This window comes from Meriones unguiculatus, chromosome 11 (assembly GCF_030254825.1).
Source record: "Meriones unguiculatus strain TT.TT164.6M chromosome 11, Bangor_MerUng_6.1, whole genome shotgun sequence".
Taxonomy (NCBI): domain Eukaryota; kingdom Metazoa; phylum Chordata; class Mammalia; order Rodentia; family Muridae; genus Meriones; species Meriones unguiculatus.
This window is the reverse complement of record NC_083359.1, coordinates 82,517,419-82,805,776: the sequence shown is the minus strand read 5'-3', so window position 1 is coordinate 82,805,776 and position 288,358 is coordinate 82,517,419. Positions and strand designations below refer to the sequence as shown.

The window sequence follows — 288,358 nt, the reverse complement described above, 5'->3', positions numbered from 1 at the left end:
TTCTCTTTCTCTCCCAGCCTAATCTCTTCCATCAAAACCAGCAGGCCCCACATTCCATCTCTACTTTCTATGAATTTATAGAATTCATGGAAGAGAAGACTCCCCTACCTGTAAGACCTAAGACAGAAAAAAAAAAAAGAGGGAAATTCACTCTGGTCTAGCTGCCACCTTTTCCCAGTGGCCATCTTTCCATCTGTATTGCTGTTGCTAAATTGCCATTTAAAGAAAATTCATGGAGCTAAAGATATGGTGTTTGGCAAGACAAAGTAGAGCTAGAAAAGTTGGCTTGGCTTCAAAAGAGATAGGGCCTGGGTTATGCTACATTAGCTACTTCTGAATGAGCATAAGGGAAAGGCTCTTCACTGGAGCAAGATGAAGTGTAGCCTTAGCACTAATTGGATGGGTAGGTGATTTTGGTATCTGGCACTATTTTGAGTCATTTTTTTGTTTATTAAGTTCAAGCTGGTTTGTCTAAAATATTTAAAAGATAATCAAACTTAAGATATTTTGGATTCTTTTCATGGCACAGAAACTCCATATTGAAATAAGCAAAAATTTCCTGGGATACCTCCCCTTCCCACTCTATATCCCTTCTGAAGACACACTTTCTCATTCCATAGATAGTGTTTCATTGCTTAAAATGTCAAAGAGGACCTGGTCATTTTTGCCCATCTCTGTATGGAACATGTTTCAGATTTTTTAATCCTCAGTACAGGGCTCTGTTGGATAAAGTTGAAGTCTTGTATCTCTGGATAGCCATTTGTTTGCACTTGGGCAATGATAGTGGACTCCCTTTTCTCAGCTGGGTTCTAAAAGTCTCCCCTGATCTGGGGGACCCAAGATTTTGTAAGGAGCATCACATAGACCCCAGGACAGATCATAGGCAGGACTCTTTCTAGATAAGGAAACCAGCCCAGCAAGGATCTGGGAATTCCTAGAAATACCCCACCCTGCTATGGATCTTAGTCTTCAGCAGTGACCTTATGTTGTACTTGGAGATTCTCCCAACCATAGGATAATTAAGTATTGTGTTTTCCTTCTTATGATAAGACCAAGCTACTGCATGGAAAATAAGGCATGGTACCACTACATGCAAATCAATTATCCCTGGCCCCCTGACTCCAGTGACTCAAACCCATTCACCCTTAAAATCCCTCCCAATGCTCAAGGTTTACAAATCCCTGATTTCAATAAACATGCTGGCTGTTTGCATGCTACTTGATACCATCAGCCTTCCACCGTGGCTGCCTGACATTCATCATTTATCCACTTCCGGACCTCTACTCACCAGGCCTGCTCACACTCCGGCCTGTAGGCCTGGGCTTCCCCAGGCCTGTGTCTCAGCTGTAAGCCCACCAGACATGGGCTTTTGCCTAAATGTTTGCCATGCTCAGCACAGTAGTTTAACCAAGAGTTGTAACACTTTGTTATCATCCTAGGCTTCAGAACGCCTGAGTTTCCACTGTCACCAGCTATCTCATTCTAAAAGATCTAAACTGTAACACTCTGTGGAAAACCTTTCCCACACCCAGTCCTAGTGCACATGAGCCTTGTCCTAAAACACTCTAGCCAATCCTGAGAGAAATGGAACCCCAATCCAGGGTTTCTTAGTTCTCTGTCTAAAATCTGAGTTCCAGGTCTCTTCAGAAATCCACATCCCTGCAGAACAGAAAACATGTATATACTTAGGTTCACTCTCTTCTTTTTGTTGTTGTTGTTGTTGACTGCTGTATTATCATAGTTAAAGGTCAATAAAAATAAATATGTAGGCACTGAGAAAAGTGATGCCACATGCCCAGACATCCATAAGAAAACAACATGACTTGCAGATGATTCCTGGCGGAATCACGTGATTCCTCACACTAACATTTTATGTGCTTAGGATTTCATTCTAATATTGGAGGCAGACAGGAAAGTGTTATTCAAATGCTACTTTCAAAATCATTTACAGCTGTATGGCCTGCTTAAACACATTGGGAGGATCTAAAGTGTGAGCTCTTCAGCACTACCCTTAAGATTCAAACAATGCTAGTCCTTAGGAGAGGCTCCCTCATCTCTCTCCCAGTCACTATCCCCCAAAGAGAAAATATCTATTTCCTACACTACTGTCATCATAGATTTTTGAATACTATATTAATAAAGGCATACAGCACAGATTCTTTTGTGTCTACATTTTCATTTGCAATACTGTTTTTATGAGGTATATCTATGTCATTGAGCATATCAGTAGCACTTTCTTTTAAATTTCTGTCTTCTGTTGTGCAAATATACCTCAGTTCATTAGTCTTTTGTACTATGAGTATATACATGTATTATTTCCAGCTTGGGATCAACTATGAATAGAGATTTTCAGAACCCTCTTGTCTATGTTCGCTTGTACACAGTAAGCACTCCTGTTAGCTACAAAGCAGCAATAGAATCATTTGAGTGTGAAGCTGTGCTGAATTTTAGAAGATACTATTGTTTTATATGTAATTTTACTTATTTTCAAAGCCACCACTAACATAGTGTAAATCAGCAAACCCTTGTCAACTCTTCACTGAGTATTGTTTTGTTGACTCTGACATGGTAGCACGCACTGATACCTCATGATTGTCTTAACTGCAATTTCAGCCAATGATGTTAAACTCTTCCCACATGTTTAGATACTGAACTTTTCCCACATGCTTTGCTGTTATTTCCTGAATCACTCCTGTCAGGCTTTTCCATCCAACACACTAATAAAACCACACTGGTCCAGTAACAAATGCCCTTCATGATGGTAAATCAGTTCTCAGTTCTTGTTCCCTTGACCTCCAAAACCACATACTTCTTGTTTTGCTCCTACCTCAGTGGCCCTTCTTCCTCAATATGTTTTGCCAGTCCTTTCTTATACCTCAGCATTTTGACATATAGTGATTTATTCGACTCTACTCTTTGGTTCCAACATCTTTGTTCCTTTTTCTCTTTTTTCAATCTAGGTCTCTCTATGAAGCCCTGACTGTCCTGGAACTTGTTTTATAGACCAGGCTCTGAAACTCAATCTGTAGACCAGGCTAGCCTCGAACTCACAAAGATCCACTTGCCTGTGCCTCCTCACAGGCTGTGCACCACCTCACCTGGCTTTCATTCCATTTTTTCTTGTACTTTTCTCTTTATACCTGTTAGGGCTGTAGTTGGTAACATAGAATTTGTTGTTTTGTTTTTTACCCTTGTTACTATGTGGGATGTAAACTCCATGATGGCAGAGGTTGTTGTCTATTTTAATCCTTGATGTATTCTCTATACTAGAATAGTCTCTGACCCATAAACATTTAGACAAAAACGAAGTGGTCAATAGAATGAATGAAATAATGGGGGGGGTGGCAAGAGGTTCTAGAAAGACATATTCTACCAAAATTGTTAATTTTACTAACAGAGATAGTCTTTGGTCCTGAGCACTGTCTATTTTATATGACTTACAAGAGTTCAGATTACAAAGACTGTTTCCTTTGAGTTTAGAAATAGCACATCATGATAATGGCAATTGCCAAACTGACAGAATCTGGAATACGTGGCAGACAGGACTCAGAACACACCTATGGGGTTATCTCAACTGTTTAAATCGAGGTGGGAGGACTTGCCCACTGTGGGTGGTACCAATCCCCTGGCTAGGAGCCTCGACTGTGTAAAAGGAGAAAGGGGGCTGAGCAGTATTTATTAAGTTCTCTCTGCTTCCTGATTGTGAATGCATGAGATATCATGCGTCCAGTTTCTACTACCTTGACTTCCCCTCCATGACAGATTGCACCCTCAAACTGTGATCCAGAACAAACATTTTTCCCCTCAAGTTGATATGGACTATTTTATCAGAACAATGGTAAAATAACTATACCATATAGATATGAATGAAAAAGAATTGAGTCAGAAAAAAAATCTGGCTTTTCTTGTGGCAAGTATTAAGAGAAGCTCAAAAGAAAGCACCAGAAATAACTTCATAATCCATTTACACTGAGAACAGGTGTAGCTGAGCAAGCTGACATCACATTACTTTTTTAGGTTCTACCAGCAGAGTCCAAGAAATACAACTGCTGTTGGATGTCAGCTGGGATGTATCAAAAACCAGCAACCAATCTGGCCTAAAGGCAGATTGTAAAATGAAAGTGGCTGTTGAGCTAGGCTGCTATGTCTGTGATCAATGAAATTGAAAGTTAGTGTAAGGATAGGCTAACACGAACAAATTTGGTAGTGGTTTTTTTGTTTTGTTTTGTTTTGTTTTTCAGAAAACAGTAAGAAAAGAATGGAAGAAAGAAGGGAGGGAAGGGAGAAGGAAGAAGGAAGAAAGGGCAGCAAAGCAAAGAACTCTTGCTTTATTCTGGGACACACCAATGAAGTAGAGGTTAGGTGGAAGATACAGATTCAAATCAGGTCAAGAACAAGAGAACACATGTACAAAATGTCCAGTTGCATTCAGTACACATTAGGGGCTCCAGGTTCCTGGAAGAAAGAGCTATTGCTGGCATTCCAAAAGACACTGCAGTGTATACTACTTTGGCTAGATACCACACCACTTCGAAGAGTTCCAAAGTCTTCCTGGAGACCTAATTCTGGAAAGACTGAGAACAAAAAGAAGAGATGTTAGATGTGGAAGGCTTCCTTCTCAGAGTTGGAGGAGACTCCAAAATAAGCTGAGTTTACCACCAAGATTCCTGGATATAGGGTGTGGTGGTTTGAATAAGAATGGGCCCCATAAGTTCACATATTTGAATTCTAGTCACCAGGGAGTGGCACTACTTGAAAAGGTTTAGGAGATTTGAGTCTCTTCCCTTCTCATCTTTTCTCTTCTCTTCTTTCCTTTTCTCTTTTCTTCTTCTTCATCTTCTTGCCCCTTCTCTCTTTCTCTTTCTTTTTCTCTCTCTGTTGCTGCTACTGCTGCTGCTGCTTTTGTATCCAGATATAGAACTCTCAGCTACTTCTCCTGCACCAGGTCTTCCTGCCTGCTGCCATGTTCCCCACCATAATGATGATGAACTAAACTTCTGAAACTGTAAGCAAGCTTCAGTTAAATGCTTTCTTGTATAAGAGTTGCTATGAGTAAGATGTCTCTTCACAGCAGTAGAACAGTGACTAAAAGAATAGGGTAATTTTTTTTAAGTAAATAAATGTTAGTTGCCCCAACTCTCTCACTTTAGAGTTTCAAATGGATTATTTTCCCAACATATGAATGTTTCTGTTCTTGAGTTATTGGCTGTTCTTTGGCTTGTATGATGTATTGTTTTGATTCTTCCTCCTAGACTATAATTACAAGGAGCATGGAGACTATGGTTTACCAGTAAGTCTTCCATCTCCACCTAGTTCAGTACCTGGAGACATGAATGATTTAGGTTTTCATGTTTGTTCAGTAGGGTTTTGTTTTTGTTTTGAGACAGGGTCTTATTATATATCTCTGCCTGGCCTGGAACTCACTATGTAAACCAGGCTAGCCTCAAACTGAGGGATTGTCCTGTTTCTGCCTTCCTGATACTGAGATTAAAGGTGTCCACGATCATGCCCAAAGTACTATTTTCTGAATTAAGTGGAATTTCCCTCAGCTGTGTGAAAAATCAGTGTCCTTAGGACATTTTGAAACTATCTTCTGGTGAAATTTCTTTCCTAACACAGTGACACAACTGGACTGTCTTAATTACTTTTCTATTGCTATGATAAAACACTATGAACAAATTAATTTGGAAAACATTAATTTGGTGGTTATGGTTTCGGGGAGTTTGAGTCCATTGTGGTAGAACAAAGGATGGTGACAGGAACATCTGAGAGCTTACCTCTTAATTCGTGAGTTGGAGAGAAAGAGAACACAGTGGGAATGGAAGAATTGGTAATTGGAAGAGGGACTGCCTCTGACATAATCTGATTGGCCTGCTCTTTGATCACCTCCCCCTGTGGGGGGAGCAGCCTTACCAGGCCTCAGAAGATGACAATGCAGCCACTCCTGATGAGATCTGATAGACTAAGATCAGAAGGAAGGAGAGGAGGACCTCCCCTATCAGTGGAGTTGGGGAGGGGCATACATGAAGAAGGGAGAGGGGAGTGGGATCGGGAGGGGAGGAAAGAGGGGCTTGTGGGGGGATACAAAATGAATAAAGTGTAATTAATAAAATAAAAATTAAAAAATTAACCATCACAATATTGATTCTTTTAGTTTATTCAAGTTAATACTTTTTATTTTACACACAGTATCCTTTTTAAAAGGATACCTCTTCAACTCCTGTACTCCAGATTTATAAATCTCAAAACCCACCCCAAATGACATAATTACTCTGGCAAAGCTATACCTCATAATCCTTTCTAAATACATTCACCAGTTGGGGATCAAGTTTTCAACTATATAAGCCTATGAGAACGATTCTCATTCAAACTCCCACATGGACCAAACTGGTTTGTCTTTAGTGCCTCGGTAACTAGCCATCACCCTTTTATTATTATTATTAATTACACTTTATTCACTTTGTATCCCCCCCACAAGCCCCTCCCTCCTCCCCTCCTGACTCCACCCTCCCTACCCCTTCTTCATGCATGCACCTCCCCAAGTCCACTGATAGGAGAGGTCCTCCTCTCCTTCCTTCTGATCTTAGTGTATCAGATCTCATCAAGAGTGGCTGCATTGTCATCTTCTGTGGCCTGGTAAGGCTCCTTCCCCCCTCAGGGGGAGGTGATCAAAGAGCAGGCCAATCAGATTATGTCAGAGGCAGTTTCTCTTCCCATTACTATGTAACCCACTTGGACACTAAACTGCCATAGCCATCACCCTTTTGCTGACCTTAAAATATTCATCACACTCTCTTAGGAGTTTTGTGTTTTCCAAGGATTAGTGGAGTAATATATTTGGGTTGATTGACAGTTGATAACTGAGCTTATAAGTGTTTACTTAGTAAACATAGCAAGAACATGCCTCATAAACCACATATTCCTTTCAGCTGTCATAAAAACACTGTTTTGAAGAAAACTATCTGTTCTTCTCCCAAAACCTACCAATTATTGATGACTCTTCAGCTAGGAGTGGGACTTCTGTGCCCACTTTCTCCTTCCATGTTGGTGTTTGTCTGATTTGATCTTCTCCACTCTGGCACAATTTCTGTAAGTTCATATGTGCAACTTCCCTAATGTGTCTGAAAAAAATGTTTCATTGTAGTCATCTACCATCTCTGGCTCCTAAGGGTGGCCTTTCTTAGGCCAAACACACTCCAGTGGATGAGCACAAACCCAAGAGTATATAGGAAACACAAATTGGACTCCATGGATTTAAAAAAAAATGATGATACAAATTAGGGTGGATCTGGGAGGAGCTGGGAGGGAGTACAGGATAAAAATACAATGTTTGTAATTCTCAAAGAAGTAATAAAATATTTCTTAAATATTCTGCTTTAAAGATAAATAAACTGGAGGGTGCATTCTAGTGTTCACCAGTCATTTACTACATTTGGTTTAAATTATTCAATTCGTTTCAGTCACTGTTGTATCCGCTATCAACTGCTAAGCCATGAAGTAGAACTGGAAGTCTCACTTCCCCCACCATTTCTTACACATGAATCAGTGGTGCTGCCCAGTTCATCGCCTGCCAAGAGAAGAAAGCATTAGGCAGGAACCTAGAATGTGGTTGCACTATTGTCGCCTCCAACATAATTACCAGCATGTGTGACACAGCACCACTGGCTATGGCTTCCTTTCTTCCCAGCAGACACATTTTTCTCTTCTTGCACTTGTATTTCATCAGCAGTATTTGATAATATAGGAATAGACAAGACAAGGAAGTAGAAAGAAAGCTTAAACTATTAAGAAAATCCCCTAAGACCAAAGAATTTCACTTTTCTTAAAAATGAAGACCCAGAAGAAAACAATATGAAATGAACTTGCTCTACTTTGACAGTTTTTCCTTACATAGGCTTCCTGAAACTTTTAAAAAGGATACTGTGTGTAAAATAAAAAGTATTAACTTGAATAAACTAAAAGAATCAATATTGTGATGGTTAATTTTTTAATTTTTATTTTATTAATTACACTTTATTCATTTTGTATCCCCCCACAAGCCCCTCTTTCCTCCCCTCCCGATCCCACTCCCCTCTCCCTTCTTCATGTATGCCCCTCCCCAACTCCACTGATAGGGGAGGTCCTCCTCTCCTTCCTTCTGATCTTAGTCTATCAGATCTCATCAGGAGTGGCTGCATTGTCATCTTCTGAGGCCTGGTAAGGCTGCTCCCCCCACAGGGGGAGGTGATCAAAGAGCAGGCCAATCAGATTATGTCAGAGGCAGTCCCTCTTCCAATTACCATGTAACCCACTTGAACATTGAACTGCCATGGGCTACATCTGTGCAGGGGTTCTAGGTTATCTCCATGCATGGTGCTTGGTTGGAGTATGAGTCACTGGGAAGACCCCTGTGTTCAAATTTCTGGTTCTGTTGCTTTCCTTGTGTAGTTTCTGACCTCTACAGATCTTACTATTTCCCACTTCTTATATAAGATTCCATGCACACTCCCCAACAGTTGGCCATAAGTCTCAGCATCTGCTTTGATAGTCTGCAGGGCAGAGCCTTTTAGAGGCCCTCTGTGGCAGGTTCCCAGCCTGTTTCCTGTTTTCTTCCTCCTTTGATGTCCTTCCTCTTTACCTTTCAAGATAGTGATTGAGAATTTTACTCAGGGTCCTTTCGTTTAATCAGTTTCTTTAGAACAGATTTTAGTACAGATTTTCGTAGGTTCATCCTATATTACATGTCTATATGAGTGAGTATATACCATGTGTGTCTTTCTTCTTCTAGGACAGCTCACTCAGGATGATCCTTTCCAGGTCCCACAATTTACCTGCAAATTTCATGATTTCCTTATTTTTTCATTGCTGAGTAATACTCCATTGTGTAGATGTACCACAATTTCTGCATCCATTCTTCAGTTGAGAGGCATCTGGGCTGTTTCCAGCTTCTGGCTATTACAAATAAAGCTGATACAAGCATTGTTGAGCAAATGTCCTTTTTGTGTACTTGAGCCTCTTTTGGATATATGCCTAGGAATGTTATGGCTGGATCTTGAGGAAGCACTATTCCTAGTTGTCTGAGAAAGTGCCAGATTGATTTCCAGAGTGGTTGTACAAGTTTACATTCCCACCAGCAGTGGAGGAGGGTTCCCCTTTCTCCACAACCTCTCCAGCATGTGTTGTCACTTGAGTTTTTCATCTTGGCCATTCTGATGGGTGTAAGGTAAAATCTCAGGGTCGTTTTGATTTACATTTCCCTAATGGCTAATGAGGTTGAGCATTTCTTTAAGTGTTTCTCTGCCATTTGATATTCCTCTACAGAGAGTTCTCTGTTTAGCTCTGTTCCCCATTTTTTAATTGGATTACCTGGTTTACTGCTTTTCAGCCTCTTTAGTTCTTTATATATGCTGGATATTAGACCTCTGTCAGATAAAGGGATGGTGAAGATTCTTTCCCAATCTGTAGGCAGTTGTTTTGTTTTGATGACGGTGTCCTTTGCTTTACAGAAGCTTTTCAGTTTCATGAGGTCCCATTTATTGATTGTTGCTCTTAGAGCCTGTGCTCTTGGTGTTCTGTTCAGAAAGTTGTCTCCTGTACCAATGAGTTCTAGGGTCTTCCCCACTTTTTCTTCTAATCAATTTAATGTGTTGGGTTTTATTTTGAGGTCTTTGATCCACTTGGACTTTAGTTTTGTGCAGGGTGATAAGTATGGATCTATTTGCATTTTTCTACATGTAGACACCCAGTTGGACCAGCACCATTTGTTGAAGATGCTGTCTTTTATCCATTGTATGGTTTTGGCATCTTTGTCAAAGATCAGGTGTCCATTAGTGTGTGGGTTTATTTCTGGGTCCTCTGTTCAGTTCCATTGATCCACCATTCTGTTTCTATGCCAGTACCATGCAGTTTTTATTACTGTTGCTCTATAGTACAGCTTAAGATCAGGGATGGAGATACCTCCAGAAGATCTTTTATTGTAGAGAATTGTTTTAGCAATTTTGGGTTTCTTGTTATTCCATATGAAGTTGAGAATTTTTCTTTCCAGGTCTGTAAAGAATTGTGTTGGTAATTTGATGGGAATTGCATTGAATCTGTAGATTGCTTTTGGTAAGATGGCCATTTTTACTATGTTAATCCTGCCAAGCCATGAGCATGGGAGATCTTTCCATCTTCTGATATCTTCTTTTAATTCTTTCTTCAGAGACTTGAAATTTTTTTCATATGAGTCTTTGACTTGCTTGGTTAGGATTATACCAAGGTATTTTATGTCATCTGTAGCTATTGTGAAGGGTGTTGTTTCCCTAATTTCTTTCTCAGCCTTTTTGTATGTTGTATACAGGAGGGCTACTCATTTTTTGAGTTAATTTTGTATCTTGCCACTTTGCTGAAGGTGTTTATCAGCTGTAGGAGTTCTCTGGTAGAATTTTTGGGGTCACTTGGATATACTATCATATCATCTGCAAATAGTGACAATTTGACTTTTTCCTTTCCAATTTGCATCCCCTTGATCTCCTTCAATTGTCTTATTGTTCTAGCAAGGACTTCCAGAACTATGTTGAAGAGATATGGAGAGAGTGGGCAGCCTTGCCTTGTCCCTGATTTCAGTGGGATTTCTTTAAGTTTCTCTCTATTTAGTTTGATGTTGGCTATAGGCTTGCTGTATATTGCCTTTACTATGTTTAGATATGTGCCTTGTATCCCTGATCTCTCCAATACTTTAAACATGAATGGATGTTGGATTTTGTCAAATGCTTTTTCAGCATCTAAGGAGATTATCATGTGTGTTTTTTTTTTTCTTTCAGTTTGGTAATATGGTGGATCACATTGATGGATTTCCGTATATTGAACCACCCCTGCATACCTGGGATGAAGTCTACTTGGACATAGTAGATGATATCTTTGATGTGATCTTGTATTCGGTTTGCAAGTATTTTGTTGAGTATTTTTGCATCAGTGTTCATAAGGGAGATTGGCCTGAAATTCTCTTTCTTTGTTGGGTCTTTGTGAGGTTTAGGTACCAAGGTAACTGTGCCTTCATAGAATGAGTTTGGTAGTGTTCCTTCTGTTTCTATTTTGTGGAATAGTTTGAAGAGAATTGGAGTTAGCTCTTCTTTGAAAGTCTGGTAGAATTCTGTGCTGAAACCATGTGGTTCTGGGATTTTTTTGGATGGGAGACTTTCGATGACTGCTTCTATTTCCTTGGAGGATATAGGAATATTTAATTGGTTTACTTGGTCTTGATTCAGCTTTGGCATGTAGAATCGGTCAAGAAAATTGTCCATTTCATTTCGATTTTCAAATTTTGTGGCATATAGACTTTTGAAGTAAGTCCTAATGATTGTTTGGATTTCCTCAGTGTCTGTAGTTATGTCCCCCTTTTCATTTCTGATTTTGTTGATTTGGATGGTGTCTCTCTGCCTTTTAGTTAGCTTGGCTAAGAGTTTGTCTATCTACTTGATTTTCTCAAAGAACCAGCTCTTGGTTTCATTGATTCTTTGAATTGTTTTATTTGTTTCTAATTGATTGATTTCAGCCCTGGGTTTGATTATTTCTAGCCGTCTACTCCTTCTTGGTGTGTCTGCTTCTTCTTTTTCTAGTGTTTTTAGGTGAGCCATTAAGTTGCTTGAATGAGCTGTCTCAAATTTCTTCTTGAAGGCACTTAGTGCTATGAACTTTCCTCTTAACACTGCTTTCATTGTGTCCCATAAGTTTGGGTATGTTGTGCCTTAATTTTCATTGAATTCTAGGAAGACTTTAATTTATTTCTTTATTTCTTCCCTGACCCAGCTGTCATTTAGAAGCAAGTTGTTCAATTTCCATCTGTGTGTAGGTTTTTTTGCTATTTCTGTTGTTGTTGAGGTCCAGCTTTATTCCATGGTGATCAGATAGAATACAAGGGATTATTTCAATCTTCTTGTATCTGTTGAGGCTCACTTTGTGACCAACTATATGGTCTATTTTGGAGAAGGTTCCATGAGACGCTGAGAAGAAGGTAAATTCTTTTGTGTTTGGGTGTAAGGTTCCGTAAATGTCTGTTAGGTCCATTTGATTCATGACCTCTGTTAGAGACATTGTTTCTTTGTTTAATTTCTGTTTTGTTGACCTGTCCTTTGTTGAGAGTGGGGGTGTTGAAGTCTCCCACTATTAATATGTGGGGATCTATGTGTGGTTTAAATTTTATCCCTGTTTCTTTTACAAATGTGGGTGCCCTTGTATTTAGGGCATAAATGTTCAGGATTGTGATGTCTTCCTGGTGGAATTTTTCCTTGATGAGTATGAAGTGTCCTTCCCCAGCTCTTTTTATTAATTTTGGTTGAAAGTCTATTTTATCAGATATTAGAATGGCTACTCCTATTTGGTTCTTAGGTCCATTTGCTTGGAAAGCTGTCTTCCAACCCTTTATCCTCAGGTAGTGTCCATCTTTGTGACTTAGGTGTGTTTCTTGTATGCAACAGATTGCTGGGTCTTGTTTACGTATCCATTCTGTTAATCTGTGTCTTTTTATTGGAGAATTAAGTCCACTGATGTTGAGAGAGATTAATGAACAGTGGATCTTAGATCCTTTGATTTTGATATTGGATGTGGTCATAAGTTTGTGTGCTTGGTTGCTTTTTGTTTTACTGTAGGGAGGTTAATTATTTCCTGTGTTTCCTTGAAAGTAGCTAGTTTTCTTGGGTTATATTTTCCCTTCTAGTGTCTTCTGTAACACTGGAATTTGTGCAGGTATTGTTGAAATTTGTTTTTGTCATTGAATATCTTGTTTTCTCCGTCTATGAGGACTGAGAGTTTTGCTGGGTATAGTAGCCTGGGCTGACATCTGTGTTCTTTTATGGTCTGCATGATATCTGTCCAGGCCCTTCTGGCTTTCATAGTGTCTGTTGAGAAGTCAGGTGTGATTCTGGTGGGTTTGCCATTATATGTTACTTGGCCTTTTTCCCTTGCAGCTTTTAGTATTTTTTCTTTGTTCTGTATACTTACTGTTTTGATTATTATGTGGCAGGAGGATTTTCTTTTCTGGTCTAATTTATTGGGTGTTCTGTAGACCTCTTGTATTCTTATTGGCCTCTCCTTTAAGTTGGGGAAATTTTCTTCAATGATTTTGTTGAAAATATTTTCTGGTTCTTGGAGGAGGGAATCTTCTTTTTCCTCTATTCCTATTATTCTTAGGTTTTGTCTTTTTATGTTGTCTTGATTTTATTGGATGGTCTATGTCAGGAATTTTTTAGATTTAACATTTTCTTTGACAGATACATTGATTTCTTCCATTGTATCTTCCACACCTGAGATTCTTTCTTCCATTTCTTGTAGTCTATTGGTCATGTTTACCTCTGTAGTTCCTGTTTTCTTCCCTAAGTTCTTTCTCTCAACAATTTCCTCCATTTGTGTTTTCTTTAATTTTTCCAATTCTATCTTCAGGTCTTGAGCCATTTTGTTGATTTCCTTCATCTGTCTGACTGTATTTTCCTGTTTTTCCTTCAATTCCTTAAGCTGTTTGTTTGTGCAATCCTCTGTTTCTTTTATTTCTTTCAGTGATTTACGTATTTCCTCTCTAAAGGCCACAAACTGTTTGGCTGCAACTTCTTGTATTTCTTCATGGGTGGCCATATTCTGTTTGAGTTTATCTTCCTCTAGGTCTTTATGCATTTTATTTGTTTCCTCTGTTATCCTCTTCATGAGCATAGATGTTAGGTCATCTTCTTGAATTTCAATTATGCTGGGGTGTCCAGGGCTACTTGCCCCTGTTTACTGGGATCTGGAGATGCCATATTGCTCTGTCTTTTGTTGGTTGAGCTTTTACACTGGCCTCTACCCATTGGGCTATCCTAGGTGTTTGGAGTTAGTTTCTGGTGGTTCCTGGGGTCCTGTAGTGGATACAATCCCCTTGGCAGGAAGATGTTTTTTTCCTGAAGGAAGCCTCCTCAGCTTTTTGGGTATAGTCGCTGTATGGCTGGTGTTTTTCAGGAGTTGTCACAGCTCACCTCAGACATACAGACCTGAGTGGTAACTGTGGTCCTTGTTAGTTGAGAGGGCTCTCCTCTCACCTGGAGAAGTCCTGGAGACAGCTGCCCTGCTTCTGGGTTTCTTGCTGTAAATTTAATGATCTGCTGCTGTAACCAGTGTGTCCTGTGGTTTGGCCAGTTTTGTTAGGAATAACTGGTTGCCCCTTGGAGCAGTATCTGGGGGTTGATCTCAGGGATCCCGGGCTTCTGTAGGTCTGAGGTTAGGGCTCCATGCCCCAGTACCCAAGTGGTAATCTGGGGCAGGTGAGTACCACTTTCCTGGTTGCAGCAGGCTATCTGGTACACTGCAGGTCCCTGTGTTGGGCCAGTCTGCAGGTCCTTTTTCAGGGATACACTGTGTGGCCTAATTCCATCCCTTTTGCTTCGTTCCCTGTGAGGATTTCCCCCAACAGTGACTCCAAGTCTCTGGTGTCCTGGGATGCACAGTTCTGTCTGTGAGGAATAGTTGGTACAGAGCAGGTCTCTGGGCTGGCAGCGCGCCCACCCGCTAGTCTGCAGGACCTTTTCCAGGGGTATACTGGATGACCTAAGTTCGAATCCTCGTTTCCTTCCTTCCCTGTGGGGTTAACTCCTGACAGGGACTCCCAGTCTCTGTTGCCCTGGGGTGCAGAGCTCTATCTGTGGCAGAGAGCTGGGCGTGCAACTACTGTCTGTGTTTGCGGCTTGAGCCCAGTTCAGTGATGACGGCTCATATCCGCCAATCTGCAAGACCTTTTCCAGATAAAGCCTGGGTGGCCCAAGTCAGCACCATTTCCTTCCTTCCCTGTGGGGCCCTCTCCCGACAGGGACTCCCAGTCTCTGTTGCCCTGGGGCACACAGCTCTGTCTATGCTGAAGAGCTAGGAGTGCCAAAACTCTCCATGATTGCAGCTTGAGCCCAGTTCAGTGATGGTGGCTCGTACCTGCTGGTCTGCGAGACCTTTTCCAGGGAAAGACTGGGTGACCCATGGCCAGTCCCACTACCTTCCTTCCCTGTGGGTTTTTCTTGAAACTGGGACCCTGGTGTTTTTGTGCCCACAGTTCAGCCTGGGAAGGTGATCGGGATATGCTGCCGTGTGGCTCTGGTCTGGCAACCTAGTGCCTGTGTGACCTGGGATCTCTTCCAGGTTCTGGCCAGGTGACCTGAGAGTGGACTCGACTGATTCCCATGCTATGGGTGTTTCCTCTCACCTGGGAAACATGATCACTGTTGTTTTAGGGCCCAGAGTTCAGTCTCTTGGTCGCTGTACAGAAAATGTTGTCCTGCTCCTCAGACGCAGCGTTCTCCTAGTGCTGCCATCTTGTCCCCCCCCACACACCGTGATGGTTATTTTTATGTGTTAATTCAACTATGCTATAATATGATGTTTGGTTAAATATCTGTCCAGGTGTTACTGTGAAACTGTCTTTTAGATAAGGTTAACATTTAAATGAGCAGATTTTGAGTAAGGCCATTGTTTCTCCTTCCATCATGAGAGTGAGCATACTCATTAAATCAGTTGAATGTCTTAAAAGCAAGACCTGATACCCTTCAACTGAAGGTATGCTGCCTCCAAAATGCCTTCGACTTGATCTTCAGATTGACTCTTCTCTCCAACCTGCTCACCTACACTGCACAAGCCAAGTTAGCATCCTCACAACCACAGAAAACAACTCCTTCAAAATGTTCTCTCTTTTCTCATATACACAATATAGCATAAACACAAAGCATGCCACACATACACACAAATCACACAAAATATAGACTGTACACACAGGGATCATATCATACACACAACAAAGAGGAGGGACATATACACACAGAAATCAGATCATATTCACACACAACCACACAACCTATGTACCATTTGGTATTCACATCACACAATAGACCACCCCATATCTCTACACACGGCATATTGCATACCTATGTTATACTGCACACAGACCATATACAATGCACACCCCCCACACACTGACCTTTTATCATTGCTGTTTCTCAGAAAAAGTCTTACTAATATAAAGACATTTTTAACAATTGGGAATGAGCTTCATAGCCAACTGTACGGTTATCAGATGAGTCAAGGATTGCATAAACTTCAGCTTGTCTTGATTATAAAAGGAAATACTGGCCTGTTGAGTATTCCCTCCTGAAATGTCACTTCGATTAAGGTGGTTATTCTTGTAGCCTTTTCTTTTCAGATTACCTTACAATTAGACGTATTTGTTCAGAATTTGTTCTATAATGATTATTATTGTACATTGCCTCCCCAGATAGGAAAAGACATGTATTTTAAAAGAGTCTAATATCAGGAAAGGTATATTTTGGTAAATTTTCAATTCTTCAACAAAACAAAACAAAAAACTGAATACATGAGAGCACCCCGGTCCCTGAAAATCTAAGAAAATGACAGTTATTTTTCTATCTTTTGTATCATCAAAGCCCTCCAGTCTCTTACATCCCTGGTGGAAAGTCATTTACCATGTGACATACAAAATCTCAGATCGAGACTGTTTCTTGGATTCTTCCTTCTTCTCAAACACTATTTTAAATTCATGAGTAACTTTCCAATTAAACCATAATTTGTTACTTTTAGCAACAGAATTTTATCTCAAGCCAGAGTGATTCTTCACAGAATGGCCATAAAACAAAAACCTCCAATTTGTCTTCTTGATTCTACTGTTATTAATCATGCTCAAAAGACAAATCGATCTTTTAAAGTATAAACTAGATGATATTACCACCATGCCTCTTCTCCTAGACATGTTTTGTATAGTATAATACCCTGTCTATTGTTGATATTACCTTTTATCACTCTATAACTTGTTCTTTATGCTTCAGCTACTCTATACTCTTGCCAATCTCCTGATTCCATTTATCCCTTCTCTTTGGAACATTCTTTTCCATAGGTTGTCCTGTCCTGCTGGAATCCACTGGGAGAGTTAAATGGCTCTTAAATGGGGTGTGAGGATTGAAAAAAATTTAAAAACCAACACACTACACATGGGATCTGTTTGAGAGGGCTTCCAGTAGAAACTGGCACACTGGTTTATTCCATAATCCCTTTTCATAGTCAGAGCAAAGCACCTCAGTACAATGAAGGGGTTCATGAAGAAGTCGAACTTGTTTACCTCCACTACCTGTCTGTATGATCCTCACACAAACAAAAGGAAGTGAAACAAAAGGAAGTAAAACATCCTGCTTATCCCTGACTTCAGGAAAAGGCCAGGGTGAAAACATGTTTTTCACTGAGAGCTCAATAACAAAGCAGCCTGACAAACAGCTCTTCCCACTGTGTTCTTCATCATCCTACTCCAACAAAAATGCCTGCTTTCAGTAGTCTGCCCCAGTCATTCTAGTCAGGATAGCCACTACTGTGAAAACTATCTCCCTTCTCTCCTTTCTTCTCTGTCCCCTGTCCCTTCTCCCCTCTTTTTTTCCCCTTCTCTCCTCTATTACTTTGCCTCATTTTTTCTCAATGATATGTAAAATCATCTTAGCAATCAACATACTGTAAGACCTGGGGTCTCACAGCTCAGGAGTTCAATCGCGCCCTTCCCAGAAACTCCCCCAGACCAAGACTCGTTGCAAAAGCAAGAGGTTTATTAACCATTGTACAACGGGGTCACCCTTGCTGGTCAGCAAAGAGTGGCACCGGGAGACAAAGGCCTTTAGGTTTTTAAAAGAAAAATTGCGGGAAATTTGAAGTTTTAGTTTTGGCAATTTAGGATTGGATGAGGAAGCTATAAAGTAAGATAATTGGTTAGTCTTAGGTGCTCAAGCTTGGCCAATCCTGCCAAGTGTGGATGCAGCTGCACTTTAAGGTGGGGGTGGTTAGCTCATCCTTGAAGATTAGGGCTGCCGGCTCTTGGCCAGAGGTCAAAAGCTACTCAGAAGAAGTCTAGGTTCGTTGCTAAGAAACGCTATCTCAAGGACAAGGGTCTGGTCCTTCTTTTGCTGAGTGAAGGTCATTGCTTGCTTGCCCCTTTTTTTATATCTGTCCTCACAGATAGGGTCACATTCCTTCACTCTCTGGAAAGGTACTAAGAGGCTTTAGCTTAACCTGGACCTAAAACTCAAAACTATAGGCTTTAGAAGACATATAGGTTACAAAGTTAATCTAACCCTTTCATTTCCCCCTTCTCCTTGTAACTGCTTCAATCATGAAGCAGCTGAAGAGTGAGAATTTTATCTTAAGAAAAAAAATTTTTTTTGACTCAACATTTCAGCCTGTAGAATGGGACAATGGGCCGATGATCCGTCTTCTGTAATTTCTTCATGCTGATGATGGATCGTTGAAATCTCAGTTTAAAAGAGGCTGAAATGCTGGTCAAAAGTTGGGGAGAGTACATGGGTAAAGATTACTAGGAGCCAGTCAAAGGCTGGTCAATGAGGCAGTCCTTAACAGTCTCTGGTTAGTTGATCCAATTGAAGAGACAGGGAGCAGTCATGTCAGCTTCCAACAAGTCCAGATTTCAGTTTGCAGCCCAGAGTCAACCAGGTGAAAATCTGCTAAGACAAATTCAGACTAGAGACAGAAGTTAAGATTTGTCTGTTAAATGGAAAAAGTGAGGAATCCCAACACCAGGGAAAAACTCTTCTGGGATCCATTTGAGCTATGCCAGATCTAGGTCTTATGACCTTTTAATTTTTATAAACTCATATAAATTTTTGGTACACAAAAGGAAACTCAGAAAAGTAACATATCAGCAAATCTAATACAGCAACATTTTGAGAGTAACAGATAAAAACTATATCCAACAGAATTGGTACCAGTCAGCTGTTTGTTTTATATCTTTTATAAACAACTTAAGTGTGTCCATGTGGCAGCCTTTTTGGAGTTAACGGCATCTGAGCAGCGGAACTCAGCTTCTTGGCTATTTTTTAAAGTCCAGTCTCTCACAGACTGACCTTGGTGGTCTTACAATGGACTGCTCTGACCCTGAGAAACTCCGTGCAACCATAGTAACCAGACAGCAGGCTCTGTGCAACCTTGAGTAAACCCTCCTATATTTTGGCTAAGTAAAATTGCCTGCGTGAGAAACTGCTTGTACTTTTTTTTTTACTTAAGTGTTAACCTGACATCCATTAAATTGACACTTTGATCAGTATGTAGACCAACATTTTTTAGATTTTTATAACCTGAACTCCTATATCCTCAGACCCTATATAAACCTTATATTTTTTTATTTAACTATTAATATAAGACATTGGCAACTGATGTAAAGCCTGTGAGCAGGGCAAACCTGTTTTGTTTTGTTTTGTTTTATACAAAAGATATAGTACTCAGTAGTTTTAACTAACTAATGAACTGTCCAATGAGCTGATAGTGAACCTAACTGTCTGCTCTTTAACTGCCAAGTTACTGTTAACTAAGCCTAGCCTTTCAGCCTAGCTGTCAATGTGATCAGAGACCTGAGAAGGATAAATTATGAGCTAAGTAAATGTACCAATCAAAATGACAGAGATGACTAGTTAGTCCATCACCTAGGCAGTGTCCCTGGCTCATGTGGTCTCCTGGCTTTCTGAGCAGAGGCAGTCCAGCCATCAGGCATAGAGGATGAGAAACTGCTGCTGTGGAAAGAGGAACAGGAGAGATTGACCTCACCTTGCCTCTCACAATGTGAGACAATGGCTCTTCAGGTGTTCCCGGCTTTGTCCACAGTTTAGGCTGGGCCCTAGCAGTGGGCCAGTTGGGGCAGTATTGCCCAGTGGTTAGCATACCACAATCCAGAGTTGCAGTCATCTGTCGTTGTCCAAATCTTCTCGGAGATCTTGGGGAGCTACTGCCAGGATTTTGGGACTTTCTGTCACAATAAACTTACATATGTTAAAATGCCATATTCATCAGATCTCTGATAAGCTTGAGGGCCAGCATATCTGAGTTACTCTTTGTTTTTATCATCTGTTTTAAACTGTGTCCTATAAAACAGAATGCTATTTAATCTAGTTCTAGCATATTTTTGAGATGCATGTTTTAGAACTATATATTTTAAGACAAATAGGCAAACTTTATAGTTACCCATCCTAGGCTTAACCTTAAAAAAAACCCTATACAAAGACACTAGGTAGAGCTCAACATCTTAACCAACTGCAGTCGTTAGCATAGCTTTAAGTCTGCTCTTTCTGAACTAAAATTAAAGCAAACATTTTAATCAGATACAGTTTATAGAGGGGTTAGCAAATCTTGCTGATCCTACCACTTTGTATTAAAATTGAACAGTAAAAAGCTTTGCACTTAACACTAATCAGAGGACTGAACATAACTAAGAGACCTAAACAAAATGGTGGTAAACTCATGTCTCCACCCTCTTTATCTCTGAACCAGCATGGCGGCTGGCCACGTGTAACTGAACTCAGCTGGAAGTCCTAAACAAATATGGCAGCAAAACTACAGCTTCATGTGTTCTCTATCTGAACCATCATGGCAGCTAGCCATGTGTTAGCACAGGCTGTGACTGACAATACCAAAAATAGCCATTAGGTGCTGTTGATGATACAGCAAACACTGTGGAGCATCCATAATCCCCCACAACCAAAAGTTTTAACATAGTGATCAAATAAGTTTTAGAACCAACAGCATAACAGAACAGTACAGAACACTTTTAAACTGTATGAATTATTTTAGCCATACCAAACCTATCAGCCAGAATTTTTTCCCCTTAAAAAAGCATAAAAAAACATTTTGCAATGAAGAATCACCAGCCTTTTAAATGAATTATAACATATTTAAATACAGTTGTTGTTTTTTTTTAAATCATATTAACTCTCAGGCTTTATATAATACATCCACTAACCTTCTGCAACATCCTATATACCTTCAGGTTTCTAGCTTTCTTTTTCTGGCTTAACCGACATTTTTGTTTTAGACAAGCTATTTTTTTTAATATCTCTTGCTCACTCTCTCTCTTTTTTTTTTTAGACAACAGAAAAACTCCCATTAATTTTTTTTTTCCCAAGGGTTGGGAAACTGTTTTAAGTTCGTTGTTGGACTGCCCCAGAGTTATTGCTTAAAAAATCTGATAAACTGTAAATGTTTTATCCTCTTAAACATCTAAACAATTTTTAAAACTCGTCTCTGCAATATCAAAGCAAAGTATCTTTTTTAGGAGTGAATTTACAAAGCATAACCATAATTTTAAAAGTCGAAACCAGATTTTAAGACCAAAATTTATCAGTGAAAACAACCCAATCTTCAGAACCAATATCAACTTAGAATAAGACTTTCTTCTTATCCTAAAAGGAAATAAAATCATTTTGACTCAGAGATTTTGCAACCTTTGTTCTTTTCCTGAGCCACACCATGTGGCAATTTACATTGTTGTTATTTAAACATATGCATTTATAGACCCTACAAACACATAGGCACATATGCGTGTTTAAAACAAGAATTTGAATTTAACCTTAAAACATACCCAATTATTTTTTTTATCATATCTACCATTGAAGACCAGTTGAAAACAATCGTATAATGGCCATATATTTAAACAGACAGACTCAGCTGTAATTTTAAACATTACAGCAAGTGCAGTTTTTTTTTTCTAAATTACTGTTTGATCTGTAAGTTGCAAGCCCCCTAGGTGGGAGGAGGGAAGAGAGGAGCAAGAGGGCGTGGTGAGCTCTTGCTGCTCACTTCCCTGCTAAGCTGGCATGAAGGCAAGGGGGAGGAGTTTTTCCTCACTCCTATCATGGAGCAGCTACGGTGCCAATCCCCGCCTAGCCATGTCTAAGGACTTCCACCCAGCAAGCCCATGAGCCTTGCCTGCTCCCTTGGCTCCCTTGTGAGCTCTACTGTAGCTTACCTCCCCCGCAGGTCCTGAACCTGCTTCCTGGCTGGGCCTCTCCCCTCCCCCGTGCTCTTTGGCTGTCCATCGCAACAAGGGGTCACATCAAGCCCATGTCCTGCTGGGTGTGCATTGTTATTCCACAGACGCTCAAGTGCCTGAGCACCACCTGCCCAAGCTCCAGCCCCAGCTCCACATGTCTCCCCAGCCACCCGAAAGCACTCCCTCCTTGGCTCCCTCGGGAGGGAGAGCACACTGCTTGGTGTCCTGCCATGCAGCCATGTGCACTCCCGGGACAAGTTCTAATTTTAATTATCCTCTGTCCAAATTTTTATCAGTCCAAGTCTACAAAGAAACAGACACAGAAAAATACATACATACATGAGAAACACAGGATTTAAATTGCTGGGGGAGCAGAATCTCTCTGCTCCTCCCTGTTCACAGAAAGGGGCAAGCTGAGTGTCCTACAGGATGCCCCATGGACTTGGCATTAATGACATGTCTGTCTGCCTTAATGAAACCGTTCCAGGCAAGTGGCCTCAAATCACTCAGGGGACTCGAACCACTTCTACAGATGCTCTCAAGCTAGACAATCTCCCTGTCAAAATAGTCAGAGAGGCAACAACAACAGAAACACAAAGAATCAGGCAAGTAATCAAACAAGGACACCCTTGTGAGTGGTACCACAGTGCTCTGATAGAACGGCTGCCTGGTGGCGGTCGTTCTCTACGAAAATCAGATAGGAGGAGGACCGTCTCAGATCCAACCTCCCAAACGGAAAGTGGGCATCCCCAGTTCCCAGTCAAGCGATATTCTGACACGTCTGTCAATCGCAATGACTGATCAGATGACCAAAAAGGTCCAGATAGGCGCCTAAACTGAAACAGATTGGTACCACAGAAATCTAATTGAGAGGCTGCCTCATGGCAGCCATCTCTGACAAGAAACAGATTGGTAAGACAGAAACAGACTAACCTGTTCCGAGCTCGACCTCCGAGTTCAGTCTGATGAGGGTTGGGGAAGGGGCACGCCCTTTCCCGGCCAATGCACCAAAAATGTAAGACCTGGGGTCTCACAGCTCAGGAGTTCAATTGTGCCCTTCCCAGAAACTCCCCCAGACCAAGACTCGTTGCAAAAGCAAGAGGTTTATTAACCATTGTACAACGGGGTCACCCTTGCTGGTCAGCAAAGAGTGGCACCGGGAGACAAAGGCCTTTAGGTTTTTAAAAGAAAAATTGCGGGAAATTTGAAGTTTTAGTTTTGGCAATTTAGGATTGGATGAGGAAGCTATAAAGTAAGATAATTGGTTAGTCTTAGGTGCTCAAGCTTGGCCAATCCTGCCAAGTGTGGATGCAGCTGCACTTTAAGGTGGGGGTGGTTAGCTCATCCTTGAAGATTAGGGCTGCCGGCTCTTGGCCAGAGGTCAAAAGCTACTCAGAAGAAGTCTAGGTTCGTTGCTAAGAAACGCTATCTCAAGGACAAGGGTCTGGTCCTTCTTTTGCTGAGTGAAGGTCATTGCTTGCTTGCCCCTTTTTTTATATCTGTCCTCACAGATAGGGTCACATTCCTTCACTCTCTGGAAAGGTACTAAGAGGCTTTAGCTTAACCTGGACCTAAAACTCAAAACTATAGGCTTTAGAAGACATATAGGTTACAAAGTTAATCTAACCCTCTCAATACTTATACATTCTTGTCCATGAACAAAACTCAGGCATTGCTGGTCTTATTTACAGTTATGGAACAATGCCTTTTTAATCAACCATTCTTTGACACATTGTAGATGAAGAAGAAAAGCACTGGAATGAATGGCTTTGCCACACACTGCTTCAGTTGGAGTGGGATATCTGCCCCTCACCATGCACATACACTTTATGTTAAAATTAACCTTTTATCAAATGCTTCTGAAACTTTGCAATTTATTGCAAACAGGCAGTTTCATCTGGGCATAGTTTTAATCAAGACATTAAACAAAGACCAAAAAGGAAGTGGAGGTTCATGGGAAACAGGTGTTTGTCTTTCCTGTTTATGACATTTCCTAAAAGAAATCAACCCATGTCTGTGGGTATCGGTGTCTGGTCAGAAGCAGCTGCTATTTGCTTGTAAAATTCACTGTGGAACAGTTTGTGTCCCATGTATGTAACCTTAAACTGATGAAAGTCAGCTTCCTTTGCTTTGGTAACAAAAATGAGAAACCAACTGTGGTTTCATTCAGCAGAGATAGAGGCGCCCCACAAGGAATTTCCCAACTGCCTTCAGCATACCCCAAGGATGCCCCTGACTGACAGCAAACTATTCCATAAATCCTGATGAAATTTAGTCTGCCTGCCTTTGTTTAGTCTCCATGATGATCACCAAGTTCTACGACCGGGAGTGAACTAAACTATTTGTCTAGAAATTGCCTTATTTTTGTGGATGTATAAAAATTTATGTTTTAATCTTATGCTTAGATTTTTTTCCCTTGAATAACTACAGTAATCACATTCTGTTTTAATTATGTGAATAATACTTTCAAATAATTGTTTCTGAGCTTATTTATTGTCTTCTGATTCCTTTGAAATTAAATTAAGTAAATTACATTTTATTAATTTTTATAAATTTATAAATTTATTACATTTATTTTATTAAAACTCAATATTAAGCCAGGCATGATGGCACATGACTTTAATCCCAGCGCTCAGGAGGCAGAAGCAGATAGATCTCTGTGAGTCTAAGGCTGGCCTGGATTACAAAGCTAGTCTAGAACAGCCAAGGTTACACAGAAAAACCCTGCCTCAAAAAAGCAAAAAAAAAAAAAAAAAAAAAAAAGTTAAAAAAAAAACCTCAATATTAAAAGCTCATCAAGTAAAGTAAATAAACTAATAAGCTGAGTTTAAAGAAAACCATTCTACATGCAAAAATATACAAGAATATCAAAAATTGAAAGTTTAATTTTCACCCTCTCCTATACTATTATTTGGTGGCAGAAATTTCTCTCTTTCCGTGTGTGTGTGTATGTGTGCGTATAAATATATAATATTTTTAAATATTAGATAAACTATATATATATATTTGTGTGTCCTCTAAAAATAAAATTGAGTGTATCATATATAATCAAAAATTAGTATTATTACATATATCTTCTATGTTTTACTTAAAATTATATATATACAAATAAGCCACATACATCCTTATTTTAAACAACTCTAAGTCATGTGTAAGACGTAGTAAGTATGAAACTTGGCATATTATGTTTATGGCATAATTACAATAAAAAATCTTGTATGTTCAGTAGAGATGCAACTTTTCAAAAGGTATTTTTAGTCCACAGTGATTAAACTTTAGATATGAAACCTATGGCTTGTAAAGACCTGACTGTTTTCATGTTGTTCTGGATTTTTGTGGCTGTAGTCTTTCTTTCTTTCTTTTTTAATTCTTATTTCATATATTACATCCCTGAACACACTCAAGATAGTCTGGTCAGAAAGCTAAGGAGCTCAGAAGCTAAGGAGAATTGGGCCTGGTTAATACTTGGAAAGGAAACAATAGTCTTTCTAAAGTATTTGAAGAATGTTTCTTAATTTCTTAATGATCCAGATAAAACTTACATTGTATTTAAATTAAATTTCTAGATAAAGGTCACTGGTGTATTGGTATCTTTATTATATTAAGTCTTTAAATCCAAATGTTTGTTGTTGTTTTTTTTTTTTATTTGCTAGTTCCTTTTCTCCAAGTATTTGCCAATAAGGAAAATGTTCTGAAAAAGAGGTTGTGTTTAGAAAAGTACCCACATGAAAAAAGAAAAAAATGGAGGAAGCACTGATTCCCCTCTAGTTTAGAAAGTTCTCACCACTCCCAAGTTGCCCTACCAAGTGATCACTTGGAGAACCTCTACTCATCTTTCCAAAACTGGCCCAAATATTTTCCCTTCTGTAAAGCTTTTCTGGAAACCTTATACCTGTGTCTCTGCCACTTTATCCACCTCTGTCACTGCATGCATCTCTTACTACACACCTCTTGGTGTGTCTGTCTCCATGAGGTCAGGGACAATAGTAAATAGCTCAGTAGCCTAAGGACCTACCATAGTGCTTGCCACATAACAGATACTTGAAGCTTTTTGAGTGACAGGTCGATTTCACATTCTCATTTTCAACGTAAAGAGCATACAGGTTTGGGGTACTTTAAAGCTGAACTTACCCTGCAACCTTACCTATAATATTTCTTTGTCCTAAAGGAGGTATATTTCACAATTTAACATTCTACATGAATCCTACAAGTATACCTAAGATTATGTGTGGCACTGTAGCTGGACTTTTGGCTACCTTATTGGGTTCTTTTCCCTACCTCGATATACCATCCCTAACCCTTCCAACCCCCAACCCCAACACTAGATAAGAAAGAAAGAAGGTTAGAGGGGAAAAAATCGTTAGACTACTTCCTGCTTATTGGGAGTGTTGAGTTCCTTGGGACAAGTTTGATCTTCATCATCAGGATATATCCAACCAGCAACCCACAATCTAGCAAATAGCAACAGCAACGGCAGCAGGAGCAGGGGCAGCTACTGTGCTTTTCTGGGCTCTGGCATTTATATACCCTCTGAAAAATCCTCACAATTCCAAATGTAAACTACCTTCAGTTAGCAAAACCACACCCCTGCCAGAGCACAAGACAAATCCATAGTTAAGCCGCTGTGGACAATCTGAAGCAGCCTCATGTCCCACACCTGGGATTAAAATGAAAACATTCACATAACATTTCTATGTTTTTAAACAAACCAAAATTCTCACTACATGGTACCCTAACAAACTGTGTCCAAGCTGTAGTTATTGAAAGACTTGGAGTAATGAATTCTCTGTAGCCTTCAAGGTACTGAAGAAATAACAGAGCTATGACTATTTCTAGAGAGTTTAGTCTGAACTAATGGATAGCAATTTATGGAAAAAATTCCTGGAAGAAAGAAAGAAATCTACAGGAAAAACAAACATATCATCTGCTAAATTTTACTCTTTCTCCTCTACTGGTTCAAGAATTGGTTGGCAAAGATGCATTTTAGCATGGTAACTAACAGGGCCTAACTCAAGATTTAAGACATCTTAAAAATCTGCCTGTTTTTTATTTGCTGAGAGCCAATTTATATCAAAAGTAATCAGCATCAACCATCATTTCCTACATTACCACCTCTGCAGGTGATTTATAGCATGATTTAGTAGCACAAAGAGCTATAGAACGTGCTCTTGGTGAGCAAAACTAAGGAATGTGTGGGTGGTTTTTGCCATGTGTATAATTCCAGAGCTGTTGGCCCTCCAGATCTCTTTTTCTAATAATATTCCAATATAATGATTCCAACTTCATCAATTTACAGACTCTTCCTTGTAAAATTAAGATAGCAAAAGAGAATCCTACAGATAGCACGCATTTTTTCCCCACAGTTCTAACAATGGAGCTCAACATCTAGGTTCTAACTCCATGACATCAGGGTGGGGAAAGTCACAACCAAACCCATATCTGACCCCTATTCATGAAGAAGCAAAGAAAAGTGATCTCGTCCATGACCATTTGAAAATACAGCTCCTTCTCCTGTGTTTCAGTCTTCCACAAATCTTGAGAAGTGTGCTGATGTCATTGATGAGGAGGTGTATTTGGGAGTGGCTATGTTTAGCCCAGGGCTCTCTGTAATCTGATTCTTTGTGTGCTTCAGTTTGCCTCCACTCCCTTCAGCTCTACTCCAGCAGTAATTGTGATGCCACTCACTCAATACCACAGCGGAAGTTATTAGAGCGTGGGCTGAGTCTCAAGAAAGAGTTTCTTTAGGTCATGGCCAGCCAGGCTGAGGCAAGAAGAGTAGGATAAATTACTCAATCCTCAAAAGAGCCTCATCATTGCTAATTGCCTAGCCCTACTAGGGTGCAGAAAGAACTAGGCATTGTCCCTTTAAATGATTTGCAGACTTCCCTGAGCATGAGAGGGGTAGAGATAGGGCAGAAAAAAAAATGGATGAGTACTATTTACCAAAGGGAAAAAAAAACAATATATTTATTTAAATGTCACAACTATGTAGATCTTCAGCTGTTTGTTCCAGTGAGTTTCAGTTGAGAGAGTACACTCAAAAGACCTTCAAACCATTTTGAGCCTAAACATGGAAGATAAGTGTCCTAGTCTGTGTGTTGCTATAGCAAATGTTCCAATATGAGTGTCTGGTAAGGTCTGCTTGGTGCTTCTAAAACAGTTCATTTCCATTGCAAACTCATGCCTCATGTTATATGAAAACTCTTTTCCAAAGACCATTATGCCATTTGCTGAGCCGCTGCCTCATAACTCCAGCTCTGCCTACACAACCTACAATCTTAATACTGCATACTTTAACAAATTCCGAAGCATTAATTTTGGAGGGAAGACAAATTTCCAAAGCATAGCAAACTTCTATCTCACGATTAGCTTGCAATCTTCTTTGTTATTAATTCTCAATGTAAAACAACAAAAAGTATTTTCTTTGCGTCACATAACCGAAGGCAAAACAAAGAGACAAATTAAACAGCTCAACATGTAAAGAGTCAAACATGTGAAGCATTGCTTCTTTTCTCCTGTGTCTGACTCTCACACTCACTGACATGCTTAACAAACACTCACCTGATTTTGCATGAAGCACCCTAAGGCTGTCATTCATTCTCATCTTGTGGTTACATCTAAAGGTATTGCCCTTTTTCTTTGTTTTTTTTTTCCCCTTAGATAAAACAAACTTTGTATGTTTTTGGCAAAATTTTAATAAATCCTCATAAAAGCAGTCTATGCAGTTCACAAGTTCAGTAGAAAAATGTAACAAATGTATTCCCAGTTTTGTTACTGCCCTTTAAAAATCAAATTTCTCAAGAAAAATGTAAGACAAAAAGTGTCATATTGAAACCTCAAAAATATAACCATTTGTATTCACCTGTTAATATTGCCCTGTAAAAGACATTTTTGTGGCTCACATTGCCAGGTCTAGTATTAGTGTTCTGTGATATTTATGACTCATACCGCATTTGACATGTTACAAAATATATTCTCCCACGCCCATTGAGTACTTTTTATAACTCTTTAATTGCAAAAACCAAAGCAGAGTTAATCCTCACTGTTTTGTAGAATATTAAATAGATACAAAGAGTTTAGGAACTACCAGTCTACCTCACATGAGCTATTGGGAAAACCCAAGAATTCTTAGTCTACTAATACATTTTCCAAGAAGAGCCTTTTGTAAGAGGAATTTGGTTGTGTTGGGCAAAACCAGATTTGCCTATGTATTACACAAAGAAAAGTTGTCTGCTACCCATGTACATAGTAGAAAAACTTTCATAAGCCATTTTCTCATCATCAAGACAAATCTAGCCAACAATGAGCAAAAGGGAAATGTTTGGGATATTGTTATCTGTGATCCTATTATTCTCTTTCATTCTTTCCTTTCTATACAATCCCTTTGTGTCCTTGTCTTGGATGTCCTTTGTCCTTCTGCTTTCTTTACACTCCTGTATCCATCCTAAAAGTTTTCAAAGACCTACAAGTCCATCTGTTGCATATAAACAGAACAACCAGAAAGGATGAAGAATTACTTTGTCCATAAGAAGTTGTCCTGTTTTCCATCTGGAATGATTGCTGTACCCATGTATCCATGTGTGCATGTATTCAAGGAGAAAGTTGAAGGAATAGAAGAATAAGTTGAATGGTGAACCTTACAGACAGGAAAAATTTGAAGCTTTAGTATAATCTCTATCACTGAAAATTTCAGTTATGTATTTGTTTGTCTATTAGTGCAATAATTTGTTGAATTCTCTGTCCCCTGTCCAGTGGTTTAGGAATCCAGCACTGTCACACCAAATTATTAGAATGGCACAAAAATAAATGACTGCAACACAAAGCAGTGAAAAAAGTTAGTATTCTAATGGCACAATGGAAGAGAGGTCAGAGGAAGGTCAGCAAAAACCTTATTGAAGACATTTTTAAAGAGGAATCAGACTTGGTATCATATATTTCAGGCAGACTAGCTGTGCTGGCTACTTTTATGTCACACAAGCTAGAGTTCTCTGAAAGAAAGAAACCTCAATTGAAAAAATTCCTGCACATGATCAGGCTGTAAGTCATTTTCTTAATTAGTGATTGATGGGGAAGGGCCCAGCCCATTGTAGGTCCCATTCCTGAGCAAGCCATGAGGAGCAAGCCAATAAGCTTCTGCATCAACTCCTGCCTCCAAGTTCCAGCCCTGCTTGAGTTCCTGTCTTGACTTCCTTCAGTGATGAACTACAGTGTGGAAGTATAAGCCAAATAAACCCTTTCTTCCCCAACTTGGCCTTGGTGTTTCATTATAGCAATAATAACCCTAAAATACTAGCAAAGGCACCTAAGCCTAAAGCTAATCATAGTGGAGCAGAGTAGGAATGAGAGCGACTGAGAGTAATCATGACTATGGTGTAGTGAGCATGCTATGGGTAGTGTGCCCACATTGTCTTTTATGTCCTATAGCTCTTGCCTTCAAGTCAAAGAAAAACCATACTTCTCTTTATTTTTGTGATCTTGGATCAACTTCCTACTTTTTGTGATCATGGATGAGTTGTCATTTGTGACAAACTTCCTTGGGTAGACAGTAACTCAGCCTTCCAAGTCTGAGGTTATACTCCTTTTCTACAGTTATTTGTTAAAGGTACACAACATGAGCTCAGGCTATCAGAGTCTTTCCTAAGATTTGGTGAGTGAAACTGAGAGAAAGGTCTTTATTCTTTTGGAATCCTAACCTATACAAATTATACAGTTACATGTATTTACCTCCTGTCACTACCTAAAAGTTGCTTGCTAAATGAAGCATAAAAACGGAGGAAGACATGATCTGGAAATAGAGTGAGAAAGATTAAGAGAATAGGATATCACTCAAACTCTCTGGCAGAAAACTGAGATTTTTGATTAGTTCTTAGACACTCAAGTTATATACATGGGATTTACTTGAGCCACATGGAACTAAATTTCCAGTGTGGTAATCAAATGAAGCCATGTGTGTTAAAATGTGTTATATGCTTTATTTGAACTTTATTCCCAGCATGATGAAGGTGTCCTCAATGAGTCTGAAACAATGAAACAGTGTATGTTCTCAAGCACATGTAATCAGTGTAAACATGGCTTGGTATAAGGGAGGGATTTTTAGTTACAAAGATAGTATAAAAATTAAGATGATATATCATGAAGGCCTAGATAAGACCACAGTAAATGAGCATTCATAAAAGGATTCAATAGGCCATTGGGTACATTGTAAAATTGAGAAAAGGGGTTCAGGCTAATTCTTGGCTTTCTTGCCTTTTGTTTTCAACTTGAATGGGCTTTTGTTGTTGTCATTTTGTTCTTTGTTTAGCTTGGTTTGGTTTTACCGAAAGGAAATAAATGTTGGAGTGGGAGGAAGCAAATTCTTTTTGGTAGCTTTTTAAATTAAGACATCTGGGTTCCATTTATAAACAGATGTCCCCATAACAGTTGTGTTTTGTAGATGTATCAGTTGGCACTAGGCTCAATAACTCTGCATTTTGATTATAATTTTCTATAATGGCGTCTGCCTGTGGCAGGAGACATTTCTTTGAGGAAGTGTGAGGATGATACTTATCTGTGGACACAAAGTCATTTCGTAAGCAGCATTTAACTGCACTTGGAGTGTGAGCACCAGAAATATTCACTTTGCACTTCATTGGGCATATAAACATCACCGTGCATCCAGCACCGCTTGTAAGACACAGATTGATAAAGAACTTACTCCTCAGAGTAGACATGGTGCCACCCTCTAAACTTATCAGTGCGAATTGGAACTGGAGGAACATATGTGAACATTAAAATCATATCAGTGAAATCAAGCCTGAGAACTTACCTAACACACCAGACTGAGGAAAGGGTACAACTCCCTCACTGAAAGGACATAGAGAGGAAGAACCTAATACTGTGATGCTGACACACAACCTACCTATCATCTGACCATCTGACACTTATAAGCAGAAAGGTCTCAACTGCCCCAAGGGCTTCAGTGTGGAGTTCACTGATAACAGCCTACCATCATTGCCATCTATATGTCTGCCTGTTCATCTGTCTGGACCTTCTGCCTATCTGTCCACACATTCTTTCATTTGGATCCATCTTTTCATTTGCCTTTATACTCTATATAGTCACATACCTTGATGCTTTAACTCAACTTGATCTTGAGCATTGGCTCATCTCTGGCCCTGAACCCTGACTTTACAACAGAAACTCTAGCAGACCTCCAGTAAAGCAAAAACTAGGGAGGTGGTGATGCTTAATGATGACTGTCAACTTGATGAGATCTAGAGTCACCTAGATGATAAATCTCCAAGCAAAGTAAAGAGTAGGTGAGGTTATGACAGTTAATGTTGATTATCTGGCTGATTGACTCTAGGATCGCCTAGGAAACAACCTCCAAATGTATCTGTAAAGGAGCTTCTAGTCTAGGCTAACTGAAATAGGAAGACCAACCCTATTGTGAATAGCAGCATTCTGTAGGCTTCAGTATGACATCACAAAACAACAGTGTTGCCTTAGCACCCATGTTCATCCTTCACTGTTTCCTGAGTGTGTACATAACATGACCATCTGCCACATGCTCCAGTATCAAGGCCTCTACAGCAGGCAACTCTACTGTAACTTGGACACTGATTAGCTCCAGCTCTCTCTGAACTCTTCCAAGATGGAAAATATAGGAGAATATAGAAAATATAAGAGAATAAAGACAAAGAAACACATGGTTTTGCTGCCCCCTTGGAAACAATGGCGAGCTTCTTGGGATGAGCTCCTAGAAATCTCACCATCATAATTATGAAACCACCAGAGCACATGGGAAGATGAGATCCTCATTAACCTGTCATGATACACTATTAATTGATCTTCGGATAAAGACTACGCAAGGTCTCAGATACAGTATCCTTAGATTCTATTCTAGGATGTATGTTTATTTTATTTATTTGAGAAGGCTTTGGAGTCTAAAGCCAACCTTTGACAAGCCCTTTACCCACTCCATGCCTCTGTTTACTTATCTGTAGGGTGGTTCTACTATTATTATCTTGCAGCTCCACTGTGAAGATCATCATGTGATAAAGTTAGCCCCTATCAATGTAACTCCTCAATTAATTGCTATTTTTTTTATTAGAAGTGTAAGGGACTTTTCCTTGGAAATTTTGTCAGAGCCAGGATTTTATCTTGTCCAACTGAATGAAACTACTTGCAGATGCTGTAACAGAAAGCCCCATACAATGTCACAAGTTCATGGGAAATCCTGAGCCTGGCTGTGATCTGGTAAATACAACTTCTGGTGCTGCTACTTTTACATTCCCCACGGTTACTTAGGAAATGAAAGAGGATTTGTATAATGCTCTCCTGACTTTTACTGCCAATGGCTTTACGTATTGATAATAAGGTGTGTTAGTCCACATGGTCACACTCTCATCTCTGATACAGCTTCCTGCATGAACCAAAGCAATAACTGTCATGTTCCAGATGTGACTTCCAGATGTGTCTGATGATTTCTGTGTTTTGGAACCTTGAGAAATGAAAGTCTCATGATCAAAAATTGCAGCATCATGTACTAAAGCCACCCAGGGTTTCTTGTCTCAGATGGGCTCAGGGAATTCCAATAATTCCACAAGTGTGTTATGGACTTTAAAAGATAGAAAACATGCACCATTCTGTTGAAAGCCATGCCAGTATTCTGATGAATAAAGCATGTTTGCCTTATGACTTCTGGTTTTGTAGGTACAAGATCTAGCTAATGAAGGCAAAGGGTGGAATAGGCCAAGCAAGGACTAAGTGAAGAGGTAGTGACAGCATGTTTAGGTAGCCAACCTCTCTCTGACTAGAAACTTGAAGATCTGTTTTTGGATTACCTCATGCAAGGTGTTCTTTTCTAGTTCCATCCATTTGCCTGCAAATTTCATGATTTCCTTGTTTTTAATAGCCGAGTAGTATTCCATTGTATAAATGTGCCACAATTTCTGTATTTACTCCCCCTTTCAGTGGACTAGGGAAAAGGGGATAGGAGGAAAGAGGGGTGGAGGGTGGGACTGGGAGGAATTAAGGGAGGGGGCTTCAATAGGGATATATTGTAAAAATAATAATAAAATACAAAAGAAACCTTGAAAATCACCTTATTCATCTATCTGACTTTCAGAGTAGCTATATTCCTCTTGAAATAGGACTTCACCAAAATACTTGTAAACAAGCTGTCATACTCATAGTTAGCAGATGACCCCTTAAAGGTTCTACCCCTTGCTACCCACATCTTAGTTATCTTTGCATCTTCCTTCAGTCCTTCAGTCCTAGTTGTTTAGTTATATAGGTTCTCAATAATCAATCAAGAAAGCTATTGGTTTTTAACAAAATCTCAAACCATTTGATTTTACAAATAAAGACTTGGGAGCCAGCTGCTGGCATGAAAGCCTTCTAGCTCAGAGGGACAGAGAAAGCACCTCGCTGATCTTCCTCCTCAAACAGCATCCCAGAAGGAAAAAGAAACCTCCTTCCCCACACTAGTCTCAAAAAACCCTCAAACTGAATGTCCTTCCCTTTTACTTCCTATGGATCTCTCTATCCATCCTCCTAACTTCCTCTTACTTTCTATGTTTTTTCTTGTGTTCACTTCCTGTCAACTGGTGGTTTCCTCTATCTCTAACTATCTCTATCCCATGGTTGACTTTAATTTTGTTTACAGGTAGAAAGCTCTTGAATTAAAGATGTGTGCTAGGGCTGAGTCACACCACAACCAGAAACAGGTTTTTCTAGTAAATAACACATTCTTTGGGTTCACAGTGTGGACTGGCAATATACCGGCTCATACCTTCTGCTGTGACTAGAAAAGAATTTTGTGACTTAGTTTCTTTTTGTGAAGCTCAGAAAATAAAATGAAGACATCCAAAGCAATTAAATAAAATGCCATATATGAATAATAATGTGAACACCTGATGGGAATCCATAGATTAAGAAGTTGGAGACAGACATTAATCATGCAATCATGAGAATTTGGGGAAAAGGATTTATTTGAGGCTTGGTTATGTTCAGTTTTAGAGAAGAGGTAGGGGCGGCATTACAGAGAGTAGAAATAAAAGAAAGGGCAAAGAACTCGAGAGTAGATGTGAATGAAAATGAGAAAAAAAGAAGAAAATGAGAAATGGTTACACTGTCTGATGAAAAAAAGAAAAGAAAAGCTGTAGGAATTCAAGTTACACTCCATTCCAGATTTAGCCAGTCTTCATTATTTATTACCATGCATCTAAGAATCCTGAGGATCTTCCTTGATATTAGTTGAGGAAAGGATATTAGTTCAGGGAGCTTCATGAAGCCAGAAGAGAAACAATAAGAGCCAGCTGCTGTGTTTTCTTTCTTAATAGCATTGTAGAGAAAGCCTGGCAATAAAGTTCTCACCACCCTGTATTCCTCTCTCACCCCATCCCATCTCACAATCATCAGATGTGCACACCAAGAGAAGAATGAGCAGGCCAAGCATGGGACTAATGGGTAAGGTAACACTGGATGCCTGTGAAGGCTCTGGTTTGTTCGAGCATCAGGCCTTGCTAGAAGGCTGCTTTCTAGTGAATATTTTAAGGTAACAAAACAGACATTCAGCTTCTGTCTATAATTTTAGTTCTCTTTCAATACACCCTCAGTGAAAGAGAGACAATTGTCATTCTCAGTAAGGCATCTTTCCTGGAAAATACACACTGGCCCATTTTCCCTTTAATGCAAATTTCCATCTGCTTCAGCACCCTAGCATAATCTAGAAGGAGGGCTTATGTATAATTTCCCTGACTGGACTGTGTGATTTTTTTTTTTTACAAGACACTGTGGTACTGTGATGAACGTTTTATTTCAGAAAAATAGACAAATACGTTTGTCTTTTTACAATGTCAATGTATTGAACAACAGTAAATCTACAAGATATGGTGGTTTCATTGGCAACCATTTGCCAGATACTACTTCTTTCCTTGGTAAAGCTGCCTGAGGAAGAGACAGGTTCTTCTCTTCCAGTCTTAATTACCAATATTAATTCTCAGATCGCATGCTCCATATCACACAGTAAATTTATTCATGTTAGATGGTATGTGCAGGTTATAGAGGAAAAGGTAAAGAAGATCTGGCAGAGTTCAGAAGTAGACCCATGGACCTGTAAATAGAGCCTGCATTGATGATAACAGGGCTGCAAAGAAGCAGAAGCACAGCGGTGATCATAAGCGTCACTAATCTGAAAGCGAACCCTCAGGGTTGAGTTCAGAGGCAGAGGCAAAAGATAGACAAAGAAACAAAAGAAAGATAGCAGTTGACTAGGCTATATCACCCCAGGGGACCAAGCTGAGCTGAAGCCCTTTCTTTCTTTCTTTTTAAGTTTAACGTTTTATTGATTATTTGTGAGTTTCACATCATACACCATGATCCCATTCATCTCCCTGCCCCTTCATATCTGCCATCTACCCTTATAACCCCAACCAAAAAGAAATCTTCTAGTGGAAGCTGTAGTGCCTCACAGCGTGTACCACAGTATACCCTTTTGTCCATACATCTTTACTTATGAATGTTCATTGCAAGAGTCAATGGTCAGGTTTAAGGCCTCTGGCTTCAGCTACACCATCAGTACTGGATCCTCACTGGGACGACGACTCTCAGATATCTTGTTGTTGCCCTGTATCATGGAGATCCTGCAGCTTTAGATCTACTGGCCCAGCCTCTTCACATGCTACAGAAGTTCACAGGGTATATGTTGAGGTGGTCCAATTCAAAGCCCTGGATCTGGGCCTGGGTGGTAGCTGAGCTGGTCAACCCACCAGCTCTCCAGCACTCACACCACCAGGGTAAACTCTTCAGCACTGCTCTGGCTAGCTCACCAAATGCCACAGCCAGCAAAAGGCAGGGCCAACTCTCCAACTCTCATGCCCTCAGGGCAGCTCACCCATACCCAGGCCAGCAGGACCAGCTCTGTTATTCTGCCCAGGAGAGGTTCAGGACCTGCTCTCCCAAGTGATGCAATAGGCAAGGGGCTGGTCAGCTCTCTTGCTCGAATTCCCTCAGGGCTAGCTCACCTGCACCTCCAACTCTAGGGCCAGCTCTACTGTGCTGCCCAAGCAAGGTTGAGAGCCTGCTCTCCTGATTGCTACAGCTGGTGAGGGTGTGAGGGTGTGCACCAGCTCTGTCTCATGTTCTCCGGGACAGCTCTCCTACCTGTTTCAGGTGGCCAAAGGACAAGGGTGGGGAGGACGTCATCTCTCCCTCACCCAGCTCCTGGTATGTAACACCCTAGGAGTCAGTCACCTGCAACCCCCACAAACCAGGGCCAGACCTACTGGGCTTCCTGGGTGAGTTGAGGAGGCCCACTCTCCCAAGTTCTGCAGTTGATGAGGAGCAGGCCAGCTCTTCTGCTCTCGTGCCTTCTTTTGGGGTCAGCTCTCCCAAGACGCCCAGGCAAGGGGTGGGGCCATCTCTCCACAGCTCTCAGATAGCAACATGGCCCCAGGCAACAGCCCAGACCAGAGACATCTACTTGGCTTTTGATGGCAAAAGACCCCTGCTGCTGCAGGCCCACAGACCCAGCAGCATGAGCCAGTACCTCACCATAGCTTTTGGCAGATCACCAGCCACTCGCATCCAGCTGCTCCTCACTCCCCTCAAGCCTCTAGTTCCGCCTCTCTTCATTGTGCCCACAGTCTCTTGTTTTTCTTTTCTGTCTTTCCACCAATTGCTTTCTCACATTTGTGGCATACAGGTTCTCTGGATGTCTGTGTTCATCTCAGGTTTGGTCTGCCTACCTGGTGGGCTTTGTGAAGCCAGACCCAGGGTTGTCTTAGGCTTGCTCTGCCAGGTTGGGCTGTGTGAGGCCAGGTGGGGAGCCCCTTTTTTGCTGTCAGTCTTTGGATGGTCAGATGAGAGGTTGGTGACAACTGTCACCATCACAAAGCCAGGTGTCCATCTTCTTTTGAAATCTAAAGAGAGAGTGTCTGGAACGTTCTTTGGCCCAGTTTTCCTAAGATGATTTCAATAAGCCACTGTGCCCAAGATAAATTTATTAAGTACCGGACAGATGGTGGTTTGGATATCTGATCCCCAGTTGATAAAATTGTTTGGGAAGAATTAGGAGATGGGCTTTGAGGTTTTAAAAGATATGCATTTAATACCAATTAATGAAAAAAAAAGACTGAATTTGGAAAAGAACAAGGATGATATATGGAAGTGTATGAAGAAAGAAAAGAGAAGAGGAAAATGATGACATTATATTATAATCTCAAAAATAAAATGAAAGACTTCTGATATTTCCAGTGTACTTTATCTCTTCTGCTTTAGGTTCAAGATGTGATCTCTAGCTATTCCTGCTTCCATGCCTACACTCTATCAACATAAACTCTAACCCTCTAGAACTATGAGTCCAGACATTTACTTTATTTTATAAGTTGCCTTGGTTGTACTGTTTTATCCCAGCAACAGTAAAGTAACTAAGACAGTGTTGTCACGTGTCCACACAGGTACACCATCATCATCCATCCTCAAAATGGAGTCGAAAGTTGCACAGCATAAAAAATATAAAACAAAACACTGTTTTTACATAGTATGGGGGAACTCTGGGCAAGGAAAGTATAGCTTTGTCTAAACAGGCACATTCCCTGGAGTCGGGCAGAGTGGCTGATTCATACTGGATGTAAGAAAGGGACTGAATGTGAAGGTCGGTGGTAGAGCACTTGTCTAGCATCACTGAGTGGTTGGCTCATCTCCAGTACTACAAAACAAAAACAAAAATGAAGAGAAAAGCTCCTAGCCATGTCCTTAAATAGCTCTAGGACAAGCGCATCATGAAGAAGGGTGTGGGAGAGAAAGAACTTCATTACACTCTAGTTTAGACTGAAGATTTCTTTAGATTGAAAAGAATTGGATGTCCTGATTAAGTAGGTATTTCTCAAAATAGCCTTTTAGCTCCTTTGGTCACAGAGGGCAAGTTTGCTAAAGAATAGAGGAACTTTCTTTAAGAAGTAGAAGATGGTGACCCTGAGGTACTTAGGAAGAATGTAGTGGGCCGAAGAGAGGTGTGGGAGGCACAAAAGATGCATTAGCTCTTCTTCACGCACTCCAGAGCTGATGAAGGTGCACAATTTTGCCACATTCAAGAAGCCTGCATTTATCCTAAGAACTATTCCCTCCCGAACTGATTATAGAATCAAATAAGTTAGCTAAGAGTTTAGCACACACCCCTACTTCCAAGCACAAAGTAGACAGATCCACAAAAGAAACTTAGTTTCCATGGGAAACAGAGTGCAAATGACATTCTCAAACCACATGTAGAACTGAAGGATTATCCTGAAAATGTGTGTCATCAGAAAAGCTGTCAAGATCCTTCACAGTCTTTAAGGAAAATCCCCATGAGAAGTAGCCAGAGTAAAGTTGGCAAGTGAATGACTTTCTCTAGAGGCCTACTTTGTAACAGAGAATATCCCCAGCTACTTGCATCTTTCTCTAACAAAGCTATAACTCCATTTATTTGTTTACAAAGGTCTTAGCACTTTTATAATCAACTAAAGAGATAACTATAGTCCTATCTGATTTTGTACCAGTGTTTAGGACATAGCACCCAGCAACAACACACTTAGTTAATTGGCAAGTCTGCCCAGAAATAAACAGCGATATTTAATGGTGAAGACAAGGGCAAAGAAATTCGTAAAGCCAACTATTTGAACATCTCTTTTGGCTTTCAGAACACAGCAGAATCCCAAGCTTCCTATTGCTTACCAGCTACTCCACACTACCGCTCACTCATACACTGCCCTCAAACTCCTCATCGCTATTTCCCTCTGGGGAATGCCAGCCCTCACTCATTGTTTTTCTCTTTAAACAGTTATAAACAGAAATGCCCACTTTTCATTTCAGCATCATACAGGTACTTTCTATATCTTAACTGAAAAGCTCACCAGCATCAGAGACTGTATTGGTATAGATTGTGTCTGGGGACATAGACCATATGTTGAGGTTGATCTAACTCCTGGCTAATAACAGTTGATGGTTGATGGGTTTAGGTGAGGTACCTCATCCCACCTCATCCCACAGTTGTGTTTTCTCATTTCTTTGCTAAGTGAGATCTTTTTGAACATAATGCCTTCTGGAATCCCTAAGGAAAAAGATAAAACAGATTTTGCCATCAATTTTCTTAGTACACAAAAGAAAATGTAACAAAAGAAACATGCAACAATGCCTCTAATAAATCAGTTGACTTTGTTTGCCCTCATGGGAATAGTGTAACAACAGGTCCTGTGTCATGGAAAGAATGTGTCATTGATATCCAAAAGGAGAAGAAATGTGCAAGAAACTTCAGACAAAATAGAAAACAATTGTTTCCCAAAGATCTAATGTTAACCTCATGGGGAAAGCCTGAGTTCAGATGAGTGGGAATCCCATTTCCTGGTTATTATTAACACATCAACAGGAGATTTTCACAGGTTAGAGCTACCTCCTTGTTCTACCTTTCCATTGCAAACTGTTCCAAGATAATGCTCCAGTTCCCATATTACTGTTATAAAGTCGATAAAACAATTTATTTAAATGACTTCAAAGCACGCCCAAACCTTTTCATCTGAACCTGCCATTCAAACATATTTAACACTATAAAACACTGATATATTCTACATATATGGAATGTGGTTTAAGGGCAGGGACCTCCCCGTGACTCAATCACTTTTATTTAACAGCAGAAAAATTATAAGTGATGAGTGTTCGAAGCGTTCTATTAAAAAACAAAACATACTGCTGACTTAGTTGTGTGGAGGACTTCTAAAATTGACTTCCTTAGCAGTTCTCAAGGATGTAGTAAAAGGCTCGCTTACACAGCGTTCACTTGCCCAATGGGTCTCTTGAGTATTCTTCCTAACAGAGTTAGTTTCCTTTCTCTCCTCCTGTTATCCCCTGCAGCCATCGTTCTACTCACTACTTCAAGGAGCTCAATTTCTGAAGATGCCACAAGTGGAGAACACAGTGTCTTTCTGTATGTGGTTTATCTCACTGAACGTAGTAGCCGTCGGGTCCATCCGCATTGTTGGAAATAATACCATTTCCTTCTTTTTTCAAGCAGAATAATATCCCATTGCATACGCCTCCCGTTTTCTTTATCCATTCATTTGCTGAAGGGTACTTAGGTTGATTTTATGTATTAGCCACCGAGCAGAATGCTGCAGTGGATATGGAGGAAGGACGGCTCATCAATGTGCTGACTTCATTTCTTTGGAATATAAACTTATTGGTGGGATTTCATTTTTCTGGGCCACTTTCATGGCGATTGGGTAGATGCAAAGCTTTACATTTCCCCTCTGGCAATATTCAAAGAGACACCTTCTTGGTTGTGCTGTCCTTATGTCGGTTGGGGTAGAGCAGACGGCAATCCTTTGTTCATCCTAGCTCGACGCCTGGGTTGGTGGTCTAAACTGTCTCCTACCGAGGGCTCATAAATATCAAATCAAATCAAATCAAATCAAATCCAGGCAGCCCGGTGGGGGAGGAGGACAGACAGAGACCTGCGGACTGCCATGCGACCCACAGACCTGCTCTCCAGCGCGTGGCACAGGCTGGCCACAGACACCTGCTTGCCGCCACACTACACAGCGTGAACGGAGGATGCCGCCCAGCGGCCCGCCAGCTGTGTGGCCAGCCTGCAGCGGGAGCCACTATAGTGTGCGAGTATGTGGTGATCAGATGGGAGAGAAACGGAAGTGCAGCAGCGAGAGAAGAACGAAGAGGTGGGACCGGAGACTTGAGGGTTAAGAGGAGTCCACCGCTGTGAGTGACCAGCCCCACCACCTGGGTCCATGGTGAAGTCCCAGCCTCGTTCGTGGCCAGGCAGCAGCAGGGGCCAATGCTATGTCGATGTCCATGTCTCATATTAACACTAGAGAACATGGTATCCTGGGGGTGGGGATACCCTCTCTCCCCTTGCATTGCCACCGGAGACAGTTGGGAGAGCTGATCCTGGGTGAGCTGGTCCTGCCTCTTGCTGGCTGTAGCACTTGGGAGAGCGGGCCCTGCACCTCACCCGGGGAGCACGGTAGTGCTGGCCCTGGTTGAGAGGACAGAGTGAAGGAGACCTGGCCCTTCCACGCCATACATCTGCCATGAGATGGTGTGTGTATGGGGTGATGCCCTCCCCCGTCCTCGCCACTTTCCATCTGTGACAGACAACTGGCCCTGAAGTCATGACAGCAGGTGAGCTGGCCCCTTGCTGGCTACAGCACTCAAGAGAGTGGATCCTACACCTCGCTTGCCTGGGCAGCACAGTAGATCTGAACATGGCGGACGGAGTGCAGGTGAGCCACCCTGAGAAGGAGGATTCTGCTCATTGGCAAGTGAAGATGTGTGGACAGAGGGACATACCGTGACATAGAACAGCTTCCATGATGTTTTCTATGCTTTGTTTTCGTTTATGTGTATTTTATTTTAGAGGGGAGATTGCAGTAGCTAAGGGCAGACATGAGGGGACAGGGAGATGAACGGGATTGGGCTGTATGGTTTGAAACACACAACAAATCAATAAAAGGTTAAAAAAAAAACTTTGTTTCTGCAAACATGTGCCAAGTGTTCAGTTACCTAGTTCCTTACTGTCACTTACAGCTTTTGTCTGTGTAATGACACCCTCCTACCAGGTGACAACAGATGTGTGCAAGGCCTTCTGATTCCCAAGGTGGCACTTTGTTCCATTGATTTGTCCTTTTGCTGACAGAAACTTTGAGCTTGAGAGGATCCCATTTTGGCTATGTTGGCTTTTGGTGTCTGGTCCTTTTGTTAGCAAAATACAACTTTTCCTCAAACAGTTTCATAAATTTTCTTCCCATGCTTTCTTGTAGCAACTTTACAGTTTTTTAAAAATATATTTTGAGTTTGTTTTCATGTGGTATAAAATAAGGGTCTGTTTTCATGTTTCTACATGGGTTTATTCGGTTTTCTCAACATCCTTTATTAAGACGACCTATCTGTCTCCATTTCATGTTCTTGTTGTCTTTGCTGAAACTCATGTAATTATTTTTTTTAATAGAAACAAACTTTTATTTTTTCAATGCAGTTTATTCAGGAACGTTGGACAATCATCTGACCCTGGGGAAAGCCAGCCCACAGCTTAAATAGCCTCTGGGTAGCCAACCCCAGCGTGCCACGTGGGCAATGCAGATAGGTCCACATACATGGAAGCAAGCCAGATCCTCAGCCTTAGCCAAATGTGGAGTTGTTCCTGACAGAGAGCACTCACCATCGGGAAGGTGGAAGGCGGAAACCAGCTCCATCTTTAAGGCGCGGCATTACACAGCTCTCTGTAGTTCCCCCTTTTTGTTTTAGATGCATCAGGCAAGAGTAGAGGTCTGATCTCTGATATTAGAAATAAATTGGGACTTTGTACCGATGTTCATTTAGGTGCCCTCCACCCAAAGAGCATCAGACCCGTCCGATACCTTTTTCTCAGAGGCGGGACCTGGGGCATCAACCCGCATGCAATCAGACATGCTCTTCTCTGGGTCCAAAGCAGCTGACCCTGAGTGCAGTGCTTAGCCTCGCATCCTGGGCGTAACATTTTAGCTTTTTATGGTAGCCAACCATGCTTGGGGAGACTGTCCTGCTTCAATGGCTGTAAAGGCCTGAATGGTCATGGCTGCATTACGCTGTTGTGAGACTCTAATCTTGCATATACACCACAGGCAAACCAAGGAGACCAACACCAGAAGGCCTGCTAACGCTCCCATGCCCGCCCATTCCTTCAGATGATTCATGGCTGCAGAAATCCATGATGGTAATCCTGTGGCTAGTCCTGCGTCCACTCTGGTAGAATTTACCGTGACAATGGCCACTCTCAGCTGCTCCATCGTAGTATCGAATTCTCCAGTCCAATTACCTAAAATATAGCTAGACAATTGTTTAGACAGATTTGCAGCACAGGAAAAATTCTCATGTTGTATGCTAGTGACTCAAAGTCCAGCATATTTTTATTGACAGCCAAGTTGAGCGATTTGCCATAGGATACCAATTTGCTCCTGCATGAGGTCAATCCTCTGATTGAACACCATCAAGTCTCCTTTTAGTTGAGCATTAATTCCTTTTTGTACATCTAAGGCATGAGCTACATTGGCTAAAAGATTATTCAGGGTCTGAGCAGTTTGCACAGTATGACTCATGGCTAATGCCGTGGTGGTAGCTCCAACAGCCGCCAATGAGATGGCAGTAACAATGGTGGCTGTAGTTCCAAGATCCCTTTTCTGTCTGAAGAGAGTCATAGCATGAGGGGCATCAACGGGCACAGGCACCCAGCGAGGCATGCCAGTAACCAGGGCATACCTAAATTCACTAGCATTCCAGCATTGGGCAAAAAAGCAAGTATCATTACCACAATTACTTGGCTCTATCTGGCTAATAATGAATAAAAATGGGGGATATAAACAAACAGGTGTGGGCTTATAGAAAATATTATGAGAAGCCTTAACTCCCTCGTTGGAACATCCTGCATCAGTTCTAGAACTAGCAGTGGTGGTGTCCGAGGTCTGAGTAGGTTCAGGAGACCATTGCCCCCAGGGGCAAGACATGCTCTATGTAAATTGACTAACTCCATGTTTTCCTCCACTTTTGAAAGTCATTTAAGGTTCTTAAATTATTTTTCCCTTTTTTTTTAATTTTTTATCAATTACACTTTATTCATTCTGCATCCCCCCATAAGCCCCTCCCTCCTCCCCTCCCAATCCCACCCTCCCTCCTCCCTCTGCATGCAGAAACTCATGTAATTATAAACACGAATTTATTCTAGGATCTCTCGTTCTGCTGATCTACATGTTTATCAACTTGGCAATTTCATGCTGTTTGGATTATTAGAACTTGGTGATGAAATTTGAAGTTGGGTTGTATGATGCCTCATGCTCTCTACTTTTTGCAAAGATACTTTGAGTATTCTGAGCCTTTTCTGGTTCTGTATGAATTTTAGAATTATTTTTCTATTTCTAACAAAAATAAAAACACTATTATAAATTTAGTGGGGTTTATATTGAACATGTAGATTGCCCCAGGAGGAGGTGATCACAGAGACAGCCACTGAGTTCATGTCAGGGACAGCCCCAGTACACCTTACTAGGGAACCCACTTGGAAACTGAGCAGCCAATGGGCTTCCTTTAAACAGGGGGTCTAGGTTCTCTCCATGCAGGGTCCTTGGTTGGAGTATTGGTATCTGCAGGCCTGGCTGGGTCCAGGTATTTTGGCTCTGTTGTTCTCCTAGTGGAGTTCCTGTCTCCTCTAGGTCTTTCCATCTCCCTCTTCTTCCATAAGGATTCCGGCACTCTGCCCAAAGTTTGACTGTGAGTCTCAGTAACTCCTTCGATACACTGATGGGTAGAGTCTTTTCAGAGGTCCTCTGTGGAAGACTCAATCCTGTTCCGTTTCTATTCTGTTTGCCCTTCTGAATGAGGATTAAGCATCTTGCCTAGGGTCCTCCTTGTTTTTTAGCTTCTTTATGACTATAGATTTTAGTATGTTTATCCTATATTATATTTTTATTCCTGATCTTGAAGACAACCCTCTTCGAGCCTTTCACCACTGAGTATGATACCTCCATGACTCTGTTACACAAGTCCATTATTGAGTTGAGGCACATTCCTTCCCACCTTAATTTGTTGGGATTTAAAATTATAAGATGAAGAGGTGTTTAATTTTTAATAAATGCTTTTTTGCATCTGTTTAGATTTGTGATTGCCACAGATTTTTTTCATGTCACTGTATCCTAAGGATAAATCCACTTGAGAATGGTAAATGATCCTTCTAATGTGATGTTGGATTTAATTTGATAGTATTTTGTTGAGGATCTTTCCATCTATGTTCAAGGATACTATAATATAGCTTTATCTTCTTTTATAGAGTCATTTATGGGTTTAGTACCAGGTGGTGCACCTTTCATAAAATCAGTTTATGAGTCTTTCCACCTCATAGAATCAGTTTATGAATATTTCTCACCTACAGTTTTTTCTTTTTTTTTTTTTAGAAATTTGACAATAATTGGTATTAGTTGCTTAGATTCTCTCAATGAAGTAATCAAACTAATTTCTTTCCCTGGATAGGGTTTTTATTATTGATTCAGTATCTTTATGTGTGATTCATCTGTTCATTCTTTTTATTTCTTCATGTGTATTCCTAGGAATTTATTAATTTCTTTTTAGTTTCACAGTTTGATCTGTAAGTTTTCATAGCAGTCTCTTGTAATCATTTCTTTTTCCATGGTAATACTACACAATGTATCTATGTCCACTTTCGATTTTGAACCTTCTCTCTTTTTTCTTAGTACATATAAATGATTGCTTATTTTCGTTCAAAAGAACATTCATAATATTCAGAATTTTCTAGTTCTTTGTTTTTGCTCTGGCTTTTATTAAGTATATACTTGCTTTGTTCTTTTTCTGGCTCTTTGACTATAACTTCAGGTTGTTTATTTGAGATCTTCTTTTCTTTTTTAATTTTAATTTTTTGTATTAATTAAAGTTTATTCACTTTGTATTCCAGCTGTAGTCACCTCCCTCATTCCCTCCCAAACCCACCCTTTTTCCCTCTTTTCCTCCCTTGCCCCTCTCCAAGTCCACTGTTGGGGCGGTCCTCTTCCCTTTCCATCTGATGCTAACCTATCAGGTCTCATCAGGACTAGCTGCATTGTCTTTCTCTGTGGCCTGGTAAGGCTGCTTCCTACTCAGGGGAGGTGATCAAAGAGCTAGCCACTGAGTTCATGTCAGAGACAGTCCCTGTTCCCCTTATTAGGGTACCCACTTGGATACTGCCATTTGAGTAGGAGTTCTAGGTTATCTCCATGCATGGTCCTTGGTTGGAGTATCAGTCTCAGAAAAGACCCCTGTGCCCAGATATTTTGGTTCTGTTGCTCTCCTTTTGAAGCTCCTGTTCCTTCCAGGTCTTTCTATCTTCCCCTTCTTTTATAACATTCCCTGCACTCTGCCCAAAGTTTGGCTATGAGCCTCAGCATCTGCTTTAATACCCTGCTGCATAGAGTCTTTCAGAGGCCCTCTGTAGTAGACTCCTGTCTTGTTTTCTGATACTACTCAGCAATTAAAAACAAGGAAATCATGAAATTTGTAGGCAAATGGTAGAATCTAGAAAAGATCATCCTGAGTGAGGTATCCCAGAAGCAGAAAAACACATATGGTATATACTCACTTATAAGTGGATATTAGACATATAATATAGGATAAACATACTAAAATCTATACACCTAGAAAAGCTAAGCAAGAAGGAGGACCCTGGGTAAGATGATCAATCTTCACTCAAAAGGCAGATGGGACGGACATTGGAAGAGGGAGATCTTCTTTTCTAATATGAAGTTATTATTGAACACTTGCTTTATACAAGCATTTTTCTTCATCTTTTAATTTTTATGTTATATTCACATTTTGAATCATCTCAAGGTATATTTTTGACATCTCTCTTTTAGTTTCTCACTTTACTGATTTCAAAGACCAAGAGCCAGGAAGAACTTTAGCTATATAGTCAAGCTTGTTAATCCTAAAAATACAAAAATATAAGAAAACTGAGAACAGGCCATTTGAAACAATATCAGTGGCTCTAATTTTTCAGTCCAATCTGTCATGCTTTCTCTTTATTAGTGAGTTGAGGCCATTTACATTTAAAATCACTATTGGGAGAAATCTAGTAATTCTTATAGCTTCCTCATTGTTTTCTGGTTGATAGGACTGTTGTTTATTTTCCAGTTGGTATCAGGGGTTGTTTGTTTATTGCATTGGGCATGATGGATTTCTTCCTACAATCCCTTTGTTCACTCATCCCTCTCATGACATGTAATTTTTCTTGTGTTCTCTCGAAGGAAACAGTCTTTTTTTTCCCCCTCTGTGTTCAATTTTTCTTTTAAAATCTTTTACAGTTTAAGCTTAGTGGCCATGAACTGCCTTAGTTTGTCCCTATCTTGATATGTCCTCATTTCCTCACCAATTTTAAAATACAGTTTTATTGGCTATGCTAGTATTGGTGAGCAGTTATCTATTTCCAAAAGCTTGAAATATATTGTTCATCTCTTTTCTTGGCTTTTAGGATTGCTGATACTATTTTAATGTGTTTCCTTTGTATGTTAGTTAGCATCTTTTTCCTGATTGCTTTTTTTATTTTGTTCTCCACTTTAAAATTTTTGGTATCTTAGATAGCATATGTCATGAGGGGGGTCTTTGCTGGTCATGATTATTTGGAGTTTTTAAATGCCTTTCCTGTCCATCCATTTCTTTCTCTGGATTTGGAGAATTTTTTATTACTTTACTAAGTAGATTTTTTTTACACCTTTAATTTTTCTATCTCTGTTCACCTTCTATCCCGTGGATTCTCAGGCTTGGTCTCTTGATTTTATTCTAGTGGTTGAATGTGCAGCCATGGTTCTTTAATTTTTTCTTTATTCATGTTTGAATGTAATATGTATTGACTTTGCCCTCTATTGCTGGTATCTTTTCTTCAGTCTGGTTAGTCTGTTGGTTGTACTTTCTACTGTGTATTCTGTTTTATTCATGGGTTTTTCATTTCCAAGATTTTTTACTCAAATTTTTGATGCCCTTACTGAGTTTTTATTTCATGTTGCTAATTATTTTTACCAATACTCCTTATTTTCTGGTCCATCTGCTAACTGTATTTCTTCTGTGTTTCTGGCTTTCTTGACCATGTCCTGAACTGAATTCATCTACTAGTTTTCAAAGTCTTTTAGGTCATCTATAATTTTTACCAGCAAACGTTTATAATTGTCAACCAGAATTTTACCAGTTTCAGTATCTTTTTCTTCTGTAGTTGAGATATTATGATCTTTTGGAAGACTCGGATTGCCTTGGTTTTTCACATTGCTTACATTGTGAAAGCAGTGCATCTATTGGTTGAGATACAGCCACTGCTTTTATTTATTGGGCAGCCTACATTTGTCCAATCCCTGATAGCACTCAGAAAAGAAAAATGAGCTGCTCCCACAGCTTTTGTATGAGGATTCTTCTCCCCTTCCCAACACAGGACTGTGTCTATTTGGTTTACTTCTTTTTCTCCGCACTTTTCAGAAACCTTTGTGGATTTCTTTTTTTTAAAAATATGTATGTCTATATCTGTGTATCCATGTGTGTGTGCATGCTTTTGTGTATTTATGTGCACATGTGTGTAAGTAAGGGTAGAAGCCAGAGGAAAACCTTAGGTGACATTCTCAGGAATGGCATCCAACTCTTGAGTCAGCTGTCATTGGCTTCTAGCTCAGTAATTAGACTAAACTGGATGACCTGAAAGCCCCAGGATCCTCCTGGGTACCTGTCAAGTACTGAGGTTACAAGTGATTCTTACCACACGGGCTTTTTACGTGGGTTCTGGGGAATCAAACTTGGGTTCCCATGCTTGTGAGGCAAGCATTTGCCAACTGTGCTGTCACCTCAGGCCCATTTTTTGAATTTCTACAGCTTTTTATCTCTTCTCTCTTAGGAATATAGTCTACTTTTTTCTTATTCTGACTATTCACTTTCACCAGGTCACACGGGAGCAACTTCCAGTCTTCCATCTTACCCCAAAGAAGTGACAGTAAGCTATTTGCAACGTCAGAGGTAAGCTTGACTTTTTCAGCTTGGTGCTAGAAGTAACATGAACTCCCTTTGTGATTAAAAGGTAAGAAAGTAAACACAAAACAAGCAAACAAAACAAACAAACAAATGAAAAAAGAAAGTAAAAACAATGGGCCTAAGAAGTCCAACATGGTTATTGTGGGGTCAGTGGTGAATACTGTAAAAGAAAGGATGGTTATAATAGCGGACATTTAAGATAACACAAATCATAAAAAATTGAATAAATCAGATGTAAGTTATAAGGTGTAAAAACACTCAGGTGAGCAGGAAGCCTCAAAAGAAAGTCTATATCTCTCTTTTCAAAGCCCAAATGCCAAAGTCCTCCTACAAGCATCCCCTCTCTGGCCATCTGGTAACATTCTTAAAAAGCTTTGTCTGTTTATCATTTTGTCAATTTCTAGCAGGCCAGTTCCAACTTGGATCAATATTAGGACTTTTAGTTGCTAAATATCAATCAAAAGTATTATTTAGGGATACAGATATTTCCAAAGCAGACACTTTTAAAAGAAAATAAAAAAATCAACCTAGATAATGTATATACATCAACCCTCTTTTTTAGATGAGGAAACTGAGTTTTGGAAGTGGTATACTATGTTTGCCACTGAGATGTTTAATCAGGCCCTTATTGTATGTGTGATGTAAAATTAAATTTTGCTGTCCAAAATTGGAAATATGGTTTAAATTTCCTATAGTTAGATGCAATTTCAGAAGGTAGGATTGAGATAAGTGGACTGCTGAGTCATGTATTCTTTTGGGTTTTTTTGTTTTGTTTTTGTTTTTATATATTTAAAGATTTTTAATTTATTTTGAATTTATGGGATTTATGATTTAAAATGAACTAATAAAATAAGTGTTGATATAAAAAAACATAATGTAGTATCTTACCATAAAAGAAGAATAAAATTTCTTCATGAAATCAGATTGTCTACAAAGTCCACATGATTTTTTTCAGTTTTCTTCCACTGAAGTTTGCTTTCCAGGTCTGCCAATCAAGGTTCAGTTCTCATGGAAAAAGATAAGCTCCCTTCTTTATGGATTATGGTGATGTTCATGTTACTAAATTCTTTTTTTCTTTTTATTTATTATTAGTTACATTTTATTAACTCTGTATCCTGCTCCCTCATTCCCTCCCAATCCTTCCCTCCCTCATATCCTCTCTGCTCCTTTCCAAGTGCACTGATTGGGGAGCACCTCCTCCCTTAGTATGGATAGGAGCTCCACAAGGACCAAATATATCTGGGCACAGGGGTCTTTTCTGAGACCGACACTCCACCAAGGACGACCATGCATGGATATAATCTAGAACCTCTGCTCTGATGTAACCTGTTGTAGCTCAGTAACCAATTGGTTTTCCCTAGTAAGGGGAACAGGGACTATTTCTTGACAGGAACTCAATGGCTGGCTCTTTGACCTCCCCACCCCCCCAGGAGAGGAGCAGTCCTGTTAGGCCACAGAGGAGGACTTTGCAGCCAGTCCTGAAGATCCCTGATAAAACAGGGTCATATATTCCTGAGACACAATAAGAAGCTGACTGTGTTCTAAAAGTGATCTCAACAACAATTTCAAGCTCTAGGTACTTAGTCCCCAGGGCTCTGGTGTGTTGGCAGCTGAGGATTTGAGAGAACATGTAAAGCAGCTTTAATAGAGTAAGGCAGAATAAAAATGACTTGATAGGGGGTAAAGTTGCTCTCTCCTGCCCTCCTGTCTTTGCTAAGTGAAGGTGAAGTAAGGTACAATAAGACAACGAATCCTTGCTTTTATACTTCCCAAAACCCAGGCTGTGAAAAACTCTGTTTTCTGTAAGTTACCCACAGTCTGTGCCATTGTGCTACAGAAGATGAAGCAATAACATAGAAAGTAAATTCTGATGCATGTAATGTGCTTCCTCTATGAAAAAGGGAAGTTCTCATAGGCATGGAAAAGACTTCAGAACCTGAAAACTAATGAATCAGATTTTTTCATCACTGTATTAAACTAAATAGAAAGTTCTGAAGTCATTATCTTCCATGAGAAGATAATCAAGTTTCCATCCAAAAGGCAAGAACTCTCACAAGAACTGGCAAAGGAGTTGTCTCCTGTGCCAGTGAATTCAAGGCTCTTCCCCATTTCCTACACAGATGTAGCCATTGGGCAGCTCCAGCTTCATGTAGGTCTCTTAGTAAGGGGATTAGAGCTATCTCCAACATAGTGCTTTATGGTCACTTCCCCCTGGCAGGGTTGCTGCACCAGACCACAAAAGAAGAGGACATGCTCTTCTGATGAGCTGGGGGGGGCTGGTGGGGGGCTCCCCTTTTCTGAGGATAATGAAGGAATGGGGAAAGATGGAGGGAGGGTGGGACCAGGAGGAGAGGAGGAAACATGCTAAGATCAGAATGTAAAGTGACTAAAAAAATTAATTAATTAAAAAACAACTTTATTCCTATTCATTAAACCAACTAAATGCTAAGAAAAAAAACCCTGGTAACTGGGTTTGGCAGTGTGGCTCAGTAGGTAAAGAAACTTATCATGAAAGCCTAGTAATCTGAGTTCAGTCCCCTACTCCACAAAGTTGTCCTCTGGCATCTACATGTGTGCAACGGCATGTGTGTCACCTAAAAGGAAAGCTAGAACCTTTCTTAGGCCCTTTAGGAGCATGACACCCTGGGAGACTCAGTGCTAAAGATTGTCAGGGTTGGCCTGCTACAGAGACTTCCAGTTGTGCAGTAGGAGCACATAGGCAAAGGATGAAGAGTAAGTTAGTGCACCTGCAAATGCTGCAATAGTAGAGATTAGTTTAAAATTCCTTTGAAAGACTGACTCCCAGTCCTCAGCATATTTCTGCATTTGAGTAGTGTGAAACCAGCCTAAAGATAAATCACTGCATTTGGGTTGAATAACATGATTATGTGTGTAGGCTTAGATTTTTGAACAAACCTCTTTATTTAGAAAATTTTAAAGCTTCTACCTTCCTTCCAACCCACTCACCAGAGGTAGGAGAGAAAAAAAGGTTATTAAGAAAAGAGAGTTGTAGACTTTGTAGAAATAGTTCCTTGGGGTGACTCCACTCTTTGTTGTCCAGATACCAGCTCACAGCAAAACATCACCATGTGCCCTCTCACAGGCCAGCCTCCAGGAAAGCATCACATGCCCTCTCCAAGATAGCTTCCAGCAAAACATCACATGACACAACCGAGTCTTCAAAGAGACCAGAAACTTCCACTTCAGTATACTGACTAGCTTTAACTGTCAACTGACACAACCTGAGAAGGGAGTCTCAATTAGGGATCACGTAGATCAGATTAGCCTAAAAAGTATGTCTGTGGGGAGTTGTCTAGATTGTTAACTAACCTGACCATTATTGGGAGGATTGTTCTACCAGCAGAGGGTCTAAGACTGTAAGAGTAAGAGCAGAAGAGTTTGTCTGGAAGCAAGCAGGTAGCATGTGTCTCTCTGCACTTAACCATGTGAGTGATGTAACTAGCTCCTAGAGTCCCTGCCTTGACTTCCCCCCAAATAAAGGACTGTGGCTGAATAAGCCCTTCTCTCCCCTGAGTTGCTTTGGTCAGGGTGTTTTGCTGCAGCAACAGAAAGGAAACTAGAATAGGTTACCCTATTATGAAAATGAAAATTTGTGAATAGAATTAATGCTGCTACAAAGAGGCCCAGGATTTCAACCACAAAAAAAAAAAAAAGAAAGAAAAAGAAAAACTATAAGCAACCAAGAAATGAGGAGAGCAGAAAACCAGTCTTCCCTAGCGAAGAACCTTCCAATTGGTTTCCTAGTACTAAGTAGTCAGCTCTAAAGCCATATACATACAAGATATGGGCTAAGAAGGTTGTATTTATTTATTTAGGGAAACATATGTTTGTATACATGTCAACAACTAAAGAAAAATAGGCCATGAATTTGAAAAAAAGAGGAAAGATTGAATACATGGATGGAACTGGAGGGAGGAAAGGGAAGAAGGAATATTATATGATTATATTTTAGTTTCAAAAAATATATATTTTTAAAAGGCCCAGAAGAGTAGCTTACCACTTTTATCACGAGGGATACAGAAAAAAATGACCATCCAGGAAACACATCTTCACAAGACATTGAGTCAAATAGTGTCATGATCTAGATTTGCTCACTCCTAGAACTATGAAAAATAAATTTCTTTCTTTGTTCATTAAAAAATACACTATAATATTCATTTCTATGAAGATCAATGCCAAAATTGAGGGTCATTATCCTAGCATGGTTAATAAAAGACAAAGGCATATCACTGACTTCTTGGCCTCTCTTCTGTCAGTTCTACTTTATTACAAGTGTGATTCTCAGTATGGAGAGAAAAGGCTGAGTGATTCTTATCACTCATCCCACAAGAGAGGGTTATTGTATGAGAAAGGAATACTCTGAGTTGGTATACCAGTGCGGAGAGACCTGGATTCATCAAAAGCTATAAAGCACAAGCCAATAGGAATAAAAGAGGAAACTGCATTTCCTAGTAGAGCGCTGGTTTTCCTAGACGCTCAAAAGAACAAGAATTTATGCAAAGGTTTTTCCTTTCCTCCCATCTTTTCGATTAACTTCTCTATTTTCATGGTGAAAGCAGAAGTGGAAAAATGAGAGAGAAGATCCATTAACAAAGACTCTGGAAAGAGAATCGCCAGTAACCTCATTTGCCTAATGCTTTGGGATTGCAGCAGCAAAGCCTTTCTTGGGAAGTACCAATCACTGTGATTCCACTTGAAGGAAAGATGAAAGGAAGGATGAAAACCAATGTTTTCCCAGGATAGCATTTGGATTTGGTAATGCTGTCACCTCCACATATCAAGCTCATCCTGATCCTTCAAAATACCAAGCTAGCATGTGGGTTCTCTCTCCAATCGCAGCAGAGGAGAATGCCAAGAAAGAAAACCGAACAATTGGAAATGCTACTTCTAAGCATACTTTGGCTAAGAGTACCTGACCACCAGTTTCAGATTGAGCTAGCATGAAGTTAAATCCCTGTATCTAGAATAAATACCATGATTACATATGAGTGAAACAAAGAGAACTGAGTTCTTTAGCTGACTTCAAGTTTAGAATGACCTGATGGAGCTAATTAGCTAATTAGCCATACTAACATGGTACTAAGGCTCACCTTAGGCAGTGAGCTCCTGAGACTGGGCACCTTACATAGAACATACAAGCATACATTGTATAACATTAGTTGGATGCATGTGCTTTAGCCTCAGATAATTGGTTCTGTAGGCAATTTCCTATTGCTTTAAAGTTGTCCTATCTTATGAACTTTTAAAAATTCCTCTAACTTAAGTTCCTTCATGTGTTGGCTATAAATCACTGTTGTGCCAGATTCGCAAGACCCCAAAAGACCACCAAGAGTCGAGCTTGTTGCAAACCAGATGAGGATCTTTTTTATTACAAGCTATAGCCTGGGCTCACACACCCTTACCACCATGCTTGAGAGCTGAGAGCCTCCTGCTCAGATTAGCAGGGTGATTGAAAGAGTCTAGACCCTCCCAGCATGCCCAAAACAGAAGGATTCCTACCTGGCAAGCGTCTATTGGTTGAAACACAAAGGGGGATATTGTATTTTGACCTGATTTGCTATAGGCAGGCCCCCAAACCATTAATGGTCTGGCTTCCCTTGTTTGGCTGTCCTAGGGGAAAGGGGTCTGATTCCTAGCAACTGAATCTCTAGTGAACAGGAAAGAATGCAGTAAGGCTGGTTCTTCCCCACAAATGGCTGGACATGTCTCTACCTGTCTAGCCTTTGTTCAGGCTTGTGCTTTAAACTTAAAACCAATAACTTAAAAAATTAATTTTTAATTCTTTGGTCTTTCAACAGTGTGTGTCAAGTTTTTTTTTTCTCATTTTTAAGTGAGAGATTTTAGATTAATTATCTTTTCATTCTACTTTTTTTCAATGCCTTCCATACTCCTTCTCCTAACTCCTCCCAAAACTACCTCCCCACACCTGAACCCCCCTCCAACTATATGTCCTATTCTTCCCCCCTCCCTTTTTTTTAAATGGAGCACATTTTATGATTCCCCATATGTTCATGGGTGTAAAGTCATCCACTGGAGCATGGTGGCTCTACCAAGGACCATGCCCACAAGGAAAACTGACTCTCCTTCCTAAGGTAGTCATCAACTGCTTTTGAGTCCCTACCTTGTCCATCCTGGAATGTTTATTGGCTTGATCTTGTACTGGTCTTGTGTAGCCAAATGAAGCTGCTATGAATTTAGAAAAATTCCTATAATGTTCAGAAGGCAGTATTTTAACCAGGTTCTACTCAACTTCTAAATCTTACAATCTTTCTGCCTCTTCTTCCACAAAGCCCCATGAGTCTTGAGGGAAGAGAATTTATTTCCCATTTGTGGCTGAGCACTGTAAGGGGACTTGTTATCTGCACTTTAACCAGTTGTAGAGTTTCTTCATTAACTGCTGTCCATTAAACAAAACAGCTTCTTTAATGAGTCCTGAAAGCTTTGTTCATCTGAAAATCTAGAGACATGAATTTATAGAATAGTTTAATACTAAATCCATTTAGCAAAATATTAGTAGTAGACTTAGCTGGGGCCTTTTGTTCCCAAATCATGAATTCTTGTCCAGAATTATAGTATTAGGCATATATTTTTCTTCTGTGGAGTGGGCCTTAAGTCCAATCGGAAAGCACTTCGTTACCCCCATAACATTTATGCCATTATTTGACCCATGGTCATATCATACCATGTTGATCATTACTGTAATTAACAAAGTTCACAGCTGGTAAAGACTATTGCTAACTCTCCCACACCCTAGCAGCTGGTATAGCAGCTTCTAGTACTATGAAAGTTATCTAGCAGGAAGAAAATGTATCAGCTTCATTTCCCCATGCCCTGTGACTAAGGTGAGTGGTGTCTTTGGTAATAAAAACCAACCATCAAACTCTGAGTGATCAAGGGCACTGGCAATAGCCTATATTGTTTGGGGGTTTATGGGACACCTTTGAACAACTTGAGGGGAGATAAACCACACCTGGGGTTGAATGTCTTATTTGGCAACTTAAGGATTATGGGAGGAGCACTGTCCCTGTGTAGGATAGGGTAATCAAATTATATTATTTTATATGAAATATATTATAATATAATAGGTTTCTGTGGGGCTTTTTAAAATATCATACTCTATCCTCCCATCCCTCTCTCTACTTAAATCTCCCTTCCCATCATTCCTCTATCCACACGTGTTCTTAATGTCACCCCTTCCTTAAGATCTTTATGTTATCTACACACAATGAAATTTTATTCAGGTATAAAGAAATATAAAACTTGCAAGTTAATGACTGTAACTTAAAAACATACTGAGTAACCCAGACACAGAAAGACAAACTTTACATATTTTTACTCATACATGAATCCTAATGTTAACTCTTTAAAGTGCTTGATTATGTTGGAGTACTTGCAGCAACCAAGAAACTAGTGGAGAAGGGGATGGTTTAACTGGCTTTGTATAAGATGTTCATTATCTCTGTACTTCTGTGATTTTTCAGGTTAACTCTCCTATTACATGTAGCTTAACATAAGTAGTAGGTTTGGGTAACTACAAAATTAATTATGAAGTTATTAAAATAATCATTTGGGCCTATAAAAGAGATCATATTCTATTTAAAAGGAGGGGAGGAAGAAGGGAAAGGGAAAGAGAGAGAAGAGAAGTGGAAATATACAAGTATGTGATTTCCTAACCAGCTAGATGGGTAAAAGACAAAAGTCAAAGGGCAATGAAGAGTTTGTGTATCCAGAATTAAGAGACCCAATTTGAATATGAGTTATGGTGTCCATTTTTCTTCCATGTGAGTTGTATTTGTAATTCTGAAGTAGGAGGGAACATTACAGAGTTCAAAAAAGTATTTTGGGGTTAACAGATTACATTTAGGTAATGTGCTGTTATTGACTGTGGCAAGGCTCAAATGCTTTAATTTGCCATATTTAAGTTAGCACTTGAATGAGTCATTGGTCTTTGACTCAAAGGCCAAATGGGCAACTGGGCAACTGGCCCAGCCAGTTTAAAATAGGATTTTGTTGTTTGAGTAATAAGGAAAGGTAGGCCATTCCCTTTAGTATAAGAGAGCCTACAAGTTTCCTCTCCTTAATTACATGTAAGTTAGCACTACACTGTGAACACTAGAGGACCCAACCTCCAAAGGACCCATTGGACCCACCCCTCACAAAGGATAAAGGCCATTTGCTTTTGTGATGAGAGGTGGGTTATAAAGGCTCATGAATGAAGATGGCCAACTTTGAGTTTTGTATTTATTTTGCTTATTTGTTTAGAAGCGTTGACTTTGAGGAAAAAAGAAAAATAGAAATGTTCAGCTGAGATTCAATGTTGTGCTTGTAAAGAAGTGGTCTTTCAAATGTAGTTTTAATAAATATAATCTGTCAGTGCTGTGAAAATTGGTTTCCAGGCCTCACTTCTAGAAGCCTTTTTCTGTAGAATGTAGGTACACCTGCTGTTTTCAATCATCCTGGATGAATATGATGCAGAATCTTGAGCTCACTCTGAAAAGCTCTGTTTCTGGTCACTGAATGAGTCATTGGGCTTTGACTCAAAGGCCAAATGAGCAACTGGGCAACTGGCCCAGCCAGTTTAAAATAGGATTTTGTTGTTTGAGTAATAAGGAAAGGTAGGCCATTAGGCCACTTCCCTTTAGTATAAGAGAGCCTGCAAGTTTCCTCTCCTTAATTACATTAACTATGTTTCTGAGACTAGTTTTTGTTGGCAGGAGGGGAGGCTATTTAAGAACAATAGGAGATGGGGTGGGGACAGCAATCAAAGAGAGCTGAGGGCCTCCTTTATTCATGGTGCACAAGAAATGCTATGCTAACCCCAGCACTCAAAGTTATGAGCCCCTTATTGGTTCATTACACAGACAACAGGGACTCTGAAGCAGGCACCACTAAACCTTGGACTTTAGATTATCAAATTCCTTTTGGAGACCAACCAGTGAGCCAAGAAGCATAACACAAAGACAAGGAGAAATGGTTTACAAAGCTCTTTGTGTCTTTGACTCTGGGAAACTAAATCAGCCCGGTGATTTAGACCTGGAAGAGATGTGCTTGAGTGAAAATGGTTTTTGAGGCTCTGAGAGAGAGATATACCATCTCTACAGTGGCCCTGGATTGCAAAAGAGCAGAGTAGGAACAATTTTCCTGCACCTTGAAGTTGAAGATTTCCATGCTTATTGTGGTACCCAAAAGATGAAGAAGTTGCTTTAATCTAATATATATAATGTACCTTCTGCATTAAATTTTCATTTTTCTGTTGCCAAACATTTCCAAAGATTTTAGGGGCATATGAGAAACCCTTTATATTGTGTTTTTACAGATACTACAATAGTTCTGGGTCTTAGACCCAACTTATTTGAATCTTGTATATTTGTTGACTGGTGTCAGAAAGAAAAAAAAACAAATGGGTTTAACTGGGATAATGGAAGGATTCTGTATCTTGCTAGTTAGGACATTCACTGTGAACACAGTATCATGGTACTTCATGTCAGGTCTAGAAAAAATATTTCTTCTAATATAACAGTGTACTTAAAGACACAGATAAGAAGGTTTCTCTAATTTCCTGTCACTATCAAGAAACTAAAAGTAATGTTTTCTGTTTCTTTGATAATATTGTTATGCCCAACTTTATTGATCAATACTCTTTTTCTCTCTGGCTTTTAATTTATACTGATTGATTCTATGATGGTTGGTTGGAGCCATCATTTAAAATTTCTGTATTTATTATGAGTCTCTATATGTCTTTTAAACACGTAAGAGTAAAACTGTGGTAGGACTCGGTGAGTCAGCTTTAGCTGGTACAATGTGATCTGGTCCCTAGATACAAGAGTGACACCAAGAAAATCCCTTCCTCTCTGACATGAAGGAGTCAGAAAGAGACTCTCCTGCTGCCTGTACATCAAAAACTTTAGTTAGATCAAGGAGGATGTAGAATGAGGCCAAAAGGGAAGAAAAGCAGAGACTGATGGTAGCATCACAGCCCTTTAGGCTGAGCTACAAGACAGTCATGACTACTTCTGCAGAAAGGAAAGGAGCAACAGAACTTTCCAAACACAAGCCTAGTAAGGAGGCTTCACGGTACTTCCTAGAGAACTTTGAAATGAATTTCTTGAAATTAGGCTATGCAAAGAAGTGGAGCCTGTCCCACACCAAAGAAAGCTATAATTTGACCCTACCCAGGAAGTCTGTTAGGAAGAGAATGGTCAACTGCTGATTTGTAGAGAGAAGAAGGTCTTTTTGCATTGAAGTGGGACAGCATAACCCCTGCTCCATAGAGGCAAATCACCTCTACTGTGAACAAATGTGGGACTCACAAGAGAGTTATAGTCAGTGAGGTTGTAAGTTAATACTAGACTATACCTGCATTCTTTCAGATCAAGCAATGTCTGTTTCTACTTGAGAAGAATCCTCAGACTGCTGATCTATCTGTTATATTTGTGCTTTGCCTATCTAATAAACAAAAATGACTCCCCTCAGTGAAACTGTCTGATTGGGAAATAAAAAAAAAATCATCTCTAAGGTATAAATTTTGCCTGAGAAATTTGCTTTGTTAGAAGAGTGCCCGAGGTGGCATCATGTCTCAGCTAACTGCTGTCTACAGAAGCAGATGCTCATCTGCAGCACTGTAATACTTGTTACAGCTTGGATGAGGGAAAGTGGAAGGAAGACAAAAAGATATTAGTGTGAGCTTTGTCTTAGATGGGTGAGTCTGGGCAGGGAGGAGTAGTTGAAAAAGGGTAGAAGTCAGACGGTGGAACTGCCTGACTCATCAGCAATGGAGGTGTCTGCAGCCAACACAAACTCCACCCAGCTCTCACTTTTGCAAGTTGTAACACTTGCCAAGATGTGTCTGTGTGGGCAAGAATTTCTCTGATGTAATTTTGTGCTCTTTAAATCACTAATTTGACTATAACCAAAAGAAAAATCAATTGCAGAACAGTTATAAATATATATTTTATTGTAGATTTAAAATACAGAAAGGGAACTGTGTATATATTGACAACAAAAGCTGAAATGATAACATTGGGAGAAATTCAGATGCTATATGTTGGGAGCTTTCCCTCTGTCAGAAGTACAGAAAACTCTATTGGTCAAAGAAAAAAAATAAAAGCCTTACAATTATGTTGGCTGTTGGCTGTTAGTGTGGCAATATCATTTTGTCTTTTTCTCTGCCTTGATTGTCCCAAGAATGAGGCAATGACAGAATAGCATCATTAAGTTTCACAGAAAAAGCTCCATGGATAACAATCATGCCTGCTACGAAGTATAAGAACTTGAGTTTAGATCCCCAAACTCCATGTAATAGTCAGCCATAGTGGCACACATCTGTAACACAAGAACTGTGGGTGGTAAGGTAAAGCAGCCATAGGTAGATCACTAGAACCAAATGGTGGACCAGCCAAGCCAAATAGATGAGTTCTAGGTTCAGTGAAAGACCATGCTTAAAAGATTAAGGTAAAGAACAATTAAGGAAGACACTCAGTGTACCACCCACAAGCAAATGCATACATGCACAGGTTTTCCCACAACATATACATACATCTACCTACACAATCACATACAACATACAAACACCACACACACACACACACACAGAAAACTTTTACAAAGAGTGGTGTCCTAATGAACCAGTTTTCCAAAAGAAATGCTCTGGTTTGTAATTAACATCCATGGTATAAAATTTCCCAGACTGTCCAATTACTAAAAATTAAACAATCAGTTCTTATAAAGTAGTGTTAGCCCATGCCAGCACAGTGCTACTTACAACACAACAGATATCAACACTAACAGGATTCTATAAATACATATGATATAATTTTAATTTCCTGAGAAGATATACAAACAGAAGAGTCTTTGTACCCTATAGCAATTCAGCAACTACTAATAAAAAGAAATAAGAAGAAATAGCTTAGCCCATAGAAGAATTTTTGTTACATACAATAAAAATATTTTTAAATTAACTTTATATAAAATAATATAGCTTTTCACAAATGCCCATAAATATTGTAAATCGGTTGAAAATATGTTTCAACAAGAACTTGAAATCTGGCTAAATGTAACAGAGTCCAAATTTTGAACACGGATATTCTCTCTTACTTTGAGTAGTTAGCATGCTTGAGTGAGATGAGCTGTTCCAACAAGATTCTGGCTTTTCTTGCTCGGGCCCGAGCAAGAAAAGGAAAATGGCTGCTGGTACAGAAGGACTTTCATGCAGCTTCATTCTGGCCACGTTAGGGTAAAGCTGATGCGTCCATTTAAAGTTGAATTTATTCCATTTTAGAGATGTGTAATGAGATAATAGAGCTACCAGTTTCAAAGCAGAGGGCATATGAACTGCAAAATGAAAACCCCACTCACGTAATTCATTGTGAGTTCTGAGTTGAAGTAAGAGTTTCGTTATCCATCTATCCGTGTTCTCACTGTTCATTTTTTTTCCAAAAATATCTGTCCCATTAATATCATAGAGTTGTTGTTATAGAAAAACTGATCTATATGCCAATTAGGGAACACCAAGTAAAAATGTGCAATCATTACATTATACAGCCAGAGAAGTACCAATTTCTGGGGTTAAATCTAATGACTACTAGTGCAAATTCTCATTTTACTATTTTCAGTGTTTATACATACATACATACAAAAACAGCAAAGGCTTGGGTGAAAGTTCAAAACGAACCTGTGTCCTGAGAATGATGAAATCAAGAAAAACCCCAGAGAAATTTCATTTCATGCCATATGTACCTCGGTCCCCATAGGTTTCATAGTGTTCTCTGTCTTTTAAAAATACATCTAAAGAAGAGTGTTGTTGGCATATCTTGGCCACCCTACCAGTCTGACAACTTTTCATTAGGAGGCTCTCAGAAGGTGAGGGTATGAAAAGATCAAGCTAAAACAGCTCAAGGAAATGATGATGGAAAAAGAGGCCAAGCTATTACCCTACACCCTTTTAACAAACCAAGTAAGACTCCCATGGAAATAGGACCTCATTTTCCACCCAGGGATTCAAGGGTTAGACATTTTTTGGAAGGGTTTCTGTCCTCTGAGGCCCATACTCATTTCATCATGGATTATGCAAGTATATTTGCAGACCCAACATTAAAGATTTGGCCCCATCGCTGAGTCTTTTTCAGACAGATAGGAGGGTTAAAGTCTTACATGTCAAAGGGTTCTGTTTGTGTTGATTTGTAAGCCCTTACAAACTGTGTGCATTTCTAACAATCAGCCCCCTCCAACCCACCCCCCAGCATCTCTAGATACACTGAAGAAGATGAGGAGACCAAACTAAGATTCTAAGAGGTGAAGGATAGATCTGGCATTAAACTGATCCCCCAGTATGTTTTCTTTTTCTCAACATGGTCGTTACTGTTGAACTTCAAATATAAGGTATCTCCAGCTTTGAGTTCATGAACCCCTGCTAGTGTTAAGATTTGAAAGTCATCGTTTTCACCTTCTGCAGTTTGTAAAACAATATCTTTTTGTTTAACAATCTGTGCTATAAAGGGCGCACGGTTTTGTATGTATTCTTCAGCAACAGGAGTCACTTGGCCGTAGATTAAATACATGCCACTGTGAAGTATCTTCAGCATCCCATCAGATGTCATATTTACACAAAAAGGTTTACGAGATGTCATATGCCATTTTGGGGGCAATAGATCTACAAGAAATTGAAAAGAGAGAGAAAAAAAATGAAATCATGTTTATATTATTATTTTATCTTCTACCTGGTTGTAGTATATTCTTTATTTCCTACAGGTAGATTCTTTTCCTAGTCTATTTTAGTTTTCTTAGACTGTACTTTCAATATCTTGCGAGAACCAACCATCTCTGTTTTAGAGAAATTGCAGATCACAATGAATCTGTACTTCTCAGATATTATGAATAAAGAAGGGAGGAGGGAGAAAGGAATCACACAACAAGACTAGAAAAAAAAAGACTACTCAGAATCCATACATCCCCATATTTTTCTTCTGTGAATACTATTTACTCTATGGTGATTTACCAATGACATGTTCCCTAATCAATCTACACTCAACATTGCTCTCCTGTGACTCCCTTGCTCTATCCTGTTATAATTTTCCTCACTGATGGTGTTAGCAAGAAGCATACTATAAATTAATTTGGCCATTTTTCTATTGTCTTACATCCACTTGAATAAGACATCTTTGATAATAAGTATTCTCCATTTGTCCAATTACTGTATTCCTATCTCTTAAATAAGTTCCTAGAACTGTGTGTGCTCAACAAACTTTTCCTGCCCAGTCTGGGCTCAAATTGCTGTGTTTGAGTGATCCTCCCACCTCAGCATCTTAGGTAAAGATCTCTTAACTAATTGACAGGTCTGTCTGTGTTTCTGAATTTGATGCTTTGTGTCTAAAATATGGTCCTTCATACCACTTTCAACTTCACATATCATTATCTAGCTTACTTCCAAATACCTACTGATACATTGATAACTTTAAATTTATTTAATTAAATATAACTGTCTTTGGGAAGATGGGAGGTGGGTAATGTGTCCAAATGTAGTCATTTCCCTTCCTATGCACTGCACTTAAATGTTTCCCTAATGCTAGCAGTTTAGTATAACTATGTAGCTTCAGTGCCCCAGGAGGTGCTTTTACTGATTCAAAGTTCTTCTCTGACCTTTTCTGTTATTCCTCATAATTTTAGTTACATAGGACAAAGCCTAGTATAGGTAACACTGACTTAGATGCTTGTTTATATATAATAAGTAGTATAAGACTCAGAGATAGATACTGGAGCACTGATCAGTAACGTGAAAACAAAGCCCTGCTGCACCTCCATGAGCTCTGCATGTCTCCTCACTCGCATGCAGTAGGCAGGTCTCCTACTGAAACAAGTTTAATGATTTTTTTTTTCCTATTTAACTCAGTTATGGGACTTTTTAAAAATTACCTTAGCATCATTTTTTTTAAAGCACATCAAGAAGAAATTTCAAACATATTATATGTTCTATTCTTTTCACTAGCAAAACAAAAGACAAAGCCAGGGACATATGCCGAAAAGGTTCTAACCTCTGAGAGCCAAGGTATCTTGAAAAACTGGAGCAAAACATAGAAGAGTGAAAAACTGAATTATAGAAATTGTCTACTCTTAAATGAACATGTGTGTGTTTGGCCGTAAAAGCATTTTGAAAATGTATACACTTGATGTTTTTGCACACGCTCTAAGAAATATCCTGAGACTTGATGTGCTGGTTGGCATTACTTGTGAACTTGGCACAGCGGAGAATTGTCTGGGAAGAGAGCCTAAGTGAGAACTGTCTGTGTTGAATGGGTCTTACAGAGGATTGTCTTAATCAAGTTGATAGATGTGAAGCCTGTCTCTGACATGAACTGATTGGCCTGCTCTTTGATCACCTCCCCCTCAGGGAGGGAGGGGTGCAGCCTTACCAGGTCACAGAGGAAGACAATGCAGCCAGTCCTGATAAGACCTGATAGGCTAGGGTCAGATGGAAAAGGAGGAAGACCTCCCTTATCAGTGGACTTGGGGAGGGGCAAGGGTGGAGCAGAGGGAGGAAGGGAGGGATTTGGAGGGAAAGAGGGAAGTAGCTACAGGTGGGATACAAAGTGAATAAACTGTAATTAATAAAAATTAAAATAAAATATAAAAAATATCCATCCTACTATGGTTGGTTTCATTCCCTGGGCAAGATATCCTAAACTATGAAAAGTAGAGAAGTGGAACTTAGCATTAGAAAGCAAGCAAGCAAACAAGTATCTGTTTCATTTCTCTCTGCTCTTGACTGTGGATGTGAATAGATGCTTGTCCAGCTCCGGCTGCTCTGATTTTGTCACAATGACAAACCATCATTTGCACTTGTGAGATAAAATAAATCCTTTTTCTCCCCAGTTGCTTTTTGTCAGGCTGTCTTCTTAAATGAAATGAAATGAAATGAAACCTAAAACAGTCAGCAGCACTGTTTTTCATGTTTTCTGAGCAAGTATCAGATGACTATAAAGAAAAGTGACTCAGAAGCAAAGAGGAAGTGCTTGTTCCTCTAACTCTCCACTCCTCCTCTGTGAGCTTACTAACAGCAGTCATGGCTCCTAGACACTCTACTAGACATTATAACAAGGACTTTGAGAAAAGGTTGTAGGAATCTGAAAAGCATCCTTAATAAACCACCACTAAAGGCTGATTGCTGTATGCACAGCCACAAGTTGTTTTAGTGGGATGTTTAAGTTTGCCAAGAGGGTCACCACATGTGGGCTTGTCAGTCTGGCTCTGCTCTGGAAGCAATACAGGATGAATGATTATAATAAACAATAATTGAACAAAGGCGAAAAGATGTACAGTCTTCTTCAGGGCATCAGCAGCTGCCTTCTTGCATCAGAAACTAAGGAAAATGAAAATAAACTATGAAAGATGGGTTACTCACCAAACTTAACCATGCAGGGATCCTTGGCAGTTAGCTGTAGAAGGAAAAGAAGAACCGGTCAGAATGATGGCAGAGCTTAAAGTTTCTAAAGCAAACTACTTTCCAAAGCCAACATAAACAAACAAATAAACAAACAAACAAACACAATACCACCAAAAAAACCACACCTGCCCTTACTTCTTATTTCTTTGCTTCCCTCTATGGATGACTGGCATGGTCCTTTACACGTGACATACAGTTGATTTGACATTAGAGTTTAGGAAAAATAGGAAGAAGCAAGCGAGATAGAGATGTGAGGATAGAGGTTTTATCTGTCAGCGGAGTTTTTTTTTTTTATCTATAAAGCAGAGTTTAGCTGTATAAGGAGACAGAGAAAAGCTTGAATAGAGTGATGGGCAGTATTAACTTAATTTTTTAAATGGTATCAGTGGATAATAGATTTGATAATGAGAAGAAAGCTAGCAGATTTCTTTTTGGGTCTTTCATCCAGGACTTTGGTGTCTCATTCTGTTCATTTAACTGACTCACAAGGGAAGTACTGGGGCTATGTTCGTCCTCTCTCATTTACTGCAAACAGCAGTCTCTATAGCCCTTTAGTTTCCCCAGATTATCTGTTGCACATGGGAAGAAAGCAATGGAACTCCTACTTATATTTCTCTTTACTTAAAATGGCAATAAACTGGCTCTAGAGGTATTTAATATTTAGAAGATCACATGCCATAGGTAATACCTAAGATGCCCTCAGAATCAGATACAGTCATTTCAAATGTCTGCACAACTTACACGCTGAAAAATGACATTAGTTATGGCTAATTCACAAATACAAATACTTAAATGCTGCTAAATGCTTGAGGGGAAAATAAGGCATAACCACCAAAGGTTTTGGTACTCAAACTTTGTTGATTTCCTTGAAGCAAAGTGCCCAAAAAAACTTAAAAAAAAAAACAAAACAAAACAATCAAAACAAAAGGAGACTGCTATATGTTCCTTTTAAAGGATTTGTCCAGGCTTCTCACAAATTTCTTTCTATTGTGCTAGAAAGAAACTAAACAGAAGGAAAGACTAAATCAGTTAAGCATGAATTGGAGTGTTGTAAACAGGACCTCACAGTGCCTCTGACCAAGGTGCTGGAGGAAGGGAAAGGATCTGTTGGTCTGAAATAGTGATGCATGTCTGTCATAGTAGCACTCAGGAGGCTGGAACAGGAAAGCTGTGGGTTTTAGCTCAAGCTAGGCTACGTTTAAAAGGAAGCAAGAAATAACTAGCATTCCTGACGTGAATGCTAGCGTGAGACAATGGTAAGAAGCAAAGATGACTCTCAAGATTTGGGACTGCAGTTACTGGAAAAATAAAGTTAATTGCCAAAATGGGCAAAACTAAGAGAAATAAATTAAGAAGAGAATGATCATGAGTTTTGAACATGTTCATTTGTGATGCTTATTAGATATCAAGTAGGCAGCTAAACATGTGATGACCAGACTCCTCGTTGCTTTCAGACATGACATTATATGTGAACATCAAGTCCAAAAAGATAATTTTCAATTGTTATAGTCAAAGGCAGAAATGAAGATCAATTTAAATATAAACTTCAAATTGCTGTATTATAAAATGTTAAACTAAAATTAAGAAAATTAAAAGGCACTGGATTTCCTGAAATTGGTTTTACTCTTGCAATTATTTCATCTGCATTTTGGTTTTTCTTAGAAGAGATGCCCAAATTCAATTCAGAACAATGACTAATAGGCTTACAGAGAGACTCCCAGAACTCAAAGTTCCTGATCTATTAATCAGGGCATAATAGCAGAGTTAACTGAGCCTATTGTTTGACTTAACTGTGTTGACCCTTGGGAAGGGCTTCTTTAGACATCCTATCTGAATCTGCTCAGTAAATATCAGCTGTTTTGGTAATGATTCTGGTTATAAAAAAGAAGTAAACAAGCAATTTAAGTACCGATATTCCCAACATTATACTAGCACTGTAAGCAAGAGAGACAAATTTGCTGTGTAATTGTTGCCTCTCAAGAAGTTTGTAATCTAACTAGAATGACATAATCACGCATATAAAGCAATTAAGTAGGCATCTAAATATAAATGTCATGGATTTTGTTCCAGCTATTCCCATGTGTAAAGAGTACACAGAAAATCTCTATCTACAGACAAATGAGCTGTCAGAGACAAACATGAAGAAAGAGTATTGCAAGTTCCTTTAATATCTATTTGGAGTTAGAAAACACAACTTAGTTCATCTTTTAAGTATTCTCATAAGTAAAACTCTAATTGGAAATTCATCAGTTTGGTTGAGAGGTGTGGTCTTTTACTGAGGAAGGGATAAGGTTAGACAAGCAATACACCTTTTAAATGACCTTGTTTGTTTTCATTATAACCTTATATCCAACCATATTATGAATAGTAATCCTTGCCACCTCTCTAGAGCCTACCATGAGTCAGGCACAGGACTGCCTCATTATTCCTTGAGGCATCTCTGTAAGAACCAGCATGTTCCTTCTGCAGATGAGGAAATGAGGACATAGTGATGAAGCAACCAGCCTAAGGTCATATGGCTGATAAGAGGCGAGGCTGGGATCCAAAAAACCAGACTGTCTTATTCAAAACTCTCACTCACCCCCACCACTCACTGGGGCAGTTTCTATTTATAATTCTGGTGATGTTACAAAAAGGTACACACAAGGCTTTCTGTTTACTTTAGTTTTGCTTGCTTTTATTTATAAGATCAGTTACCTTCTAACCTCACTTTGGTTTAAGCCTAGATTTACTTGGTTTGTCTCAAAATGACAAAAAAAAAAAAGACTTTAGACTAACCCTAACTATCTCTGTTAAAACAAACAAACAAACAAACAAACAAACCAAACACTCTGTCTGTTTGCAAGCTGAGTTGTACAAATGCCATTTTCCCTTCTGGAATAACATCCTTCATTTCACTGAAGAAAGGGACTTTCCTGCATATTTGGATCCTTCAGAGAGAACTTCTGTGAACTACTCTCATGGAGGGGTTGGCCAAACTCCTTGAGCTCTGAGCCTATTCTATTAACTAGATGTCTTCTAGAAGAGAAGGAGAAAAAAGTTCTCCAAGGAAAGTTTCTGCTGATAAGAAAGGAGCCAAGGTTCCCATTTTACTTTTAACTGTAAGAGACTTTTTTTTTTTTAATGGGAATGTGCAAGAAAAACTGGAGTGGAGAAAAAAAAAAGAAAATCTTCTAAGCTCCTAAGTGTGAGAACGGTGAAAGTGACCCCCTCATAATGACCTGCCACCTGCTAGCCACTCAGCTCTCTCTGCTCAAGACATTCCTTTGTAGCTAGCTAATAAAGAAAGTGTAATTCTGAAGCTAATGCTGAAGGCCAGTGGCTTTTCCATAGCAATCAGGCTGCCAAGCATCATGTCAGGAAAACCTTTTTACTTCCCTAAGTTTGTGGTGAACTCTTAGTTACTTTTTAGGAAGGGAACCCTTCATAGAAAGGGGTGTGTTCCTTTGAGGGATAACCTGGAATCAATGTTCAAAAACTATGAATTAGCAAGGTTTGATTGTGGGAAGAGGTGTCACTCAGAAAGGCATTCCCTCCCCTGACCATTTCATGCAGTAGTCAATGGCATGCCTAGACTCTTCACGGGAGGTGTGCAGGAGGGAAAAGCATTTCCAACATGAAATTAATGCCATTCTCTCCCTTCCTCCTTTAAACACTTGAGAATGCTGATAGTCCCTTTCCTTCTGCTCAACATCTACTGCTTTAGAAAGTTCATGTCTTGGTTCATTCTTTGGAAGGGCGAGGCTGGGGATGGGAACTTCCTCTGCCTCTCATCCATTTACACAGTTACAAACTGCAGAATAGGCTCCTACCTAAACCTTTAGCCAATACCATTAACTGACCTCGAATCAACAGTACACAACTTCCTCCTGCATCTTTTCTATCTTGCCAATGTAGAACCACACCTTAAAAACCATCACTGGTTGGTCTCCTTAGAAAAATGTTTCTGTGCTCACACCACAATTCTTTCTTACACAGATGTCACAGGTATTCATCATTTTGCTCTTCCCGAGGCTTAGGGTCTTTAATGTACCCAGAAATAAGATAGCTCTTGAATTATATAAACTCTTATTTAATTTCTCTATGGTCAATTCCTTTTTTGTTTTGTTTTAATTTTTTGTTTTTCGAAACAGGGTTTCTGTACAGCCCTGCATGTCCTGGAATAGAAAACGCTTCAGAAAGACCCTAACTGATATACATTCCCAGTGTATGTCCCATCTAGACCCACAATTTAGATTAGAGTTCAATGGGAAAGTCCTGATAACTGTCACATTCCCAGTGTAGGTCCTATCTAGACCCACAATTTAGATTGCAACTCAATGGGAAATTCCCAATAGCCTTCAGGGGCTTCCCAAACAGACATGTGCTCCTTCTTCCTCCATGAAGCTTTCCATGGTCACCCCCAGCCCAAAGTCATTGTCCTCACTTTAGAACTCTTAAACTAGAACTACATGCCCTATCCTACTCTCAGGTAAATTGTTAAGCAATGTAATTATGGCTAGAAGGGCACTAAATAAACATATCCATTTCCCTGTCACCATGCTGCAGATCTAAAAACTACAATCAGAACAACCACACAACTTTCTCAAGCTTGTGCAGCATGGGGAGACTAACCTAGAACTGGATTCCAGGTTTTCTTTTTTCAAGTTCAGTACCATTTCCTCTTCAACATGCACTTGCTTCCTGTCACTTTATTCTGTTTCCCATTATCTTTTTGTGTCTCTTCCTCCAATGAGACCACAGCTTGTCTGCAATGACCTGAAGACAAGCACCATGTTTCAGGTCTCTCTCTCTCTCTCTCTCTTTATTTTATTTTTTTTATTTTTTTATTTTTTATTTTTTGTCTATTGAGAAAATACAAGTGGAGTCCTAGGAAGACAAAAAGAGCCTCCACAGACACCTGTTAAAGGCTCGGTTTAAACATGAATCCTATCTAGTTCAAGCCTACAGTGAACATTTAGTGTTTTCTTGGTGCCTTCTGTCTCAAAACATCCAGATGAGTTTCAAGAACCATGTCATTACAAGACTTGAATTGTTTACACTGCTTGTACTCTCAGACCGCTTCCTTCCCACTACCTCTAGCAATACTGAGTGGCAACGATAACAATCAGACCAACAAATAACCTTTACATAATGTAATTAGCAACTGCAGGCTCTACTACCACCTTACCTTGAGTGAAGTAAAGATCAGCGCACCAGTGGTATAGAACAGCACCAGCACCAGGGCAGCTGTGCACAAGAGCCATGGCTTCTTGAATCTCTGTGCCCCTTGAGGACTTGACTGTCTGAAAGTAATATCCTCCATGAGGCTAGAACTCTTTCTCTGGAGGGATGAGAGCTGTGGAAAGCAGATATGCACAAGTGATGGATGAACGATGCAATGTCATGTTTTATAGTAATTAGCCCGTGGGTGTAAGAGGTGGAGTTTTCCTTTGGAACACTGCTGAGCACTGACAGTCATCATGGCACTGGGCCAACATACAAAAGGAATGAGAAGGCTTAGAGCCAACAGAAACACGGGAGGGGGAAAAAAGCCACTGTGAGGGAAGTTCAGAAGGGAAAAGTCTTTCCTAAACCAAGAGGAAGTCCTGTGTGCATGCGTGGCCAGCCTTGGCTGCTGTAAGACACCCTGTGCATTCCAAGTCAATTCCAACTACGAAAAATTCTTGTAAGAATGCATAAAATTGTAAAAGTTTTGTCATACTGCAGATACAATGACTGGGTAAGACAGAGAGTTAGGGAGCTGAAGAAGTAAGGATGCATAGTTTAAACAACATAGTTCTCATGAAGTCATCACATTGTACACTTTACATTTGTGTCATTTTATAGACACATCATTTTTATTCATCAGTTACACCTTGGTAGACGTTTTGAAACATCAAATCAAAGCTATAATCACAAAAAAATAATTTCAATTACAGAATGCATTTATTCTGATTTTTTTTTAAAAAAAAAAACTGCAACTGAGATCTGGAGAGATGGTTTAGCCATTAGCAGCATTTGTTACTTTTCAGTTCAATTTCCAGCAGTGATGTGGTGTCTAACAACCATCTATTACTCCAGTTCTAGGGGACCCAACCCCCTCTTCTGACCTTCCAGGGTACCAGATACACATATGATATGTGTACATATATGTGGACAAAACATTCATACACACAAAACAAATATAAAAATTGGGGGGGAAAGCCTGAAAATATGCTGCTAGAACTAAGCAAATGTTGATAAATAAAATAATAGTCAATTTTCTCACACTTTCACCGTGTTGAAACTAAATTCCAACTCTGCTATCAAATAGAAATAAAGTTATTACTTGAAAGGTTATCTCTTCTACCTTGTCCCCAACCTCAGTTTATACTTTGTCCTTCACCCACAGCCATATTTTTTTCCTTCTGACATAACAATACAAATTAAACACAAAAATAAAGAAGTCCTTTGCTCTCTGTACACAAGCGTCCTCATCTGTTAAAGCAAAAGTATTACCTGACTTACAGAATGCCAGCATCGTTTGCAAGAAACCTCATGGGCTTTTAATCTAGACACACCTGAGAGAGAACACTGCTGGCTGCAGCTCAGCCCTAAGTTGTTGTATGGCATGTTGGTGGATTTCTCTGAGCCTGTTTTTATACTTCATAATAGATTTTGCAAAAATAAAATAAATGTACAAAGTTTAGCTTACAAAAGACATTCCGTAATGGTTGTTATAGCTTATATCTGCCCTCTTGAGAAGTGTGGAGATTAACTCAATTATGTAATCCTAGAAAAGAATAATATTCCTTATTATTTTTTCATTGAAAATAGTTCAACCAAAGTTAATTTAAATGAAAGTTTTTTTTTTAATTTAAAAGAAAAGAAAAGTTTTTTGTTTTGTTTTTTTTTAAGTGGGGAAGGAAAACAGATTTAACATCCTCATCTATGAAAAAGGAAGCTAAGGTTAGTGGAGGCTGGGGCTTCCTGAAATCACCAGTGGCTGATGAAGTGGAAACCATAGACCAGAGACCAGAGCATTTTGTAACAAAACCAAATCTGTCTTAGTCTCACACTATTTTGGGCAGTATTTCCTACTGAGTTATCAGAATTTCAGCTTGACCCTATTGTATATTGGCAATAAACTACTCTTGAGTCAAATGATTGCATAAAGAGTAATTCTTAAGCACAACAGGTATTTTTATGACTTTGGACTAGATAATACCACACAGGGGTGAATGGACTCTTGAGGAAGACCACTCTGATCCTATAACTCTTGCCCTTGTGCTACAGAGAGAACTTAAATTCCACCATTGAGAAGCAGAGTTCTTTCTGTCTTGCTCATCCCATCTGCTCCTTCTTGTCTCCTGTCCAAATGTTAGATGGAACTTCTGCTTACTCACTCAGAAGAGATGCAATTCTCGTGAGAAACTAGTCCAAGTGAAAATCCACGTCCACCTTCAGATAAGGTTGGGCTTCAGCGTATTCTTATTTTAGCTTTATGACAGTATCTAAAGAAAATTAACACAGTTATCTTATGAAGAATGTACATGCCAGGGCTTCTTTCCGTTAAACAAGACCCAGAAATGATGAAACTTCAAGTCAGCACAGGAGACAGTAGGGAAGAATTTTGGCATTCTCAAGTTTTGAGTCATAACTGATGCCTTGTTATCATTACTTTGTGGCATCTCAGGATTCGACAGAGGCAAGTGCACACCAAACTCAACATTTACCTTAATTTAAGGACTCTTTGGCTTAGACGGTTGTAAATGAAATTTTTAAAAATCTTAAATCCAACTAGCAAATCTATTTTTTTCTTTTATTTTTGAGACTATAATATAATGTATATCCCTTTCCTTTTATCCTTTCAAACCTTCCTACATACCCTTTCTTGCATGGAGATTTTGAAGAATGTTTAAACCATGGTCACCAAAGAATTTACCACTCAACCACATTAAAATCATACACACAGGGATATCTGTGCCCATATGAATGTTGCATATAAGACAGTAGAAGTAGAAATTAAAATATCTTGGTAAGTGAAGTAATTAAAAAGGCAGGTTAGAATGGCAGAAGAAAGGAAAACACTTTTTTCCCCTGAAGGAATAATAAAATGTAAGGTATATGTTAAGAGGTGTGGACAGCTGTAAATGTTAGAAATTAAAAGAAAATGTTCAGAAAAAAAGTACAAAAATTTCTTACATGTTTTTTCAGATTTAGCTATACATCTATCCTCTGGTTCTTCCTTTCGTTCCACTCGCTCTTCCATGATGTTCCCTGAGTCTTTCAGGAGAGTAATGTAGCTGTCCCATTTAGGCCTCTACCATCAGTTACTCTTGGCCTTTTGGCCAGTTGTGGGTTCCTGCATTAACTGCTGTCTGCTACAGTAAGAAGCTTTTCCAATGTATGTTGTACATGGCACTAATCTATTAGCATTAACATGAGTATTTAAAAGGTGGTTAGACAATACGATTCTTTAGCAAAATGATAGTATCAGGTACTCTGTTGGGCCTATGACTTTCCCTGCCACAGACTCTTGACCAAATTACAGAACCAATGCGTAAGTTCTCACATCAAATCTAGTAAGAAAGTGGTTGGTTTCCGTGATAGCACTCATACCTCTGTTGCACTAGGGAGGAAGATCTTCCCCAGCAAGCCATTCTACTGCAGAATCCATAGCTGATATCTCTCCCTCTCTCTCTCTCTCTCTCTCTCTCTCTCTCTCTCTCTCTCTGTGTGTGTGTGTGTGTGTGTGTGTGTGTGTGTGTGTGTTTTGTTTTTTTTGACACAGAGTTTCTCCTATAGCCATGGCTGTCCTGGAAATCACTCTGTAGACCAGGTTAGCCTCAAACTCACAGAGAGCCACCTGCCTCTGCCTCCTGAGTGCTGGGCCTCAAGGTGTACACCACCCCTGCCCGGCTGTTTTAATCTCTTAATTTGGAGAGTTATTTTTATGCTTCACATTGCTTTTCTTGGCTTTTTCTTTTCAGGTGAACTTTTTTAGAGTTCTTGCCAAAAATTTTTGCTGTTTGTATATGTTGTATTAGCCCAAGTATAGTTATTAAGTAGCATGTCCATTGTCCAATTTCTGTAAAAGTCTTTTTTTTTTTTTAAGTTTTCTACCATTCTTTTTGTTTTCGTTTTTTGAGAAAGGATTTCTCTGTGTAGTCCTGGTTGACCTGGACTTTGTAGGCCAGGCTGGCCTCAAACAGTGATCCACCTGCCTCTGCCTCCCAAGTGCTGAGATTTCAGGAATGCACCACCACGCCCTGCTAAGTCTTTATTTCTTTAACATCTGCTTTACTATTAATCTTTTAGAATGACTATGTGAGTTTTCAAGTTCTTGACTCTGTGCTCTGAGGCCTGAATCTATTATGTCATTCATCATATATATCCTCCTATCTGTGGGAAAAGCACTTTCTAATCATCATTTGATGGGAAATAAAGCTTCCTTCTCATAATTTGTACTTAGAACAGATCTTCTCATTTTTCAATATGATATGACACCAGCTACTTGAAACCATCAAACACTACCTTCAATACTGTAATAAATCTCCATTACTATTACACGTATTTTGCTAAAAGCTAAAATCTGAGATTTTAGCAAATGCAAAAAAATTGTGTATTTTATCTGCCAACCTAGTTGAAGTAAAAAGTTTTTAAAATTTCTGAAACACATTATTTTACCCCACTGTCCTGGAGAGGAGTTCGGGGAAATTTCTCTTTACCTAATAGTTCTCTTTCCACCTGAGGAAAGTCTTAAAAGTTCACACCACAAATGATGGCATCACAAGTATCGTGTGGTGGCCGCAGCAGGTTCTCTTACTGTGCTCCACCCGGAGTTGCATTTCTATAAAAATGTGTGAGACATTTTCTCACCTGTTAGCCACTAACATTATTGCTTACATTACAATAAACATATTGCAATTCATGGTCAGACTTTTTTTTTTTTTTTTGGTGTTGAACTAGATAGTTAAATTAATGAGAAAGACTCGGGTACTTCTCTATGCAATGATTCCTCCATACAACAAAATATGTTGTTGTCGTTTAGGTATATGTTAGGAATACTACCTTGTCTGTACGAACACAATCGTAGACACTTCAGTGCTAACAGACAAAGGCCAGTCTCTACAGATTTCATGCCGGTTTCTTCTTTTTGGCAACTGGGGAAAGAAGCACACATATGAGATCAACTCAGCTGTCCAGCTGCGCTCAGTACTCAATGTCTAATGAGGTGTTTTATAAAAGAGTGAATGACTGAAGCAAAGTCACTAGGAAGCTTAGCCAGTCAGCTACTGTTTATACTAATGAATTTGCTGAGTACTACACTTAACTACGTAGAGTATAATTCATAAATGTATTTAACACGTGCGCATGTGTATCCAAGTAGACCACTACAATAATTGTAAGCATTTTACTTGGAGATAGAGAAGAGAAGAGGAATAAGCTAAGATTCTCTAAATTTAAGTTATCATTGTTTAGTCATCACTGAGTCTTCTATATGTAAGCTTCCCAAACTTGAATTTAAGATGTAAGTCCATAATAATAAATTTCTCTCTTACATAATTTCCTTGAAGTTACCAAGTAATTCAATTTCAAGTTGAAATTTCAATTTCAAGTTGGCCAATCAGAGTTCAAGCCAATGTGCGATTAGCTATGCATACAGTAGCATGTTCCTCTTTGAAGAGGGAACTTCAGGCCTCTATGCAGTGGAAAAAACACTGAATCACAGGCACGGCTGTGGAATGCAGCTTTAGTTTGAAATGGAGCCAGCTGAAGGCAGCAGGCAGTTTCCATTTACTGAGGAAAGAGCAAACACCCCTGAAGAGTTACATGAGAAAGTTACGAAACGATGAGATCCAAATTATTTCAAGTCGTCTTTGCCAAGCAAGCCTAAGGGGAATCTCCTTGGCTAAAGGTGGAGTCATTGCCCCTCCCAACACGTACCTCACCTCCTACATCCTCAGAAGCGCCGGTCCCTTGTCCCATGAAAGCTCCATTCAGTTCTTCCTCCTGTGAATTCCTGAACCGTGACAGGATCCAGCCTCTCAGGTTGCAGCACCACTACGTAGTGATTTCTAGTGTCACTTGGAAAAAAAAAAAAAAAAGGAAGACTGAAAATGACAAATTAGTAATAGGAAATGAAAATGTTGTATTTAAGTATTGTTCTCTTACAGGCACCATATTTAAAATTTAATTCGTAAATTATTTTGGTTTCTTGATATTTTTAACATTATTGCAAAACACATTAGGATGTGTAACAACTAACCCTAAGTCACACAACTGGTAAAAATCAAATATAAGTCCATTTAACTGTAAAATCCATTTTTTCCTCTGTCTTGATCTACAAATGAACATCTGAACTTGGGAAAGTAGTTCTACATTCTTAGCAATGTTAAACATCTTTACGAAGGGCATTTCCTAATATGAGGTGCTGATAATCTCTTCTAAAAGAAAAGTTAATGATTAAATGTAAGTATTAGACAGAAATGATTTTTTGCTGTGTTCAGTCTTGCATTCTTTCACATTTTCCTCTTTAATCTAAAAATGACTTACATTTTCAAATGAAGCCATTTATATCAAGTTTTAAATTACAATGACAATACAAAATGTAATGGGAATAGCAAAATTTCAGCACAGTTTTGTTTTTTTGTTTTTTTTTTTTTGCCATGGTGTTCAATTATTCTTAAAAGAAATAGTATCAACTGACAATGGGGAAACCTTTATTGTTTACTTTGGTAGTATTTCTATAACGTGATATGTTATTAATGTTACTCTTCATGTTAATTTATGGATGAGAATACTAACAATAAAATTTGTGGGCAAACAGAGAGCCAAGGGAAGTAGGAATCTCAAAAAAAAAAAAAATGTAGAACCAAGGAGAAACAGGTGAATGCTCTAATTTCATTTTTAAAAAGAAATGGAATTAAAATGGAAAGGAGACAGGGCAGTAAGAGCATAGAGCTAACAGATGGTCCAGCAACCTTCCAAGTCATGTCTGAATATGCCGAGCACGCAAACACTGCAGTGAGTATTCCATTGAAAGTGATAATACCTCGTCACAGCAGGAACAACAAACGCCACCCACTGAAATCTTCCTCTCAGTTAAGCAGGATTTGATCACCCCAACATAGATACGTAGCCCCACTGACTTGAAGTCAACCAACTTAAAAGACCATTTTGGTGTCAAAGCAGGAATTATGTGTTTCCTATGAGTGGGAAACGTACATGGTTCATCTGGAAGACTGAACAATGGAGTTCTAAAATGCACACACTAAGAGAATGAACAGTGTGCCCTAGTTCCATCTTTTTCCTATCTCAACCCCTGGCTGTCGTTGGAGGTAGTGAGAGCTTCAGGGTTAACACTTTGGTCAGGTAGAGAGGCCAGCCAATGGGTCAAGGCTTTCAGATTCCAAGTCTGATAGTATCTAGTCAAGTGTAACCTTGAATATGAAAAAAGAAATCTCTTTAGATTTTAGCTTCTTTATCTGTAAAAACAAAACAGATAGATGTTACAAACCACAAAGCTATACACGAAGATCAAACATTTCTCATGTTTTTGCTGCCCTTGTAATTGAACTTGCCAGGCTACTCGTCACTTATTTTATTTCTTCTTTCTTGTGGACTCCCTCCCCAATACACACACACGCACACACACACACACACACACATACAAACAGGTTAGTCTGTGATGTCAAATGAACAATAAAGTGGCTGTTGTTTTCTAAGGGTTTATTTATCATCTGTGTTCACTTGTCTGAAGAAACAGGCCAAGCTGAGGGTCCTCTGGAGTGTTGCTATGGGTGCAATGTAGGTGGACAGGACAAGATTCTTAGGGTGCTCTTTTGAACATAAAATGTGAAAGCTGAAAAAGATTTCTTTTTTTAAACATTTTTTTTCTTATTAGTTACATTTTGTTAACTCTGTATCCCAGCTGTATCCCACTCCCTCATTCCCTCCCAATCCCACCCTCCCTCCCTCATCTCCTCCCTGCCCCTTTCCAAGTCCACTAATAAGGGAGGACCTCCTCCCCTTTCATCTGACCCTGTTTTATCAGGTATCTTCAGGACTGGCTGCAAAGTCCTCCTCTGTGGCCTAACAGGACTGCTTCTCCCTTGGGGGGTGGGGAGGTCAAAGAGCCTGCCATTGAGTTCCTGTTAGAAATAGTCCTTGTTCCCCTTACTATGGGAAACCAATTGGTTACTGAGCTATCATGGGCTACATCCGAGCAGAGGTTCTAGGTTATATCCATACATGGTCCTTGGTGGAGTGTCAATCTCAGAAAAGACCCCTGTGCCCAGATATACTTGGTCCTTGTGGAGCTCCTATCCTTTCCACGTCATACTAACTCCCTTTCTTTCATATGATTCCCTGCACTCTGCCCAAGGTTTGGTTATGAGTCTTAGTATCTGCTTTGAAACACTGCTAGGAAGAGTCTTTCAGATGCCTTCTGCGGTAAACTCCTGTCATACGTTCAATGTACATCCCATTTGTCTTTCTAAATGAGGATTGATCATCTTACCCCGTGTCTGCTTTCTTGATTATCTTCTTTAGGTGTATAGATTTCATTATGTTTATCATATCTTATAGGTCTATATAAGTGAGTATATACCATATTTGTCTTTCTCCTACTGGGATACTTCACTCAGAATAATCTTGAAAAAGATTTCTTTAACTTTCTTGTTTTCCTGACAACTGGATTATGGGTACAGAGACTATCTATTTAGGATTCCTAAAGTTCTGCTACTACTCTGTTAAGTAATTAAGTACTTACTTGGAAAGTATTGCAGTCACACCCACTTTATAGTAACACTCTACTAACTGATATATACGAATATATTTAAGGTTTAATGCAATATATTTAGGTATTTATATTCCTCAAATTTTCAAGGACCAAGATGGTGTTCTAAATAGTTCAGAAATTTATAATGAAAATGTTATAAAGCTTAGGCCACACCCTCAAAAAGGTGCATGCCATTCAGGGAAATAAAATGAATTCTCTCAATACATACTTTTGATAATATATAATATTTTAAGGGCTCATAAAGAGTACAGTACATAATTGAGATCATGTATAATTATATAAGCTGTCTGTAAATGTTCTCACCATGCAAGTCTTATTAATTTTATTTTTTCCATTATTATGATAGAACTGTGACCTAAGGTCTCAAACTTAGCAACAGAAACAAAGAGACTTTCCACCAACTGTTGTCAAAGTTTTTCTCTTTTTGATTCACCCTCACTCGACCCTATACGTGTAAGACTACAGAGGCTGAAAACAGGCAGTCTGGATGGGACCCACTTTCTTGTTTTCCAATGTGTCGGGTCACCTGTCTGACAATGGCTGCAAAAGGGCAGATATAGAATTGGAGGGAAAGGGGAAGACTTTTCAGGCCTGTGCAGGCTCTCACTAAAGATCTGGAGTTTCTTTACAGGACTGTGACTCCTTTTCACAGCCCAGGAAGCAGCCTCAGGTCATGTACCAAGCGGGAAATGACATATGTTCATTACCTTTTGCTGTCACAACAAATTGCTGCAAACACAGTAGTTTGAAACAGTTTCCATCTTATAGTTCTGGAGGCCAGAAATCTAGTAGAGTCACAAAGCTGTAATCAACATGTCAGCCACCATGGCCTCTTACCTGAGGCTACTAAGAAGAGTCTGCTTGTAGGCTCCCTGAGGCAGTTGGCAGGATTCAGTTCTCCTCCACCTTCAGGCCATCAGTATTGCTCTGAACCTCTGTGACACCAGCCATACAGTGTTCTCAGCTCCTAAGATCCCTTGCAGTTCTTTGGGATCACTAAATAAGCTGTGATAATTTCTTCTTATAAGTGCATGTACAGATCAAATCTGCAAGGGTCCTTCTGGCTATAGAAGGTGAGCGTCACCACATTGCAGAAGTTATGGTTTGAGCATCTTTGGTTGGTCCTTCTGCCTTCCACAGGAAACCATCTGACTGTGTTTCTGACATCAGAGAGTCCTAGGGAAAGTACTGCTGCATTTTCTGTGTGCAGTGGGCTAATTCCGGGAGTTCTCCACTACAGGCTCACCTTTTGAAGGTTTTGAAAACAGTATCTACCATGACTGTAGCTCTCGCTATCATGTGACCTGGTCTCAGGCTGTCTTGACTCTACAGAGATGGAAGGATGGACTCAGGCATGAAGAGGAGCCAGGCTCTTGTACACCAGACCAAGGAGCTTCATCACAAGGTTTTTTTCTCAAAGCTGTTCTAATCCTTCCTCTTTCTGCATAGCCCCTTTTCCTGACTCTGACTGCTTGAAATTAATAAAGAAGGGAGGTTGCTTGAAATTTGATGGATGGTTCCTCTTTGTAAAACTTGGGACAGGCAGTTCTATGACTCATAAATTTGACTTTACAGCAAAACATCCATTTTTGTATTCTTAGCTGTGAGATGGCTCTGTGGTAGTAACTACACCAATCAGGAGGTATTTAAGAAGGGGACGAACACTTTTGATATCCAAATTTATGATCACATTTTTACATTGTCCTGTTTCTGTCATTTTCTCTTAGTTAAAGAGTAGCTAGCATCACACTGTAAATAATCTACAGGTCAATAATTAATATGTATATACTTTCTATAATAAATGCATGCAGGAATATATTTCTTAGATTCTTTTAAGTATTGAGAAACATAAAAAGTAATACATCATCAAATGCTTTCACATGTCTTCCTCAAATTTTGGCACAAAACAAATGAAATCAGGTGAGGTGGGGGTTGTATGACTGTAGATATTGGTGCTAAAGAGTACAACAAAGAACCCACAGATCAAGTGGACACTGACTTCTGGGAACATTATTTCTCACCGTTATTATTACCTGGGCTCAAAACTGGACCTAAGAGTGATTCAAATGTGAGATCAAAGTCCATATAAGGTGTATGTCCAAACTCTACCCAGCACCCTTCTCTTACCCTGGGTGTCAATTCCACTGATGGGAGTCACTGCCCATCATGGCTCAGCGCTGCTTTGCAGCAGAAGGGTTCAGCCATTGTATGTCACACTTCCTATTTGTAGTGAGGAAGATTCTCAGGGCGCTTCTTCTCTTTCCTCAGTGAGAGTCTCCTACTGAGGCAAAACTTACATCTTGAAATAGGTCATAACAGCTCTTGCCTCTTGTCAAGAATCTGTCTCCTGGAAGGCCCCATGTCAGAGGTCATTGTTAGTGTTAAAAGGCTGCCCCTCAATGTCTCTGAATCTTGACCTTGTGCTGACCAGCTACTTCCACACTCGGAAATTCAACTCTTTCTAGAGTGACCACTCTCTGATCTTGCCATCTTTAAAAAAAAAAATTTACATTAGATTATATTTAGTGGGAAGCTGACGTGGCACGCACATGGAAGTCAGAGGACAGCTTGCAGGTGGTGGGTTCACTCCTTTTACTAAGTGGGTCCAAGAGATCAAACTCAGATCATCAAACTGGATGACAAGCAACTTTATTGGCTACATCATCTCAACAGTTTGATCTTATCTTACTTTAGCCCATCTTCTATGTCTTCCTAGATCTCCATTATGCTTATCCATGAAAGGACGGACACTTTCACTAGTACTAGGTCATCTTAGAGCAGCAACCAGACCAGATTTAGTTTCCATGACTTGAATCTATAGGTACTATGATCATGCCCATTCTCCCTTTTCTGACCAACATATCTAACCATAATGCCTCACACTGTTTCTCCCCTATGAGACTATGACTGCTCAGATGAGCTGACGAAAGGAAGCAAGCAGTATAAGCACTCCTCGTGTTGCCTAAGCCTGTCACATAAACAGCATGACTCACATTAGTCGTGTCCCTACTAGAAGCCCAGAAGTACCCTGCCTGTGGTTTATAGTTAGCAGGAACTTACTAGATACTCTGTGTAGGCCTTGAGTGATTAACATTTGTCTGTTTCCTAATGTGTATTGAGCCATGCAATAACATAAACTTTGCTCTAAACCCACAACCCTATCAAATAGGTAAGTACAGGTAGTGTGTGCCTACCTCAGGCAATAATCCTCTCATAAGATGGGCTAACCATCTGACAGCCTCCCAAGAACCCTTGAACTTGTTGTCAGTTTGTAATTGTAGTGTTGCTCATTCCTTCCTTTCACTTGCCATGATGTACTGTACTTGTCCTTTAACAATGTCTTTAGTTTAAACTGAAAAGCTCTCAAGGAAAAGAACGATGCTCTATCTCTATCTACTCTGTGTCTGCCATTATATGTATAGGAGAGGAATAGAGGAGTAAGTTAAAGACTACGCTGAGTGCATTATTTCATTTTCCACTATTATAACAGAACACCACAGACTGGGTAGTTTATAAGCAATAGAAGCTTGTTTGGATTATGGTCCTAGAAGCTAAGAAGCCCAAGACTGAAAAGTCACTTCTAATAGGACTTTCTTCCGCAAACGTCATTACTTATTATCCTTCCGTAATCAAATCCAAAATCTTGGGCCCACATAGACATACATTGTTTAGTTTTAAAGTTGTGCTTGCTAAATACTTCTTGGCTAGCAGCACAATCCTCCCTGACTCTCAAATCATATTTGGGGAGTTTGTACTCAGAGGTCAGGATTACTCTTGTTGGTCAGGTGGCTGACATCATAAGAAGTGACCACATGATCAAAGTGTCTTAGCAAGACAAAACTTGACTTTTACAGAAAGGTACACAGAAATAGTTAGTACTAGAATGTCAGGGTTTGGAGAGAAGCTGACATTTGGCAGGGAGGTGAAGCTAAGGAGAGTAGAGCCTTACATTCTAGGAACAAGAAGCAAGAATCTTACATGGGGGGTTACTAAGTGGTGTTCTCTTGAAATAGAGTCATCCTTCCTCGGATGATCAGCTAAGATTGACACTATGCTTCTCATAACATTCATATAAAGCTAAAACAAAACAAAACTCCTTAGGCTTAGAGACCTGCTACTTCAAATCAATGGTTTTATTCATTACTAAGTAAATTATAGATTATTCCTTCTATGTAACACACCTCCTCTTTCTTCTGCCCATATAATAAAATATTTCTCATTTTTTTAATTTTTAAAATTATAATATAATTAAAGTAGTCCTCCCTTCCATTTCTACCCTTCAGATCTTCTATATATATTCCTCTCTGCTCTCTTTCAAATTCATGGCCTGTTTTTTCATTACTTGCTTTTTCACACACTTATGTATATGTATACGCAAGCTTGTGAGCATGTGCACGCACACACACACAGTCCTAAATATAACCTGCTCAACCAACCAACTCAGTTCATATTGTTACTTGTATGTTTGCAATTCAGGACTGACTATTTGTTACTGGATGATCAATTGATTTGCTCTTCCCTGGGAAAGGCCAACTCTCTTATTCCCATCTTTCTTCAGTTGCCTATAATTCTTTTTGTAGCACTGAGGCCTCATGGGCTTTTCATAATCCACTCTGGTATGTCCATTGGTGTTTTCCTTGTTCAACTCACATTCAGGCAATCATATTGGTGAGACTTTATGAGTGTAGCTTTTGACATTGCTAGAAGATTCATCTCACAACAAAATCTCTGATCCTCTGGCTCATACACTCTTTCCACCCCCACTCCCACAATAGATATATCCACTGGGACGAGGTCCTCCAACTCCGCATTTTGCTTGGTTGCAGTTTTCCATAGTTGTCTGTGTGTGTTCCTTGATGAGGAGTGAAGACTACATTTATCTGTGGGAATAAGGACAAATGTTTATAGATTATTGTTAGCGGCTATGCTGGCCTAGCAAATTAATAGTTGTAGACTCCCCTTCAGTAACCATGAGTTCACTAACACTGAGTAGTTACCTGGGTTTCATGTGCCAGGCATCATTTCTCTTTTGTTGGGCAGCTCTTGAATCCAATTAGAGAGCTGGTAGTTACTGCCACAATGAAAAATCAGTATGGAGAACTCTTGAAAAGCTAAAAATAAATCTACTTAGGACCCAGCTAGACCACTCCATGGCATATAGCCAAAGGACTTGACGTCCTATTCCACAAATACTCGCTCAACCTTCTTCATTGCTACTTTGTTTCACAATAGCCAAAAAGTGGAAACAATCTAAATGTCCTTCAAATGGATAGTGAAAATGTGGTGCATGAGCACTATGTAATACTGTTCAACTATCAAGAAAACTAAAATGATAAATATTGCAGGTACTTGGATGGAACTAAAAAGAAAAAGATATTAAGCCTTTAATCCCAGCACTTAGGGAGACAGAAGCAGGCAGATCACTGTTAGTTCAAGGCCAGCGCTGTCTACAAAGTGAGTCCAGGATAACCAAGGCTACACATAGATACAGAGAAACTCTGTCTCAAAAAAAAAACAAAAAAAAAAAAACAAGATAATAATAGTAATAATAAAAATAAAAATAAAGATCTTGTATGAGGTAATCCAGACCCAGAAAGACAAATGCATTCTCATTTTCAATCTTGTTTTGAATCACAGGTTGTTATTGGCAATAATAAGTGTTGTGTTCTCTCTCTCTTTCCTGTTCCCATGTTCTTTATCCCATGAGCGCTCACCGTAATGTACCTACTACATGTCTCCATGTGTACATGTATATATTTCAAAAATATAATCTAATTTTATATTTATATAATCTAAATGCATATTAAAAGTATAAATATATTTAAATATAGCATTTCTTTAGGTATTTGTGTATTTTAAATTTACTCACATCAATCTTCATCTGAGTTAATCTCTTGTCAATATCAAGTCAAGAGCACAGAATATTTCTTCAGACAGACACATCTATAAAACTATGGCAAATGCCAAATTGCCAATGAGGAAAGCAAAAGGTCAGTCAGTGTTCTACAGAGCCTTCCAGAGGACAGAATGATATTGTCCTCTAGACTGAGAGAAAGAATCTAATAAGGTATGAAATGATACTTAATCAATAAGCCTGAAGTTCTTAAATAATGTATAGATTTATACTTAGACATAAAATATAAAAGAATTATCAAATGGTCTCTCTCGTTGCTTGCAAATGATTACTAAGTAACACAAGGAACAAGAAATGCTGAGGAAATAAGTTGCCGCCCCTTGGGCATTATATTGAGATTCAAAGAATCTCAAACTCGTTTAGATCTGTATTCGTTTCTCAACAGACTAATATCTTGGAAGCTTCCATTGCTGGTCATTAATGGGGTTGGTTTAAAGTCCAGAATTAATTGAATTAATTAGAATGTACTTGGATATAGCTCAGAAAAAAAATTACTTCTTTGCTTTTCCAATCTCATGAAATAAAACTTTTCAAGCCCAACTTTCAGGTTTTATTTCTCAAGAGGTATCCTAAAGTTGGCAGGCAATTCATTTTTGAAATTGATCTGTGTCTTCAGAATGTTAATTTCCACTCATAATGTTGTTGCTGAGAGTGTTCCATCATAGGCTGGTAAGCATTAGTACCACACGCTCACTGACATATATCAGGTACTAGGGTATCTTTTCTCATTTTTCCCCCTCCAGAACATCACATATTCTGCCAAAGATTTCTATCCAAATGTTTCTGAGGTCTACGCCACTGGCTTAGCTTCCACTCAAGTAGATGATGGCAAAATCTAAAACAATGCCTATTTGGAAGCTCTAGTTTCTCAGACTGGATTGTTACCATCTCCACATCTGGCTCTACAAATTCTACAAGTTCCTTTTTAGAGAAATGTCAGCCACCGGTTTGGGATTTTGAATTATCGCTTTTGAATCTGGGTATTAGTCTGGATCCTTTTGGGTAATAGAACCTGTAGAATTAATCTCTCTAGAAATATAGAAAAGGGGATCTGTTAGAATGACTTACAGGCTGTGGTCTAGCTAATCCAACAATGGCTGCCTATGAACGAAAGGTCAAAAAGTCTAGTAGTTTTTTTTGTTTAAGAGACTGGAAATCTCAGCTGGTCTTTGGTTTATGCCAAAATCTAGAAGTAGGCTCTAATGCCAGGGAAGGAATGGACTTGCTAGCAAGGTAAGAGCAAGAAGACAAAGAATGAAGGTAACTTCTTCCATGTCATTTACGTAGGCCATCAGAAGAAGGTGGCCTTCATTAGAGGTGGGCCTTTCCACCTCAAAAGATCTGAATTGGAAGTGTAACAACCAATACATGTCTTTAACATCAGCACTTTGGAGACTATGTGTGATTGGTATGAATTTGAGGCCAGCCAGGCTACACAACAAGTACCAGGCCAACCAAGACTCTGTCTCAAACAAAAGCTATTGACTTCTGGTTACTGCTTAATATTTGAAGGTATGAATTAACTAACGATACTGTAAGATTTGGCCTTTGACATAAATAATTCTTTTATTTACTTTTCTTTTACTGTGAAGAGGCACTATGACTAAAGCAACTTATAAATGAAATTTTAATTGGTACTCATAGTTCCAGAGGGTAAGAGTCCATCACAGCAGGGAGCATGGCATCAGGCAGGTAGGCAAAATGCTGGAACAGTAACTGAGACAAAAACCCACAAGGGAGAAAGAGAGAAAGACTCCTAGTGACATACCTCCTCTTACAAAGTCATACCTCCCAGTCCTTCCCAAACTGTTCCACCACCTTCAGAGTTTCGGGGATTAAATACGTGAGCCTTTGAGTGCCATCCTTATTCAAATGACCACAATCAGCAATTCTTTGGAAATTTTCAGGAAAATTCCAGAAAATAATAGAAATCTACCTATTAAGATAAAAATGTAAAGGGTCATAAATATTTTCAAGTGCATTTATGTAACTAAAAATATCCCTGAAGAGAATTATGACTAACAGATGAACCAGGCAAGACTATGGACCCAAGGCAGTATTAATGCTAAAGTAAGGGTGTATTTTAAAGCTGGGTTTCCTATGTTAAGAATCAAGAACATAGATATTTTACTTGCAAATCAATGGGCTGAAAGATGATATAGGAAGAGAGTAGCGAAGGAGAGAAAATGAGACACCCCCCCAATAACATGAAAAAACAGAGTCATAGGAGTCTGTGCTTATGACTCAGCCTCTCTGACCTTACCTTGTACCTGTAAGCTATCATGTTGTTACAACACTTCGGAGTCTGTGCTTTGAAACACAATAGGGATGGGGAAATACAGTTGCTAAGAGAAAATGGAGAATAATTATGACTTTCAAAGCAAAGTTACCTGCCTTCTTATGCCCTAGGAAGTGTCTATGGAACAGAGACCAACTATGGAGCTGAGACAAGAAAGGGGACCTACTCCAAGGGATGTTCATCTTTCCCACATGAGGTGAGGTCCTAGTATACTCTAGTCTAGGAGGAGAACAGACAGGTAGGCAAAGAGGAAAACTCCACTCACTGGTCCTTATCTTTGGCTTCTAGGGCACAAACTCTTTTTCAAAGGGTGAATGAAGAGGAAAAGAAAGAAGTTTTCAGAGCTGGAATCATTCTATTAATGATGAAGTCATTTTGCCGTCTAGATTTTGTTAGTATTTAGGCAGCCTGCTTCTGGTTTGGCTAGCAACCCATGATGTCATCATGTGTCACCCACCAGGTAGCCACACGTGGAAGGCATTGTTAAGTTTCTCCTTAAAAGGGTCAACCCACCACTTTGTCGCTCTCTTGCCCTCTCGTCTCTTGTCTTCTTACCTTCTTGCCCTCTCCCCTTTCTCTGTCATGTCTTGCTCTCTCCTTTTCTCTCTCTCTTCATCTCCATCTAATAAACCTCTTTCATATAAAATCTGTTGTGCACATCATCATTTCATTGGTCCTAACAGATTTCACTTTGGGTTTAGTGCTTCCTTAGTCAAGCTTCTTTTCAGGAAGATTCAGCTCAGGCCCCTGTCAATGGGCTTAAATACTAACAGCACAGCAGATACTGCTAGGGCCCCATCTCTTTTAAATCTGAACCCTGGTGAGGGTTCTCTGCTTGGAGAAAGTTGGTGAGTAATGTTTTCAGGATTTATCTTTCTGGTTTATAATTTCATTATTTCGTGTGGAGATTGTTCCCAAGTGACACCCTCCCCCCTGCCCCCGATCATACAGCTGGATTCAATTCATTCCTCCCCCATAGTTTAGATCTCTGGAAGCTATTGAGAATGAAAAACACATTTTTCAGCAGTACTACAGACTATTGCAATGCTGTGAGCTAACAGTATCAAGGCCTGCAGCCCCAAAAGCAAGTTCTAAATTGACTCGAAGGATGTTATGGCTTGACTTTGTGAAAATGGTGGTCCCTTGTCCTTCTGGTTTAACTTTTATTAGCCTGATTGTTATTTGTTTCCATTTCTTTTCTAAAGGGGAGAGAAGCCAGAGCCAGGGGTGGCTTTAGCAAATGACCACTGAAGGATAGAAACCAGTTCACGCAGACACTAAACAGAGAAATTAAAGCATTAGCATATGAGCCTGAGTACAAAAGTCTGCTTTTCCCACCACTCTCTGATTTTCTTCCCAAAGACTACCCAAAGCTTTAAACTCCAGCCAAAGAGTAGCTATCTCTTCACATTAAAGATTGCTGCTTTCTGTTTTTAAGGGTATATTTCTTTATATTTCATACCTATGAGTGTTTTGCCTGCATATATGTATACATGTACTACATGCATGCCTGGTGCCCATAGAAGCTAGGAGAGGGTGCTGTATCCTCCAGAACTGTAGTTAGAGGCAGTCGTGTGCAGTCATGTAGGTGCTGGGAACTAAATGTGAATCCTCTCAAAGAACAGCAAGTGCTCTTAACTGCTGAGCAATCACTCCAGGAACAGCTATTATGTTTTCTACCACACCATTGATTCTTTTCATTTTGTTCTATGATGAGCCTTTTCAGACCAACCTTAATATATATAATCAAAGAAGTCTTCATAGTACTTTGCCAGGAAGAACCTTCATCATTGTGACATCTCAGGATAACGATGTCACTTGTCAGTCTCAGAGTTTATGCATAGAGCTCTCTGGCTCACCAGTGAGTTCTTTTCTTGCTCCCTTTTGAGAATGTTCTCTCTTCAGACTGATAGGATATAACAAGAGTTTGTCTGTGTGTATTGAAGAAATAAATAGTAATATTTTATTTGGAGTCATTGCATTTTGATCCTATTTCATATAAACATTTGAGTGCTATTTTAAAGGATTCCGGAGAATATTCAGATACATTCTTTTACTTGGTTCTCTAAATCTTCCACATGGCTAGGGCTGTATTATCAGCACTTTTTTTCTATTATATCAACATTCAAATGAAGAAGTTCTAGGCAGAAGTGGGGAATGGTAAGGAAACAGATACATGGCACTGAGAACATTCTTAGTGCCACTGGTACATGGGATGAGATAAAATGGTCAGTGTAAATATTATTTATTTCACTGGAAGAAAAAAAAGATAAGGAGAACTTAGTCTTTATCTGTAGCCTGATAGGAAGTGAGGAGGGAAGAAAATCAGCCCAGACAAGCTGTCTTATAGGCATGATGGTGACTGAGAGGTCCTGATCAAACAAGAGAATATTCTTTAAGCATGGCAGAAAGTTGGTTTGAGCTTTATGAGAAAGTTTTGATTTTTTATTTTGATATTGTTTCTGAGAATTGTTTATTTCTAAATTTGCCCCAGGCCATGATTTTATTTAGCTCTAGCTAGGCTTATACCTGAATCCCCACAAAGTCACTTTCACTTGCAACATATCACGGAGAATATTTATAAATCCATATAATTCCCCAACAGTTGAAAGAGAGAGTTTAAACCAGGTGGTGGTAGCATACGTCTTTAGTCCTAGCACGTGTGAGGTAGAGGCAGGGGTACCAACCCTGAATTGGTGATCCTGGGTGCTACTAAAATCTGTACACCTAAAGAAACTAATCAAGAGGGAGGACTCTGGCAAAAATGCTCAATTCCTATCCAGAAAGGCAAAGAGGCTGGACATCAGAAGAAGGAAAAAAGAGGGAACAAGTCAGGAGCCTAACACAGAGGACCTCTGAAAAGCTCTACCCTGCAGACTATCAATGTAGATGCTTAGACTTATGGGCAACCTTTTGGCAGAGTGCAGGGAATCTTAGGAAAGAAGTGGGAAACAGTAAGATCTGGAGAGGACAGGAACTCCACAAGGAGAGCAACAGAACCAAAAAATTTGAGCACCACAGGGGTCTTTCCTGAGACTGATATTCCAACCAAGGACTATGCATGGAGATAACCTAAGACCCTTGCACAGATGTAGTCCATGGCAGTTCAGTATCCAAGTGGGTTCCATTGTAATAGGAACAGGGACTGCTCTGACATGAACTGATTGGCCTGCTCTTTAATTACCTCCCCCTGAGGGGGAAGCAGCATTACCAGGCCACAGAGGAAGACAATGTAGGCACTCCTTATGCGACCTAATTGACTAGGATCAGAAGGAAGGAAAAGAAGACCTCCCCTATCAGTGAACTTGGGGAGGGGCATGCATGCAGAGGGTGGAGGAAGGGGGGGATTGGAACAGGAGGAGGGAGGAAACCACAGGGGGGATACAAAGTGAATAAAGTGTAATTAAGAAAGAAAAAAAAACCTAAAAAATAAAAAAGTAGGCTGAGCAAGCCAGTAACCAACACTCCTCCATGGCCTCTGTATTAGCTCCTACCTCCAGGTTCCCGCCCTGTTTGAGTTCTTGCCCTGATTGCCTTCTGTGATGAACTGTGATATACAAGTATAAGTGAAATAAGCCCTTTCCCCCCCTAGTTACTTTTTTAACTAAGACACATGATCTTTCTCTTTTTTCTCCTCCCAAGACACATGGCAAAACTGATATTGTCAGTACACATTAAATTGCTGTTGAAACCCCTTCTGAACTAACTATTTGAGTCTTTGGCTGTAATTATTATAAACACTGTGAGAGAGAAAAAAATTGAAAGTGTTATGAGCCATGAATAATTTTGCTTTTTTTCTGAACAATAAAATTTTCTGTGTTAATATTTTGACATGTGTGCATCATCACCCCAATCTCACGTTAGCTTAATAGTTTATAAATAATGCTTAGAAATATAAACAGAGAAAGCTTGAGGCTTTTTTAGAGGTATGTTTAGAATCAGCATTAGAAGAAAATATGCCTTTTTTTCAGAAAGTGAATTAGTGACTCAATTTTATTTTCTCCTAGTTAGATGGAAATGTGCTACTCAACCTTCCAGCTAACCATGAGCCTATGTACTATTGGCAGTCTCTGTGTCTTCTTCCCCTTGTTCCTTTTAATACAATTTGTAGAGGTAGAAGGACCATGGTTCTGTATTGTAGAAGTAAATTTCTATGTTGGCTATTAGCATGAGGAATCTCCATACAAGGCCTTAGGACCAAGTTTCATTAAGCTAGGCCCTCCCTGAGAGCCTCACTCCATCTGTTTTCTTTTCCTTAAACATCCTCAACCTCTTTCCCTCTCTGTCTAGCTGACTTCCCTTGTATCTGGGGAAGCAATCTGAACACTTATCTTCTGTTCCATAGTCTCTATCCTTCACTCAAAACACTCCAGGTTCAGAAGAGTTTATGGCTCGAGGATATTCTTGAAGATGTCTGTGTTTACTTCTTTACAGGGATGCATTCAAGAGTCATCGTATAAAACCTAGATTTGAGAAAACATTGATGGGAAAGAATAACAAAGATCCAGAAATAACATTATGGGCATCAGTTCAGTAGTTCCCAAATTTTATAGTGCTTGCATCATGTCTGAAGGGTAATATGAAACTATGAGTTATTTTTAGAATTTGTTTTCCATGTTCTGAGAAGATCTCTTCCTTTTCTTAAACCCTTTTTTCTAAGTCCTGCCTTTTTAATGGAAAAAAAGGTCCTAGAGCAGGAAAGCATTAAGGAAATTCCAGAAGAACCCAGAAGTGATAACATGGACTCCAGTTTTTATAAGAATCTTGTAAGATCTTTATATGTGTGTGTGTGTATTTTTGAGGGTAAAGTATAGGAGGGAAAAAAAGATGAGAAAATACAGGGAACTTTACTTTCTCTGCCAATTTTTAACAAGCCAAAGACAGAGGCAAATTTTAGGAAAGACCTAAGAAAATGTGGAAGGTCCATGTTCTAATCTCTGTCTTTGGCTGCTGTGTTCATATATGTGATGAGCAATTAACACATGAATTTTAGACTCATACTATTCAACTCACTAGGCATGCCAATGATCAAAACTAAACCTATGACACTGTCTAACACAAACAATTGGGAATAAAGAGAAAGTGTCCTTTTAAATGTTTACACTGAAGCCCTACCTCCCAATGTAAAGACAGAGTAGGGGCATTAAAAGAACTGGAAGAACCTTGTCACAAGAGCCTGAGACACATTCTGAATTGTCAAAGATCTGCCATATCACAGATCCAAATGGGTGTGAGTTAAAAGCAAGTATTTGACACTGATTTGACAAAGAGCCTTCAAAACGACCTGGAAGATCTGGAGCAAATTTAGAATTCTTCTTTTTTATTATTATTATAATATTTTCATTTTATTTTTATTTTTATTAATTACAGTTTATTCCTTTTGTATCCCACCTGTAGCTCCCTCCCTCTTAACTTCCTCACGACTGATATGAAAAATGACATGATAAGACCCTACCTCTGTCACTTTCTCTACCCATTCTCTGTCTATTCGTTAGCTTCTTCCACAATACTGAGGAATGTCAGAGTAGATGTACATATATTACCCTAAAACTTACAAATCCCAGCTTTGTCCATGCCCCCCACTTCTTCCTATCTCTGCTTTATATTGTTACAGCATGGCTACTTGGAGTCCTAGGAATGTACATACCACAACCGTTCTTTACCTTTGAAGAACAGACAAAAGGAAGAGGTCCCCCAAGCCCTGCAAGTAAGGAAGTCCAGGAGTCTGTAAGGTCTGGCCAGTCTATAACCATTTGGTGCTGCTGACTCTTCTCCAAGAAAGGATACGACCAAGGAAAAAGTAGCATGGAGGTCCAGCTAACCACACTGGTCCTGGGGCCTTGGTAGGTACACATGTACCTCATAACTAAGCACAAGCTCTTCTTAGTGGACCTTATCAGACTTCTGTACACTTTGGTTGTTTGGTTTTGTTGTGGTTGTTGTTCTCTTTTGCTGGAGTTTTTGTTGGTGGTGGACTTTTTTTGTTTTTGTTTTTTTTTGTTTTTGTTTTGTTTTATTTTCTCCTAAGAAGAATCTAATGATATATTGCTTTAAGGATAACCAGGACCCAGCGTGCACGGCTTCCACACATCCTGAAGACTACTCAGGGAAAATAGAATGCTCGGGGCTGAAAATCTTGGCCAAAGCAACAACTATGAGCCATGAGGGTATGGGGGGCAGATAGGAGGAAATGTCACACCTTCATCTCAAGGCTGGAACCTTCCAAAATTTTAACTTTGGACTGGAAATTACAGCTGTGACTCTTTTTTTTTAATAAATGCTAAAGATTAAAAAAAAAATGGAGTCCATTTTAATTAACCACACCAGGGGAAAGGTTGAATTACCTTTGCATTCTCTCTGTAGAGAGTATGTACTGTCAGAGTAAAAGCTGCTCAGAGTGTGCAGCTATAGGTATACAGGCAATCATGTTTTTACAAGTGCAGGACAGTGTTTCAATGCCCAATTCGTGAGACCCCCCAGATACACCAGGAATCGACTCTGCTGTAAAACACATGAGGGTTTATTGGATACAAGCTCGAGCCTGTGTAGCAGCAACCTCTATGGTGAAGAAGAAGAGTGCTGTCTAGAGGAACAAGGTTTAAAAGGGCAAAACCACAAGAAAGGAGTTACATGCCTTGGAGTTACATGATTGGGTAAGGGAAATTGAATTTTGAAATGATGAGTTTACTTTAGGCACTAAGTCCATAAATGGTTCTGACCCACCACCTGGATGAATTGCCAGGAGATGGTATCTCTTTAAGTGGTTCTGGCCAGGCCATCTGGGCTGGTTTCCTAGCAACTGTATCTCTAGTAGTCAGGAAAAGAATGCAGTAAAGTCGGTTCCTCCCCAAAGGTGGTCATGTGGACATGTCTCTATCTGGCTGGCCTTTCTTTGGGCTTGTGCTTTAAACTTTAATTCAATAACACCCCCCCCAAAAAAAAAACCTGCTAATTTTTAATTCTTTGGTCTTTCAATATGAGACATATAAGTTCTTTTTTTCGTGTGGTTGTGACTGATCTCTGATAAGAAAAAAAAAAAAAAACGTAAGGGAAGAGGGGGTTATTTTGAATCATAGTTTAAAAAGATACAGTCCACTGTGATGGGGAAAGCATGGTAGCAGGGGCATGAGGTGACTGGCTACACTGAATCCACCATCAAGTATAGTATGGCCATAGAGTGGGGACAGTCTGTAAAGCCTCAAGGCCGGATCCAGTGACCCACTTCCTCTCTCTCCTAAAGTTTCCACAATCTCCCAAAGCAATGCTACCAGCCAGGGACCAAGTGTTCAAATACACAAACCTTCATATGGCATTTTACTTTCAAATCACAAGAGACACCAGGATGTGTGTGTATCTGTGTGTGTGTGTGTGTGTGTGTGTGTGTGTGTGTGTGAGCATACTTGTTACCTCGTCCATTGCTACCAGTTTCTGTAGAATAATCATTAGATGCCTTAGAGCAATATGGTACTCCAAATACTTCCCTGTTTGCTCTACATAGATTAGTCCAGCAATCCTCTTCATCAGCATTTGCAAGATGGCACACAGAGAGATTTTTTTTTTGTAATGTTCCAGAGGACATGTGCCTAGCTCATGTGATACCCGTGATACCAGAGAAACACATACCCTGAAATGTGAAATGGAGGAGAGAATGGAAAAGCCATACTATTTGACTTAAGCTGGCTCAGAGGTCAGCCATATGGGGGAAGAGGGATCTTAGAGATAGAATAAAGAAGCCAAAAATACCAGAATAAGTTACTTGAATCCTGGATAACATCTGAAAGAAAGAGATAGAACAAAGAAAAGTTGGACTTTTCTGAGTTTTAGAAAAGTAGACAGACCCAACAAACCTCATGGCAGCTTATATGGACCATTCTAGGGGCAGGAATTCTGGGAAAGAAAACCATATTATTTCACTAAAGGATAAATTATTCCTCCTACAAGATCTTCAGCATAACTTTATGTAAGCTGGTCTTCTAGGGGTGCCTGTCCCTTCCAGAGTAGAATAGTCTGTACTCGGGCCATTGGCCCTGCCCAACTGAAGCATTAGACCTCCACTCAAGCCAGTGATTTTACCCTCATGAGAAGAGGAACCAGTCTTCCCTTTATTGATGCTGTGGCTGGAAGGCAGTTTCTTTAGAACTCACACTCCAGCTACACAGCCTTTCAACTTTCTGAATCCACACTGTACACCAAAAGAAAAGGCTTCCAGTCTTAGGACCTTGGAAGAATGTATTTAATCTCTATCATGATTCTAAAATATGGACAATAATACCTCCCTCTTGGGACTCTTCAACCAACTAGAGGAAATAGACTATAGAAAGTGCCCAGATTAATGCCAGTATAACCCAAGATTTAATAAGTGTAAATTCCATCTTTTCCTACATCCTCTTTCTTCCTCTGCTCGGTTATTTTGACTGGCTTCTCTCTCCTACTTGGACATGCAAAGCACAGGATAATATCATTTCTCCTTTTGGCATGTGCACCAACCAAATGCCTCCTTCTCCTGTCTAAAGAGCTCCCACTACTATGATCAGCAGGTTTCTTGCTTTGTTTGTCAGGAGCAAGGTGTAACTTCAGATTTATGTAAATGAGAACATGAGCTTCTGTGGGTCATCGCTCCTGGAAATGTCCCTTTTGCCAAAGTCAGCAGTTCTGGATTGGCCAAGGGGGAGTCTCCTCCTGAGGACCTTCGCAGTTCCGTTTCTGTGTAGACTGTTAACACCAGCTGCCATTCGGTTAGTCTGGATTGAGTTCTGTGTGCTACCACTGCAAGCCGCCTGATTTTCTAGATGGGTCTAAAATACACAATGAGAAGTCAATGTGTTGGCAAGGGTCTAGTGGGTCAAGTTTCCTGCTCAAGAACAAGCCAGACCATTCTTTGTTTAAGGTGGTCAAGACTAAATCTCTTTCACAGGGGGAGGGAAATCACCCCACTCCTTAAAAATCAATTAAGCTAAGTGAACAGAAACACAGATGCCTCCCCCCCCCCCCCCGGCATGCTGTCTTCATTCCAATGTGGATTCAAAACTGCAAACGCCTGAGAGGCTTGCCCCTCCCACTAAGCACTGCTGCCAGTTGTTCCCACTGACAGAAAAATCCCCTCTGACTGTTGTGCCCACCAGAGAGATTCCTCCTGGCTAGCACAAGTAGCTTGCCTCATGGCTGCTCCCAGTCTGTTACATCACTAAGAAACGGAAGCCCCAGAGGAATTTTATCTCAGACAGTTTCTCTGCCAATACTACTAGTTCAGGCTTCTAAAAGTGAAACCAACCATCTGCTTCCTGGGCTCTTTGCATTCCGGAGTCACAGCTGCTTGCTAGGTCAGCCAAGCAAAGACAGGAGCCCTGGCCCTTAACCATGATAGACAATTCCCTCTTCTGGGGATTTAGGAACTCCAGCTGCCCCCTTAGACTTGTTGACAAGCCTGCCTTAAATTTTCTCAGCTTCCTAAGCCTTTGGTAGCCAGATGAGGCCCAGCTCTCTGTTACTCAAATGAACACATGAGGTCTGGTTTCTGCACCTGGAATTAAGTGTCCAGATGATCCTAACACCTGCAGACTTAGCATCTGACACAACCCAGATGGGGAACAATGCCAAGACACACTACAAGGTTGCAGTCATCTGAGTGTATAAAGCCAAGTGCTGTGACTACAAGCAATGACCAGGATTGTCAGAGCTGGTTCTAGGCTTCCCTCTTCCTTCATCCCTTCCTTACCAGAATGCAGACTATCCTAAAAATCTTTCCTGCTCCAGAATCCCACTTCTCCCCATTTTCCTCACCTCCCCTGATGGTTGTTCCTGTAAGTAAGCCTAATTTCTTCTGCTATTGCATGCCTGCCCTGCATCTAGGAGGCAGGATTTCTGTTCATCATGACAATACCCTCATGCCTTTACCTATCAGAAATTTGATAGAATATAAGCCCTGCACAGGCATTATCTAGTTTTCCTGGATTCCCTAGTTCCTCCTTGATGTTTTTAGAGTCTTTCTCTTACGTAAAAAGGCACATGAGCAAATATCTTTTTTATTCCACACCATACCATCAACCAGCTCCCACAATAGTCAGACTTCTCCCTGCACCACCTCCAGAATATGAGGTAAGATAGAAAAATAGGAGAAAGAAAGAGGATTTGGGAAAGAAAAACTCCTCTTCCCAGGATTGTGTGAGTGTGTGTGTTATGACTAAAAATCAAAAACTTTCATGCAACTAACACAAATCAAGATTACCTACAGAGACAGTATTCCTTTCCCAAGAAATAGCTTAAACAAAGGTGTTAAATACAACAAATGGGCTGTTTTACTTGAGACCAGAATTCCTGTGACCTTTGAGTTTAACTACGTTAGCACTTTCTTATCCCTATATCTGAACAACATATCTACAAAACACTTTACAAGTTCATTTTCAAAAAGAATATCTGGATGAAAAGAAAAGAAATAAAAAAGGAAAAGATATGACTGGGCCCAGGTTTTGTTGCCAGATGAATGAGAAAGAAAGAAAGAAAGAAAGAAAGAAAGAAAGAAAGAAAGAAAGAAAGAAAGAAAGAAAGAAAGAAGGGAATTTTTAAAAAAGGAAAGAACAAGACTGGTTTTAGGTATGATGGACGAGAAGGTTTATCATAAATAAACAGGAGAGAGCACAGCCAGAGACAGAGACATCTGGAAGATGTCCAGAGTGAACATGACCCTAAGCCATATGAGGAGACGGGGAGCCAGATCAAGAGGCTAGGAGGGTAAAGGAAAGACAAAAGAGCCAAGAGGGCCAGCATAGCAAAATGGCTGGACTTTATAGGGAAAAGCAGCTGAGGGAAGGTAGAGTAGAGGGTTGGGCAGCCACCCAGGAGGGCTATGCAAAGATACTTATGTACACTCCTCTCTCAAGAAGCCTTTACTGTTGTTCTGTCTGTCTCTCTGTCTCTGTCTCTCTATCTCTGTCTCTCTCTGTCTTTCTGTCTCTTCCTCTCTCTCTCTCTCTCTTTCTCTGTCTCCATATTTAAGTTTAAAGCAAGTATTATCTCTTATCTCTGCTTAGTAAACTTAAGTTTGATCTATTCTGACTTGCCTTAAAATTCCAATCTACAATGAAATGTAGAATCTTTCTTTTCCTGAGTGAAAGATTTTGAAGGGAAAAACCTGCAGCTCTGGCAGCCATAACAGGCTACAGTTCCTCTCTGCTACATGATTGATTAAAGAAAATGGAATGAGCTAATGGTGAGACAAAACTATATTATATAAATTCAGGTTTATTGGGAGCAGCAAGGGAGGGGAAGAGGGAAAGAAGCACACGCTTGGGTGTGAGGGAGGGCAGGAAAGGGGGAAAGGAGGAGAAAGGGCAGAAAAAGGGAGCAGCGGAACAAAGATGTCTGTATTACACAGCAAAAGGCCTCTGAGAGAGAAGCCCTGTCCCTAGGCAGAGGGCATGGTATGGCAGCCTTGCCCTGCAGCAGGTAGGGACTTTAACACTACAGACAATTAGAGCATCTCAATTGTATCATTAGCTTGGGCCTGGTTCTACGACATCCTGTTGGCAGTAGGGAAATCATTATTGATATCTTAGTTACTGTTCTATTGCTGTGAAGAGACACCATCGCCAAGGGAACTGTTACAAAAGAAAACATTTAATTTGGGCCTTGCTTACAGTTTCAGGGGTTTGGTCCACTATCATCATGATTGGGAGCATGGTGGCACATAGGCATTGTGCTAGAGAAGTAGCTGAGATCTCACACCCTGACCCACTGTCAGAGACAGATGCACTGGGCTTGGGGCAGGCTTTTGAAACCTCAAAGGGAACCCCCAGTAACACCTCCTCTAATAAAGCCACAACTCTTAATCCTGCTCAAACAGTTTTACTGCTTGATGACTAAACATTCGAAATATATGAGCCTATGGGGACCATTCTCATTCAAACCATCCATTCTACTCCCTGGCCTCCACAGAACTGTAACCATATCATAACAAAAAAAAATGCATTCAATCTGAATTTAACAACCTTCATAGCTTTCAGTCTTAAGACTATTTCAAAGTCTCTTCTGAGAATAATCAAGGCAATCTCTTGACTGTAAGCTCCCTATAAAATCAAAATCCAAAAGCAGATTATATGGTCATATATGGTCATATATGATATATGGTCAACATACAGTGGCACAGAATACACCTTACCATTCCAAAGGGAAGAAGGGGAATGTAGTGAGGAAATACTAGACCAAAGCAACTCTCTATGTCCAATGTCTAAGAGCATAGATGACTCTTCCCTCCCAGCTTTGTTGACTGCAACACACGTCTCTTTCTTGTGCAGGTTTCACAAGGTATCTGCATCTATCTTTGGCAGGTTTCCCACAGCTCTGGCATCGCCAACAACTTGGGGTCTTCACTGCATTTCTTCAGCTTCACAGTTTCACATATGGCTTCCCTAGGCCTCCAGCTGGTGACTACCTGCCATATGCCTGGCTTCACTGGCTTTCCTTTACCAAGGAAGAAGATTCCATTACTTCTTTCCTGTGTCATTCTTGATTCTTAAGCCAGAAGAATCATGTGGCTGAAGTCTACCAAGTTCTTTTGCTTGTGGTGCTGGAACCTGGCCCCCTCCTTGAATTACATTTGCAAAAGCTTTGAGACGTTTATGGATGCTTAAGATTTCTTTTAATGGAAGCTTAGCCAAATGAGGTCTTTCTCCTCCCTGCATCAGGTCTTTCTTTAAATATTTTATCTCTTTGAGCACAAGAGATCCAACCTTACATTTCTTGGTACTCTTTTTCTTTTCAAGTTGTACATTTTATAATTCTCTTTGCCCACTTACACCTATCACCATTTGACACTGTGGTTATTAGGACAAGGGCAAAAGGCCACATTTTCTGCCAAATATCACCAAAAAAAGAAAAAAAAGTCTTCACTATTATTTCCCTCTGAAACTTCTTGAGCTAGACCACAATAGTCCACATTGCCCTCAGCACTGTCTTCCAGGCTCCTACTAGGATGACCTAAAGTATTCAATCACTTTTCTACTCCATAGTCCCAAAGTCTTCTATATTCCTCCAAACAACAGTATAGTCAGGCATATCACCAAAAATACCCCACCCCTGGTACCAACTTCTATCTCAGTTACTGTTCTGTGATGGCAGGTACAGCAGGAATAGTTCTGGAGAAGTAGTCAAGAGCTACATCTTGATTCCCAGGCAGCAGAGAGAGACACTGAACCTAGCTAGTATGATCTTTTGGAACTTGAAAGCCCATTCTCACTGACACACTTCCTACTACAAGACTATACCTCCTAATCCTTTTAATCCTTTCAAATAGTGTCAAGCCCTGGTGACTAAGCATTCAAATATATGAGCTTATGGGAGAGTGGGGGCATTTTTTATTCAAACCACCACAATGAATATAAATATTACCCCAGAAAATAGCAGAATCCAAGAAGAGCCATATGTTTGAAAGTTTTAAGCCCAGGTGATGACATAGAAGGCAGGTAGTGACAAAGGACGTTGTCAGGACCTCAAAGGCTCCTAAGGGCAGGTGTTATGTTGTGTGTTATGCCTGCACAACATAACACCTGGGTCGGAGCCTGGACCCCAGCAGGCTAATTAGAAAGAAATAATTGTGAAAATCAGGAAAAAGGGAGACATATTCAATATTGTCACCTTTGCAAGAGAAACAGATAAAGAGGATGGGTTTTCCCAGATGGTGCCTCAAAGTTATGAGAGCACCTGCTTCGATTTCAAGACTCTCATTGCTGGGGCAAAGAACTGAACCCAGGACACATAGATAGTAGCAGAAATAGAGACAGTTAAGAGAGCACTTCTGGGGTAGTAAACCAGCAAGGCAGGGGTGGGGTGGCACATGGATCCACAAGACATGACCTGTTATGTCATCTGCATTGTGCCATCCTGAATTTGAAGACTGTGGCTTTTCCCTGGTGGGGAGAGTTTCCAGTCTTTCTGAGAATGAGTTTCATTCATCTGAAGGCATTCTGATGCCTTGCCTCTTCAACCTCCCTCCTCCCTTGCCATACAGTGACCCACATCTACCACTGGGGTCTTGACAAGGGGTTTAGGTTTAAATACAAGGCAATCAGTGGGAAAGGATGCACTTAGTCCAGCTTCGACATGATGTGCCAGGGTGGGTTGGCACATCAACCCAAGGGAGGGGCTCCCCTTCTCTGAGAAGAAGGAAAAGGGGAGTCAAGAAGGGGAGTGTGAGGGTAGACTGGGAGGAGAGGAGGGAGGGGGCTGCAGCCAGGCTGTAAAGTGATTAGATAAATAAATTAATGGAAAATAAATAAATAGAAGGCAAGAGGTATCCATACATGACTAAGCAGTCAGTCCTGCTCAGTGTTACAGCCACACCATTAGCCCATTGTCTATGTTCCTGTCTCTCCTGTAGGTGGTCTGACAAGTTGTCAGTACTATGAAATTTCTTCCAGAAAGACAAGTTCGTCCTCTGTCTGGCACCAGGATTCACCCTGTCCCTTCTCCCAGCACAGGATTCCTGGGGAAATTCCTATTCTTTGGGAACTATTATTTCCATAATCTGATAGCCAATGGGAAAAGCAAGAATGTCTGTTTTCAGAGTATTTTCATTCCTGCAGGATGTTTTAAGTTTCTTCTTATGTAACGGAGAGGAGGAGTTAGCTGAGAAAAAAAACACACTTTGGGAGAGAACAACCCAACATACTTAAGAGCCATTCTATGGAAATCTGAATCTGGATTTTGATTTTTTTTTTCCCCAAATTAGTTTGGCCTTGATCTTTGATCTGCCTTCCTGTGAAGCAGTGTCCCAGTTTGAGGACTTTACCTAGTTACTTCCTATGGTGCAGGTGCAGATAGACCCAGCTGTCTTCTCTACATGACCGCCCCCCCCCCTTTCTCACTGGCTTTCATTTCATTAGGATATTTGATCTTTTCTCTGCCACAGTCTGTGGTGCTTCCTGGCTCTGTTTACATATTTCGTACAGACTCATTAGCCACTGCCTAGATGTGCCGAATGCTGAGCCAAGTTCTTGTGAATGAAAACGAAGGAGTCATCATCACAGAACACACCCCAGTACATTTTTTTTCTCCCAAGTGGCTTCCAGGGTATTGGCCTGTGCTAACAATGAATGGGAAATTTCTCAAGTAGAACTTTCCACACCCCGATTTTAAACACCACAAGTTTGCTCAATGTCGAAAAGCCTAAAAGGGATGATTTGCTGATAATCAATGTGTTCTCCCTTGATTCCTGAGATTCTTTCTTGCATTCCAAACATAGTTAGCCTGCACTTGCACCTTAGTTTGCAGAAGAAAAATTATGTATTTCCCCCCGCCTAAGGCTCCAAACGTACTTTTCAAATTTTCAAATTCAAATTATAGGAGTAAAGTCCAGAAGATCCAAGGGAAATAGCATTTGATGAAAACCTTTTGGCAAAGAAAAGGGCTAGTGAAATCACTGCGTCCGAGCTGACGATGGCTGGCTGAAGCCAGCGGGGCAGTTGCATAGGCACTCCCGTGTCTAAGGGTGACTCTCTGACTCATTGCAATCCTCAAAGGCACATTCCTGCCTTGATTTAAGATGTGAAAGAGCCGGTGGGAAACTACGTGAAGAGGATGTATGACAAAGCCTGCACTATCCAAGTGGCCCAGCTTTTAAAAATTACCCCCAAATCCCATAAAATGTGACATAAGAACCCCTGTCCTCTATACACATTTTATGCTATGGAATACATCCTCTTCACGTAGTTTCCCACTGGCTCTTTCACATCTTAAATCAAGAGTCTCTGAGGGCTCTGCTCCTCCAAAAAGGCCTTCTTACTGCTGTTATGGGTATGGATCTGAGTCCAAAGGGAGGCTGCTGAGATTTCCAGCTTTTTATATTGCAACATAAAGAATTAGACCAGAGGCAAATGGATAATTGTAGAAGCTGAGACAAGTTATTGAGAAACTGAACACTCCCAAGCACGAAAGCAGGCAGAGACCTAAGAAGCTCCGGCTCTAATGGCCCCCAGCCAGGAGTGCGGTGGGTCACATACATACCGCCTACGCCAGCGGAGACATCTTTGGGGCCGTTTCTCACACGTGCTTTATTTTGTTACACGTCTCCCCGGTGATGGGGAGGGTGTAGGTGGTAGTCTTTCTGACAACACACAACCTTCATAGGCTAATCTCGATGGTTCTTTCCCAAAACCCTACCTTTCTCTTCTGCCCCCAATAGATGAGATTTGAGTGAGAAATGCCCCCTCTCCCATAGTCTTGAGTATCACTTCAAAAGAAATATAATGAGAAAATAATGTCGGGATTCAGACCCAAGACAAGTGGCTGAGGTGCCTAATTTACATACCAAAGTGGACCTGGCCTCCAGGTTCTCCCAGCATTCCTGTCCCTACCTGTTACAGGGTAGAATGGCTGTAGTACCCCCCCCCCCCCCACAGCACTCTACCCTGAACTTTGCAGCCCAGGGGCTAGGCTGCCCTAAGTAATCCAGACATTTTGGTTCCCCCCAATCTCTCTGTGTTTCTAATATATTTTAGCACATCACACCCCCCGCCCCGCATTTGCACGTTTTTTCTCTGTGCCCTACCCCTGCTTTCCCTGACTCCGGTTTTGTTTTGTGTTTGTTTGTTTGTTTGTTTGTTTGGGACCAATGAACACCCCAACACCCCCCCGAGAGGTGCCCCCCAATTAACCTGAATTTTTAAACTCTAATTCTGGCTTGAATTGGCTCATTTCATCAGCAGAAGAATACTTATCATCTGGTGCTGTGACTCGGAAGGTTTGCGCCCCCAGCCCCACATGGAAATGGGGTCTGCCTCCCCCACTTCCCGCGCTGTCTTTCTCTCCATCTGATGCAATCGACTTTGGACTGTATAAGTAATTCCTTCTCAGGTGCTGCCAAGTGGTACCCCCAGTAAACCTACCTTTATAAACTCTTGTTCTGGCTTGAACTGCCCCATTTCATTGGCGGAAGGATACCTATATAAAAAAAACAAAACAAAACAAAACAAAACAAAGCACAAACTTTACTTACAATTGTCAATGTATTTATAAATTGTCAATGTATTCATAAATACAGCTTATCTTGTTATTTAAGAAGTCAGAACACCTTTTTTTGTTTGTTTGCTGTTTATTCATTTGAAGAGAATTCTTATCTTTTTTTTTTTTTTTTTTTTTTTAGCAGTTTGTAGGTATAAGTGACCTCGTCTTTAAGGTGTTCTTGAGGTCATGGGACTCAATTGAGGCCTGTTAGCCTACATCAATAGATAGTTACCTGCTCTGAGAAGGTATTTGCGAGTAAATACCATACAATGTTTATATTTTATCAAGTTTTCATACACGTTTTTAAACTGTCTAAAAGAGGGCTTTTTAAGGAATACAACTCTGTTTTAATGCTATTAGTGAGCATAGATATGCAACAGCCTTATGCATGTTTTCACATTTTATTGTAACCTTATCAAACCTAATATGTTTGATAGCCACACACAAAACTTCTTTCACAGGCAAGGAAACAAGGCTCCAGCTTTATCCACGCCTTCTGCTTTATAGACTGCCTAGATGTCTTTTTTTTCTGCTAATCACCACTTCACACTAAATTTCTGATATTTTTTCCATTGGTCTAGATGCTTTTTATTTTATTTATTTATTTATTTATTTATTTATTTCTAACACGCTAATGTTTCTGTTGCTATGGCTCTGGAGTATATTTTAAAATCTGATACTGTGTTATCTTCAGCATTGTACTTTTTTTTGGGGGGGTGGCTATTCAGGGTCTTTGTGCTAAGTGTGTTGTTGAATTTGATTCATATGCATTTTATTTACTTATTGATTTATTCGCTTTTATACTGCATCTATGTTCATCAAGGGAGTTGGTCTATAATTTTCTAATTTTTTTTATTGTGTGGTGTCAGAATATACTGGCTGTGTAGAATGAACTTGGAAGGCTTTTTAAAATCTGCTGAAATTTAACAATGAGTTCATTGATAATCATGGGCTTTTCTATGTAGGAAGACTTTTTATTAACACTTCCACCTCATTCTGTGCTTTTATTAGAAATGTTTACTTTTTAAATTCACTTTGCATTCTTTGTATAAAAAACGTGTCTAGAAATTTGTCCATTTATTTTAAATTTTCAAGTTCATTGGAATATGATTGTTAATAACAACCTAATTTTTTGCAGTATTTGTTGTAATATCTCCTTTTAAATCTCTGGTGTTATTTGTTCCTTTTCTTTCTTCTGTTTTGGGTTTTGATTTATTCTTATTTTTTTAAGAACTTCAGGAGCTTAAGAAGTTATTTATTTAAGATTTGTCTCTCACTCTTTCAATGTAGGCACTTGGGGACACAAAGCTTTCTTAGACCAGCTTCTACTGTATGTCATAGCTTCTGATAAATTGTAATTTCATTTTTATTTGATTCTAAAAAATTAAGTTTCCATGATTTTGTTTTTTGAGGCATAGTTTCTCTGTGTCCTGGACTTGCTTTAAGTGCTGGGATTTTGGTATACTCCATTTTCCCAGGATCTATTGTGATTTCTTTAATGAAAGCATAGTGTTCAACCTCCATACATTTATTTTTTGTGGTTTCTCTTGCTGTTGATTTCTAGTGTAAGCCATTATAGTCTGATATGATACAAGACATTATTTTCACTTTTTGTATTTGTTTAGAACTGATTTATAGCCTAATGTGTGACAGAAAAAGAAACAGGTCCACAATCTATTGAGATGGATGTATATTCATCAGCTCTTAGGTATCTATTAATGCTGCTGATCTATACACCATTTGCTCCATGCTTTCTTTGTTGAGAGGTTGACTCCAACTCTTTGTTGGGATGTTAACTCCAACCTTTACTCATGAGGTGTTTCTTACAGGCAACAAATTTTGGAGTCTTGAAACAAAACAAAACTTTAATTAACCAACTGCCTCTTTTAATTGGAGAATTAAGATCACGTACATTCCAGGTTCTTACTAAAAAGCTCGTTTTTCATCTGGTTGTGCTTCACAGCTGGCATCCCATTCCTTCTCCTTTACTCTTATTAGAGGTGTTTTACTGAACCAATATTTCTTTCCTCACTCTCTTATTTATTTGTTGTTGTTTTTTTTTTTTTTTTTTTTTTTTTTTTTTTTGTAGACTCTTCTAATGATTGTGTTTGTCTTGTTTCCTCCTTTGGATCTAAGATTCCTTTGAGTATTTTCTGCAACGCTGATTTAGTGACCATGTGTTTCTTCAGCTTTTTTCTGGTGTGAAAGAACTTTATTCCTGCCTTAGTTTTGAAATGTAATAATTTCTGGATTCAGTGATGAAGTTTGGCCATTAATATAAACCATTATGTGGCCTCCTGGCCTTTAAGGTCTTGAAAAACCAGCCTGACACCATCTTAGGTTTAAAAGCCATTTTATAGTAGAGACAAACTAGATTAATTTCTGTTTATGATTAAATGTTTCTCAAGGATTGGGCTACAAGGCACCTGTCGCCTTAACTACAAGTGGTTCTGTCCCAGTAATGGCAATCACATCTTCGTTTCAAAAAGTTGTTTATAACCATCTTGCAGTGCTCCCTTTGTTTCAGAATGTTACAGGACCACCATCTATGACTACTTTGTTATGATACCTGTTGTTATGACCACGTGGACGCCATCTTTTTGTTTCAGAACATAAGCATAACTTGCCATGCTTGTGGTCTGCTCCTGAAACCCAGCCTATTTTGCCCACCAAATCTCCCATTTGGAAATTCCCTATCCCTGAGATATTAAAGCTTTGTCTTCCTCACATCCAATGCTAGCTTCTCCAATCCCACCTTAGGGGGAGGCGGCCAATATATATGAATTAAAAAAAAAAACTTGCTTTAATTAATTGCTTTCTTTAATTAATTTAGCCACGGTGATTTGAGTGGGTGGCCTTTCTCTTACCATCTTTAGGATTAACAGCCTCTGCTGAGAAACTTGCTATTATTCTGATGGATTTGTCTTTATATGTAATATAACATTCTGTCCTATGACTTTTAATATTCGTCCTTTGTTCTCAATGTTTGGGAGTTTACTCATAGTGTGTCAGTTAGAGGATCTTTTCCAATCATAGAACATGGAATTGCAAATGTCTCCTACACGTGGATATCTGTTTCTTTCTCAGGTCTTGGGAAATTTTTTCCTGCAATTTTACCAAATATATTTTCTATAGCTTTAATGTCTGCCTCTACTTCTTTATCTATACAGAAAATTTTTACATTTTGTATTTTAATGCTGTCCTAGGGTTTTGTATGTTCTGTTCATTCACTAATTTTTTTCTTTATTGTTGTCTAAATATCCTTTGTCAGCTTTTTCTCCCAGCCCTGAAATTTTGTCTTCTTCTTTATCTAGTTTATTGGTAAGTCTTTCAAATAAGGTTTTTGCTGTTGATGTTGTTTGATTTATTGAGCTTTTTCTTTCTAACATTTCTGTTAAGAGTTTTTCAGCCATTCAGCCTCAAATTGTTCATTCATGATTCATGTTCTACACTATCTTTTTCCTTTCTTTCTTTCTTTCCATTTATATATATATATATATATATATATATATATATATATATATATAGTTTCTGTGTAACTTAGACTGATCTTGAATGTGTGGGAACTCTCTCCTCAGTCTCCCAAGTTCTGGAATTACAGTTGTGCAGGTATGTGCCAAAATACCTGGCTGTCTTCCTTTTTTCACTCAATTATTCATTCATTTGGTTTTTCCTGGTTTGCTTGTTTGTTATAATTTGTTGATCAGTTTCACAATAATTACTTTCAATTCTTTATACAGCATTTCATGTACTTCAATGTACTTCACATGAGGAGTCATGTATTTAAAAAGAAATTCTTGTCTTTGTACATTGAGATATCTGTTAGGATACATTTCTTGAACTTTTCAGTGAGAGCCTTTGTAGGGCACAGCTTTTTTTCTGATAGTGTGCCTGAGAATGTATGATAGTGTTGCAGTGCTGAGTTTAATTCCAAGTCGACATCAGTATGAGATTTCAGATGGCTTGTTTGGTTGTAATTATTAGGTACTTTAGTTTCACCTGTTACTCAAAAACTCGCAGATTTCCAGCAGAACGAAGATGTGTTCTATACAAGGGTGGAGGTCTTCTCAACTAGCCCGGGTGAAGAGTTCTGTGGAGAAGCATCCATCAAATGTGTTTGAGGTGCCAAGTTTGACACGCGACACTGCTCATATAAATACTCTAGCTATACACTAACAACTACATTAAAAACTATAACTACAGCACCTGTTTTCTAAAAGAGGCAATGTATGCTAAAAGGTTTTTTAAAATAGTAAGAATACAAAGCAAAACAAAAAGGTAAGCGAGATTTACAAACAATACTGCAGCAGTAGTTTTTAAAGAGAATTAGCAGAGAATGATACAAAAAATATGGGGGAAATGAGAGAGAAAAGAAATCAAGATAAAATCCAAGTAAAGAAACAAAGAAAGAAAATAGAATAGTAAAACATTTGACAATTCAGGGGAAAAAAAGAAAATTAAAGTTAGACTAAACAAAAAGAAAGAGAACAGAAAAGAACAAAGGCCAGTGCAGAACGCCTTGTCTACCCTTGATCTTAGCCAAAGGGGTGAGACGCGGCAGAACACTTTGTCTAAATTTTAGTCAGGAACTAGGAACAGATGTGCTGCGTTCCGGGTCTTGCACGCTTCCGCTGGTCTAAGTGGAGAATGGAATGCTAGTGCAGTCTGCTTCTCTTTCTCCAGCTCAGGTAACTGGTCAAACCAGTCAGGGCTCCAGCAAGCTTCCCTGGAGCTTCTCGATGGGCAGGTTCAGAGACTGTTGAACGTGAACACGTCAGGGATGTGTTTCCTAGGAACCTCTAGGCATCACAGGCGACTGAACCTGCTGCGGCCCCTGTAGTTTCCGCACGGTTAGAGCCCTGATGTGTTCCGGTCCTGACTCTGCGTACCCTGCTGCGCCCCCAGCACTTGGGCCATGGTGGGGGCTTTTTCTTTTAAGTATTTTTTTTTCTTTTTTAAAATTTATTCACTTTAAATCCTGATTGCAGACCCCTTCATCTCCTCCCAGTCTCCCCAAACACACACCTCCCCCCATTCTCCCCTTTTCTTCTCAGAGAAGGGGGTGATCCCCCATGGCTACCAACCTGCCCTGACACATTAAGTCACTGCAGACCTAGGCGCATCCTCTCCCACTGAGACCAGACAAGGGGAATGGGATCCAAAGGCCTCAGAAACACCCCCCACCCCCGCGCTCCAGTTGCTGGGGGACCCACAAGAAGACCAAGCTACGCACCTGTTACATATGTGCAGAGGCCCCAGGACCAGTCCATGTTCGTTGGTTGATGATTCAGGCTGTGAGCCCCGGTTGGCCCAGATTAGTTGTAGGTCTTTTTGTGGATTCCATGACCCTTCCGGCTCCCTCAGTCATTCCTCCAACTCTTCCAGAGGACTCCCCAAGCTCTGTCTAATGTTTGGCTGTAGGTCTGCATCTGTTTCCATCAGCTGCTGGGTGAAGCCTCTCAGAGGATTTATGCTAGGCTCGCCTAGCAGAGCCTAGCAGAGCCTCCCTCAGCAGAGCTTAGGGAGGCTGGGCATGGTTTCAACAGATGAGTCTAGACTGAACACCTGGGGTGCTGGTTAGCATGCAAGCCCCTGGAAAAAACTAGAGGGTTCTGTAGAGGAGGGTGGCCAGCTGCTCATTCCAAGTATGGTTCCCCTCTTTAAAAAAAAAAAATGTTCTTAATTTTGAAATTATATTTACACCATCTCTCTCTCCTTTCCCCCCTAAGTACCTCCTATGTGTTCCCCTTTGTTATTTCTCGAATTTATTGTCTTTTTAATAGTTCTTACATATATATTCACATCCCCCGTTGGTTAACCATAAGTGCTCTCATTCGAAATCTCTGAGAGCAACAGGAGAGATCTGCGCTTTCTGCTCCTCTCTGCCCCGACACTAAAATCCTTTCAAAGGCACCTTCAGTTAAAAACTATCTGGCATGGCAGCCTCCCTCACACCCAGGTCTACTCAGAACCCAAAATCATGATTACTGTGTGTCTTCCGGTCCACAGAGGGATCCAGTCCTTACTAAAGGCGCCCTTCTCTAGGTGGCTTCTGGAAGGACCCTTTGCGAGTTTACAGAGGCATGAGATGGGTTTCTTCTCCAGCGCTGTCTCGCTGTGCAGGTCTCATCGCTCTCAGACCAAAGCCCCCAACTTGAAAGGACTGGAGGCAGCTGCCAAAGCAGATTAAGGGTGGTGGTTGTGTTCTCATTTTACGCGAATCTTGCAACCTGCAACTTTATGCCCCCCGCCGCAGTACAGGAGTCCGGATGGAAGGTGTGAATTGCTTCACAGCCGTGTCTGTTTTACTGTTCTGACTTTCTGAGTAGTTTTAGGTTTCTCAGACGCTTCTTTACGAGTTCCCAGATTTCCCCCCTCACTTCTTTCCCTCCAGATACAGCTTCTCCTTTGCTGGTACTGGCCTTTCTCAATTGCAGACTCCACCGACGAAAAGGGACTCCCATTCTGTCTCAGTTCCATGCGTCATCACTTCTCCACAGCTTTTTTTTCTACTACTGTCACCTCTGGCTTCTCCCTCCTGTATCATTTCTGGTTCGTTCTCTAACAGACATTTGTAATAAGGAGCTCTTTCCCAATGAAGGCTAACACAACCTTGAAAGCCCCTGATTTCTGACTGAGAAAATAACTCTGCCTATTAAGAATTCTATTTTTAGTTTTTTGTTTTCCTTTGTGGAGGCGGGTGCAAGGGTGGAGGGTAGATATGAAGGGACAGGGAGATGAATGGGATTGGGGTGCATGATGTGAAAATCACATAGTCAATAAAAGTTTTTTTTAAAAAATCCTACTGTTCGGCTTTTGTTTTCCCTGAATTTTTTATTATTTCATTAATTTTATTATTACTATTACTATTATTAATTACCATTTATTCACTTTAAATCCTGGCTGTAGCCCCCTCCCTCATCTCCTCTCAGCTCCTCCCCCTCTTTCATCCCCCTATGCCCCTCCCCTAGTCCACTGTCTTGTCAGTGTTCACTGGTGTTCACAGTCAAACTTAGCCAGACACAGGATGCCAACATAATAGGCAGATATCTGACAGCATGAGACTTCCAGATATCTCCTGGGGTGTTTCCTCAAGATAAGAAATCACAAACTAAAGCTGCTGCAGAAGGAAACTACCTCAACAGGCTGAATTCCTAGCATAGTATCATCATCTATCTGTTTCAAATTTTCCCACGGTTTCTCTCAAATATACATTTTCCATGGAATTATTATGGGTTACTTTCTTTTGATCACGTCACCACACATTCTTTGAGAATCAGTTTTTCAAACATCATTCCAATTGAGTGATCTGTATCATTATTTCTGTTTTGCAGGAAGAAAGTGAGAGACCAAAGGATTAAAAATCAGTGGCTATTATTTTAAAGTGTAAAAGCCTGAACTAAGGCCAGCCAAATGGAGATGTGTCCAGCCTTAATGCCCTGAGGGGAAGAACTTGCCTTACTGCATTCTTTTCCTGCCCAGTAGAGATAAGTTGCTAGGAAACTGACCCATCCCCTTAGGGAGAGACACTAGATCATTAAAATGGTTTGGGGACCTTCCTATAGCCAGTCAATTCAAAATGCAACATCCCCTTTGCGTTTTGACAAATAGATGCTTGCCAGGCAGGAATTCCCCCAGGCTTTGGGCATGCTGGGAGGAACCGGAATCTTTAAATCACCCAACTAACCCGAGCACGAGGCTCTCTCTCAACGCTTTGTTGGGGGTGTGAGCCCTAGCTGCAGCTTATAATAATTTGTAATAAAAAGATCCTCATGTGTTTTGCAACAGACTCAACTCCTAGTGGTGGTTTTTTGGGGTATCGTGATTCAGGCATAGCATACTTGGGGGCTCTCCGAGATCCTCCAAGACCTCCCAGGACTCCCGAGCCGGAGGATTGGAACCCTGGATAAGTGCTTTTGTCTTGGCCAAGTTCTGTGTCTCTATTCTGTCATTCTGTGTATTTTTGAGATCTCAAGGTAGTATACAGTAAGTGGCCAGGGATCAGTCGTGTCATAGTACACCCGCTGATGAGCTGGCAGACTGAGGCCAGGGGGATCTCTGGAGATGTCCCAGATCCCAGCGGGGCAATGCTCCCCAATTGCCCTGTGAGGGACATGGGGTCCCAAATCTGTTTGATAAGCCTAGAAAGTGGGTGGCTCCCACAGAGACAGGAAGTGCTGCCAATATACTGGTTTCAGGTTCTTACCTGCTAGCCTGGCGGAATCTGTTGTTTTGTCTTTGTGTTTCTTTCTGTTTGTATTTGTAGGAGCAGCAGAACATGACTGAGTGGACACATTTGAGAGTCACAGCCATGGGGGTCAAGAGGAAAAGTCCCTGGTCCTGGGATGGATGAGGAATTCCAACTGTCAGTTTTGGTGGATGTGGAATCCCACCATCGTTTTTAGATCAAGTAAGAACAGTTTTGTCTGTTTAAATGTATGTATGGCCATCATGTTTGTTTTTGACTGATCTTAAAAGGTTAATGTGCTCTGTATGTCTTGGTTTTAGATTAAGAGTTATTGAGTATGTTTACAGGTTAAATTCAAACTCTTATTTAGAATATATATGTGTGCCTATGTGTTTGTAAGATCTATAAATGTGTGTGTTTAAATAGCAACAATGTAGATTGCCACGTGGAATGTGATGTGACTCCGCCATCTTGAGATTGCCAAGTGGTGTGGTTCAGGGAAAGAAAAAAATTTTTGCAGAACCTCTTAGTCAAAATGAATTTTGCTTCCTTTTAGACTAAGAAGATGAGTCTCATTTTAAATTGATACTGGTTTTAGAGATTGGATTGTTCACGCTGATAATTCAGTTTCTACTTTTAAAATTATGCTTACGCTTTGTGATTTCACTCCTAAAAAGTGTGCTTTATTTTGAGATTGCAAAATAAAGCATCCAAACAGGTTTTGGAGAATGGTTAAATGTTTAAGGTGATGAAACATTTTAAAGTTTATCAAGCATTTTAAATGATCTTGGGAAGTCTAGCAAAAAACTTGGAACAGTTTCTCAATCCTTTGGAGGAAGACAAAAAACTTTGGTATTTATTTTATTAATTTTACCAAATGAAACCAAGCCATACTGTTTGAGTGTGTCATATGGAGAGCTGCTTGTTTGTTAAGGTGCTTTGTTTGTCCAAAAAACATGTTTTCACCCTGCCTTTCAGCTTGAGACAGAGAGAAGAGGAAGTTTCAGCAAGTTCCTTAAAACTTGTTCCAAGTTCCTTAAAGTTTATTTGTGCGACCTTGGACCATATATTGTTACAGGGAAGTAATTTTAGAGTTTGGCAGTGCCAGAACTTTCTTTTTGTATTGATGTGAATTGTTTTTTATTTGCATATTAAAAATAAATCATGGAATAAGCCCACACTGAGCTCCAGCAGTATCATGTCAGGACAGAAAGGATTTTGATGGTAGTTTTTATGTTGTCTGAAAAGCAAGAGAGAAAAGATACTGGGATATTAAAGAAAAGAATAGCTTGTCTAAAGTAAGAGTGTCTGGTTAAACCAGAAGAATGGAGCTAGGAAAAGCTAACCTGAAAGTATATAGAATGTTACAGAAGGTCAGTATGTGCATGGAAAGCCAGAGGGCCCATGAAGTGGATTTACTTTGGTTCTTTATACCTGTAAATATGATCTGAGAAATGACTATACAATAGGTTGTTCTTCATTTAAAAAGCTGGTGATTCTTCAATGCAAAATGTTTTCTTATGCTCTTTAAAGGGGGAAAAATTCTGGCCAATAGGTTTGGTGTGGCCAGAATAGTTCATACAGTTTAAAATTGTTCTTACTGTTCTGTTATGCAGTTGTTTCTAAAACTTGTTTGATTACAATGTTAGAACTTTTGGTTATGGGAAATTGCGAGTGTTCCACATAGCTTGCTGAACCATAGGAGGTAGCAATGCCATCAGCTACACCTAATGGCTATGTTTTATATTGTCATCCACAGCCTGTGGCAACACATGGCTAGCTGCCATGTTGGTTCAGGGAAAGAGAGTGAAGCCATGGTTTTGCCACCATCCTTGTTTAGGGCTACCAGCTGTGTTCAGTTCTCTGATTAGTGCTAAATGCAACTTTGGTCCTTAAAACTGCTTTTCAGTTTTAATGCAATGTGGTAGGATCAGCAAGATTTGTTAGCCTCTCTATGAACTGTATCTGATTAAAAGTTTTGCTTTGATTTTAGTTCAGAAAGAGAAGATTTAAAGTTATGCTAATGACTGCAGTTGAGTACAATATTGAGCTTTACCTAGTCCCTTTGTTTAGATTTTTTTTAAGGTTAAGCGTAGGATCAGTAACTATGAAGTTTGCCTATGTAGATCTACTTGAAGTATAGTCCTAAAACACGCATCTAAGGAATATGCCAGAATTCGGGATTATAGCATTGTTTTATAGGATGCAATTTAGAACAGATGATAAAGATAGACAAAGAGTAACTCAGATATGCTGGCCCTCAAGCTTGTCAGAGAGCTGATGAATATGGCATTTTAACATGTGTAAGCATATTATGACAGAGTCGCAAAATCCTGGCAGTAGCTCCCCAAGGTCTCCGAGAAGATTTGGGCACAATGACAGATGACTGTGACTCTGGATTGTGCTATGCTAACTGTAGTCACCCGCAACCACCAACAGCAATCACCTACACAAGGGTCTGGGAATTAAAAGAGACAGAGAACATGAAGAAGTGACGCCAAGACAGTGCTCTGATCAAGGCGCCATCTTTATTACAGAGTAAACCCCTTATATAGGTTTCCAAGTAAACATATCCAAGCAAAACAGGAAACTTAACCAAGCAAAACAGGAGGCTTAACCAAGCAAAACAGGAGGTGTCTGCTGAAAACAACAAGAATAGTGAGCCAGCATGACTTGCACACATGTGACCATCTCAGGTCCAATGGAATGGCTACCTCAGCTAACCACTGGGCAAGACTGCCCCAAGTGGTTTAAAGCATATTGAAAATGGGAATTATTTTAGATTTCTCACCCCCTCTTTGCTACTATTGTGCTTATGTTGTTATAAGATTTCAGAAGTTCAGAGTTTTGACATTGATCAAGAGTTCTGATAAGTTGATGGAGCACTGACTGTTTATTATTCAGTCACAAGCTTGAGATTTTAATTTCCTTTAGCTGTCTTCTGCAGATAAACTTAAAGGTGCTTCTCATCATGCTAAAACATCTGTTCAATGTGTATATCTGACCCAAAAGCCATAGCTTTTACTATGGTAGTCTTAATATCTGCCATTTCTGAGGTAGACTTTTACACAGGATTTAGAGATATGTTAAACATATTCCTTCTAGTTGCTTTGTTAAGGAAAGTCCAAGTATCCAGGGTTTAGCACTAAAGCCATTAATGTATTTCTGCCTAACTTTCCAGTGTGACATGGAGATGGGGCTAAAAGTAGATGCTGAGTGTACTAAAAGTGGCCGGGTTCCATTGATGGCTGATTACCTACAGCTGTGCCCACAGAAAAAGTGTGAGAGTTTCAGACCATGGACACTTACATTGTTTATAAAAGTTACAAAACAAACAGCTAAGAAGAACTGATGCTCATTCCATTGGATGTAGTTTTATCTGTTATTCACAGAATGTTGTCTATATTAGATTTGCTGATGTTACTTTTCTGAGTTTTTTAATATATTTCCTTTTGTCAACTAAAAATTCATGTGAGCTTCAGGAAACAAAAAGTCATGAGATCTGGCACATAACTCAAATGGACCCCAGATTGTCGTGGGATCCCTCACTTTTCCCATTTAATAGACAAATTTTAACTTCTGTCTCTAGTCTGAATTTGTCTCAGCAGATTTTCACCTGTTTGACTCTATTGCTGGATCAGCTATGGACTGCAAGCTAAAATCTGGACTTGCTGAAAGCTGACATGATTGTTCCCTGCCTCTTCAGGTGTATCAACTAACCAGACGCTTCTGCGGACTGCCCCATTGCCCAGCCTTTGACTGACATTTCAGCCTTCCCTGACCATGCCAATGGTCCTATTGTCACAATTGAAGAAATTTCAGAAAATGAGACTCTTGGCCCAAAATCCCACCTAGCTCGCTGAAATGCTAAGTCAAAAGGGGCTCCCTGACATTAGCTATTATCTTGGGGAATCTGCTTAGCTGCAATAGGAACTAGTATTGCAGCAACTGGACTAAAAGCTTGGAGAGACCCTAGAGAGAAAAGATTCCAGAGGATGGTTTAAATCCTGGTATAATAGTTTTCTTTGGCTTACTACCCCTATATCCACCCTGAAGTGACCCCCTACTCATTTTGATTTTTACCTTTGGGCCTTGTATTTTAAATTGTTTGATGGATTTCATGAGGGAATATTTAGGAGCAATACAGTAATGGTACTCAGATCCCATTATGGAAAGGTAAATCTGTAGGATACAAGGGGTCATATCTGGAAGTCTTGGGTCTTCAAATGATCATGGGAAGGGGAAATGAGAAACCAAAGAATTAAAAATCAGTGACTATTATTTTAAAGTGTAAAAGCCTGAACTAAGGCCAGCCAAATAGAGATATGTCCAGCCTTAATGCCCTGAGGGGAAGAACTAGCCTTACTGTATTCTTTTCCTGCCTACTAGAGATAAAGTTGCTAGGAAATTGACCCATCCCCTTAAGGAGAGACACCAGCTCATTAATGGTTTGGGGACCTTCCTATAGTCAATCAATTCAAAATGCAACATCCCCTTTGCATTTTGACCAATAGATGCTTGCCAGGCAGGAATTCCCCCAGGATTTGGGCATGCTGAGAGGAACCAGAATCTTTAAATCATCCAACTAACCCAAGCACGGGGCTCTCTCTCAGGGCTTCGGTGGTGGGGGTGTGAGTCCTAGCTGCAGCTTATAATTTGTAATAAAAAGATCCTCATGTGTTTTGGGGTATTGTAGTTCAGGCAAAACAAAAGTACCAAGTTTATCCACTTATGCATTCCTATTGGCATCACTTCCTGATGTATATGGGCTAAGTTCAATTCATAATGTTTTCAAAGCACTTTTATTTTCCTCTCAAGGCATATGCTTGCCCTATACATTAAGGTTTATAAAAGGAATGTGTGTCTCCCTCTTACACATATGAGAAATGTTGACTTCTAAGGAGTAGACTGAAATATGACCACTATAGTTTGTAAGACATAGGACTTGAATTCAGGGAAAATTTTGATCCAAAATATGGCATAAGTGCTCCAGGGCCAGTGCAGTGGTTGCTATACTTGAGTTTGTCAGGGCAAAGAAAGAAGAGGGAAACCCTGTTTGGGAAATACCAGAGCAGAGTCACATTGGATAAGCATCTTGTCTAAGCCCATTCTAAACTGAAGAAAGAAAGAAAGAAAGAAAGAAAGAAAGAAAGAAAGAAGGAAAGAAAGAGGGGGGAAGGAAGGAAGGAAAGAAGGAAGGAAGGAAGGAAAAGAAAGAAAAAAGGAAAGAAAGAGAGAGAAAGAGAGAAAAAGAGAAAGAGAGAGAAAACAAACCAGAAATGACTGTTGGGTTGCCAGGAAAGACCAAGTGACCATCTGGATTATAGAAGGACAAAGGTATGAACATCTAAGAGACCAAGAGATTCTAGCTTCTGAAGAGCCACATAAGAACTTCATGAGAGTTTCTGCTTTAAAACATTGCAGCACTTAAACAGATCCTATCTGGTCCATTCAAGAAACATTTTCCTATATTTACATTTTACACACCCTATCCATCAAGTTGATGTTTGGGAGGCAGAGAAGCAGTCAACTTCCCCCTTACCGCCCCCTCCCCCAGAAGGCTACCAGGAGAAGCAGACTTATCTAGGAGTGGAGAGGGGGTGCCACCACTACATTTTAAAATCTGCTAGTAAATGTTCTCATTACTGATTTGAATATGTTCATTAATTCAAAATGGGCATGTGTCCTGCATAACTCAGTCCTGGGCTCCTCCAGAATTTTTATTCTAGGAATGGGGAGGGACTGTCTCTTCTGGATATACAATAAAGGGATGTAGGGAGACAGTGAACTTGTGCTTTGTCTGTGTGATGAGTTCTGTGTGATCATGCTACTACACTGACGACGTGTGAACTAATCAGTGGGACGAAGGTGTGAAACCATGACCTGCAAAGGTTACTTACAACCAGAGAATGGCAGCTAAGCCTTTCAGTTGCAAAAAGAGCCATTCTTTTTAGACAAAGAGTTGATCATTCAACCTTTGCCTCTCCCCACCTCCCACCAACTCTGATTAGGAAGGGCTGGGTTTAGCAAGTTCTTCACAATAGGAGCTGTGTCCCTGACCACAATCCACAGAGACGGCAACCTGTGGGCTTGGCCTCAATGTAATATTTCACCTTTTGTATCACTTGGAGGCTCTAAAGGTTAATGGTGGTTCATTAACCTTTCATATATGGAATTTTCTTAAAAAATTCCACAGCAACACCTGAACACCTGAGAGTGGGCTGGAGAAGAGACACAGAGAAGGACACCAAGTCTAGGCTCTGATTCAGGTGTCAGTTTAATGGACGTCAGGTTAATACTTAAGTAGGCAAATAAGTACAAGCACTTTCTCACACAGGCAATTTTACATAGCCAAAACGTGAGAGGGCTTATTCAAGGTTACACAGAACCTGCTGTCTGGTTACCAGGGTTACATGAAATTTATGGTCTAGTTCTCAGGGCTGGAGCCCTATGCTGCCAAGGTCAATCTCTTAGCCACCAAACTTTAGATAGGAACCAGGACCAAGAGGCTGAATTCCCTTGTTGAGATGTGCACACCAATTTGCCAATAACTCCAAAAAGGCTGCCACAATTCCTCCCTTTTGAATTAAAACAAAGGGACTGTGCCTGTCTTAGGTGGGGGTGATTCCCAATAAAGATCTTACCTGTCATGGGAGATTCCCGCTTATAGGGGGATTTCTGTGTCTTAGGTCAGTAAATATCTGATCACCCAGAACCCTTCGTTGGCCAATTGGCCCATCACAGGAAAGGAGAGGTTAAAGTTGACATTTGAGCTGGGCAAGCCAAGCCCCCACCTGGGGCAAGGGAGTCATAGCATGCCGCTGTTTCAATGGCATTAAATCTAGCTTGGTGCTGTTGAGCTAAGTGGACACATCTGGCAATTACAAAGATAAATGGTACTAGACCAGCAACAAGAGGGGGGTTGGGTACTAAGGCCTAAAGGTATAATTTAGCCCTCACTGGATAAATCAGCTGCAACAGGATCAACAATATCACTCCAGGAATGATCTTGTTCCACTTGTTGCACCAGTCTCTCTGGCAGCCATCAAGCAGCATCTTTAACCTGCAAAAATACACAAACATAACCTCATTAAAATGAGGTTGGGTCCATGCCATGTATTATTCAAGGGGCCCCTCCATGAAACCATGAAGGTTTTAGGGTGCCAAAAGTGTTCAGCTGCAGATTTGCCATGTTTGTACAAAGTTAAAAAATTTAAATTGAGCTCTGGATGAATGAGGAGGACATCATTCCCCCTTTTTTGTCTTTTGTAAATACATCTTAATGGTGGCATGGGTATGTTTAACCATGCCTTGGCCCATAGGATTATATGGAATACCTGTTACATGCTGAATATTTAATTTTTTACAAAAAAAAAAATTGAAAGGGCTTGTTGGTATAAGCTGGTCCATTGTCAGTATTAATTTGGAGTGGCACACCAAGAACAATAAAGGCAGCCAAGCAATGATCTATAACATGGTGTGCAGCTTCTCCAGAGTGCAAGGGAGCAAAAATAAATCTTGTATAGGTATCAATAATTACATGAATAAATTTTAATTTTAATCTGCAAGTTGAGCAGATAACCCTGGAATTTGAATAATAACATTTTGTCCATTAACAGTATAGCCAGCTTTTTTTTTTTTAGCATTACCATCAGAAAAAAATAGAACAAGCATTTTTAGAGGCTTATTTTTAACTATGGTAGGAAAAACAACACTATGTAAAGTAAAAAATTGAATAATCTTATTGGAAAGGTGATGGTTATCTAGTTGTCCTGTAAATTTAACCAAAGAAAGCAACCATTTATCTGAGTTGGCATAAAGCCAATTAATTTTAGCCTTATTATATGGAATAATAATCTTGGAAGGCTCAATTTGCGGGGGGAGGTTGGAGTTGTATCCCCTTTAAGAATATTAAACAATGGCATAAGTTGTCCATTAGTTAATTTTGGATATGGCCTAAGCCAATTTATATTTCCCAATAATTTTTGAAAGTCATTAAGGGTCTTTAAATTATCTTTTTTAATTTCTGTACTTTCTGAAGTTTTATTAGCATGAAACAGAGAACTAAACTTAGCTTGTAGCCCTCAGTAAAAATGGACTATTTTGGCCATACCAAATCTATAGGCCAGAAAGAAACAGCATTAAATTATCTATTTAGGCACAGGCAGTCAGTCATATAACTTATATAATGGTTAACAATGATCTAAATATAACCTGCATAACCCTGGGCTAACATGGAACTGCCGTCCTTTTTTCCCTTTAAAAGAGTATAACATTTTGCACTGAAGAATCTCAAGCCTTTTAAATGAAGAACAACATATTTTACTGTTTGTTTGTTTTGTTTTTTTTTTTTTTTCAAATCATATATGTCCTCTGGCTTTCTATACATACACAGACCTTCCGTAACATTCTATATACCTTCAGGTTCCTAGCTTCGTTCTTCTGGTTTAACCAGACATTTTTATTTTAAACAAGCTATCCTTTTCTTTTAATATCCCTTCTTTTTATTATTCCAGTCTTTTTGCCTTTTCTCTTGCTTTTTAGACAACATAAAAACTTCCATTAAAATCCTTCTTATGGTTTCTTTCACTAAATCATTTTATAGGTCTTTACCATCCTAACACAATACACTGTAATAACTGCAGTTTTCTTAATTGGCTCAAACAGCATGGCTTGGTTTCATCTGGCAAATTAATAAATTAATAAAATAAAAACCAAGGGTAGCAGTCCTGTGAGAAAATTCCCTAAAATCTGCTGATCACAGCAAATAGTTTCCTCTGGACAGAACTGCATGTGTAACAGTCTTCCAGTCTAAGGGAGTCAAACTATTATCAGCTATGGTTTCAAAAAGAGCCACAGTAAAGGGAGCTGTAGGTCCCTTTAGTTCTGCCTTTAGTTCTTTAAGCTGTTTAAATTCAACACTAACATGTTGTCTAACCCTGCTGCTTTGTAGATCCAAAGCCTCAACAACCGGGTATGCCATAGAAAACTCAGAAAAATCTTCCCCTCTTTTTCTTGCCCGTCCATAACCTGTTCCTCTATATCCAAATCTTCTTCCTCACTAGTATCATCTTCCTTAGTACTTTCATCTGATTTTTCTGCCTTAAGAGCCTCATTTATCAAAGCCCATAGTGCAAAAGTTATAGTTCCAATGTCCTTTTCTTTTAACTTTTCCTCAACTCAGTTCCACACAGCTAAATTTAAACTTTCACTTTCTGGAAACCATGGGGAAAAAGTAGCTTACCTGATCCAAAAAGTTTTGCAGAATTTTTGTTTTAAAATGTACTCTTCATGTCTCAAGAACCTGTTTGAGGGATCTGATAAATCTTATCTTACTAGTTCCCTGCCCCTGATGACCACCAGATTCTACCTTAGTCAGTTGCTTCTCACTTGCCCCTGGGATTTGTATCACTGGCCTCAGCTTGTCCTCTGTCTCAGGTTCCTGGGTTTTGGCATCATCTGTGGCTGCCCCGCAGCAACACCTGAACACCACCTGAGAGAGGGCTGGGAGAAGAGACACAGAGAAGGATACCAAGTCTAGGCTCTGATCCTAGAGCCTGTCGGTTTAATGGACATCAGGTTAACACTTAAGTAGGCAAAAAAGTACAAGCACTTTCTCATGCAGGCAGTTTTACGTAGCTAAAACATAAGAGGGCTTACTCAAGGTTACACAGAACCTGCTGTCTGGTTATCATGGTTACATGGAATTTATGGTCTAGTTCTCAGGGCTGGAGCCTTCTGCTGCCAAGGTCAATCTCTTAGCCACCAAGCTTTAGATAGGAACCAGGACCAAGAGGCTGAATTCCCTTGTTGAGATGTGCATACCAGTTTGCCAATAACTCCAAAAAGAGTGCCACACTATGGCCTCTCCTTTTCCTAGTACTGCCACTGCTCACGCCCTTGCTGTTCACCTACTCCAGGGGTTCCTTTCACAGTATTTTTGTTTACTTGCCATTTATTCTGTTTATAAAAGCAGCTGAAATAAAATGAAGAGAAATTCACCTATTAGTACTTCTCATACTTTCATATGTCTAACCTCCTATGCCTAATATATCATAATAAATATGATAAATGGTCAGGAAAAAATGTCTGTCATTGTCTTCTGTGAGCACCCTATCATGGAGGAGTCATGGATAGTCACTGGCTAGAAAGCTTCCAAGAGCTAACCCAAAGTCATATGATCCATGGTTTGTCACTTTCTCCGCATGAATCTGCTCCTACATAGTGTTTATGAGAAACCTACCCGACAGCTGTATGAACTCAGTGCAACCACAACCTCCGCATCTCAGAATCTCTGCCCACTCCAAAGTCTATTCCAGACTCAGTATCAACTGCCAAACCTTTTCACAGCTCTCTGATAACAGCTTCATCTTGCAAAAGCATGAGTAATAAGTCCGCATCATCAGCAAGATGTACGACTCATGATGTAGTTCATAGCTCAGTAGCTTTGGGATGTAGATCCTCACCTCCGTCTGAATTAGGATAAATTGTCTCTTTCCTCTGAAATCCATTTCTTCTTCCATATGCAGATTTCTTCTGGCATAGAGTTTTCTAGTCATAGGGAATGGTTCCCTTTCTTGACTTTGCTACCTTTTTGCCATGGTATGGGTTTTCCTTAAATGTTCTTCCAGCTCGACATTGAGGAGTTTGCCATGGGAGTATCCTCTGGATAAGCTTACTTGCCTCAGATCTCTGTGAACGAGGATCCAGATGTGCCCATGAACCTTAGCCTTGTGTGTCTGTGGTGTTGACACATGGTATAGACTACAGTACAGTCACATGATACAGTGACTCCTTACTGTCTGGCACGATACCCTAGTTACCTCAAACACAGACTCAATTCATCAGCGTGGTGAAGCCTCCAAAGCAGCGGTTCTTAAGGATTGGGTTGCCAATCTTTTCTCAGGGGTCACCAAGACCAGAAGATATTTACATTAAACACAGATATTTACATTACAGTTCATAACAGCAGCAAAATTATAGTCATGAAGTAGCAGCAAAAAAGAAATTATGGTTGGGGGTCACCACAACATAAAGAACTGTATTAAAGGGGTGCAGCATTAAGATAGGTGAGAATCACTGCTCTCAGGTCTCCTTAAACTTCTTGTCATGGTGAGTTTTAGTCTGAGAGTTCCCAACAACCTCTGATTCCACAGTTCTTTTCTCCTATCTTCATTAAGCTTTTACTGGTTACACTGGTGGACAGGTTACACTGAGGGCTTTCTAGCAACATTTCACATATGCCAGTGACTATCTCGGTGTTTGCTACAACTCAGTAGTTATTCCCTTGATCTTAACTTTCTATAACACTTTATAAGTTACCAAAAACTCTTTGGGTAATCTCACTTAATTCTTACAACTCTGTCATGGAATCTCACATGTGGGGATACAACAGTTCAGTGCACTGTACTGACCTGTACAAAATCACGGAGCCAAAAATGAAGATGATACACTTTATATTATACCAGTAAGCCACATGATGCCCATACTTACAGCACAAAGCCAGCATCTCCATCTCCATCTCTCAAGCCCTTGGAACAAGGATCCTACCTCAAGCACACAGGCATGCTCTTTGGACCACTGACAAACCCATCTCCATGATTAAGGCTCATTACTTTTTTAATGCCTTCCCCTTTAATACTTGAATGACAAATCTTTATCTTGTTAATTCCAATAAGTGTGAATGTCTACCCAGGATACTAGGTTAGTAATATTTCTGATGCTACAATAGCAAAAAATAGAAGAGAAAGTCTAAATCAGTTAGTGCTGCTTGGCACAGAGCAAAGAGATAGCAGCTGTCTGTGGGACAGTTAAACCTGTTCTTTCCCAATCCACCTGCCTCTGGGTCTCCTCACCTTCTTCTCTGCTTTCTAAGTTTGTGTCAGTAGGTGTGACGCTTTGAGTACATTGTCTATTTCTGATAGTTAAAAAAGGAAAACCTCGTTTTCAACAATACTGTTTCAAAGGTGTCTACAAAAAGTTTCAATTTTTTTTCTTTGAGTGGTTTTGACAACTTCTGTTACAGCTGCTGAAAGAATTAAGAGACACCATGAATTTTAGTTGTATTTCATTGTGTCAGGACATTAAGCACTGAGATGAAAGCTTGCAACTGTAGGGAAATTTTTTTTTTCTAAAAGTTAGACAGCAAAAAATCAAGTAATCCAATTTAAAAAATGGGGTAGAGCTAAACAGAGAATTCTCAATAGAGGAATATTGAATGGCAGGGAAAAACTTAAAGAAATGCTCAGCATTCCCTAGGCATAAGGGAAGTGCAAATCAAAACGACCCTAAGATTACACCTTATACCTTACATCAGAATGGCTAAGATCAAAAACTCAAGTGAGATCACATGCTGAAAGGATGTGGAGAGAGAGGAATCCTCCTCTATTGCTGGTGGGAATGTAAACTTGTACAGCCACTCTGGAAATCAATCTGTTCAACATCCTTACCTATCAGGAAAATGCAAATCAAAACGACCCTGAGGTTTCACCTTACACCCATCAGAATGGTTAAGATCAAAATCTCAAGCAACAACACATACTGGAGAGGATGTGGAGAAAGGGGAACCCTCCTCCGTTGCTGGTAGGAAAGTAAACTTGTACAACTACTCTGAAAATCAATCTGGTGCTTTCTCAGACAATTAGGAATAGTGCTTCCTCAAGATCCAGCTATAACACTTCTAGGCATATATCCAAAACATGTTCAAGCATACAACAAGGACATTTGCTCCACCATGTTCGTAGCAGCTTTATTTGTAATAGCCAGAAGCTGAAATCAACCCAGATGCCCCTCAGTTGAGGAATGGATACAGAAATTATGGTACATTTACACAATAGAATAATACTCAGCAATTAAAAACAAGGAAATCACAAAATTTGCAGGCAAATGGTGAGAACTGGAAAAGATCACTCTGAGTGAGGTATCCCAGAAACAGAGAGGTATCCCAGAAACAGAAAGACACACATGGAATATACTAACTTATATGTGGATATTACACATATAATATAGGATAAACATACTAAAATCTGTACACCTAAAGAAGCTAAGCAAGAAGGAGGACCCTGGGTAAGATGATCAATCCTTACTAAGAAAGGCAAACGGGATGGACATCAGAAGAGGGAGAAAACAGGCAACAGGACAGGAGCCTACCACATAGAGGCCTCTGAAAGACTCTACCCAGCAAGGTATCAAGCAGATGCTGAGACTCATAGCCAAACTTTGGGTATGAAAGAAGGGGAAGATAGTAAGACCTGGAGGGTACAGGAGCTCCACAAGGAAAGCAACAGAACCAAAAAAATCTAGGCACAGGGATCTTTTCTGAGATTGCTACTCCGACCAAGGACCATTCATGGAGATAACCTAGAACACAGATATAGCTCATGGCAGCTCAGTGCCCAAGTGGATTCCCTAGTAAGAGGAACAGGGACTGTCTCTGACATGAACTCAGTGGCTGGCTCTTTTATCACTTCCCCCTGAGGTGGGTGAGGAGGGGAGGGCAGCCTTACTTGGCCACAGAGGAAGACAATACAGACAGTCCTGATAGGACCTGATAGGCTGTGTCAGAGGGAAGGGGAGGAGGACCTCCCCTATCAGTGGACTAGGGGAGGGGCATGGAAGGAGGTAAGGAAGGGAAGGTGAGGTTGGGAGGGGATGAAGGAGGGGGCTACAGTGGGGATACAAAGTGAATAAACTGTAATTTATAAAAGAATACATTTTTAAATAGTTCAACAAAGGCTGATCCATAAATCTCAAAAGTGCAGCTTTTTATTGGCTCACTGTCTCAAAATTCTTTAGAGGTTCAGAACTCTAAATTTAAAAATAAAATTACGGAAACATTTTTTATTCAGTGACAGAATATAAAGTCATAGAAATGAGGGGCTGGTTAGATGGCTCAGCAGTTAAGAACACTGGCTGCTCTTCCAGAAGACCCATGTTCAATTCCCAGCACCCACATGGCAGCTCACACCTATCATAATACCTGTTCCAGGGGATCCAACACCCTCATATACATGCAGGCAAAATACTATTGTACATAAAAATTTTTTTTCAAGATTATTAAAAAGTTATAGAAGTGAGGAACTAGGTTTACACACTTAAAAGCTGACAACTTTATTGGTCATCCTGGAAAGTAGGGCATTTTGTTCTGTGACCAATCCGGTAAAGTTTAATTTTAAAATTAAGCAGAATGAACAGCTGGGAACAGCAATTAAAATAACAAAATAATTATAACAGTATCTAGAAAAAATATAAATATATGGTTTCTCCCTCTTGACCTGTCTTATTGTAGCACTCTGACTGGCTGTCTTTTGTTTTGTTTTGTTTGTTTTTGAAGACAGGTTTCTCTGTGTAATCCTGGCTGTCCTGGAATTCACTCTGTAAACCAGGTTGACCTGTGACTCCACAGAGACCCACCAGCATCTGCCCCCCAAGTCTTAGGTTTAAAAGGCAGGTGCCTCCACTTCCTTTATCTAGCCTGTCAGTGTGGAGTACAGTACAATCACTGCTCACACGATGACACGAAAAAGCAGGAGCCATGATGGTGTCGTGTGAGGCTACAATGGTAAAGGTTCCTTGAACGTAGCCTGCACACTGCCACAGTCACCCTAGTAATCTAGACAGCTGCTAAGTGAAAAACGGGTGAGTGGTGTGCATAGTATGATACGGTGCTAGACAAGACATGATTCAACATTTATGATTTCCAAGCAGGTCACAACATTTCTCAAGACACAGACTCCACAATAAGACATCTTTATGCAAATAACTGCTTCTTTACAAGAGGTGAAACCGGGGACATGAAAGCGTGAGTAACAGCAAAACTGGGAAGAAGTCAAACTCCTTCTGAGTTGGTCATCGGTGCAGCAACGGGTATGCGACAGCCCACTCCTCCAGCCCACTGCTCTACCTCAAAGGGACCAGACGAATGCCTTAGAATTTGACCTAAAGGTGGTGTTTTCTCTGAAGAAATATCCTACAATTAGCTTTCTCTCTAAGCTAAGATGCGAGGGGTTTGTGGTAAGGAGAGCCGGAGGAGGAAAGGTGAGGTGTGTGTATTCACAAAGGTAATTCAGAGATAAAAATGGAAATTTGCCATTTTCTGTGGAACAGAAGGGGCCAGGTGATCAATACTTGCTCATTGGAACCATGCTCTGTGAACCATATACAGGTAAATTAGCCCAGACAAAGAGAACTTGTTAGGACAAGTCCATTGGTTTCACATTGATGTGATTTTTTTTTTGGCCTATTCATTTCTTTACTTGCTTTCTAGTCACCATGCATGTCCTAATGCTCTACATGCCAAAATTCTTGCTAAACATTAGAGATAAAACTTTAGACACAATAATCTAAGACCAAGGGGAAGAAACAGACTGATGATTTAGTAATTATGCTCAATACCAGACATGTTTTATGGGAATTACTCTAAAGACTTGTGCAGACTTTAGATAAAAAGACAGCCTTCCTGGAATAAGCAACAGGATTGTGAAGAAGAGAAGACACTTCAAGAGACTAAAATAGTTCAGGCAGAATAAACAGAGCAACAAAATTGAGGAACTGAAAGTCCTTTATTCTGCTTGGGGTGCAGATCTTTACTGGTTGAGGGTAAAGGTGGGCAGATGTAATGGGATATGAGTCTGGAAAGATGAGCCGCAGTCAGACCAGAAAGCCACAAATACAACTTAGAGACTGTGTATTATATGGAAATGGGAACCACCAGTCATTTAAATAAAAATAATTGTTTTTCCCTGACATAAAACAATGTCCAATCTGCCTCCATGGTAGACAGGAGCCAGCATTCCCTCGCGACCTCCCTTTTGATTCTGCTGCTGTTACTACAGTGTTCTCTCCTAAGATCATCTCAAGTCTCAGGTTGGCTGTGTCAGCCTTCCCCAGTGCTTTGCCAGGCAAGGAGGTGACAAGTGAGAAAAGGGGTCACACTTGCAAATTTAACTCCCACTTTCCAGATCTTTTCTAGCTCCCTTACTCTAAATTTTAGCTTCCAGATCCATATGGCCATACAACCATAACTTCTGCAAGGGATGCCAGGAAATGCACATTCTTACCTACACAGGGTTGTTTTCCCTAACAAAAACCGCAGCTCTGCTCATCGAGAAGGAGAAAGAGATTTTTAAAGCAACTGCTAGTCTTTTTCATCCCACACCATGTCAACATTGTTTGGAGATCAGTGGTCAGTTATCCAAGTGTATCAAGCTAAGAAGCTGTAGGCTTGAAATACACGCATGTCATTGTGTTGAGGTATGTATTGCCTGCATACTCTTTAGTTGTAGAGAGCTTAAAACATATTTATTATTATTGTTGTTATTATTATTATCATTATTATAGTTTTATGTACATGAGTGTTTTGCTTACTTGTAGTGCTGCACAGAGTTGTGAGGCTGGTACCCTCAGAGGCCTGAAGACAGCATCAGTTCCCATAGAGATGGAGTTACAGACAGTTATAAGCCACTATGTGGATGCTTGGAATTGAACCCAGGCCTTTTGGAAGACCAGGCAGTGCTCCTAACTAGCTGTAGTCTTTCTTTTGTTCTTTCTTTCTTTCTCTTTCTTTCTTTCTTTCTTTCTTCCTTCCTTCCTTCCTTCCTTTCATTCTTCCTTCCTTCCTTCCTTCTTTTTCTTCCTTCCTTCCTCCCTTCCTTCTTTCTTTCTTTCCTTCTTTCTCTCTCTCTTTTAATAATCATAAAGTGATATTTAATCTTCTCGTTCTTTTTATTTTCTGTGTTGTGTTTATGTATGTTTTGTCTTTCACTATGTCAATGGATGTATTTTTATTTTTATTTTTTTAACAATTTTTGTTTTACTTCATAAGGCAAATTTATGATTGTTTAGAAGCTAGGATGAAGCCCATCAGTACTTTTGTGTGATCTAAAATTCTGTTTGGCATACACAACATATATTCAGAACTATATCCACATATCTTGGCACAATTCTGTTGTTTTGTTTCTAGTATGATTATATTTTTTTATTTTTTATTATTAGTTACATTTTATAACTCTGTATCCCAGATATATCCTGATCCCTCATTCCCTCCCAAACCCTCCCTCCCTTATCTCCTCCCTGCCCCTTTCCAAGTCCACTGATTAGAGAAGACCTCCTCCCCTTTCATCTGACCCTGTTTTATCAGGTATCTTCAGGATTGGCTGCAAAGTACTCCTCTGTGGCCTAGCAGGACTGCTCCTCCCTTGGGGGGTGGGGAAGTCAAAGAGCCTGCCTCAATGGATGTATTTTTAATTTATGTATATTAAACCATCCTTGCATCTCTGGGATAAATGCTTCTTGCTCTTAATTAATAGTTATTTCGATGGACTGCTAAATTTCATTGACTACTTTGTTTGGTGATGATTTTTTTCATGTGTTCATCCAGAATAAGTCTTTGGCTCTGGTATGGGATAATGCTGAACGTATCTACCAATTATTCACATTTACGTATAAATAATTTTGGAACTATTCCTTCTCCATCAATTATTTTTGAAATTTTTGAAATTTTGAGAAGCTTTGGTGTCGTTTCTTTAAATGCTCCATAGAACTCACCAGGAAAGTCATCTGACCATAAGCATGTCTGCGATGAGATTATTCTTATTACTGAGTCAATCCTTTACTCATAATTTGCATGTTCACACTTCCTACTTATTCATGATCTAGCCTTGATACACTAGTTCTGAGAACTGAAACATTCATTGCTGCCAAGTTTTCCATAATCGTTCACAGTGTTTATCCTCCTTTGTCTTTCTGTGATTTCATTGGTGATAGATGGCATTTTTTCCACGACTGATTTTGTTTATCTGAATATTCATTAGTCTAGCTAAAGGCTTAACGATTTTTTTTCCTCAAATCTTTTCAAAAAACCAACTCAGTTTTATTGTCTTTTTTTTTTTTGGAGTTTCAATATTTTATTGAAGTTATAAGTGATGTTAATTACAGCATATGAAGTGGAAAAGCTAATTTCACACAAAATGGAATATTATAATAATGTACCTATTAAATTGCTAAAAAAAAAAAAAAAGAGTGGTAAGGCTATAACAGAAGACAGTTTAGATCCCTAGTGTTTACATGGTGTGACCACAATTACCTCCCCAGCTTGGGGGTGGAGATCTCAGAAGCTGTTTCATACTCTGATACAATGACAAAAAAAGAAAAATTAAAAAATAATAATAAATTAAAAAGAAAACGAAGGAGAAAAAAGAGAAGAGAATTACACCATAATACAAGGAAGAACTAAGTCCTGAATGACTGGCTCCATCATGCCAAACCTTTCTACCCTAAAATGTCACAAAAGAAATAGCTAACCACATCCTGAAGATTACTTTTGGTGTAAACCAGGTAACTGATGGCCCAGGATGGGAACAGGGCATAAAGATCTGTCTTTAAAAGTCCCTTTCACATAGGTGTGTACATGCTTCTCAGCAATTAAGATTGGGACTGCAGGGTTCGAAGCTCATGAAGTCATACTTTCATCTGTGGGGGGGACACACACTTACAAAGGGCTGGCACATTCTCAAGTTCCATTTGCAGCCTGAGGTCTATGGAGGGGCTCCCCCTGAAACACATCTACAGCTAGAAAGGACCCCTTCTGTTGCCTTCCTGGTTTACACTTCAGTGATTTCTATCCCGGTCCTCATCATTTCCTTATTCTTGACTAGTTCTGGGGGAGGGGGAGTATTGTTCAACTAGGATCATTCTTTTAAATAAAGGCATTTATTGCTACACTTTTACCTCTTATTAATTCAATTGCTTTTGCTACATCCAATAAGCTTTGCTATATTGTATTTCTATTTTCATTTGCTTCAAGACGTTTTTTTTTTTTTAAATTCTCTTCTGTGTTCTTCTTTGACCCACTTGGATTTTTATGAGCATATTCTTTAATTTCCACATATTTGTCTATTTTCAACTTTCCCTCCCTTTAATTCACTTCTAATTTGATACTATTTAGATAAGAACATATGTGTTCTCTGATTTCTGTCTTATTAAATGCCTTGTTTTGGGGGTTTATATCTAATATATATTCTTTTATTCTCCTACTAGAGATAAATTTGCTTCATATACTTGTTTAGTCCCTTTGTTTTAAAGGATAGCTCAGGTCCAGTGTTTCCATTTTAATTTTGTTTCTAGATGATCATTGCAGGAAGGGAGGTGCTAAAGTCCTGTACTATCATTGCATTGTTGTCTAATTCTCCATCTAGATCATGAAATTTGATTTTATTGTTTATTAGATTTTCTTATGTTGAGTATTATTCTTGTCTTTCTATATGTTGATACCTGAAACACTAAAACCACAATGAAACTAATTAAATTAGGAATACCCTAATAACACAATGATTATGCACAAATTACTTATAATCCTTTCTGTAAGTTTAAAATACAAAACCATTAAATATAACTACTGCTTCATTGTATGAAGACTTTTATCTGTTTTTCTGTTTTTTACTGAATGTCTACTTTTTCTGGAATAATTATATCTACTTTTCTCTTTTAGTTACTGTTATAGTAAATTTAAAAAATGAGTGTTGTTATATAATGTTTATTATAATTATTGTGGTGGTATTATTTGACCTGCTATCACAACTAATAAGACACAGACACCTGTTAGATTTTATAATTGCCTTATTTACCTTGGGCTGGGCAGATATTTCTACCTACGCCATCTCAATAACCTCACTATCCATCTTCCAGCCCCCATCAAATGCCATCGCCTTAATCATTCCCATCTGAGCTACCTAACATCCATAATCCCAACATACTTGCTTGTATTCTTTGTCTGGGCCTTTTTACACCATTATTGGAGTCTTTCCTCCCAGCCCATATGGCTTCTTCTTCATGCTAACCCATCATGGTATCCCCCTTCCTCTTCTTTTCCCATCTGTCTCCAGTGATTTCCCTGTCCTCAAAAGCCTGGGATCCTTAGCCACGCCTAACCCCATTCTGCCCTGCCCAGGTATAGGCCATTTAATCAGCCAATCAGGTAGGTTTGCACAAGGATGGTGTACCTAGGCAGTAACCAGATCTCTACGGCCAGTAACCAGCATCAACATACAAGCATTAGACCAACCTTCAACAGGTTACCATTATAAGGAGTCTGCACGCACTGTGTGTGAGTGTGTGTGTGTGTATATGCTCATGCATGTGTGCTGAGACAGGGTCTCAACTTTATCGCACTGGCTGGCCTGGAACTCACTAACTAGACCAGGCTGGTCTTGAACTCATAGACATCCACCTACCTTTGCCTTCCAAGTAAATGCTGGGATTAAAGCATGGGCTACAGTTTTACTTACCTTTACATTTTACATACTTTTTTAGTGAATGTGTCTCCCAGAAGCCAAATCAGTCTCTTCCAGATGGGACACAAAGCTTTGTGGTGGTGAATTGGTTTAGTATCCACTCAGCCTTTCTCTGTTGATTTGAGAACTGAATCTATACGCTTTCTATGTTGTTAATGACAAATAGGGACTGGCTGTTGCCACATAGTTAGCTGCATTTCGGATATAGCGGATCTTTTATTTCTCTTATCCTTTCTTGATTTCTTCTCTTACAGTGTGCTGATTTTTATATACCGATATGCATTCCAATCCCAATTTTATCTCCTACAGTTTTTACTATGGAAAGCATAAGAAAACTCTTAAGAGTTTTTCACTTTGTGCTTATCACAAAGTTTGAAGACACCTTCATATAATAATTACAGTCCATTTAAGCTATAGCACCTTAAACTGCAATAAATATCTCTACTATTTCTCCATTCCACACATTTTGTTTTTAATGTCACAATTTACATGTTTTTGCATTATATATTTATAAGCAAATATAGTTACAGTAATAGTTTTTTTTAATTTTGAGTTTATAACAGGTCTGTTATTTATAGTGCAGCATTCTGAATGTGACTACTTATTTTACCTGTGATCTTATACTATACCACTATATGTTTTCATGTTACTAATTTGTGTCCTTCTGTTCCAGTTCAAAAAGTGACATTTTTCTCAAGATATGTTTAATGGCGGTGGACCTCCATGTTTTTTATTTGTATTAATAAAAAAAAAACCCACTGTCTCTCTGTTTTTGAATAATACTCTTTTCCCTAGCACTTTCAAAATCTTCCACTGTTTCATGGGCTACAAAATTTCTTCTGAAAACTGCTTATAGCCTTAGGCAAGTTTCTGTTTGTATGAGGAAACATTTTTCTTTTCACCATTTGTAAGACTTTCTCTGTCTTTGATTTTTGACGCTTGATTATAACATGTCCTGGTGAAGACTTTGAAATTGGACTTACTTAAAGACCTTTGAGCTTCATCTGCCTGAATGTTCATATATTTCTCCAGATTTAGAAAGTATTTGGCCAATATTTTTAAAAATAAACTTATTGTCCCTTTCACACACTTTCTGTAATTTCTATAATGAGAAAGTTATGTTTCTTGATGATGTACCATAAATCCTGTAAACTTTTCTAATGGAGGGGGAGCGTTTGCCTTCTTTCTTTTGCATGTTTTCAAGTGTTCTGTCTTTGGATATATGCACTCTTTTTCTTCTACTTGACCAAGTCTACTGTTGGTACTTTCCATTGCATAGTTCATTTCATTCATTTTTATTTTTCATATGCAGAATTCTTTTTCATTCTCTTTTTATTTCTATCTTTTGAACTTAGTTTTCTTTAATCACATTTTTTTATCTATACTCTTTTGTAGCTTCCTAGACTTTAGACTAATTAGTTTTATTCCTTTGACAGGGTACACATAGATCTCCATTTCCTTAGCGTTGCTTATTAAAAGTATTATATAACACTGATATTAACATGTTTTCCATGCTTCTCATGTATATCCTTGCCTTTGACGGAGCAATGAATGCTCCTAGACTTCACAAGCTACCACAGGACCTAGTTTTACATCTGTGCAGATGTGACAGCAAAGCTTTCTACAGTCAAACCATAAGTTGTGTGGTTTTCCTCATTTCTAGTTCTCCTAAAGGGGAAGAAATTGATGAGGGGAAGCCCTATGAGTACTAGAGCCAGCTGTTCAACACACGCAATGATTGTGGCATTACCGTGAGACATGGCATGCATCAATATTCATGGCAGCAGAGTCTGAAGCATAGTCACTGTTTCAGAGGTTCTAGCTCTTGTTCAGTTGGCCCCATTGCTTTGGAGATGGTATCACGGCAATATAACAGAGCAAGAAATTATGGCTGAGGAAAACAATTCACTTTGTGACAGAAAAGTGAAAAAATAAAATAAAACAAAACAAAATGAGGGTGAAAATACCACAATCCCCCCTCTGCTGGAGAGTTTTGTGTCAAGTTGACATAAGCTAGAGTCATCCTAAGGAGGGAACTTCAATTAAGAAAATCCTGCCACATTTTCTTTAACCATTCTTTGTTTGAAGGACATCTAGGTTGTTTTCAGTTTCTGGCTATAATGAATAAAGCCTCACTGAACATGGTTGAACAAGTGTCCTTGTGGTAAATGGAATGTTCTTTGTGTATATGTCCAGAAGTAGCATAGCTGGATCTTGAGGTACACAATGTCCCAACTTTCTGAAAAACTTCTATTTTGATGTCCATAGTGGCTGTACAATTTTGCACTCCCAACAGCAATGGAAGAGTGCAGACTTGCTACACATCCTCACCAGCATGAGCTGCTATTGTGCTTTTGATCTTAGCCATTCTGACTGATGTAAGATGGAATCTCGGAGTCATTTTGATTTGCATTTCCTTGTTGGTTAAAGATGTTGAACATTTCTTTAAGTGCTTCTCAGCCATTTAAGAATCCCCTGTTGAGAATTCTGTTTAGATCTGTACTCTATTTTTAATTGAATTATTTGGTATATTGTTGTCTAGTTTCTTGATTTCTTTATAAATTTTGTAAAATAGCCCTCTGTCAGATGTGGAGTTGGTGATATCTTTTTCCATTCTGTAGGTTTCTATTTTGCCCAGTTGATGGTATCTCTTACCTTATAGAAGCTTTTCAGTTTCATGAGCTTCCATTTATTAGTTGTTGATCTTAGTGCCTGTGCTATTGGTATACTATTCAGAAACTTGTCTCTTGACCCAATGTGTTCAAGACTATCCCCAACCTTCTGAAGTATTATTTATTTGTTTAAAAATAACAATGTCATAAAATTTGCAATCAAACGGATAGAACTAGAAAAAAAATCATCCTGAGTGAGGATAGCAAATATGGTAAGAACTTACTTATTAGTGGATATTAGTATAAAGAATTATGCTACAATTCACAGACCCAGAGAGGCTAAGTAATAAGGAGGGCTCAGGGGAAGACAGATAAATCTCTCTGGGAAGGAGAAATAGAACAGGTATCTCAGGTGGACTGGGGTTGTGTGGGGATGGGGATAGGAGAGATCAGGCAGAAGAGAAGGAAGGATGAGAGTTCTGGGAGAGAGAAATGGAATTGGGGGTATTTGGGAGCTAAGGTAGAAACTTAGTGCAATAGTAACTCCCAGGAATCTATGAGGGTGACCCTAGCTAAGACTCCTGGTAATGGGGAATAAGGAGCCTGAACCAGCATCTCCTGTAACTAGCCAAGACTTCCAATGGAGGGATTGGGACACCAACCCAGTCACCTAACCTTCAATCTACAATTTGTCCTGCCTACAAGCTGTTCTGTGGTAAAAGTGGTGCAGAACCTGTGGGAGTGGCCAACTAATGACTGGAACAGCTTACGACCCGTGCCAGAAGAGGAAGCTTATTCTTGACACAATCTTCAGAGCCAGGAACCAGATGCTGGACAGCTCAGAGACTTAGGATAGATCCAAACACAGACAGAAAAAAAAAAAAAAAAAAAAAAACAATGAGATGATTTCTAATGATACTCTGCTATACTTGTAGAGAGAAGCCTAGCATAACCCCCGTCAGAGAGGCTTTACCCAACAACTGATGGAAACATATGCAGAGACCCATAGCCTTACATTAGGTGGAGCCTGGGGAAATCCTGTAGAAGAGGGAGAGGAAGGATTGTAGGAACCAAAGGAGTCAAGGACAAAATAAGAAATCCCATAGAATCAATTGATCTGGGCTCATAGGGGTTCACAGACTGAATCCACAATCAGATCCTGCATGGGTCTCACCTAGCCCTCTGCACATATGTTGTTTGTGTAGCTTTATCTTCTTGTGGGACTCCTAACAATGGGAACAGGGGCTGTCTCTAACTCTTTTGCCTGCTTTTGGGACCCTTTTTCCCCCCACCAGGTTGCCTTTTCCAGCTTAAATGTAAAAGGAGGTGCCTAGTCTTATTGCAACTTGATATGTCATGTGTAGTTGCTATCTCTGGGATATCTGAAAGAAAATGGAGGGGGAGTGGAGGATCTGGGGAAGAAATAAAGTTTTATGGTCAGGAGGAAAAGAGGGAGGGGAAACTGCAGTTGAGAGGTTATAGATGAGAGAAGAAATGTAAAAAATATTTTTAAAGTAAAGGAAAAAAACCTCCATAAAATGGGGTTGTAGGCAAGCCAGTAGAGCAATTTCTTAGTAATTGATGAGAGAGGGCTCAGCCCATTGTGGGTGGTGCCATCCCTGAGTTGGTGGTCCTTGTTCTTTAAGAAAGCAGGCTGAGCAAGCCAGGGCCAATAAACAGCCCTCCTCCAAGGCCTCTGCATCAGCTCCTGCCTCCAGGTTTCTTCTGCCCTGTTTGAGTTCCTGTCCTGAATTCCTTAGATGATGAACAGTGATAGAGAAGTGTAAGACGAATAAACCTTTTCTTCCCAACTTGTTTTTGGTCACGGTGTTTCATCACAGCAGTAGAAACCCTAAGACACCCTCCAACTTGACATACCCTCATGACTTCAAACTCTCCAACAAGGTCCCACATCTCAAAAAGTTCAATAGCATCACAGTTGGGAATAAGCATTTAATCCATGGGTCTTTGGAGAGCCATTCACAATGCACACTTTAAGTTTAATAAAGCTCTAGTGTGAATCTGTACTCATTAAAGCCACTTGCATCAACTTTTCTTGATTTCTGTTCTTTTCTACACCTTTCTTTCCTTCCTTCCTTCTTCCTTCCCTTTCTTTCTTTCTTTCTTTCTTTCTTTCTTTCTTTCTTTCTTTCTTTCTTTCTTTCTTTCTTTCTTTCTCTTTTCCTCCATCATAGTCCCTGTCCCTTTCCTCTTGCTGGCAAGGGCTGGCTTAGCCCTGTGGAGACAGAAAGACATTATTGGGGTAGGTATAGAGCACATTATGCTTAGTTGCTTGAGAACATCTGGCAGAACTCTCCTGAAGAGGGTTGCTTGCTGTGACAAAGCGGGAGGTTCCTGACTTAAGTCTCTGGTGAAAACAGTCATCTCCAACCAGAACTTCTTGTGACATGAGGATCTAGACACAAGCTGTCTGCATGTCTAGACTTAGCTTGGAATAGTATTTCTTTTTATTCTCCAGGCTCCTGGATTGTATTTGTCTTCCAGAAAAATCCCCGTTCAATGTTAGATGAGTTATGTTTTCAATTGACACTAAACTAATGTGGAAGCCTGCCAATGTAACAGGAAATCCTGCTTTTGATATAGTCTAAGACCAGCTGGCTTAAGTCTTCTCTCATAATTGTCTTCCAATTATGAGCTCACAGCTTTTGTGAGACTCAGAATGTATGCTACAGCTTTCTTATATCTTACACAAGATATTGTATCCTATGTATAAAATGGCTGTAACATGTTGGAATGATGTTTCTGTGCACTGTGTAAAGGCTGTGTTTGTATATTTAAATGCTGATTTCTGTACCAGCAGAGAGCTGGGTCAGACTAACTTGGGTATTGTTAAGCACCATCTGTCTCAATGTTTTATAAACATCGTTCTCCATCACCTTGTAATTGTTTGAATAAAGAGCTGAACAGCAAAGGCAGGAGAGAATAGGCAGGACTTCTGGAGAGTTAGAAACTCTGTAAAAGAAATAAATAAATAAAAAGAGGCATGAAAAAATTTGCCTACAAAGCAGAGAGGAAGTCAGACATATGAATCTGAGGTAAAGAACTACGTGGCAAAATATAGATTACACATGAGTTATAAGAGCTAGCTGAGAACAACAGTAAGCTAAGCTTTAGCTTATCATAAATAGAAATAAATTTCTGTGTCGTATTCAGAGCTGTGTCAGACGTAGAAAGCTCATTCAGTTTTATTAACAGGTAATTAGTAATGATATAATTGCTCTCTTTGTGGGTAGCTAATTATGGTTTATGAAGCTTGTCTTACAAATATATCCTCAAGTACTAACCACCCTCAGAAAATTCAAAATTACAGGCCCCCAGGGAGCTATTCCATGTTACCAATAAGAACAAAATAATTATCAGGGCAGGATCTAGGGTTTTACAAGGGACATTTTACTATTTAATGATGAGCCATTATTAATGAGAATACTCATCCTTCAGGTGTTTCAGCATTCTGTGAAGTTTATCCAGAAGAAATAAAGGCCCAGTATGAGAATTTTAATAGCAGTTTTAATGCTCTTTCTTTAAAATAGATTCTTTTTTATTCAATATCATATATTTATTGATAAATTTCATGTGTTTGGCACCATTAAATAGAAGAGTCATTATTGTGGTGCTTTAGACAATGCATAGATAGAAAGTAATAAAGGTCATAAAATTATATAATGCATAATTAGAATACAAAATAAACTAACAAAAACCCACAGAACTCCTTTCTTGCTAAATGAAAGATGACCTCCTTGAAGTCTTGTTGAGCTGATTCTTAAATGATGAGTATACATGCACATTTTTATATATGCAAAGGTTTTACTGTAGCAATGCTACAATAACCACTGTCAATGCAATTGGTAAGAATAATTTAAAATACACTTCTAGTGTGATCACTCCTTCTTTATGTTTACAGTAGTATTACATGAACTTTGTCAGGATGTACAATTATGTACTACAATCTTTTCCTCTAGCTCTTTGTTCAGTAAGATCTGGGTGTTTCATGGTCAAGGCTGTCCTTAGGACAATGTCATATCTAATTTTTTTTGTTGTTGTCTGTATCTCATTTTCTAGTGGATTCTTCAGGAACGAGTCATGTTCCTGAACAATTTATCTGTCCCCGTTGTCCTGAAGGTCAGATTTGCTGAATGTAAAATCTTTTGTTTCTATTTTATTTTTCTCAAGTTAAAAATTTTTAAATTTATTACTTTTTATAGTTTAAAATATTGGTAGTAGGCTGAAAAAGTGGCACCTGCAGATATTCAGGCCTGGAATCTAAAAATATTACCTTATATGACAAAAGAGGTTTTGCAAGTAATCAAGGATTTTTTAATTTTTATTTTTTTTCACAATTTATTCATTATATATCCTGATCGAAGCCACCTCTCTCAACTCCCCCAGTCCCACCCTCCCTCCCTCTTCTCCCTATCCTGTTCCCCTACACCACTGAAAGGGGGAGTTCTCCACTATTGCCATCTGCCCATAGCTTGTTAACTCTCATCAGGACTGCCTGGATCCTCTTCCTCCATGCCCTGGCAAGGCTGTATCCTCACGGGGGAGTGATCAGACAGCAGTCAACTGAGTTCATGATAGAGGCAGCCCCTGCTCCCCTCACTCAAAGATCCACATGGAGACTGAACTTCCAATCGGCCACATCTGAGCAAGGGGTATAGGTCCTCTCCATGCATGGTCCTCCGTTGGTGCATCAGTCTCTGCAGGACCTCCTGGACTCAGATCTTTTAGTTTTGTTGGTCTCCTTGTGGGGCTCCTGTCCCCTCCATGTCTCTCTAATCCCACTCCTTTCTTCCTCCATAAGACTTTCTGCACTCTGCCTGAAGTTTGACCCTGAATTTCAGCATCTGCTTTGATCCCCTGTTGGGTGAATCCTTTAAGAGGACCCTCTATAGTAGACTCTCATCCTGTTTCCTCTCTTCTACTGCTTCCAATGTCTATCCTGTTTGCCATTCTGAATGAGATTTAAGCATCTTCTGTAGGGTCTTCCTTAGTGTTTAGCTTCTTTAGGTCTGTAAGTAGCTGTCCTGTGTTATACGGCTAATATCCACTTTTTAGTGAGTGTATACCATGCCTGCCTTTCTGTTTCTGGGTTAACTCATTCAGGATGATCTTTTCTATTCCATCCATTTGCCTGCAAATTTTATTATTTTTTTAATAGCTGAGTAGTATTCCATTGTGTAGATGTACCACAATTTCTGTATCCATTCCTCTGTTAAAGCCAAAGGCCTTAATACGGACAAATTATCTTTGTTTACCCAAAGAGCCATAAGGGTCATGCCTTCCTTATGAGAGTGAGCCAGAGTCAGATTTGAAATGAAAGAAGGTGATGTAATGTATAAGGAGAAACTATATAATGCAGGGCTGCTAGGCAAGCATGAGGATAACCTCCATAATCTTGTAGTCCCAGAGAAATGAATCCTCTGAAGAAGATCTAGAAGGGACAAGTTCTATTTACATCTGACATTGACCTTTGCCCTATAAGATGCATTCAAACTTCTGGCCTATAAACCTTAAACTACATATTTTTTGTTGTTTTAAGTCATTTAGTTTGTGGTCATTTAATACATTGGAAATAGAAACTAATAAAATATTAGTCTCTGAAATTAGGGTGATTCTATTTTTATTTACAAGATCTTTAGATATTTTAACCCCATAATTTTAGTATAGCATGTCTCTGAATTGGCTATTCAGGATCTGTATGCAGTATGTCTATTCAATGTGTAGTGTCAAAACTTTTTTCTCATTTATAATACTGGTTTCAGTCTTAGAAGATTCATATCCTCATATATATTAAATCTTCTCTGCATAGTTTCAGTGCTCTCACTTTTTCTTGAATGCTGGATCCCACACAGACAAGCTGCAAGCCATATTGAACTCCTAACTTTAAAGACACTGCAAACTCAGTGAGGCAGGCATATCTTAAGCACACGAACCATGTTAATTCTCCCTCCAGATAAGAACCAGGAAATGGATCCATCTTTGGATGGTGTTTCTTCTTCTTAGCTGAGTTATAGCCATCCTTTGATATCCTCTGACTTATACTGTAAACTATAAGGTAACTATACAGTTACTGTGTGGTATATTAGATAGTGGAGAAAGTGAAAGTTGAAGGTAGGTACCTTTATTGTTGATAGAGAGAAGACTTTTAATTTTTCTTCCTGTTTCATGTTGTCTTGACCTTCTTAAGTTTTTGAGGCTTGACCATAGTAGGCACTCCTTGTCTAAAACATGAGAAGTCCCACCCCTGCACCTCCCACACACTGACTCTCCTGTTATGTTCCTTCCTTTTCTCTTACCTAAACAGCAAAGCTTGTCATTCCTGCTTCAGTTACTTCAATGTCCTTAAAGTTCCAGGGTTGTGCTATCCATTTGTTAGCACATTTACTCTCAGCCTTATAGAACAGATGGCTTTTATATATTAGTTTTTGAAACCAACTATTTTTCAGGTATTGAACAGGAATTATCTCTTATGCTCACAACAACACAGAAATAAGATATTTATGGTGGTTTGAATAAGGATGACCCACACAGGCTCATAAATTTGAATGCTTGATCAACAGAGAATGGCACTATTAGTAGGTGACCTTGTTGGAGTAGGTGTAGCCTTGTTGGAGGAAATGTGTCACTGGGAGTGAGTGTTGAGGTTTTGAATGCTGTTAAGCCAGGCCCAATGTCTCTCTTGCTGCATGCCTGCAGGAAATCATGGAGTTGGCCTGACCTAGCGTGTGTCATAGGTTTTTCGGGTTAGAGTCCATGGCTCCTGAGGTACAATGCACCTTCCAGTTCCTGAGAAACTGACATACTCCCTTGGGCAATGAAGTGTTCACACGGCTTTGTGTTTCTCTGTGGTATTGATTCCCTTAGAAGTCAAGGAAGCATGAAAACTTAACAGGAAAATTGGTCTAAGACATTAATCTTCTGTGCCCTGTATAGGTTGCAAATTTCATGGTATCCTAGCAACTACAACTGGCAATTACCATTATAAACTGTTTCTGACAGAGGTATAAAAAGTCTGATTGCTCTCAATAAAATGGTCACAGCCTCAGTCTTGCTGTGGTCCCTCCAACTTAAGACTGGTTTCATTCCTTGCAGCCATAGTAGGTGACCTTGGTGTAGACATGTCCAACCACCTGGGAAAAGAACTAGCTTTACTACATTCTTTTCCTGCCCGCTAGAGATAGAGTTGCTAGGAAATTGGCACAAATGGCCAGGCCAGAACTGTTTGTGATCTTGGTGCCTAAATAAACCAATCATTTCAAAAGTCAGTTTCCCTCACCCAATCATGTAATGCCAAGGCATATAACTCTCTGCTTGCATTTTTTTTTTCCTTTAAAAACCTTGTTCCCCTAGACCGTGGGGCCACGCTCCTCCTCTTCAAACAGGGAGAATGCTGTGACCCAGACTCGAGCTTGTAATAAAAGATCCTCATGTATTTGCAGCAGAGTCGATTTCTGGTGGTCTTTGGGGGCCTCACGAACTGGGCATAACACCTGCATGTCACCATGCTTCCTGACAATGGATTAAGCCTCTGAACCTGTAAGCCATCCCCAATTAAATGCTTTCCATTATGAGAGTTGCTGTGTTCATGGCATCTCTTCACAGCAATAAAACTTAAACTAAGACACATATTAATACCTTCACATGATAGATGAGAAAAATAGGATCCTTAATGGCTCAAAATTTTTTCAAAATCACTCAGCTAGCAAATAAGAGTCTTTAAAACTGTATTCTCAACACCATGTTTTCCCCCTTCTCTACCTCATTTTGTTTAAACACTTTTCTCATTCATTGAACTAATGTGTATCAAACTAGAATCACAAATGTGCCTTTTGAGAACTTACTACAATAGTATAAAATAGGGTTAATAGGGAGAATAAGTGAAGCCATGGTTCATTGAAGAAAAATTGAAGGAGGGAAGATGGTAGATTCAGGAATGATTCTGATGCTTTTAGTCAACACCATGGACCAGGGGGATGGGCTTAGCTAGGAAGGCAGAACATGCTATGTAGAAGTGCCCATTATATCCACATCAAGAAGGCCAGAGGTACAGTGGTTAAGAACATGCTCTTTCATGTCAGAAGTCTTCAGTCTTGAATCTGTGAGAATTTGGTCAAGTTTACTCTGAGGATCTCAAGGTCTTGTATTTATGATAGGAATCATAATAACACTGACCTGAAAGAGTTATTGGGAGGATAGAATTAAACAAGTTTCATAAAGTGGCTAGTATGATGCCTAGAATAGGTTGAGTACATAATACATGACAGTGTTTGTTTGCTTGTTTGTTTCTGTATTACTAATGAATCAAATACTAACAAAATATATGACATTAGAATGGAAAGTATCTGAGTTAAAAAATTACTTTAGGCATCCTTAGTATACAGGCAGTGATGCTGGCAATTATACACAGCAGTTATGGCAGTGCAAGTACTTCAAGGCTAGGCAGCTAGTGAGTTGATGGTGGAACTTGGGAAAAATTAAAAAGAACATTCCTGAAGAGAGAAATTCTTCCCTTGTTGGAGAGGGTTACTAGCATGCCAAAATTAAGACAGTTCTGTTGTTTTATTATTCAAAGCATTGAGAAATTTATTGATGTTTCAATTAATATTAGAAGCTAAACTCAACCTAACAAAGGAATATAACACATACATAGGCCAGATCATGGCTTGTTGAGCTCTAACTGTAGCCTTTGGGAGAGAGGGAGAAAAAGCTGTGGAACCCTAAACATTATCAGGGCCAGGATACAGAAAGAGAAGAGTGTAAAGATTTCAAAAGGCAGAGAAAAGGTGAGCTGAGGGAAGGGAGGAGGGAAGGGAGGGGAAGAGGAGAGAAAAGGAGAAGACAGGAGAAGAAAGAAGGAAAGGGAAGAAAATTAAAAGAAAGGAAGGGAGAAAATGGAAGAAAGGGAAGAGAAGAAGGGAAGGAAGGTGGGAGGGAGACACAGAGGCTGAGAATGAAGAGAACATAGGGAAGAGAGAGTCCTTAGTATCATCAAGGTGGCACCAAGATCCCTGTGGCCCTACTATGTCACAGATGCCACTCATACTTATGACCTCCTTTTGAGATAGCAAATAAGTACTTCCAGGCAGAGGGGACATAATCCTCAGAAATCATCCTGGGGCTAGATTCGAGGTGAAAAGCCCTATGTGAAAGGTCTGTATGTATATGAAAGATTTCTGCATAACCCTTGAGCTGTGAGGAGGGGCACGGACTTCCAGCATCTTTGCAAAACAAAGATGAATTTTCCCAGCTCAACCATTCCCTGGACAGAGGCAGGTAGAAAGCCAGAAAGCTTGTCCCTCCTCCACGCTTCTGAAGGATCAGCTAATCAGGACATGTTAAAAAGAAACACAAAGAAAAAACAACACACTAACCATCAGAAAATTCCAGGGTCTTTTATTTCAGACATGTAAGTACAAATAATATTATTATCTATATTGTTAACATTTATATTTATTCTCTCTGAGATCCAGGAATGGATTGAGTACAAAATTATGGCTTAAAACAGGGAAAACACTTGAGAAACTGAAGAACATTTTTTGATTGTCCTCAAGACTGTACCCCCTATAGCATTCTGTAAACTGAAAGTCATCAGTTAAGGGTGGGGAACTGCTCTCAAAAGAGTCACCAAGAAGCCTGAGTGAGGGTTACACTAAACATGTGGTATCTTCAGCTGACATTATGAACACAATCTCCTAAACTTTCAGGCATTTTATATTTTTGTCATGTTACAGGGAAGAAGCAGGATGCGGAAGTAGAAAGTCATTTGTCGAAGGTCACTTACTTAGTGACTGGGTCAAATTTGCAATTTCTGACACCTAATTCCTCACTCTGTTCTCTCCCTGTGAATCTCTTTTTCATGTAGAGCACAGGGTTAATTGTTTCTTTGAATGAAATGATAAGGGAACTAAAACAGAGACCACATATGGTGGTAGGTAGGGGATTGAGGCTGGCACACAGCCACAGTATTCCTGAGTGGCTAGCAGAGGCCAGAACAAAAGAAGCAGGCCGGGTGTGCTCCAGAGGAGTGAGGTTGCAGAGCAGAAACCATGGTGTTCAGGACAACAACTGACAGGACAATGGGGCTTAGGCTAGGCCTGTACATTGCATATCCATAAAAAATACAGGTACAAGCCCCAAAGTTCAAAAAACAAAACATTAATTGTATTAAATATTACCCATAGTTATAAACGTTTACTTTTCCAGCTGTCACGTGTTAGGTAACAACAACTTTGCACAATATAATCAATGACAAAAACTGAACTCTACACACATATAGATCTCCTGAGTCACCAAGACAGAGATCACAGAATATCTTGCCCCTAACAGTTCATGTAACACATTTAGCCCACAGCGGACCTTCCAGAAGTAACAGCTGTGCTTTCATCTCATGCACAAACCCTTTTATGTAGCATTTTTTACTCAGCTTCTTTTAATAACATATTATAACAGAGTGGGAATACAACTATGGGTAGATGCATAAGAGAAAGCATAAAATTATCAGACAAAAAAAAATCCAAATATAACTGAGCTCAGTCAGTATAAGGATTAACAGCCTTCAAACTTCCAGGAGGTTTGAGAGATAAGTGAACTGCTGTGTTGTAGCATAAGGCAATCCTTGTGGGGATACAGAACCATCTAGAAAGATTTCTGTGATGTGTTGTATCTTCTATTGAAAATGGCTAAAAAATACTATGTGTGTGTGTGTGTCTTTTAAATTATCAAAAATTTACATAAAAGTTTTGGAAGAGAGAACTTCCAAACCAGTCTTGTTCAGACAGTGAATAAAGGCTCATTCCCAGCCTTTATTCTGTGACCTCCAGTTCATTACTATCTTGTATAATAAAAATAACTCTCAGGATAAATGATCTCTCACACCCTGTACAAGAAACAAAGCTCCACTGGTTTTCTTTACATCACTGATGAGGTGCTTTGGTGGCATCATCGCCCCTGGATACTTCTTTGAAGGGAGGAGTTTCATCATCGCCCCTGGATACTTCTTTGAAGGGAGGAGTTTCATCATCGCCCCTGGATACTTCTTTGAAGGGAGGAGTTTTCTATTATGTGTTTTTGGTGGCCAGGAAAGGAAAGTGGTAACGGGAGAAGGTCTGAGTGCACAGTGTCACTTAAATATTGTCTTCGAGTCCTGGTTTCCACATGGTGATCTTCTTTCTGAGCTCCCGTGAAATGAAAAAGGACTTTAGGCAACATGTAAACATTGATCACCTTGACTTAGGAGAGAACACTTCAGCTCCTACTGGTTGGTGGACACGACCCTTTCTAGATTTCATAGCCCTTTCTCTGCCTCTTGACAATGCCAAAATTCTAGAAAATAGTAATCAAATGCCATTTTTCAGTGACAGAAGTTTATTACAGTGATCTTCTGACTAACTGAAAGTCATTGTTTTTCATTCCCAGAAGAGCTCTTATCAGGCTCAAGTGTGGAAAAGAGAGATCAACTGTCATGTAAGACACTCAATATCCCTGAGTGAGGAAGTCGGGTAGGATCTGCATTTGGTCACATCTCAGAAAGTTGAGAAGGATCGACTCGTGTCTCCCAAGAAAGAACCTTTGTCCTGTTCACACCTCGGCGTGGAATTCACAGTGGCACTTTGTTCATGGTGCTGCCGTAAGATCTTCAGTGGGCACAGAATCCACCAGGAGTTAGCTGGACAATAATCAGCTCTCCGTCATTTATCTGGAGGTGTTCGCAGGAAATATCAGGAGCATCTACAGTAAAGTAAACTATATCCTTGAAAGCCAAAGAGGCCACCACAGGGAAGTCAACCCTTTGGCCATTGTTCAGCGTTGGTATAGAAATGGGACTTCGACCCTTCCGGAAATGAAGGTTGATCTTGACCTCCTGGAAAAAGGAGCCCTTCATGTAGATGAGATAAAGCCCATCGCAGGTGATGGCAACTGAGTTGTTCTGCACCTCCATGGTTTGATACTCATTCCTGGATAAGCTGATGAACAGTCTCCCTTCCTCACATCCTAAAAAGAATTGAAAACAAGATTATTCCTAAGCCAAATATGATATGAGAACCTTGCAATATAGCTAATCAGGTAAAGAAAGACATTCGAAGAAACAAAAGTATGGAAGCCCTGCGGTGTACCGATGCCTGGAACCAGCTGTACCGATGCAGCAGAGGAAAAGGCAGAACCAATGTCAGTCTTCAAGAGTGTATAAGCTGAGGTTGGGAGTCAGAGCTGAGAGGTTACAGCCATTGTCACCTCGGACATTTGGCAGAAAAGACAGGTTCCAATATCTCCTGATTTTTCAAAAACAAGAAATAATGGCATCTTCAGTGATTACTCTCCAGATGAGTGCATGGACTGCAACAAAGGTTGGCAGGGTGGGGTGACACAGTCTGCATTGCCTTGGTCCTGCCCATCCCTAATTAGCTCGACTCGAAGTAGCTGCCCTTAATCATTTCCTACAGCTTTCCACCTGACCAAGAAATGCCTATTTTCCATGCCCCTAGGAATGCCTTTGCTGACAGGAAAGACCAGGCCTCTCCCTACTGCTGCTCCCCAAATTAATAATTCTTACTTATTACTGCCAGGCTCGGGAGCTGTACTTTGAATCAAAAATGAGGATGACCTATTGAGGGAAAAACGTGTTTCCCGTTCAGCTGGGAGAACTTAATAAATCCTTGAAAACTCATATAGAAACTCCTGGTGGTTGGTTGGCTGTGATCAAGGACCCAAATGATTCTCTCTTGATCAAAGTATTAGGTTTTCCTCATCTATGGCCTCCCCCAGCTCTCATTAAGGTGTCATCATTTTACAGAGTACCAGGTGTCTTACAGCCAGATAGCCTTAGAATCCATAGCCGAAAACAAAATGAAATTCCTACCAAAAATGATGTGTCTGGGAGGGTTCAGAAAGATATGTTAAGTACAGAGATAGGCACTTCTTTGGTTACTGATATTAAAAAAAATTTAGACTCCAACAGTTTGAGGATGCAACACTTTTCTAAGGGAAATGATAGATCCTGTGTTCTGGGGAAATTAAGAGACTACACAAAAGAACCTATTTAAAAAAATGGGTATAAGGCTGTGGAGGCGGTTCAGTTGGTAAGGTGTCTGCTGGATGTGAGTTCAGTTCATCACACCAAAGAAGAAGAAGAACAATAAGAACAAGCAGCAGCAGCAGCAGCAGCCGCCAGGCACAGTGACACAGCGATACTAGACTATAAAACACAGCTCTGTCCCTGAAGCTTGTTGGCCAGCCTGTGTGGCTAAACCAGTGAGCTCCAGGCTCAAAGTATAAAATGAAGAGCACCTAAGGAAGACACCCAGTGTCGACCTCCGGCCCCCCCATGCACATAAACACACACGTGTGCTCATCAACACAAACACACATGTGCCACACAGATACACAAGATAAGTACACGAAGATCAATTAAATTTTTGGTAATACTTACTGGTAACTTGTGCTCTGAGACTTTGGATTGGAGGGTACTTCACCTAAGGAAGGGGAAAAGACGAATATTTAGGAGAAAATGTGAAATGGCTACAGCAGCCCACAGGAAAAATACCTGACAAAAGACGAGGCTTTTTCTTTGGGTTTTTACGCAGACCTGCTACATTCCCCCTTGGCTTTGTATTACTATACATCTCTTCCAATGGGGGGGGGGGTGCTATTCTGCCCTTCCATGCAAGCATCTGAAATCTGAAGTCTTCATTTCTGCCCCACTCTTCTTTGGTATATTTCGTTAATATGCTATATACTAAATATTAGCACCCCCCAATTCTCCATTTAAATAACACACTTAACACACTTAGAGACACTCCCAGCATGAACTAGGAGAAAGTTCTAGAGGATTTTTGTGTGCTTTCTCTTCTATTGTGCGACAGGAATGAACACGTACTGTTTTCAAGGGTCAATAGAACCTGTTCTAAACCTTCAGAATGCTTGAATGTCATGGACTTTCATTTTTTGTTATGTTTATTTATTTTGTGTGTGAGAGTGTATATGCACATCGAGTGCATGTGTGTGTGTGCATGTGAGTTTCTATACATATGTGCGCGTGCATGTGTGTGTGTGTGTGCGTGTGTGTGTGTGTGTATGTGTCCAAGTCGGTCTGTGTGTGTGTGTGTGTGTGTGTGTGTGTGTGTGTGTGTGTAGAGGTCAGAAGCCAACTTTCAGGAGTCAGTTTCTCCTATCATGTGATTTCAACATACCAACAAGTCCTTAGACTCCGTAGTAGATATAGTTTCTCATTAATTAGTTTTATGTATTATTTGTGTGTTTGTGTGTGTGTGTGCAATTTTGCAGAATCAGTTCTTTCCCTTCACCTTTACATAGTTTCAGGGGATCAAACTCAGGTTGTCAGGACTGGAGCCAGTGCTTTTACCCAATGAGGTATCCCACCTGCCAAATTAGCTGGTTTTAGGCTTTAGATCACTCCCTTTTCTTCACCAGCTTGAAAACCCTAACATGAGTCAAGTCAGTCCATGCAGTAAGAAGTAAAATAGTGAGAAGAAGCTCGGCAGAGAAAAGCACACAGGACTCGGTAGCCAAAAGGAGATGGAGCAAAGTTGTAACAAAGGGGCAGACCCATATGTAAAGTATATTCCTGTCTGCTAAACTCAGAAACATTCCTATGTGCTCTCAGTATATCTTAAAGAATGCACCAAAAAGACGGTTGCAGATGCGGACTCTGAAAAAAACAAAATTAGAAGCCTGCGGTCAGGAGTAGTGGGGCCCCTTCCGACAATTTTGGAGGGGAACTATATGGTGTATTCCCTATTCTAACAAAGGGAACAGGGGGAAAATATCCACTATTCCTGCCAAGAACAACAGCCACAAGGCCATTCTTGGCAGAATGTCTAGATCAGAGGCATGGGAGAGATTTGTTTTCGTGCCTCGAGCAGTGGAATTCCTGCTACCCACTCTCCTGGCAGACTAATAGCCGCAGGCAAGAGGATTTCACTGGGGACTCCCCACACAAATGAGGAATCCCCTACTTCTCTTTTAAATATGATCACAGGCCTTCCTGGGCTACAACCAGCAAGCTGCTTAGGGAGGCAGGAGGGCTTTCCTGAGCCCTGGGCTGCAGAAAAGCTGTGACGAAATGTGGTGAGCATGGAGAGAAAAATGTTGACTTGGGTAAGAATGTGAGTCTAGGCTCCTACCCCTTTGGATGCTGTTCCTCTGTGCTTTAGGAAGGGTTCTAGAAGAATACCTCTCCAAAGACCCATTACCCCCAGCATCATAATCCCCCTAGACAAAAAAAAAAAAAAAAAAAAAAAAACCCACTGCTCTGGGGCCAGCCTGTGCTGGTTGGTACCTGTACCCATTGCCAAAAGTGCTCTGTGTAGTGGCATAGGGTTCAGCACAGCACTGGGCTCCTGTGCTCTGATACCAGAGCACAGGCAAGTCCTGGGTGAGTTGAGATTAAGATTTCCAACCTCCCTGGGCATCATCTTCAAAAATTACTACAATACTTAGGGCACCCATGTCAGGATCAGCTTCCCATGCTATAGCTTTCTGTGATATATAAACTTAAACTCTTCCCTCACCCCAAACAAAAATAAATAAGTAAACAAACAAAATAAACTAGTCAGTGTGGTAGTATGCGCCTTTAATCTAGGCAAAAGAGGCAAAAGCAGCTCTCTGATCTCAAAGTCCTTGTGACTTGATCCTTTTTTTTTTCCTTGTTGTAATGTTGGGGATTGAACCCAGGGCCTTTCACATTCTAGAGAAACTGCTTCACCAGCCCTTCTCCCAAGCCACAACTCTAACCCTTCTAAAAAGCTTTTTATTTTTGACAGTGTTTTGTCAATTTTGAACTCATTAGATATATGTAGTTTAATTATTTTTACTGACTTTGTGTGTGTGTGTGTGTGTGTGTATGAATTCTGTCCTTTTGTTGTTCTGATATTGTAGGGGTAACCATGACCAAAAGGGCATCTGGTTCTGAGATATAGAGAGGTAGCCAGGAAAGATATGTGACTTCTCCACTGGTTTGATCTACTGCAACCCCATGCAACCCCAAACACCCTGTTCCTTCTCCCAAAGGCCACCTACAATGGAAATTGGCATGTCCACACAAGCCTCTTAGAAACAACAATTTAGTGAATTCAGGTAATTTTGTGAACTGGAAGAAGACCTCCTTCCTGCTCCCAGAACCTTTTCTGCTCTCATTCTGCACACCTGATGCTCAGCGCCAGCTGCCCAACTGTGCAGAGACACACTCAAGTGTCCAGACACATACCCAACAGCCCAGAGAAATCCCTATACCTCCCAGAGTCACCCCATCCCTGCCCAGAGACACACTCAACTTCTCAGAGAACATCTCAGAGTCATCCCCTCCCTGTGCAGAGACATTCCCACATTTCCCAGAGACACTCTACAATATCCAGAGACACTACCCAGAGACAGTCCATGCAGTTCAGAGACATCCCCACAGTTCCAAAGCCAATGTCATGCCTGGCCTGGCTGCAGCCTCATTCTCACACTTCACACATATCTTTTTGTGTCCTACGATTAAACCAACTCTTTTTTTTAATCCTCTTCCCCTTAGATGAAGAACCTGATCGGGCAAGACAAAGAGCAGACTTGACGCTCTCATATTTAGCTCAAATTCTCTGGCTTCCTGAATTTGGAAAATACTTGAACCATTTATTGGCTTTACTTTCATACACACAGTGATAAGGCTTCACACTACAACTGGAAGTTTCCAAGAGCTAACAGTGTACTTGGGAAAATAACGTGGCAGTTTGCTGACACGTAGAAAGCACTCAGAAACGCCTGCTTGATCTCTTCTCGATTTCCAGAGGCTACCTATCTGTTTTTGCCCATCCGAAAGAATCACAACCTCATTCCCAAATAAAGTCCTTAATTCTTTTCAGCTGTATCCCTGTGCCAAATATTTGAAGTCATTTTGTTCATACAAAAACTTACAGAAGCTGTGGTCTTTAACTGCCAGTACTTGGATGCACCCAAAGGTTCTGGAGAAGGTGGAACTATGGAGCAGCCACCAACTATGGAGTGGCCATTATTTTTAGTGCTAACAAGAAGTGAGTCATCTGGCCATGAAAAGCTGTGGAGGAAACATCAACTCTGTATATCTGTTAAAATGATCCATCAGAGAAGGCTACATTCTGTGTGATTCCAGTTATAAGACATTCTGGTTGAAGCAAAGCTGCCATAAAAGAGCAAGGAATGCCCAAGGTCAGGAATTTGGGAGGGCTGAGCAAGGGCAACACAGGAGATGTTTGGGAACAGCGAAGCTATAATGGCGGGGGTGGGGGTGGGATATGTCATTATACATTAGTCAAATCAACGGAATATAGAAAGTACAATATCAAAAGTGAACCCTATACTAAAACAAAATCACTCTTGACTGATAATATCTTCAATGGCTATAAGTCTTAGAATATTTGATGTGACCTTTAGAAAACTGAATTAACTTGATGATTTTCAATTTCCTATCTGTGAAGTAGGGATAGAAAAAATCTATTGTCTCAGAAAGCTGGTGTGGTGTTGCATAAGATCATATGTGTGAATGGTTAACACTTTACAGGAAATATTTAAGGGGTCAACAAATATCAGCCATTATTTTTTGATATACAGAAAACAAAATCCATGCCATTTTTATAATTTTTTCTACATAATACTATGTTTTGTATATGGAAAAAAAGAAGAATATATTAAAGAACCAAACAAGACTATCACAAAGTTCCTGAATCAAGTTCTCTGACTATCTGTAACCCAGAGAGATCCTGGGCCTTATGAGAAAGTGTACCGGAAAGCAATCCAAAGACATCTGGTCTATCCCTATGTATTAACCACTGTGTCTGAATACCAAGAAGAGCAAAATCCTCTTGAGCATCTCCAGATGCTAAGGAAACCAGGAGATGCCAAAGAGCCAGAGGATTTCTGCCAACCACAGCTTACAGAACACAGTTTCATTATTCTACAAAGTGTGAAGGTCTCTCATAATAAGTGAAGAGCAGACCCCAGAATCAGCTAGCATTGGGTACAGCCCTGAGGTTTGAATAGGATTGTCTCAGAAGCCATCTTTGTGTTGAAGATAATGCCTCAAAGGAAGAAATTAAAGCCCATAGAAGTAAAGAGAGTTAATTTCTGCCCCTGATTCTAGTATAATTTTATTATATCATCCAGTGATGTTTTTTTTTTCTTTTTTTTCCTTTGTTTAGATTGCTAGGGAATGAATCCAAGGCCTTGCCCATGTGAAGCAAGTGCTATACCACTGAAACATAACCCCTGCTCTTTCTTTTTTATTTTAAGAGATGGTCTCACTAAGTTTCCCAGGCTGGCCTAGAGCTTACTTTCTATCCCAGGATATCCTTGAACTCTTGATCCTCCTAACCTCAGCCTCCTAACTGGAAACTATAGCTCTATGCCACCAGACCTGACAGCAATTTTCCTGCAAATATGAAACGAAGAGAAACAGCCTTGAAGATTGTATTAATATTCCACTCCTGTGTTCTTGTGCCCACTTGAGCACCAACCTTGGAGAAGAAAAGTTGCCACACAGCAGATTGGCAATGACCTCATCATGATGGCATCCAGGAAAAACCTAGAATCCATGCTTTCTTCTCAGGGTGTCAGATATGCTGTAGATGAAGAAAAGAAAGAAGGAAGGAGGGAAGGAAGGAAAAAAAGGAAGGAAAGAAGGAAGGAAGAAAGGAAGGAAGGAAGGAAGGAAGGAAGGAAGGAAGGAAGGAAGGAAGGGCAAACTCGTGAGCCCCAGAAACAACTCAATACCTAGGTGGCAAATAGAAATTTGACAGCTGACTATGTAATGTCTATGTTATATCTGGGTACAGCTGAATAACACTACAGGAAGATATGCCAGTTTGGGGTACCTCAATGCTAAGATGCATTAGAGACTCCTAGGAAATTTGTAAAAAACGAAAGTAGAAATGTCCAACTCACTCACAAAGCCCTGACCCTAAAGGTCTGAATTATCAGGCACAGTGGTGCATGCCTTTAAAAGATGAGAGAGGATGAGTCAGGTGGCTCTTATGAATTCAAGGTCAGCCCGGTCCATGTGGGGAGTTCCAAGCCAGTCAGTGCTACATGGAGAGTGTCTGTTCTAAAGAAAGAAATAAAAAGTGTGGCTGGAGCCAGTAGCCCACATTCCTACAAGAATCCAGGGTTCATGGTGCTAACCTGTTAACTTCTGAAGACTTTTCAGTAAGCCCTGTGGGGGAAAAACTGGTACTCGAGAAATGCTTGCTACTCCCTGAAAGCTATTCAATAGTTGAAGAATGATATGATTATCATATTATGTGATGATTTGTCTAGAAGCAGTAGCAAGTTCTTAAGCATTGCTTGACATAATGATGTCAGATCATATCCATTCTGAAAACAGCATACATTTGCTTTCTTTAAACCCGAATAAAATTTTATTCTATACATGTGCTACTTTTTCATTAGCAATTCATCTGTCATTTATATTTAATGAAATAACCCAGATCCAGAGGAAAAAAAATACTGCATACTTTCTCTGATAATGTGGAATCTCTATTTATGTGTAGCTCATAAAAAATAGAAAAAGGACCGTGTGGGGAAAAAAGAGACTAATAGAAAAAGAAGAAGGACATGAAACAGTGAAGGAATATATATTGATATGAGAATGGAAGGTAGGATCATTTGGGAGTAGGAACAGAACCAGAAAAAGGTGGGGATGGTTGATGGGAAAGTCTGTGAGTAGGGTAAATAAGAACAGAGTATAATAATACAAATATATAAAAAATTTAGCATTGAAACTCTTCACTTTGTATGCTGTTAACAATTTGATTAAAAAAAATATTAAAATACTTTAAAACTAAAAATGAACATTGCTATGTGACAGCCATTATACTCAACTCTGTGATCACAAAGGTAGAACATACTCCTTGGTTTTGAAAAACTTGTGTTTTATTCATAAAAGTTATCTGTCTACATGAAATCGTTAGGAACCAGCAACAAGTTAATGTATTGCATAGAGTTCCAGAAAATAAAAACAAAAATTACCTCATGGTTTCGTTGCACAAGGAGAAAGCACCAGGATCTAGGTTTTGAAAGAGTGAAGACTCAGATCACAAAAGACTACAATTAGCCAAAAGAAACACCTATAAATGAGGCATTCTTTATGGATTTAAGGAAAGCGGAAATAAAAAAAAATTCTAATAGTGCAATGCCCTGGGATAATCTTGCTGCAGTCCATCGCTTTTGCCTCTGCTTAAAACCACCCTACCACACATAACAACTTCCTGTAGAAATGAGAAATTATAAAGAGGAAAACGAGAATCAGTGCTGCTTGGAACTTGTTACGGAGTAAAGTACAGAGTTCAGGTTACAGTGACCACTCCTCCCTTGATTCCAGGAGACCTTAAGAATAAATAGTTCCTCACCATCGGGAAGGTGGAAGGCAGAAACCAGCTCCATCTTTAAGGCGCGGCATTACGCAGCTCTCTACAGTTCCCCCTTTTCGTTTTAGATGCATCAGGCAAGAGTAGAGGTCTGATCTCTGATATTAGAAATAAATTGGGACTTTGTACCGATGTTCATTTAGGTGTCATCCACCCAAAGAGCATCAGACCCGTCCGATACCTTTTTCTCAGAGGCGGGACCTGGGGCATCAATCCGCATGCAATCAGACTTGCTCTTCTCTGGGTCGAAAGCGGCTAACCCAGAGTGCAGTGCTTAGCCTCGCATCCTGAGCGTAACATTTTAGCTCCCATGCTTGGGGAGACTGTCCTGCTTCAATGGCTGTAAAGGCCTGAATGGTCATGGCTGCATTACGCTGTTGTAAGACTCTAATCTTGCATATATACCACAGGCAAACCAAGGAGACCAACACCAGGAGTGCTCTCTGTCACAAACAACTCCACATTTGGCTAAGGCTGAGGATCTGGCTTGCTTCCATGTATGTGGACCTATCTGCATTGCCCACGTGGCACACTGGGGTTGGCTACCCAGAGGCTATTTAAGCTGTGGGCTGGCTTTCCCCAGGGTCAGATGATTGTTCAAGGTTCCTGAATAAACTGCATTGAAAAAAAAAAGAATAAATAGTTGATCCGGAAGCACTTATCTGGAGTACAAGACTGATTTGAACTGTTTTCATCATTATCAAGGAAATAAAAAATTTTAATTTAGAGATAACTGCTAAAAATACTCGGTTTTTAAAACACCCAGAAGTTAAATTGCAATAAATAAAAAAATAAATTTAAAATATATATATGCCCAGAAGTTCTCCAAAAAGAACTTCTCAGACAGGCCTGTAGGTTCTCAGTGTGGGTCCCACTGAAAGCATCATCTCGTGGGCTCTGGATGGGTGCCCCTGTGGAGGGTTAGCAGGCCCACTGACAAGCTCAAAGTGAGTGCACAGAAAAGCTGGAATTAGATACCTTCCTGGGCTGTTCAATACCAGAAGAAAGAATCCAATGTCTGGTCCTTTCCCAGCTGTTCGTATCATGTCTCCAAGGATAACGTTTTAAGAGATAATCTTTGGAGAGTGTCAGCCTCTGGCTCTGACTCAGCGGGATGTGACATAATGTTCTTGACCTTATAGTCATCTGGCATTTTGTCTATAAGGAGGGTATCTGTGCCAGGAGCAAATGTTACTCATCAGATCTGAAACCAGGAAGTAGGCTCTGCAGTCATATATGGAGCCTGCCTGCTATTCCTCAGTCCCGGGGCACAATGCGAATCTCTCGAGGGAGCCCATGAATGAGGTGTGAGTCACTTGAGGAGACTGGTGAATATCCGTGACAGTGTCCCCTTAGTGCACCATGTCACCTCCACTGTGACAGAGTTGCTGTCCCTACCTAGATCTTCTACCATCAGAGATCTGAGAGGCCATGAAAGCACAGCCTGATAAATTCTTAGGCTGTGTCTCAAAACTGAAGTGGACTGGGAAGTTAGCTTTCCTCATTTGAGAATTTATTGTGTAGTTCATGGAAGCAGCCTGTTGCAAAGGATAGACTCTGCTTCTGATGAAAACAAAACAAAAAACCAGAAAGAACCAATGAAAACAAAAACAAAACAAAACAAAAACAAAAAAAAAAAAACAAAAACAAAAACCTCAGAACTTTGTTTAAGAAAAGGACTGGGAATAGGAATAGGCAAAAAACTTGGCCAAGAAGGCTTCAATGTTAATAAAAACTTAACTTAAAAGTTACATTCTCTTAGAGACAAAGCCAGTGACTTTGAAAACCATGCTTAAAAAAAAAAAAAAAAGATTTATAGAGATTTTTGTAAACCCAAGGAGAAGCTACATTAATTCTCTTCCAGCACCTTCTCCACCTTCACCCTGAATACCTCTGACAGCATGTGACCTTTCCTTCCCCCAGCTTTGTCTTCTTACTGCTGCACAGTGTGCTCCTCCTTTAACCGTCCCCACTCTTCCTGTCACACTCTTTAGTGATGGTTGTTTGTGGCTCCCTAGAGAAACTCACCACTCGCTACCCCAGGGATCATGGACTCTGTTCCTTTGTCTCTGGTTTCTAAGAGTAACCTCAGGCATTAAACAAAACAACAACAACAAAAACAAAAATCAAACAAACAAACAACAACAACAAAGCAGCCAGCAGTATGCATGCAACCTGAACACTCAAACAGGGGAAAAAGCGTAAGACTGACCTAACACATAACTTCTTTGTGGTCTTGTACTTGGATTTCCCACTCCAAATTAGTTGGAGAATTCCTTCAATAACACTAACAGAGAGATCTACCAAAACGTTTCTCCCTTCCTCCCCTCCATGATTAAGAAATTATCCACTAAAATATTCTTGCACTGGTTTTAGTGTCTAAGCAACTGGAAAAATACGTTTACAATGTATCCACTGTAACGCCATACTTTCCTGCCAGGTTTCAAATATAATGGCACTCAGTAATTATTTGCTGAGCTGAGATGGCCAATTTCAACAACCATGGGCAGTGTACAGTGTTAAAAGAGACAGTCTCAGCTTTTATGTGGCTGTATAGCTGCTGGCCTAGGTCCAGTCGTGGTTGTTGAAATCTCCGAGTATAAGGAAAGCAGCAACAGTCCTACCATTTGTGTCTTCTTCTGAAGTAACCCTTTGTATTCTCATGTATGATATAGGAAGGTACCACTGCTTTAAGAAGCCAACCTAGTAGAGTGGACTGGGCATCAGACCAGCAGTAGGGATTTTCTGGCTTCTGTAATGAGTCTAGAACAAGTTCTTTCCCTTTGTGGCCTTTTATTACTCTCATCTCGATGGCCAACCTCAGTTAAAATGACTTCACTGCAGTGCCTAATAAAAAAACTCCATTGCAGAAGTTCATCAGATCACGTCATAGAATTCCAAAGAGTAATCCCCAAACATTATGTGACCACAGATATTAACACAGGCCTTATCTGATGCAGGAAGAGCAGCACACCTCCTCCTCCCTAGCAGGAGAATTTTCTCTGGAAATTAATGAACTCAAAGTTTTGCCTAGTGCATCAAGGCTCCTAAGCTCATTTGCATGAGGCTGAACTCTCAGCATGTGCTCTGAGGGGTAAATGAGGTTGGTGAAGGGTAAAATCACCAGATCGTAGCACTGGGAGAATAATGGTGGTGACAGTGATGACAATAGTATTTTAAACTGAAGCTTTTCAAGAATCCCAACTGAAAGCAAGGCAAGTCTGTGAAATTCCTTACTAAGTATATCTGCCATGCTTGGCTGCTGGGTGCTTGTCATATGGCCTGGCTACTGTCACTTAACTGCCTTCTTTTCCCACTGGATTATAAACACTATCAGATCAAGGAAGAGCATTATCTGTCTTGCTCTCCATTTTGTCCTAAGTGCCTGACAGGAAACCGATGCACCATGAGCACTAATTAAAAAAAAAAAAAAAAAAAATGAATAAACGGTTTCAGTGGGTTTAACAGCATGCCCTTCAAATGTGTGCATGTCTAAAACTCAGACTGTGTCCTTATTTGGAAGTGGACATACACAGAGTTTTCACAAATATAAATAGTCAAAAATGACATCAGCAGGATTAGGGTAGGTCCTAAATCCAATACGACTAGTGTTCTTCAAAAAAAAGAGAGAGAGAGGCGCTCCATAGAGACAAGAAGTAGCCATGTGATGTGTGTAGTGTGAAACCAGTGGCAGGTGTGAAACCAAAGAACCTGAGGATTTTTGATAACCACCCAAAACTAGAGAGAAAGAAGGAATAATTCCTGCTTAGAGCATTCAGTGAGGGTGTGACCTTTCTGTCATCTCCAGCCTTCAGGACTGAAGATTCCATTCCTGTTGTTTCAAGCTACCCAGAAAACACTGGACAGTTCAATACGTTTTTACAGGTAGTTTAGAAACCAACGTATCACCACACTAATTACTTGAATTGGTGTCGAACAGAACTAGAAAGACCTAAAAGAGTATACAGTACAATCTGCTTCCTGTTTAAAAAGAAGAGGAGGAGGATTTGGGAAATGAATGCAGACTGGCTTCCCTCTCTATTAGAACACCTTCTGCAGGCCATGGTTTGTTTTCTGAAAGTTCCCTGTACAGTATTACGTAATTGTTAAAGCTGCATTAACCATGATATCTATGTTAGTGTAAGTAGTTGTAAATCTTTCTTTCTTCTGCGACAGAGCACACATCCTCCAGTCTTTCTTCAAAAGTAACTAATGTCAGACAGGAAAGTCAAAGTTTAAAACAAACAGTCATGAACAATCTTTAAGTGCAGAGTTTTGAAATCATGGCCAAGTGTAACAGAAAGAGGCAAGATTAGGACTTTGACCTCACCTTCATTCCCAGCCCTGAGCTTTCTGTGCAAAACAAGTCAAGCCACTCACTTCAGATTTCCCCAGTGCAGAATAGCACAGCCATGTCACGTGCACCTCCTTCTAAGGACACAGTAAAGAGGAGGAACCCCAAGTAGGAAAAAGTTATGCCAAATTGAGGGACTTGATCATGGGTCGCATCATTCAACGTGTTCTACAATTTATTTTATAATGCAGAAAGGCATATTTTCCTCACTTGCCGACTATGCTGATGCTTCTTTTTAATCTATAATAGAAACTTACAACTTACACTATTAGGATCTTTGCCTGACTACTTATCTAGATTCCAGGCCCATGCTCTTCCTGTCTGCAGGGAAGACCAGCCTTCAGTGTACGTTACTCAAACTCACCAAAGCTCTCAATTTCTACACTTTGATCCATAATGTTTATTAAACAGTATGGACATAATTAAAGTGAGACTCTCTTTTTTCTCTCCTTGTTAGTCCATGGAAATACTTTAAAATGTTACCAAATACAAAGAAATATGTATGAATTAGCCCACCTATGGGTCATTGCAGAATGAAAGATCTCCTAAAGAGAAATCAGCCACTCAAGTCATCTTTGTTTCTAATATTGTGAGGCAGACCACGAGTTTCTTGTGGATATAATTTCCTGCTGCTCAACATTCAGGCCTCTGGAGAATGGAATACATGAATGAAAGCCAATGGAAATGGGAACAGCTTAGTCCGTGTGTTTTAATCCTGAAATTTTAGATTTAAAACAAATATTAACGTATTTGTTTATTTGTAAGTACATATGCCTGCCTGAGCCTTTGTGTACCACGTGCATGCGTGTGGCCTTGGAGGCCAGAGGAAGGTGTCTGATCCCCTGAAACTGGAGTTACAGGTGGCTGGGAGCCATTTGATATGGGCGACTGGAACCAAACCATGTCCTCGGACCAGCAGTTAGCAATCTTAGGCACTAAGCCACCTCTTCAACCCTAACGTTTAGATTTTTGAAACATTCTTAACAGGACAATAAATCTAAAAACACTTCATGACTTCATAAGTTTTCCCCTTCTGTCTTCTTTTACTCTCTACTGCAGCCACAAACAACTCCTAATAAGAAAGCTATGTTAAAAAAAAAAGAAAAAGAAAAACAGAACTCTTTCCAAGATGGATTATTTTAATTCCCAAGTTTACAACACAGAAATCAAAGCTATAGAGAAGCTATGATTAATCCAACATGGTATGCTTGTCTTGTTAAGAGGCGTAGCTGAATGTCTGCATCTCTCTCTCTCTCTCTCCCTCTCTCTCTCTCTCTCTTTCACACACACACACACACACACACACACACACACACCCCCCAAAGCAAAAATTATACCCCAGTGTGGCTATATAAATATGCCCATGAATGGCAACAATAATCTTGGCATTTACAAAGCTCAGTACTCAAATGTGTGATCCTCCTGACCAAGTCCTAATCTCAGAAGTGTTAAACCGACACACAGGGAATTTATTCAGGATCACGGAGCCAAAAGCCTGGAGTAAGGTGGCCTTCTGGCTCCTGGTTCATGTCTCTCTGTCACACCTCAAACACTTATCCCTGAAGTCTGAGATGACTATCTGCATTTCCGAGGAATATTTTCACTCCCTCATTTGAAAAGTATCAAAACTAGCAAAGCACAGGACGTTAGAGATTCCAACTTCAAACTAACTCTTCTGTTGATTTCACTAACGACCATGGAGAGAGAAGCATGCCACATCACAACTCCGGGCTTGGTTGTCAAGGTTTTCATTTCACTTGAAGCCATAACAACACTACCTGTGGCTCCTCTGACTCACATGATCACAAAGGGTTAGTGCTTGTTTTCCCGAAACACAAAACCCCTGATATGGGAAGAAACTGGCATGCTCTTTGAGAGTGTAGGGTAACTGTCACCAAAAGGAAAAGAATACCCAAGGCTGAGTTGTTAGCCCCTTGGAAAGACTGGGTCTGCTCAGTGGTCGTAGCTGGGGCAATAGTCAACCAAGATAAACAGGAAGATCGTATCCATGGGTCAGGCCTGTATTAGTGCCTATATGTGGATTTATATGTAATGTTTTTCAGCATAATTCACACTACGCTATCCTATTTTAAAGACCGCAGAGACTGATGCATCAACCAAGGACCATGCATGGAGAGGACCTAGATCCCTTGCTCAGAAGTAGTCGATTGGCAGCTCAGTCTCCATGTGGGTTCCCAAGCAAGGGGAGCGGGAGCTGCCTCTGTCATGAACTCGGTTGCCTGCTCTTTGATCACTTGTCTCTGGCAATGTGTCCTTGCCAGGCCACAAAGGAAGAGAATCTCATCAGACAGACAGTCCTGATGAGACTTGATAAGCTATGGGCAGATGGCAGTGGAGGAGAACTACCCCCTTTAAGTGGACTAGGGGAAGGGGATGAGGGAAGAGGGAGGAAGGATGGAGGGGGAAGTTGAGTGAGGGGGCCTCAATAGGGATGTATAATGAATAAATTATGAAAAAATAAAAATGAAAATAAAAAAGACTTGGGTCAGAATGTACATGTACCTGAATTGCTCATTTAGAAAGAGCATCACTGTGTGAACAAGAATAAAACCTAACAGTGCTCGTCCTCGAGCACTTGATTCCAGAGAAGATGGTTTCCTCATAGATCAGCAGAGGTTAAGGAGAAAGAGAGCAGACAGCCTAAAGACTTTAGAGGATGGTTAGTTTTACTGTGGTGCCCCCTAGTGCTAGGTGAAGTTAGGTGAATTTCTGTATTGCCCATCTTTAGATCCCATGCAGGAAAGAAAATGTGGAGAATCATCAGTGCTGGTAACTGACCCCCTTCGCATAGATAGAATCAGTCAAATTCCCCAGAATGATTCACAAGATTCTTTGCCGTCCACGCCTGTCCATATCTTCGGCGTCATGTCCTACTCTCATTCCCTATGAACACTCACTCTCAGCTATGTTGAATGATTTGCTGTTCTGCCTACCCTTCCCCATCCCTCCTGTCTATGTAAGAAACTCCGCTCTTCAGTTAGCAGGCCTTCTGGTGTTGGTCTCCTTGGTTTGCCTGTGGTATATATGCAAGATTAGAGTCTCACAACAGTGTGATGCAGCCATGATCATTCAGGCCTTTACAGCCATTGAAGCAGGACATTCTCCCCAAGCATGGTTGGATACCATAAAAAGCTAAAATGATACGCTCAGGATGCGAGGCTAAGCACTGCACTCAGGGTCAGCTGCTTTGGACCCAGAGAAGAGCATGTCTGATTGCATGCGGGTTGATGCCCCAGGTCCCGCCTCTGAGAAAAAGGTATCGGACGGTCTGATGCTCTTTGGGTGGATGACACCTAAATGAACATCTGTACAAAGTCCCAATTTATTTCTAATATCAGAGATCAGACCTCTACTCTTGCCTGATGCGTCTAAAACAAAAAGGGGGAACTGTAGAGAGCTGCGGAATGCTATGCCTTAAAGATGGAGCTGGTTTCCGCCTTCCACCTTCCCGATGGTGAGTGCTCTCTGTCACGAACAACTCCACATTTGGCTAAGGCCGAGGATCTGGCTTGCTTCCATGTATGTGGACCTATCTGCATTGCCCCCGTGGCACGCCTGGGTTGGCTACCCAGAGGCTATTTAAGCTGTGGGCTGGCTTTCCCCGGGGTCCGAGGATTGTTCAATGTTCCTGAATAAACTGCATTGAAAAAAAAAAAAAAGAAACTCCGCTCTTAACTTTAACATCAGCTAATGTGTGTTATCTTTTCCCTCGGCTACCCTGACAGTTAATTAACTGTATAGGTGATCATGAGCAATTTACCTGCCTTCTTTGTTTTCCCATGAGATACTGTGGCTAATTATCTACTAAACAACCCAGGATCTCTGGGCCATTTCATCAATACCCACCATCAGCGTCTCAAAATTCTTTCTAATGAATTAATTCAATACCCAAGATGTTTCCTTTTTTAATTCTCAAAGAGTTGCTCAGAAAAATCAAACTCTACTTGAATTTGAAGTTATTTTTACATCTATGATTGAATAATTTTTTAAGAAGAAGACATGCTAGATTACAGGTTAGATTACATTTCAATTAATTCTAAACAAAGATTCAAGGCAAATTCCTCTTTCCAGTATTGAAAAAATAAAAAAAGTTGGAAGTTATTATATGAAACATCACCAAAAAACTGAATTCTAGTTCTGGCTTTCCTTGACAGAGAGCACTTCTGCTTTCCCCAGCAGACACAAGGGACAAGAAGGTAGGGTTTGCTAAGGAAAACTCCTTAACGCTACAAAGTCATCATACATGGAGCTTGGGAGACTTCAACAGCCCCAGAACATGCAAATATAATTTACAACAGCTCCTCGACAGCTGGGGAAATAGCTCAGATGATAAAGTATTTCCCTAAAAAAATGAGAACTCAAAGTCAGCTCCCAGAAGCCAGATTAAAATACCAGGCATACAAGTGTGCACTTGGAATCCTAGCACTGTGACAGCAGAGACAGGAGGTCCCCTGGGCTTCACTCATCAGACAGTCTAGCCTAACTGGTGCACCCCAGACCTATGAGGATGTTGTCTGAAAGAGAGTGGGAGGCATTTCCGAGGAGGACGTTTGAGTTTGTTCTCTGTCCTCCACACACAATTGCACATACACATATAGCTGTGTAGACAAAAGCAAGCACCCACACGAACACATTAAAAAAATAATAAAAACAAAGAGCTTCTCCTAGGCCAGCTCTCCCTCTGCCATTGTCTCCTAAGGCCTCAAGTGAGACTAGAAGCCTGGCACTTTAAATGGTACCACAGAGAAACGCCTAGTGTGCAGTGAGTCAGCAGCAGCGGCGGCAGAGTTCAGCTTTATAACGCAAGTCACTGATATTCTAGAGCGTTTGTGTCTTTCCTCGCTCTAAGCAAGGTATTTCATGAACCCAGGATAGGTAATTCAAATAACTACAGAAAGTATAAATCAAGTACATGATCTCTCTCAGGCCAGTCTTAAGAGCTAAGACATCTGTACACTTAGGCACAAAAAAATATGCTAATGTGCGTTTTCTGTTCCTTCAGCCCTCAGGCCTATTCTTTGAGATGACATGCTCATTAGTTCCTGAGCTGAAAGAGACCTCAATGTCCATTTCAGACAACCATTCCCTGTTACAAATGAAAAACACCAAACTGTGCACAAGGTGGGTAAGGGCTGTCTTTTGCGGGAGGGGGACTGGGGACATTTCAAAGACAAAAAAAAAAAAAAAACTGCTTTTCATGTATGTGAATGAAATTTAACCCAGGGATGATCATTGCTGAATAAACTTACAGGGAAAGTTGACTACCTGGTAAGATTTAGAAGCTGTAACTTCCGGATCTTGAATGCAGGGAATAAGGGCTAAAAGGTTAAAAAGCTAAGAAAGAATGGGAAAGGGGAATAAACGTGATTCTTTGCAGAATGCCTTTTTCCAGCCACAGAAAAACCTAGTTTTCTCGGGTGTAGAGTAAGCACTGCAGTTCAGTTTCCCCTGACACCTCACGATAGCCTGTATCTCCCGGGAGAGGTTCCCTTGACTCATCTCCCACCACCTGCTCCGCACCAACCACAACGTCTAACACTGGCGTTTTCAAAGGTGACCAGCCCCTTTGTCAAAGACATTATCTTCCCCTTCTCATCTCTCCCCCATCAATACAATTTGACTCAGCTCCAAGGAAAACACATAGTTACACATCTCTGCTCTCGGCCCCTTTCCAAGTGTGACTGGATACAGTGATCCATTTCCCTGCCCAGGTCCTAGCACAGTGTAAAAATTTTAGACAGCTAAGCCCCCAAGTCAAGCTTCTTATTTCGTGAGCAAACAGCTTCAGTGTCCAACGAACCTCTCCTGCTTTTGATTCCATTTCTGAGCCAAGACCACCCAAACAAATTCCTCCTTAGATTGCTGCTTACCGCAAGGGCCTGGAAACGTGGCTTTGGCGTTATTTCCCACCTCTGCCCACAGAGTTTCTGGGTGACTTGAAGAAAGGACCCCTGTTCTTACCGTGTCCTGGGGGAGACTGCCCACGGAGGCCCCAGACGCCAGGAGTTTAGCCCTGCGTTTCACTTTTTGCTCTCTCTGGCTCTTCCTTGTGCCCTTGGGTGCCTGGTTACCCTTGAGTGGGGCCTTCCTCATCCCGCAGAGTAAGGAAACACACGGCCCTGCGGTTCTTTGAAAAGTCTCAAGACTCCCAGGCCTATTCAATGCGCTCAGCTGGTCTATTTTTGGTTACTCTCGTTTGCTTTCTTTTCAGAAAAGCCTAATTCCGGTCTGCATGCTACCATGTCCTACCGTAGCACCTTCTTCTCCCCGAAGTGCCTGCTTTTCATCCAGAGTCCTGCACCACAGAGACCTATGTGGAGCGGAGAGAAGAGAACCAGGGGCTCGAACTGGCCAAGCAGGCTTGAGCAACGCACCAGCTACCTTTCTGTAGTTCGCTAGCCCAAGGGACAAGCGCTGTACATGCTTCAACAGTCATGAACACACACACTCCCACCAGCTTCTATTCACCCAAAACACTATTTCCTGTACACAGAGACAAGCCTGGGCATATGCCTGGACGGTTCACCGTATCCTGGGTTAATCTGAAGTAGCTGTATCCCTTACACGGCCATTAAAAATAAGTTCCGTTTTGTCTGTCCCATCTACCAGGGAAAAGTTTCCTGGTGTGGGGAAACAAGAATTATGAGTCCAGATTCAACAAAGAATTCTGAGGAGACTGCAGAGTTACCTTCTGCAGTGAACAGTTAAAAACATTAAATAAAAAAAAAAACTATGAGATTAAGTCATTGATGCAAATGTGTGAACAAATGTGCATACACAGGCTGCAGCCCTTCAAATGCAAGGTCTGTGATAGGAAAGGACTTAGTACTGAAACCTTCAGGATTTTTTTTTTAAACAGGTGTCCTTGAGTATCTGCAGATGCATGAATGCAATAGGAAGTAAAACGGGTCTGTTGTCTCTTTTTTCCATTGATTCCTTGATCAGACCAGGATGGATAGACAAACCAGTGACCCAAAACTCCAGGATGACATCTCATTAAGATATACCAGGATTTTTGCTTAAAAAAAAAAAAAATCTAGAAACAGGGCCCTTCTGCCCTTCACTCTGCCCTAGCACCGTTGAAATAGGAAGGCAAGGGGACACCAAAGGGTACTTGACCACCCTGTACAAGCACTTGTTGGCAGTGACGGGGCCTCAACAGTTTTAGCATTAGATTATTTCCAGATGACTGCAGCTGCTGCAACTGCCCAGCAGCAAGAGCTGGAGGAAAAGCAGTCCTCAAAGGTGCATCTTACCGGGGAAGGATAGAGGTGCATGCAGATGTAGATGAGGCAGAGGAGCAGCCCAGCCCCCTGAATCCCAGAGACCACCAGCAATAACTTCTTCCACTGAAATCCTGGCCTTGATCCGCTTTCCAGATTTTCATCCAGGGGTTGAACCCCCAGCACTTCCATCTTCACGGTCTGGGTACAGAGAAGATGCAGCTGTGGCAAAGAGGAACCTGGGAAAGATTGGTCTTTACCACAAAGAAGGAGATAAGGGCAAAGCCAGCTTGTAGGTCAGAAGGTAGATAAAGGTCCCAGAACCCGAGACAAAAGGCAATTGAAGGAGCAGGGCAGACTCTCTCAGTTTTAACTGCAGATTTTGCAGGCGGGGGAACTTCTATGTGACTAATCTGAATTTCCCCTTTACTTTCTTTCTTTCTCTCTTTGTTTCCCTCTGGGCTAAGAGGGAGTTGTTTTTGCGGCATCCCAGTTATGAATTGAGTGGCTTCAAAATGACAGTCACAAACGTGTGCTCTTAAGCTTTTTTTTTTTTTTATTGATTTGGTAAAGATAAAGATCATCATTTCTTACTTTTTTTTTTTTAGCAGCCTATTTTCCAATCCCTCAAGATGTCTTAAACCGTAGAAGAGATTTGAGGAAAATGTTGCCCAACACCCTTTTTTCTATTACCCAATTAATCTCCCAGCCCATTTTACAGATTGAGAATAAAATGCACGCAAGGTCATTCTTGAGATGAAAAGGACAAGGAAGAAAATAGGATAGTGGATTATGCATGTAGATGTAAAGAAGGGGTCTTATAGTTACACAATACATCGCATTAAAGCAAATAAACTACTTACTACTTATTGAGCAACTGCTATGGGTCAGACACTGTGTTAAACAGCCTTGCAAACATCACACTTACTCATTTCAAGAAGATTCAGTAAACACATAATCAATTTTCTGAATACCAGAAAAGAAGCAGAAGAAAATTCTGTCCCCATCAACCCCCCTTTATATTTCTATCCACTTTATATTTTTCCCCCACACATAATTTCTGCATGAGTAATTCAAGTAACCTTTGAGGGTTGTCATTTTCTTTGAGGTGACAGTCGGCTGGACTCAGAGCCTGCTAAGTAAAGATCTCTTCCCAAGGCTGGAGAGATGACCCAGGGGCTAAGAGCACTGGAGTTGGAGCCCCTGCTCTCTACATGGTGCCTCACAAGCATCCGTAATTCTAATTCCGGGAGATCGGGTGCCCTTTTCTGACCTCTGTGGGCACCAGGCATGCAGGTGGTGTGCATACATGCAGAACACCCACACATAAAAAGAAAGTTTTACAAACACAGCCTTCCAATAGCCAACTGCTCACTGCTTATCCTTTCTCACTGAAATGCACAATGAAATTAAGTAAATGTGAAATTGTAATGTCAGGTCCAAGATGGCAAAATATGCATTGAGCATGTGATATGAAGTCAATGCTATGTAAAAAAAGAACATAGGGATACTGAACATAATTCTCTCTCTGCTTTATGGGAAAGCACTTCCCATGTTTTCTCATGGAGTCTTCAACAGATATTTAAAGAAAGAAGTAAGAGAAAAAAATATTCTGAATGCTAGATATATAAGAAGAAACATGAACCTTCAATTTTGTTGTTGTTGTTGTTGTTGTTGTTGATTTTTGTTCTTGGAGACAGGGTTTCTCTGGATAGCCTTGGCTGTCCTGGACTTTGTAGATGAGGCTGGTCTTGAACTCCCAGAGATCCACTTGTCTTGTCTCCTGAGCACTGGGATTAAAGGTGTGTGCCACCATGCCTGACCTGAAACTTCAAATTTGTCCCAATTTTTAAAAAAATCATGGATATGAGGCATAGGAAAAAGAAAAACAAGCTGCAGGAAATGGAAAGTACATTGCCACAGCATTCAACAGCTTAATGAAATCGATGCCTGCATTATACTAATGAGGTTTTGTATTTGGAGACCATATTGGAACCTAGGGCATACACCAGAGGTTTAAGGCCAGACATAAAATTCCACATAAGCAACTCCGCAGCGGCAAGTCCCCCAGGAAAGCCTGAGTGAGGCACAGGGAATAAAGACAAAAGGTGAAAGAAAAATCAGTGTGTAACTCCCCACCTTGCATAATCCACAGTAACTTTTTACTCATCTATTGAAAAAAGAAGACTGAAAGAGATGGGGGTGGGGGAGCCCAAAACTCTAATAGAAACTAGAGACAAGCTGAAAAGGTATAAAGTTCATTCATGTTGAAATCCACAGGGAAAAGTCTGGTTAGAGGTGTGTGTTCACGCCTGCACGTGTGTTGGTGTGTGTGTGTGTGTGTGTGTGTGTGTGCAGCCATTTGCACACCTGTGCATGTAGTGGCTGCAGACGTCAGGTGTCTTCTCCAGTTCCTCTCCAACTTAGTTTGTGAGGAAAGGTCTCTCCCCAGTGCTGGGACTAAGCATGCTCCACCGTGACCAGCTTTTAACGTAGATGCTGTGGGTCAAACTGAGAACCTCATGTTTGCATGGCAAGTGCTTTACTGATTGAATCATCTCCCCCAAGACTTCAGAATATCTTAAATGACTGCTAAAGGGACACAAAAATAAACAAACACCTCTGTGCACAAGCCTAGGAAGTATCTTACACGTTTCTTTTTTTATTGTCCGCATTCTCTCATGGCCCTTGTGGAAGGGAAAACACACACACACACACACACACACACACACACACACAGATTTAGAAAATAAGTTGCAAATTCTAGGTGAGATCTTTGATAGACTATGTGAGTGTCTCAAAGTGCATCATTGGACTCTTCTAGCATTTGAACACCACTGATAACAACACTGTCCGTGACATCATTGGTGGCATTTCAGTCCTGGGCAGATGAGCAGGGTCCTCCATCTTGACAATACTTTCTAATAAAATGTGGTTGAAATGTTTGTAAGGAAATCAGTTGAATTACTAACTCCGTGTATTAAATCACCTTACAGAAGTAAACATGTTGGCCAGAATAAACTAGCTTTGAGTGGCAACCCAGAAAGTAAAATAAACCAAAGCAGTTACTTCTCATATACATTAACCTCCTACCGGAATAGACAAAGTTACAGAGAAGTGTGGAAAATAAAAATACTTCAAAAGATGACAGAAGATCTCTTGTTCAGAAAGTAGTGAAACTTTTGGGGGCTTTTCTGGTTTGGGGGATTTTGTTGTTGTTTTGGGGTTTTTGGTATTGGGGGTGTTTCATTTGTTTGTTTGTTCATTTGAAATATCTGTGTGCATCTCATTTTCCACTCAGTATGCTGGGACCAGGTGCCTAACTCCTGGTGCTGGGGGAAAACACACATGAGTAAACACATCCTCAAGGACAGTCACAGATGGGAAGAAAGGACAGACACAGCCTGCATGATGTCAGCGCCGGGGAAAGGATGCAGGCAGAGGGTACTGTTCTACACTGGCCTTTAAGAAGGGGATAGCCTCCAAAAGATAAGTTGGATAAGTCTTGTCGTCAAAGGAAATAGGGACAGGCAGTGGGGCAGGGGCGGGCTGTACACTCTGGGTAAATCTTGCTAGTGTCCCGTACATTCCGGGAGCTACAGCTGAAGGCGTGGCTGGTGGCTGGTGGACGCCAGGGAAGCTTTCCTGAAATAAATTCTGTTACATGGCAAGGGTTTCAGATGATCCTCAAAGGAGCTGGGGAAACCTGACAGCTTTGAAGTAAAAGATGATGCGGTTACATTTTTGTTTTGCTGCTGTTTGTTTGTTTGTTTGTTTTGTTTGTTTGTTTTGCTTTTTTCTAGAACTCTGGATAAGTCCAAATGAAATGGTCGGGTGGGATCAAGGTGACCCACCTGAGAGACATTCATATGGTGTTCTGTGCCAACTAAAAATGTAAGCATGCTCTGTGCCTCCTCTGCTCAGCCCCCAAGCCCTTCAGCTTTCATCTTCCTACAACGGTATATTCTATTTCTCCAACCCTGACTGGCTGCATCCACGCAGGTTAATGCTGTTTTTCCTAATTCATGAATGCACAGACAGCGCCTTGTTCTAAGTCACACAAAGACAGCAGTGCGAGCTAGGGCTGTCCTTGGGCTTGCAATTAGTTAAGTGAGAAGTAATAAGATTATAAACCAAGTTAAGGAGACTAGTAGATACAGTAGCTCTTCATGCACCAAATATTTCGAACACTCACAGGGAGTTATAACAAAATGTCTTGAGTTATTGAGCAGGATTAGCAGGGAGTGATGGAATAAAATGAATTTTTTAAGTTACTAGGTTTGCCCTCTGTATTTTCAACCTGCTACAGATCCCAGTGTCCTGATATGGCTGCCCAGAAAGCTCTGAGTCTCAGAATTAACACCGACTTTTCTTTACCCTTGATTAGTCAAAGTTTACAGGGCTCTCTGTCCCCAAAGTATAGCTCCAAGGCTCATGTTGTCTTCAAGTTTCCATTCCTACTGCTTTTGACCCAAATCTGTATTCCTTCTCAGTGGAACTCCTAGGTTAAACTTTCAGCCCCTGACTCTACTTCCATTCTCTTTGGTTCCCAAACCATTTATTTCTTTTGCTCAGTGAGATCAGAATCATATGAAGAGTTGAAATCCTTTGGGCTGGGAGATGACTCAGCAAGTAACAAGTCTGAAGACCTGAGTTCAGGTATGTTCAAACACACACGCACACACAAACACAAGTATGCACACACATGCACCAAAATTTGAAAGCCAAAGAGCTGAATTTCTCTACCTTCCCATTTAGTCACTAAGTTTCCTCTCCAAGCTTACCTCCCTCTTTTTCTGTTTCTGATATCCACTCTGCCTCAGATACCTTTGTCTTTCATCTCTCCCCACTAAAACCCTACACACTTCACCAAGAATGTTGCCTTGTGAGGTAGTGGCCTTGAAGAATGAGCTAAACAAAAATCCTTAAAGAAAGGGACTGGAGAGATAGCTCAGCAGTCAAGAGTGCTTCCCATTCTTCCGTAGGACTCAAGTTTGGCTCTCAGCACACCTCCAGCAGCTCACAGTACTTGTAACTCCAGCTCCAGGGAATCCAACACCCTCTTCTGACCTTCAAGGGCACCTGCACTCAAGAGCACATACTGCCTTAACAAACCTTGCAAACAAAAACTTTGGGAAAATACTGCTGAGGGAACTCAGGGTTTGAGTAGAGGGTTGGCAGCACCTGTGGTTCCCCAAGGCATTGATCACCAGCATCATTAGAAGAGCTTTTGGAAGATTTATATCCCCCACTCCATACCTAAAATTCTGAGCCAGCATACCTGGAATAGAGTGTGATAAACAGTATTTCTGAAAGATTTCTTCAGAGCCAGATTGGTGAGTCTCCCTAGAAGCAAACGGAGGTCTCTTTCAGCTTTATACCTCCGTGGTAAGAACTGTTCTCAGGGCCCCGAGGGGAACACATGTGTTTTCAGCCTATGTAGAGAGCTTTGGTGACACTCTGTACAGCTTCCTGAAATTATTTCTGTATTCTCCATGCTGTTGTACATCTCTGAGGTCAGGGGTGCTGTACTGAATTCCCACAAGACCAGGATAAGCTTTCGGTAGAGTTGCCACATTAATTGGAGTGTCTTGCTTGTAGACCTGAAGTGCAGTACTTACAGGAGCATAAAAGAACAGTATTGAAAATGGCACCATTAAACACAGAAGCCTCCTGGTTGCTGGACTTTGATCTTCAACTTGAGGTTAACACACTTTCGGTGTATATTGCTCATTGAAACCGGTCGTACAGATCAGTCCAAATGCAAATGTGAACTCACACGATGATGCTCCGCTTGGGTTTCAGAACCGCTAGTCCCTTTTCTTCAGGGGCTGATTTTCCTTTTAGTTCTTCGCATTAGTTGGTGCTTCTTTTTAAGGCTTGAATCGACCACTGGCAGTTATTTTAGGGTATGATGATACCTTATAAAACTCAGTAGTACAAAACAGTTGTAGGAATTTAGCTAAAAAAGTTTAGTGCCCACAAAATTATATTTTAAACTATGTATCCAAAATATGTGTGCAATGCCAAGAGAATATAAAAATATGAGTATATTAACCAATAATACATACATTTTTAAGAAACTTTATCAGACTTAAATATAATTATGTACAATAAATGCATCTATTTGAGACATATAATAAATGAGTCTTAGCAATTCTATATAGTCACAATGTCACCAAAATAAGAACTTCAAAAATATAACTTTCTTTAAGTGCAGTAATTACAAAAGGAAATCTATGCTGAGTTCATCAGAAAGCTAATAGACACTAGAAGGTAGATTTATCAACAAGAGATAATTGGCTAGAATTTAAGGCAGTTTGGTCATTGAGACTAAACATAAAACATTACTAGTACGAAAGTTGGTTTGGGATGCTGCTGAAATGCCACAAGGAACACACACACACACACACACACACACTGAAGGATTATCAGCATAAAGCGTGACCAATGCTGAAGATGAGAAACCACGGCGTAGATGTACCTGTGTCCATAACTGACCAGGAAGCAGGCATTGCCGTATTCGCTCTGAGCCTTTAGGCATGCTTGTTGTCCTGTCTCAAACATCTCTCTATTGCCCAACAATCATTCTATAGAAAGTACTCCTTTTCTCTCAGATAATAAATACATAATAGAGCTGAGACCTGAATTTAGATCTGTTCACTGTGGAGCCTGGTTTTTAAACTATGTATAATGTTATTGATCTTTTCAAATCAAAAGACAAGGTCTGTGTCTGACCTGAGTACTCAATAAACAAGCAATAGATGTAGGTCAATATCATCATGTCGGATGCACACACCTTTGACCTAATAAGAGAGAATACATCTTCCTGTTACTTTGGTCCCTTCCTTTCCCTAAAACGTTCGGTGTGTGAAAACACCCCTTACATTTATGCTGCAACTTCTACATGCCAAGCACAGGGCCCTTGCTTCATTCAGTCCTCTCAGGAACACCGTATGGTTGTTAGAAACTGTATTGTTAACGCACAGAGCCAGACTCTCAGACTGACGTCACCACCGTAGTATTTTAACTAGGTAATTAGGGCTTACTGATTTTGTTGTACCAAACCACCCAATAGCTAAGGAAGCTTCCTGGAAGCACTTATCTCCAGTATGGTTGTAAGCAGAGATGAGATTTAGAGAAGTAATCAGAGAAAGCAGACAGGACCCTACTCTGATGGGGTTTATTGCCTTATGAGAAACTGCTACAAAACTTCTGTTTCTCTCGGCCACATGAGGACATTGTGCGGAAGCCCATCTGCAAGGTAGCAGGGAGAGACCACAATCACTGTGAGCAGGCTGCCACTCTCCCTTTGACACACACACACACGCACAAACACACACACACACACACACACACACACACACACACATTCTACGATATCCCTGCAGTAGCACAAATAGACTGACATCTGGAAATCATAAAAATTGTGCCAAAATAATATGATTTCTCAGCTACACCTTCAGATATGTCCACTCTCTGATAGCAGGAGTTTAGCCGTCAGCCTCAATTTCTTTGTCAAAAACTCTTTTCTTAAATGTTGTTCTTATTTTGAGGATAGACTGAAATAACCCATGTCATAAACCAACCAACGTGTCTGAATAGATCGGTCCCTAGGCAACTGTGGCAGAGGTGTTTTGGGTTAGCTTTTTCAACCTTGAAGGCCCTTTCAATATTGGCTCCACGCACTATCTTAAGAAGTTTCCCTTGGGTCCAATCATCAATCCCTGTTATCCTTGTCTAAATCATTGAGTCAGGCTAATAAACCTTGTTCACTTTTAGTTCCCTCGCTTTCAAATTGGAGACCAGGATTTTCTTCTGTGATGCTGTAGGATTTACAAGAGCCAGTGTCTGTGCCTGGCACTTGGCAATGTATGACAAGTACATGAGTGTAGTCCATTCATCATAAGCATCTGCTCACCCTGGACTTGTTAGGAAATGCAGAATCCCAGAGTCTGTGTTTCAAAAGGAGTACACCTATAAGAAATTTGAAAAGCACAAACCTAAATCAGAGAGAGAAAAAGAGGAGAGGTAGATAGGTAGGTAGATAGATAGGTAGATAGATAGATAGATAGATAGATAGATAGATAGATAGATAGATAGATAGATAGATAGACAGACAGATACAGGAGGAGACAGAAAAATGTGTGAAGGCTGAGGCAAATCCCTAACAGGCTGCTAGAAACTCCCCCACCTCCCAATCATACATCTTACAACACACTTCAGGTTTGGCAAAACCCCATCTCCACCCTCATCACTGGGGTCAGGGCTCCCCACTTCCTCAGGAATCTACCTATGTGTAGGCATCTTAACCTCATCTGAGTGTGGGAAAATCTTCCACTTACTCCTCCAACACTTTTTTTTTAATCACTGTGCATGTGTGATGCATGTGTGTGTGTGCATGTTTGCATGCATGTGTGCATGTTCATGTGTTATGATTGCAGGTACATGTGTTTTGGCGGAGCATAAAGGGGTCAGGGGACACCTATGGGTGTTGTTCCTCACCTTCTACTTGCTTGAGGCACAGCTCTTGTTCTTTGCCACTGTGTCTGCCAAGCTGGCTGGCTCATGAGCTTCTGCCTTCCACCTCATGGGATTAGAGTGCACTGTTACAGGCACCTGCACTACCACACATGCCCTTATTTTGGCTCCAGGGATTTGAACTCTGGTCCTCAAGCTTATATAGTAAGAGCTTTATCCACTGAGCTATCTTCTCTGCCCCTCATCAAGTATTTTCTGTGCCCCCTCCTTGCCCCCCATCTAAAGTCTAAGCTCTTAAACTCAAAAGTTAGGTGAATCTTTCCCTTTGTTTTTTGCTTGAGCTTTCCCTCACCTAAAGCTAACTAAGTGAGGCCTGAGGAGGGAAGTAAGTTACAAATTGTAAGATGTTGACATATGTCACCAAGAACAGCGTGGAGTGGTGCCTTGTTCTCAGAGACTGAGTGGGATGACAGAAAATAGAGAGTAATGACATATACTTCTCTCTTTGAAAATAATACTGCTTATCTCCAACTCAACCCTATTCATTTCTGTTTCCTTCAGCTGTACCTAAAAGTCATCAGAACATAATTTCTCTGCAAAAGTCACACACTCAAAAAAAAAAAAAAAAAAAAAAACCTGAGGGAATTGTTACGGGTCTTTCCTCTCTATGCTATCATCCTTTGTGCTTTCTCATCCTTCCTATATTGACTTGAGGTTCCCAACTTGTCCTGGTAAAACTTGGAAAAGATTTCGCTTTACTGTCACAGAAGTCCCAAAGGATACCCTGCTAAAAATCACCCATGCTCCAGTTCCCCAGTTCCCTTTGCCCGTGTTCCACCTCGTTTCCTACCACGTGCCCTTTGCTCTGCTGTAGTCTCAGTCTGGAGGAGAGAGATAAGGCTTTTCTTTTAGCACAGATCTGTCTGCTGTGTGTCACAACGATATGGCTCTGGCATATGGCTGTCTTCCCTTGCTAGAGAAGCTCTCAGCCCATCCATCGTCATACTCACGTACCCCTAGTACCAATCTACAGCCAAACTCAATATCTGCACACAATTAGATTATATCACAGGCTATGGTTTCATTCTCGTCCATTCAGAGCTTCCATGTTCTGGCCTCTGCACTCTCAGCTCCACAGCTACCAACCTTTATCCTGCCTTACCATTCTTGACACTTGGCAAAAGTCAGAAGATCTGTGTGCAAAGTGGTTTCACTGCTTCTCGCTGAGCATGTTAGTTGACTTTGATTATGTACTATAAGAAGAGAAAGGAAAGAAGGAAGGAAGGAAGGAAGGAAGGAAGGAAGGAAGGAAGGAAGGAAGGAAGGGGGAGAAGGAAGGAAGGAAGGAAGGAAGGAAGGAAGGAAGGAAGGAAGGAAGGAAGGAAGGAAGGGAGAGAAGGAAGGAGGAAGGGAGAGAAGAATAGAGACATAAATACAAATATAAGTCTTCTACTTATTAGAATTCAATAACTGCCATTTATCATCATCCATATCATTATCTTAGCCTAAGGTTGACTTTGGTGAGTATGTTTATATCATGGAAATCAGCAAAGGTACAAATGTGAATTGTTCTTTTCCAGAGTGCTATCCCATTAGCACATTACCTGTGCCACACATCAAAATGTTAAGATTTGGGGTCTATTAAGGTAAACATAACATTATTAAATAATTTTGCTTTCTTCTGTTTACTATTGTTTTGTGACTGCTAAAAGGTCTTAAATCACATTGTAATATTTGACTTGGATAGTTCTGTTCTAATCCATGAAGTAGGATGATCCCTTCATACCCACGGTAGTGTGGTCCTCGGGTATTTCTGGAAATCACAGGGAAGGTCCATGGGTTCTGCATATCAGTCTAGGATAATGTTGTTCACCTCAGTGACAAGTGCTCTCTGGACCATTGTTCTTCCTGGGTCCTCAGGCCCTTGAATGGTCTAACTGCCTTCCCATTCCACACTGATCTATTTCTCTGTTTCTATTTGTTGGGAATTAGGTCTCCTCCATAGTTACTGGAAATGACAACTCAATAAGAGTAAACAGTAGGGTTTTGAGTTTTATGAAGTTAGCACAGATAATAAGAGTTTTGTCATTTTCCAATAATATTTTAGCCCTATACTTACTCCTGGGTGAAAGAAAAAGACATGAAAGTTAATTGATTTGTTTTAGTGCAGATGGAGGAATGGGAATCATGCTACAATAGAAGCAATAAGGAGTGTTTAACAAGCCAAACAGACTACAATCTAACCCGAAAGAGTGGCCCAGAAATTATTAGACCATTTCTAACCTTGCATCAACTTCTACAAAAAGAAAAGAATTTGAAGTGTACCCTCTCTGTTGGGAGGAGGAGCTAGGCAGAGGATGGGAGTGGGTTGAGGGGGATTCCATGCCGGCATCCTCCATTCTGCATTGAGAAGCTTGATATACAGGGATGCAAGTGGCAGAGCCCAATAAGAAATATTGGATTTTTATTGTTACTTGAACTTATGTACACGGGTGTTTAACCTGCCTGTGTGTTTGTGCAACAAGTGTATGTTTGGTGACCAAAGAGGTCAGAAGATGTTATTAGATGCATTAAAACTGGAATCATCTATGGCTGTGAGCCACCGTGTTGGCTCTGGAATTAAACCCAGGTCCTCTGGGAGAGCTCCCAATGATATTAAATGCTGAGCCATTTCTCTAGTCTCCAATAATTGCTTTTTGGAGCATTTTAAACTACCTCCCCCCCCCCGCCCCGGAGGAAGGAAATGATTAATTAGTTACCATCTGGTCCAAGTTCCCTAAGCAAAATAGTTGGGTTCAAAATTGGATTTTTTGTGGTAAAAATCGCTAAGAGTTTACATATTGTTTTCTTCTAGCAGGAGGGCAAAAGAAGTAGTGATATCTCTCCTGTTACACTGGGCATTCTATAGAACTCCTTCTCCTGCACTGGACCTGCCTGCATAGTACTCAGAATATTTTTTCTTGTGAAACAGGAGCCAACAAGATAGAGGATTTAGCCCGCTTTAGATGTAAGATAGGTTCTATACACACACTGTGAGTTTTGTTTGTTTTCAGTCTCTCTCTCTCTCTGTATATATGTGTGTGTATATGTGTGTATGTGTCTGTGCCACATATGTGCACGAACACACAGGTGTGGCGAGGAAGCTAAATATCAGTCTCAGTTACTGTTCTTCGGGCACCACCCAGCTTGCTTGTTGAGACAGGCTCTCTCACAATTATCATTGTGCCGATAAGCCTCAAGATCCACCTGTCTCAGCTCCCCCATGCTGGGATTTCAAACTTTGCCAAATGCTGTTTGTGTTGTTTGTTTGTTTTATTTTTTACACTGGTTCTGGACATGAAGGTCAAGTCCTCATGCATGCATGAGCTATACTTTACTGGCCTAGCTATCTCCCCAGACCATTTTTTTCCATTCATGCTTATTAGATCCTACTAAAGAATACAGTTCTTTACCTTCTTAGAGTTCATATTGCCGGAGAAAACAGACAAAAGACATTTGTACACACAAATTAAATAATTTTAGTGCTGGGGGAAAAATATTTGTATTCCCCCCAAATTTATACCCTGAAGCCATAATCCCTACAGTGATAGTATTTTGAGGTTGCACCTTCAGGTAGGATTCCTATGCCCTTTTAAGAAGAGGTACAAGATAAGTATCTCTCACCTTTATGACACCAAGAAAGTGCCCATTTGCAAACTAGAAAGACAGACGGTGAATCTTCTGACATTTTGAACTTATTCTTTATGGTTTCAAAACTATAGAAATATATACTTGTTAACTCTACCTGTCTATATACTATATTATTCTGTCCATGTAGCTTAAGCTAAGACATTTAGAAGGCAATTAATGTCACGCACACACACATACACACAGCACTGAGTGCTAATGTAGGTAGTGATGAGAGCAGACAGCATGACTTTGGTCATTATGTCATCAAAGGCCTAGCTGAAGAGATAACAGATTATCAAAGGCATTGCATGCGTAGGCTAAAGAAAGAACTAGGGACGTGCATTCTAGGCAGCTATACCAGCAAGTCAGAGAACCCCAAGATAAAAAAACAAGTGTGAGATGCTTCAGATCCAGATATATCACTCTTGGACATACACCCAAAGGATGCTTCATGTCCACAAGGACATTTGCTCAGCCATGTTCATTGCTGCTCTATTCATAATATCCAGAAGTTGGAAACAACCTGGACATCCCTTATTAGAAGAATGGAAAAGGATCTGTGATACGTTGATCCAATTGAATATTATTCAGCTCTTTTAAAAAAAATGACATCATGAAATTTGCAGACAAATGTATGGAACTAGAAGAAAAACATCCTGAAGAAAGTAACCCAAACCCAGAAAGATAAAATGGTGTGTATTTGCTTATGTGTGAATATTAGCCGTTAAATAAATGATAACCAAGCTATAATCTGAAGACGCAGAGAGGATAGGTATAGAGTAAAGGACTATGGGATATACATAGCTCTCTCTGGGAGGGGAAAATAGAATAGATTCTAAGAGTATATTAGGGATGGAGAAGGACAGAAACAGGAGAATGAGATGGGAAGGGGGAAAGGAGATGGGTTGAGCGAGAAAATGTGGGGAGAGAAAGCTAGACTTGGAGGGTGCTAGAGAAACCTAGTGCAGTGGAAACTTCCTAAAATATATGAAGGTAATCCTAATTAAGTGTCCAAATAATGAGGAAGACAGAATCCCAGCTGGCCATCTCTTGTCACCAAATGAACTTTCCAGTAACAGGAATGGGTCAGTAACAGGTTGGTTGGGGGGGGAGGGGGCTGGAAATCCCCAAACAACCCAGGCTGTTACCAAGACAATAGATTGCTCTCCACAAAAGACAGCAAGGCTCCATTGCTGAAGACAGCACACACAGAACTCATTGACCATGGGGAAGTAGAGCTGGTCCCCACATAGAGCCTTCACCCCCATGTTCTTTTGGTACAGAAAAGTCCTCTTCAGGGTACCAAAAGAGAAATGTAAACACCAACACATCCAGAAAACCTTTGATCTGCAGTCTGTCCTGCCTCCAAAACTGCTAAGGCAATGGTGGCACAAAGCTTGTGGGAATATAACCAACAAATGTCTGATTTGACTTCAGGCCCTTCTGTGAGATGGAACCATACCCACTACTGCTTGGGTGACTAAGAACTAGAGACTGGATAGCCCAGAAATCTAGTATAACCCAAATACTTCCAGTTAAAAATAAAAAGTAACAATACAATGCCTCCTGATGACATTCTGCTTTACTCATAGGTCAGTGCCTTATTCAGCTATTGTCGGAGAAGCTTCCTCCTGCAGCAGATGGAAACAAACACAGAGACTCACAGCTAGACACTAAGCAGAGAGAGAGATCGATCTTGAAATATACAACTTCAAAGGGATGTGTCCATCTAGTACCACAGTCTAGGAGCCCAGAGAACCCTGAAAAAAGGAGGATGAAAGGAGTGTAAGAGCCAGCGTGGATGGAGGATACCAAAAAGAACAAGGCCTTCTGAATCAACTGAACAAAGCTCGCAAAAACTCAGAGACTGAAGAAGCAAGCGCAGGGCCTACATGGGTCTGCTCCAGGTCTTCTGCATAAATATTACAGCTTTTAGTTTAGTATTTTTATGGGACCCCTGAGTGTATGGACAAGTAAGTCTCTGATTTTTGTGCCTTCTCTTGGGGCTCTTTTCTTCCATTGGTTTGCCTTGTCCAACTTCAATGTGATACTTTTTGTTTACTCTTATCATACTTTATTTTTTTATAATCATTTAGAAGTTTCTTCTTTTCTAACAAGAAACAGATGGGGGAGTAGATACAGGTGGGAGGGGAAGTGGAGAGGTACTGGGAGGAGTACAGGGAGGAGGAACTGTAATCAGGAAGTACTGTATGAGAAAATAATTCATCTTCAATAAAAGGGGAAAAAAAACATTGGGAGGTGAAGCTGTCAGAAGAGAGGGCGGGGCAAGCCTGTTTATCACATATTTAGTGGGAAGTCAGTTGAAGCTTCCAAATAGGGAGTGATTTCAAAAGAGAATTGACATCAGATTTGGGCTTTACAAAGGTCGCTATCTAGCTTGTGTTCAGCAGATAATCTCAGTGAGACAGGTGTCAAAACAGAAAGATGAGTGAGGAGTCTGTCATAGTTCAGGCAAGATGTGAAATGCCTCGAACTCCGGGATGTGACTGTTAAGACCTGGGGTCTCACAGCTCAGGAGTTCAATTGCGCCCTTCCCAGAAACTCCCCCAGACCAAGACTCGTTGCAAAAGCAAGAGGTTTATTAACCATTGTACAACGGGGTCACCCCTGCCGGTCAGCAAAGAGTGGCCCCGGGAGACAAAGGCCTTTAGGTTTTTAAAAGAAAAATTGCGGGAAATTTGAAGTTGCAGTTTTGGCAATTTAGGATTGGATGAGGAAGTTATAAAGTAACTGGTTAGTCTTAGGTGTTCAAGCTTGGCCAGTCCTGCCAAGTGTGGATGCAGCTTCAATTGAAGGTGGGAGTGGTTAGCTCATCCTTGAAGATTAGGGCTGCCGGCTCTTGGCTGGAGGTCAAAAGCTACTCAGAAGAAGTCTAGGTTCGTTGCTAAGAAACGCTATCTCAAGGACAAGGGTCTGGTCCTTCTTTTGCTGAGTGAAGGTCATTGCTTGCTTGCCCCCTTTTTTTATATCTGTCCTCATGGATAGGGTCACATTTCTTCACTCTCTGGAAAGGTACTAAGAGGCTTTAGCTTAACCTGGACCTAAAACTCAAAACTATAGGCTTTAGAAGACATATAGGTTACAAAGTTAGTCTAACCCTTTCATGACAACAGAGGACATAAGTGATCAGATTCAATAGACCATGGAATTTAAGCAACAAGATCAACTGGCATGAAAGGTGAAGAAATCAAGGTGAGCTCTAATCCTCAGGGACTGAGTAACTGTGAGTTGCTACCACAAGCCAAGATTAAAATGCAGAGAGGACATGTACTTGGCAAGCCCAGAGTTTAGTTTTATGCATCTCCTCGTTCAAGCACACCGCGCTCTCCGAGACCTGCTCTCTTTTCCTCATTTCATAGATGAAGAAACAAAAGCAAAGAGTTTGGGGTTACTGGCACCCTCAGTGTATGTGACATTGTCCTTTTTACAATACCATAAGGCTAGGATCACGGATTCTAATTCCAGGCACTATATACTGACGAGATGGCCTTTCTCCACTAATTTCTCTAAGCCCTAATTTCTCTCCTTCTAAATTGAACAGGTTTGTTTGTTTGTTCAAGGCTTGAATGAAAGTTAGTGGAGTATGCAAAACATAGTATATAATAAATGTTCAAGAGAAGTTCACGAATATTCAGCAGCTGTGGTTATCTGCCCAAGATGGGGCCCAGTCATGGATAAGGAAGGGGCTCCTGAGACACCACCTGTTCCTGGAGGTGCTATTGGCAATTAGTGAATGCTGGAAAGGGGAGACATTTGCCTCAGTGTTGGAACTACAATTAAGCTACCCATACTCTTCTAAATAAGCCCCAAGAATGCTCATGCAAGCAATTCTAATTAAACTCAATGGTCGCAAAAGAAATGAAACAAAAGACATGGAAATAAGAGAGGGGGGCTGGAGAGATGGCTCAGAGGTTAAGAGCCCTGGCTGCTCTTCCAGAGGACCCAGGTTCAATTCCCAGCACCTACCATGGCAACTCACAGCTATCTATAACTCCAGATCCAGGGACTCTGACACCCTTACACAGACATACATGTAGGCAAAACACCAATGCACATAAAAATAAATAAATCTTAAAAGGATAGAAAGAAAAGAAAATTTGAAGGAGTTAACATTGCAGCAGTTGATCTTCAAATTGAGACTATGACAACATTGCTATCTTAGAATCACTGCAACCAAAACAAAACAAAAAACAAAAAGATGTGTTGACTTTCACCTTTGGTCCTGGTCTTGCTTCTCACTGTTATGACTGAAGATCAGTATGAGAATCCGCTTACCTGTGATGAGGGGTCTCTCACGGCAGGTTCTGACTGAAACCTGAAATAAAGTCTGACTAAGAAAAGGAGACATTAAGAGCAAAAGACAAGACAGGAAAACTCCACCACACAGGTCTACAATGACCAAAAGGGAAAAGTCCCAACTGTGACTGGGGAAAGTTAGTTGCATCAGTGAAAAACAGCGACACATGCTGCAATCATCACTCATGCCACGTCATAAGAAAATCTTGAAACTCGAAATCCAGAAGGGAAAAGGAAAACTTTCCCTGAGGCCACACAGGTGCAGCAGCCTCCTCCATCGTACCACAGTGTGCCCTAACATAAGGAAGTGTGTGCTGTTTCTCCTTCTCTGTTGGCAAGGGCAGTAAGGAGGGTGAGCCCTCCAGCCAGTCAGTCATCAAAGTGACGTCTTCTCAATGGCTTTTAAAGGTCAGATAAGAATATAGTGGTTGAAATGGGCATGGAAAGCAAAACCCAGGCATGGTGGTATGCACCTAGAATTCTTGCACTTGTGAAGCAAGATGAAAGCCAGAGTTCCAGGCTAGCCTTAGCTACGTAGTGAGTTGAGGACCAGCCTGGGCTGTATGAGACACTGTCATCAAAATGAAAGAACAAACTACTGACATAAGGCATCAGAAGAAGCTGGGTAAAAGCAAGACTATAGACACAACAGAAATGGTGAGTGGTCATGCTGAGTTTTGGAAATATGAGGCCCTTTCCACCTAGATTTCATGCTAGTCTCAGCAAACTCTCTCTTGTTTCCATCGGCTGATGTCTCTGGTTGGAGTCTCCGGTTCCTTCAGTCTGGGAGGGACACTAACACAACAGGACTACCTTTGAATCCTGGCTTGCCATCGCTTCTCAGCCATACTGGAAGAATCACTGGAGGAATTGGAAAAAATGCTTAACTTTTTTAAAGCCTTGGTTTTTCTCATCAGTGAGAGTGGAAGAGAGTATGGTGACTCCTCAGCCTGGTCTCTTTTTTTTTTTTTTGTGTACAAAGGAAAATTGATGTGAAGAAGCTAGGGTACCCTAGTAAGATAAACAGGGACTGTCTCTGACATGAACTCAGTGGCTGGCTCTTTGATCACCTCCCTGTGATGGGGGAGCAGCCTTACCAGGCCACAGAGGAAGACAATGTAGCCAGTCCTGATGAGACCTGATAGACTAGGATCAGAGGGAAAGAGACCCCTATGAGTGGACTTGGAGAAGGGCATGGTAGGAGATGAGGGAAGGAGGGTGGGATTGGGAGGGAATGAGGGAGAGGGCTACAGCTGGGATACAAAGTGAATAAACTGTAATTAATATTTTAAATTTTAAAAAGCTGTGCGCAGACACCTGCAAACTAAGAAAGAGCCTCTGAGGAGCAGATCCCACAGGCACCTTGGTCTTGCACTCCTTTCCTCCAGACCCAGGAGAAAATTGATTTCTGTCAGAGAGAGAGAAAGAGTGGTAGAGGGACAATGATTTCACTTTCTATCCAACCTCACAGAGTTGCTGCAAGGTGACAGTAAGACGTTGCCTGTGAGGATGACACGTGGCTTTCAATAAGCACACTTGCCACAGTATTATCTGGAGTTTCGGTCTCATTAAAACGGGGTTTCTTTTTTAGTGGGACAGAACTTAAAAAAAAAAAAGACTCAAGGTTGAAAAGGTAACTCAGCAGTTGAAACCTTGTCTGCTCTTCTACAGGACCTGGGTTCCATTCCCTGCACTCTCATGGCTGCTCACAATTGTTCATAACTGCAGCTTCAGAGAATCTGATACCCTCTTCTGGCCATGTACAGTAACTGCATCCATGTAAAAGTACACACATGTACTGGCTAGTTTTATGTCTCAAGTTGATGTGTAGATTACTGGAGTCTCAACTGAGAAAAATGCCTCCATAAGATCAGGCTCTAGGCAAGCCTGTAGGGCATTTTCTTAATTAGCAGTTGATGTGAGAGGGGCCCAGTCCGTTTTGGATGATGCCGTCCCTGCTCTGGTGGTCCCGGATTCTCTAAGAAAGCAGGCTGAGCAAGCCATGAAGAGCAAGCCAGTCACCAGCACAACCCCACAGTCTCTACCTCAGCTCCTGCCTCCAGGTTCCAGCCCTTCTTGGGGTCTTGCCCTGGCTTTCATCAATTGGCTGTGATTTAGAATATGTAACGTCAAATCAACCCTTTGCTCTCCAAGTTGGTCATGATGTTCTAACACAGCAGTAGAGACCCTAAGACAACATATAAGCAGGCAGAACACCTATACGCTTAAAACAATAAAATAAAATTTAAAAATAAAAAACCTCAGTGAGAACTTTGTTATAATTCATTCAGTTTCTTTGCTTACTATCACTCTAGAAAAATACATTGAGCATTCCTGTAAAAAAAAAAAATCTAAAGAAGATGATGGAGAAAGTTATCTTAAGGAAGTGGAGAGAAACAGAGAAAGATTATAAAAGTGAATTCAGAAATTTGTTGGGAAAGACAATAATGAAGAGGGCTAGCTGAGAAACCAACCATAACTTAATTCAAGTGTGGGGGTCAGCATCATGTCTAATTGTGGTTTTCTCTTGTGTGTAATTTATTTCTTCTTTTTGCAAACGTCTCCTACGACACAGACAACAAGGAAAAAAAAAAACCATGTATTGACAGGAAGCAGGAGAGGAGAGAGAAACTCTATTGTATGTGCATCTTGTCTCAAGGAGTGTCCAGGGGAAAAAGAGAGGCCTTCGGGGGAGGGAAAGGCGGCAGCCAGCTCAGTGAGCAGATCAGTGGATCCCATAACACCTCAGCAGAGGAAGAGTACAGGAAAGAGGGGCTTGCCTGAGGGGGATGCCCATCAGCTTAGCAGAGACCATAAGGATATGACCCAGCCCACACCCCAGGGTGATTTCCTCTAAACTGAAAATCAGAGAGAACATGACAGAGAGGGAATATAAACTCAGAAGCCTCTGAAACTAAAACACATCAACGTCTTTTTTTCTTTTTCGCAAAGATTTTGCTCTATTTTTATTTTATCATGTGGGTGTGTGGGTGTGTGTGTGCCAGTGGGAACACTGCGAACACTGGTGAAGGGCAGGGATCTCGAGTCACCCGGATCTGGAGTTGCAGGCAGTTGTGAGCCAACTGATGTGGGTACTGGGACTCAGAATCAGTTCCTCTGGGAGAGCACTAGGAGTCCTTAACTACTTTGTCATCTCTCCAATCCTTCATCTCCTCTTTTTTTTTTTTTAACCCATGCTATCGCCCTGGTTCCCACACTCATGCACTCATGGGTAGATCTTAGTGAGGAGAGCTATTCTTACTGAGTTCTTTGAAAACCCCGCTGAATACTTTGCATATGGTAACTTGTTGAGTCACCAAAAACATCAAAACAACGAGGAAACTGGGGTTCACAAAGGCCAGATGACGTCTTCAGAGTCACACACTGAATAGCGGGGCCAAAATTCAACCTCTGCTTCTCCCTGATCGCAATGCTCGCTAGCGTCACACACGGGCTGTAGTGGAGAGTCACGAGGCTGAGGACATGGGTGTGGCCTACTATATGGAGCAGCAGCAGGTGGAGGCAGAGCCTCAAGACAGCTCTCCTACCCAAACCCTGGCTCTAGCCAGCCCTGTCTCCACTGCCAGTTAAGCTTTCTGTCCACCAGGTCCTTTGGTACCCCTTTGCAATTAAGTGTCCCATCCTCCCACCATCCCCCATCCTCTCTTTCTATCTATACATTAGCCCTCATTTCTGCCTTTAATTCTTGCCTGTTCTCACTGTAATGTTTTTGTTTTTGTTTTTGTTTTTTTGCAGAACAATCTCTTTGTTATCCATAACAACTGAGAAGTGAAGGTCCTGTGCTGAAAGGTTAGCTAAATACCACTGGTAATGTTAAGATAGAGGTCTCCTTTCTCCACCCTCACACTGAAAGAGGAATTTGCAATGAGAAAGAGAAGTCATTTCAGGTGCATACACACCTCCTTTTCTTACTCTTTGGACATCTAAATGCCATCAACACTCTATTTTCATAAGTTAATGGTGGAATGAGAACTTCATTGAAAAAAAAAGATAAAGTATAAATTATTCCCCAACTCTCCATGGAAAGCTTCTATGTGGCAAAGAAAGCAATCAACAGCATTGTGATCAGACTATTCCCTGCCCTAAGTTAGTCTATATTATGTGAAACTGTCCTTTAGGCTGTGCCTTGCCCTTGGTGACTTCATTTTACAAAGCAGAATTTGACATCACGAGGTACACATAAATAACACTGCTTGCCCAGCACCAACCAAGATGCACTTAAAAGTAAAAAGTCTACCTTGTGTGAAACTGGCCATTAGGCTGTGCCTTGCCCTGGGCCACCTCATTTTACAAAGCAGAATTTGAAGTCTTGCTGGTGTATCTAATTACCACCACCCTCCCAGGACCAACCAAGAGGCACTGAAAAGTAAGAAGTTACCACTTAGAAACTCAACCAAAGTAGACTAGAAACATGTGGGCACGTGAGAATATTAAAACCACATCAGAAAAACCAGGCCCAAGAACTTATTCAACAGACAAATGAAGCCCCCTTCCTCCTCTCCCCGCCCCCAAAAAAAAAACCTCTGTGTGCTGAACACTTGGTCACCAAACTGTTGGTGTTATTGGGGAGTGATTGGATCTTAGGGTGCTACCTTCACGAAAAGCAAAAACATCTTAGAAATCATGTCTTATAAAAATACACAACTTACATTTTCATTATCTTTCTGCCTCTTTTGTTCATGAAAAGTATTGATAGTTTTCAAAATCTACTCTCATCAGATACCAACTTGATTATCTTTCAGTGGTACTCAAAGCAAAGCATTTATTAGATGACTACTGAAAAAGAATCACTTCTCATCAGAGAGAAAAAAATCCAGAAGCCCTAAATACATTTGATACGGCAAGCGGTATGCTACATATATGTAGATGCAGACAACATGCTATCCAGTCACCACTGACATACTTGGAGGAAAAAATGATTTTTTATTAGTGGAAAAATAACCTCAATTTACTAAGTTTACTAAAACTGCTTCGTTCATTTAATCATAACTTAATAAATATGTATTAAGTACCTGTTTCGTATCAAGCATCACTCTTTTTTTCATATTGATTTGTTTATTTATTTGGGAGGACATATACGAGCTGCGTATGTCCCTGTCCATGTGTCTGTGTGTGTGTGTGTGTGTGTGTTTCTGTGTCTGAAGTTTAGTTGGCAACCATCGTGGTCAGTTCTATCCATCCACCTTGTAGGTTCCAGGGATTAGGAGGTTTGGCGGCAAAATCCTTTACCTACTAAGGCATTTCACTAGCCCCATACCAGGTACCACTTTAAGAAACAACAAACAGGAAAAGACTACTCAAAATCCAACAAAGTAAATAATGTAACAGGTAATTATTAGAATTATAAAGAAATACAAATACAAGAAGAAGTGAAAGAGTGAGTGAGTAGGGAGCTGGGTGATATGAAGAGGAAATTTGAGAGCATCAAGTGTTATATTTCTGAAAGATAATCGGGTCTATGGTATGCAAGCCTCTGTCTTCATAGTAGGTTTTTACATTTTCTATAATATTCAATACGATTCTATAGAGATCTTTTAAAAACTGAAAGTATCCTCAACAAAACCAAAATTCATGTTCCTCGTTACTGAGGACAACAGTCTTGAAAATGAAGCTCCCGAGACTTATAGTTTAAAGAGAATGAAAACTTTCAGAGTAGAATAGAGAAGACACATGTAGAAATGTCTCAGTGCCAGAAACTGCAAAACTTGTGATTCATGTGAGCTAGAAGAATGTACTCTCCCCGTGGAAGATTTATTTTTAAGGACACTTACCTCTTTAACAAACACCTTGTTTGCCTTTGCATCTACCCTGTCCGCAACTTTAACTGGCTTTGTGATCCTTTCCTTGAAAAACTCCGCGTTTTCACCTCTCTCTGTCCTCCTCCGTTGTGAATCTGGAAATTCAGTGAGCGTGCCATGGCTTGAATGGTGTATGGAAATTTCCTCCCCCAAACAAACTAGTCAGTGGCTTTGGAATTCAGCTGCACTCTAATTATCAGGACATGGGCAGAACCAGATTGTGTGTGCTTGTGTGTTCAAAACACTCATCTCATTCTGGAATGATCACCTGGTTATACTTTTCAGCTTCAGTTGCTCCTTTTTTGTCCTATACCTCCAAACTCCAAGCAATGGGGCCAGTATGTAGATCCAGGACCATTAACCTACTTGGAGACACCCCTCTTTAGACAGGACAGAAGAGATGTAGACAATAGCAGGGTATTGCTTGAAATGAATTCCTTCACATGGATATAGGGAACAGAATTCTTTTAGTGAAATTAATCGTGTGTCTTCAAAGATGAAGAATCTCTCCATGTGTGGCTCTCGCTACAGAAGGATGCAGAGACAGCAAGAGGTGATGTTTCTGGGTCTGAAGATGGAGGAAGGAGCAGGAGCCAATGAACTTGGGCAGCCCCTAGCTGTTATAATGGAGAATTCTGGCTCATGTCTCCAGGAGGAAAGACACCCTGCCCTCACCTTGATTTAACCCAGTCAGACTCCAGGCAAAGTTCCTGCTTTGTGTTCTTTTCCGGCCCTGGATTTATGGCAAATTGTTGAAGCAACCATAGAAAACTGAGACATCCCCAGTAAGGGGGACAGGAATTGTTTCTGATATGAACTCATGAGCTTCCCCTCTCCCCTGAGGGAGGAGCAGCCTTGCTAGGCCACAGATAAGGACATTGCAACCATCCTGAAGACACCTGAGAAGCTAGGGCCAGACGGAAGAAGAGGAGGACACCCCCTCTCAGTGGACTCGGAAGGGGGCAGGGAGGAGATGAGGGAGGGAGGGGAGGATTGGGAGGGAAAGAGGGAGAGGGTTACAGCTGGGATACAAGTGAATGTATAAAATTATTTCAAAATAAAAAAATATTTAAATAAATAAAGAAAAGAAAACTGAGACACATTCCTTGTTTTTGGTTTTTGGCAGTTCCAAACTAAATACGCATCTATCCAACCCCAAATCAAAATGAGGGAAGCAAAAAACAGCTTCCTCCTGACAAGAGTGTTTCCGTGGCCTTTCGTTGTCCCCATCTTTACCACTGCCCTCTCCCACCACTTTCTCACCCCTCCCCCACAAACTCAAAAGAACCTCTGGCTCCTTTGACTCCACGTGTCAGGATGCATCAAGACCTGTCCACTCTCTCCCTGTCCCTGTTTTTCACCTTCCTCTGGTGAGGTGCCCTCATCCATGTCTCTGCTTTTGATTTCGTCCTCTTCTGCCTCCACTCTCGACAGTTTTAATCACGTCACTGGGGAGTAAGTTCAGCAAAGTGAGTCCGGATGAACGAAATGGGTTCTTGACTGTGTCTGAGAACTGAGTCTTGCATCTGCAGTGCTAGCTGGATGATGCCACAGTTCACAAACACAGTTAGACGCGCAGAAGCGAGAGCTCTGAGCCAGACAGGGGTGACAGACAAACATAAGCTCTTAATTCAGTAAATTTACTAGGGAGCACCTAGAAGTTCCAGCTTCTAGGAGGCGTGTGGCTGTGTGTACATATTTTACTTTACATAGTGCAAAGTAACTATGTGTTACTTATAGTTAAGCACAGTTAAGGAACATACAGTTACTTTACACTGTGATATAGAGTGCTGTGAAGATACAAAATACAGAGAAACTATAATACAGAATTTCGTGGTGCTATAAATGTCATATGTGTGTGTCTAAAGAAGTAACATATTTATAGTCCATGGTACATCTCAGTTCTGTCCCTCTGCGTCTTTTCTGGCCTGTATTACTTTAGAAGCCCAATGTGATGCTAAGATACAGCTGGAGTGATCTTAACTCCATCCACACGATGACTGGTATGACTTGTAGGGTATCAACAGTAATCAAACAAAACTTGACAGAACACTTTGCTTTTGCGGAAACGTAAGAGGAAATAAGTGGACAGACCTAGGTTACAGTCCAACTTTAATCAAACAGCTGCTTTTGAAAATGTTTACTGCCTAAGCAATCACTGCTCGCTCATGCATGGTTTTATAGATATAAATCTTTTTCATTAAGAGGAACGGTGGCTGTTCACCTGTGGTACTAGTTTAAAAGTGGTGTCTACCTTTTTATTGTTTTAAAATAAATACATTAAAGTCACACGTGCACTGTTTTCACACTTGGACTCATTCAAATAATTCCTCCTTATCCATTACCGCAAAACGTTTGTAAGCTACTTCTGCCTTTATTTGAGTCAGGTAATCAAGCTCACACAGCAAGCGCCTTTCTTTGCTGAGCTGTCTTGTTTGCCCGAGAAGTATCTTAAGCTGAGACTAAGTCACACTTAATACTAAGAGCTTTTAACAAGTACTGAAAGGGGGAGGGAGGTCTGGGATTGGGTCCTTGACATTTTTCTAACTGTTTGTGTGATCAAGCTGTTCTGGAACAGGATACTGTGGAGCTCAATGTGAGTGAGAGATGACATTGGCTTCCTCCTGCAGCTCTCTGTGCTGGCCCCAGAGAGCAAGGCTTCACATTCTTCCCACGGCAGCTGACGCTTTAGTGAGGGTTTCACACTGTTTCCTCCTTTCTCTGGAGGCTTTCATGCTGCACCCATACTGCAGGAACAAACCCCAGATCAGAGGGTCCAGATCAGAGGATTCTTGCAGGGTCAGGAATTGGACCACAATTCCCAGAATGAGTTGGGCCTCAGAAGTCTTGTTTTCTAGGCAAGCACTCTACCACTGAGCCACATTCCTGTCTTAGGGTTTCTATTCTGTGATAAGACACCATGACCAATAGCAACATGGGACAGAAAGGATTGATTTCACCTTATGCTTCCAGGTAACAATCCATCACCAAAAGAAGTCAGGGCAAGAACTCAAACAGGGCGGGAACCCGGAGGCAGGAACTGAAGCAAAACTATAGAAAAGTGCTGCCTACTGGCTTGCTCATCCTGACAACACCCTCAATCACCATCTCAGGAGTGGCACCTTCCACGGTGGTCCTGGCTCTCCCACAGCAGCCATCAATTAAGAAAATGTATCAGAGGCTTGCCAGCAGGCCCCTCTTATGGGAGCATTTTCTCAGTTGAGGGTCCCTCTTCCCAAATGACTCTAGTGTAAATCAAGCTGACTTAAAACTAGCCAGAACACCTCCTGAGCCCAGAATTTATTTTCTAAATGTTGAGGCCTGAAAAGAGAAAATTGAGATGATATTTCTAGAGTCAATTGCCATCTCTGCAAAAAAAAAAAAAAGCAGAGGAAGAAAGGAAGGAAGGAAGGAAGGAAGGAAGGAAGGAAGGAAGGAAGGAAGGAAGGAAGAGTGAACATACTCAGACTGGTTTAAAATACTAAGCAAGTGTAAGAAGTTGGGTCTTCTTTGATGTCACTTTAACTGTATTAAAACAAGAAAGAATGTGATGTTCTAAAATAAAAAGCCTTGCAAGGAGGGACCACTATTGTAACTGTGGAAAAAAAAAAAAGAATGCTACATTAGATGGCTCTGTAGAATCTAGGGATCTAGTAATTTCTCCCTGCATCTAGATTTCAGAGGAACAGACTCCTTACAAAGCACACTACATGCTTGTGGCTCCTTATATGTGTTTTCAGATATTAACTGCTTCAATTTTTCAATTATTATTAAAAATTGAGGAATACTTATCTTTTGGTATATTAGGAGTCTAAAGCTAAAAGGTCAGAAAAACTTCAGACCTAATGTCTGTCTAGTGCTTAAGCCAAGAATTTTAAATTGCAATTTGTCTGTACCTGTTGGTTTTTCCATAGTAATACTAACTCCAAAGGGATGCTGGATTTTTTTGTTTGGGGGAAGGGAGTCTTATTTTTACCTTGTTGAAATAAGATAACTTACCGCTATGTCGCAGGTGGCCCATGGTCCTTATATTTGGCTCAACAGGTCTTCAATTTAGTTTTCTTTAAGCATTTGTGATGACTTCAGACCTCCAGCATGAGTGGATGAGAGAGTAATAAGCCTAATGCATTGCTATGTCAGCCCTTGATGCTTTTTCTGCAGTATGATTTTAAAAGGACTGAGCATGTTTACAAGTTAGGGACACATCAGGTTGAGGCATGCTAAAATTTCAGATAGATTTTGAGGAAATGAGAAAACGTATGGATGTGATAATTTGATCTAGATATCAAGAAAGAGGTCTTGGTTCATTTTTTCTCATCAAGATGGGAGGTTAAGAGAGAAATGTTGAAAGATAAAATGTCCATTCAATTTCACCAAACTAGTTTTAATTGTTTCTTTCATTTTTTTTGAGATTATAATATAATTACATCACTTCCTCTTCCCTTTCCTCCCTTCAAAGCCGCCTTTGCTTTGGGGGAACTGTGCTCTTGGTGACTTTCGTTTTACTACACACCCTGTTGGTTTCTTGTGATGTCATTGTTGTAGTATGCCACATCCAGCGTTTCAGTGGGTGGGAGGACACAGAAAGTCAGTGGGAGAACCTGAGCCAAGCACATGTGACTGCTAGGAAGTGACCTGAGTCCGCCGAGCCGTTTGGAAGTACAACATCTTACCCAAAGCACGAGCCTGTGTACTGGGGCACCAGAGCTTTCTACCCTTCACAGTGACACCACCACTCAGCACCAACACTTTAGTAGTCAGTCATTTCAGAGCATTAGCAAATTGGGAATGACAGCAATACCTGCTTGACAGATTTTGTGAAAAGTAAAAGACAATGCGTGGTTAACAATAGCCACAGTACTTTCTGTTTAGCAAGGAAACATTAGTGTAAACCATTAGTGATGAGGCTATGATAACTCATGATCACAATAAGATACCAAAACTCTTAAGTAATCACATACTCATATATATTCCCAAAAGTTGAATTCTGAGCATACATCACCATAATCTTAACATTTAAAAGTTGACCAACACACCCATATATAGCTATTACCATGTATCCACGCAACCATATATCATAGTTAATAACTACTCTTTGTATGACATCAAGCAGATAAATTAAGATTTCATTGAGAGTTTTTATTTAGTTGTTCTATGAAAACTTTTGAATTTCTTAACTATTTCATTTTCATAGCACATTAATAAAATGTAGATGAATTTTTTAGTTTATAATTTTGCTCACTTATCCTGAAATAAATTTAGAGCATTAGCATTTTTTTAAATGTTTAGGGCCAGCTGGTAGTGGTACACGCCTTTGATTCTAGCACACAGGAGGCAAAGGCAGATGGATCTCTGTGAGTTTGAGACTAGCCTGATCTACAGAATGAGTTCCAGGATAGCCAGGGCTATACAGAGAAACCCTGTTTTGAAAAACCAAAAATAAAAATATTAATTATATTGATAATATAAAGTAGATATTAAGAGTAAAAATTTGTCTTGTATATACAAAATCTCAACAAATATATCTGGAAGAACAGAAAGTGTGAAAGTAAGGTGAGATCTTGGGCTTTAAGATTTGAAAAAAAAAAATCTGTAGACAGATTAATCTTACCAAGGATCCCACCAGAAAGAATCTCATAACCAGGAAGGCTAAAAATATGCACAGATGCCTGACAAGGGTTCTTGACATACAGTCACTACATCTGCACTGTCCAGATAACTTTGGGAAGATGTTAGATGTATAAATTCTGAGGCTCCACCCCAGATCTCTTCAGAAACCGGTGGGAAGCTCACAGCTGATCCTGACACACCTGGGTTCTGAAAACCTTTGAGGAGTAAAGTGTAAAGTGAGACTAGGAGTAACACCAAAAGTTATGGACATGTAGAATTGGTCAAGACATAAGCAACTTTGCTCCCAGAATGCTGAATTCACCTGAGATGGTTCCCACCATTTCACTACAGGTTCCCTAAACACATCACAATGTCCCCCTTTTGGTTGTCCAATAAAGAGCTGAAGGGAATTTTGTTACAGAACAAAGTAAGGGAACTAGACTTGATCTATTTAAGTCCTTGAAGGTAGAGGGTGCTCTTACTTCTTCCTGATTCTCTTCCCCCTTTTCATTGACAGTATTCAATACCTTTTCACTGAATGAATACCTTTTCACTGAATGAAGGGCTCGCTTAAATGGTCCCTCTCGCGATATGATTAGAGGGATGAAAAGATCTGATTTGAGTCTCAGTTTCAGTCATGGCAGAGAGTCACCTTGCATCAGTGGATCTCTTCTAAGTTTTGTTTGCCTTGGTAACAGTTTCTAGGCCACTGCTCTGTGGATTAGAAGAGAAATCCATGCAAAGGGGACAGCAGAGTGCCTGTGGTTATTACATCAGGTTATTGCATTGGAGGACGCAGCGTTTAAGGCCTTGATGTCGTTCAATCTTATGAAGACACCACTATGAGAGACGGGACAAAACCGTCCCTCACTGAAATTCTTGCTTGACTAACAAAGTCCAGTGTCTCACGTTTAACTCTGCAAAATACCAATGTTTACAGTTTCCACTCCACGGTAATTCCAGTTCTTCATTCTTATGATAGAAAGACAGGAAGAAAGTAGAGATAGAATGTCCCAGAAGTTACTATGCCTAAACTAATTAAAGTATGTTAGAGAAGCTGGATTAAGATTCAACAGCTTCATTTCAGAACCAAAATATTAGTTACTTAAGTGAAACCTCATCGGAAATTCAAAACTTAAAATTGTTGAAATTGTTAAATAGATTTATTCACTGAAACTAAACACAGTTTTTACAGAGCCCTCTCAGAATTGGGTTTCTGACTTCTCTCTCCTCTGGAATAGCTGTTTATAAGATATGAAATAGCTGCTTGCTGTTGCCTTGTCCTAAGTCCAGACTGGAAGAGAGATGCGTGTTTGGTTTGCACAAGGTGCTTTCTTCTATAGGCTACAGGACTGCATGTGCTCCAGTTAGAAAAACAGCTCTTCTAAATAGAGCAGGCTATATGCTTGACCCCTGGAAGCAGTCCCCACCAAACCTTGCATCAAGGGGAGAAAGGAGAAACAGTGAGACCAGAGGTTCCTCTAAGCTTAAAGGAACCTGCAGCAGGGTGGGGCTCAGTGACGGAGCACAGACCTACCACGCTCAGTCCCTGGGTTTGACCCTGCCCCCTGCAGGAAGGAAAAAAATGCAGGAGACATTTTACAGAATCCCACGGAGTCAGTGAATCTCCACAGATATTCTTCTACAAGTTCTACTTGTATTGTGTCTAAGAAGACACAGATGAAATGGGATGAATTTGAGAAGAGCCTTGAACATTTTTATTTCTTCTGTCCATGGACTCAGCTGTGGGCAGCTAGGAGAGATTCCCTCCTTCTACTTCCTTGCAGTTCTCTCTCTCTCTCTCTCTCTCTCTCTCTCTCTCTCTCTCTCTCTCTCTCTCTGTCTCTCGCATATTCCCTCAGAAAAGGGGAGCTCCCTTTCCCTGTGGCCTGTCAAGGTAGTCACACCAGGGGAAAGTGATCAAAAAAGCTAACAAGTGAGTCCCTGTCTGATGGAACTCCCACTTCCTTTACTAGAGGACCCACTTGAAGCCTACGTTACCCATCTGCTACATCTTTGTAGGGAGCCTAGATCCAGTTCGTGCATGGTCCCTGGTTGATGCCTGAATCTCAGCAAGCCCTGCTGGGCCCTGGTTAGTTGGCTCCCTTGGTCTTCTTGTGGAGCTCCTGTCACCTCCAGGCCTGAGATTCCATCTCATGCCTGTCAGAATGGCTCAGATCAAGATCTCACAAGACAGCACATGCTGTCAAGGATGTGAAGGAAGAGGAACCCTCCTCCATTGCAGGTGGGGGTATAAACTTATAAAACCACTTTAGACATCAATCTGGCGTTTTCTCAAAATAGCTCTACCACTCCTGGGTATATACTCAAAAGACTCTCCACCATACAACAAGGACTTTTGCTCAAATATGTTCATAGCAGCTTTATTCGTAGTAGCCAGAATCTGGAAACAATCCCTCAACAGGTACAGAAAGTGTGGTACATTTACACAATGAAATACTACTCAGCTATTAAAAACAAGGAAACTATGAAATTTGCAGGCAAATGGATGAAACTAGAAAAACATCATCCTGAGTGAGGTAACCCAGAAGAAGACATGTATAGTATATACTCACCTATAAGTGGATAATAGCCATATAATATGGGATAAACATACTAAAATCTATGGTTTTGTCTCTTAAACCCATTTGTTCTGTCTTGTCTTGTTTTGTTATTGTCAACTCCTTGATTTTGGCCAATGTCATAGTTAAACCTTTCCTTCCCTCACAGCCAGATCAGCCATCAGGCATGGTTTTTGTTTGCTTGTTTTTCTCCTTCACGCTCTTCCTCAGATACTATACTTGCATCGCAGCCATACCCATTCCAACCACAAGAGCTCAGCTCTGAAACCCACTTGTTTAGGGTGAAGAGCAAGAGCAAGGACCCCGAAACATCAATAAATGAACTCATCCAGAAAGAATGGTATTGGCCAAGTACTGTGCAATCTGCACATGTAATCTGTACTCGGGATGCCGTGGCAGGAGGATTTCTGAGTGTTTGAAGCTATCCCGGACTATTCGAGTAAATTTTGGACAAACTTGGGCTGTAAGGTGAGACTCTCTCGAAACACATAATCAAAAAACAATCAAAACTTTTTCCCCATTACCAATGGTTCTAATTTTACTGTTCTGAGGAAAAAGAAAAGGGAACAAGAAGATTCTTCTTTTTTTTTTTTCATGCAATCTGTATAGTCATTTCTAAATAAAGTTGACAATTAAGACCATCAGGACCATATTAAGATGTTTTTAGTAATGGTCTCTGCATATAATTACAATATGACCTTACGCCTTCCTTCTTTAAACCCTGTTTTCTATTTACACTTTCTTTTTTATTCCTCAAATCCTTTTGATGCTCTTCAAAGTAGGGAATAAACTTAGGCAGAATAATTGGAGTGAGAAAATTGTAAACAACTACTACAGAATCAATTTTTTAACAGTGGTTCTCAACCTGTGGGTCTTGACCCCTTGAGGAATTGAATGACCCTTTCACAGGGGTGGCATATCAAATATCCTACATATCAGATATCCTGAATATCCAATATTTACATTATGATTTGTAGAAGTAGCAAAATTAAAGTTATGGAGTAGCAATGAAAATAACTTTATGGTTAGGGGGTCACAGCATTAGGAAGGCTGAGATCCATTGGTTTATGATTTATAGAATGTTATTGCTGATGGCCTGTAGGAGGTGCTCAAGCTTCCTTCTAATTCCTCTCCTTTGTCCTTCTTCATTTTCTTCTTCTTCCTCCTCCTCCTGACCCTCCTCGTCCTTCTCATCTCCTTCTTTCTCCTCCTCCTTCTCTTCTTCTTCTTCCTCCTCCTCATTCTCCTCCTCCTCCTCCTCTTCTTCTTTTTTTTTTGAGACAGTTTTTCTGGGTAGCCCTGACTGTCCTTGAACTCACTCTGTAGACCAACTTACTCAAGTTTACAGTTGGCATAATAAGGGTTTGGCCTCGGTTGGATTCCTTTTTATTTTTTTTATGGTTTCTCTTCTCTTTATGGTTGCTGCTCACAAGAGCACTCCCCTGACTAGAATAACACTCCCATGATACTATTCTCTAACTCTCCCTGTCTATTGCTCTGTTGAATTTTTATTTTTTTTTATTATTTTATTTTATTAATTACACTTTATTCACTTTGTATCCCCCCATAAGCCTCTCTCTACTCTCCTCCCAGTCCTACCCTCCCTCACCCTTCTTCACGCATGCCCCTCCCCAAGTCCACTGAAAAGGGAGGTCCTCCTCTCCTTCCTTCTAATCTTAGCCTATCAGATCACATCAGGAGTGGCTGCATTGTCATCTTCTGTGGCCTGGAAAGGCTGCTCCCCCCTCAGGGGGAGGTGATCAAAAAGCAGGCCAATCAGATTATGTCAGAGGCAGTCCCTCTTCCCATTACTATGTAACCCACTTGGACACTAAACTGCCATGGGTTACATCTGAGCAGAGGTTCTAGGCTATCTTCATGCCTGGTACTTGGTTGGAGTATGAGTCTCTGGGAAGATCCCTGTGTTCAAATTTTCTGGTTCTGTTGCTCTCCTTGTGGGGCTCCTGTCCTCTCTAGATCTTACTATTTCCCACTTCTTACATAAGATTCCATGCACTCTTCCCAACAGTTAGCCATAAGTCTCAGCGTCTGTTTTGATAGTCTGCAGGGCAGAGCCTTACAGAGGCCCTCTGTGAGAGGTTTATAGGTTGTTTCCTGTTTTCTTCTTCTTCTGATGTCCATCCTCTTTGCCTTTTGGGATGGGGATTGAGCATTTTAGTCAGGGTCTTCTCTCTTAATTAGTTTCTTTAGATGTACAGATTTTAGTAGGTTTATCTTATGTTTTATGTCTATATGAGTGAGTATATACCATGTGTGTCTTTCTGCTTCTGGGACAGCTCACTCAGGATGATGATAATATACATTGGATTCCTTTTTAAGAAGCTCAATAGAAAAGAGGGTAAGACGGCAAATGGATCTTTGTTTGGAGACAAGTAGTTCATACTGTCAAGTAATTGGAGCAAAATATTCTTCTCAGTACCCACTGGGACCTCTGGGAATTCTATATTACCAGGTTCTAACCTCATAGCTAGGGAGCACCTTTTCTTTTCTTTTTTCTTTTCTTTTTTTTTCCTTTTTACTTTGTCTTACATCATTTTCAACATCTGTCAGAATTTTGGGTTTTTTTCTCCTTCCCCCCCAACCACACCTTCCCAGCCTCAACCTTCAAGCCTCCAGAGAACACACATTGTGGGAGTTGATGTAGATCAGGAAGTTCCCTGATGAAATGCTGGCGTAATAGCATTGCCATCTTTACTTCAGTTTAATTAAAAGAAACGGAGAAAGGCAGGGATGGAAAAGAAGAAGAAGAAGAAGAAGAAGAAGAAGAAGAAGAGGAAGAAGAAGAGGAGGAGGAGGAGGAGGAGGAGGAAGAAGAAGAAGAAGAAGAGGAGGCTACTTCTTAAAACTCATCTTTAAAAAGAAAAAGGCAGTCCCAAACACCAACACTGTCCTCTTAGTTTAAATAGTAGACTGATAACAGTACCCATCAACATGTTCACAAAGACTTAAAGAAGTATTCTACAGGTGCAGGAGGGTGTGGGGGAGATCCTTTTCTGCCTTCATGATGGGTGGTGTGGCTGGTACCGCAGTTCTAAAAGGCGGGTTAATTAGAGAAAAGCATAGCAAATTTATTCATACTTTACTTGACACAAGAAACCAGGCTGAAGGTCTATGGAATCATGCTGTACTAATCATGTTTGTATGTATCTCATAAAATGAACTGCCCGTTTTATGAACAGGTTAACGAGGTACAAAAAAACATGTAAAAATAGATGACTGGACAAAAAGGAATGATTTCATAGTAACAGAAGAGAGGCAAGGCGTGTCTGTTTCAATTCTTTGTAACTTCTTTCTGTAGCGTCCCTTTATTCTGGGTACAGTGCAAGCTCATTTGGGGACCGTGGGGGAAGACAGTGTACAATCACACAAGGCAAATCTGAAATTTTCTTTACTGCCAGTTCTTCCACAGAAAGGTAAAGGCAAAACCATGTCAGAATTTAGAGGAACAAGATTGCTGGTTTCTCTGACCTGCTTTGGGGAAGAAAAACTCTACTTTCTGTGTCTTTTGTACAGAGAGGGGGGTGGGGAGGAAAAGCTCAGAGATACAATTTGCCCCTGAGGCCTCTTTGAAAACTTTCACTTTGGGCTATTGCTTCTGTCCAATCCCCCCCTTCCAGAAAGAGACAAAAAAATGTCAACCTTAACTATTAGTAAGCGATTCACCAGATTCTGACAAAAATAGCATTAGTCAGACTTTTGTCCACTTGAGATTCTGAAATGAAATATCATTGGCTTAAAAACAGAAATTTGGCTGGGCGCAATGGCTCACATCTGTAATTTCAGTACTGCAGAGCCTAGGTGTGAGTATCACTACAAGTCTGAGACCAGCTTGTGATACATAGTTCCAGAACAGCTCAAAGTACAATATAAGACTTTGTCTCAAAAGAAAAAAAAAAAAAAAAAAGGAACACAAATTTATTCTCACAGTTACAGACACTGGGAAATCCAAGATCAAAGTGCCACCTAATTATCTAATTTCCATCCTGGGCCCTCTTCCAGACTTTCAGATGGCTGCCTTCTTGCTATGTCCTGGCACTGCAGATGAAGGCTCTGCTGTCTATCATAAAAACTCTAATCCCATTATAAGGGCTCTGCCTTCATCTTTTCTCCTAAATCCAATTATCTCCCAAAGGACCCATCTCAGAATACCCAAATTCCCATCACACTGGGAGCTAGAACTTTAGGGCATGAGTTTTGCTGGGAATGGAGAGCTACAACTCAGTCCATTCCAATCCTAAATGAGAGGGTCAAATTGGGAAGTCTTCATAGCCTGGTGTAAGTTCTAGGAAACAAGAGTATCCTTGGATGAAAAAGAAACTAGAATGAGACTTCCACTTACCTCTCACTGTACTACCCTGTTACTTCAGCTTGGAAACAACAAGGTGACTGACTCACAACCAAAACACAACAACCCATTGTAGATTATCTTTACGGCAGCCAGTGCACTTCTCCAGCTCCATCTTTCAGCCACACGTTTGCCTCAAATACTTGAACACATCCCTTCCTCTATAGTTCATAACCTTGCAAAGAGTGTCCATATGATTTAAATATATTAACAGATTCCAAGGATATAATTGGGCCACATTAAAGCTCTTGGTATTTGAGCAGAAGGTATAGGATGTTCTTAGATGCCCACTATCTTTTTATGGTTAAATTCGTTGCCCACATGGCTCGGGTGAGTCTGTAAATTCTAATCTCTTTTGAAGAGACACCATTCAACATCTCTACTTCAAATCCCTCAGAAAGAAATTCTGCAGCCCAAAGGTTAAGGTAGCCTCCTTACTTCAAAGAACACCTATGTGCTTCAGCGTAAGTAGTCCTCAAAGCTCACTGGGTGAGGTAGAGATTCTGAGGTTAATCCTGTTCTGCTTACCCACTCCCATTCTCAGCATCCTGTGGCTATAGAAACACACAGCATCTAAACAGAAAGGAAAAGGCTTTAGATGACACTTCATTAACATGTTTAAACAGAATTAATTGGACATCAAACTACCCTGAACTGGGCCAAACTTCTCAAGTTAAAACATAGCACTTCAGGCACCATCTGTAAGAGTAAGGGTCACCTTGGGAGGCCATCCTTACTTCAACTAACCACCAGAAAACAGAGAAAGGCAGGTTTCTTGTTTGTTTGTTTGTTTGTTTGTTTGTTTGTTTGTTTGTTTTTGTTTTGAGACAGGGTTTCTTTGTGTAGCCCTAACTGTCCTGGAACTAGCACTATAGACAAGGATGCCCTGGAACTAGCTCTGTAGACCAGGCTGGCCTTAAACTCACAGAGATCTACCTACCTCTACCCCCAGAGTGCTGGGATTAAAGGTGTGTGCCACCATGTCAGGCCTAGGGAGTTGAGTTTTTTTTACCACCCCTACTAGTTGGATAATTTACTATAATACTTCACAGCACTATGTTGATTATTACAATATTTTCATGAGCAATTAAAGACAGAAATGAACAAAGCAAGTTCCGGGGAAGCTCCAGATTTGAAGCCTCTGCTACTCTCTCCCCACACTTGCCATTATTCTCCCAACATTTCATGCCTGACAGCATGCAGAGAAGTAAAAATTAGTCATGCCCACCGACATGCCACACTCCAAAGTTTTATTGTAATTTCAGTATGTGGGCATCACTGATAGGAATAATGTCCTGTCTATGTTTGAACTCAACTCCCACCTTTGCTTTTTAAAGGCCAGGCCAATATCACCATAGCTCAAAGCCCCAGTCCCTTGGGTTATGTGACTGGCTTTTCTGAGTGACCAAAACCATATCCTGGGTCATTTCACTAATGTTAACTACCAAATGTCCCACCATGAGTCATTCTGTTGAACTCTCAGGGTCTTTCATGAATCACAAAGCCACTGTCCTTATCACTCAGGAAATTCCAAGACAGAAAAATTACACACAGAGAAGACATGCTCTGATCTGATATATCTAGTGACTATTCCAGCAAAGAGGAAATGCTACCTCTTTCACGAGGGAAGAAGCCAAAGACAATAAACCTTAGAACAGCTAATTGGTCTCAGCTGCTGACAAAAGTTAACTATGCAGCAATAGTCTGACTGAGTCAACCTTGGTGAGCAGAAGTCGGGTTGCCGAGTTCATGAATAATCTCTGTTCTGCTATGAGGACCCTTTGTTCATGAGGTCCTTCGGTAACAACAAAGAATGATGGGGAAGGGAAAGACTCACTGGGACCCAAAGGATCAGTCTTCTCATATACTTAGTTGCTAAATTCTTTTCTGCTGAAGTAACCCTTTGGTAAACATTTACATGAGACACAGATACATTCATGTTTTTTTTTTTTTTTCACATGCATAAAAGCCTACTCACACTCTAAATTTCCAACCCTCTAATCCTGTTCATCTTAGTTGCTGCCCTCCCAGTGACACTATCAGCTACAGCCCCCAATTTGGTGTGGATTCATTTGTCTGGCCGCTAGTTCTCCAAAGTAAAGTGAACAACTGCTCAAACTCCTGCCTACTGAGATTTCCTTTTGTCGTTATCCTTCAAAGACACCCCTACAAATGGGCTGTAACATGACCACAGTCCACCTGAAGGCAGAGTCTGTAAAATAGGCCAAGCCTTTTTTTTACTCAGTCGGTTCACCAGGGGGAATTCCCCTGAGACCACGGTAAAAGTGGAAGAGAAGTATTGTAACATGAGAAGCCATGAGCTTTTGAGCTGCTTAAGCCTTGTAGCTGTCTTTACAGCTTGGTAGGGCTAATAACACTCAGTTCATAATGAGAAATTCAAGTTGCATGGTCACTTGTTGACCTGCGATTAACCATTTGTATTGGCCCAATATATAACCAAGACCTACTTCTTGAAAACCATTGTCTGGAGATAAAGTCAGGGTCTCACTGCAAAATCCTCAGCATCTGGGATGTAGTTTGTCCACAGATTGTATCCCAAAGGAGCAAGACAGGATTTGAATGTGTCAGCAGCGCATCAAATACCACTGAATCTGCTCCCTAAGAGCCATGTCACAGAACCATCCACAGCAGCCTAAAATTTTACAGTGATGGTTTTTTGTTTTGTGCTTTATTCAAAACTAGCAGTGTTTAAGGGGTGATTAAATGCATGGGAGTAGCATAACCAAATGAAGATTCTACCACACCCAAAATCCAAAGGAGGCCAATGGACACTGGATTCATTTTGGCTGTAGGAGATAGCACTTCTTACAGCAACATTTCTTCATTGTGGGAAGGATATCTATTTTTCAGAGTCCATAAGTTGCTTCATTATTTTTATTACATTCTCACATGTCTGATGGGCAGATATTGCTACTGGAGCCAAAAGAAGTTACACTGAAATCAATGCAATTCCCATGGGGAGAGAACGGAAGTACTGAAAATTAACTCAAGTTCGAGTCTCTGGGATATTGTGCTAGTTCGATGAGTTGTGAAATTTTGACATTATCCTTAGAGACTATAAATTTACTCTTAAGTATTTTTTTTCCTTTGGTAAAAATATTTTTGTCAATATTTCTTCTTATTTTAAATTTTAAATATTTTCATTGAATGTTATTCATACCATGTGACTTAATCATATTCAGTCCTTCTTCCCTAACCCCTCCATATTCATAATCTCTTCTCTACCTGCCCAACATTGGTCCTTTTTTAAAACACCTATCAAAGCCAGCAGGAGTTCCCCATATATTCTTGGGTAAGTGGCCTTTCTCTGGAGTGGAGTCAATTTACCAGAGTGTACACTCTTGAGAAAATGGACTCTCCCCTCCCAGAAGCTATCAATTGCCAATAGATCCTTGACTAAAAGATGGAACTTTGTGCCCATCTCTGTTTTCCATGCTGGTATTTGGTGTCTGCCTTGGGCTTTCGAAGGTCTTCCATATGCGCACATATCTACGAGTTCACATGTACATCTGCAGTGTTCAAAACACAGTTTCCTTGTAGCTGTCCTCTGCTCTTACGCTCTTTCTACCGCCTCTTCTGCAATGAACTCTGAGACTTGGGAGTGAGGGGTATGCTATAAATGTCCCATTTAGGGCTAAGCATTCCTCCGTCACTTGTTCTCTGCCCAGTGGCCTCTGTGTTACCACCATCTACTGCAAATAGAGCGTCTCAGATGAGGATTGAGAAACATGTTAATCTATTGGTATAATGATAAACCATTAGGAAAAAGCTTAATATTATGTTCATTTAGCACAGTGGTTCTCAACCTGTGGGTTATAAGCCCTTTTGGGGGTCAAACAACCCTTTCACGGGGTGCCATATCAGATATCCTGCATACCAGATATTTAGATTATGATCTGTAACAGTAGAAAACCTACAGTTATAAAGTAGCAACTAAATTTGTATACTTTGGGTCCACCAGCACTATGAAAGTTAGTTATTAGGGCTGAAGCTTCCAGGTTAGTATCAACTTGATAGCTCCATGTTCTATGACTCAAGCATATCATGCCTTCAGAAATTGTGTCTTACCATAAAGTTCCGGAGGTAACCAAGATAATTGCCAATAGCCTGTACTATTTGATGGTCTATAGGACCTCACAACTGGCCAACAACTCTAAAAATTGCAACTCATTTTATATATATCAACTATGAAAGGAAACATGAATATGTAAAAACCAAAAGTGTTCTGGATATAAAAAGCATTCGAAAAAAAAAACTTTAGGGGAAATTGAATGGAAATATATTTTCAAAGAGAATTTTAAAATGATGTAAAATTTCCAACTGCAGAGCAAATAATAGTGTATTTTAAATAGTGGGTGATAGTAAAAGTATACTTATCGAATTTCTGACCAAACCATCAAACAAAAGAAAGAGTTGCAGCTTTAGTTTAAAATACTAATATCTAATAAGTTTCCATGTAACTTTTTTGGAAGGAATTTTATGTTATTTACCGCTCCTCCTTAGATTTTTTTTTCTCTATCTATGTGCCCTCCTAGCACATTCAATCCTTTCTAGAGATAAAATTATAAGAAAGGAATCCTTTTCCTTTTTCTTAGATACGATATCGTGTTTTAAAAAAATGTCAAAATATAGCAGGTGGATGAGGAGTTCTGAATGGGGTGGGTGGGAACAGGAGCAACAGGGATTGGGGGAGGACAGAGGAAGGAGTACTAGGAGAGAGAACTGGAACTGGGAACATCTCTGGAAAGATCTAGAAACCCAGTGCAAGGGAAACTCTCAGGTATACATGAGGGTGACCCTAGCTAAGACTTCTAGTATTGGGGAACACGGTCTGAACCAGTCAACCATCTCTGGTAACCAAGAAGACTTCTAACTGTGGGATTGGGACACCAACTCAGCCACAAAATCTTTGACCTCCAATTTGTCCTGCCTACAAGATGTGCTGAGGTTAAAATGGTGCAGAACTTGTGGAGGTGGCCGATGACTGGTCCATTTTGAGACCTGTGCCATGGAAGGAGCCCACCCCATGATACTGCCTGGAGAACTGGGAACCAGAGGCTGGATAGCCCAGAGACCTGAGATAGACACAATCATGAATGGGAAAAAAAATATGTCAATGAAATGATTTTTAATGATAGTCTGGGATCCTCATAGATTGGTGCCTAGCCTCATAGATTGGTGCCTAATCCTCATAGATTGGTGTCTGATGCCCATCTGACATCAGAAAGGCTATCCCCAACTGATAGGGGGAAAAATGTGGTCAAACGTTAGGCAGAGCTTTGGGAATCATGCTGCAGAGGAGGAGAAAGGATTGTAGGAGCCAGATGGGTTAAGGACACCACAAGAAAACCCACAAAATAAATTAACCTGGGCTCACAGGGGCTCATAGAGACTGAACCACCAACCCGGGAGCCTGCATGGGACTGACCTAGGCTCTCTGCACATATGTTACAGTTGCGTAGCTTGGTCTTCTTGTGGGAGCCCTAACAGTAGGCACAGGGGTTGTCTCTGACTCTTTTGCCTGCCCGTGGGACCCTTTTCTTCTTCTACTGGGTTGCCTTGTCTAACCTTACTAGGAGAGGAGGTGCCTAGTCTTACTGCAACTTGCTATGCCATGGCTGGTTAATGTCTATAGGAGGCCTGCCCTTTTCTGAAGAAAAATGGAAGAGGAGTTGACTGGGGATGAGGGAAAGAGGGGAGGTGGGAGGCAGGTTTGGAGGAGGGGAGGGAGGGAAAAACTCCAGTCAGGATGTAAATTAATTAATTAAACAATTTATTTAAAAGATTTAAAAACATGTGTCAAATTACACACACTAAAATGAACTTTAGTTTTCTGTAGCATGTGGCAAGCACCCCTAGCTGGGGCGGTGGTCACCAACCTTTGTTTGTATAGTCCTTTAAAGGGAATGAAAAAAAAATCTCTTGTCAAAATTAATTAAGTGTATAATCAAAGCTTTCCCCGTGTTTAAATAATTGGTGATCTAGTTTTATTTCTGTTGCTATAATAAAGCACTCTAACCAAAAACAACTTAAAGGAAGAAAGAGTTGATTTGGCTTACACTCAGGTCATAATCGGTGGCGGAGAGAAGTCAAGAGCAGAAGCTGAAGGCAGACCTACTCGCTCTTCCACACATTACCTCTAACCAGGGAAGTCATGGAGGAATGCTGCTTGATGGCCACTGACCCAGGCTTGGCTAGTGTTCTTCTACAGACCAAGACTTCCTGCCCACAAAATATTTCTGCCCACAGCGCGCTAGGCCTTCCTTACATCAGTTAATAAGCAAAATAATTCCCCACAAACATGCTTATAGACTAATCAATCTTACCTGAGCAACCCATCACTTGAGACTTTTTTTTTCAGGTGACCCTGGGTTCTGTCCAGTTGACAGTTAAATAAGACAATTGGAAATTATATAAATCCAACTACATTACATACATTGGCATTTTAAACTAAAGCTGCAACTTCTACTTTTGTTTGATGGTTGGGTCAGAAACTCAGCAAGTTTATTTTTACTATCACCCACTGTTTAAAATACACAAGTGATTGCTTAATGATTGGAAATTTGACATCATTTTTTTCTCCTTGAAAGCATATTTCCATTCAATTTCCCCTAAAGATTTTTTTTCTAATGCTTTTTATATCCAAAACACTTCCGGTTTTTACCCACTCATATTTCCTTTCAGTGTTGACTACAGTATCTTTTCAATTTATTTCCTGTAACTATAGGACTTTATTTGGTCCTTAAATTTGTTCTGGATGACAAGGCTAGAGAAATGGCCCTGCAGCGAAGAACATTTACTGTTCTTGAAGATGACCCAGGTTTGGTTCCCAACACCCAACTCAGGTGGCTTACAACTACCTTTAACCATAGCTCTGGGTGGTTTGAACCATCTTCTGGCCCCCCTGAGCTCCTACACTCTCATGCACGTACTCACACACAGACACATGCTCATAGACACGCTTTAAAATAAATCTTTCTTTTTAACATCAGTCACTTCTTAACTCTTTTAAAAGAGATTGTTCTGGATTAAATTATAATTGTTAGCAGTATGCAATTCGTTGAGTAATATATAAAAATTTATCACAACTTGGATAGTGTGGTGATTAATTCAGATTACAATCCATTGAATAAACACTTTAAAATATTTTTACCGTAATTGTACAATACTATGGCTAGTGTGTTTGATTCATTTGGATTGTCTGTTTGGTTGAAGTAAGAAACTCCTAAGCCACTAATGAGGCATTCTTTTTTTGTGTGTGTCTGCTGTGAGGATGTTTCCTGAGAACTTGAACTGAGGAGGAAAGACTCGTGTTAGACATGAGAGGGAGAATGCTACTGAACACAGCTTTGTCTCCTGGTGCTTCCTGTCTGTGGGTACACGGTGGCCACCTGCCTCACATCCCTGCCAACATGCATTCTGCCCGCATGGACAGTTCCTCCTCACACCGTGAGCATCGTAAATCCTTACTCCCACAGGTTCCTTCTGTCTGCTGTTCTGGTCACAGCCGTGAGAAAGGTAACTAACACTGGTAGACAGGAATTTTCAAATGTAATTCATTTATTCTTTGATAAATAATAATTTATGGTAGAATGAGACAAGCTTCACCATGAATTATATTCCTGTTTTAAATTTCATATGTTAAACTGAAGATCATCAGAAATTCTTTTTAATACCTATCACCTAAAAACGCAGTTTGATGCTTCTGAATTTTGTTGAAAGCAAAAACTTGACAGCTACCTAACCCACTCAAAAAAAATATAGTTATTTACCTTTTAAATTTCTGGGGGGAAACACCAAAAAAAGGATTTCAGTGGTACTTAACAAATGCTCGCTAGCTGTAGTTGCTACTCTTTTGGGAAGAATCAAGGCACTTCCTTTAGTGTGAGACCAAGAGCTACTATTGTTCTTCAAGATGTTTCAAATTGGCCTTCAGACTCCAACATGGGATGTCACTGGATGTTGGCTGATCCGAGAGTGGTACCCTTAGCATGGTGGAAATCCACAGACAGATCAGTGTAAGGGCTCCTACTGTTCTAGACAGCTTTGTTTTAAAGGCCTTGAAAAGCAAAGGTATGACACACTATTGACATATTTCAATGCAAACCTTGAAAGCAATCGACCTAAATAGACCCTTTCCGAAAGAAGACATACAACTGGCCAATAGGGATATGAAACACGCTCTACATAACTGTTAATAACGCAAACCCAACTCATTGTCACTTCATGCCAGTAGGAATGGCTGTTATCAAAACGACAGAAAGATCTCAAGCGCTAGTTTGATAGTTAGAAAAGGAAATACTTCCATACTCTAGGTGGGAGTGTAAATTGGCCATTGAAGAAAAGAGTAGAATGGCATTCTCAAATATTAAAACTAAGAGTTTGTAGGCTGCAGCAGACCCACTACCAGATCCACATCCCGAGAAAATGAAACCTGGGTGTTGAAGAAACATCTGTGTTACCTTGTTTATCACAGCACTATTTACAAGAATGGTAAATGAAAACAACCTAAGTGTTCAACCAATGACTACATTTAAAAAAATGTGGTACACTGACACTATGAATATTGTTAAAATAAAATATTTTTTTAAAAAAAGAAATGTACCCACTTGGAGGAAAGATTAGAGAGACTGATTAACAAGTGCTAAGTTAAAATAGGAAAAATGCATTCTGGTATTCTGTTGAAAGTATGGCAAACAGAGTAATTATAATGTAGTATGTGTTTCAGAAAAGAAACTAGAAGGAGGAGGATTTGGGATATTTGTACCACTAAGAAATGGCAAATATTTGAAATTGTAGATTTTTGATTCTAAGCCTGATTTGAGAATTGTACAATATATACATGTATCAAAACTTTACATGGCACCCTAGAAGCATGTAGCATTCTTATGTATTAGTTAAATAATTGTTCTAAAAATGGAGTCCTAAAAATAAATGCAAACAATAATCATAGTTAAATACTTCCCTTAATCTTAACATTTTCATATGTTTTCTTCCAAATGTTGATATTTCAGATTAGGCAGAATCTATTTATAGAAAAGCCTTCTATGTAATTGAATGAACAAAGCAAGCCCTCGTTGCTAAACCCATCAGTCAAGTCAAACATAGCCCTGACATTATGTTTTTCCACTAAACAAAAAAGTTATGTCAATACTCATGCCTGTAATAACCAGCTCACTTTTGAGTTATATTTCTCAGAAAGAGTAAAACCAGGACTCAAACCACAGGCACCGATTTGTTGCTAAATACACAAGAGCAAGCTGCCTCCAGTATTCGTTCCAATATGTGTCTGTCTTCATGCCACTTTCCAGAAGTTCCTGCACTGGGCAATATCAGTTGCAGGCAGAAGAACTGAAAACTGATAAGGTTGTTCAGTTAAAAAAAAATGTTGGGAGGAAAAAGAACATTTCTACAACATACTTTGCTTTCAATGGAAACTTTTTTAAAAAGCAAAGGATGTGTAAGAAGAAATCAGTGTTCATTGATCATCAAAGACCTTCTTCATAGCAGTATTTCAAATGGTCCCTTCGTTCTGAACTCTCAGGAAATTTTATACCCCATTCAGAATAGCTGAGAGGTCTGACTTCATTCTATAAAAAAAAAAAAAAAAAGAAAGAAAAAGGAGGGGGGGGGAAGTGAGAAAGAAATCTAGTCTATTCCCAGACCCTGGTGATGAATTATTAATTTTAAGGTTGATTTTAAGAAATTTACAGGTTAATTTTAAGGAAAAGAAACCATTTGAAAGTTGAGTGTCCAAAAAAAGTCTGTCATAAAAAGTCCTTGTGACAATCCCCAGAGAAGCTGATGTGTCAGCCTGCATCAACCAGGAAGGAGAATTAGCTGTGATCTGCAGGACCAAGAGGAGTTAGGCAAGTAAGTGAAGTCTTGACAAGCTTTGTTTTATGATCACAGCTGAGACAGCAGATAAGGGTCTTGAACAAGGTGTGTCAGTAGCCACGTGGGTGTGAGGAACATTTGCATGAGTGCTACTGTTTTGGTCCCTCCCAAAGTCACTGCCTTACACAAGCATGAGGTCTTATCATCTGAATTTCTCTGACTACGAAGAATATCTGTGCAAATGTTTTCAATTCCCCCAAAACAGCTGAAATCCAGTCATGTGGCTCTTCCTGCTCTGCCTTCTCACTTCTGGTCACCTGGGAATGATATGCTTTTCCATTTAAAATTTTCTGTCTGGCTGGCTTTGTTCCAATTCAGTATTTTAATTTGGTCTGTGGTAACATCCTTCTGCTGTCTCTACTGTCTCTATACCACTTCCTCTACTCCATTGTTCCTGTCACAAATGTTGTATTTTCTAGATGTCAAACCTACCATCAAACACCTTCCCTCTGAACTTTAACTCTTCATTTCCTTTAGCATAATAGAAAAGCAGCTCAGTCTTCAATACTACCCCTCTCTGCTAACAATTCTAGCTTCATCTTGCTTGGGTTTTCCTCTTCTCTCCCATTCTCTGTTTCTACTGAACTAGTTTTCCTTTCCCAGGGCTCAGTGGTCATTCATGTCTCCAGGCCTTTGCACACACTCTGTTCTTCTTCCCAGTAAGTGGTTTGTTTTTTTTTTTTTTTTTCTTATTTACAGAGTTCTTTAATGATTCTGTGACTTTTTTAAATTTTGTTTTATTTATATATTTATTTATTACTATTCACTTTGTATCCATACTGTAGCCCCGTCCCTTGTCTTCTCCCAGTCATGCACATCCTCCCTCTTCTCCCCCTATGCCCTTTTCCTAGTCCCCTGATAGGGGAGGACCTCCTCCCCTTCTAGCTGACTGTCTTATCAGGTCTCATCAAGGCTGGCTGCATCTTCCTCTGTGGTCTGCAAGGCTACACCCCCAACCCAGGGGGAGGTGATCAAAGAGCCAGCCACTGAGTTCATGTCAGAGACAGCCCCTGTACCCTTACTAGGTAACCCCCTTGGAAACTGAGTAGCCAGTGGGCTTCCTTTGAACAGTGGGTCTAGGTCCTCTCCATACATGGTCCTTAGTTGGAGTATTGGTCTCTGCTGGTCCCCCTGGACCCAGTTATTTTGGCTCTGTTGATCTCCTTGTGGAGTTCCTGCCCCCTCCAGGTCTTTCTATCTCTCCTTTTTTCCATAAGAATTCTGGCACTCTGCCCAAAGTTTGGCTATGAGTCTCAGTATCTCATTTGACACCCTAGTGGGTAGAGTCTTTCAGAGGCCCCTGTGAAAGGCTCCTGTCCTGTTCCTTGTCTTCTCCTACTTCTGATGTCTATCTATTCTGTTTGCCCTTCTGAATGAGGATTAAGCAGCTTCAGTGTTGTTTAGCTTCTTTAGGGTTATAGATTTTATTATGTTTATCCTATATTATATGGCTAATATCCACTTATAAGTGAGTATATACCATGTGTGTCTTTCTGCTTCTGGGTTACCTTACTCAGGATGATCTTTTCTAGTTCTCACCATTTGACTGCAAATTTCATGATTTCCTTGTTTTTGATTGCTGAGTAGTATTCCATTGTGTAAATGTACCACACTTTCTTTATCCATTCCTCCACTGAGGGACATCTAAGTTGTTTCCAGATTCTGGCTATTAGGAATAGAACTGCTATGAACATGGCTGAGAAAATATTCTTATTGAATGGAGAGGCATCTTTTGGGTATATTCCTAGGAGTGGTATAGCTAATTTTATATCCTTATTTTTTGTTTGTTTATTTGTTTGGTTTGTTGTTGGCTATTTCTTTTGCTGTTGTGTTGTTTTGTTTTGTTTTGTTTTGAGACAGGATTTCTCTGTGTAGCCCTGGCTGTCCTGGGCGCACTTTGCTGACCAGGCTGGCTTCAAACTCACAGAGGTCCACTTGCCTCTGCCTCTGAGTGCTGCAATTATAGGTGAACATCACCGTGCCCGGCTGTTGTTGCTATTTCTGTTTTTGGTTGTTTGTTTGTTCATTTGTTTTTTTTTCTTGGAGATAGAGTATTGCTTTGTAGTCCTAGCTGTCCCAGAACTTAGTATATACCTCAGGCTGGCCTCATACTTGTGGCAACCTTCCTAGCTCGCCTTCCAAGTACTACGATTACAAGCATGAACTAATACTCCTGGCTATCTTTTAAGTTAATAAAACAGATAATAAAGCAAGATAATCTTAATAGGACATAGCTAAAACTATAGTGAAGCACATGCACAAAGACAATAATTAATTAAGTAATAATAAACGTACACAGATAGAAGTATAGAAGAAAAACAGTGGCCCAACCTAAGGGAAAGGTCAGTACCTCTAAAATGAGGTGGTGCAGGGTTAACATTTGAAGAACAGATGTGAGTTAGTTCAATAGTTGATGAGTAAGGGTTTTGATGGTAGCATAAATAACTTAAAAAAATACATAGTTGAAGGAAACTGAGAAAACCATCTGGATTACCACGATTAGCATATACACATATATGTGTGTATCAAGAAATAGTATAGCCAATTTTGTAGAAGAATGGGCTTGCTTCCCATGAAATAAGAGTGTCTTCAAAATAGGTGGAATGCATAGTTATCTGAGTTCTAAAGCATGTGGACACAAACTATCCTTCAATCAATAACAGATTTGGTTGACATTTGTCAGATTCTGCTCAAGTATCATTCCTGTAGGAAGCCTTCCTCCCATCTAGACAAACTGCACCAAGCACCTTTCTTTGTGTTCTCTTTGAATTTCTCTAGCATAGCAATGCTTATATCATAGTCATAAGATTTACTTATGTGTCTGTCTCCCTTTTCAAACTTTAGTCTTCTTCTCGCTTATGTTTTCCTCAAATCCATAACAGTATCAAATATTTGGAGAACACTGAAAAACAGTATGTATTTTAAAATAGTATAAAGACTGGCAATATGGAACAGCAGGCAAAGGCACTTGATGGCAAGCCTGATCACCTGAGTTTGATCTCTGAGGCACACATTGTAGAAAGAGAGAACTAACTGACTCCTGCAAGTTGTCCTCTGACCTCCACACTTACACCATGGGGCAGATAAATACACACACATGCACACACACTAAGTAAAATGTGAAAGAGAAAAGAAAAACTGACATTTATTGTCTTCCATGTTTCAGGTGAGTGTTACCCAAATTTGAAGGATCTGGGAACTATTTATTGGAAGTCAAATTATATGAGATCAAAGAACTAGTCATTACTATTGTTCTCAGTTCCATACTGTCATTAAGAAATATCTAAAATGTTTACGTAAAACTCACATAAGCGACTTTACCCTCAATACGTAGTATTCACAATATGGACAGGGCTACACTGTACTCACCTTCCATCCATTTCTTTACATGATGTCATTTCATAGGTGGATCCACAATTTCCATTATTACTCTTAACCACTGAGTAGAATCAGAAGACACCAGATATGTTCTGTGAAAAACTAAGGCATGGAATAGAATTTATAGTCAAAATATAAGCATGGTGAATATTTTGGAATTAGGTATCAAAAATTATGTTTGCTACATTAAAGTCTGTGAAATCACTAGTAACCAAGTAAAATATATCTTTCGTGTAACATGGGATGTTGATGGTGAACAACAGCAACAAAAAAGATTATTGTGCCCCTTTTCCTAAAATATGTACAATATTATGGTAAATGCTGAATCCTACTCTGCATCTGATTATAAAAACAAAACATCTAGCCTGGCCTAGGTACAGGCCTGTAAAACCACAACCTCACTGTATGCTGTCTACAAGAAACTCACTTCAAACACAGTGCTATAGAATGCCATGGGAAAAAAAAGAGATGTAGAGGAATTTTATTTCAGAACATGGCTGTTCTAGCAAGAGATCACATCCAAATGCCTTCTACTTCTATGTGATCTGGATGGAATACAAACACCCCTTTAATCCAGAAGACAGAAGCAAGAAGACCTGAGTTCAAGTCCAGCCTGGTATAGAGCAAGTTTCAGGTAAAGAAAAGCTTAGGTCCAGGTGTGGTGGTACATGCTTTTAATCCCAAACAATGAAGGTAAAGTAACATTGTGAAAGGAAAGCATCCATGTTTGAAAGTGATGTCTAATTGAGTGGCTGAAAAGGTGACAAATCAAAAATATTTGAGAGAATAGGATATGCCCAACTCACACAGAAGGCAGAGGAAAGGGAAGCCACTTAAGGAGCAATGCGGAGAGAGAATGGAGGCAGTTTTACTGGGACCATAATGGAGAGACAGGTTTCAGAAAAAGAACACAGGTGAAAACTAAGTGAGCCAGAAGATGAGAAGGAGCCAGAAGATTAGAAAAGATTGTGGGAATTAGTTTGAGGCCAATAGGAGCAATTCAGATGCTGAGAGAAAAGCCAGATTGTGTAAATTAGCTGGGAGAGGAGTTAAAGCCAGAACTGCTAAGTTGAATGAGCCAGCCCAGAGCTCAGAAAGAACAAAAAAGGATGAGCTTATTCAGCCATTAGACTTAAAACATTCTAGACCTAAGGTTAGATTATACAGAGGCTAGAAGCTTACAGGACTAGGCCTAGGGTAGCAGACAGAGGCAGTAATTATCCAGTAATCTTCTGAGAGAACAATTGAAACAGGAGAATAAAAGTTCCTTTTACATAGAGAGGTACCATATAAATGATAGAAAGATAACTATGTTAATATGAGATCAAGCATAGAGTGGAGGAGGAACATGACGTAATTATACCTACTCTACTTAACATCTTAAGTGATAATGGAATAACTGTTCTTGTAAAAATATAAGCTGAAAAACTTTGAGTTGTTTTTCCATGCTGTCAGTGACATGGCCCTCAGCTTAGATATCCAAAAGAGTTACTCTTTAGATTATAAAATACAATTTAACTTATGAGTGATAATACAAATGAATGGCTTACAACAGTGAATAAATTGTTATTTATGTTTGTTAATATTTTAACATTTTAGGATTAAAATGATTTCCAAAATCATTGCTAAAAAAGAAGGAAAACATACATCTGAGAATAAGAATGAAGGAGGACCAGTGAGATAGCTCAGCAGATGGATGCACTTGCCACCAAGTCTGGTAACCTGAGCTAAATCCCCAGCCCCACATAGTGGAAAGAGAACATTGACTCCTACAAGTTCTTCTCCAGCATATGTCCATGCTATACACACACACACACACACACACACACACACACACACACACACGCATGCATGCACACACGCACATGCACACTTTTTTAAATGAAGGATAAAGATTTGAAGATAAGAATGGTACAAAATAGCCATCTCAGCATGAAGGAGGGTGAATAGTCTAAGAAAAATAGTCAATTATTGAGGTACATTATACTTAATTTGTTATAAACTTAAAATGATTGAACGTTTTTCTCCAATACATTGAGCTGTGCAAAGACAGAGAACACTGTGTCTAAGGCTATGGTTGAAACAAGTGAGAAGATTAAAAATACGCCAAAGAGACTAATTACAAAAGTTGTTAGGAATACAGTGCTGGCAGTAGATTTTCCCAAATATGAAATAATTCAAAAGCATGGTATAAAGCTACAATATACTACAAGAAAAAAAGAACGACGTCAATCCCAGATCACTGAGTTACCACAGGATCAGCATTGAATATTTAGAAACAGATATTTATATTGATCATATAGCAAAAGTGGCATTTCTAAGCATTAGAGATGGCTATTTAAGAAATATTGCTGGGATGATGTCTAACCAACTGCCAAAAGTATAGAGGATTAGATTCTTATTTCACACCATACCCTAAAATAAATTTCAGGAGAATTAAAGTTTTAAATATAATAGAAAGTAATATTCTTGGGAAAAAAAAACTCTATTAGTAGGCATACAATGTTAGGATGGTAGGGTACTAGGAATTCTAAAGACAGAGCCAAGAGGATAGATATAAATACACAGAGAGCTGGACATATGAAGGGAGATTTACTAGAAAAATTAGCTCACATGATTATAGAGGCTAAGTATCATGATGGCACTTCTGCAAGCTGGAAATAATGAGGTATCCACAGAATGGCCTAGTCTAACTCTGAAAGCCTCTGATGATTTAAGTCTTCGTACAAAACCAAAGACACAAGAACTCAGGATTCCACCCAAGATATAAGTCCTGAAGTAAACAGTCCTAATGCCCAAGGGCACAGAGTTTCAGGAAGCTTGGGAGAGGCCCAGATAAAAATCTTAGCCCCAGAAAACACTGCTTTCAACCCATTATGCTTCCAAGGATAGAACCCAGCTACATTCCTTTACTAGATTTCTTTTTATTTATTTTTTTTTAATTTTTTTTATCAGTTACATTTTATTAACTCTGTATCCCAGCCGTGTCCCGATCCCTCATTCCCTCCCAGCCCCTCCCTCCCTCCTTCATCTCCACCGTGCCCCTTTCCAAGTCCACTGATAGGGGGGACCTCCTCCCCATTCATCTGATCCTGTTTTATCGGGTATCTTCAGGACTGGCTGCAAAGCCCTCCTCTGTGGCCTAAGAGGACTGCTCCTCCCTTCGGGGGTGGGGAGACCAAAGAGCTATTTATTTTATTTATTTACTTATTTATTTATTTTGGTGGAGGTACTAGTACATTTTCCACAGGCATAAGAATATCACAGCACATGAAGGAGCAGCAACAACAATTCTCTTGGCTATTGAAAGTGGTATACAACAAGTTGCAAAAAATATGCCATTTGTCTTAGGTCCAAGGCAGTAATTCCTTTGCTTATTTTGATATACCCAAACCTGTTTTCCGGAGACTTTATATACAGAAGGCTAACTGATGGAATTCTTCATAATTCTGTTGTCGAATTTAGTTTTCTGTAATGAGCACTATTAACTGCTGAGTCATCATTCCAGCCCAAGTTGGGGTGTCTTGGGCATGCAACATCACTTGTTGGTTTTCCATTTTCTGTTCTTATGGAAGAATCCACAAATGTCTTCACCACCTCAAAACAGTTGTGTTTACATATGTGAAAAATAGAAGCTTTTGGAATGATATCTGGGAAGTTCTCAGGCATGTTGAGGCTGGGCCTCACTTTTGACTGTGCCATCTTGGAGAATGTCTAGTCTCGGCACTATCATTTTTTTTGTCTTTCTTTTTTTAAAAAAATGCACAAGACCTTCACAATAAATACATATATTTATTTATTTAATAATAATAATACAGTCTCTTGAAAGAGTAGTACAAACCTACTCCATTCCTATAACTATCCTTTCAGTGAATCGAGGATGTCCATGGAAAACACAAAGCAAGCTGCAGACCCCAACCCTCTTACATTATCTGTTTTTCCTCCTAGTTGCATGGCTACCATAAGAACCTTCAGAGCGTCAACATTTAATCCCAATTTCCCAGAACTGGAAACAACTTCTGACCACTATGTTAGTCCAATCGCTCATCAACTTGTCCAAAGGAAAAACACATCCAGGTGGAAATGGCCAAGTCTTATCGAGAAGCATCAGAGAAGACCAGCAGAGTCAGAAGCAGTTGCCTGAAAGCCTAAGGCCATGGAAAAGGAGCTATATATGACCCTCCAGGACCTCCAGCTCTCTCCTCTGACCACCCTTGCTTTCTGTACTCAAGCTTGGGGGGCATTTTATATCCTACACTTCAAAATTGCATGTTTAACTGAGAATTGTGAGCAAAATACCATCTATAGAAATTTTGAGAAAAGGGATTAAACTAGGTCAGTAGAAAATTAAAAACCAACTCAGAACTTTATGTCCCTTACCCTTTAAATCCAAGAATCAGACACTTCAACACAAACAGTGGTCTCAATATTGATGGTATTTTTTTCTCTGCAGCTGGTAGCTGTGACATTTAAGAGTGATGCTTTGATACAGCCTTCACCTCAAATGCAGTATACGTCACTCTTACAAGAACACACAATTATAGCTTGACTCCTGACACACACTTATAATCCTGGATATGCAGTAGGCAGAGCAATCAACTGAACTCAGGAGTTTGGTACCAGCCAAAACAATTGAATGAGAAGTCCTGGTTCTAGAATGGAACAACAGAGAAAGACACGATCAAAGGTCTTAAAAAATAAGAAGGGCCCTAGTTCTTGAGAACATGTCTGCTAAAATGGTGCCTCAAAGGTTCCAGGTTTCTGTAAAGCCATCAAAGAGAAACTTTCTTTGAACTTGTTCAGCCAGAGTGAAACTCTGCCTGTGGTGAAAAGAAAACTACACATGGTTTCATAGTACTCACTCTGCCACCTTCCATGGGTGAGAGACAGAAACCTATCTGGGGTGAAGACCATGGGGAAATTTGAGGTGCTTGACACCTTTCATGAATGTAACTACTACAGCAACTGTTCTGTTCAACCAGGTACTGATATATGTCTCCTCTGAACACACAGAAGGGTATAGCCTAAGAGCCAGGAGTCCGAGATATTGGAGACCTGTTATGGCTCATGCAGTCATTTTGATTTTTCCTTAGCTTTCCAAGACATCTCTAAAGTTAAGAAAATGCTTCTATATTCTCTCATTTTATGTATCTAGACATTTGTCTATCTCATCAGCTATTACATTGGTACAACACAGTACAACGCTTGGCACAAAATAGATATTCAAGTCATTCTCCAATGAATATGTTTATCTACTTACAATCTTCCTCTGATCCTTTAAAATGTTGCATTTCTGCTTATCTTTCACCTCCCAAAAGACAGGCAAGAAATATTTTTTTCTTCCTGTAAGTCCATTTGCTTCCTTTTGCAGTGGAGGTGGACTCCTTGCATAGCATTTCTATTTGTCTTAAGTAATTTTACCACCATTGCTTATGTGCACCATTTCCAGAAACAGCAGGAAAGGCTTTGCATCTGGAAGCAGAGCTTAGTGAAGTTTCACTGAAAAAGGGGGCCCTCAAAAACCCACACTAGACATCTTTCTAAATCAAATATGCTCTTAACTCTCTGCACCCCTCTCCTACCTTGTTCCCTTTCTTCAGCCACAGTCTCCATCTATTCTATTCCCCTTTCCAAGTGAGATTTATGTGTTATTCCTTGGATCATCTAAGTTACTTATCTTCTTTGAGTCTGTGCCTCATAGTATGCTTATCCTGTACTATATGGCTAAAATCCACTTATAAGTGAGTACAAAGCACCTGTGTCTTTCTGGGTCTGAGTAACATCACTCAGGATGATCTTTCTAGGTCCATCCATTTGCCTGAAATTTTCATGATTTCCTTGTTTTTACTCTATTAAGTGGTAATTATTTATTCAAGAGAATAGTTGTAATGGGTACTGGATCCATGTGAGCATGGCTTCTGGAGCCTTTTATTTCTGATTACACAGAAATTATACTCTGAAGGACCTTTTACTATACATTAACCAGACCCTAGATGAAACAGAGTTTTGAATGTATTTCTAGCATATCTTTGAAGGTTCCAACAAACAATTCCTGAATTCATCCTCATTCCTCTAAAAAAAAAAAAAAAAAATCACTAAATCATGGAAATCATTAAATAACAAGAAAAAAAGACAAGATCATCTACAAGTGGTTCTTATCCGTTTTGAGAAGCTAAACATTCATCTAAATTGGACATGCCTACAGTAAGCCATAAACTTCGAAGGATGTGAAAATGTTAGGGGGTTAGCAATGATTCCAGCTTGCTGAAATAAGAAAGTGGAAATCCTCTCAGAAGCTTCCATCTTTGCTCTTGAGATGTTCACAAACTACTCTCCACTTAGCAGGAGTTCCAAAACTACTGCCTCACTTCCTGGTTATCAAAAAGTACCCCAACTGATTGGAAAAGCACAAATTTAGTGAATAAAATTACTTACACTTACGGAAACAATATAGAATACATACAAAATGACTCTTTAAAACAGAGTAATCACAAATGAGTAATAAGTATAACTCTGTCTAACAAAATATAGATAAGTGTGAAGAATAGGACTTCAGAAGTAGAAGGTGTGATTATTGTGTTTTTTTTAATGTGTTTTTTATTGTGTTTTTTTATTACGTGTTTTTTTTTAATAGAGGGGAAAAGCAGATAATCTGAAAAAGAATAACAAGTAGATTTAAATGACTCATTTCCCAAAAGCAACAACTCAAACAAGTTGAGAATTAATTGCCAAATCTATAATTAAATACTTCAAAACTACCTTGCAAAAGTAAAGGCAAAATAAAGTCATTTGCAGATCAATTAGAACCAGCAGTTTCTAACAACTACAACAAAAAATTGCTACAGTGAAATCAAAGATTATTTCAGGCAGTAAAAAAAAATGTTCCCTGAAAGAAACCTTTAAGATGTTGGGGTAAGGAAATGATGAATAAGAAAATTGATAAGCATGTAAGTTTCATTTCTAAGAAAATTAATTAATGCTAAAAATGAAATAAATATTGAAATGATGGTATGACAATAACGGTATATTTTTGAGAGGAAACTATGTAGAATTAAAAATATTCCAGATACTTCTAATGTTCACAGAATATAGAGTTTGATAAATACAATGAAACAACAGAAAAGATCAATGAAAAAGATAAAAAATGACATGAAAGGTAGAAGTACAAAGAGAAAGTGAAATGAGAGGGAAAATGTCCATACACAGAGTAACACTTTTTAAATGTATGAAGCACAAAAGCCAGCAATTACAACATTTAAATGGTTTTTGCTTAATAACCAAGTTCTAAAGTCTTTGGACACAAGACTTTGAAGACTCAAGCTAGAACTGATCTGAAAAAAACTTCTCCCTGTGGATTTACTCTCATAGTAGTACAGGGTGTTCTTCAAGCTGCTGAGGAAATATATATATTCTTCTGAGATTGTGTGTGTGTGTGTGTGTGTGTGTGTGTGTGTGTGTGTGTATCCCACTGAATCCATTTAGCTTTGTGGAAGTTCATCCCCGGAGGACACTGATTCTCCATCTCTCAGCAGCCATTGGCCATTTCTAACTCATCTAGGCATGAAACTATGTGGAATTTCCCACCCATACTGGTTTGTCATTGGTGCTGTCATTATGTTGGTCTTCTTCAAGCAGCACATTGTTGAGAGTTCACGGATGCAGCTTTCCTGTCATAGATAGAAGATACTGTCTCACACTAGACAGCCCAGTCTTCTAGCTCTCACAATTGTTTCTATCCCCTCTTTTGTGATTTCCCTTGAGCCTTGAGTGTAGGGGTTGCATTGCAGATGTATCTGCGGTGGCCAGGCATCTAATTTATTCTCTGCAGTTTGACTAGTTGTAAATCTCCATAATAGTCTACATTGGTTGCAAAAAGAAGCTTTTTTTGATTAGGGACAAGAGAAACATTTATCAGTGGCTATAAGCTGAATACAATATACAATATATAATGTTCAGAATACAGTGAGAAATTATATTGGATTAGGAAAATGATGGCAATCTCCCACCTTGTGTCTATAACTTCTCCAGCCATGTGTAGTTGGCTAAGTTTACAATGCCAGGCCCGAATTCTCTCCTGTTGACCAGGCCTCAAATCCAATTAGACAGTTTTGGTTACCCCAAGTTAAAAGTGCAACTCTCAACGTTGGGGACACCTTGCTGGTCCAGGCATTGTTGTGGTTTATACAACTTACAGCTGAGGAGAACTATGGACTGTGTCTCTTCCTCAGCAGCCTGAAGAGCACCCTCTGCTACTATGACAGTAAATCCTCAGGGAGAAGTTGTCCGGGTCAGTTCCAGCTTGCTTCTTCAAAGTGTTGTGTCCCAAGTATCTGGTGCTTTCAGCAGTAAGTTCCTACCTTCAAGTTCAGGAAGGTAGCTGTTGCAACCAAGGGCAACAGCGATAGCATATATTATTCGGGGATTCGCTTGGACTCCCCTGACCAAAAGCTCAAAGGGAGGTTTCCTATGGCTTAGGAAGGTGATGGCTCTTGTAGGAAGCGCTGTCATCCCACCAAATGGTATAACTTCCTTTAAAATATTTATATATTATATACATGCATTTTAAGTAAATATAAAATAGTGTTTTGCTATTGCTTTTCAATCACCATTAGTATTCTTTTTTTTTTTTTCTTCTCCATCCCTTTCCCTAGGTGTTTCTCTCTTTCCCCCACCTCCCCAGGAAGATTCCCCCACATTTTCTGCATTTCCCTCTTCAGAGCACCTGTGCCTTAATTGGGTTTTTTGTCATCTTTGTTAATAACAGATAGCTATACTTACATGTACTCATATTTGAGTCTCCTGTTTTGGTCCACTGATTTACATGTTTGTTTGAAACCAGTACCATGTTTGTTTATTTGTTTGTTTGATTGTTTTGTTTCTTTTTAACTACATCTCTGTAGTATGTCTTAAAATTTGAAATGGTAATCTCTCTGCATTGTTCTTTTCATTCAGTATTACTTTGCATATCTGGGATCTTTTATGAATTTATTATTAATTTTACGATTTTTTTCTTTTTCTGTGATGAATTTCATGGGTGTTTTTACCGAAATTGCATTGTAGCCTGTAAATTGGTTTTGATAGGGTGGCCCTTTCAATCACATTAACTGTATCAATCCATGAACATGGGAAGTCTTCCATCTTCTTATATCTCCCTTAGTCTTTCTTAAGAGACTTAACAGTTTTCAATGACAATTTTGTATCACAAGAGGATAAATCGCATGCTATTTATAAGAGAATTACTTATTACTGCCAATAAACTATAATCTGGAAGTTGAACTAGGTTCACTGTTTTTTATAAATATACTATATTAGATCAAAGAAAGTTGTTTACCTACTAACTCTACAACAAAATTACCAACTAACTCTAAAGCAAAATTAATTGTAACAGAGACAATAGTTACTGTCATTTTATCAAAATAGGCTTGCTGACTGCTGACCTAAAATAAAAGGGCATGGAAAAGTTAAACTTTTCTACACCTACCCAAATAGCCTTCCAAAACAATGAAGCATGCAGAGAGAAAAAGTAAAGACATGATTTAATAGAAGAGCATACTCAAAGATTATAAAACTCAATACTGTGAAGACGCCATTTCACTTGAAATTGTTCCATATGTTCATTTAATCATGATTTAAACTTTCAGTAGAGGTTTGTTTGGCTGAATTTGGCAAACTCATATACTAATTCTCAGATTATATAAATAACAGACTGATGGAAGGAATATTGATAAGCAGCTGAAACCTTCAGCCTAAAAAAAAATGTTGAAAATTAAAAGGACAAACTAGGCGAGAAAAAGATAAGGCAAAAAAAAAATAGAAAGAAATATGAAAAGTAAGAAAAGAACATATTTAAATAGAAAAGACAGAAAATGGAGTATCAATAAACCCAAGTTTGTTTTATAGAAAGAATAATAGAAACAGACTTCTAACAATGCACTCATTATTCGATACTGTAGCCACTTGTCACACATGGCTCTTTAAATTTAAATACAGTCTAGTTAAAAATCAAATGCAATTAAGTGGTTCCTCTTTCATAGCAACTACATTTCAAATGCTCATTAACCACATCTGGCTTGAGGTTACTTCATTGAACAGGGCATAATAGAACATTTCAACCATCACAGAACAGCAGCACTCCCAATGTCAGTAAGGCTAATCACAAAAGAGAAGGTCCACATTACCGTCCTATCCTCACACCTTATACAAGCAATCAGAATATGATAAAACCGCATTACGTTTCTGTGATAAGTGAAAGTAAAGGGCTGCTATGAGCAACTAACCCGCATTTGCATTACCCTAGGGAGACTTTTAGGGGAAGAGATTTTGAGATATGAGTTTAACCACACAAAGCTGGGAAGCCAACATGCTTGGAGAGAAATCATAATGCCTTGGAGAAAAAGGGTGACAGTGGCAAGCTCATCCAACTATCTTATCTTGAATGTCTATATGAATTTTGATCTACCAGACAAATATTTATTAAAGTCCTAGTATAGACAGCATTATGCTGTAATGCTGTCAGAGATAAAAGAGTTGAGATAAGCCATGTCTTTATCTTCTTCACTTCATGTTCTTCAAGGAGCTCGCGTTGCGTTACAGAGATAGAGTGTAAATACACACAAACACATACACACACACACACATACACACACACTGAGTTTTGCAGTAGTCCAAATCAACTTTAAAAGCCACTTGAGCCACACACTAGTACAATAATCTCCACGTGAGTTATATAAGGTGTGATGGTGTGATAGTTAAGATACAGTATAGGAGAGAATCATCTTTGGATATCATCAACTATGCTTGTCCTGTGGGAGAAAACTTTGACTAATATGATTACAGAACAACAAGAATGATGGCGTGGATGATACCCTCAGCACTGTATCTCAATGAGGCACAGAACCCTAAGTAAATGGTGCCCCCTCCCAAAGCAGATATTACTACTTCTCTTTCTTCTCAGAAGACTGGTGAGGGGACTCTCCACTTTCCAAATCTTAGTTAGACAATGAATATGCATTAACACTTTTATGTTCCAGGCTGTGGAGATATAATGGTGAGCAAGAAAAGTCTAGTCCTGTGGTATCTCTTAGGAGAGAACAACTGAGGAGATAGAGGGTAGAGGGCTCAGTATGACCCCGAGGAGCACAGGAAGACTCTCTAGCCTGTTTGAGGAGGCTCAGAGCATATCCATAAACAAACTAGATATATTCACATATCACCTAGTGACATGTTATACCTTGATTCCTTTAAGAAATCTTAGGAGCAGTGAGGAGACAGTTGCCTAGATACATAGAAAACAAATCATAGGTACAGAGGCCAGTTTTGTCAGGGATCAAGCAAAGTTAGATTTCCTAACCACTCTGTGCCTTAAAATGATATTAATGTGCTGTTGACAAGGGTGTGGATGCTAAAATCACACAATCCACATGGTTTGAAATAACAAAAAGCATGAATCAGACTTGAGCTCCATTTGTCCTCCTGGTTTATTGGAATGATCCCAGCCAAACACCACTCTCAGAGATGGAAGTTAAGCATAGAGGGGAAATAAGTGTGGCTCCTAGAAACAAGTACTGGAGTTAAAGGGAGAGCTTTCCAGAGGTGTGTCCCATGCCAGAAGGCTCCAAGGAAGATCATAAAACATGCAGTATAGCCCAGTGGGCTTCTTTTCCAGAGATAAGGAAGCAGGTGGGTGGATGGATGACAGAGTCTATATGAGTTTCAGATGGAAGAATAAAGGACTATGGGTAAAGCATAGAGCAGAAACCCTCTGGGCTAGGGTAGGAGAAATTTGGTTTCATTGGTAACCAACTGCCAAATAGCTTCTAGTTCAAAGGAATCCATCCTGTTACACTGCCCTGGGGCTGACATGGATTTTCTCCAGTTAGAAAACTGGAGAAACCAAGGTTATGTCATCAAAGTAGAAGAGGCCAAGCACTCAAAGGAAGCTTTTCTGATGATGCACATTGTGTGTGGGGATATCCACACCAGCTCTACTCTGACTTAATGGATGCTAACTTCTATTCAGGACAGGGACAGAGGGAAGGCTGACACAGGCAATGATTAAAAATGAGACCGAAGCAACCACAACCACAACCAAAAGAGAGCAAACAAGGAGATACATAAGAATAATGTTGCTTGCTTTCAAGTGAATCACAGCGGTACTGGGGAGGTGATATAGCTAAGATCTAGGCCAAAGACCCCAGAACAAAATAAATACAATTGGTTTTTCTTTTTACCAGGTGGCATGGCTTTTTACCTTGGGGGAAGAACCGGTCTGGGGAAATAATGATTTTCTCGACATGTATAATTTTATTTGCCTGCCTTTTTTGTCTTTCATCTGTTTCATTTTGAATTTGCCTCAGCCAAATGGGCCTTGCTCACAATGGTGAAGTAGAAACAGTTTTTGGCACTGGGGGAAAAATTCCACCTTTCACACCAACTCTTGCTTTGACAATCCCCTGCCCCATGCCTCTCGGTTTGTGCCACCCATGCTTCATTCCGCCATACCTAGTCTAGAAGCTCACTCTAGCGAACCACAGCCACAGCTTCTCCAGGCTGGCATTATCAAAGGCTTTGACAGGCATCTTTTGTTACTGAACTCCGGGGAAAGAGCTGTCTAAAGTGTCATCAACGCTAATTTACAGATGAGAGAATGAGATGGCAGCATTCTGGTAACAACCCAGGCTGGCTTTTAACGCTTTTAACATGAGTCTTGGGGTTTTTTAAGCAGATCACATGGATAAACGCGATAGAATATGAAGAATACAATTCATGTAGAAATCTAGTGGCTATGTAACAAGCAGTAGACACCTAAAAATGATGCTTCTGCACTAGCAACTCTACATGACGTAGCCTTCCTTTGGTAAAATATCCCACTCGTCTATAAGAAATTTTTAAAAAGAGACACTTGGGGGAAACAGCTGGACTCTGCTGTCACTTACTTAATAATACTTGTTGAGTGTGGTCATGGATACTAGGGCATGTCTCCCAGTTGCCTGCACTCAGAGGAGTACACATTTCATCACCCTGAACTTTTGGAGTATTAGCAACAGCTAGCACAGTTGAACTGCAGCATAGTCTAACACTCCACCTCCTTCAGCCTATGAAATCTGCCTTAACCAAAGTCTTGTCTCACTCTCAGAACCAACCTGGATCCTATGGCCTATACACAGGGACTAAGGCCCAGTTAGCATTCCTGGGGGTGGAAAGCATATGAAGAGGCATCTATCAGATTTCATGATGCTATTACAGTTACTGTTTCTCATTTCAACTGTGCCCTCTGCCAACTAGACTGCCTTCTTCTCCCCACAGGTGTGGTTCTTGCCTTGTACACAAACTTTGGATCTATAATTATTTTTCCAGTGGTACCCTGCTGAAGAAAGCAGAAACAGTGAGACAGGTACCATGAGCTGCCTTTATTTGTTTGTTCGTTTGTTTGTTTGTTTGTTTGAAATAAAGCCTTCTTTCATACAATAATACATCCCTAGCAAAGTTTTCCCCTACTCCACTCCTCTACTTCTCCCAGCTCCCCCACTCCCAAATCCACTCCCCCTCTGTTTTCTCTTCAGAAAAGAGGAGGCCTCCAAGAGACAACAGCCAAATAGGACAAAACATGAAGGCAAAAGCCCTCATATCGAGGCTGGACAAGTCAACACAAAAGGGATAAAAAAAAAAAAAAAAAAAAAAAAAAAGAGTCCAAAGAGCAGGCAAAAGAGTCAGATATACCCGCTCCCACTGCTAGGAGTCTCACATAAAACACCACGCTAACAGCCAAAATATATCTGCAGAGGACCTGGTGCAGACCCATGCAGGTGCCATGCCTGCCACTTCTGTCTCTGTGAACTCATAATGAACCTTGCTTAGGTGATTCAGTGGGCCATGTTCCCCCACTGTCCTCCATCCCTTCTGACTCCTACAATCATTCCTCCCTCTCTTCACCAGGGTTCCCCGTTCTATGAGGGAAAGAACCTGATGGAGACCTCCAATTTAGATGCTACCTCCACACAATGTCTGGCCATAGGTCTCTGCACCAGCTCCCATCTGCTGCCAGAGGAAGACTTTCTATCTCTGATGATGACTGGATAAGGCACCGATCTGACTATGGCAGAATATCATTAGGAATAATTTCACTGATTTTTTTTTTTCAGCATGTTTGCTTCTACCTTAGGTCTCTGGGCTACCCAGTCAGAGTCCTTCAGGTGCCTTTAAATACTGTCTTGGTGAGAAGCTTCAGAGAAGGGAAGAGTGATTACAGAACCAAGTAGGAGGTCACCAGTGCAGGAAAAGAAACAGAAGGAGTTGTGATGGGAAGTAAATTCAAGTCACAGAAAACAGCATATTGCTAACAGTTTTCGTTATGAACTATGGGTGGCTTGGGTCTTGTTTCTGTTGTTGTTTGTTTTGAGTCAGTGGCCAAGAAAAGAAAATGCCAACAAATTAGATGAAATATGTAATATTTCCCATGATTTTAGAGAACTGGGATTCCTTCATATTTCTTCGAGATATTTTCCTACTGCTTTAGAATAGCAAAGTTCAAAAATCATCCTGTGTTTTATCAAAAGGCCCATAGCAGGTAACACATGTGTGCTTCTCTTGTTGACTATTTGATTGAGGAGCCAGTGATTAAGACTTTTTTTCTGAGACAATGTATAACAGGGTTTCTTTCATAAGTGATATAAATTTCTAATCATAAGTGTGGGGTTCATCTGTTTCACACACTGAAATAACTAGAAAATTGGTATTCCAGTGTGGCAAAAATGTAAGGCTGGGAGGTGATTACAGAGATAGAAAATGTGGGAAGACATTGCCTTGTCAGGGACAGGTTGAGGGATCCTTAACCACAAGGCTTACATCAAATAATGGTCTTCAGACCTGACTATCCCAACCTCTGGAGAACAGGTTTTACTGATTGTTTTTAATAACGTCTTAATTTTATTTATGGGAGGAGTATTTTGTGTATACATGCAGGCATTTGTGCCTGTCTGTGTGTGGAGACCAGAAACGGACTTCTGATCCCTCAGAGGTGGAGTTATAAGCATCTGTGTGATGCCCAGCTGGGATCCAAATTCTGCTTCTCATGATTGGGCAGCAGCAACCACTGAGCTAGCTCTGCAGCGCTTTTTTTTTTTCCTGAGTTTTATAAGCGTCTGGATTATAGTGATTGTTTGGTGACTACTCATTTTAAGCTTTACCTCTTCCAAGATGGATAGATGAAAGAGAAGGAAGGAAAGAAGGAGGAAGGGAGGAAGAGAGGGAGGGAGGGAGGAAGTAAGGGAGGGAGGGAGGGAGGGAGGGAGGGAGGGAGGAAGGAAGGAAGGAAGGAAGGAAGGAAGGAAGGAAGGAAGGAAGGAAGGAAGGAAGGAAGGAAGGAAGGAAGGAAAAGGATAAAGGAAGAGAGAGAGGGAGAGCAGCGTGGTGAAACTGAAGCTGAAGTTGGTCTTTCAACTCCCTGGGGAATGTCCAGAAACCTCAGAAGCCGTTATCGTCAGCCCACCCATACCGGACGTCTTCTATCCAGGAACTTCTATGAGGAAGACGAGAGGATGTCAGAAGCAGAAATCCTCAGTCATTCAGAGAAAACATGAAAGATGGTATCTGCCATTGATGCTGAGATTGCACCTTATCGGTTCATAGAATCTCGGAGGTCCCTGGGGCACTTTGTTGTTGTAAAGGAAGTTTGTTAGCTCAGGGATTTCCCCCAAGAGTCTCTGTTACGGTTTCATCTTTGAACTGTTTGGGAGCCCGCTAACTCTCTCACTATCCAAATGGAACTTCTATTGGCATCCACAGATGCCGATTTCAAACATTTTTTTACACTTTCCCTCCAATGAGCTCATTTAGGTAAAAGTCTACACACACATATGGATGAGCCAAAGACCATCAGATGGATGGCTGCCTCCATGGAAGAGTTCCATGAGAGGAGTTTCTAGGATGCTTTCTGTATTATTCACTTGTGAATTAAAAAAAAATCCAAGATAGGGAGATGTCTCAGTACATAAAAACACTGCCAAGCCTGACGCCCAAGTTTGAGCCCCACAAACCAGTGAAAAAAGCTTGGTGGTGGCAGATGAAAGGATCAGACTAACTTTGTAACCTATATATCTTCTAAAATCTGTATTTTTGAGTTTTAGGCCCAGGTTAAGCTAAAGCCTCTTAGTACTCCTCCAGAGAACAGAGGATTGTGACCCTGGCCATCTGTGAAGACAGAGATAAAAAAGCGAGCAAGCAATGACTTTCACCCAGCAAAAAGAATGACCAGACTTTTGTCTGTGAGATAGTGTCTCTTAGCAACCAACCCAGATGGCCTCAAGCCTTCTTCTGAGTAACCCCTGACCTCAAAAGCCCGCAGCCCCAATCTTCAAGGATGAGCTCATCACCCCTCACCCCCACCTTTAATTGTAGCCACATTAGCAGGACTGAAATGTGAGCACCTAACAGTAACCAATTATTTTAGAAGTCAGTTATCTTATAGCTTCCTTATCCAATCCCGAGATGCCAAGACTAAAACCCATGAGCTTCCCTGCATTTTTTTTCCTATAAAAACCCAAGGCTTTTGTTTCTTGGGGCCACTCTTTGCTGATTTATAGGGTGCCCCATAGCGTGATGGCCGAAAAACAAACCTCTTGCTGTTGCAACGATCCATCTCCGGGTTTTCTTAACTGCCTCATGATTTGAGCTTAACACAGACATCTGTAATCCCTGCACTTCTATGGCTAGACGGGAAGTGGAGGCAGGAGAATCTCCCAGACAACCTCAGCTATGGCTAGACGGGAAGTGGAGGCAGGAGAATCTCCCAGACAGACAACCTCGGGCCAACTATCCTAGAGTAAGCAGCAGTGACGAGGGAAATGCTTCAGTAGGGTAGAAGGCAAGAACTGACTCCTGAACGTTGCTCTCTGGCTCCACAGGGAGAGCATGACATTTGCACCCCTGCACTCACTCACACATACGTGCCTACACATAAGGCCAATAAACATAATTTAGGTATAAAACATATTCTCTCAGAGTTTGGAAACTGTACCACCATTTCAAAGAATCAAGAATCACATAAACCAAGTAACCTGAAAGTAATACATCCCCTTCTGTCTTCTCATGGACTCTCAGACTCTCCTGGGAAAATGGGAAATCTGACGTAGGGGCATGGTCACATCTGAAATCTATCTTCAAAGGCACATGATCATCCTGTACACTGTTCTCTGGTCATCTTTTTCCACAAGTGTTCAAGGATCAAGATTTTTTCTTTTCAATAGCCACGGAGTGGATATATAAATAACTTTTTAAAGAACAGTAACATTTTCAGAATAAATACATGTCATCACATTAACAGCTTTTTATTTTTCAGTGCAGTTTCAGCTGCCCACAGGGCATCATTATTCCAAATCTCTAGCTGTAAAAATAGTCAGTTATTTCTATCTTGGAAGCTTTGATCATTTAGTCCACTAATTCAATGCATGTGAGAAAATCATGAAATAGTCATTTCTAAAACAAAGACTCCAGGTAAAGTTTCTTGTGAAAAATAAAATGTTGCAAGAGATTCTAAGTAAATATTACTCCATAGCAACAAAAATGACCACTGTGCTAAAACTTCTTATCAACTAATTATTGTCAAAATTCCTGAGGCCGGATATTGCGTGAAAAGGGTTGCTTAGCTCACAATTCCGTCGGCTGGAAATTCCCAATAACAGTATCTGCCAAGTGTCTTCTGACTGCACCACAGCACAGCCCCCCCACCCCCCACCCCCACCCCCGAGGAAGTGGGGAAACCCAAAAGCATAGAGCTCTAATTGGGCACCTTCTCCGAAACTAATCCATCCCAAGAAATTTGCCTTAACCCAGGACAAGGACCCTTGACTATTACTTTTCAATAGCCCCCGCCCCCGCCATCCCGCTTTAAGGTTTCCACAATGTCTGTCAGCCTGGGAACTAGACTTCCAGCATACAAACATTTGCGGGTTAGCTTTAAAAGGCCTCCAAGCTGTATCCCCGCATAAAGAAGTTCAGCTGTCATCCTGGAGATGATGGGAATAGGTGGGGTGTGCATTAATTTTTTTTTTAACTGAAGGAAAACACAAATAAATAATACAGGAAAAACTGATTGGGTAAGACAAGGGTGTAGAAAGGGGAAACTGAGAGCAAAACATTTTATTTGTTCATGAAGGGAAAATGCTTTAAATATTCAGCATCCTTAAAGGAGAGTTATGTGTAGCCTTCATCACTGCTGGTAGAAGCATAAACCCCAATTCTGATCCTTCCTTCTAAAATGTTACTTGCCCCAAAGAAACAAACCTCCACTTCTATTCTCTAAAAGGGCTTCATTTCATGGATGCTGACAATGTTCTCAGTTCCTTACATTGACTTCGGGATACTTGAATGTTCTCATGACGTGGAAACTAGCTTCTCCCAGTGCAAGGAGGAAGGGTAAGGAGGAAGCCGCACATCTCCTAACCTAGTCTCGGAAGCCACACATTGTTGCTTCCACCATATTGTTTTCAGTAAAAGTAAGTAATCCATTTGGTCCACGCCACACTCAAAGGGAAAGACACTAGGTGCCTTCTCTTGAAAAGGCACATTCATGAGCACATTTCAAAGTACAGTTATGTACTGGGTAGGGGCACTTAGGCCATGTGCACATATGGACATGTCGGGGACAACCTGGGAGATTTAGTTTTTTCCTTCCATCATGGGGATTGTCGGGTGCAGCATGTGTTCAAAGGCAAGCACCTTTCCCTGCTGAGCCATCTCACTGGGCACATTTTCAGGCATAAGGGTCTAGTTTTAAATCCACATTGATGCATCCAATATGGAAAACCTGCGGTCCATAAGACAATGCTGCAAAATTTCATGAAAGCAATGAGGACCACTTCAGAGATGCATGGGCCACATCACTGGCAGGGCTGCTCCCTGCTTGTAGAGATATCTGAGCGGCAGAGAATCCAGATGGGCTCTTGGTATACTGCTACTTACACATGCTATGAAGCATGCTGATGAGGGTAAGAGATGTACAAAATTCAAGGAGAATTTTGGGGAAAAAAAATATCCAAAGACTTTGGAAATTTTTTTCTATTAGCCTTCATAAATTGTGGGTATCCCCTAAATATTTCAGTATTTCTACATATCTTCTGAACAACTTAGATGCATGTATATTGGAGAAAGGAAGCCCCCAAATGAGCCTTCATGCAGCTTCCCCTTTTCTGTCCAGGCATTTGAAGAAGACAGGTTTGGCTCCAGTTACTTACTCATCTGACTGAAAGATTACATCTCTTACTCAATTTATTGAATGAGGTCATCATAAGATATCAGTAGGAATCAGTTCTGTTTTTACGGTCACTATGCTTCTTTAAAACATCTGAATTAATTTATTTACCCTCCCCTGGGGAAAACTTCAGACAAATCTTACAGTTTTTCTAACCATTCTCAGAAAAGAAAAAAATGTCAGCTGTTCTGAGATGAATATCATTTCTGTTTTAACATATCCTCTTCAAAATCTAAGTCCCAGTGGCATTTTGCAATCATAAATTGCAAGACTGTTTTTCATTCTTTATGACCTATGAAAATAATAAAACATAAAGTAGCACTAAATGAAATGAAATGTAGTAATCTTTCTGTGAGAATTAAAAATTGTAGTTGAGTAGGGTGATAAAAATTATTCTCGTTATATTGAAATTAGCATAAAATCAGAGAAGGCAGGGGTGATAAAAAGCCACATCTAGCGCTTGTTCGTCTTGTGAGGATTTTTTGTTTCAGTTGTTAAATCAATTCATTCCCTTCTTTCTGTTGTTGTTGATTCAAATTTTATTTTCCATGCTAAAATGTTTTTACAAATTTTATACTGTCATACACCAGTATAAGAGCAACCATTACAAGTGAATTTTAAAAACTAGTATTGTGGGGAAATTTCTATTCTCTTGTTTCTATCACAACCATGTTTCCCTACATGAACAGCGATTATAATTATAACTCAGAACTGTACGAATAGTAAATTTAACATAAATTTAACATATATTCTGTTATGTTCTGCTATAACATAACAGAAGCCACTACAGAGCAAGTATACAGAACATATTTTACATTCTCTATTCCACAATTCAAATAACTGTCAAGAGCTAAAGTTCAGTAATACTATCATTCATGTAATCAGTGAACATCCCAAATCATTTTTCAACCCTTTCAACTTTAGTTCTAAGGGAAATTATAGGATAAAACACACAGACATGACTGGCTAATATCTTGTGTTTGAAGCCAGCCTCTGCATCTGGGACAGCCTGGCATTGTTCCTGGTCATCCTGGACGACTGCAGGATGAACAGAACATAGCACCTAAGAATCACCCAATACAACTGATGCAGTCTCACCCAGACTTCTAGCTTCTAAAATTCCGGGTGAAGTGGGACAATATGAACTTTCATCATCTACACGGTAGTCATATTACCTTTGGCCATTGGCACAATATTATTCTTCTGTGTTCCACAGCATACAAAATATCCTGAAAATATTTCTCTTAAACTCATTTCAGTTAATGTAATTAAACAGAGCAACTACATCCTTCTAGAATAGTTAGACTTAATTATAAATCGCTCCTCATGACCTTGCTAAGTTAACTGTGCCCTGCTTTGAGGGCTGAACGCCAATCACACTATGTCTCCAACTTGGAGTTACACGTGTAAAAAGAACTACAAAAGGAAACTGCATTAACAGCCTAAAACACGGAAATTCCATTTTTGTGCCTAAAGTAATCCCATCACTGTTGGATTTATTCAGAGTAGAAATAAGCTTCAGAACTCCTCTGGGAAACCTGTTCTTAAGCAAGCTAAAAACACACAATGTAATTGTAATCAGAAACTGTTTCATTCCCTACTTTTGCCTCACAATACTGGAAAGTAACTTACAATACTTGCTAATGTATAACCTAAATTTAATCATGAGAAAATAGCAGTCAATCCAAGATTCAGGGACATCGTACAAAAAAACTGGCTTGTATTCACCCAACATGTCAATGACGTGGGTGACCACAAAAGGCTAAGGGACAATTTTAAAAATGATGAAATGACAGAAAGATAAACAAGTACAATGCAGGCAAGCTCACAATTGTTGGAGAAATAAGGACATTTCAAGCACAAACTAAGGCAATTTGTGACCTCCAAGCTAACACTGTAGAAAATACTTAAAGGAACACTATACACAGAGAAGAAAGCAAGCCAGTCTTAACCACAACAGCACAGGAACAAATAAATTGATGAGAAGATTAGATGAACAAAAAAAGGGGGGTTGGGGATTTAGTTCAGTGGTAGAGTGCTTGCCTAGCAAGCACAAGGCCCTTGGTTCGATACTCAGCTCTGGGGGGAAAAAAAGAGAAAGAAACAAAAAAAAAAAAGGAATGAGAAATAATCTATCGTATCCAACATAGATGAGCAAGCCTTTGATATTAATAGGGCAAAATGTTTTTTGAAAAAAAAATCAGTAACCAACCATAAACACAAAATTATAGGAATTTGTAAGCCTATTTATTTTCATAGGTCAAACAAATCTTACATGTCTAAAATGAACCCAACTTGCTCATGATGTATGATCTTTTTAATGTGTTCTTGGCTTTGATTTGAAAGTGTTTTATTGAGAATTTTTATATCCATGTCCCTCAGAGAAATTTATCTAGTTTTTATTGTACTGTGTTCATACCTGGACACATTGTGTCCTTATTTGGTATTAGAGTGATAATGCATACACAGAATGAGTTAGCAGTCTGACTTCTGTTAAGACCTGGTCCTTTTGGTATAAGGATAGCCATTTTTGTTTCAGGCCGACCAGCCACATCATCTCAGCTTGGTGCTGATACAGGGAAAAGCTCTCTGTGCAAGGGCAAGTTGACCAAAAACTATGTCTATGTTCAGCATACTCTTGGACATACTCTATGGCCTTGCTACTCATAGAAAGTCTCAAATCATAAGTGCAGCTGGCCCTAACTATAGACTCCACTTGGGACCAATCAAATTAAAGGTCAGGTTGAACTGCTTTGCCTAGTTAGCAAAAATAACTTAAGTCATTGTCCCCTGTTCTGCTGTCCCCTCCACCACTGCCCATGGGAGCTAATTGTGGTTTATGCCTTTATAAGCTAATTCTAAAAGACAATCAGTTTCACAGCTTGGCTCCCAAGTTCACTGTGTCCCTTGACCATGGTCAGTCTTGGGTTGTTACGTTCAATAACCATCCATATCTATCTGAGATCCGTGTCTGAGTAGCTTGTGTGGTTTCCTCTTGACCCTAACAACTTCCACCTATTTTTTGTGAAATAGTTTGAATAGAAGTGTTAGCTCTTCCTTTAAAGTTTGGTAGAATTTGGCAGTAAATCCATCAAGTCATGGGCTTTCTGGTGATTATTGTTTCAAACTTGTTAATTGTTATGGTCCTTAAGTTTTTATATCTTCTGGATGTAAATTTGGAAATACATATGTATCTAAGAATTTACCAAGTAATCTATATTTTCCAGAGTATTAAAAACCCAAGTTACCAGGCCACAGAGGAAGACAATGTAGCCAGTCCTGATGAGACCTGATGGGCTAGAGTCAGATGGAAGGGAAGGAAGACATCCTTATCAGTGGACTGAAGGAGAGGAAAGAAAGGAGAAGAATGAGGGAAGGTGGGATTGGGAGGGGACAAGGGAGAGGACTACAGCTGGGATACAAAGTAAATAAATTATAATTAATTAAAAAACAGAACTCATTATCAAAATATCTCCAAATGCTCCTCTAAATTTTATTCCTTTTTTCTCTCTAATTTTATTAATTTGAGTCTGTTCTTTCTTCCCCCCCCCCCTTTTTTTTGGCTTAAATTTGTGTTTGTCATTATTTATCTTTTCAGAATACCAACTTTTTGTTTAATTGAATTAATGTATTGTTCTCTTAGTCTACACTTTATTAATCTCTGCCCTAATCTTTATTGCTTATTTCTTACTCTCCACGGTGCCATTGAGTTATTTGATGCCTATTTTTTTTCAGCATCGACATTCAGTATTTTCTTCTTAAAGCTACTTTCTCTGTGACTGAAAGACCTTAGTAAGCTGTATGATTTTCATTTGATTGCAGCAACTTTTAAATTTATTCCCTAATATCTTTAATGACACAAAAGAGTAAATTAAGTCTTGAAGCATTTGTGTAGCTTCTGTAGGTTATATTGCTATTTGCTGATTTCCAATTTTATAGCACTATGATTTGGTAAAATAAAAATGTTTTCATTCTTTTTTTATCTCTTAACATTTCTTTGTCATCTAGAAGGCTAGATCTAGAAAAGTCTCCATAAACAAAGTATTCTGTTTATGTAAGATGAAAAACTAATAGATATCCATAAAGTCCTTTAACCTACAATGTAGTTCAACTCTCAGAATTTTTATTGATTTTTTTTAATGTATATGATCTACCTAAAGATGACATCAGGGAACTGAAGTCATCCACTGTTGCTGTATCATGACCTGTCTGACGTATTGTGTCCATTTGTTTTCATGTTAAAAGAATAGGAGCTCTAACATTCAGGGCACATAGAATTACAGTTATTATATCTTCTTTTAGATTAATATAGGGATTTGTGCCTCTTTATCTCTTCTGACTAACTTTGGTTTGAATTTTCCTTCACCTTGGTTTGGGCTTCTATTTTCTTGATAGACTAACTTCCATCCTTTGACATACCCTCTGTGGGTGTATCTTCTAGTTAGATGAGTTTTCTAGAACAAGCAGACAACTGGATCTTGCTTTGGAAGCCAGTCATCTAGTCTGTATGTCTATAAATGAGTTGAAACCATTTACATCTGAGGTTATTACTGAGAAGGGCTTACTAATTTCTATCATCTTGTTGGTGGTTTTATGGTTACTTAGATCATATTTGTTCTTTTTTTCCCCCTACCATGTATTGGTGTGTTGCTCATTTACTGTGTTTGACATGATAGATTCTTTTCCAGCTCTTGTTTGTCAATCTATTCCCCTCATCAAATCTCACTGCTTCCTGTGCTGTCTTGATTGAAACTGTCTTCCTCCTTCTCTGAGTACAGCATTCCTTTGAGCATCTTCTACAGTCCTAGCATGAACTGGCTCGGTTTGTGCTTGTTTTAAACTGCTCTCTAAATATGTATATTTATACACATAGATATGTGGCACTTTCTACCCTTGTCTGAGAAACTTCTTCTTGCAGTGGGCAGCAACTAGTTAAAAATCCTAAAAAAGTAAAAAATAAAAAAATAAAATGATTGTGAATGCTCATCCTTAAATGGGACGCTTAAACCAACACCCACATACACACCTGCCAAGACTCAAGGAACATCACAGAAAAAGAAGCAGAAATAATGTAAGAGCTATAGGATACAGAGTTGCTGTGAGATGCTTTCTGCTGGACATGATATGGCTGTTGGACTCATAAACTCACAGGACCTCTGATCACCTGAACAAGACCTGCCAAAGATCAAGCCAGTCAAAATTCTAGCATCAACAGAAGAGGAGATCGTGAGACCCTCATCTCAAGCTCAGAAGCTATTGGCAAGTGATGGCTTCTAGAGGAGAGAATGTCATTTTTCCTCTCCAGTGGTAGGTAGATTGTCAGTGTTCCAATGGATGCCCCTAAACCAAAGGCATTAAGCCACACTGACTGGAATCATTATGACATAATATAAAAGGAAAAAGAGGGGGAGGAAGAAGAGAAGGAAAAATGAAGTTGGGAGGGTGTGTTGGAAGGATTGGGGTGACTGAAGGGGAGAAATGGGGAAGAATGAATATAGCCAAAATACCATATTCACATGTTTTAAATTCTCAAGGAATAAATAAAATATTATTTTAAAAAGTAAGAAGAACTTTTCCTTATCTCTCCTCAATTTTAAAGGATATATTTCTGAATGGTGGTGGCATATGCCTTTAATCCCACCATCCAGGAGGCAGAGGCAGGAGTTTCTCTGCGTTTGAGGCCAGCCTGATCTATAGAGTTCCAGAACATCTAGGGCTGCACAAAGAAACCCTCCCTTGAAAAATCAACCAACCGACCAACCAACCAAATAAATAATCAAACAAACAAACAAAAGATAGATGTCTGAATAGTGCCATCTTAGAAGTTACATACCTTCTGGGATTGAAAGATATTATTTCATACCTTTCTAACTTTTAGAGTTGTTTGGTGGGAGATAAGATGTTCTGCTGTGTTTGATTTTGTAGGTGATTTGGTGCTTTTCTTTTAAAGCTTTTTCCTTCTTATTTTTGACATATTGACTATACTATGTCATGGACATGTTCTTATCTGGTCATGACTATTGGGGTTCTAAATGCCTTTTATGGACATTGAGCATTTTTAAGTGTTTTTCTGCCATTTGATATTCTTCTGTTGAGAATTCTCTGTTTAGCTCTGTATCCCATTTTTTAATTGGATTATGTGGTTTGTTGGTGTTTCATTTCTTGAGTTCTTTATATATTCTGGATATTAGCCCTCTGTCAGATGTATGGTTGGTGAACATCTTTTCCCAGTCTTTAGGCTCTCATTTTGTTTTGTTGACAGTGTTCTTTGCTTTAAAGAAGCTTTTCAGTTTCATGGGGTCCCATTTGTTAATTGTTGACCTTAGAGCCTGGGCTATTGCTGTTCTGTTTAGGAAGTTGTCTCCTGAGACAATGAGATCAAGACTCTTCCCCACTTTTTCTTCTAACAGATCTAACGTGTCTGGTCGTATGTTGAGGTCTTTGATTCATTTGGACTTTAATTCTGTTCAGGGTGACAAATATAGATCTATTTGCATTTTTCTACATGTAGACATCCAGTTTTACTAGCATCATTTGTTGAAGATGTTTTGTTTATTTGTTTATTTTTCCATTGTATGGTTTTGGCTTCTTTGTCAAAAATCAGATGTTCATAGGTGTGGGTTTATTTCTGCATCTTTGATTCAATTCCATTGATCCACCAGTCTATTTCTATGCCAGTACCAAGCAGTTTTTATTACTGTTGCTCTATAGTACAGCTTAAGGTTAGGGATGGAGATATCTCCAGAAGATCTTTTATTGTACAGAATTGTTTTAGCTATTCTGGATTTTTTTTTTTTTTGTTTTTTTTTTTGTTTTGTTTTTTTTTTTTTTTGGTTTTCCATATGAAGTTGAGACTTGTTCTTTCAAGGAAGAATTGTGTTGGTATTTCGATGGGAATTGCATTGAATCTGTAGATTGCTTTTGGTAGGATGGCCATTTTCTCTATGTTTAACCTACTGAGCCATGAGCATCTTTCCATCTTCTGATATATTTTTCAATTTCTTTCTTCAGAGACCTGAAGGATTTTTCATACAAGTCTTTCACTTGCTTGGTGAGAGTTACACCAAGATACTTATTGGGTTTTGTGTCTGTTGTGAAGAGTGTTGTTTCCCTAATTTCTTTCTCATCCTGTTTGTCTTTTGTATACAGGTGGGCTACTGATTTTTTTTGAGTTAATTTTGTATCCAGCCACTTTGCTGAAAGTGTTTATCAGCTACAGGAGTTCCCTGATAGAATTTTGGGGGTCATTTAGTCATCAGGGAAATGCAAAACAAAAGGACTCTGAGATTCCATCTTACCCCAGTCAGAATGGCAAAGATCAAAAACTCAAGTGACAACACATGCTGGAGAGGATGTGAAGAAAGGGGACTGTTCCTCCATTGCTGGTGATAGTGCAAGCTTGTACAACTACTTTGGAAATCAATCTGGCACTTTCTCGGGAAATTTGGGAATAGCATTACCTCAGGATCCAACTATACCACTCCTGGGCATATACCCAATAGATGCCCCACCATACAACAAGGACATTTGCTCAATTATCTTCATAGCAGCTTTATTTATAATAGCCAGAATCTGGAAACAATCTAGATGTTCCCCAATCAAAGAATGGATACAGAAATTGTAGAACATTTATACAATGGAATACTGCTCATCAATTAAAAACAAGGAAATCAAGAAATTTGCAGGCAAATGATGGAACTAGAAAAGATCATCCTGAGTGAGATGACCCTGAAGCAGAAAGACAATCATAGTATCCACTTATAAGTGGATAGCCGTATAATACAGGAAAAACATACTAAAATCTACAGACCTAAAAAAGCTAAACAACAAGAAGGACCCTAGGGAGGATGCTTAACTATCATTCAGAAGGCAAACAGGATAAACACCGGAAGTGGCAGAAGAGAGGATATAGGACAGGATCCTACCATATATGTCCTCTGAAAGACTCCTCTCAGCAGGGGATTGAAGAAGATGCAGAGACCCACACCTAAACTTTGGCCAGACACTGGGAATCTTATGGAAGAAGGGGGTGGGGATAGACGGACAGGACAGGAACTCCACAAGTTGACCAACAAAGGCAAAAATTCTGGGCCCAGGGGGACCTGCAGAGACTAATTCATCAATCAAGGACCATGCATGGAAAGGACGTAGATCCCCTGCTCAGATATAGCTCCATGTGGGTCCTAGTAAGAGGAGCAGGGGCTGTATTTGACATGAGCTCAGTTGCCTGCTCTTTGATCACTTTACCCTGGTGGGGCAACCTAGCCAGCCTAGAGAGGAAGATGATCTAGACAGTCCTAGTGAGACTTGATAGGCTAGGGTCAGATAGTAGCGGAGGAGGACTCCCCCTTTCAATGGACTAGGGGATGGGGAGGGGAAGGAGGAGGGAGGGAGTGTGGGACCAGGAGAAAATGAGGGAAGGACTACCATCAGGATACAAATTGAATAAATTGAAAAAAATAAATTAAATTAAATAAATGCTTTTTATGACTGGGTATTTGTTTATTTCTCAAGATTTGGGAGATTTTTGCTGTAATTTCACTGGACATTGTGTCAATCTGCCTTCCAAATATTTGTGTTTATACTCATTGGTTAATACTGCTCTCCTCTTTGGTTAGAAAGAGTTTTGTAATAGGCAGTCGTTAGTGCAAATACTCAAACTGCTCCAAGTTCTAAGAATAAATGACTTTTGAGGGCTGAACCCTACACAGAACATCTATATCAACACCCAACACCCCCCCCAGAAGGCTCAGGGGATGTCAAAGAAGACAGAGCAGGAAGAATGTGAAAGCTGGAGAGCAGGGAAGAGTGCTGCAAAGCACTCCTTCTGAACGTGGTGCTGCTGCTACTGCACTCACGAGATCACAGCAGCTGTAGTCTCCCGCACAAGACTGGACCCGCCAACATGCCATCAGGATGGAGAGGGGCTCCTGAGATATTGCCCCTTCCCTGACACTTCACTGGCAGTTATTGGTTGCACCACTAACAGGTTGGCCACACTCCAATAAATAATCTTCCCATGCTTATACAAGCAATCGTTTGTTTATTTTTTGAGAATTTCAACACAGTATATTTTTATCATATTCTTTCCCATCTCCCAATGCTTCCCAGATCTTTCCCCCTCCCTATGCACGCAACTTCATGGTCTTTCTCTCCCTTAAAAGGAAAAGGAAAGGCGGAGGGGAGGGGAACACTGTGAGTCATAGATCAAATTTGTGTTAGTCAACTTTTAGTGAGCTTGGGGCCTGTCCTAGTGGTGTGTGGTTGACTATCCAGGATCACTCCGTTGAAGAAAACTTATTTTCCCTCTCCCAGCAGCTATTACTTTGTGGATTCCCAAGCCAGATGAGGGACTGTAGACCCTGGATGTTTCATAGAGCCCAGCAGGAGTGGGACCATTCCCTATCCAAATCCCTACTCATCTCCATGGAGACAAAGGCCACATCAGTTAAGCTTCTGTTTCCTGTGCAGAGAACTGGCTTCTCAGGAATCCTGACTGGCAGTCTGCTAATCTGACTGATACTGTCCTGCACGGCCCCACCCCCTCACTCTACCCCACCCCGACCCCCTGCAACACTTCTTCCCTTGATCATTTTCCTCCCTTTTCCCCTGAGCTATAAGCTAGTCCCACCATCTCCCTGGTCATTCTGCATCCTGAGTCCCCTGGTGCGCAAGGGCTGATGGGTAGGGGAACCCACATTATTAATGTGTATCTTCTTGGCTAGGGGTGAGACTTCGTGCTCACTTTCCCTCCTCCCTGCTGGAATTTTGTCTGACTTGAGCTTGTGTAAGTCTTAGGCATACTGTCACAGTCTCTGTGAGTTCCTATGTGTCCCTGCCCCATTGTATCTGAAAAATGCTATCTCCTTAAAACCATCCACCACTTCTAGCTCTTATAATCTTTCCATGCCATCTTCCGTGTAGATCTCTGAAACCAGAAGGGGGTGAAATAGAGACATGCCATTCAGACATGAAAGTAGGATGAGGGCTCCTAGGAAGAACTGATCCAATAGGAGTGGGAGAGTCATAAAAAAAAAAAACTGCAAAGGGGAGGTGGGTATGATCAAACTACATGACATTCATGTATGAAACTGTCAAATAATTTTAATATTTTAAACGAATAGTAAACCTAGCCAACATTTGATTTTTTTTCTACCTTTTAGAATGTTTGTCAGAAACATAGTTTCCAGGCTTCAGAATTAGAGGAATATGTGAATTAAGAACTACAGCCAGTATGTCTAGTGAAAGACTTGCAAGTACCAGGAGATTGCCAGGGAAGAGAATAGAGCTCAGAGGAGTCAGAGAGCATGGATGGAAGGGAGGCCTGTGAATATGATCAAAGTACATGATATGTATATATGAGACTACCTCAATAAAAACCATTATTTTTCAGAGTAAATATATCCTAGGTAGAATAGAGAAAATAGAAAAGCTCCTTAAATCTTGATTTGTCATTTTACCTATTTCAGTGTGTGTGTGTGTGTGTGTGTGTGTGTGTGTGTGTGTGTGCGTGTGTGTGTATGAAGGTGTCTGCAGAGGCCAGATATCAGATTCTTGGAGCTAGAGTTATAGCTGGTTATGACCTATCTAACTTGAGGGTCTGGGAACCAAGTTCAGACTTTCTGAAAGAGTAACAAATGCTCTTAACCACTGAGCCATCCAAAGAGAGTCTTAACCCTTGACCCATTTCCCTCTCAACTCCACATAGTGAACACTCAAAGTGGATGCATGAAAGGGTGAAGTGTTCCCTTCTTTGGCCTGCTGTAGGCTGGGAGAAGCCATAAACAAAGCCTCTTCCTTTGTAACACAGTGAACTTGCTTGCTGAACACCTGGGTTGTGTGAGCTGGGACACAGAAGACTCCACTGTCTCGGAGTTAGAGACTGCATAAAACCTGCTGCAAAGTCACAGTCGACTAGCCCGAATGCCTGATGGGCTTGGCAATGAACTCAGCTCTGTGGTGATGTGGAATGGGATATCAAAGGGAATGGTGATTGTTGGGCTGGTGGACAACTGCTTGCCTAAAGACATTTCCGTTCAAAATTGATATTTTTCGCTGTACTGGCCAAAGAAAACAAGCATCACAATTTATCAACCTTGAGGCTTTTCTCTTCAAGCTTAAAAGTAAATAAAATAATTGTAGCTCTCTGCGCATCTTCTAAAGAAAACAAGACAGGCTTCCATGATGGCAAATACTTAATGCAAGAGAAGGATGCCTGGCCTTTGAGGGCAAGGCAGCTAGCCCAGGGCACTACATGGTAGTGTCTCTGCCAAGAATTTCAAGTGAGGAGCTCAAATCTTAGAAAAGGCAATTTCTCTGTCTTGTGGTTATGAGATGAAGCAGTCCCAAGTTCCACCTTGACGAGAAAAGCTATTAAAACGAGAAGAAAAGATTAAATCTTCTATGGAAAATCTTACAACCCAGAAATAGAGTTGAAAGAGTCAGGCACATCCAGAGCAGGAGCTGATTGGGTGCAACTGATTTAATAGAAAATTGCTCTTTCATTTTACATAATGCCTTCCAGAAATCACGTGTCATAACCAGTTTGATTGTTTGACTGGTTGGGGTGTTTTGGGTCTGGAACCTAACTTTGATCCTTATGAAGAACTCAAGTCCAGCTGTTTGCTATGTATATGACACTCCTTCAAGCACAATGAAGTTCGCATCCTGTCACACAGCTTTTTTTCCATGGTCTCAGCTACATGTAGTCAGTGTTTTGCATGTACCCTCAGCAAGATGGCTCACATTTCTGGCCATGTCTGTTTGAAACTTACTTTGAAGAGCTTTTTTTTTTCCTAATGTATAGACTCAGGAGTAAATAATAGGTGTGATCGCTGTGCTGTCTGCCTGTAGGAAAGGCAAGCTCTTTCTGGAAATCAACATGGACTTGGTGGTAAGAGCACCAGTTTTAAATAATAGTTTAAAAAAATCTAAAAGGTAGGCCAGGCGTGATGGTGCACACCTTTAATCCCAGCACATCGGAGGCAGAGACAGGCAAATCTCTGTGAGTTCAAGGCCAGCCTAGTCTATAGGGTGAGTCCAGGACAGCCAGTGCTACACAGAAAAGCCCCATCTCAAAAAACTAAACAAAAAAAAAAAGTCTTTAAAAATCTAAAAAAATTAAAATAAATAAATAAATAAATGCTCAGTCCCCATTCAGAAAGGCAAAGAGGATGGACATCAGAAGGAGAAAACAGGGAACAAGTCAGGAGCCTGCCACAGAGGCCTCTGAAAGGCTCTACCCTACAGACTATCAAAGCAGATGCTGAGATTTATGGCCAACCTTTGGGCAGAGCTCAGGGAATCTTATGAAAGAAATAGGAAATAGTAAGACCTGGAGAGGACAGGAGCTCCACAAGGAGAGCAACAGAACCAAAAAATCTGGGCACAGGAGTCTTTTCTGAGACTGATACTCCAACCAGAGACCACAGAGATAACTTAGAACCCCTGCACAGATGTAGCCCATGGCAGTTCAGTATCCAAGTGGGTTCCATAGTAATGGGAACAGGGTCTGTCTCTGACATGAACTGATTGGCCTGCTCTTTGATCATCTCCCCGTGAGGAGGGAGCACCCTTACCAGGCCACAGAGGAAGACAATGCAGTCACTCCTGATGAGACCTGATAGACTAGGATCAGAAGGAAAGAAAAGAAGACCTCCCCTATCAGTGAACTTGGGGAGGGGCACGTGTGAAGAAGGGGGAGGGAGGGAGAGAGGGGTTGGGAAGAAAGGAGGCAGGGAGCTACAGGGGCAATTACAAAGTGAATAAAGTGTAATTAATAATTTTTTTTTAAAAAAGTGTGGTGTGGCTTGCGGTGACAAAGAAGGGCTTCTGCTTGAGCAGAATGTCCCACTGACAAGTCAGCCATCTGGAGTTTTGCAGGCATAACTCTCTTCATATTTTCAGAAGAGTATGTAAGATATGAGACTCATCAGACCCAGGGGAATTTAAATGCTTTTTTCCCAAGACCTCACCGCTACTTAAAAGCAGCTCTGTAACTCTTCAGTGTGCCAACTCCAAGCCAGTATTCTTCACACCTTTCTGCCTCACCCCTGACCCACATCAATAACTCCACCTACAAAGAAGGTGAGGCGATAACATGCATGTTATAGGCTGCAAAGGACCTCAGCGCTACCTGTATGACCAAAGCCACACCAGGTCCTTCCACAGACTCTTAAGATAACACACATAGCCTATCTCCAGAACCATCTTCTTTGAGGAAGTGACTTGGGCTTTGAGTTGAGCTTCAATGTAATTATACATTCTTGTGTTTTAGTGATTATATTACACCAGGAAACTTTTTTCCAGGTTGCACTGTACTTACAAAAAAACTGCCTGGGGTCAGACTCTAGAAATTTGAACCAGCACCCAAGAGGTCATGCAGAACCAGATTTCCTTCTTGCCTCCTGTGGGTTGTTCCTCTGAAGACCGTGGCATTTTCAGGGACCCTCACACTCTTGTACAAAACTAAGGATTTTGATATGGAGAAAGTATCCCAGATTCTCCTGGCAAGTCCAATGTAATCACAGGAATCCTTGTGAAAGGAAGGATAGACACCAGTAAAGGGTCTGCGATGGTGAAAGTGAAAACAACACATAGAGTTGGGAACAAAAGAATGTGGGGTACTCTTGATGCTAAAGAAAGACAGAAGAATAGATTCCAGCTAGACCCGCAAGACACAGCATAGGCTTGCTAACACCCTGATTCTAGTCCCATGAAACTGACCTGGAACTTCTGTCCTTCAGAAACTGTTGGATAATACATTTGTGTTGTGTGAAGCCACCAAATTTGTTGTAATATTCATATATGTCTCTCTCATTATTGATAGCTACAAGTTGCTCTTTGTTTCACAAGCGATTACCTAGAATGGTGTGCGAAATATTTAGGACTGCTGCCAGGTAAAGAATTTTTAATCAACTTTCTTTCATGGTGACCTTCATAGTTCAAGTCACATAAAATTTTCTTGCAGCACCTAATATTAAATTGCTGTTTATCAAGATTACGAAAGTATGATTCTTAACGAAGGTCATTGCTTTGTCATCAGTATTCCTCCATTCATCAGACACATTGCTGATTTTAGTTTATTTTTATCTGTTAGTCTTTTGGGTCAAATGAACAAGAAATTTGCATTGTTTTTGATATGTGCTGATGGGTTTAATTCGTCTTTATTAGTTTAATTATCAACCAGGTTGAAAACTGATTATTGCCTCTCTTTAAACATATCTTTTTCCATCTAATGAAATATCTACTTAAGATCTGATCTCACTGCTGTTTCATATGGAATTTCCAAACTTTGTCAGGATGAGTTTCATCAATGATAATATGTAGTGTAGTATGCTGATATGCATAAAACATCAGCTTCATACATAAATATATTCTTTATTTGCCATGCTGTTTATGTGTCCTATAGACACTACAGTTCAAATAAACTTGATGTCACACACTTGCTCTGAGAACAACATGATGCCATATATTTCTTTATTCTGCCTTACAAATATCTGCCTAACAAGACAGAATTTCTACTTTGTGGACGTCCGTACTCTGGGCCTCTTATTATAGGCAGACTGTTCTTAAGGCTCTGGAAGAAGGCCTCCTCTTACTATTAGGCATGCAGGATTGTGTTTTTGTCAGATTCAGGAAGGTGAGATGATTTCAGCACACGTGGCTAAGAACACTGTTTTTTCCTCTACTGACCCTAGTCATGCTGCTCTCCCTATCGGATGGCATTGGCAATCATCAGTTTTGAGATCCAGATAACTTTCATTCCAATGGCTCCAGGGAGAAAAAGAAGAACAATATTATACCATCCTTGCAGGCTTTCTTCGCTTTGGAAAGTATTTAAAAATAAAGACAAAACTCAACTGAAAACTCTTCAGAGTTTTCAGGTATATCCAAAGCTAACAGAATTTGCATCAAGTTACTTACTGAATATCCACTGCAGGACACTTGCTTTTAATGAGTTAAAACAGTTTTGTTTTTACATTAGAATATGCTCCCCCACACACATCTCCATGCAGAACTTATCTGAAGCTTGAGAACTGAAGACATTGGTTGCACTGGTGCGAGGGCGAAGGGGAAGTAGTAAGCAGGAGGCTGATCAGGGAGCATCTGTAGTTCTGGTTTTTCTCTTCCTGAGCTCAGGACAAAGATAATGGGTACACATTTTTTATAGACATGTACCCCTTCAAGCTAGACATTTGCCATTTATGTTCTTTTCTGTAGGTACCTTATGCTTCAGGAAAAGAAAAAAAAAATTCTTTTAAAGTCATGTTTTGACTTTTAAAATCCACTGCAATCCCAAGATGATGACAGTGTTTTGATAGCTTAATCTGTAACACACCCAAAAATCAATAGTGAATCATCAAGTTAACCTACAGAGAAACTGTGGGTCAACAGGGACTTAAAGACGTTCACGAAGGGGCAGAATGGTGGAGGAAAAAAAAAAAAGCGTTCTGCAAAAGCGGTTAAGTGACTTTAAAAGTCTTATACAACTGAGCAGTGTTAATATGCAATATTACATGGAATGTGAGACCTGAAAGAAGCTGTAACAAAGGAAAAGGACTGTAGTGGAGATAAGGCAATGGCTAGAGCAGCTGGCATCGTTATGATCCACTGGGTGACACATGGATTTGGCTTTGAAGGCTCAACTCCCCACTGGTTTGCTCACCCTGTATACTACACTGCAAAGGACATACTAACTACCACCCCTGTTTTATAGACAAGAAAACTGAGGGATCCAAAGGCAAACTGCATAAGCAAGTGGCAAAGCAAAGCCAAAGTTAAACCCAAGTCTGTCAGAGTACAGGCTCTAAATGCCAAGATGAGTTCTCAAAACTGTTGCTTGCAATCATTTGTCAGGCTCGATGAAGGACAGATTCCCGGCTACAAGGGTGATTCTCACACAGCCTGGCCCCACAACAACCATCTAAACTTAGTAACTGCTGCCAAACGTGCTGTCTCCCTCTCACAAGGTGAGGGGACTTTCAAAGATGTATGTTGTGTATAAGGATTTGGTCACTGTGGAGACCCTGAGGATGCATTAACAGGAGTCTCCACGGAGCTGGTTTCCACAGCCTTCCTGTGTCAGTGGTCTCTAGGTTCTCCCAGAAATGTCTGTCACGTCCTACCTGCTGCCAGTGAGAAGATAGTGATGGTCCTTGATCCAAGCCTGGGTCTGAGACTAGACAGTGCGCACCCGGTTCTAAATGCCAACTTCCCAGCAGTGACTCAGGCTCTTAGTGTAAAACAGTCTGCTAGAGAATAACATATCCAGACCTGAATAGTTCTTGAGGTGATATTTTGTTTGGGGGTATCTTTGTTTTGCTTTGGGTGTTTGTGGGTCCTTTGTGAAGGTCTCTCGGGCTTCTTCTTTTAACAGGAAGTAGTTGGGGAAATCCCTCTGATTTCCCCCTGCTGACATTGGTCTGGTTTGACCCTTGGCCAGTGTGGGCTTCCTAAACCCTCTGCCACCACAGACCAGAACATTTCACTGTTTCCAGAGTCAAAAGAAGAAAGGAAAAGCTCCACCTACTTGAGGCAGGAGTAGTCTGCCTACAGCCTGAGGGGAGATAGGTGTGTCATGCCTCACCACTTCCCCTGAGGTCCTCTCTGTTCCCTTTCCTGGTGGCTGGAGGGATGGGGTGTACTTGTGGCAATAATTTAGCTATGGTGTATACTAGCCATGAGCTGACGGGCAAATTATTAATCACTTTGGTTTCTTTTTGAAGAATTTTTTTATTCCATTTTATTTATGTCTGTCTGTCTGTGGGGGGAGGTGTGGGTGGGTGTGGTGTGTGTGCCCCATGTGTGGTCACAGAGGCCATATGGGTGCTGAGGACTGAACTTGTGTTCTTTCCCAGAGGAGCAAGTGCTCTTTATCTCCTTGGTTTCTTGGTGTGCAATATCAAAAGGTCTTTCAAAATGATCTCCAAAGTCCTATAGAATTGAACTATGGGAATAAACACTCAATAAACACTTGAACAAAAGATACTGAAATGAATCTTCCCAGAGGTAAACTGTCCCGTGTCACACCCTCTTAGTCAGCTCAGAGTTGCCTTGCTGCGGCAGTGGCTCACCTCAAAGCCAGCCCTGCAAATCTGCTTGATGACTCCGCCTCTTTTCTCTGCTGCATTTTTATTATTTCTTTAGTGTATGCATGCACACACATGCAAACCACGGTGCAAGAGTGGAAACCAGAGGACAATTTTCAGGAGTTGGTTCTGTCCTTCTACCACAGGGGACTGAGGGATGAAGCTCAGGACCTCACATTTGGCAGTATGCACGTTGACTGCTTATCCGTCTTACTGGTCCTCTGCCTCCATTTCTGACTCAGCCTCACTACCTCAAAACCTCTGATACAACAGAAAGAGAGAGCCACCTTCCTCCCCACCCCCCTCAAAAGTCATTAACTGGCTCATGATCTGAGTGGCCAAAGATTTTGGAAATAGAACCACTTACAAACATTACCCAAGACTATGTGTAATGGCTCAAACCTTCCATCTGAGCACTCAGGAGGAAAGCACTATCAGATCTCTGAGCCCAAGGCAAGCCTGGTCTACACAACAAGTTCTAGGCTAATCAGGACTATACATTGAGCCAGAGACAAGGCCCTGGTGACGTCTTCAGGGAGAATGAGGAGGTGTTTCTGGAAGAAGAGGAAACAGACGATTTATAGCATATAAATAAGTGATTTCCTACAGTGAAAACCAGAGAGGGCTTGGAAACAGCATAGAGGCAAAGAGAGAAACAGGAGCCAGGCGAGGTGGTGCATGCCTGTAATCCCAGCAGTCTGGGGGGAGGGAGGGGAGGCAGACAGATCTCTGTGAGTTCGAGACCAGCCTGGTCTACAAAGTAAATCCAGGACAGCCAATGTTACACACAGAGAAACCCTGTCTTGGAAAAAGAGAGAGACAGAGATAGAAACAGAGACAGAGACAGAAAGATGCCATAGGCCATTGCTGGCTTTCTTTGCAGGTTTTCACACCTATGGCTAAGGTTCCACTTCCCATTTGCAGGCTCCAAAAGATCCCCCTGAATCTGTGGGGGAATTTATCCCTTTCGGTTGCCTGGCATTTTGAGCTGTTGTGGAAGTCCCCTGCCTCAAGAATCTTAGTGGGAGGCAGAATCAGCTCACACTCTTGGTACTGAACACTAAAGTTCGCCCTTCCCTGCCTGTTCTATAGCATGGATACAGATGAGCAGCCAGGCTCTGCTAAGGAATCGGCCTTGCACTGGAGCATCTGTGTGGACTAATCCAACCCACCAGTACTGATGCCCACTGGCTCCCAGTATCAGAGGGAAAAATAACAGAGGGATGACCATCGGTGTGACCTGAAGCTCTCGTGCACTGTTCTGTGATATCTGGCCCTTTTGTGCAGCTATAAGGTCCTCAACACGAATCCCTGGCTTCTTGACAATCCTGTGCCTTACTCCATAGTTCCGCTTGAGCCTAAACTAACCACAGTGAATTTGTGTGCTTGAACCAGCAACCCTAGCAGGTTAAAGCACTGCTATCTCTTAGCTCTTGAATGTCCCCACAAAGGTGCATGCCCTAAATCTTGCTCACCATCCTGAAGCTCTGGAGACAGGGTAAACATTCAGCGAGGCCTGTTGGGGTTGCTCTCTGGGCCCGCTCCTTCCTTTTCCTTCTGTTTCTCCTTCCTGGTCACCAGGAGGTCGGCATTTTACTCCACCACGTGCTCCTCGCAAGATTTCCTGCCTTACAACAGGTCCAAAAGCAGTGGGTCTGCACAACCAGGTCAGAAAACTTCATAAATGTGAAGCAAAATAAACCTTTTCTCTTTCCCCACATTGATTACCTTTGTATTTGTTACAGTAACAGAAAGCTGATGTATTGTATAGTTTTGTGTCAACTTGACCCAGGTTAAGGTCTTCTGAAAGGAGAAAACCTCAAGTGAGAAAATGCCTCCATAAGATCGGGCTGGAGGCAAGACTGTAAGGCATCTTTCTATTGAGTGGCCAATGGGGGAAGGTGCAGGTCATTGTAGGTGGTGCCAGCCCTGGACTAGGTGGTCCTGGGTTCTAAGAGAAAGTGGGCTGGGCAAACCAAAGGGAGCAAAGCCAGGAAGCAGCCCTCACTCCTCCATGGCCTCTATCAGGCCCTGCCTTCAGATTGCTGCTGTTTGAGTTCCTGTCCTGACTTCCTTCCATAATTAGGAGTGTAAGTCAAATAAACCTTTCCCTTCCCAACTTGCTTTTTTGGTCATGGTGTTTCGTTTGCATCAGTGGTACCCTAAGACTGTCGACTGCTCAGTCAAAATTCTCCTAGTTGTGAAGATTCTGTTTCTTACAAGACAGGAAATAAAGGTTGAACACAGTGAGTGATTCTGCTGTGCAAATTTTCTGTATCACGGTATCACGACGTCTGATGACAAAGACACTATACCACCAAAAACGACAGAAGAGGAGGAAATGAGAATAAGATAATTAACATGTGTGAATCAGGGCTTGGGGTGTGGTTCGGCTGACAGAGTGCTTGTCTAGCATGAAAAGGGCTCTGGATGGGATCTCCTGGCACCAGATAAACCATAACGATGCACAACTATAATCAAAGAACGTGGAAGGTGGAACAGAAGGCTCAGAAGTTCAAGACAATACTTAGCTACACAGTGAGTTTGAGGATAGACTGTCATAATGAGACTCTGTCTCTAAAAATAAATAAATAAATAAATACATGTGTGGTTTGCTTTTCAGGTCCTCAGCAAACACTTCTCTCCTCCTCTTTACTAATGAGGTATACGTTTTAAGACTCCTGGTGGAGGCCTGAAACTCCAGAAAACACTGACCCCATATGCTGAATTTCCCCCATCTATGCATGACTGTGATAGAGTTTGCTTTATGAGTTAAGCCCAGCAAGACCGTCTCAGTGACTGTTTAACACCGTGACCAAGTCACCTTCCAAAAGAAAGCATTTAATTTGGGGTGTGTGGCTCCAGGGGGTTAAAATCCATAACCATATCATGGCGACAGGCAGGCGCAGCGCAGAAGCTCTAGCTGAGAGCTCACATCCAAACCACCTATTTCTACAAAGCTTAACGTAACCACAGTGAGACATATTACTACCCTTTTACATGGAAGGGAGGGAGGCACATTTAAAGGAAATGTTGGTCATTCCGTAGGAAAAGAAAGGACACGAGGTACTTTTATATCTCTTGTTGCAAAAGGAATCTGCACATGTGCGTAATTAATACCTTAGTATGCATACACTGTTAGTGGCTAGCTTGCTCTCAGTTAAACCTCCATCCAGGATGGCCCAGAGGGGAGCAAAATTAGCGCAGGCAGACGTTAACGCCATGCAGTGTTTCATGCAGTGCCTGGGACCAGACAGCGGGGGGGAGGGGGGAGAGGGAGCAGCACAAGCCTCACTGCCCAGGTTGCAACGCTGAGCTCCAGGAAGCCTTCGCTGTCCACTTCCGAACGGCGTGCTCCTCGTCCAGGTTCACAGAGGGAATCATCTGAGAATGTCTGTCTGTTCCCTTCCCAAGCACCTCGCTCTAGGCACGCCAGGACGCTGATTTCTTCATCTAAGCACTCCCAGCACCACATCAGCCATAGACAAACCCCAGGGTTTTTCTTACTGGACTGACTCTGGCTCCGGTGGAACCACGCCTCAACCAGTCATCTTCCTGGGAGAGTCCTTGGTCGGTAGGGGACATGGAGGACTTTCAAGAGCTGTCCCCGCCCTATTGGATGGAGACTGATCAAGGCTCAAAATAGCATTCTTATTATACCCTGAAAGTCCCCCTGTCTGGGGGCTTCTGGATTGACATCCTCTAGGTAAACTCCAAGTCTGGGACCTGCTGACCTTCAGCAAACAGTGTCACAGTGTTGACTATGGGAGTTCCGCTGAAAGCAGGCAGTGGTCTCCTGAGAGTCACTCCTTACGTGGCTCTAAGGAATCCGGATTGATTTGGCTGGACACTGTCCATTTGTAGGGGTCTTGAAAACGTCACAGCCATACAAAAACAAACAGAGGAAGAAAAGAAAATAATAATACCGCCCAACATTGCTGGTGGTAGGCTAGTGCAGCAAATATAATGGAAGGAGTAGCCTGACCCGGAAGTCAAAGACTTCTGCTTCCACTAGGGTCCTACCACATCTAACAGGGTGTGGGGCCCTTGGGCAAGATGGCCTTACTTTCAGTTCCTCGCCTGTGAAAGACGTCCTCGGGAACGGGGAGGAAGCCTGGGCTGCCTGCGAGGCAGCACTCAAAGATCTGGCATGATGCAGAGCTGAAGAGAAATGGGGAAGAGCACTCTTCCCTAAGGACTGGAATTCAGTTCCCAGCACCTTCATCAGGCGGTTCACGAGTTCCTGTCACAGCAGCTCCAAGGGAACCACATGCACGCATACTCATATACCTACATGTATTTAAAAATAATGAAAATCTCTCTCTCTCTCTCTCTCTCTCTCTCTCTCTCTCTCTCTCTCTCTCTCTCTCTCTCTCTCTCTCAAAAGGCTGGACATCCCTGGGCTACAGAAGAGGGAAATAGCAGAAGAGAAGGATGAGAAGCTAGGGAAGGGGTTCTGATAGACCCAATGCCCCATCCCACCTTTGTGGGTTTAGAAAAATCTAGAAGACAAGACAGCAAAAGGCTTTTGGGGTCAGAGCAGCCAGGCTAGAACCAGACTCCACTTACATCCATGTTTCAACAGACTCGGGGATTTGTGACAAGTGACAAGTTTTTTTTTTGTTTTGTTTTTGTTTGTTTGTTTTGTTTTGTTTTTTGTTTTTTTGTTTGTTTGTTGTTTTGTTGTTTTTTGGTTTCTTTTGTTTTTTTGTTTTTTGTTTTGTTTTTTTTTTAGTGGAGATGTATTATAAACTCTCAAGCTGACTCAGCTGATGACCTTACCCTGGACTCATCACACCCTGACTTTTCAGAGCTGAGTTAGGACCCAGAGCCTTACATGGATTAGACAGACGCTCTCCTAATAAGCCGTTTCCCTAGCCTTCCGCCTCCCTGACCTCAGCCTTATTTGGTTCTTGTGTAAAAAGAGGCTCAACATCCTTAGTCATCAGGGAGATGCAAATCAAAATGACCCTGAGATTTCACCTTACACCCATTAGAATGGCTAAGATCAAGAACTCAAGTGACAACACATGCTGGAGAGGATGTGGAGAAAAGGGAACCCTCCGCCTCCTCCATTGCTGGTGGGAATGGAAACTTGTACAACCACTTTAGAAATCAATCTGGCACTTTCTCGGACAATTAGGAATAGTGCTTCCTCAAGATCCAGCTATACCACTCCTAGGCAAATATCCAAAAAGTATTCAAGTATACAAAAAGGACATTTGCTCAACCATGTTCATAGCAGCTTTATTTGTAATAGCCAGAACCTGGAAACAACCCAGATGTCCCTCAACAGGGGAATGGATACAGAAACTGTGGTATATTTACACAATGGAATACTACTCAGCAATTAAAAACAAGAAAATCATGAAATTTGCAGGCAAATGGTGGGAACTGGAAAAGATCATCCTGAGTGAGGTATCCCAGAAGCAGAAAGACACACATGGTATATACTCACTTATAAGTGGATATTAGACATAAAATAGGATAAACATACTAAAATGGTACACCTAAAGAAGCTAAGCAAGAAGGAGGACCTGAGGTAAAATGATCAATCCTCACTCAGAAAGACAAACAGGATGGACATTAAAAGAAGGAGAAAACAGAAAACAGGACAGGAGCCTACCACAGAGGGCCTCTGAAAGACTCTACATAGCAATGTATCAAAGCAGATGCTGAGACTAATAACCAAACTTTGGACAGGGTGCAGAAAATCTTATGAAAGAAGGGGAGACCTGGAGAGGATAAGAGCTCCACAAGGAGAGCAACAGAACCAAAATATCTGGGCTCAGGGGTCTTTCTTGAGACTGATACTCCAACCAAGGACCATTCATGGATATAACCTAGAACCTCTGCTCAGATGTAGCCCATGGCAGTTCAGTCTCCAAGTGGGTCTCCTAGTAAGGGGAGTAGGGGCTGTCTCTGACTCGAACTCAGTAGCTGGCTTTTTGATCACCTCCTCCTAAAGGGGGAGCAGCCTTACCAGGCTACAGAGGAAAACAGTGCAGCCAGTCCTGATGAGACCTGATAAGCCAGGATCAGATGGAAGGGGAGGAGGACCTCCCTATCAGTGGACTTGGAGAGCGCCAGGGAGGAGATGAGGGAGGGAGGGTGGGATTGAGAGGGAAAGTGGGAGGGGGCTAAAGCTGGGATACATAGTGAATAAACTGTAATTAATATAAAAAAATAAAAATTAAAAAATAAAATAAAAAAGGTGCCATGATTCAAATGCAGCATCAATTGTTTGACATTTGTCAACTTCTACTATATGCTGCTTTCCACCCTGATTTTTGTCTCATGATATGTATTTCAAACATGTCTGTTGAATAAGCTGCATACAACACAATACAAACCCAAAGCTTGTTTTACGTCTTTCTTTTGTTTGTCCCTTTATCCCCATTCTCTGAATTTGTCCAGCCCCAGCACACTGGATAAAATCCCAGCAACACTATGGATATTCTAACCATTCTAAGCCATTAGACAAAAATATTTTTATCTTGCCCTTAACTGCCCCTCCCACCCCACACACACACTCCGTGCTAAGCCCTCTACCTGATCACTCTGATGATGTCATCATTCTCCTGGCTACAGTCCCTTAGCCAGCTGCAAGTCCTCAAGCCTGCGCTTGAGAGAATAAATGGGCAAAGACACAATGCTCAGGGATCTTACTGTTATTTTCATTGCTATATTCGGATCGTTAGATTCTTTACAGTGTAAAGCTTTATTTGTTATTGCATGGCTGGAATAGAACCCAGGGCATGGCACATGCAAAACAAGAGATCTATCACTGAGGTACGTTTCCAGCCCAGAGTTTAATATCTTGATTGACAGTGATTTTCCTCTAAGTGAGCGCCTGCTCATGTTGCAGTTAGAGTGCACAGACACCAGGGGGCACTAAAGGCTCTTGTCTTTGCCAGAAACTGTACTATCTGTTTTAACATAGCCGCATTTCCTTAGACTCTAGTAAAAATCTCCCTCACTTCAAAACAAAACAAAACAACAACAAAAACACACCTAAGCCACAAACATGTCAATCTTAGTTACAATTCATCTTCTCCTAGTCTAGCCTCACACTTTTCCCCAATGGCTCCTTGTATAGCAAGTTGCCATTTAAAGATCTTCCTTAATATTACACTGTTGTGCGTGTGCAATGCCAGAAACACACATGCTTGTGTTTTTCCAAAATATAAGAATTTATTGAATAAAATGGGTTATAAGCTACGTCAATTGCAATTTGCAGAGTAGTCCCGATTCTCCTTGATAGCTGGCCATTGGCAAATCCGTGCCCTTTTATTCTGATCTTGGTTACTAATGTTAACGCTCAGATCTCACACATTACACAGCACTCTGTGTGTGTGTGTGTGTGTGTGTGTGTGTGTGTGTGTGTGTGTGTGTGTGTGTGTGTTTTACAGGACGACCACAAAAAACTTAGAGGCCAGACTACAAGGCATTCAGGGGCCTTACTGGAGGCAGGAGCGAAGGCTTGACAAGAGTAGAGCGAGAGTTACTGCAGAGGTGTAAGATATTTATGAACCCAGCTGAAGAGCTGCTGGAGGCTTAAAGAGCCAGCCAGGCAGCAGTGTCTCGACAGAATAGCGTAAGCAAGAACAAGACACTGACAGACAAACAGACGGATTGACAGTCATAGCAGGTGGCGGCAGGCAGTGGGGGTTGAGCTGAGCTGGTCTCTGAGACAATTGGGAGTTCTCTCCTCACCCCTCCTGGATACCCACACTGGTGGGTCACATTACACAGAACCACCAGCAGTGTGCCCGCGCTTTCTTCGTGGGGTCCAGGTGAGGGGGCCGCATCCTTCATTGGTCTGGGGGTTTTTTATAATGTCTTTCCTGACATGGCTTTAATGTTACCAGGTGCCTGTATGTCCTGATCTACTTTAGCAAGCTTATGGGTGGCCATTTTCTTTTTCTCTGGGGAATAAGTTTTTGGTCTGTGCCTCACGATCAGTGGTGGACAGGGGATTGTGTCTGTGTGCACGAAGTACACGGTCATTCTGCCTCTGCGTCCCCACTCAAGATGGAGCCAAATGCTGCGCAAAATGGAGTCACTCAGGGCAAGGCACACCCTGAAAGCCGCTGTTTCACACAATACGGGGTATAGGAGCCGGCTATGGTCTGATCTCCACAAGGCTAATGTGTATTAATAATCTAGTATTAATTTACTCAGAGTAATTATTAGTATTGTTCTGATAAAAGTCATTGGTTTTCCTATATACAAATTAAAAACTTCATGAGTGGTGGTAAATGTGATGCCACCTTATCACCACAACACAACATAATTAAACTCAGCACAAACACTCACCACTTAAGAGTTCTGGCAGTCTGCCCTACAGACTATCAAAGCAGATGCTGAGCCTGATGGGCAACTGTTGGGCAGAGTGAATGGAATTTTACGTAAGAAGTGGGAAATAGTAAGAGCTGGAGAGGACAGGGTCTCCACAAGGAGAGCAACAGAACAAGAAAATTTGAACACAGGGAACTTCCCAGAGACTCATACTCCAACCAAGGACTATTCATAGAGATAACCCAGAACCCCTGCACAGATGTAGCCCAGGGCAGTTCAGAGTCCAATTGGGTTACATAGTAATGTGAAGAGGGACTGCCTCTGACATAATCTGATTGGCCTGCTCTTTGATCACCTCCCCCTGGGGGGGAGCAGCCTTACCAGGCCATAGTAGAGAACAATGCAGCCACTTTTGATGTGAACTGATGGACTAAGATCAGAAAGGAGAGGAGAACCTCCCCTATCAGTGGACTTGGGGAGTGGCATGCATGCAGAGGGAGGAGGGAGGGTAGGATTGGGAGGGGAAGAGGGAGGGGCTTATGGGGGGATGCAGAATGAATAAAGTGTAATTGATGAAAAATTTTTAAAAAAGGGGAAAAAAAAAAGAACTATGAAGAGCACCTGATATGGACAATAATAGAACAGTACCTCAGAAATTAAAAACAGCATTTCCATTTGTTCCAACAATTCCACTTACAACCATGTATTTTAAGAAATTGAAGCAGTAGAGCATAGAGACTGAAGAAGACATCCTCTAACTAGACTAGTCTTCTAGTAAAGGGTGAGGAACACCAACCCACCCACAAAAACTTGGACACCAAATTTACCCTGCCAACGAGATGTGCAGGGATAAAGATGGAGCAGAGACAGGGGGAATGCCCAACCGATGCCTAGTCCAACCAAAGACTACCCTGTGGGAGAGTGCCAACCCCTGACACTCTGAAGAATACACTGCTAAGCTTGCAGATAGGAGCTTGTCAAGGTTGTGCTCTGATAGTCGCGACTTAGCAGTGCCTCAAAACACGTGCTGAGACCCAGCGAAGAAAAGAGAAAAGTACCTGGAGATGACAGGAACTCTACAAGAAGACCAACAGAGCCACCTAACCAGGGCCCAGAAGGGTTTGCTGAGACTGAACCAAGAACCATGTACAAACTGGACCTAGGCTCCCTACAAAGATGTAGCAGATGGGCAGTTTAGGATTCAAGTACGTCCTCTAGTAAGGGAAGTGGGGACTGCATCGGACATGGACTCACTTGCTAGCTTTCTGACCATTTTTCCCTGGCAGGACTGCCTTGACAGGCCACAGGCGAAGAGGATCAGTCCTAATGCAACTTGATGAGGTGGGGTGGACGGGAAAGGGAGCTCCTTTTCTGAGGAAAAGAGGAGGGGGAGAGGGGGTTAACTGGGAGAGAAGGAGGGAAGAGGCTACAAGGATGTAAAGTGAATAAAATAAATGAGAAAAAAAAGAAAAAAAAAGAATGGGAATTGGGATCTATAGAAAATACTTAAGTCAAGGAGACGCCTTTACAATCCTCACTACTTACCACAACTCCAACTGAGAAGCAGAGGGTGGTAGCCAAAATTTGTGGCTTTAGAGTATCTCAGTGTATTGAGAGGGGAAACAAATAAAAGCCACATCTGACTTTGTTTATTATAAAGCATTGGCTTTCTACATCCTTGGCCTGGGAAATAATTCAAGATTCTTGCGAATGTAGTAGGGCAGACAGTGAGCAAGCAAGGGCTCACAATAGCCAGGGCCTATTGTGCAGTATAAGCAGAGTTCTACAGTGTAAGATCAGCTTTGCATTGAAGAAGTAGGCAATATTTACACAAAATCTCTTCTTTGTTTTTTTTCCTCTGCTTATTTGCTTCCTTACTTTTGTTGCCCAACATTTACACTCTGGAACTTAAATTTAGAGCTTGTTAAGCTGCCTTAAATCTTTAAAACTCATTACTTCTTCTCATCAGAAGTATGAAAAAAATCCTATAACTTCAACTTAAATTTTTTATGTTTATTGAGATCTAATAAGTTATGTGCTTTATTACTTTTGGTATTATTGCAGTGTAATTAACTGTTTTAAAGAAAGACTAGTTTAAGTTATAATTAAAAAAAAGAGTTCTGGCAGAAGTGTAGGATGGCTGGTTATGTTTGAATTTCAAATACACAAACAAATAATAGTTTAGCGTGCAGCTCACGTATCCTTCAGAACACATTACATGGAACATAAATAAATTTATACTAAAAAACTGTTTCAGCAAAACTCAAATCTAACTGAGATAAATTGGACAACTTCACCAGTATGTTCTGTGTAAGGAAACTAGATCTTGGGGTGGGAGTGGGAGAGTGGGGATGGGGGAGGGCATGGGACAAAGAACTTGACCTCAACAGCAGCTGGGAAGCAGTGCCCTGAGCTCCAAACCCCAGATTCCTGGCAAAGCCCTCCCTCTACACCATGCTGGCCACTGCTTGCTGGGCAGTCAGCTGCTCCTACCACAGGTAGGATAACCCTCGTCACAGCTCCCAGCTTACTAGGAGAAAATAAAAAAATATTCTTCCTGGCCGAAGACTCACCAGGCAGTGCACTCCCATAATGCTTTCTTCCTCTGTTTTTGTTTGTTTGTTTTGTTTTGTTTTCCAGAAACACAGTGAAAACCTCCCTCAACCTTTGCCTTTATACTCTATCACTGATATTCATATTTCTATAACTCCTTTTAAGGCTAACTCTAGTAAACTGAGATTTAAATGCAATGGTCCCTCATGACTTGGTCCTGTAAGCATCAGCTTAAATTACCTGATGCTCAATAATGTAATTAAAGCAGAACATCAAGAGAAAACAAAATAAAACAGCTGTATTCCGGCACTAAGGATATTGGGTACTTAGTGGACTTTAGAGTTGCTATCAGCCAACGTGGATTTCATTAAAGAATTTAGCGTAGGAGACTGTAGGATGATAGTCTTCCCTTCTCCCAAGGTTAAGGTTAGACCCCAGCGCAGTGGTTCTCAACCTGTAAGTCAAAACCCCTTTTGGGGTGTAAGGATTATAGGAGCCGCATGTCAAACATCCTGCCTATCATATATTTACATTATGATTCATAACAGTAGCAAAATTACAGCTATGAAGCAGTAATGAAATAATTTTATGGCTGGGGGTCACCACAACATGAGGAACTGTGTGAAAGGGTCATTGCAGCATTAGGAAGGCTGAGAACCTCTGCCCTGGCAAGGGGGAAATGAAAACACAGGTACACTGAAAAGATTGTATCCAACTAAAGTGTTCAGATGTGACCGTATATGTGAGCTATTGTTACTGTTTTTTACTAACACCTGGGAACTTGTTGTCATATCTGGAAGGGCCTTCATACCTGACAACCCATAGATAGTATAGAATAGAGTTTGGGCCAGAGATTTAAAAAAAAAAAAAAAAAAAAAAAAAGATAAGACTGGGAGACAATGAAGAAAGTCTACTTAGTCATTCAACAACCATACCATGAGCAAGTAGTATGTACCAGTTCACCTAAACCTGAGTAGGAATTGAAAATTAGTCAGAGAAACTGATAGAGTGATATTCCAGTTGATGCTCACTGAGCCTGTGATTGCTCACCTGGCTGAGATGCTACCTTCCAGGGAGAAGAGCAGCTTAAAAGCAACAATATGGGTAGAAGACACCACAGTGTGTGTGGAGGAAATGTAAGCAACTCATTAGCTCTCTCTTGGAAACTCAAGACTGAGAAATCTGCAGTTCCAGTAATAATGGAACACCATCTGTAGTACCAAGAAGAAGGAAGACCAAATGAAGAAGCTCTTCCATCTTCAGCAGACAAGAAGGTGACACCATAAGACTTGGTGACACAGAGAAAGGAGTTCTTTGTATGCTGTCCATTGAACATGCTATTTCATGTTACACCCTAATTATTTTTAGTAGCATCACTGCAGTGAAGAATTCTAGCCAATATATGGACCTTCACACACTCTTTATAACGAACTGCCCTATTACATGGATCTCATTAGTTCCGTGTTATTTATGAGGAAACTGTTGGCAAAGCAATTGAATTTTTCTGAAGATGCCATATACAACAACAAGAAAGGTAAGAGTCAACATACTTGCCATGAGTTATTTTATCCTCCCTTCCTCACACTTTAATCAGAGCGAACCTTTTATCTGATCTTTTATTAGATCAATACCCTGAATTCCACACTTCTGCAAAGCTTTTCCCTCATAGTGCAAGGCACAGAGCCTTTGACCTACCAGGTATTCTGTGGCGCCCTGATGACAGGTAATGGCAATGAACTATCATCCTGAGTGGACACTCGTGTCCACAGGGTAAAGGAATCACATTCATCTAGACCCACAAGGAAGCCCTCTGGGAAAGACTGGACACTGACCCAGGTCTTGAAATTTTTGGCAGCCCTCAACTGACGGAAACATGGAGTGGGAAAGGAAAAGTAAAGAAGAAACAATGTGTCCAAAGGCCTGGTCCCCTCCTTTTCCTGTCCTTATAAATCAGGCATGGGTCACTGAATGACAGGATGTGCTCTAAGAACTCTATCATTGGGCAATCCTCTTATGTAAACATCACACATTGTACCTTTGTAATCCCAGATGATACCCCTCACTCACTGACAGAGCCTCCTGATGCAGTCAATAAAAGTGGTAAACATAAGATATACAAGGCTGATGCCATTGTAACGTGCACATTGTTTCATAATAACCTTTCTTTATAGGTAGGATTATACTCTAGAAGTATAACATAGTAAATGTATAATCTAGTAACAAGATTTGTCATCATTATCAAACATTGTATGCTATATATTATTATATTCGCTAAACTTTCACTGTCAGCACAACGAGTTATTCACACTCGAGTCATCACAGACACGTGACTAATGTGCCACTCTGACAGGATGATGGCTACTATCACCGCATGGAGGTTTTTCAGCACCACTATCATTTTATGAAGCAACTGGGTATATGTGGTCCGTCGCTGACCAAAACACTGATACATGGTGTGTGGCAACATCATTATGGTGAACAACATTTATACAGTGTTTGGTCCATTTATACCACTAGAGCAAAATACCTAAGGCTAGGTAATTTACAAACAATAGAAACTGATTTCGTACAATGTGGGGGACTGATGAAGACCAGAGGTCCAGACACTGGCAGATGTGGTGGCTGCTATCTTCACAGGGCGGAAGAAACTAGTCTCTAATCCGATTCATGAGAGCTGCAAACTTATGGTACGATCTCCTCTCCCACACAAGTACCAAGCAGGCCCCACTCAGCTTACCTCACATAATAAGGTGAGATTGGACACTCTCAAGGGGGTGTGGTAATAAATGTGCCTGACTTCTTAACCCTGTCACATCAGGGATTAAATATGAATTTGGGGGGACAAATTCTAACCATGGCTTAGTTATATTTTATGCTACACGTGTTTTCAATTTAGGGGGCGCAGCGATGAATGGGGTAAAGTTCACATGCTCACTAGGAGAGGAAGAACATGTGTGAGTGGCAAGAATGAAAGGTATGACGTGGGAACAGCCATGAGCACTGGGTAAAGTCCTCCTGGCAGCTATTAAGACAAATGCAGAAGGCGAGAATCTTTGATGGCTTTCTGGAAGCTATTTCTGTTGTACCCAGGCTTTCCAGGATGAGATTTTCAAGGACAATGATGGACTCCAGGCCATTCTAGGCAAAAATAACCGTAGATAAAAGGTCGAATTTGTGGGGAACTTCAAGGTCTAGCAAAGAATGGGGAGTTATGTTTATTATAACATTGAGATATAGATAAAAGGGTTAAAAAACACAGGCTTTCTGGTACTATTTCAAGCAAATTCTGTATTCCATCCGAGTGGTCGTTATTGTGTAGTTAATCTGGTAATCCAAGTGCTTCCCTTTCTTTGAATTTGATACAGACCCTTCAATAGGGATTCGTGTTAAATTTCATTACTGATGGTGTCTTGTTTCACCTATGTGCTGTGACAATGAACTTCTGGCCTGCCCCTTGAATTAGCTTCACTCAGAATGGTTACAAGAATTACATGTGCAGACCATTCTGTCAAAATTACAATATAACCATTGACACTGGAGCTGTGGAGGCTGAGGAGAGGTAATTTGGGAAGACTGTTTTATAATCCAAGCAAAGGGTCTAAGGTTCCAAGTTAAAAGAATGTCTCTGGAAGTAGGGAAAGAAATGATAGTTTCTTAAAGTGTGTATGGAAATGGGATCCCCAGGCCTCAGCAAATCACTGCTACACAAGAAAGAAAAGATGAGGCTGACCTTTGCCTAGGAATAAGTCAAGCAACCACTAGCTGGTGAAGAGGAGAGGGGCAGGTTGGAAAGGGAAGATGGCAGTTCCATCTGGGTCACACTCAGTTTAAAGAGCCAGTAACAGTGCAACCAGACAGACGAAGGCACCAGGCGATAATAAATTCAATTCAAGAGAGGAATGGGAAATGAATGCACACACAGCCTTGGACAGACGATTCTATGAACTGGTCTCCGGGAAGCCAAGTCTGAGCACTGTGAACAAACTGAAGTTCAAAAGAAAGATGGAAACAGAAGGGGACTGGAAAAAAAAAGAGAGATTATCCAGGGCTCTGGTTTGCCTGTCAGGATGTCAGAGTCAGGAAACTTCAGACATCACTAATAAAGCCAAAATTGCCTGCAGATATAGTATGTGTGTTCCTAAAGAAAAACCTTAAAGACAATCAATAAACTGTGGTTATGTGGAGCAAATGGTCTATAACCCATCATTTGGCATTTCTCTCTCACTCCCACACCCAAAACACATCCCTTATAAATCCATAGATCACTTAGGTGTGCCCTTTAACAAACTTCTACCCTGCTTCATACTGGCTCAAACATGAAATCCTTTTATTAGTTGTTTTAATGGTGAAGCCAAGAATCCCAATTTTTGCCTCAGTGGAGATTCCTAAAGAAGGGAATGCCTCCAGCAAAGGTCAGCTGCTGTGGTGCCTAATCCTGCTGTAGCCAATCAAGTCAGGGTCTAGTCCTGTACCGTACACCTTTCTATTAAACCGCTCTATGAATCACTTGATCAGGCTTCTCACACTTTCTGACTTTTTTTTTTTTTTTGAGAATTGTAAGCAGAAAGCAGAATACTTAAAAGACAAAAGACATAACCCTGCAATGTGTGAACTGATGTAACTCTGACACCCTAATGCCCTGATTCCCCTGACTATTGGAAACAAGACTCCCAAAGAAAAACATCCTCAGAAGACTCACATTTAGTCCCAAGCTCAGGGACCACATCTGGCAGCTGTGAGGAAGACCAACCATGCCTTTACCTGGGACTCACAGCCCCTCACACCATGCCTGGACCTTGGTTAACACAACATAAACATCTGAGAAGAGAAACAGGAAGTGGACTCAATGAGCTTTCATTCTTTCTTGCCATAAATGAAATATTCTATAGATCTTTCTAATAGCCTCTACTCCTCCTTATATTTTTCTGGAAGAAGAAGAAGAAGAAGAACATCTCCTTTAAGAAGGTTGTTGCCAGGGAGCCTAACATGAAACATGGAGGGAAAACAGCCATGAGGTGTTTCAGTGATCTGAAAGCCCCAGCAGGCTTGAAAAGAGAGGAACATGGTCTTCTCAATTGGTTTACACGTCGGAGGAAATAGGAAAAGGGGGAAACCGTTGCCAAACCATGAGTGAGTGGGAAAATTCCAGTACTTGGACCAACTAGACCACTGGTTGCCTCTCAACAGGCTGGAGTTGTCCTCTGAGGCTACTGGGGAGCGAGGGGTGGGAATGGACCAACCCAACCCAAGATTTCTCTATCATTCCTCCTTCATCTTTGGGCACATGGGACAAGTCAGCTCCATAATATCTCCAAAACTGCTTCTCAGATGTCTAATGAAACACTAGACAGAATTAGACCATGGAAATTCTAGAAAGCAAAGCCTCATCTTTTTCCTCCATGAGGCTTGGCTGCGAAACCCTCTGGGAGGCTAAGAATGGCCATCCCGAGGGAGCCTAAATTACAGTAATCCTCCAACTAGACCTATTTTGCAAAAGAGAGAGAAAATGGTCTGAAATTCCCTATATACAGCTTTTCTTCTCCAGGTTTACCCAGAACCAGCTGATAGCTGTCAATTAGATCCTGCTATTCTCATTATGGTCTGCAGACCAGTTCCCTCAAAAAGGGGTCTGAGCATCCAATGCCTAAAACCATCACTCCAGTATCTGCACTCAATTCTAAGTCTTCAAATTTAATGTACCCAAAGCCCTGTGCCTCAACCTTACTCTGGGGAACCAGGAGATCTCCTACGTCAGGCTCCCAAGGTACCCTATTGCCTCTACTTCTAGGGTGTTTCCTCTCCAAGAAGTGATGACAGCATTTGTGACCATATATGTCCACCAGCCTTTCTCCCTTACTGAGCTTAAAGATATGACAAGGGAACTAGAAAGTTTCACTGGAAACCCTGACCAATAAGTACAGGTCCTGGCAGGTTGTTATATTTATTCTGGATCCAACCTTGACCCCTCATAGAAAAACAGAGGATAAACAACAGTAACAATCAACAGTAGCAATGATTATTTCACAACACACTTGCAGGTCCCTCATGCTTCTGCCTCTACGTGACAATAAGCAATGACCCTCTCAAACTCGGGGCTCAAATGAGACAATGGAGAATAGAGAAGGACATGTAACTGCAAACATTTCACGTACTGTATTTTAGAGGGCCCCCATAAGGCCAAAATAAAGTCCTCCAGTTATACTCACCTAACTACTGTAATTTGGGGTGACCATGAGCCTCTCATCACTTTTCTTAGAGATGGAGGGAGGCAATACAAAAACATAACTCCAGAATCCATGAAGGATAAAGTCCTTCCAAAGGAACAATTCTACCACCCAGTTGGCATCAGACATCTGTAGAATCTACAGAAGCTACTTAATAACCAAGCAAGAATTTAGACCACTTGAGCAGTCTATTACAGTCAAGACATCAAGTAAAGGGGAAAAGATAAGAGACATCATGAAATCCTAGCTATCATGGAGGTGACCTAGAGAGAAACCATTCCAACAGGTCCTTCCAGGGCATGCTTTCTCTGTGGACAAGACAGACATTTCAAGAAAGAATGTCCTAATTGGGAGCCAGCCATACCTTAACTCTATCTGGACCCTATCCTAACTACCAAGGCAATCATTGGAATGTAAAATGTCCCATAGGTCCAAGAGGTCCAAGAGGCCCCAAGACCATCTCTTCCTTTAGAATATTGATGAGTCCTGGGATCATCCTAAGGTCCTATGATATTAGCCCAACTTGACAAGCTCCAGATAACCTTTCAGGTAACACAATGCACCTTGCATTCTTGATTTTCCATGTTGCCTGTCTCTCCAGGTCCTAGTTCAAATCACTTAGCTGTCTTTAGGGTCTTATTAGCCTAGCTACTAAGAAGATATTTTACTAAGTCTCTTGTGTGCTTAATGGGGGGGGGTGCTCTCTTCTATCACTCACTTAGTACCAGAGACACTAACCATTCTAATGTATGTTATACGTTACTGTTGTTAGCTTGGTGCTTTTGTGGAACTACTAACAGTGGGAGTTGGGATATCTCTGAATCTTTTGCTTGCTCTTGGGACCCTTTTCTCCTACTGGGTTGCCAGCTCCAAGCTTGATATGAGGGTTGTACCTAATTCTAATGCACCTTGTTATGGCGTGCTCAGTTGATATCCCTGGGAGGCCTGCTCTTTTTTAAGGGAAAAGAGAGGTGCAGTGAATCTGGGGGAGAAGGAAAGGGGTGCGGGATGGAGTGGAGGGAGGAAAGGCTGCAGACAGGATGTATTTTATGAGAGAAAAATAAATAAAAGAAAAAAGGAAAAATTAAAGGCCTTCTTTTGTATCCACCATGCCACCCAATAATCAACTCTCTTTGCCTCTGAAGATCCAGTTTACAAGGCCAGACAGGTCATTGGACTGTTTGGTGGTTTGAATGAAAATGGCCCCATGAGCTCATAGGGAGTGTCACTATTAGAAAGCTTGGCCTTGTTGGAGAAAGTGTGTCACTGGGGGCGGGCTTTACGATCTAAGATGCTCAAGCCACGCCTGACTTTATCTTCCTGCTGCCTGCCAATCCGTATGTAGAGGTCTCAGCAGCCTCTCCAGCACCACATCTACCTGCCTTCTACCCTGCTTCTCGCCATGACAATAATGGACTAAACCTCTGAAACTGTAATCCAGACACAATTAAATGTTTTCCCTTTTAAGAGTTGCCATGATCAAACTGTTTTATCCCAAGAATTTACAGATAGCTCTCGTTTATTTGCCCAGGATCTCATTGATTGGTCAAGCACACACACCACTCTTCTCCTGTGTATAGATTTCTTACTCTGTGGATGAACAGAAGAGGAAGTCTCCCAAGGAACTGAGTCCCTCAACTTTCTAACCATAAGGGGCTAGAAGGTCTCTTGTGAAAAACAGCAATTGCGCCAAACTCAAGTTTCACATCTAGAGATGGTACTAGATCAAGCAAAACACAGCCTGTGTGGCAAATGGGTCCAACCTGTTCTAACCTTCTCTCTCTCTTCTCTTTGAGTCTCTGTATCTTTGTCTTTGTCTGTCTCTGTCACTCTGTCTCTCTGTCTCTGTCTCTGTCTCTCTCTCTCTCTCTCTCTCAGACTATCAAGAAATTGAAATCCCTTCTCCGGGTAACAGGCTTCTGTAGGATTTGTACTCGTGGATCCACAAAGCCAGCTAACCACTTTACCAGCTCCTCAGAGAAACCCAGTTATGCTCTTTGGCTTCTCTGGGATGGGCACCCACCTCCTGTCACTGTTTCCCAATGACTCAAGGAGCTGCTCACTTAAGTCCCTGCTTTAGGATTGCCTGAGTAGCCCCAATTTTCCCTACTTGGAGGGTCCTAATCTAACTAATGGGACCTGGACCTCTGTCAATGGGACACCTAATTAAAGAATTGAACTCTCCAAGGCAGTCATGGCTGTAGGACTCCTGGTTACATTAGGTGATGTGCAGAACTCCAACAATTATGTAATTTGTCCTATGTCTGTCCAATGTAACTCGGAAACTACATTTTAATCCCAGAAAAATCTAAAATTATTTTTGCTCAGCACCCAAAGGCCCAGAAGCACCTCCTACTCATTTCTCAAAGCCCTGTTGGAATCAGGATAATTGATACTCAAGTCTAGCCTGGTCCACAAGATTTTTGTAAAATAAAGAATTCATTTAAAATGTAAACATAATTCCAAGGAGACATATTTGAATTTTGAATGCTCTTAATATGTTAATATTTCTTAGAACATGGTTCAGCTACTAATTGCTAAGTCATTTTTTTCCAGTTTTCCCCATACCCATCTTGTAAAGAGATGAGTGCACCATTTATATTTCTAAATTAATGTTTTGTTTTTTACAAACACAGAATGGATGAATCAATGTAGTTATGTCTCCAGTTCTCTTTGGAAAACACTCTTATGTTGTGACTATCCTCCGAGGCAATCATTCTTTTAAGAAAATGTGTCATTTTCCATAAATAAGAACCATTAGTTTGGGTTTGAACTTTGAATGTACTGAAGTTTCTTCCAAGTTAAAGGACCTTAAAAGCCTTTGCCACCCATTATTTAGTAAGTTGCTAGGCAGTGGCCTGTGCTTTGAGCTCACTGGGGCAGCTTTTGGTAGCCTTGCCTGGGAGAGAAACTCCTGCCCAGGGAGAAACACTGCTTCCTTGTGCGTTCTCTGGGCCTTAGCTACAGGAAGTACATTCATCTGCTTTAATGAGTTGGCCTCCTATTTGGGATTGCCTACTCAGCCCCAATTTTCCCCTTATGTGACTAAAAAGAAGGAAACTGCTTTGGGGGTCTAAATATAAACATTTAGAAATAAGTATAAGATAGACAGATAGATAGATAGATAGATAGATAGATAGATAGATAGATAGATAGATAGATTAGATAGATAGATAGTTCTGTGGTAGTATAGTTGGTTCTGCCAATGTGTCATTGTACCGTATGTAATTGATTTCTTTTGGGATTTATTTTGTTAATGCTATTTAGATTTCAAAAAAATCTCTTCTTACCATTTTCATTGTTGTCAATCAATCCAATATCATCTTTTAAATAATTTTTCTTCATTTCAATCACATATTAGATTCTCACATATACCAAGTTTCACTCCTGTCTGCTCTATCTGAATATTCGATCAGGAACCATCCTTGTGTGTGTGTGTGTGTTTTATTGTACCTTTATTATACAAATTAACTTTCCACTGTATGCAGATTTTCTACTCATTGCTTCTATTTCAATCTTCTTGGCCTTATTTCCTATCTCTTCTATAAAAAATTTTATATGTAATCCAAAAAAAAATCTTAACTCAGAACATGAAGGGTTAAATCATTTTGTCAATGTTCTTGAGATTATATTAAACAAAAATTAATTTGGGGAAATTTTGTTTAAAGTGAATTTGTTTAAAACAAACTTTTCCGTGCGGGAGCATAGTATGTCCCACAGCCTAAAAAGAAAGACAGACATTTTGAAAGTTCATATTCTTCATACAGGTCTGGCTAAGCTCAAGAAAATGAGCATTTTTTTTCATTTCCACCAGCATCCAATAACACTTAAGTATACCCCAACAAGTCTGAGCAGGTAAAAAGTATGTCTGTGAGTTTTATTTGCACTTCTTTGACTTTTGCTGGTGAATATGTCCAAGTATCTTTATCAGATACTTGTATCCCTTTCTTTGTAAACTGAATCTTTTGGATAGAGCTGAGGATGAATGATTAAAAGTGGTTGCTGTACAGCCTTAAGGACCAGAGACTGGATTCCAGCCCCCACACAGAAACCAAGGCATTCCACAAACACATATAACTTCAGCTCCAAGCAATCAGATACCGTCTTCTGGCTTCAGTGTGCCAGAACACTCAAACTCATGCATAAACACCCAAGCATGCACATATAGTCACATGCACACACAAAAATAAATAAGCAAATAAATAAAGAAAGTATTAAAAACTAATAAGAGTTGAGTGTGGTGGCAATTTTTAATCCCAGCACTTTGGAGGCAGAGACAGGTAGATCTCTGTGAGAGTAAGGCCAGCCTGGTATATATATATATATCAAGTTCCAGGCCACCCAGAGCTTCACAGTGTCTAAAATATAAAGAGTAACGTTTTTACCATTGACATATTTTGCTTCATATACTATTTGTCTCTTAATTTTACTTATGTTTTCTGATATGCAAATTGTAATTTTTTTCTTACTTTCAAATCTGTCCTTTGTGGTTTCTTTAATGATCTTTATACTTAGGCTACCAATTCAAATATCATATAATGTTTGAATGTACTTCCTTCTTTTGATTTGTGTTCTTCAATTTTTTATGTCTCACATTTAATTTTAATTCCCTAATCCCTGTGGGATTTATATAAGCTTATTGTCCAAAATGTATGCATGTCCAATGCATACATTTGCATACAATGTCCAAATGCTAAATGTTGCCTGATTTGTCTCTCTGTTGAACCCTGGTCACACATTTGGAGATTTTTCTATGCCAAGACCATTTGCTTTACCAAACAACTTCTTGGCACATACTGTTCAGTAGTAACAGAATGTTCTCATTCTGAAAGAACTTTAAGTAATTACAACTGAAGACCTCTTAACCAGTTGCTCTGGGTCAGATCTGGAATGTCCTTTAGAGGCCCATGTGATAAGGCTTATTCACCGGCTTGGCACTACTAGGAATGGGGGAATCTTTAAGAGGTGAGGGCTAATGCGAAAGTCTACACCCATGAAAACATGCTCTCAAAGAAGGCTCCCTAATTCCTCTTTCTCCCTCCATCTCCTTCCCTCTCTCCCTCACTCCCTCCCTCCCTCTCTCCCTCTCTCTCTCTCTCTCTCTCTCTCTCTCTCTCTCTCTCATACTCAGGCATAAAGTGAATGACGTGGTTAGTCCCACGCATTTCTGCCATGACATGCTGCCTCACCGCACACCCAAATCTACATGGTCAGTTGGTTATAGACTGAAATCTCCAAAACTAAAATTGTTCATTGTAAGCCAACACGCTAGTATATCAGACAAAATACATTTTAGTTTAAAGGATCATACGCACCTCAGTCTGCTAATGTTCATGAGTCTGGGAAAGTCTATGTTCTTTCACTGAGCACCCCTGGAAAAGCAGGTTGTTAAAAATACACATAGATCAATCGATCCCCCAAAGCTGCAAAGTCGCAAGTTTCACAATCTTCAGAAAGTTGCACAAGCTGAGAGAAATATGACACTCTGATAGTTCCAATATGTTTGGCAGACCTGATGCAGCATGCTAGCCAGGTGGCAAAGATAAGGAGCAGGCAGAACAGCTCCCAGAATTGCTTGTGGTCTGAAGCACACTGGTGACTTTAACTAAACCATCTGATTCTCTTTCTAAATCATTTAGTTCTCTTTCTTATCCAGTGGATAATTTGATAGGATTGTTGTAGGAAGTACGAGAAGAAATCTGTATGAATATACTACATAAACTGGGAAGCGCTATTCAAATATTGGTAGCAATTAATTAGGTGTTGTGTGTGTCCGTGTGACATAATATTCTGTTGTGTGTATCATAATATTCTACTGTGTGTCTGTGCAACATAATATTGTACTCTCTGTGTGTGACATAATATTCTATTTCCTTGCTCAGAAGGAAACTTGGTACCAGCTGTCCATGCTTAGAGAAACACTATTAGGACACACACACACACACACACACACACACACACACACAATCCATTTTTTCAAAAAGAATTGAGCACTGACTCTGGGAGAGGGGAATGTTACCTTTTGAGCTACCATGTATCAAACGCTGAAAGGTTATGGCAAATAATAGAGATGAGTGAGGACAGGCCTTGGCACCTTTTCATCATAATCTTCTGCTTATGCCACAATCGTGAGGTTTGCGATAAACCAGCCTTCAGCAGAGACCAGCATGCTGGTGTGCAAGTATTAACTGCATTTCTACCCTTGGCCAGAGCTAAGCCAGGGGTAGGGAAGGATATTGCACGTAACTGGGTGGAGTCAATGGAATCCTTGCACAATGATCCAAAGGTTTCACTGACTCAAAGATCTGTTTGTGCAATCCAGCAGATGTTCTCATTCTTTAAATAACAAAAAAAAAGCATTCAGTCTCTTTTTGTTTTCCTAAGAGAGCTTTCCATCTCTCCATTTTCTTTGTCACTCTTTGTCCTTCTAACCTTTAAATCCAAACATCCCCACAGATAATTTTTAAATGACCTGATGCATAATAACTGTACATATTTTCAGGGTATAGTGTGATAACTCAATAGACACATATACTATGTAATGACAAAATCTGAGCCATTAGCACTTTAATATTTTAAATATTTAGCATTTGTGTTGACAACTTTCAAAATCCTTTTTTCTATCTTACTAAATGTACTGTAAATTATTGCAGACTATAATTAACCTGACATAATGTACAAACAAGTATCCTTTCCTCCAATCTAACTGCTTTTCAACTCCCTCTATCCATCCTCTCCACTCCAGCTTCTAATAACCAGTGTCCTGCTCTGCATTTTTTCATGTTGGACACCAAGGTTCTTTCTTTCCTTCTGGAAATTTCCCATGCATATGTAAGAACTTGAGTTATTAAATCAAGAAACTTGCACACTGATAGGAGCGCTATTGGTTTCCTGTCTTGTAAGTGACATTTAAATCATTGAAGTTGTAAACTTAAAGCACTGAAGCTAATGGTAGAGGGTTTGCCTGGCGTACATGATCTGGGTGTGGTTCCCAGAAGTACCAAAATAAAAAGTTGTACATTTATAAAGCTAGTTTTAAAAATAACATTATGTTAAACCTAGTTGAAAACTTTTAATCCCAGGACTCAGGGGGCAGAAGCAGATGGATCTCTGTGAGTTTGAGGCCAATCTGGTCTACAGAACAAGTTCCAGGACAACCAAGGCTATACAAGAAAACCCTGTCTCAAAAAACAAACAAACAAACAAACAAACAAACCTTGAAGCCTACTTTTCAGAGCTTTCAGATCCAAATTAGAATTGCTGTCATTCTATTTATAATTTAAACAATGTTGGTATAAAATAGGAATGATTTGTATTTGGGTTCTTTTAATTAGTCTTCAAACATTTGAAATTATATCTATAAGCAATGTATCTGATCACTCCAACCCCTTCTAATTACACAGAGGCCATCCTAAGAAACAGGACACTGTCAACATACTTGAGCGAGTTCTAAAAATCAAGAAATTAGGGCCACCAAGATGGCTTAGCAGGAAAAGAAACTTCCTGACAAAACTGAAGACCTTAGTTCAACTCCCAGGACCCACATCGTGGAAGAAGATTACTGACTCTTGCAAGTTATCCTCTGACCTCTGTACGTGCACTATGACATATACACACAGAGAGAGACACACACAAATAAATAAGCATAAGAAAAGACATAAAATATAACATTTCATGGAGAGGTCTCCGGGGAGAGAGGAAATAGAGAGATGGATTATGGGTAAGAGGCAAACAGAAAGAGGGAGTGACTGGAGAAGGAAGGGAAGGGGGAAGTGGTTCTGGAGGAGGATAGTTAGGAGGGGAACAGTGGAGAACAAGGTGCAGTGACGCGTATAAAGCTGCCATCAAAAGCCCAACACTTTGTATGCTAACCTAAAAAAATGAATTTTAAAGAGAAAAATAAAATCAGCAAAAGCAGAAGACAAGGATGCCTGAAAGATTACCTTAACCTTAATCATCACCTATAAAATGAACACTTGTATATATTTCAGATTAAAACTGTGTGGAATATAAAATACTTGGAGACACTTTAAGGTAAAAATCCCAACTCAATATGGTTAAAATGAAAACGCTTAAGCTTCATCAATAGTTAACAAAACACTTTTTTCCTAATTTAGTACGAAGTGAAAGCACCAACCTCTTATGACATCATCATCCTTATGCTGGTTGCTATAGTTTGGATCTTAAGTATCCTCCAAACGTCCACTTGTTAAAGGCTTGAGCCCTGTTTTGGTGCTCCTGGAGGGTGATAGAACTTTTCAGAGTGGAGCTGAATGAGAGGTGTTTGGGTTTTTGGGAGCATGCTGTCAAAGAAAATAGTAGGGATCAGTTTCTCTTGTTTCTTTGCCTCTTACTTCCCAACCACGAAATGGAAGGTTTTGTTTTGCCAGGGGCTCCTTGCCATTGCCACCTGTCACTCCCAAAAGGCTTAAAACTAGTGGGCCTACCTGAGGATGGAGTCAAACCTCCAAAACCATGAGCCGAAATAAACCTTTCTCTCTACAAACTGATTGTCTCAGGTACGTACCTGCTACAGGAATGGAAAGCTGGTATACACACCCAGAGTTGTAAAGGAGCCAATTTGCCCTCCAAAGGGTTGCCCAATCAAAGACCTCAGGATAAGACGTGGCTGTGGACTTGGGCTTTAATACAAAATTCTCAACAAGGACCTAAGACCAAAGCTGACATTTCATGATGTCTCTACCCGGTTCACGATAAGGTCAAAAGTCAAAACACAGGGCAGAGAGGGCATTGAGGATGAATGATCACAGCACAGCTCTTAGAAAGATTATTCTGGGTGTGTTCTGGAAGAAGAAGAAGCAGGCACACCTAGGCGGTGGCATACTGTTACCAGTTTGTTAGGGTATCAGAAGGTCAACTTGCAAATATCGCCCTGATGCCATGTTTTTAACAGCACCGTGTTGGTAGACAGATAGGCCACAGTGTGTGTGTTGATACCAAGGGAACTTGCAAGTGCTACAAGTTAGGCCTTCCCCAACACGGTCACCATGAAGGATTTTACCAGCACACTGCTACGTAGACAGCTTCCACAGTATCTAGGGCAAGGGGGACAAGGGTTTGATCTAGGGTGACAACAGTATGGGTAAGAGGAATGAATGGATTTACAAAGATATGTGCAGGCTTTGCTGTCTAGTCTAGATAGGAAGTCCAGTATTTAGTTAGAAGGCTATTTCCCATGTGCTGTCTAGATACGAAGCCCAGTATTTAGTCGGTGCATGAAATAAGGCTATCTTCCATGTTGAGATGAGTCAAATATTCTGGGGTGATATTTTGGCTCTGAGATAGAGACAGCGAGGTGATCTTGAAATTGCACACTCCATAGATTTCAGTCTTGGACTCAGCCCATCCTCTCCCACTCACCTCAACCACTGTCCTCCCCACTGTTACCACTTTTACTTCTCTCTCTACTAGAAGACTCCTTTAGCCCCAGGGCCTTCCCACGCCATGTTCTCTATGCCCGGAAAGTTCTTATCTCAGATCTCTGCTGGCTGGCTTTTCTCCCTCAGGCCCCTGCTAACGAAGGCCTCAAACAACCCAGGGTAAGTCTCCCATCTCCATCCTAGCACTTATCACAACTTATAATCTGTCTGCCTCCTTTGTGTTCTATCTCCTTCACTGGACTGTTGCTTTTTAAAAAAATAATAATCTCTGATTCTCTAACATCCAAAATAATTCTCTGAAAAAAAATAAATAAATAAAGCTTCAAAAGAAGCAGCCGGCAGAGGTCAATACTTTATGGCCTCTAGAATACAGATGTCTCAGAGCTTGTCATAAAAATCTGTATGAAGGAAGGCAGTCAAGACTCTGCAAGCAGCTCCTGTGCAAAACAGGATGGTGACATTAGCAGAGGCAGGCCTAGGCTAGGTCCCTAGTCACAAGGCTTGGGCTCTCTCCTGATCCCAAGACTGAACCAGGTGAAGAATGGGGAAGTTCACTGTACAAGTGACAAGTGCGTAAACACCTTAAGATTGTGTGTATTACATTTCTTTAGCAGTTATAGCTCACAAAAGATCGTTTACATGCTCCCTGAAGTCTTAAATTGACCCAATAAAGAGAAGGGATTAGTCATTCTTCTCTGGGTGGATACAAGGAAGATGAAAGGTCAGAGTTTTGTTCAAGTTCATGAGCTTAGCAAGTATAAAACTTAGTTAAAGTCTAGGTCACCTGCCTCCACGTTCACAGTTCTATGCCCCATGTGGTGGAACCCTTATACCAGATCCTGTTCTCAGCGCTGCAAGCAAAGCCCACTACACATGACCCACTTAGCATGTAGTTTTGTGCAAACAAGCAGGGGTTTCAAGGGAAATACAAAATATAATCCTTAGCCTAATACAGACAAGTACACTAAAAAAAAAAAAAAAAAAAAAAAAGTCAGCCTGCCCAAGCCCATCAGAATGAGCTGAGATGATCAGCTGAGAGGAGAAATGTGAAGGCCATCAGGGCACCCTGTGACAGAAGATGAACGGGCTCTGTGAGCTCTGTCCTGAGACCTTTCAATACAGAGAAATGAACTGAGTTCCCCTAGTCCCACGAAAACACACCTGACTCTCACTCTAGCAGAAGGTTCAGAACGAAGAACCCCTTCTCTAGGCAGCAACACGACGTGTGTGCAGTTGCCTGTGTGACAGCAACACAACTTGTCCATAGTTAGTGCTGTTTCCTCTTGGTTCTTCCATTCTGCCTTTTTCTGCCTACAAATTTCCACTCCCAGTGACCTGGCAACACAGTGCTTCTCCTCTCCTGAGTGTTCTGAATGGCATCCTGTGGCCACCGTCCTGCCATCATACATACAAGTCAGGTGAGAAGGGGCAATAGGAGGAAAGAAGAGAATGAACGTGTGTGATATGGGACGTTAAAGACCAGAAAGGAGTCCTGGAGATACCCACCCGCTAGTGGCTTCACCTCAACAGGGGGCTTCACGGGTAGATCAGTCAAACAGAAAAGCTACTAAACAATAATACATCCTTCAGCATGGCACATCAAATGTGCAACTTCTAAACCATGAAACTAGCCCTCCTCCTGGGTAAGTGTTTTGGTTCTTGATTCCGTCTTGTTTGAAGATGGTGTTGTCCTTCAGGACTAGACAACACTGCCCAGCAGCACAAGCTTCAAACAGGATGTGACTCATAGACCACTGAGTCCTGTCCCCTTCCTCCTGGAAGTTAGAGCCAGGCATTTTATTCAGCGCTCTCTAATAAGCAATACACCTGCTGAAGTGAAGTTTCTCATGTTATTTGCTTACATCTTGTGCTTTTTTTATATCTGGCCCTAAAGAAATTGCAAACAAATGTGTCTTTTCAAAACACTGTCTTCAAATGAAGTCTGTAAATTGGTAAGATGTAGTTTTCTCAGATGAGTGTTTTGAAATAACTAAGGTGGGCTGGGAAGATAGCTTATTTGGCAGAGTGTTTGCCTAGCATGGACAAAGCCCTGGGTTTGATCACCAATGCGACACAAGATGACTTGTTGCACATGACTCTAATCCCAGCACTCATGGAGGTAGAGGCAGGAGGATCACACATCCAAAGTCATCCTTGGCTACCTATCAAGACAGATGCCAACCTGAGCTTGGGACTAATAATAATAATAACAATAATATCATATTTTAAGTCTACCAAAGCACAATACAGTCTGTATTTGTAAAATCTAATATAAATTACTAAATCTTCAAATATAAGTAATCATGTCAAAAGTGAAGATGTTTGCAACCCCACCAGAAAATTCACTGATCACCAAAAACAAATGGTAAAAATGAAAAATAAAAGCTACTGCTGAGAACTGCCAGTTCCCTGGGTACTGATTAGAGAAGAGGTGAGCCCCTCTCCTGCCCTTTTCCTAAGGAAACCCAGAGAAATTCCAGTTACCTCATCACCCCTGTACCCAGCAGGATTTTCACTGCTCACTCTACAGTACAAATCTTTTTTTCCCTGGGTGTTTTCTTTATTTCTAACTCTTTTCCTCTTTCTCATCTGTCTTAGTTAGGGTTTCTGTTGCTGAGAAGAGACACCATAACCACAGGAACTCTTAAAAAGAGAAGCATTTAGCTGGGCTGTCTTACAGTTCAAAGGTGTGGTCTGTTATTGTCATGGTGGGAAGAATGACTTCATGCAGGCAGACATGATGCTAGGGAAGTAGCCAAGAGTTCTACATCTGGATCAGCAGACAGCAGAAAGAGAGTGCCACACCGGGCCTGGCTTGAGCATCTGAAAGCTCAAAGCTCACTCCCAGTGACATACTTCCTCCAACAAAGCCACACCTCCTAATAGTGACACTACCTATTGGCCTATGGGGGTCATTTTCATTCAACCCATCACATCATTCCTTTTCCTCTCCCTTCTCTGCTTTTCCCCAGTCTTCATTTCCTCCTCATTCCCTTCACTGCTTTATGCTTCCCTCCTTTAGCATTAAAAAGGCTATAAAACCAACTCCCAAAATAAATTGCTTTTACATGCTTTGAGAACCTTGAACTTTCATTTTAAATGTTGATGTGTTGGTGTTTTCTGTTTTGTTTTTTTCACTCTAATAAAAAGTACATGGAGCCAGATATGGTGGTACACATCTTTAATCCCAGCATTTGAGATGCAGAAGGAGGTGGATCTCTGTGAGTCTGAGTCAGTATAGTCTACATAGCGAGTTCTAGAACAGCCAGGGCTATGTAGGGAGATCTTGTCTCAAAAAACAACAACAAAACAGTACATAAGTAAATAAACAAATAGATAAATAAGTACATAGTATATGAATGTTGGCATACAAAGACACATGCTGGTGCCTACATTATTCATGATGGCCCCTGGAGGTTAGCAGACTCTTTAAAAAAAAAAAAAAAAAAAAAAAAAAAAAGAGTAGTCACCAATCTAGAATTGTATTACTTTAGCCAAACCATCTGAAACCAGCTTGAACTGAATTTCTGTACAAATATTTCACCTTTACAGCCAGAATTTTATTTTCTTGGTGTCTGTGACACACTGAAGACCGTATCTACCACACTTTCCCTCCCTGGGCTATCATTTTCGACACAGCCAACCCCCTACCTCTCCACAAGTAACTTCTGCTATTTCCAGAGTGGCTTAAGCCTTGTTCCCAAATATAATTAACCTTCTCTTCATTTGCTCAAGCTTCTCTTCCCTACAGAGGTACCTTTTTGTCTTTCCCATTTCCATGTTTCAGTTACATTCAATCTTATCTCTTCCCTGAATTCTAGGGGTTCTGTTCTAGCCCCAGGATCAAGGGTTCCAGGGCTGAAATTTAACTATATGTATGTTAACCTGCATTCTGTGTGTACATGCCAAATATATATTTTCTTTCCTAGCAGACTGTTGTCTTGTTTGTGAAGGAGCATAATAGCCTACTGTCAGTATAAAAAAATAACTGAGAGAAACCGTAAAGAGAAAGGTTTGTTTGGACACACAGTTCTGAAGTTTCCAGTCCATGGTGGCTGTTGTTGTGAGGCAGCATAAAGCAAAACTACTCGCTTGTGGGTAGAGGAAAAGAAGAAAGAGCTTAGAGTACAACTGCCTCTTTTAGGAGCACTCTACACACACACCTCAGGACATTCTGCTAGGTTCTGCTCTCTGTAAGATTTGAACAGCTCTCAACAATACCATCCTGGGGATCAAGGCCTTAACACACAGGTCTTTGGGAGAGTGGGGGGTATTTCAGGATCCAAATATAACACAGGTGTACAGCTTCTACCGCCTCCATTAGTTGTTGATCTGCACTTAGTTCTAGCTCCGGCTCTTTTGGTCTTAGACACTAATTGCTCAGTGAACACCTTCTGGCACAAAAGAGGTCTCTTCCCTAAGAAGGGAAATGTGACAAAGGTCTTGGTGGCTTGTATTCCTAGCTTTATCCTCAGCTAACTATCAGTTTCTCAGCTGATCACAAATAAAGGAAAGGTTTATGTCAGTGCTGCTTTTCATGCAGTATTTATTCCTTTATTCCTACTGGATATTCACATAAGCCCCTATCCAGTATCTCCTTCTCTTAATGCTCCTCCTCTGCCAACTTCATAATTCTCACCAATGCACCAACTAAAGGTATTTCTTAATGTACCCGGGATTTTGTTTTTATTCAATTAGAGTGAGACGACAAGCTGAAGAGTGACTGACAATGAGAAGATACTTAGAGGTCTCAAGAAAAGAGAGCATGCTGTACCGTGCAGGTTCATATGAGGAGATGCCAGAAGCAGAAGCAGACAGGGACCAAAAGGCTTCAGGGAGAAGCCTGGGAAAGGTTCACTGTAATGTCTACAGGAAGACATGGATAAGCAGGAAATGTAGCTGGGCAGACTGAGTTCAATCCATAGCGCCGCATAAAAAAAAAAAAAAAGCTGAGCATGGTGGCACACTGTAATTTTCACACAGAGGTAGAGGCAGAAAAACCAGGAAGTCCAAAGTGTTCCTCACCCACACAGTGAGCTTGAAGTCATCCTAGGCTACATGAGACCCTGTCTCAAGGAGGAGAGAGAGAAGAAAGAAAGAAAGAAAGAAAGAAAGAAAGAAAGAAAGAAAGAAAGAAAGAAAGAAAGAAGGGAGGGAGGGAGGGAGGGAGGGAGGGGGGAGGGAGGGAGGGAGGGAGGGAGGGAGGGAGGGAGGGAGGGAGGGAGGGAGGGAGGGAGGGAGGGAGGGAGGAAGAAAGAAAGAAAGAAAGAAAGAAAGAAAGAATAGAGAAAACAAAATTCAAGAGAGTAAACTGCGAGCCAATAAGAGATTTTACTGCGCTATCCAAGTATATACAAATAAATAGGGTTCTGGTAAAAGAGGAATAAACAGTTGAAAATACAATACATTCTTTTTATAAAAGCAACTCATAAAATAAAGCAACCTTGAATAAGTCACAAAACATGCAATTCTTGCACACCTGTGTTTTATGTACAAAATATGATATTAGTCTTAACAAAAATGAAAATACCTATCAAAGTCTCCAAAGAGTTTGCTGTTTAAAGCTGGGCTTGGTGGAGCATGTCTGTAATCTCAACGCTCAGAGAGGCAGAGGCAGGCAGATCACTGTGAGTTCAAGGTCAGCCTGGTCTACAAAGCGAGTCCAGGACAGCCAAGGCTACAGGAGAAACCCTATCTCAAAAACAAACAAACAAACAAACAAAAAATTTTGCTGTTTAAAATACTCTAAGCCTTCCTCCAAATTAATTGATAAAGTCCATAAAACTCTAATATTAATCTTATCAGTTTGTGTGTTGGTTGTTGGTTCTATGGTTAATAGCAGAGATGTGTGGATAAGAATAAATCGTATAGAAGAATATGAATAAATGAATATGAGAAAAATGAATGAATCATTTTTAGAAAAGAAATTTCCTGAAGGTAGGCCACTCCCTATTAGATATCAATATTTCCTTTAAGTTCTTCTAGGAGGATGGTACTGGGAGAGAGAAAGAGAAACAAACAAACAGAAAAGAGAGCCTGAACGCATATGTAAGTTTTGGGAAAACTGTATATGGCTTAAAGGTTAAGAGCACAACCTGCTCTCCCAGAGTTTCAAGGTTCGATTCCCAGCACCCATAATGACAGCTCAGAACTGTCTGTAACTGGCAGGCACCAGGCACCCATGCATAGACATATATGCAAGCATTCACAAATACAAAATAAGTAAATAAATAAACCAGACATAGTGGTATACACCTTTAATCCCAGCACTCTGGGAGGCAGAGGCAGGTGGATCTCTGGGAGTTTGAGGCCAGCCTAGTGTACAAAGTGAGTCCAGGTCAGCCAATGCTAAACAGAGAAAACTTGCCTCAAAATAATAATGATAATAATAATAATAATCTTAAAGGGGAGGTGCTGGAGAGATGGATGAGTGGTTACAAGCACCGGCTGCTCTTCTGGAGAACCCAGCACCAACATGGGAGCTCACAACTCAGTAACTCCAGCCAGTTTGAAGGAATCAGGTACCCTCTTGAAGCCTCTGAGTATCAGGCACATTCACAGTGCACAAACATACATGCAGGCAAAATACTCACACACATGAAATAATACATGGAACCTTTAAACCACTCCAAACACTTCTTACTGCCATTAGACCCATAACTGAGGGGGTCAAGTTTCAGGGTGTCCCAGTGGCTGGAGGGGGCAGGAAGCCCTCTAGTATAGCTTAGGGTGGGGGGGTTCCAGATGCACCTCTTATTCCAGGGAGTCTCTCCTTGCTTTGTAGAGGAAATGTGGTCCAAAACAGCCAAAAGATTTTCTCTTTTCCAATTTCCTCCTATGAAGTAGTCTGAAGTGTATCTAAATGTCCCATCTCTGTCCTTTTCTACGGTTGCTCCCTCCTTTGATCCACAGTTCCTGGCTCCAGTTCAGCACCAAAGGCTGAAATGCAAAATCGCTGGCTTGGAAAGAAACCTAGAAAATTGAACATTATGTCTTCATGCAGAGCATGCCCACCTGATCACTTAAATGCCCAGCCCAGCTTCTTGGGTTCCCCTCATTAGTATGAGTAAATATTAAGAGAGCACAACAAACCGTGTTGAACAAGTAAAAGGATCGTGTGCTGAGCAGCTGTGGGAAATATGAAGCCAGGATCCTCTAGTGCTCAAGAGTCTCTTCTCGCTGAACAATAAGCACATGCATTTTCACAGACTGGCCTTAGCAAAGAAGTCCCGAGCTACTTTGGTAGACATGACTCCTTGTAACTAAACTTTTCAGACTCTGTGTGGGAATGGTGACTGGGCAGAGACAATCCCTAAAACTAAGGTTGTTTTGGAGGGAAGCGGGGATTTTATGCTGAAAGAGAAAAAAGCAGATTTTGAAAGAGCAGATTGAGAGAACTTGAATCCAACATTATGGAATTAATCTGGTTAGGAAACCTAGCACTGCTTGTGTTATCACCATACCTCCAGCTGGCCCCTACTGCAGTCTGTCCACCTTACCACTGACATGCTCGGCATAGCAGGTTTTGTTAGAGGTAAAAGTAAAGTGCAGACACACACCCCATCTTTACATAAAGACTACTCAACACCCAAACCTTCCTGTGCTGTGTGGTCTAAAGTTAATAGCGAATACTTGAATGTGGAAGAGAGAGAGAGAGAGAGAGAGAGAGAGAGAAGGAAAGAGAGAAAGAAAGAAAGAAAGAAAGAAAGAAAGAAAGAAAGAAAGAAAGAAAGAAAGGAAGGAAGGAAGGAAGGAAGGAAGGAAGGAAGGAAGAAAGAAAGAAAGAAAGAAAGAAAGAAAGAAAGAAAGAAAGAAAGAAAGAAAGAAGTAAAGGAGGAAGGGAGGAAGGAAGAGAGAGAAAGAGGAGGAAAGGAGGGAGGAAGAGAGGAAAAGAGGGAGGAAGGGAGGGAGAGAGGAAGGAAAGCTTTAAATGGGAAGGAATGGCCAAAGAATGAAAAGATAAAAAGAGTGAAAAAAAAAAGGGCATTTAGCTAAAAGCTTGGTGAGATCTCACACCAGTGTCTCATACACTTGGGCAAACTAGTTATTGGATAAAAACAGTGATATTGGTAAATAAAGCGTATGAATAATTTAGCTTTATAAGTAGTTATAACATCAAATAATGGAGAAACTCTGCTGAAATATTAGGTAAACCTAGCTGTACATAGGAAGTCACTACCATTGGCGTTCCCTCTCAGACCCTTAAATAGAGTGTGTACTTTCCATTGGCTCTCCTCCACTGCAGATGTTTGTCTATGAACCAGATACCTCCCCTACCCAGTTGCCCTCCCAAGGATGGCGATCACAGAGATGGGCTGTCATACAGCAGGGCAGAATCCACAAGTGTACATGAGGCCTGCACCCTTTGCTTTGGTTTTCAGAACCCAAGGTTCTTCTCTCAGCTAGGGTGAAATGAAAACAAAGACAGGGTGTTCACTAATGAGAACCAACTGCACACTTGACAGGTACACAAAAGTAGAACCCAACAAGAAAAAATTAAATTCTGAGCTTTAAATGCACCAGTTAACAGTTTGCAAAGATTTCTTTGTTTTGTTTTGTTTTGTTTTGTTTTGTTTTGTTTTGTTTTGTTTTGTTTTGAAGACAGGGTTTCTCTGTGCAACCTTGGCTGTCCTGGAATTGCTTTGTAGGCCAGGCTGGCTTCGAACTCACAGACATCCTCCTGTCTCTGCCTCGCAGTGCTGGGATTACAGGTAAGCATCACCCACTCTTGACCTAGAATTTTTATTGTTAATTGTGAAATAACCCTACCTGTCCAGGGGGACTCTTGATGGAGTACTGAGACGGACAGCATACATAAATACTCTGCTTACACAACTCTAATTGTTTATCTCTCTGTAAAAAAAGAACATTTATGTTAGCTTAAGTTCAGTAGTCAAGGACTAGGGCAAACCCACACTCCTGCTCAGAACAATAGCTTGATCTTAGGCACTTGCGAAAGACGACTCAGCAGTCAGAACACTGAGAACAAATCTCCGAGATAAAGACACTGCCTGTGCCAAATGCCTTTTTCCTTCTGCCCAAGACTTTCATGACACTGAAGTACCAGCAATGAGGCCAGAAAGCTATAAGTGTTTAACTCGCCATGGGCAACGCCAGGAGCCAATGCTGACAAGTCCTGAGTTGGACAACAGTCACCATGGATACATTTCACCGAAATGAATTCTTTTCTTTAAGAGTCCTGACGTTACCTGTCAAAGTTCAGTACAGGACAAAGTACGCTCTCCAACCAAAACCACTGTTTAAGATCTGGAGCCTGCTGTTTGCTCAGGCTGTCTTGGCCCACACTCCCCCACAGGGCAGGCAAGTGACTCCTTGAACAAGGCAAACCTGGGTATCTGAATTCAGCACCAGAGTAACACTCACTGGGACTTGAGCCTCGTGGTGTGTATAATGAAAACAAGAAGGCTTAGCGGTTGCCTTGGAGGGAAATACATAACCTCTCCTTCTTCTCAGGTGCCTGATCTAAGCACCCTTCACTGCCAGGGGAGACTCGGGGACTCAAGGCTGTCCATTCATT

The 288,358-nt window shown here is 40.5% G+C and overlaps 2 protein-coding genes and 1 long non-coding RNA gene across 18 annotated transcripts; all 3 read right to left on the bottom strand.

The window, feature by feature from the left end:
• Positions 1-60,321: 60,321 nt before the first annotated feature.
• Positions 60,322-71,134, bottom strand: Tnfsf18 (TNF superfamily member 18). The gene is made up of 3 exons (XM_021656472.2): positions 70,960-71,134; positions 65,748-65,781; positions 60,322-63,002 (listed from the first exon to the last, which is right to left on the bottom strand). The coding sequence occupies exons 1-3, from the start codon at positions 71,092-71,094 to the stop codon at positions 62,638-62,640; spliced, it is 534 nt and encodes a 177-aa protein (XP_021512147.1). The 5' UTR covers positions 71,095-71,134; the 3' UTR covers positions 60,322-62,637.
• Positions 71,135-73,157: 2,023 nt separating this feature from the next.
• LOC132646494 (uncharacterized) lies at positions 73,158-76,798 on the bottom strand. Its single transcript, XR_009584790.1, has 3 exons — positions 76,701-76,798; positions 75,825-75,916; positions 73,158-73,264 (listed from the first exon to the last, which is right to left on the bottom strand). It is a non-coding gene; the product is annotated as an uncharacterized LOC132646494 (long non-coding RNA).
• A 68,443-nt stretch (positions 76,799-145,241) lies between these two features.
• Tnfsf4 (TNF superfamily member 4) lies at positions 145,242-288,104 on the bottom strand. Of its 16 annotated transcripts, XM_060364565.1 has the most exons (7): positions 274,735-274,819; positions 215,997-216,107; positions 184,312-184,351; positions 169,511-169,694; positions 167,899-168,066; positions 149,301-149,343; positions 145,242-147,865 (listed from the first exon to the last, which is right to left on the bottom strand). In XM_060364565.1, the coding sequence occupies exons 4-7, from the start codon at positions 169,679-169,681 to the stop codon at positions 147,510-147,512; spliced, it is 738 nt and encodes a 245-aa protein (XP_060220548.1). In that variant the 5' UTR covers positions 169,682-169,694; positions 184,312-184,351; positions 215,997-216,107; positions 274,735-274,819; the 3' UTR covers positions 145,242-147,509. The 16 variants fall into 16 exon arrangements, with proteins under 16 accessions (XP_060220548.1, XP_060220542.1, XP_060220552.1 ...); XM_060364559.1 differs by lacking the exons at positions 184,312-184,351; positions 274,735-274,819 and adding an exon at positions 287,590-287,626; XM_060364569.1 differs by lacking the exon at positions 184,312-184,351 and having other exon boundaries at positions 167,899-168,119.
• Between the last annotated feature and the right edge of the window lie 254 nt (positions 288,105-288,358).

What these genes read in the sequence shown, in the direction of transcription:
- Tnfsf18 (XM_021656472.2), bottom strand. Translation starts at nt 71,094, where the DNA reads ATGGAGGATATTACTTTCAGACAGTCAAGTCCTCAAGGGGCACAGAGA. An exon ending in TGATCTTTACTTCACTCAAG is followed by an intron (nt 65,782 to 70,959) that starts GTAAGGTGGTAG and finishes TTCCTTCTACAG; the next exon opens with CTAACTGCCAAGGATCCCTG. An exon ending in TCCCTGCATGGTTAAGTTTG is followed by an intron (nt 63,003 to 65,747) that starts GTGAGTAACCCA and finishes AATTTCTTGTAG; the next exon opens with ATCTATTGCCCCCAAAATGG.
- Tnfsf4 (XM_060364555.1), bottom strand. Translation starts at nt 274,754, where the DNA reads ATGAACATTAGCAGACTGAG. An exon ending in GTCTCCAGAGCTTCAGGATG is followed by an intron (nt 169,695 to 253,816) that starts GTGAGCAAGATT and finishes ACAAATTTGAAG; the next exon opens with TTTCAGGTCAGGCATGGTGG. An exon ending in TCTCAGAGCACAAGTTACCA is followed by an intron (nt 147,866 to 149,300) that starts GTAAGTATTACC and finishes AATTCTTTTTAG; the next exon opens with GATGTGAGGAAGGGAGACTG.